The following is a 214,363-nucleotide window of genomic DNA, read 5'->3' on the forward strand; positions in this document are numbered from 1 at the left end:
CAGTGCAAGACAGTCTGACAGTTCTGCAAACCAGACATTAACACTTGGTTTGATAGTGGATTTCCAAGATTTGGCTATGGTATATTTAGCTTGTAAGATGCAGAAAGTAATCATAGATTTATTTTCCTTGCTGAGATTATGATTTGCGGGAAAAATGCCAAAGATACACAGTTTGGCGTCTAATAATAGCTTTATACCTGTGACATGTAAAATCATATCCATCACTTCTCTCCAAAAAGCCTGGATTTGTGGGCAGTCCCATAGGCAGTGATATAATGTGCCCGTTCTTGTGATGGTTGGAGTCCGGCTGGCTGTGAGTTTCTGTTTTTTTTCCCCCTCTGTTATGTTCTACTGTTAGTTTTTGTGTTGGCTCTGCCTCTCCGTTTCTCTCTGTTTCCCTCCCTCCTGCCTGTGTCAGCCAGCTGATTACGCACACCTGCTCGCCTCCTCACCACCACTCCTCTCGCCGTACACACCTGTCATCAACTACAGTCAAGCTCAGTATTTAAACCCCTGATTGACTCACCATCCTCGCTTGATCGTTGCTCCAGTCTATTCGGTGACACATGCCTCAAGCTCCAGAAAAATGATTACGTGTGTTGTTCCTGCCTGTGCTTTCGTAACCTGTTTTCTGTCTTTTCATTCCAGTCACTACCTTCCCGTCACTCTGCCTCCAGTCAGCTGGCTCCTCCATCCAGTCCCTCCCTCGCGATTTCCTGCTCCAGCCTGCCTCAGCTCACGCCTCCCCACGCTTCAGTGCTTCCCCCGCGGATCTCTCAGCCCCGGTCTCCCCGTGCCCTCGGAGCTCCCTCTGTGCTCCCTGTTTCAGTCTCCGCGCCCGTGCATTCGCCCCTGGCATCCACCTTCCCACTTCCCCATTCACTCCCCCATTTTCCCTAATAAAACAACTTTTGCTGAGCTCTGCGTTTGGGTCCGTTCTGTCCTAACCGTAACACTTTCTACCACATTTGTAGCACGTGTCGGGATTATTGGGGCTGAATTTATTTAGCTGAGTTGGTGTTACATATGTTCTCATTATCCACTTACACTGAAGTAATTTATAATGGGTATTTATTGTTTGTTTGAGATTTTAAGCAAATCTTCTGCCATTCCTCAGTTGAGATTGCAGAGTTTAAATCCTCACACCATGCCAATCTCTTACTCTCTGAGGAAACCTTTGATCCATCCATGATTATTGCATAAAAACTTGATGTCAATCCCCTCTTGGGGTGTTGATTTGTTGCTATTTCTTCTATACAGCTAAGAGTAGGTAGAGATAAAGATTTCTGTATCTTAAATATATAGCTTCTTATCTGCAGGTATTTAAACAAAATGTTTTGGTTGGATGTCATACTTTTGCCAACGACATGAGAATGTTATTGTTAAATAAATCTGCAATTTTACTTAGGCCTTTGTTTGCCCAAATTTTGAAGCCCATATCTTGTTTGCCAAGTGTAAAAGCGCTGTTACCCCAGATTGGTGTAAATTGAGATAACACAGGTATCTCACCAGTATGTTTATGAACCTCATACCATACCATAATCAAGTTTTTAACAAAGGGATTATGTGTTAAGGTCTTTAATCCTTTTAATTTAGCTGAATAGAAATATGAATTGAGTGGTAAAGGGGATGTCATGTTTCTTTCCAAACTCATCCAGGAACGTGGCGTTTCTTGTGAGAACCAACAAGAGGTTGGGCAGCCCAATAATACCATTGGAGGTTTGGGAGTTTCATGCCTCCTCTATCATAGGGGATATAAAGCAAAGATAAGCGAAGTCTAGCCCGTCTGTTGTTCCAAATGAAATACCAGAACATGCTTTTCATCTTTGAAAAAAAGTGAATAGGAGGACCAAGAGGAATGGAATGAAAGAGGTAAAGAAATTTTGGAAGAACATTCATTTTAAGTATACTGATACGCCCTATCATGGAAATTGGTAACATGGACCATAATAGATTCAGAAACCGACTCTATTACTGGATTATAATTTGCCTCTACTAAATCGTCAATTTTAGGGGTAATTCTAATACCAAGATAAATGAAGCTATCTCTAACTATTTTGAATGGTGTTTGAACTGGGGGATTTACTCTTTCAGAATGCTTAAGGAAAAGAATAGCAGATTTGTATTCATTAATTTGGTAACCGGAAAGCTTACTAAAATAAGTAATGGTATTAAACAAGTGATGTAGTGACTGTTCTAAGTGGGATAAAAAAAAAAATAAAAAAATCACAATATCATCCGCGAATAATCCTATTTTGTTGTCAATCTCGGTTTTGGTTAAGGTAGGGGAAACAACTGAAAACAGTCACAACTCAGGCAAGACCACCATATCTGCGCCGCTTCTGTAGCTTACCACGGTACAGTCCTTCTTGTGACCTGGGTGAAGTTAGTTTCATGTTTGACATCCGTTGGTTTTATGCGAATGTTACCTTCAATAGCTTGGTGTCAATGCTTCAACATACCCTGCAAGAAATCGAAGCATTGACACAGAGCTTATGAAGGTAACATTCACGAAAACCGTTGAATGTCAAGGGTTAAACTAACTTCACGACATGTCCCAGTATGGAGCTGAGCTAAGCTAACGTGCTTAGACAAGTAACGTAAGAAAGGCAGGAATGGTAAGGTTAAGAAGCTAGCAAGATTTTAAAGTACTGAGATTTCAAAGCCCCTCCTCTGGGCTCTGTCTGCCCTCGGCGCTCCCCCCACACACAGACGTGCACAAGCACCACTTGAAAGCAAGGCGCCTCTGTGCTTCTGTTTCAGAGTAGAGTGGAAAAAAGACTGCAATTTCCTCAACATTCTTACAAAAAAAATACACAATTTATATAGTTTCCCTTTTGATTTATTTATTCCCAAGAAGAATTAACGGTACAAAGTAGCCTTTGTTTCAAATAAAACAATTATAGTAATAATTATTAAGATAATAAAGTAGTTTTGCATGAAGAGTTCTTATGCTATGAAACTAAAAATACAAAATAAATAGGATAATAAAAAAAAAATGTGGGCATTATGAGGTGTCACAAAGAGTTCCACCTTGGCTAGATAAGATAATATATAATGTAATATAATATGCCAATGTAAATGTCAACTGCTTCAGTGATTGTTTCATACCGTTCTGCTTTTGCGTCAAAAGACGTGTTTAAAAGACTTGAAAGCAGTCTTTTAAAGAGTTGGGCTCCAGTTAGTTTTTTCCTCACCCCGGTGATCGGCACATCTGGGTGATGCTGTGAAATGTGCGTTAGCATGTTGGATGCGTTTCAAAGATACCCTACAAAAGGTGGAGCACACCCGACACCGTCATCGTCTTATATCTCTCTGTTGCTAGCTGATCAGGAACCTGCAGGCGGTCTTCCAGCTCCACTGTTTCATTAGCGCTAGACTGACTCGCCGCCGATCCGCTTGTTGTGCTAACCTCAGCCCCATTGCCCTCTGCCTCGTTCGCATCTGTGGCCAGACTTCAGATACTTGCCCATTCTTCAGACATGCTAATGTTAGCTTGTTGTTAGCACGGTTGTGAAGACGTTTTTTTTTTTCTTTCCTGACAATTGATTGATTCGCGCCCGAGCTTGGAGGTTTAGGCCAGAACTTGCCCATTCTCTGGGATATGTTTTCATGCTAATCGAATGTGACCAGTTGTATCACAAACCGCTAATTAGCTTATAACGCTAGTAGTCGGGGCAAGGGTAAAGTAAAAAGAAATCGCTATTTCTATACCACTAACAAGGCTCAAAATAGCACTTCCACGGTAGCATAATGAGGGTCCCTACATGTAAACCGAAGCATTGAGAACTTTGTAAGTGTACAGACAGTTTATTAAAAAGATAGTTTATAAAGCCAGTACCGTTCGCGTATACAGGCAGGCGCCATCTTGACATGAACTGGTCGTGACTGTTTTCCCAAGATGGCCACAGTTCATTTTGCACCGGATTTGTCCTTTAATACATCATGCGCACACCATGCACACTCCACAGTCAAACGCATAAAGAAAAACGTGAACAGTACCTGTACTGTCGTATAACATCCAAGTCACACCCCTTAATATATCCATGGTCACAACAAATGGAGTAATATGTAAAGTCACAAACACACACACAAAGCATTTATTTATGACGTTACGGTATTTATTTAATCCTACAAAAGGACAAGAAATAATTGAAGACCTTTTTAAATTAAGTTTAATACTTTGTGAACGAAATTTAAGACTTTTAAGGCCTTATTTTGAGAATATAAAATGTAAGACTTTTTTAAGAGTTTGTTAGCTCGTTAGCTAGTTTGTTATCTTGACTTCGCCAGCTGTGAAGGTGTCTCCAGGAGTAAGTTGATTAAATAGCTACCTCTTTTTTTGATTGAATTGAATCCTTAACCTCAGCCTGATATATGTCACTCTGAGATCAAAGAGTGTCGCAACTCTTACTATCTCTATGGCTCTGGGTTGCTCGAGTCGAAGAAAATTATTCAAGATGGCGGAAACGCTTCAGGACATCGTATTTCTGTATATATCTGATATGTTTGGCATTTTATCTCATATATTTTGTTACTTCTATCGAGAAAGAAATGCTTTTAAATCCAAAAACATCGTTCTTGTGACTTAACAATACCTCTGAAGTGACTTTTAAGACACGCTTAAAGGTGGCACTGGAGAATTTCTGTTTACTGTTGCCAAGCAACCAGGAGTAGGCTAGGCACGCCCAGGAGCGCCCACAAGCGAGTGTGTGTCGTTGTCTTTTGTAATGTGACTGTAGGGTTAGGATTCGCCAGTTGATGTGGCCGGACTTGGTGGTAAAAATCTACAAACAAAAAGCACAACAGTCATAACATAACATTACTGTATGTGCTGGGGTACATTTTCACATAATTTATATAAAAGTGAACACCTGAGTATTACCCCCATATTGAAATACACCCAAAACATGCTTTTAGGGATATTGTAGTCAAATATAGTGATTGTGATGTCATAATGCAGCAACAAAGTAATCTGTATTTTCTGTCTTTAAAAAACTACTACTCGATTAAAGGTTAAGGCTGGTGATAGTCTGTATTTTTTAATCAATAAATCCCATTAAAGAGCCAAACCACAGTCTAATAAATCTTCCTCCATCTCCACTTTTTGGACCTCAACCGGTACTTCTTCAAAATGTTTCCAGCAATGAACTTTGATATGATTTGTTTTCCTTTAATTTTCTTTTGATGGTAGGTTTGTCGCAGCTGTGAGACTAATGTGTTATGGAACATAAGTGTCTTCCCCTCATCTGTTTTCTTGCTTTAGTTCTTGGGGACTGCTCAGTGGTATGCTTCTTAATCAGCCTATCTAACCTTTTCCTATACTTATCAACCTTTTGCAAGGCATTTTCCAGCTTTTTTTGAGACGTTTGAAGATCATGGTAGACCTTTCTTCTGTTTCTATTGACTTTTTTGCGTTCTCTTGGGTTTGGACGGAATCCGCCATACCTCCTCGTTCATTCCTTGCATTTGGCACATCCCTATTCTGATTCTCTTGTGGATGGACATCAGAAGATTCTGGAGGACTAATCATTGAAAGATAATTTTGTATTTCTCTTTTTTCTCTGTCCTTAGCTCTCTTCCTTTGTTGATTAACTTTCCATCTCTTTTTTTCATATCTGTGTTCTTGTGTGCTCAATAGAAAAAATTTCCTGTTTCTCTTCTTCTACGATATCTTTCTTTCTCACTCTGCAGATACTGTGCATATTTCTCAGGATTATCTTTTAGACGTTTTCTGTATGATTTGGACCTTTGGACAGCTGCTTTTGGAGCCATGTCACACCTAAACACAACAATTGTAATGAATTAATTTAGTATTTTAAAAACAAATGCATTACTTCATTTAAAATATAGTGACTTTTGATTGGTAAATGTATATTAATTCATTTAAGATAATGTATTCAACGTAAAGTCTTTAAAGAACAGTATGTTTAATGTATCTGCCGTCATCACCACCACAACCTGTCAGTACCAGCACAAGCTGTAATGTGCTGGTAATGACATTTTTGTCAAAAAACTAGCCTTACTAGCAAAGATGATGACTAAGCAAGTGTACCTAGCTTTCTACATGTAATGTACACCATTTTAACTATTAAAGTGATAAAAAATAATCCCAAAATGTTTAAAAATATAGAAATACAACAGATATGGTAATGACGCAAAATAAGTGTACATGCCCAACACAAAGAATAAAGAGTAGATTTACTTACTTTTCTGGACATCAAGGCATCAGTCTTGCAGCTTGAAATCCATGTGCTCCACTATGATATTAGGTTACCATGGCTACAAAATAAACTTTTGATGAAAAAACAGTAGGAAAGTGCCTTTATGGTAATGACGGCTAAACCATGGGACAGGTAGAAATCAAGCAAAATAAAGTACAAAATGCATATATATGCTTAATCTGTGCATGTAGTTTATTAGTTCAGGTAACACTTAATTCATATGCATACTTTTATTTATTAATTTATGATAAATAATGGCACTATATGTGAAAACTCTGGCGGCGGACAACACCAAAACACAGATATTGTACCACAAAACACCAATAAAATCTGTTAAAATCATTAGTAAGAGCAGCCATAAAACAGTCTAGGCTTGTTTTTGTTTATACAAATTAGTACTGCTAAAATGTATTAGATTTAATTAGTTTTTAATAGAATTATACCCTGTGGACAGAAATAGGCCCGAATTCTGGGAAATACCCACGTGTGTGTCTGTCTGTGTCTGTGCGTGCGTGTATACCTGTGTCCAGGACGGGGGCCAGGTCCGGACATCCACGGCTGCCGAGGCCTCCTTGGACCTCAGCAGTTTACAGATGAGCTGTGTGGTCATCACACACACCTAATGGCTCACCTGCACAATACACACACGACTTACATCGGACACAGTGCATCAGCAGTGACCACTGAATTAAACACCACATTGCATCCTATAGCTCGTTATCCAACAGCGCGGAAGAGTAAGCTTCACCGGGCAGATAGATCTGATAGACTTACTTCACTTTAAATCACCCGTTGAAACCAATCAACCAATCCAATTCAACTGCTTGTGAGATTAATAGCGAGGTACCTGCACCTCTGACCTCCGACGTGGCGTCTCCCTCTCTTAACCCTTGTGTTGTCTTCCCGTCGACCGTGCAACTTTGTGTTTTTCTGGGTCAAAATTTCAACATTTTTTTGTTCTTTTTCTACACTTTTGTTGTGTTGTGTTGTGTTTTTGTCGATTTTATTCCAATTCTTTTTTTACTTTTTTGACGTTTTTTTTAATTATGCTTTTGTCAATCTTTTAACAAGTTTTTTTGTCGCTTTTTCCGATGTTTTGTTTTTCTCATTTTTTTCAAATTGTTTGTCACTTTTTTTTAAAGTGCTCATATTATGCTCATTTTCAGGTTCATAATTGTATTTAGAGGTTATATCAGAATGGTTTGTTGTACTGCACATTGCTGCAGATATGGAGTGGCAGGACGTGCAGCTGTCCACCATCTGATTGTGATTGTGTACCTGAACACACCCGAGTCTCCGCCCAAACAGTTGATCATATTTACACTTTCAACAACAGGATGGACACTGAACTTCAGCTCTACTCAGGCAGCAAGTTAGTCTCTTCCTTTCATGTGAAATTGGTAAAAATAGATGACTGTTTGTCCACAGTAGCCCACTTTTTTGTCAGTTCTCAGGATTTTAGTTCGGCTACTTGGAACTGCATCTCTGTGCTTTGGGTTTAGCTTCCATTGCTAGGCAAACAGCCTGGCCACTTGGTTTAGAATTACAACCTGTGGACAGAAATAGGCCCGAATTCTGGGAAATACCCACGTGTGTGTCTGTTTGTATCTGTGCGTGCGTGTATACCGGTGTCCAGGACGGGGGCCAGGTCCGGACATCCACGGCTGCCGAGGCCTCCTTGCACCTCTTTATATAATACATTTTTCTTCTTACATGCATTTAATATTCCGTTAGTTATTCACGGTTTTTCATCAGATTTCTGTTTTACTTCTTTCATACACACTCATAAAGTGATGTTACAACAGTAAAAAATGAATCATAGGCTTCATTCATGTCTTCTACGTACACTTTGCCCCAGTCTTGTTTCATTAAATCCTCTTTGAATGTGTTGATGTTTTCTTGAGTTCTGTGTCTGGTCATTGTGTATATTTTGCAGTCTTTCCTGGTCTTAGTGTAGCTATGTATGTTTGCAAAAACTGGCAGATGATCACTGACGTTGTTTATTATTAGTCTACTTTCAACTTTATAGTCAATAGCAATAATTGGTAAATATGTTATCAATTAGTGTAGCACTATTTGTTGTAATTCTGGTCGGTCGAGTGATTGAGGGATATAAACCGGTACTGTACATCAAATTAATGAACTCTGTAGTAGTTTTATTGTGTTCTTGTGGGTTGAGCAAGGCAATATTGAAGTCTCCGCAGATAAAAAAAAATGTTTTTTGTTATTGCTATTTGTCATGACTCCAGCATCCTGAGCCTGTTTTTGCCTGTGTTTTGGTTTTGCTCTAACCTGAAGTCTATTTTTCCCTGAGTTTCCTGAACGCATCCCTGCTGATTTCCCAGCTACTCACACCTGCTGCTATCTGCACACCCGGTCCTGATTACCATCCTCTGCACCATATAAGCCGTGACCAGACATCCATTCCCTGCCGGATCGTTAGCGTATCCAGTATGTTTAGCTTTCTTATCAAGCTTCACGTTTTGGAAAGTATTTTTTGCTGTTTTTGTCTTTTTGCCTGTCGCCTGTCGCTAATCTGCCGCCTGTTCCTCTGTCTGCAGTTACTCACCTGGATTGTCACTCACTTTGTTTCCGTAATTGCACAGCAGAAAAACTTGTTAAAAACTTGTGTTCCCATGGCTGACTGAAATACATCATCAGTATTTCATCACATCAAAGATCTTATACAGTAGTGGATAGTTCCTTAAGCACGGGAGTTTATAACATGTTACTGCCAATAGGTCTTTTTATGACAATGCCACGCGGACGGAGGCGCAGAGACAGCCACAGAAACCGACGCCGAATCACCGCTCGCCCCTTTTAGTAGGTAAAGGTAGCCTACTTTATTGTCCCATACACAAAAATGGTGCGGAATTCATTCTCTGTATTTAACCCATCCCTCAAGGGAGCAGTAGGCCGCTATTTACAGCGCCTTGGAGGACTGTCAGGTTCCAGCATTCCGTACCATTCCATCAGACAAGTGAGAGACCAAGTGAGAGTTGGAGAGTGTGTGATGTGTGGCTGGATTTGGCGGTGGATGGGTCGCATTCAATTATGGACGGGTCGTCTTGTCAGCGTAGCCAACATAGTAATACTTGTCCATTATATTAAACAAAACATTTAATAATGTAAAAAAAAAAAATTTCAGTTGATTCTTAGCAACAAAAAAAAAACGTTCTTTCACAAATATGTGCTCATTCAAGTGTAATTACTTCCACCAACTAATCAAAGTATTCCCGTAAGCTATGAAGATGATTCTGACATGATCTTGGTAAGCAATCTTACATTTATGCATGACATTTGACATATTTTCGGTGCATCAAAAAGTGTGCTCGTTAAGATACCTGCAGACAAGCTAATCTGGCACAAATTAGAGCCACTCAAAATGAAGTATTTGAACCTCATGATTAAATACAAAAAGGTCCAGTTTTATATAAAAAAGAACCCTCCCTTCCACCAGGCTGGCTACAGGCCTGAAGTATCCCCAACAAGTCCCCAAGATCGGAGTGTATCTGCAGTGAACGACAGCAGGGGGCGCACAGAGACAAGGGCAATCGGAGCCCTTTTTATATAGAGTGTGGCCAACTAGGGAATCAAATGTTCTGAGCTATCCTGTTTTGCGATTGGTTCCGAGGGGGGTCACGTGTTTCGTGAACTCAATGTTGGATACCAACATTCATCTGATTCCCATTGACAGTGCAGGGAATAGTGGAAAAATGTAATAAATTATTTAAGAAATGACACAAATCACTGAATAAACGCCTAACTGTTGCGCGTTTGGCTGCAATGAAAGACAGGGGAGCAGCGAAAGATTTCACAAGTCTCCCTGTGAACCAAAAAGGCAAAGTATGGAAGCTGTTAATTATTGTGTCTCTCTTCGATATAACAAATTACATAGGACAAATATAGTAATACCATCGTTAATGTGTACCATGCTGCCAAAAAAGTTCTAACACTGCTTTAGAAATTAATGAAGTTTGAAGTTAGCTATGCCTTATGCTAGCGTTTGAGATGGTACAGACCAAATTTGAAGTCCATTGGATGAAATCTCTAGGAGGAGTTCGTTAAAGTATAGCACCTTACATAATTGTCTTCCAGATGGCGGAGGTAAGCGTGAGGATATCGCAGAAATACACTATGAAATGCAGCATCGCTTCTCACACTCAGATGTCCAGGTAGCGTCCTGGTATTCCCTCCTACTACCTTCTTGAAGCAATTGTATTGGTTGTCCTGATTGGACAGGTCTCTGATGCGTCTGATTTTGTCCTCTCGTTTGGGTTGTTCCTACGGTGGCCGACAGGGGCGAACGCCCCGCAATTTAAGAAAACACACGCAAATAGACAAACGCAAGCAAATTAAGAAAAACAACTTCATTAATTTGACAACACGTGCAGCATTCAACAAACGCACTGCAAATACACACAACCAAATACACAAACGCGCTGTAAATAAAAAACGATGCAAAAAGAAAAGCACACAAACCCAGAAAACAAATGCAACAAAAAAACGCTGCATCCAGATTACACAACGGAAGTTCTCCAGTCGGGTATGGCTGCATATTAAAAAGAGAACTCCCGTCTCATGCCCTCCCGTCCATAGACTGTATATTAAATTCATATTATTATTATTATTATTAATAACATAGCCTAATATTATTAATATACAGTCTATGCTCCCGTCTCATGCCCTCCCGGCTGGTGCCGTCCCCAAGCTTCGGCTTTTCAAAATAAAAGCTCACGTCTGGTCCACTATGTCTTTATACTTTGGTGTGTTTGTGAACTAAACAGTACGGCAATCATGCTAATGAATACAATAACTGTTTCAGCAGATGTCTTACTTACAACAAGATGGAGTTTTGTGTTTATATGGGCGAGTGGGATTTATTCAGATTGATAAATCCCACGGTACTTCGGCTGGTTTACCAAACAGGGAGGGACTGTAAATCCTGTCTGTTTTTTGTATTTCAAGAGCATATTGCTCCACAATATGAATACAGATTGATCACTTATTTTAGACTCCCGGGGTCTAAAATCCAGCTGTTCCACTAGCTGCTCCCTCTAGAGGTCTGGAGAACTTTCGTTGTGTAATCTGGATGCAGCGTTTTCTGTTGCATTTGTTTTCGGGGTTTGTGTGCTTTTCTTTTTGCATCATTTTTTATTTGCAGCGCATTTATGTATCGTGTTGTGTGTATTTGCAGCGTGTTTGCTGAATGCTGCGCATGTGTTGTTAAATTAATGAAGTTGTTTTCTTAATTTGCTTGTGTTTTGTCTATTTGCGTGTGTTTCCTTAAGTTGCAGGGCGTTTGCCCCCGTCGGCCACCGTATGTTCCTCCTCTTCCTGTCGGCGTTTCTCCTCCTGTTCCCTCTGGTACTGCAATTCCTGAAGGGCTGCTGAGCCTGGCAATTAAACACACAAACATTATTAGTATTAAACATTATTATATGGGTTGCCCTGTTATTATAAAGCACCCAAGCTGAATGAATGTAAAATCAATGTGACCATCAAAACTAACTCAATTTTTGGACTTCTTTGGACTTAGAGTTTTGATTCATCTGTTCTAGTTTTTCCAATATTTGAGACATAATGTTTTTCACAAACCCTGATTATTATTATTATTACAGTCAGGTCCATAAATATTGGGACATCGACACAATTCTAATCTTTTTGGCTCTATACACCACCACAATGGAGTTGAAATGAAACGAACAAGATGTGCTTTAACTGCAGACTTTCAGCTTTAATTTGAGGGTATTTACATCCAAATCAGGTGAACGGTGTAGGAATTACAACAGTTTGTATATGTGCCTCCCACTTTTTAAGGGACCAAAAGTAATGGGACAACTGGCTGCTCAGCTGTTCCATGGCCAGGTGTGTGTTATTCCCTCATTATCCCATTTACGAGGAGCAGATAAAAGGTCCAGAGTTCATTTCAAGTGTGCTATTTACATTTGGAATCTGTTGCTGTCAACTCTCAATATGAGATCCAAAGAGCTGTCACTATCAGTGAAGCAAGCCATCATTAGGCTGAAAAATCTAAACAAACCCATCAGAGAGATAGCAAAAACATTAGGTGTGGCCAAATCAACTGTTTGGAACATTCTTAAAAAAGAAAGAACGCACCGGTGAGCTCAGCAACACCAAAAGACCCGGAAGACCACGGAAAACAACTGTGGTGGATGACCGAAGAATACTTTCCTGGTGAAGAAAAACACCCTTCACAACAGTTGGCCAGATCAAGAACATTCTCCAGGAGGTAGGTGTATGTGTGTCAAAGTCAACAATCAAGAGAAGACTTCACCAGAGTGAATACAGAGGGTTCACTACAAGATGTAAACCATTGGTGAGCCTCAAAAACAGGAAGGAGCCAGATTAGAGTTTGCCAAACAACATCTAAAAAAGCCTTCACATTTCTGGAACAACATCCTATGGACAGATGAGACAAAGATCAACTTGTACCAGAGTGATGGGAAGAGAAGAGTATGGAGAAGGAAAGGAACTGCTCATGATCCAAAGCATACCACCTCATCAGTGAAGTATGGTGGTGGTAGTGTCATGGCATGGGCATGTATGGCTGCCAATGGAACTGGTTCTCTTGTATTTATTGATGATGTGACTGCTGACAAAAGCAGCAGGATGAATTCTGAAGTGTTTCGGGCAATATTATCTGCTCATATTCAGCCAAATGCTTCAGAACTCATTGGACGGCGCTTCACAGTGCAGATGGACAATGACCCGAAGCATACTGCGAAAGCAACCAAAGAGTCTTTTAAGGGAAAGAAGTGGAATGTTATGCAATGGCCAAGTCAATCACCTGACCTGAATCCGATTGAGCATGCATTTCACTTGCTGAAGACAAAACTGAAGGGAAAATGCCCCAAGAACAAGCAGGAACTGAAGACAGTTGCAGTAGAGGCCTGGCAGAGCATCACCAGGGATGAAACCCAGCGTCTGGTGATGTCTATGCCTTCCAGACTTAAGGCTGTAATTGAATGCAAAGGATTTGCAACCAAGTATTAAAAAGTGAAAGTTTGATTTATGATTGTTAATCTGTCCCATTACTTTTGGTCCCTTAAAAAGTGGGAGGCACATATACAAACTGTTGTAATTCCTACACCGTTCACCTGATTTGGATGTAAATACCCTCAAATTAAAGCTGAAAGTCTGCAGTTAAAGCACATCTTGTTCGTTTCATTTCAACTCCATTGTGGTGGTGTATAGAGCCAAAAAGATAAGAATTGTGTCGATGTCCCAATATTTATGGACCTGACTGTATATGTATGTTTCCATGTTGGGCAGTGAAGATGCAGTGTGTGTACAAGGCTCAGCTTTATAATCTTTGCAACGTTTCTTTTGACTTTTTCTGAGGTTTTTGTTTATGGCGTTTATCTTTTAAAAGGACTCTTTCATGAGCAGATAGTAAGATAAGATAACATAAAATAGATTTTATTAATCCCACACTTGTTGTAGTAACACATAAATGAACTTTTTACTAGGACTGATCATCATCTTGGTTGTGTGAGTTTTGCTGGCAGCGCTGCGTCTCTCCAGTGGGGCCTTAGGGCTTCCTTTGGGCTGGTCTTTGTCTCTGTTTGTAGCTCTGGGCCCAGCCTTGCTGTGATTTTGCTCCTTGTCCAGAGCTTTGGACCTGGTTCTGCTTCAGTCTTGGTAAAAATAAGCACTTTATCTTTATTTCACCTAAACCACAGTAGCTGCAGGAAACATATTCATCAGTGAGTAGAACACTCACCAAGTGAGTGTTCTATCAGACTATAACTACTCGAGAGTCTGCTCTTGAGACTTTGCTCTAATTTTCGGGACAATTAGGGCAGGATTCTGGATTCAGGACAACTGCTTGGATTTCGTGACTGTCCCGAATGTCCCTCTGAATTACAACTGCTGCTGCGGATAATGACTTAACTGAGAGCTCGTCCATAAGTTCCTTCCTCTCTGTGGAATGGTCGCTCTGTTGAAATCTGAAGTAGTTGAGTTCTTCAGCAAAGTCAGTTGGGCTTTTTACTGTGGGACAGTGAATATTACGGTTGGTAGTGAGGCCGGCCAGTATCTTAACACCCTTCCATGCTTCCCGGGCATTACCATTCTGGAAAAGCTTTTCCACCTTTTCCTTATACACGCTTTTGGCTGCCTTAATTTGTTTGTTGAGTTTAGCTTGGATCAGTTTTGATTCTCTGTTTCCTGAGATAAACACAATTTTCTTTTCATCGATTGTTGTTTTGAGGTCTTTTGTAATCCAAGGTTTATTGTTAGAAAATATTTTAACTGTCTTTGAGGGTACAATGTTACAAGAGTCAGGTATAGTGTGATCGAGCCATGTCTCCCCGATGCAGATCAGACTGGCCTCTCTATATGCCCACTATAATTTGCAGTTTGCTTGTAGCTCATCGAGTTTATTGGGTAAGGAGGGGGCATTTGCCAACATTATGATGATCTCTGGCAGATCCAAGATGAGAGTCTTAGCGGTGGAGGGTGGAGCCGCCTGAGGCAGAGGGGAAGACCGCTGGAGCGGTGCCCTTGGCCATTCCAGAGATGGGGAGAGCCGCAATGGGAGGGCATCGATCCCCGTTTCGAGGTCCAGTCCTCCCAGGGGGGAGGAGGGACAGCCGGTGACGGAGGCGTTATCCCAGGGAATCGAGCAATCGGACTCGTGCTCATCGACAAAGCCTTCCTCCGGCGGATCCAGGGTGTTGACGGATTGCCGTCTGTCTGCCCAGCTGGAAGTGGAGCTTGTCTTCATACTGCTAGCTTGAAGAAAAAGTGGGAGATGATCAACGGGTCCACTCTGTTTATATACAGTTTCTGCGGACGTAGTTGAAAGCCCGTGCTGGACGCAAGGGGCGGGAAAGAAATCTTCACGACTGCGCATGAGCGAAGGGATAAACCCAGTAGCGTAGCTTAGAGGGCGAAGCCTATACGAAATAGAACATCACTTTGGCCTTGTTATGATTATACTGTACTATGTGATTATACGTGATCCAAAATGATTACTTCAATTAGATTACATTGCGGTACGATTTTAATCTCGACAAATTACTCATGAGTGTGCTTTTCTATTTGATGTGATTTATTTCATGCTTGATGTCTAATGGATGAAAACCATGGATGTATTAAGAGATGATGAAATTAAGTGATGAAAATGAGATGTGCCTTTTTTTTTCAATCTTTATTCACAAGCATAGATATACAGCAGGTAAACGACATCTTCTGTAACCTACATTTTTTTAGGTCTACAATCATAAAAAAGCCAGGAAGGTCAAGGGTGGTGGGTTATATGTACCTGTAGGCTGTGCTTACTGCCTGCGTATGTTAATGCTCATGTATGTTTTTTTTTAATGTGTCTATGTTTCATGTGTTTTTATCTAGACTGTTTAAAGCTATCGAAGGAAAGGCATTGGAAATGAGCAATAGCTATAATGATGTGATGCAGTAGCCTACATTGGAGAGTTGTTTGTGTAAGTGTCCATGTGGAATAGCGTCTGTCCCTATCAAATAAACATGAAATGTAAATGAAAAATGGGAATACAAATGGAGAAAAAAATATACTGCTTAATATTGGCAGCCAGTTCCAGAAAGCCTCGTTTTTTTTCTATTTTGACTTAGGCCTATGTATCCGATCTAGCATCTACCCTGATGGGGCGTGTCTCCCAAGTGAGTCCGGCTCCTGCGTCCCGCCCACTTCGCGCTTCTGTGTGTGTCACTTCCTTGTTCTTTAGTGTAGACGAAAACTTTTCAACCTACAGGCACGTCCGGACTTTTGTCACTTGTTTTTCTTCAAGAGCTAACTTTGGTGTTAAATGTTCGAACCAAACTTCTAGCCAATTAATCATTCCTCGCTCCGAGCTGACTGAAGTTAGAAGTTATTATGGCTGACAACCGAGAAGAGGAGAGAGAGGAAGCAGAGGAACCTCAGGGCGCCGTGGGTGGGGAAGGTATGTAACGTTAAAGCCGGCAGGTGTGAACAAGCTAACGTATAACGTTAGCGGCCTTTCTCTTAAATACATACTTCGTTGAAACCTCCCTGAATATTAGTATTTAGGTAACAGGGTCGTCACATTTTCTTATAAAGAACGTAGGAACCGGTGTGTGTCGAAGTCTGTTTCCCTCTATCTTGACCTAAACATAACCCCAGACTCGGCGGTTATTGTACGTGACTCCAACCTCGCTCAAACCCCAACCAGTTATCTGTGCTACGATTTACGATAACCTCATATAAGCCTTGACCGGGCAGGGTGGCGCTATGGGAAACACCACTCTTCGGGAAGAAACATATACACAACTATCAGCTTGCTATCAACTATCAGCTTGCTGTGTTGTGTACGTTAAGACTACTGGATGTTTAAAATACTTCCTGTGGTTATTTATTCCAAAAGTTATTCAATATCAACAAGATACTGTAGCTTGCTGGGAGAAGTGTTGAAATTAGTTAATTTGATGTTTGCCGATTTAATGTGTGCGTTATAAAGAATAATACAGGCCTTATGTCTGCTCTACCCGGTAACCTAAATGCAGCTGGTGACAAACTAGGTAATAAACAGGCAGATTTGTTTGCCTGAGTCAGGCGGGGAGTCCGGGACGTGTGAGTCAGTCAGAGTGTATGTCTGTTGCTGGGGCTATGAAAGCTGTCCTCTAAAGTTTGGACGGTGCTTCAGACTTTATTTGATGTAGCCTACGGTTAGTATACATGAACAAATATGAGAGCCAACAACATTCCAAGCTACGTGACTGTCAAACAATGCATACCACTTAATTATGGTGTTAAAGACTAGCTAGGCGGGACTGGAGATGACACCATGACAGAATTCCCGCTGACAGCATTGGAATGGTGACGTCACATGAAGATGTAGCCTACGTGAAAGAAACCCTTTTAAAACGCTTTTTTGATATAGTTGTGAAGTTTCACTGATATTTTGAAACGATTTACAGGAATATTTAGGCGATATAGACGGCATACATTGTTGATAGAAAGTGTAATAGATATCGGAGTTATCTAACTCTGGGGGATACGGTGAATAAGCTAAAGTCCCAATAAGTCGCCGTGTTCCTTTTAAGCATCCAAGCATCACGGGAATGTTAGAGATTGGCGGGGGGGGGCAATAAACATAAAATAAAAGAGAAATTATTGAAGGAGACATACACATACAAAATTGTACTTGTATAGGATATGTGTAATTGTGGAACTCAAGTAAGCAGGCTGGCAAGGCTATTTTATTCACTTTAAACATTGGATAAAGTGACTCTTTACTCCTTTACAGATGATGCAAGCAAGCTAACTAACTAGCTAGCCGGCCACTAAATTATTGAGGTTTAATACCTTGATGTTTCATTCACACACTCTTGTCACAGCGTAGAACAGCACAGTACTCTCGCCAGATGAGTGACAACTTTGTTCGGCTCATTTTCTATAACCAGTGTGTAGCATGAAAGCATGGTGGGTGGAATTCACAAGCTAGCTACCAAACAAGCTTAATAACATAACTGTTAAATTAGTGGACTAATGGACAAATACATCATTTTTTTTGTCAAGATTAATTTATTAATGACTCAGCATTATACGTTAACGTATAGGGAGAAACCAACCAAGCAGTGGACCAAACCACTCTGATGCAAGGCAGGGGGGACTCAAAAGGTTTCTAAACTTAAATCACATTTTTCGCCCTGTTTGCGTTGCGGGGGGGCAACCCTCAGATGGGGTAAGTCTTGACCCCCCCCCCAATTTCCTCCTGTGGTCTACACAAAATAAGACACCAACCATAATCCAACATAAATCAACATACCTTGTTAAAACAAACTTTTCATATGATACCATGATAAGTTGCTAAGTTTTTATAACAAGAAATTTCTATTTTCTTGTTTTGAATTTGAAAGGAATATGACAATATTTTTCTATTAATTTAAACAAACAGTATAGTGTGTATGATTGAAATGATGGTGGGTTTTAATCAATCTTCTCGTTGTTCCAGATGTCATTGATGATCCCATCATAGAGCGAGGAGCAGTGATCCTTAGAGGGTAAGTCTCATCTTCACAACTTGAATAAGACTAAACTCAATTTATACAGCACTTTAAAAGAAAAGTTACAGTGCTTTGCATGGTTGAACCAGAAATAAACATGAAATACAATGAATAACAATAATCCAAGCGAGATGTAAACTATGACCTTCCCGAGATCAGGTTGAGAGAGAGAAAAAAACAGATCTTTGGAGATTTGGAGACTATTCTTCTTTATATTCTGTTGATAAAAACATAATTGAACAGATTGTATATATTATCCCTATATTTTAACTTACACTAATTTATCTCTCATGTCTTAGATTATCATTTAGTTTTTTTTTTTGGTGATTTTCTGTTATTTCTTTTAAATATTTTTTTTTATTTTGTGGCATTTTTGGCCTTTATTTTGACAGGACAGCTGAAGACATTAAAAGGGAGGGGGAGATGACATGAAGCAAAGGGCCATAGGTCGGAGTCGAACCCCGGCCCGCTGTGTTGATGAGAAAACCTCTATATATGGGCACCCGCTCTACCAACTGAGCTATACAAGCGCCTGTGATTTTCTGTTCTGTAACACTTTAATTAGCATTTTTGGAGGGAGCCTAAGACTAGAGATGGCCCGATACGATTTTTTGCTTCCCGATACCGATTCCGATACCTGAACTTGCGTATCGGCCAATCCTGAGTACTGATCCGATACCAGTGTGTCATATATTTTATTATGTTTTAACAACTGTGTACCACTATCCTTGTATGGATGTGATATGATTTCTATCTTTGTTGTCGGTCTGGCTCAGGTTAAACTCTTTGTGAAACATGAACAAACACAAACAATGAATGCCACAGAACTTTCTTTTGTTATGCAGTTTGACAGTCAGTTATAACGGAAAAATAACATAAACTACTTAACGTAGATTTTCTTTAGGGCTTTATTACGTGGTATCAGATCGGTGCATTAACTCCAGTACTTCCCGATACCAGCATTTTAGGCAGTATCGGAGCCGATACAGATACTATTGGAACATCTCTACCTAAGACCCAAGATTTTCTATGACGACTGCTTCTGTATTTCTTGTGCATACATAACTTGAAACTAGATCCTGAATCAACAATCGATTGATTGAATCAAATCATGACCCCAAGAATCAGAATTGAATGGTGAGATACCAAAATATTCACACCCCTACTAAATTATATTAATCAAGTAGGTATCTTTTAAAGTAATAAAATATATGTGTTTGGTTAAGCAGTTTCCTCTGTCCTAGGTATGTGATTGAACGTATAAACACAGAGGAGCCCAGTCAACACGTGTCCTCTGAGTATCTGGGAGGAAGGCCAAATGAACAACAGGATCCCCAAATTAAAGAAGTGGTGGAACAGCTGATCAGGATTTCAGATGAGATAAACCGGAACACTGAGCTCCATCAGTAAGTTGTGCATCATACACAAACACAACTGGTGGGCTGCATCAGTCAGCAGATCCATCGCTTATTGCTCAATCACAGCGCTTGAATGTTAATCTACATGAACTCTTTCAAAGAATACACCTAGCTAATGTGGTCGGTCTTTTTTTTTTTAACCATTTTGACTGCATATCATGAAAGACGCATGTTTGAAATAATAGACAAACCTTTGTTTGCTTGACTGAGTAATACATTTAGTTTTTGAGGTTTTATTTGCCCTCAAACAACATGCAACATGACAATGCAGAACATTTGGTTCTAAATTAGTAAAAAAAACTGAGTATTAATAAGGTCCGGAGTTATGGGTTCTGCTATCGGTACTTAAGAAATTAGTGAGTGAGATTTCCATAGCGGAAAATAAGGTTATTGAGCAATGAATGGCAGTGTCCCAAAACCGTTTTCTCTGTCTGTCTCATGCCTGTCTTTGCCTGAGGGGCGGGGTGCTGGTACACACCAACACGGGCCGAGGACAGCGTGCACTTGTCACTTGTCACGTAATCACCATCAGATGTGTGACTAGGATGTAGCCTATTATTCAGATGATGTTCCGGCCCTCAGGCTTTTTTTAAAGATCAACAATCACAGTAAGACACAGGCAGTGATCTGTTACAATGGTGCTCATAAGTTTATGAACCCATGCTAAAGTTGACTAAAAAGAGGAATAAAAAAAATCATCTTTTGGAAATTGATCTTAATGCCTTAATTTAAAAAAAATGAGGAAAAATCCAATCTTTAAGAACACCAATTTTCTTTGTGAATGAATAATGTATCGTAAATAAATAAATGTTCTTCCTTAAAATACAGGAGGCATAAGTAAGTACACCCATATGTTAAATTCCCATAGAGGCAGGCAGATGTTTATTTTTAAAGGCCAGTTATTTCATGGATCCAGGATACTATGCATCCTGATAAAGTTCCCTTGGCCTTTGGAATTAAAATAGCCCCACATCATCACATACCCTTCACCATACCTGGAGATTGGCATGGTTGTATTTCAGTTAGCCTAATAGCTGCTTTGATTTGCATTGAGAGATGATTTTATGGAAAGTACCCCATGCCCCCTGTATGTTAAGGAAGAACATTTATTTATTTACGATACATTATTCATTCACAAAGAAAATTGGTGTCCTTAAAGGTTGGATTTTTCCTAATTCTTTTTAATTAAGGCAATTTCCAAAAGATGTTATTCCTCTTTTTAGCCAACTTTAGCATGGGTTCATAAACTTATGAGCACCACTGTAACAGATCACTGCCTGTGTCTTACTGTGATTGTTGATCTTTAAAAAAAGCCTGAGGGCCGGAACATCATCTGAATAAAAGAGAAATGCATTTGCAACACTTTTTTTCTACGGTGAGTTAAATCAAATCAGAACATTTGAATCTGTCCATTTCTTCCTGTCAGTCTGATTAACCAAGTTCAGGACGACTGTGCTCGGAACATCTTCATGAAGGTGGCCAGGAAAATCTTTGCTGATGGCATCAACTGGGGTCGAGTGGTGGCTCTCTTCCATCTGGCCTACAGACTCATACTCAAGGTAACACACACACACACACACACACACACACACACACACACACACACATACAGTATATCCCACAGAGCAGTGCTTCTCAGCAGGGCTGGTTTTTTTCTTCTTCTGAAATTCGTTTGCGCTCCTTCGCAATTAATTTTGCATTCCCTCTGATCCAAAGAGGCTGAGCTGTATCATGATATAGTATTGTGAATAGAAGGGCCACAGTACAGCTACCATAGCCATATCCAAAGTATCAAAGATTCAACTACAACTGCAGCCATAGCCCCAGCAATAACCAAATCCACAGTGTTATCCAGCAGAGCCAGGCAGAGCAGCTGCAGCTAGTAGCTGTATACTAGGGCTGGGCCATGTGGAGAAAATCAAGTAGCACAATATTTTTGACCAAATACCTCAATCAGTTCAATTCTGCGGTGATATTGCAGGGTTGACTATTGGTCAACAACACTGATATCCAAAATCATATCAAGATAACGATATAATATTAATACATTTCCCAGCCCTACTGTCCAGAATGATGCTGAGACTTTTGACTTGGGCGGAGGTGGGAATTGGAGAGCCAGCAATTGATATGGGGAACTGGTGGGTTTTGGAGAGTGTGGACTTTGAACCAGAGAACCCTGCTTTTATTTCTATTGAGTTTGAAAAGATTGATTGGCATCCAGTCAGTCAATTAATTGGAGTACATAAACTGTAGTTTTAAGTATTTAAGTGACAGGTTACGGACTGTAGTGGCCCGTGACTCAAGACTGCTACAGTAGCAGCTATCATCTAGGTTACTTTTTGACTAAAAAGTCAAGTCCTTATAAGTCTATTCACATACATTTCTCCATGTAGTGATTTTACACTTTACAATTTTTAAATAAAATGGATTAAGTCAGTCTATTGTCCAGCCCTAGTGCCACTTCAAGATTGCCACTTCAAGAGCTCTCAGACTGTCACCACCATATATAGCATCTATGCTGAGCTGGATCACAGGACCTCACCAAACTCCCTCAACACATTGCCTTATGATTCATGTCGTACAGGTCTGCTTATAGTTTCTATGCACCAAAAGCATGGAATCCCCTTCAATGTTCACTTAAGCTGGACACTCTTCCTACTCCTGCACGTTTTACGATTGTAGTTTCAGATCACTTCACTTCTGTGTGTGATTGTTTTCATTGAGTATTATTAACCCGTTTTGTGCTTTAGCCTATGTTTTATGTGCCTTTTATCTCGGCATCATTGAAAATGAGGGAAACATCAATGATTTCCAAGATTCTTAAATAAAGGTTATGATGATTTCAGTAGCTGACAACTTCAGAGATGTTCTGACTGGTCTTTTGGTTTTGGTTTTAAAGGCGGTGAACTCCAACCATCTAGAAAACATCCGAACAATCGTCAGCTGGTTTCTGCAGGCCATCAGAGAGCTGCTCTACTCCTGGCTCGTACAGCAGGGAGGCTGGGTGAGTGATGCCTTGTCAAGTCAATTTATTTATTAAATATATTTGAATTATAACCAACCTAAGCTGAACAAAGTGCTGTACAAAGTTATACTGTATTTTAAAAGCAAAGGAATACAATTAAAACATAGACAGAGATCTCTGTCCCCAGAGATCTCTCAATTCTGTGCTATATTCATTTTTATACCATGGTCTGGGAGAATACTCAATTCTGATTGGCTGCAGGGTGTCCATATAAAAAAGAGTTCTAGGACACCTACTAAACGAGTTCCGGTGAAACTGACTGTTTACCGTTCTAAATGAATGCGCTACATTCAAATTCAAACTAAATGTGAATGTTATTTCCAACACTGTGTAGTGCTTCACTGCCTCACACCACAGGATGGCCCTAAAACACAAGCTGCAGGAAGTCTCTCTGGACTGACTTTGTTTCACAGCGATCATCTCCCATCCCGTTAGCTGTTCAACTAGCTCCTCAGGCTGCAGCCAACAGTGCACATGGCCGATCATTTGTTTGTAAAAATCTTTATATTGATTTGGGGCATGGCTGATAGCTAGCTTGTCTTGTTGTTAAACATACTGTCAAATTATATTTACTGATTGTCAACTGTATACATGTTATTAACTTTAAATCTTGCTAGCATAGTGTTGGCTTTCTGGCTTGTAGCTGTCCAAACTAAAGGCTTCTCTGAGCTGAGCGGACTATAAATATCCCCCGTTACTAAGGTCCGTCCTATTTACTGGAGCAGTGAACAACGTTTGCTTTGCATAAGAACCTAATGGGATGGGAATGATTGTTCTAGGTATTACTCAAACCCTAATGACAACAAAACTGTCGCCGCGTCCACATGATACAAGCCTTCCGTGATTGCGCACGTGCCCCCACCACTCCTCCATGCATTTGCTAGTAGCCAAGGAAGACACGTAGGATTAAAACACACGATGGACTCTTCAGAAGAGGTCGTTATCTTCACTCGAGCTTCTGCGCGGGAAAGTCACCGGACGCCACAATCTTCTGAACACAGCCATACTGAGAAATACAGAGAGAGTTGTGTGGAGCTGATAGTCTTAATTAGCTTTGTAGCAACTCATTTGGCAATGGCTTGAATGTAACGGACATTCATGATTATCAAAAAGTTACGCACTAAAGCTTTAAGATTGTGATTGTAAATATGAATTAATGGTTTAAAAAAAAAAGTATTTGGCTAGTGACCATTGTATAAGCGGGTTTACGCCCCTTCACGTTGGACACTTCCTGACAATGGACACTTTGTTGGGCATTAACCCTTATACACGTAAATGTATGGACTTGTATGGATCAAAAGCTCTTAATCTTACTGTCTTGATCTTTTGTAGGATGGGGTGATCTGTGGTATTTCACGCTGGAGGACACTAACCATAGTAGCATCAGTAGCATTGGTGGCAGCTATTGTTTACTACAGGATGACCCGCTGAGAGCATCGGACCTGGCAACCGGTGCTGCAGTCCCATCTCCTGGATAAACGCAGCTTGTAAATTTAAGACGGTGTCTGGACATTAATTACAACCACTCCATCTCATTAACCGGCGGAGGTCAAGTACTGTACATAATCATCTCTTCTCAGGATTCCAAGAACAAAAAAAAAATTTGCATTTGCAGCCAGCTGTCCACTGGACATCTCCATCAGCCTTCACCAGCAACTGTAAGGAAGTACACGTGAGCTGCTGCAACACACCCTGTAGCAGCCATTTTAGAGACTGTCAGCTCTCAGCAGTGGCTGTCAGAAGGTGATGGTGTTTATCGACATGTGATGTAGCTGTAGTTGTATTCAACAGACTAAAGGACCTGACTCTACCTGAACCAGGTCTCAGGTCCACATTAGTTGTGGGTGGCGTCAAATGTAAATGTCTCCACGTCTTGGGTCAAAGCAGAATTTGGACTAGACCTGAGAAGACCTAAAAATCAATGAGCACATAAACAACAACAACAAATTAAAAGTACTGTAGATTCATTATGTTAGCTTGTACTTGAATAGGTTTATATTCAGCCTGATCTCACAGAATTCCGTGAAATGAACACTGCCCCTTAACTCAAAATCTGTGGCAGTGTCACGGAATCGGCGAAAATTCCGTGATGGGCCCACGGAATAATTCCGTGAAATGAACACGGCCCCTTAAGTTAAGGAAAAGGTCGTGGGTGGGCGGGACAACAACGGTTTGCTTTTAAGAAAAGAAGAATGGGACGGCCGTATACAGCGGATGGGTTGGGTTTAGGAAAAGAACAACGGAACGTTTGGGTTTAGGAATCCTGACATGCGGGACACGATCCCTGGTCTCCTGGGTGAAAGTCCTGTGTTGTTTGACCCATCCACCACCCCAACCAACCTCCTTGCGCAGATTTTCGGGCTTTCATACTACTTGCTACCGTTGTCGCTCTTAATGCTACGTCAGGAATCCTGTTTTACCATCACTTGGTAGATGAGCCTCGGACACTGTGGTTGTGGAAAAGAAGCCAAAAACTAAAACAAATGAGAGCTGCAGGGAATTCACAGTGCGTCATAGTTGCAGTAGACCTTTTCACAGCAGAACCTTTGGCATGTGAAAGCACAACAAGCACTGGTGTCATCATTAATAGCATAAACAATGGCTGCATACCATTTGGTTTTGCCCCGCCCAGGGCCTTTTCCTTTTGTAATTACATTGGTAATGAAATAAGTTACACAATATTCCAAGTCAAAGTGTCAGCTGAGGAAATGGGTATATTGCCAACAAAATACGCCGTCTGATTCGGCTGAATCTGAATTAATTTAAACAAATCATTGTATCATCACATTTCTACTAATGTTAAGCTTCAGCTGGGTTATTGGATGGCTCTTACCGAAATGCTTCTTCAGAGTTGTTGTTTTTATGTTACTTTGAGCATTTCAAAAAAATCTGATATTTTCTAACAGTTTCTAAACTTTTGTACTAATAATTCAACCAGAGAATTTCATGTCTATCATTTAACCTTCTAATGTTGAAAGTGAATGGAATTGTAGCTTCCAAGACACTGGGAATTATTCTTCCCACCACACAACTCTGTAGCTGCGGTGAGGTTCTTTTAGAGGGTAAGATACTTTCTTGCTGGTGTTAATACTGTGTTCATCTCTTAGCTAAGTAACTGTGGTCCGTTGGCCATCTCTGTGCCGTGAACACGCCTGAACTACACACTGGATCAGGCATCTAGCTGAATGTCGACGTAGCATTTACAGACAAGGTCGTGCAATTTTCTGTACCAGCAGTGTTAACAAGCTAATTTCCGTTGTCTCTGCCTTTCTGTGATCGTCTCCCAACGTGTGAATGTGAATGTCGGTCACACTGATACACGTGACGGATGTTTCAGTTGTCAGACACCAGTATGAGCATAAAGCTGCAGACACACTGACCAGACGGCCGACCGTCGGCAGAAAAGGCAGTTGGACTGATCAGTCTCCCCAAGTTGGTCAAAAAAGTGCCTCGGAACACACTAAAGCGACGAGATGTTATACGTCTCCACGACGAACGCGTCACGTGGGTCTGGTTTCTCCGGAAATTCACAGCCAGACTGTCATGGCGGCTTGTTCAGAATACTATCTCATATTGTACTAAAATAGTTCACCGAAACATGTTTCTGAAAACATTTTAAGCGAGAAATAGGACATGCAGTTGCTGAATCTGTCTTCATTTCAGATCAACAAAGGTCAGTTTAAAAGATTTTCGTCAGATTTTGAGAGACTCTAGTCACGTTCATTCCGCTCCCCGTTTCCAGGTCAGCACTCTACCAATCAGAGGGGTCATTTGAGTCCGACTGCCGGCAGTGTCTACCCGATTATACATGTCAAATCGGCCAAAATGAAGGCCGACGGCCCCTCGGACGGAAGACGGCACAGAACACACCAAACAGACTCGAGTCACCGACCTCGCCAGACTGTCCAACTGCCGTTTATCGGCTTGGTGTGTCAGCGCCTTAAGATGGTGATTCGACTGAGGAACTCAGTCGAATCTTGGTTAGCAGGTTTATGCCCAACCCTCACATTACTGTCTGACCACAGAAACAGAACTATGTCAGATGTGTCAGAAAATAACAAGAGAGGCAAAGGCAACAAAACACATGTTGAAATCAACAGGTGATGGCAAACTGAGTACACGCCTACACTAGCTGTTTGTCAAAATGTTGATCTGTTAAGTCACAAAAGAGAAGGAAGAAGAGACTTTATATTTCTGTCTTTCTTTTCCATTTGTCTTCCACTGTGAATGGTACTATTTTAGATACTAATGCTAAGGTGGATGAAGACTCTGGGTAACGTTAGCAGCGTTTTCAACTAAGGATGTCCCGATCAGCTTTTTTGGCCCCCAGTCCGGATCCGATTTTTAAAATATTGAATATCTGCCGATACAGAGTCCTGATACCGATACTTGTATTTGCCTAGACAATAGAGCTGCACGCCGTTTTTTTGTTTACAAAAATAACTAAGTAAACAAAGTAATGTCTTCAGCTTAATACATGTAACATAGTGCAGCAAGCATTTTTGTAAAAGTCAAATATGAAATCAACTTCTTAGAATGTTGTAGAATTTACTGGCGTAAATGTTCGGAGTAGGGGGATCGGGGTGAATGCCTATCCCCCGATCAGTTAAAAAAAAAAAAGACCACATCGGCTCCGATCAGGACATCCCTATTTTCAACCAACATCATATTAGTTTGAGCTGACTCCTCACATTGAAAAGGTTTACTGGGTCTACATTTGGAGACGTACAGTATTTATCCAATTGTGAAAGTTTCTTTTACAACATCACAGTCTAGATATGAATTCCTAGCATACAGATGCTAGTTCGTTTTTTAAACCTGTAAAACCTCTGCGACTACAAAAAAAAAGCTATGTCCTTTTAGTTTCTAAGTTTGTAATAATCTCTGATTCTTAAGGTAAACGCATGAAGGATAGGACCAGACTTTAGAAAGCGTTGTCAGCTGTTCTCTGGGGAAACCGGTTTATAGATAAATGCGTCTTTATTCAAACTAATGCTTTTTGGTTATTACGATGATCTGACGGGTGATTTATACGGTAGCAGTCAGTGGCTTACAGCAGACCTACCTACGTGCTATTATCTAGTGCCATGTGAGCTTCACTCAGATATTTATGCTAGCAAATTGATCGTGCACTTTTTAAAGGGATATCACACTATTTATCTATATGTATTACAGTGTTTGAAAAATGTGACCCTATAATTTTTTTATGATAGAAAAATTATCTAATTGGACTCCATTTCTGTGAATAAATTAAATGATACCACTCATTGCTCGCTGTGTGAATGTTCTGACTCAGCTACTGTTGGTCATGGGATATCTACATGTATACAGTCATAGCTAACTAATAACTAACTTATATTCATTCAATCACTTACATAGCAGTTACCGGTATGTATGGAGGGAAATTAGGGCCAATATGAAATATGTATTTGAGTCTTGAGTTAGAAGTCAGAATTCTGAGTTTAAAGTCAGAATTTGGAGTTTAAAGTCAAAACAGTTTTTTTTTAATTGAGCCTATGTATTCTTACATATGTATTTATGATTGTATTTTCCTGTTGCACTGCAAGTGGCTGGTGGAGAACAGTCTTTTCATTTTCTTGATGTATGTAAGTACACAAGGAACTATATCAAATACATTAATCTGTAAATTCTGACTTTAAACTCATCACTCAAATACATTTTTCATATGTGGCCCTAATCCTCTTCTGTAGTTATGTTAATAATGGTGTGAAGTGGGAAAATGTTCCAGGTAAACAATCAAGAATTCTTAAAAAAAAAAATGTTTAAACTGTTGTACTGACATGAGGTGTCAGGGCTGTAAGAACAGGGCCAAATATATAGTACAACAACAATAAAGGAGATGGAACAACAATAGATTTCATAATTTAATTAAATAAATAGCTTTAAAGGTCCAAAGTGTAAGAATTTCTCCCATCTAGCGTTGAGATCATATATCGCAATCAACTCTCTCGCGCCACGCAGTTCAAAGTCCGTATTACAGCTACGGTAGCCTTCACGCTTCAAAAAGCCGGTCTCTTGCTCTTTTCAATATCCTTTTTTCTTTTTCTGGGCGAAGAAGAAGAAGACTCCTGTTCCTGAAATTTAGATTTTGAATACGTGTGGTTTTTGGCTGACTTTATAGGGCTTTATGTGGGCCAAATTGTATGTGAGAAGGCTATATGAGACATGCAATAATCGGTGCATTCGGTAGCACGTACTTTGTCTACCGAGCTAGCAAGATATCACTAGAGTAAGCAGTTAATTTCAGGGAAAGTTTGCAGATTTTCTGCCGTACGTGCAGATGAATGGCGCCAATAAATGGAGGTCTGCGTTTACCAGCCGGGAACACTTCACCAGATGACTTGATGTGTGTTTTTGCTATGACAAGTCAATATTTCTTATGACTTGTCATAGAAATTAAGGGAACAGTCATAGCAATTAAGGGATCAGTCATAGCAATTAAGGGAACAGTCATAGCAATTAAGGGAACAGTCATAGCAATTAATAGCAATTAAGGGAACAGGATACAATGCCACAGCCTTTCATCATTTAAGTAAATTGTTTAGAAAACACTCATATATCAATACAATACATAGGTTTAAAAGAAACGTATCCAATGGCTCTCTATACCTGTAAATCTGAGATTTCAAAATCAGAAATGAAAGTCAGAGAGCACCACTTCTTTATTAAAAACCAAACTAAAAACCTTTGGTGCAGTAAAGGGAAGCTGTCGATACTTCCAACGTCTCTGAATACATAAAAACATGGGTGAAACTGCTGGGGCCGCCCTGGTATCGCACCTGGTAGAGTGTGCGCCCCGTGTACCAAGGCTCAGTCCTTACCGCAGCGGCCAGGGGTTGGAATCCGACCCTCCGGCCCTTTGCTGCATTTCTTCTCCCTCTCTTTCTTTTTTAACATGAATTTCAAAACTCCGCAACCAAAATGATTTATTATTTTTATTCAGGAATTCAACTTTCTGTCACGTAAACCCAAAAATACATATAAAAAAATCATTAAAGTCATGAACTTGAGTGTCATTATGAAACAAATAAAACAAACACAATGACTGCGCTTTAACATCAGCAACATCCAATCCAATCACTCCTTCTCGTGGCCGCCTGCACGTAACATGAATTTCAAAGCAAACATATTGACTACTCGACTGCAGCAGCCAGGATAGCATCCCAGCTGCTTTAGGCCCTGTTTACACGCACATGGTTATTTTGAAAAATGGAGACATTTCCCTTCGTTTGTGCCCTTCGTTTACACGCAAACGGAGAATTCGCCTCTGAAAACCAGTCTTTCTAAAAACTCCGGCCAGAGCGGAGATTTTTGAAGTCTTCCTTTGCATGTTTGCATGTAAACTGAGACAAACGGAGGTTTAGGCATATACAGTATATAAGAATGGACCAACAGATCCCGTTGCTCTGGACGGAGACCAGTGAAGGATATTAGAAGCATTTTTCTGGTGATGGCTGAGTGTTACTGCGCAGCCTCCAACTGAGAGAGACGACGTAGATGTGACGTGAGCAACTTGTCTGAAAGTTGGAAGACTTCTGGTAGCTGTGCCAAGAGAAATCTCAATCATTCCCAATCTTGCAGAGACGAAGAGCGTAGGTATATGTAAGGAGATAACATAGACACAGGCTAATTATTGCTAACTAAAATGCTAGTTAACATTAGTAATTACACTTAAACAGCTAATGTGAGTGGAAACTGCCTGCGAGCTTCTCCTGTACTATACGGTAATTCCTCTACTATGAGACAGTAAGTCGCGTGGTTATGACACAATCGTTAGCCTATTTTTCTAAAAACGTCTGCTACGGAGCCATTTATATATAGCCTTTTATACATTGTCGTGTTTCTTTAGAAATAAACAATGGACAAATAAAGTCTTTAAACGCTTCAGATGTAAAGTTATTCGCTGTCAAAGTGATGTCAAAATGAATGGGAGTCAATGGGATGCTAACGTCGGGTGATCGCTTTGTAGCATCAAAATGGCGCCATAGGAGGTTTGAGCTCTGAAGCGAAGCTTACCCCCTTGGGTTTAGGCAGCCGAGGAAGAGAACAGAGAGGAGGTGATTTGTTGCTGCTGTTGCTATTTTCGGGATTCTGATTGGCTAACGTGGGCTTGAGCTTCTCGTTACACTGCCACCTACAGGTTTAGCATGCTCTTGACGGTATTGACGGTATATTTACACGGGTACATGTAAACAAACAATTTTCTGAAAACTGACAGCTGTGCACGATTTTATTTTTGAAAATGGAGAGGTTGAAATGTCTGTTTATGAAAATAGCCAGCCACGTGTAAACGTAGCATAAGATATCGACTGTAGAAACGGTTGGGTCACGTCATGTCTGAGAATACTGAACACAGGCTTAGATTTCTGTGTGGCTGGAGGGAGATGTAGTTAAACTCTCCCGGATACTACTCGAGAGTCTGCTCTTGAGACTTTGCTCTAATTTTTGGGACAATTAGGGCAGGATTCGGTATTCGGGACAACTGCTTGGATTTCGGGACTGTCCCGAATCTGGTCACCCTATTTCAAGAATGTTTCTCGAAGTACTCCTGAAGGAATTTTACTTTATTACAGGGAGATTTGATGGTGTTAGTCATCAAATAATTTCAATAAGGTTTCTTGAACGCATGAAGGAATTTTACTTTATTACCAGGAGCAATGTCTTTTAGGCCCACATAAATACATTCAGTAGGCTAATATCTGTCAGTGACATGCGGGAGAGTGCTGGAAAGTGAATAAATAACAATTACGCAGCGCTTTTGGGCACAGCTGTTTCTGTCAAGTAGAACTAAACAGACATCTCCAGGATCCTAATATCACCAACAACTAGCCTAATCAGTGTTAGTTAAACTTCTGTTAACAAAAAACAGGCACTTGACTGGAGGCTCAAGTGGCACGGGCCGAAGATTTTGCACTGCCTTTTTCCCCACTGAAACCTGTTTTTTTTTTATCTCCTGAAAAGTAATAATTTATTAGACTACCCTAATTTTAAACTGTTTAGACATGAGGCGTTGAGTAAAACCTATACTTTTTTTTTTAGGCTGCGAGAAAAAAAACACATAGTAAGACTACAGGAGTCAGACAACTTTAAGCTGTCTTCAAACATACAAGAGCATATGGCTCAGTAGCCTATTATCTGACCTGAGTAAATTAAAAAAACATTGAAAAGTACAGGTAGCTTAACAGCTGGCTTCTAGTCTCCTTGCTACTGACATGCTACATACAGCAACGACGATAGAGAGATACTCTATCAATGCCCGACCCAATGCAGCGTTTACGTCTATTTCGCTCGGAATCTTGCAGCTGCACACCCAGCTACCTAAAAGATAGAGAAATCGAGCTGTATTTAAAGGCCTCCAATGTCGACTTTGTTTCACTGAGGGTGTATATTTTTCTTCTCTGTTCACTCCCATGTAGGACACACTCTCTCTATCTCATAGTCACTGCAGACACTATTTTCAGATTTTAAACTGCTTTTGTTTTCAAATTATTGGCTTTTATTTGGATAAGGATGCCCATTGGAATTGTGGGTAACGCCTGATACAGGCCATGTAAAATTAATGTATACGAATTATTATTACTCATCCATAAAATTGGAACTTTAATCAGGTATATGGTCATGGTGAGTTGGGCTCTAAGCTAAATCACATTTCCTCCAGCCACGGCTGCCACTGTAGTACTTTTTCAGTTATTTTGTCTGCTGAAAATACGAGCCTATTAGATTGTGTTGTCGTTTTGTTATTTTTTAATGTGGCCTCTACTCGCTTAGAATGGAACCCTCATCTAAAGCGCTATGAGGCAGGGAGAAATAGGCTGCATTACCATGTTCGGCCACAGCGAGGTGTCAATGGACAGGTGGCGCTGTTTCACAATGACTCACAGATCAGATACTACTCATGGAGCCTCATCGTTTACAGTTTTTTTTTACATCTGCTTAAACACGTTTTCAAAACTCTCTCTCCGTTTTTCAAAACTCTACACACAATTCCCAAAACTGCACACACAAAATACAAAATGCCTCACATCTCCTTCAAAATGAAACACTGCAGTCAAAATGCCTTAAAAATGCCTTAAACACATCTCAAAAAGAAGCATTTGCATCAAATGGCTTTTTTCATAACAGTAGGCTACATTTTAGGATATACCACGTACACACTGTTGTTCTAAATCTAATGCTCTTTTGTCTTTCATAGGCTTAAATCTACATTTCCATACAATGTTCTACAGTGAAAGTAATTTGCTGAGAGGGGTTGAGATATGTGGTGTAAACACCAATGCAATGTTGAAACAGAATATATATATATACAGTCATGTGAAAAAAATAGGACACCCATGCTAAAGTTGACTAAAAAGAGGAATAAAGAAATCATCTTTTGGAAATTGATCTTAGTGCCTTAATTTAAAAAAATGAGGAAAAATCCAACCTTTAAGGACACCAATTTTGTTTGTGAATGAATAATGTATCGTAAATAAATAATTGTTCTTCCTTAAAATCAGACGCGTAACTATCGGTAAGCAGGGTAAGCGGTCTTTAAAATACTGGTTATTTGTACTTTTACTTAAGTACTGAGATTCAGTACTTCCTCCACCACTGGTTATAGCGAAGGTCCTTCCATCAAAGAAAATACGCATCAGAGACGTAGTGAAAACACTCACCCCATCGTTACCTTCAATGCAGAGACGGAGTTTGTGGGAAGAAAGGATGATTTCCTTTCCAGATCTTGCAACAAACAAGGACTTATCAATCTTATGCCCGAGGAGCTGGAGAAGAAGGGTTGCACTGCTATCAATGCATCAGGTGATGCAGACGTGGACATAGTCAAAGCTGCAGTCAAGGCCTCAGAACTGCAGCCCACAACCTTGATAGGGGAGGATACAGACTTACTCATTCTTCTCATCTACTATGCTGGGACGAACAATAGAGGCCTCTATTTTCGTTCAAGTCCAAAGCTACTAAAGTGTACAACATCAGTGAGATGAAACAAGTCCTGGGAAGTGACTTGTGTTCCCAGTTGCTGTTTATTCATGCCTTCACAGGATGTGATACAACTTCACGCACTTTTAGTGTTGGCAAACAGACAGCATTCCAGAAACTTGTGAATGGTGAATCAACCATCCAGTCCTGTGCAAACGTGTTTCTGCTCCCACATCAAGCAAGGAATGTCATAGAGGACCGTGGAACCAAGGCAATGGCAGTGTTGTTTGGCGGAAAGAGTACCGATTCACTTGCCTCTTTGCGCTACAACCTTTTTAGCAAGAAAATCGTTACCGCCAAATCATTTGTTACCCCATAACGTCTGCCTCCAATTGAGTCCTCAACCAAATACCACTGCCAACGAGTTTACTTCGAGATCATGGTGTGGATTGGAAAGGAAGGTGACATGAACACAGTGGATTGGGGATGGAAACTGGTGGACAACCGGTTCCTGCCAGTTATGACCAATAAGATTGCTGCCCCAGAAAGCCTCCTGCAGATGTTCCACTGTAATTGCACAACTGCCACAACGGTGCAGTTGCAGGGCATATGGACTACCATGCCTGCCTGCTTGTGGACCATGTCAAGTTGGGAATTGTGAGAATCACTATAATCAACCTCTATGGGAGGAAGAGTGTGACGACTAATGGTAAATCTAATGAAGGTCACAGTGCAAAAAAAGTATAAAAAATAAACTAATTAAGAGGAAACAATTGAAGAAAATAGAAAAAGATATATAAATAAGAAAAGTATTTAAAAAGTATAAAAAACAAAAGGTGAAAAAAACAAAACGCATTATAAAAAAATATATATAAAAAAAAAAAATGGGGTTAGCGGTATTGAGGCTTCACGTGTTTTGACTAATTTTACAGTACCACACAGTTCTAATGAATTTATTTAAACGATATGAGAAAGGAGAAATATGCAATTGCTTAAGGGAAATTGTATTATTAAATTGTATGTAATTGTATTCACCCTTATTTTTCACATAAATATGCTTGTAACTAATTGCTTTATTATATAATTGTACTTGTAATCACTTATGTATCATGCAAATATGCTAATTAGAATATTACATGGCCAAAACATGTATCAGGCACCAGTATTCCTGGTCTAGGAGGAATTCAAAGTAGTAATGGTCATTTTAAGGACCTGACGGCCGCCATTTTGAAAATGGGGCCTTTCTTGGAGTCAAACTTGGGTAAACTTTTAGTATGTTTTTAAATACATCTGATACTACTGTAAACCACTGAGAAATCTTTTGTTAGAATTTTTTTTGGGGTCAAGCCATATTTGCAGCTGACTATTAGTCTATATTATATTAATTAAATAAAAATAGCAGTTGAATGGTGTGTCAAAACAAAGTGCAAAACGTCTGACAAAAACGCACATCTCCCCTTTATTATTTTATTTATGCAAGATGCCCAGAAAAAGTTATGGGGAACAGATCAAAAATATGAGGACACTGCTGGATAAAAAAAAAAAAAAAAACCGAGCCAAAGATGGCCGTTACTTCAGGTGTGACACAGAGAGAAATGCACCTCCAGATAAAGCATTTCATCAGTAAGCTAGCCTACATGCAGCGGGTTGCAGCGGGCCACAACACTCAGAGACAACCAGACCATTGTGTGAATTACGCAGCGCTTTTGGTCACAGCTGTTTCGATCAAGCGAAACTAAAAAGACATCTCCAGGATCCTAATATCGCCAAAAACTAGCCTTGCAGATCTTGCACTGCCTTTTTCCACAATGAAGCCTGTTTTTTTCGTCTCCTGCAAAGTAATTACTTAGGCAAGTTAGGCTGCCTAATTTTAAACTGTTTAGACATGAAGTGTAATCTTTAATCAGGTTTGTGCTGATGGTGAGGTGGGCTCTAAGCTAAATCACATTTCATTTAGCCTCAGCTGCAACTGTAGTACTGTTTAGTTGTTCTGTCTGCTGGAAATACGAGCCCATCATGTTTCGTTGTTTTTTTATTTTTAATGTGGCCACTCCTCGCGTAGATTCGAACCCGCGTCTAACACGACACGAGGCAGAGGGAAATAAACTGCATTACCATTTTCGGCCACAGCAAGAGGTCAATGGGCAGGTGGCGCACTTTCAACATTTAGACTGCTGCGGAGGGAGACAGTAAAGCCCGGTAAAGCCTTTATGTTTAGAAAAAGCGGGCACTATGTGTGAATTAATCCACTTCAGAGGGACAGATGTCGGAGGAGTTGATGGTGATTGGCATCCAATCATTTCAAGAATGTTTATTAAAATACTCCTGAAGGAATTTTACGTCATTAAAGGGAAATTTGATGGGGTTTAAAGATCTTGCAGTGCCTTTTTCCCCACTGAAGCCTGTTTTTTTTAATCTCCTGGAAAGTAATAATTTATTAGACTACCCTAATTTTAAACTGTTTAGACATGAAGTGAGGCGTCGGGTCTTATAGAGACAAAGTCAGACAACTGTAAGTCTTCAAACACAATAGATCATTAGGCTAGGTAGCCTATTATCTGCATTATGCCAAAGGTCATTAAAAGAGTATGATGTCAAAGCTTAAAAAAAACTATGAAGCAATTGAAAAATGTAAGTTGCTTCAAGGTGGTAGCTTAGATACTCATTGCTAACAGACGTGCTACACGCAGCAACAACGGCTGGGGATTGGGGAGATAGAGAGAGGTAGTATCAAATTCTACAACGCTTTATCAATGCCCACCTCTACGCACGGGCTACGTCTTATAACTCCAAGTCTCGCAGCTGCACTGCAACCTACAGAATCATTGTGGGATCGAGCTGTATTTAAAGGCCTCTAAAGTTGACTGTGTTTCACTGAGGGTGCATACTTGTTTTCTCTGTTTACTTTCATGTAGGATACACTCTCTCTTCATTCCCATGTTGGACACACTCTTTCTATCTCATAGTCACTGCAGACACTGAGTATAGATTTTAAATTGCTTTAGTTTTCAAATGATTGGCTTTGATTTGGCTGAAGATGCCCATTGGAATTGTGGGTAACGCCTGATACAGGCCATGTAAAATTAATGTATACGAATTCTCATGACTCATCCATAAAATCGGAACTTTAATCAGGTATATGGTCATGGTGAGTTGGGCTCTAAGCTAAATCACATTTCCTCCAGCCACGGCTGCCACTGTAGTACTTTTTCAGTTATTTTGTCTGCTGAAAATACGAGCCTATTAGATTGTGTTGTCGTTTTGTTATTTTTTAATGTGGCCTCTACTCGCTTAGAATGGAACCCTCATCTAAAGCGCCACGAGGCAGGGAGAAATAGGTTGCATTACCATGTTCGGCCACAGCGAGGTGTCAATGGACAGGTGGCGCTGTTTCACAATGACTCACAGATCAGATACTACTCCTGGAGCCTCATCGTTTACAGTTTTTTTTATTTACATCAGCTTATTTACATCAGCTTAAACACGTTTTCAAAACTATCTCTCCGTTTTTCAAAACTCTACACACAATAACCAAAACTGCACCCACAAAATGCAAAATGCCTCACATCTCCTTCAAAAGGAAACACTGCAGTCAAAATGCCTTTAAAATGCCATAAACACATCTCAAAAAGAAGCATTTGCATCATAAATCTAAAGCTCTTTTGTCTTTCATAGGCTTAAATGTACATTCCCATACAATGTTCTACAGTGAAAGTAATTTGCTGAGAGGGGTTGAGATATGTGGTGTAAACACCAATGCAATGTTGAAACAGAAAATATATATTATATTATATATACAGGGCACTATGTGTGAATTAATCCACTTCAGAGGGACAGATGTCGGGGGAGTTGATGGTGATTGGCATCCAATCATTTCAAGAATGTTTATTAAACTACTCCTGAAGGAATTTTACTTCATTAAAGGGAAATTTGATGGGGTTTAAAGATCTTGCAGTGCATTTTTCCCCACTGAAGCCTGTTTTTTTTAATCTCCTGGAAAGTAATAATTTATTAGACTACCCTAATTTTAAACTGTTTAGACATGAAGTGAGGCGTCGGGTCTTATAGAGACAAAGTCAGACAACTGTAAGTCTTCAAACACAATAGCTCATTAGGCTAGGTAGCCTATTATCTGCATTATGCCAAAGGTCATTAAAAGAGTATGAGAGGGGTTGAGATATGTGGTGTCTATATATATAATATAATATATATTTTCTGTTTCAACATTGTATATATATATATATATATATATGGACAGATGAGCCATGATTCACACTTTTCTTGGTGCTTTTCTTCCGGTAGCCAGAGAAAAGTCGTGGAGTTTTAGCAGGTGGTGACTCTTCCTGATCATCGTCTCCACTGCTGCTTTCAGGTAGAGTCAGTTTCCGAGCCTCAGCCAACACCAGGTCTGTAAGTTTATCAAAAACCATGTTTAGTTACAGCATCATGGGACTACACACAGTGTCGATGTTGTGAATCAATCTAGGAAGACAATATACAACATAATAATTGACATTTTTAATATGCATAATGTGGTGTGTGTGATAGTTGGTGTTTGGAAATGGTGGGTACACCTACCTATTATCATCTCCTTGACTTCACTCTTTACTTCATCTGGTGCTTGGACATCTTGCTCTAGCCAAAAGAGGCAGAATGATGGATCTAGTACTGCTGACATCATGTAGACAATGTCCCCAAATGGAAGATCTACTGCCACGTCACTGGAGTCATCCATTATTACACTTACAAATATACCCTTAAAGCGGTGTTGAAGGGACTTCTGCAGGGCTTTCACTAAACCAACCAGGTGGCGAGTAGCATTCAACATCCTGATGAGATGGCTGTTAAGTGACAGTACACAAGGGAGGGCTGCACTAAAGGTCACAACTTTCTCCCCTTGAGTGAGGTCCGTTGCTTGAAGAAATGGGTCCAAAATTTCCACAAGTTCTTTCAGCTGACCCCATTCTCTGGCTGATAAACACAGGTCTTTATGACCTTGGGTGTCCAGGAGTGTATTCAGGCTTTGAAGATCCAAGTCAGTGACTGCTTCAACAAGGCGCAGAGTGCTGTTCCATCTTGTCACTATAGCAGAGGGGATACTACGGTTGGCTCCATACTCTGCTTCAAATGCCTCTTTTAGGCCACAAGTAGAATGCAGTAAAGTGCAAAATTTTGTCACCTTTGCCATTAGGCTGTTCAGAACTTTTATATCTTTCAGTCCATCCAGCACAACGAGCTGCAGCGAATGCGCAAAGCACTGAAGTTGTTTTTGCAGCTGCTCTGGATGGATTCCACATCATCCTGGTTATATTCATTTACGTCCTCCCACAGGTCGCCATTTTCCAGGTCATCATCTTCGCTACTTGTAGCAGAGGGAAAACAAACCGTAAAGGCTTTCTTCATGTTCGAAGCGTTGTCACAGATAATGTAATCTAATTTGTGCTTTATGTTGAAGTTATCACATACTTCCTCAAATTTTTCACTAATCCTCTCACCAGTGTGAGACCCTGTGAATCTTTCACAGCTTAATAGAACTGACTGGAGTCTTGGGTTGCTTCTGTCTAGCTCCATGAAGTGGGCAGTAATTCCTAAAAAGCCACGCATGGTCCTGTTGGTCCAGATGTCCACAGTAACAGACACAATGTCTGTTTTCTCTAATTTTGATTTGATCGTGGCCTCTTTGTCTGTTGCAAGCTCATTCAGTCTTCTTGTTACGGAGCTCCGACTTAGTGGACAATATCTTTCATCTACCACTGACAGAAAATTTCTGAAGCTGGGCTTGTCAATCAATGACAGTGGCAGGTTGCATGAAATGATGAGTTCATTAATGATTGATTCAGGGATGGCCTTCTGCCTAGGATGTCCCTGATGATACAGTTGCACACCTCTTGGCTGAATAATGAGTGACTCAATGCTGCTCTGTCCCTCTCCAATTGTACATTTTTTAGCATTGGTGAATTCTGTAAACCTGTAGATGGACATGGGAAATTATTTTGCTTGCCACTAATAAAATCTGCATAAAACTGACATATTTGTAGTGTTCTTTGGGGGAAATAGCTAAAGTAATACTAAACGTTTCTATCATGTTTTTTTTCTGAAATAAAATGTGGGCACTGCAGCCACGAGTGGATATGAAGCTTAATTCTGTTACATCCAGAACTTACATTGGGTCTCCAACTTAGGACATCGTATATTCTAATCTTCTGCTACTGGTGAAATATTAACCTAAGTCTGTCACATCATATGGATACAACTATAACGATAAAATTTGCATGTTCCCAGTATTAGCACAACACTTTGCGATGGCTAGCTTGTTACCTGTTACGATATATGCTAAATGTAACGTCTCTTTCACATTAGCAAGTGACTGACCTATCTGGGTGCTTTTTGAGATGCCTGATGAAGTTCGATGTCATGTATCTTGGTGCCACACAACTTGCATGTAGCTGTTCGCTTACTGCCACTGTTTATGAAGTTATTGTAAGCAAAACTAATGACAAAAGGCACAACTGCAGGAGGACTTGGTGTCGCCATCGTCACTGCATTTTTTTGATGTGTGCGCGTGCCGCATAGCGCATGCGTACATTGCACATTACGGGAAAGGCCAAGGGACATGCAGCTCGCCATGCGCTTTCCCCAACGTATATGCACCAGTAAAAGAAAATAGAAATACATAAATCAAATTAGATTTAAAAACAATAATTGCATGAAAAAAAGGGTGTTGACGAGTCTCGAAGCTCGAGTCCGAGTCAAGTGTGAAGTCTTTTGGGTCGAGTCGCAAGTCAAGTCTGAAGTCTTTTGGGTCGAGTCCGAGTCAAGTCTGAAGTCAGCTGTTTGTGCGACTTAAGTGCGACTCGAGTCCGAGTCTCAGACTCGAGTCCCCATCTCTGCGCTCTACTGCGCGACTCTGAACGCCATGACGGACGGCAGAAGAGCTATGTTGTAGACGGACGGCAAGCCAAACTACTCTGCGGTGGGCTGTGCTAATAGACAGGGTAAAGCCAATATATCTTTTTTATCGAATACCATTTGATGGGGAGAGAAGGCAGTGATGGGTTACTTCAGCAGAAAGGACTGGTAGCCCTCCAAGTACTCCAGGATTTGCAGCGAGCATTTTTTTACAAGGTAAGATTCATGTATTTCCCAGTTACGTGTACTTCATTTGTGTAATACCATACCGTCTATCCATGTCCAGACGGATACCCAGTCAAATTGTCATTTGTAACATGAGTTGCCTATGTAATGGGCAAGTACCAACTTCCTAGCTAGCATGATAGGGCTGTGCAGTCTACCCATTCACAAACGTAGCTTAATGTCAGGAATACACTGATCAACTGTCTCAAACAGTGTCATCTGTATCTGACACAAGTGGTTATTACTAGGGTTGAGTACCAAGACCCGGTGCTAATACGGAACCGGTGCCAACGCGATTTCAGTGTCACTTAAATTTCTGCGCTTCTCTCTAATGCTCCTAAACTTACGTTAGAGGCAACGGAAACATTGCCGCATGTGAGGCTAGTTAACACTACACTTGACAGCAGGTAACGTTAGCCTACCGTTAGCTAGCAGCTGGAGTAAACACGGTTAAAATGCTGACAGGTACGGTGTAAAAGTTTGTCTGTATTTCACTGTAGAGGATTCCTCTGCCGTGGTCGGAAAACCAACACAGACCAGACCTCGTGCTGCATTCAAAGTTATTGTAAAATACCCTTTTCCCATCCAGTGGTTGTTTTTGTCGCTCAACAGTAATTTACTTTACAAATAGAAAATAGATGACGTGTCAGGATAGTTACAGGCTGGGACCATGGTTCTCAGCTCCCTCTTGGTGGTACTCAGGCAGTTTCCCAATATTTTATGACTAGGCTGATGTCATATTGAATATATACCGACTTACTGATTTCTTTTATCAGGACAGAAGAGCGATGACCCTTTATCCCCTGTCAGTGTTTGCGCACACCAAGTCCCCTGAGAAGCGGAGAGCCCTGGGAAGTCTAGGGAAGTATGAGGTCAGAGAGGCAATGAAGAAAAAAGCGACGGTCGTCGTCCAAACGCGAAGCTGCCAGGGCACTCCTCAATCTCTCAGCTGAGATGAATGTGTTAGGTGAGGCTGAAGAGGAGATTGTAGAAGAGTCTAGCATCAGTGAAACTAGTGGCAAATGTGATGCAATGTGCCAAACAGACCTCACTTCAGACTACATTGAGTCTCTTGAATTTGAGTGTCAGCAACTCCTGGGTGATACTCTTGCTCTGAAGAAGCTGAAGCCCTCAGATCTGGAACAGAGCACCTTTACAGGACTTCCCAACTATAAAGTGTTTACGGCAATGATTGATCTGTTAACGCCATTACTTAAGGATATGGCAAACATCGCTATCTTCCACCAGCTACTGTTGACATTAATGAGGATCAGGCTTAACCTTCCGATTGCTTTTTTTGTCATATCTGTTTGGTGTTCATATGTCTACAATTTCAAGAGTTTTTACAAATGTCATTAATATACTAAATGAAAACTTAGTACCTGTGTGTGTGGTACGGCCTGACAGAGATGATGTCCAAACATCTCTGCCAATGTGTTTCAGAAAGTCTTTCAAACATTGCATGTCAATAATAGTTTTGAAATTACCATTGACAGACCTAAAGATTTGAAGGCAAGGGCAGAGACATACTCACAGTATAAATTGCACAACACCATAAAATACCTAATAGGTATAACTCCATAAGGGATAATCTCCTTCATCTCCAATGGCTGGGGTGGGCGATCAACTGATGCTCACATCACAGCAAACAGTGGGTTTTTTGGATAATCTCCTACCAGGAGACTTGATCCTAGCAGACCGTGGCTTTAGGATTCAGGAACAAGTTGGCTTGTACTGTGCGAGGGTTGAAACTCCTGCCTTTACACGGGGGAAAAAACAGCTGGGCGCTGTTGAACTGAAGATTCCAGAAAACTTGCAGCAGTCTGCATACACGTTGAGAGGGTAATAGGTCAAGCACGATCCAAGTACAGAATGTTGCATGGACCTGTGCTCATCAGTCTTCTGATGAAGTCATCAGAAGAAGAAGAGTTCACCTCTCTTGACAAAATAGTCAGAGTGGCTTGTGCCCTGACAAATCTGTGCCCTCAGTGGTGCCAATTGATTAGCTGCTAAACACATTATCCATTAACATTAGCTAAAATGTAACAGAGTACTGTTTTGAGTTGCATAGAACCAATATTTTTAAGACCATCTATTATATACTATTATTGAAGTTATGTATCAGTCTAGTGGCTGCATAATGTAAGATGGTGTGTACAGTGGGTCCAGTGACTCATAAGCCATGTAGATAGCCTTTGCCATGCATGTCATCTCATCATCGGTCTCTTGTAATACACATATGATGGTGGATGAATTTGCAGAGGGGTCATCTTTTTGATTGAGATGTCACCACCAGCTTGTGCTTTAGTATTAAATACGGGGAACGAGAGCATTTATCAAGGTCTCCTATTTAGTCAGTATTGTGTCTGGGTCACACAGTTTCATCAAAATGAAGCTGTCACTCTGCTGTTTTATAACTTGTGTCAGTTCCCCAACACATTCACACTTTGTATTTGGAAGTTGTATATGAGTGTACATTATGTAATTTAGGTTGGCTTTTATATAACGTGTTGAAAGGTGTTTTTCTGTAAATAAGTACTGTTGTTTGATTATACATACATACACACAACCAACATTTAAATCATATTAATTATTCTTCATAAACACTTCATGTTTTGAACAACGCTCTACTACTCCTCCAATTCTTGTGAGTCTATGGACTGTGTTTTGTCTGATAGCAGTCTATCTGGGCATGTATATGTCTTGGCCAATAACTCAGATAAAATGGCTGACCTATAGAAGGCCTCGACATGCTGCACTGCTTCTGTAAAAAAGTCAGCATCAGGCAAAATCCTCTGTAAGAAAGAATTAGATGTAGACCACACCATGAAGTCACAGAACTTCCACCTCATCACAAACAACTGGGCTTGCACATGGTAGTGGTATTGATGATCTCTGTTAAGTGCATATGTACCATCTGTGTTCTCAACGCAGAGGCGTGGCAATGAGGACTCCGGTGTCTTTGGCACAGTGTGGGCACTTGGGCTCCAAAATACCATTGCCACAGCAGGAGCAGGACAGCAAGGCATCTGGAGATGCTCCAAGGTAGGGACGGGAGGGATCAATGTGGAGACCAACATCACGAACACTCAGGTCCTGATGCTGTTGTGCAGCGTAAGCCTCATACGTCTCTCTGGCTTTTTGTTCCTGTTCACATCCCCATCTGACAATTAGAAAAATAATGTTATTAAGTCATTGTAGCTCTTTGAGTGCCCTTTAAATTGGATTTATTTTCTCATTTCCCTAAGAACTATAAGTACTATAGATGTCAGTACCCAAAATTGGCCTAATCTTAACAGCACATAATATTCTCTTGTATCATATTCTATCACATACTAGTTTAAAAAGGTGTAAATGAAATATAACAGGAACAATATAACAGGAACATTAGGAATAAATAGGCAAAGGAACTACACCATACACCTGGGAGGACACACTCAAAGAGATTGAGGGATGCACTCTTTCATCACGTTTGTAACTTAATGTTGATAATTCTCTCCCAGGCCCGCTTTACATGTACAGTGGCCGCACATGACTGTCCCATCCTTCTTCAAAGACACCCATGGTTGTAGTTGGGTTTCAGACAGTGACTGGCTATGATGCACCTACAATTACAGAAAGTGGCATAAATACATTATTTTTACTTGAATGTTATTGTGATGTTATTGTTTACTGCTGCAGTGACACCATAAATGCCCCTTGTGAATACATCTTAATTACTATGCTGATAACTGGTTAAATCTTAACATAGGCTACAGCGAATATAATCACAGATAAGAAGATGGCTAGATGTTAGAATTATGGTTACTACTGATCATAGACACTCCGTGATTTACTGGATTAACGTGTGATAGATAATTAATGATTGCACTTCCCAGAGTTGGGATGCCTTGGCACATCCAGTAAACAACGGTATGTGGGTAGCCATGACCGACCATGTCCTCTAAATACATAGGCTACGTGTTATATAAATCTTTACTTAGGTAAAGAATAAATGTTAATGCAAAATAAACCCTAGATTGATGTCTTACCTTTGCCATTATGAGGTACCTCCCCCCGCCATTAGCGTAGCATCGCGTACCTGTAACCCAGCCAGCTACAAAGAACTGGTAAGCAAAATCTTGAACTGCCTTTTTCCACACTGAAGCCTGTTTTTTTCATCTCCTGCAAAGTAATTACTTAGGCAAGTTAGGCTGCCCTAATTTTGAACTGTTTAGACATGACGTGTAATCTTTAATCAGCTTTGTGCTGATGGTGATCACATTTCCTTTAGCCTCAGCTGCAACGGTAGTACTGTTTAGTTGTTCTGTATACTGGAAATACGAGCCCATCATGTTTCGTTGTTTTTTTATTTTTAATGTGGCTACTCCTCGCGTGGATTCGAACCCAGGTCTAACACGACACGAGGCAGAGGGAAATAAACTGCATTCCCATTTTCGGCCACAGCAAGAGATCAATGGGCAGGTGGCGCTCTTTCAACATTTAGACTGCTGCCGAGGGAGACAGTAAAGCCCGGTAAAGCCTTTATGTTTAGAAAAAGCGGGCACTTTATGTGAATTCATCCACTTCAGAGGGACAGATGTCGGGGGAGTTGATGGTGATTGGCATCCAATAATTTCAAGAATGTTTCTTTAACTACACCTGAAGGAATTTTACTTTAGGCATTTACCGGGAGCAATGTCTTTTAGGCCCACATAAATACATTCAGTAGGCTAATATCTGTCAGTGACATGCGGGAGAGTGCTGGAAAGTGAATAAATAACAATTACGCAGCGCTTTTGGGCACAGCTGTTTCTGTCAAGTAAAACTAATATCACCAACAACTAGCCTAATCAGTGTTAGTTAAACTTCTGTTAACAAAAAACAGGCACTTGACTGGAGGCTCAAGTGGCACGGGCCGAAGATTTTGCACTGCCTTTTTCCCCACTGAAACCTGTTTTTTTTTTATCTCCTGAAAAGTAATAATTTATTAGACTACCCTATTTTTAAACTGTTTAGAGATGAGGCGTTGAGTAAAACCTATACTTTTTTTTTTAGGCTGCGAGAAAAAAAACACATAGTAAGACTACAGGAGTCAGACAACTTTAAGCTGTCTTCAAACATACAAGAGCATATGGCTCAGTAGCCTATTATCTGACCTGAGTAAATTAAAAAAAGCATCGAAAAAAACTAAGGAGCTCTACAGCTGGCTTCTAGTCTCCTTGCTACTGACATGCTACATACAGCAACGACGATAGAGAGATACTCTATCAATGCCCGACCCAATGCAGCGTTTACGTCTATTTCGCTCGGAATCTTGCAGCTGCACACCCAGCTACTTATGTAACAGAAGAAATCGAGCTGTATTTAAAGGCCTCCAATGTCGACTTTGTTTCACTGAGGGTGTATATTTTTCTTCTCTGTTCACTCCCATGTTGGACACACTCTCTGTTCATTCCCATGTTGGACACACTCTCTCTATCTCATAGTCACTGCAGACACTATTTTCAGATTTTAAACTGCTTTTGTTTTCAAATTATTGGCTTTTATTTGGATAAGGATGCCCATTGGAATTGTGGGTAACGCCTGATACATGCCATATGAAATGAATGTATAGGAATTCTCATGACTCATCCATAAAATAGGAACTTTAATCGGGTATATGGTCATGGTGAGTTGGGCTCTAAGCTAAATCACATTACCTCCAGCCACGGCTGCCACTGTAGTACTTTTTCAGTTATTTTGTCTGCTGAAAATACGAGCCTATTAGATTGTGTTGCCGTTTTGTTATTTTTTAATGTGGCCTCTACTCGCTTAGAATGGAACCCTCATCTAAAGCGCCACGAGACAGGGAGAAATAGGCTGCATTACCATGTTCGGCCACAGCGAGGTGTCAATGGACAGGTGGCGCTATTTCACAATGACTCACAGATCAGATACTACTCCTGTAACCCCATCGTTTACAGTTTTTTTTACATCTGCTTACCCACGTTATCAAAAGTATCGCTCCGTTTTTTGCAAAACTCTACACACAATTCCCAAAACTGCACCCAGAAAATGCAAAATGCATCACATCTCCTTCAAAACGAAGCACGGCAGTCAAAATGCCTTAAAAAAGCCATAAACACATCAGGTGTCAATCATGGATGTATTACGAGGTGTCAATGGGCACAAAAGATAAAGATAATAGTTTTGGGCATTTTAGGCCTTCATTGTCATAGGACAGATGAAGACATGAAAGGGGAGAGAGATGGGGAATAACATGCAGCAATGGGGCAGCAGGTCGGAATCAACCTGCGGCAGCTGTGTCGATGAGTAGGCCTAACCCTACTACGTGTGGGCGCGTGCTCTACCAGGAATACCTAACCAGGCACCTGTAATAGAAATACTACACACGTCAAAGTCGCGTGGATGACGTCTCTCTGAAGCTACGATGTCTGTCGTACCAGGATGTAACCTAATAACTCACATGAGCAGAGGGTCTTGCTGTCGTTCTTTCGCTTCTCTGCTGATAAAACTTCGCCGGACAAAACACATCAGGTAAGATAACGTTATGTATTATATTGTTGTGGAACTGAGCTAAGCTAGCTAGTTAGCTAGCGAGCAAGCCGAGCGTTTTTGTTGTTGTTGACATGGCTGGAATAAGGGCCACATGGGAAAAATGTATTTGAGCTCTGAGTTTAAAATCAGAAGATTTCTTCTAACTTTCAACTTAGAATTCTGACTGTAAACTCAGAACTCAAATGCATTTTTCACATGTGGCCCTAATCCTCTTCCACAATTATCTACACATTTGATTTAAATAATAAGTAAAACCATAACAAGTATTTTCATGCGACAGACTGTGACCAGCAGAAGAGAGTTGCGTGGTCTACTGTAGGCCTACGTGCAAAATGCAGGGTTTAACTAAAACAAGTACCATACAGAATAAACATAAAAAAGAAATACATAAGCACAAAATGAATACAAATACATGAATCAAAAAACAAAATATGTATTGATATGACACATTAAAGATTGAGAGGCTATGCATAATAATACCATGGCTATTATGTATACCACTATATCCATGGTATTGAAAGGGGGATTTAATTCTTGCATGTTTTGTTATGCTTTTTTCACAAATCGCACCCTGCTTATAGTTACATTCCACCACTGGGACAGTCACTTCACTTTATGTTAACTTTAAAGAAGATCAATGTCACCTCTTGTGATAGGCTATTAAGTTGAATGTGTATCAGTTAAATATAAAACACCTTTTTCTTCTGTAGAAATGTTTTTCCATGTTGCTTAGTTTTGGCATTTATTTCGCATGAACATTCAGAAGTTACACAAAAGTAGCCTGCGCTGTAGGTTAAAGGACAATTCCGGCGCAAAACGAACCTAGGGGTTAATAACAGATGTGTACCCACTCTGTTGTTCACTGGGACATGTTTTCATGCTAATAGAATGTGTTTGTACCTTGAAACAAGCTAGCACGGACCGCTGATTAGCTTACAACGCTAGTATTCGGGGCACAGGGAAAGTAAAAAACAAATCGCTATTTATACCACTAAAAAGGCTCAAAATAGCACCACACTAGGGTCCCTAAATGTTAACCGAAGCATTGAGAACATTACTAAAAAGATAGTTTAGAAAGACAGTAGCTCCCAAGACGGCGGCCGCCTGTATACGAGAACGCGACTGTCTTCATAATCTATCTTTTTAATAAACTGTCTGTACACTTACAAAGTTCTCAATGCTTCGGTTAACATTTAGGGACCCTCATTATGCTACCGTTGAAGTGTGGTGATATTTTGAGCCTTTTTAGTGGTATAAATAGCAATTTGTTTTTATTTTCCCTGTGCCCCGAATACTAGTGTTGTAAGCTAATCAGCGGTCCGCGCTAGCTTGTTTCACGCTACAAACACATTCACTAAGCATGAAAACATATCCCAGAGAACGATCGAGTGGGTACACATCTGTTATTAACCCCTAGGTTTGTTTTGTGCCGGAATACTTAGTACTATTTGTGGCCCTACCTGAGTCAAAGTACAGCGGGTGGAGGAGGTTGCAACCGTCGACAAATGTAACAAAGTACAAACACTTTGTTACTGTACTTAAGTAGAATTTTCACGTATCTGTACTTTACTATTTCTGGAAACTTTCACTTTTACTCCACTGCTTTTCTTAAATAACATGTATACTTTTACTTCACTACATTTCCCCAAAGCGTCTTCGTTACATGCAAGAAATGTTTTAGTTCGTTGGAGAAAGTGAAAGATTCTTCCTCAGAATTTTTTTTAAATTCTGGTTCTGTTTTTCTCTCTGTTGATGTCAGATTTTGATTTAGACGTTTAAGAAGCTGTGGCAACCCTGAATATTATGCTTTACTATCAGGAAGCCACAATAAAGTTCATAATCAAAGTTTTTCTTTAGTTTTACTTCTAAAAATGAAGTACATTTAATATCAGAACATTTCAGAACTATCAGAACTTTTGATACTTGAAATATCAGATACTTTAAGACCTTTACGCAAATAATATTCTAGAAGGTGACTTTAATTTACCAAAATCATTTTCTGGTGAGATACTTTTACTCAAGTATTGCTTTTAAGTACTTTATACAAGACGTAGGGCCCTATTTTAACGATCTAAGCACACAACGTGAAGCGCCTGGCGCAGTTGCGTTTAGGACGTGTACGAATCCACTTTTGCTAGTTTAATGGTGGAAAAAATGGTCCGTGCGCCAGGCGCATGGTTCAAAAGGGTTGTACTTAGTGTTAATCAATCATAGGTGTGTTTTGGGCGTAACATGCAGAGTGTCATCTCCCATTCCCTTTAAAAGCCAGGCGTGTTTGAACCTTGGCGCATTGCTATTATAATAGCGGATTTGCTAAACAGGAAGAAGAGATTTTCAGGATAAGAAACTGAACTGCATGAAGTGAAAGCGCCAGCAACTATAACATGTAATATAAAATATATAGATATACACAATAATGCTATTTCACATTGTAATATTTTTATTTTTAATCTTGTGTGCTGCTGCACATCCCTGTGTGTGTAACGAGCATAATGTGCGCACGCTGTGCACGAGCCTAGGCACATTGGACCACTGCGCTGTTAAAATAACAATAAAATGCTGCGTTATTGACTTTAGACCAGGTTTTTGTTGGTCAATGGCGCGATCACGTCCCGCTGCCTCAAGAGAGCAATACGCCAAGAATTCACCTGAACACACCTCCCTGTAAGACCAGCACGCCGATGGGCGCACAGATAGGTAGGTGTAGGTGCATTTGCTGTTTAAACGACGCGGGCACTGGACGGGAAATTGACAACTGCGTCTGTCTTAAACTAGCTAAGACACTTGTGTCGGGCTTTACGCTGTGCTGCGCTATGCCGGGTGCAAGATAGGGCCCTTAGTCTCGCTTTGCCAGACCTTCCTCCACAGCACTACGGAGGAAGGTCTGGCTAGTTCACAGCGTTCGGGGATGGGAGGAAAACATGCTCTGGTTTATTGGCATTTCTTTAAACCAATCACAATCATCTTGGGTGGCGCTAAGCACAGGGAAAAGCCACGGTGCCTCTGCAAAAGAGCCACAGGAAGGAACTTGTTTAGGTGGAACATGTGTACGTTCGAAGGTTATTTAGCTAGCTGTCTGGATGTACCCTGTAGAGATCTGAGGAGCAGTTAACCATAGTCCTCATAAATCCACCAGAGTTTAAAATTCCAACACAAAGAAAACTGAAGGTAACGGACATCCGGCGGGAGCAATCCAGGAAGTGGAACGTCGTTCATATAGACTATACAAGACTGATCACCAGAAAAGTGGCCAGGCCTTGAACTCCCATCCTGGGTCTGACTGTGCTGCTGCCGCTCAACGACTAAGTGATAAGTTGTTCCACATCATTTTATATTATAAAATATGATGATATAAGAAAAATCACACTGCCATGTTAAACATTTGTTATTGCAATACTTTCTGTGATGATGTTAAACCCATATATATAGTTAAACCATTGAACAAACAAATTACTTCTTCCATTATGCGTAACCTATCAATCTTTACATTTAATGTCTCATATCAATAAATATTTTGTATTTATTTATGTATTTGTATTGATTTATCATTTAATGCATAAATAAGGTAATTTAATGTTTTCATAGGTAGTTAATCTGTTATTTTATGAAATGTATACAATATTGTATTTCATAATTAGTAAAACCAAAGATTAACTTCATTGTGTTTAAATCGCTGCATTTCGCCACATTCATTAAGGTTTCTTGTCCCTCTTCGGACACCGTATTAAATGAGTTGGGCAGTGGGCAGGGTTAAATGTTTAACTCCGCCCACATTGAAGTCTGCGGGTCTGCAGGAAGGGGGTAAGCTTCGCTTCAGAGCTCAAACCTCATTTGGAGCCATTGTGATGCTACAAAGCAATCACCCGACGTTAGCATTCCATTGACTGCAATTCATTTTGACGTCACTTTGACAGCGAATAACTTTACATCTGAAGCGTTTAAAGACTCTATTTGTCCATTGTTTATTTCTAAAGAAACATGACAATGTATAAAAGGCTCCATTACCTTGTACCTCACGTTATGGCTCCGTAGCAGACGTTTTTGTAAAAATAGGCTAACGATTGTGTCATAACCACGCGACTTACTGTCGCATAGTAGAGAAATTACCGTATGTAAACCTTTACCAGAATTTACAGTAATATACTGGCAGCAGCTTTGCCAGTAAACTACTGTTTATTTACAGTAAGCATACTGTATTTTAAAACTACAGTACTTAACTGTAAACAGGTTTACAGTTACTAACTGTATATGAATTTACAGTAATATACTGGCAGCAGCTTCGCCAGTAAACTACTGTTTATTTACAGTAGGCATACTGTATTTTAAATTTAAGGTATTTTACTGTAAATAGACATACAGTTTCTTACTGTATTATTTGAATTTACTGTATTTTACTGACAGCTGTTTTGCCAGTATTACACTGTAAATCTAAAATATCCTTTTATGTTCATGTCTTTTTTTATTTACTGTAAATAAACATATTATTGAATTTGTTTTACATTTATACACTTGTGTTGGCAGCATAAAAAAATACTATTATAAAAATCTCAGAATACTGCAGCTTTAAATTCTACCTTAGGGAAGACTGCAATAAATAATCAGTCCTAAATAACAATGAACAAAAGGCAAGATTCAAAATCTAATTAACTCTTTATTCATACTGTAGCAAATATGTGAGTATACAGCACGTTTAAAGAACGGTACAGCAGAGTTTGCAGTTTTGTGAACTGTATCAAAGCCGTAGCAGAAAAAGTTAACACCCGTTTTGTGGCGTGTTCGTGACGTCGAACATACGCACCAGAAGACGTGCAATGGAAAATGTGCCTATCATTAGCAATTTAAATCATCTGAGGCAGACTGACCTCGAGCTACAAGGTTGTAAAAGCAAGAGGTCCATATGAAATCAAACTTGCATTAAGAAAAAACATGTTTTATGCGCGATCCTATGGAGAAAAATTACACTACCCACAATCCTAAGCGTAACAGCAATGTCTCTGATTGGCCCAACTCGCTGTTCCCATAGACACGTTTACCGTATCCACAAAACCGCGAACGGCTAGAGCGAGCCTCTACCATTGAACAGCTATGATAGTTTCTCTACGCAGTATTGTAACTTGTTTTTGTTGTGTTGAATAAAATGTTTTATAATCACCAAAACTAGTAACTCATCTTGTAGCTGGTTGGCTCAGTTCCAGGGTTAAAACTCTATAAACTCTATATATCAGCAATTTTTGAAACGTCAATGAAACACTTGAACTGGGAAAAAACAATTCCAGAACCACCGTTAAAAAAAAGTGAGAAGTCACTGTTGAGCTCCATAGAGTCACACACCATTATATAGCCAGTCACTGTCCCAATACACTACGAACAGGGAAACTGGCCAATACAATAATACATCAACATCAGCTGCAAGAACTAAACTAAACAACACAAAATCGATCAGTATTGGCCCTTTATCGGCATATATTGTTCATTGATGATCGACAAATGGTATCTGCGCCTAAACAATACAATGCTATGAGAGAAGATCAAACAAAGTCCCACTTGAAGTCGTTGAGCTTCCTGAGTAGGGTGCAGACATGCGGGTTCACTGTTGATGGTTTCTTCTGGACCATCTTTGCAGTTTTTCCGCTGGGTGCCTGTCCATTGAATGCCTTTGATCCTCTCAGGATTAATCCCCATGCAGATTCTAAATGACAATGTAACAACACACATGCTTTAGGTTAGTGAAGAAACGGTTAATTTTGTAGGAGAACATATAGTCTTAACCTCAGTGTTAAAGGAGCTACAGCTTAATTTGTATTTTTTTAGTATTTTATAGTAAGTAGTATTCAGCTACTAAACAAGTTTAAAAAGTGTATAATATTATTTATACCAATGTATAAGTACACATTCCAAAGGAAATAAACAATACAGTTACCAATAATTTAGATATATTATAAGTATATAATTTCTGGAAAAAATGTTTTACAGCTTAATACAATTATTTATACATATTATAAGTTGACTTTTTTCCTCCTGTATTTGTGGAGAACATTTCATGAACATTAGAGCTGTGTTTTTATAGTATTATTTTAGAAAACTTTAATGAGGAAAAATATTCTTTTATTTTGAAATGTCACAAAATGTAACAATGCTGCTTGACGGTATACGCACAACCGGCAGATACGGGTACTTTGCTAAAACTCAAGGCCGCGCCCCCTTTTGGGGGATAGAAAACAGACGGTCCCATAGAAGTCAATGCAATTTGACGTGTGTTTGGATCATAATTTTGACAAATGTGTGTGGATTTTTTTCATATTAAACAGATGGTTTGTTTTATACACATGACTAATGTTTATATTGTGACCTTGCCTGAACCTGAGCATTCAGGATACCTTAATAAACTAAGTTTGATCGCCGCTGGTCTGGTCTATAGCCTGGAGCCAAAGCCCATCTATCAGGATCTATTTTAGGACATGGCAAGAGGACAAATAGAAGACCGGGGTTTTTGGATGTATTGTTGGTGCAACAAAACTACTCAGCAACCTTTCGGCATAGTTATTAATTAAAAACGGTTTGTTTAAAGTAAAAGTTTGGAGCGATTTACATTTCCTCTGTCGTTACGCTGTTGTTGTCTATGGGGAACGCGGGATTGTTTTCCCCTAAAAGTGGGCGTCTGTTCAGAGACATTCTATGACGTTGCGCCGGTTGTGCGTATAGTTACAGGGCTGCCGCTACAGCGTGACGGGTGACGATAGGTACTTGCGGTACAGCAGCCTATTGTGTGCTGCACATTGCACACCAAATGAGCTGCGCACAAGCAGACCTATGGTTTTGGTCTGGTTTCACCCAATCCAGATTTGGTGTCGCGAAATGATGTCAAACCCCTAAGTATTTTTATTATTATTTTACATTTTAGTAAATGTATATGCTTGTAGTACATCAGCAGATTTAGCTACTGAAATTCTAATCTCTGAGCACTTAATCAATAAAAAGTAAATCCAGGTGTGTAATATGTGTGGGAAACCTCCTACCTCTGAATGAACTCCAATGAGCATGCGGCATTGTCCTGGTATTGCAGGTTAAAGTTGTAGTAAGTTGACATTAGAACAGCAAGCCCCAGCACAAAGGACACTCCCTCACTGACAACATGGCCCTCCACGTTCACAAACCACCGCTGATCAGTCAGCGAAGTTGGACCTGAAAAAAAAATATGAATAGTTAATAGAAATGGCAACAATATGATTTCACTGTACATAAATTCATTTGATCTGAATTTATTTACATATCCAAACAATTTGATTGTATGTCTTCATACGTATGGCTATGGTAGAATTAGACTTTGGTGACTAGAAATATAAAACAAAATATTAGTTTTATCTATGGCATTGTGGCTTTACCCAACAAATACAAAGCCTGATGACTTTCCGTCAGTGTATTTCCCCCTATAGCCCATGCTTTAACTATAATGCACTGCAGAAAACCCTGTTTTTTTATTGATGTGGCTATCTAAATAAAACTTAAATGATTAACACATTTGTTAATGTTCTGTAATATTGACTATAATGTAATAATGAACTCAAAAAGGCTGCTTATGAGCTGTATGTTAACCTCATTTGTGGTACTACAGTAGACTGCCACACAAACTACGTACCAAGTATTATTAATCTTGGGCTTTCAGGCAGCGGGACAGTCTGTATCATGGCAGGAGTGGCAGACATCTACAAAGAAAAAAACATAACAAAAATGCAATAATTACGTTATATTAGCATTTTGAAAGAAATCAAACATTTCAAATAATATAGGGAAAAATATTGTGGGAGGGAAGAAGGAACATGTATTTATAATTATAATAAATCGGCTTCGATGATGAGGGCGTCCAGTGGTTCTTTGAAATGCGCCATCAACAGCTGGATGATGCTGGGAGCTGTCACACTGCAGCCAGCTCTGTAGAGAACAGCTTTCACTTCTTCATTGTTTGTGTTTTGTCTGAAGAATTCAGTGAGGATTTTGCCATGCTCTTCGACAATTTTTCGTACAATTGGAACATCAGTCAGCAGTTCAAAATGAGAACACATGCATCTTAGCACAAACAAGTAGGACCATTGCTGCTTCAAGTCTTCAAATGCTGGCCCTGGAATGGCATTTATCATTTGACGCTGCAGGTAGTATGTTGTCTCCATAAGGCTGATCACTTCTGCCCTTTCCACTCCTGACAAATCTTCATGTAAAAAGATCAACGTCATCCTTTGTCTCATCTCTTCCGAAGCTTCTGATGTCTCCTCAGGTGGAAGTTCAGGTTTCCATCATATGCAGCCATAACTGTCTGCAGGTCCTCGTTGTGGTGTTTCCGCAGTCACTGCCTTAGATTTTCTCTGCCGAGCCAGGGTGTTGTTTCTGTTTAAATGCTCTATGCGTACTTTCATTTGAGATAAAATTGATTCATATCCTGCTCCTACTGTCGTTCTTCCATCATCCATTGTATCTGCAAACGACTATGGATACTGTCTCACTATGGCCTTTGCAATCATCAGACATTGGGCTCTGCTTGGATTCACTTCAAACTTTCTCATGTCATCAACAAGTATTCAAATGAACTGTCGCCTGTCCCCCGGCAGAGGCCTCTTTCCATTCTGAATGGCTGTACGCAAGGCAAGGGGCATTGTGCTGAGGTGGAGACATTGGAGGAGAGGACATGGGGCTACTTGACAATGGAGAGGTCTCCATAAATGGGACACATGCAGACATCTGCCTGCGAAGGTTACAACTGTTCTCTGGCTCTGCAATGACAAAAAATATACCATTTTAAGATGGAATGTTGTAGAGTCAGAATGATACCCCTCACTCACATTTTTATCCAAACATCAGTTTAATGCTTTGACATTTATTTGTAGTTTTGTATATAGTTGCTACATTAAGATCTATCACGTTACTGTACATTTTAGAAGCCATCTGTGAATGGGTAAAAATATTCAACATACCATATGAAGGCTGTAGAAGGTAGGAATACAAAACACACTTGCTAAGTGTTTACAAAACACCATAATATAATACCTGTACATATTTACAGAGACTTGAATTTGTGTAATATGTTAATAGAAATATGATACGCATTTATGTATTTTCTCTCTTATCTTCTTTTGTCATTTGTCATTGTACAGTATCTGCTTTTATTGTATTTTTTCCTTTTAATTCTCTTCTCTTTTTTTATATTGTGTTGTTTTTTCTTATTGTCTTCTTTTCTTTTATCGTAACATTATATTTATCTTCTCGTCTTAACTTCTATTATAGTTTATTCTCTTCCCTTTTCATATTGTCACATATCTTATTTCCTCTTCTCTTATCCTGTCATGTCTTCTCTCATTAAGATAAATAATCTTATAACTGAGACAATATAGCTTGCAAATACACTCAAAAGGTTTGATTACCTTTGGGCTTCCAGGCTTCCAGAAGTTTTCTGCACTGAATTGGCCGGATGAACTCTTCCATGTCCTGCTCTCTCACATACTGCAAGTCTTCTCTGCTCTCCACTCCTTGCTGCATCAGCTTCTCAATCACATTTTGTAGTGACTCTGGAGTGATACTGGGAAGAGTGCAGAGGATGGACTCTCTGATCAGAGCACTAGGGTCCGACATCCTATAGGAGTGGAAAAGAGTGGTGAACTGCTATTACTGATAAACCCTGCATATCATACTCTGGCAGAGGATAGTAGTCCAGTAACTTGTCGTGCTCAGTGCAAACATATTGTGCATTGTGTGCATCAGTTGTAAGGCAATGAACCCCCTGATCAACTAGACAAACAGATCTGGGTCAAAGAAGACAACAGAAGCATTTTGAGTTAGAATCAACTTAATCCTGCCAAAGACTAGTCCTTCATCGTCTTCCTCTAGCACAACACACAGCTTGTACCCTTTACGGTAGCTTCATGAGCAGCAACAGTGTTGCTTGGCCGAAAACTGAAGTGAGCAACTGCCTCTTGTATCCTATCGTTGTAGTCCAGTACAAAGAAATCTGTACCTCTTTCAACTACTACACATTGTGGGAGGATATCACCAGCACTATGGTAAGCTTGCAGGAGCTGATGCCTTTCAGCAGGCATAGAAGGCAGGTTCTTGAAGTTGTGTAGTTTGCGAGCACACTGTTTAAAATAGGTATGCTTACTTTCAAATCAAAGCGTCCATAGGCGTATGAGAGGCCCAAAACAAATGGTAAGATCTGGGTAATGTGATACATAATGGTGCTTCGGCTTCAATGGACTATCTGGAAAAGCTTCTTTTTGGCTGACTAAATACTCATCTGACCAGTGGTTATCGTTGGAGCACAGATCAGTTCAACAATGTATCTGAGTTGCAGCACCATTTGCCAAATATTGTTGTTCATCGGATTGTAAATCTTGTCCCCAATCAAGACTGGCAGAAGTCTAAGAAGACACCAATTCTGCACTGCATGTCCACTTAGTTTCTCACTTCCAGGATTGACATCACTTGGTTTATTGTTGGCGAAAGTGATTAATGCGGCGGTTTAGTTCGATGTAAGTAAATTGCTTCTGCTCTGTAATGAGGTGTCTGATATACAGGGCCAGGTCGTATGATACAACACCTTCAAAAAGATCATGGCCTATGCAAGGAGGTAGCCAAGGTTGGCATACATGGAAGAAGGAAAGTTCATTAAATTTTGAATCAAATTTAATGCCGGCAGATGAATCTGAGTTTGCTGCAACATTTTGCTGCACATGGCCATTGTACGATTCAACTGTCCTGGCTGAGGCCTTCGCCAAGGGGCAGGTAATAAATGTCTTACGATCAATATCACAGAATCTGCAGAAGTAAATACTCCTGCTAAAATTCTCATTGAAACCACCAATATTGTGTGATCCCAGGTTATCACCAGCAATGGCACACAGTGTGCCTTTGTGCACCTTTCCATCAGACAAGGTCACACCATTTTCCTCTAGATCTTTTAGATCTGTTACAAGTGAGCTAAATACTTTGTCTTGGCCAAAGTACTTAAAATCCTGCTTTCTACATAATAAAACCACCTGCATTTGATCCATACTTGGCCGGTTGTGGGGGGCAATATCGGCCAGTGTAAAGTAAACAGCAAGAATCTTATGCTAATTTTTCCCCGAGCCTAGTGGATTTGCAACCTCAAAGGCATCCTGATATAGTATGAGGCCCAAGGAGTTGGCAACAGATTTAAATAATACATGCTCTGTCACATTGGTACCATCCCACACATCCTCCAGTGTATCTTTCGGCTGAGCTGAGGAGCGCACCTGCTCCTTACGTGAATAAACCTGTTGCCTGACTGATTCACACTGAAAAAGTGACTTGAGTGTCTCTTTCACAGGCACATACTGGGCAAACCATTCTTTTCCTGACTCATTCTGACCCAGACAGAGAGGAACTGGTTCAACATATCTGAACTGATTTTTGAAAACAGTTTTTCTTCTTTTATCAGTTTTTAATGTACCAGAGTTGCATGCCCGGAATAGGTCTTCTGATTTGATGATATCTAAAATGTTGTTAATATCCCCCTTTGAGATTCCCCGGGCAACCAACTTCTCTGAAAGCTTATGGAATACATTAGATTGGCTGATATTATGTATGCCCTGGAAATCCTCAATAATGGACTGTATGACTGAAGATGGTAATAACAGCTTTGCCTGCAGTTTAAGATAAAACAATGCCAAACTGTTGGCTGACTCATCTACATGTCCTACAGAGGAAAAACCTCTGAATGCTCCCCCTCTGTATCACCATTATGGTTGCCAGCCAACATGTCTGCATGCCTACCCATGACTTCTGTCTGTTCACTCAAGCCTTCGACCTGCTCGCTGACACACTCCATCTGAATATTTGCTCCTCTTTCTGAAGTCAGATGGCTTGCAACACCTCCCACTGTACTTTTTTTGTGCATCCTTTACAAATGGGATGAAAATGTAGACACCATAGAGAATATTTCATCACAGTTTGTATGTGGACAAGAAACTGACCTGCCTTCTCTAATATGGCTCTTTAAATGAGAGAAGAAATTTGAAATATTGTCACACTTGACGGTGCAAAAATCCACACGACAAGACAGTTTTGTTTCATAGCCAACAAAATGACTTGTAGTGTTAACGTTACCAGATGGCCTCTTATTTTTATCTGGGTGATGTCTATATACATGAGTTTTGAAAACAGTTATGTTTCTGAATGTGTGCTTACAATTAGGTAGGGCACATCTAAAGGATAGGTTAGGGACATTCCTGTGAATTTTCATATGCCTAACAAATGCAAATATTGTGTCACAGTCATGACCACAGAGTTGACAAAGTAACATTTTGAAATGTTCGTTAGCTACAAAAAGAAGAAAAAAGTCTTAGATGGGAGCAAATATGAAGCCACCGAGTTTACAATGAACCGTTTCAAATGTTCGTTAACAAAAAAAAAAGGCCGCCAAAAGCATTTTTGAAAAATACAAATATGAAGCCACCCAATAGGCTAAATGCTGCAGACTTCTGTTCTGATGCTTCCGGACTCTTCAGCCAGCTGCAGTACTTCCGGTACTCGCTAACGTTAGCTGTAGCTATGGCGTTCTTTACTCGTCGCTGCAGGACCTGCCGAGGATAACGACAAACAACGTACATCGGATAATCCAGGCCACATCGAAGACACCAACATCAAAAAAGGACAAAGGTTTTAAATTGTATGTGTCCAGCTATATATACAACTATGAAGGTAAGTTAACAAGCCTGTGTTTTGAGTTTACCAAACGATGATACATGCTAGCTCCTTGGCTTTAGCTACTGTCTATGCTCTTTACTAGCCAATGTTAGCACAGTGACGAAGCAACGTTAATAACGTTAGCAGAGTGATAGGTTAATGTCATAAATATTTTGTGTTTCTGAAATGCAATACCCTAACCTCTATGTTAATCACAGTTTCAAATAAGGAGTCAGGAGAGGTCACGGTTAGGTCTGAGTGCTTCAGCTCTATGAGGAAAAGCCAGAAGCCATTGCACTATATGAATCATATGGTACCTGATATATCTGGCTTCGCGTAAAGTATGAATACAAGGTGTGCCAGAAAGAATGTAAAATGAATGGCTCCCACAGAAGCAAGATTTTGTTAAGAGTTCTTATAATTTTTTCATTACTTATTCTGCATTGCTATTTTAAAATGAGTAAAGTGAGATTAATCATGATCTATTACATTTGACCTGGTCAGCTGTAGGCTAAATAAAGTGTATCAATCCCTGTATCACTTTACACATTTTAAAGTTCAACAAAAGTTCACAAATTTAGTGTGTGAAAGGCTGTCTCTCTTTAATTGCAGTTGCAGCTGGTACATTTTCTCTAACAAATATTTGGTGTTGTAACAGATTGTGCTAAGGGATTCAAAGCCAGTGGTGCTACAGAGATGCCTGTGTGGCAGGTACAGCATTGTGCAGTCATGTGGCAGCTCTACTGTACCAGACGGCGCACTACTCCCAGCTAACTTCGTACTTCCGTGGATGTACGCACGCACACACTCCCTCCTCCATACAAGCAACCCACAAATGCGCACACACTGTCACACGCACAAAACTCATTTAGTTACATTCAGTAGATACACTATACACATGTATTTCTTAATTTTATGTTTGTCTTTTTTCCACAGAAGCATCTTGTATGAAGGAGTTAGCTGCCCTCTGCCAGACATCTCCACTCTGAAAGTTCAGGAAGCGTACCATGGATTTAGTATGTTGTCTTGCACACTTATGCTTTATTCTTGGCCAGGTCACCGTTGCAAATGAGAATCTGTTCTCAACAGCTTACCTGGTGAAATAAATGTTAAATACAAAATAAAAAAATGTATTTGAAGTTACTGTGTAGGAAATAAATGACAACCTCATCAGTGAAATGTTGCAGCATTGTGCTTTTGTGATGTAATGTTTAGGGTAAAAAAAGTTTTTAAAAAAATGACTTGGATCTAAGCATTTTGGTGTTTTGTACGGCTTAAGTTTAGTTTTAAAAGGTAAGAGACAGGAATTACAAATGAGAGACCAAACAAAAGCAGAATACTACTTGAATTGACCAAATTATTTTAACAAGATAGCATTCAAAGGCCTAAACTGTATACAAACAGATTTCAAACAAATATAAACTCTGATAAGATTAAGGAATTGAAAGGGGTTTAAAAAAGAATTCTAGAACAAAATTAAGATTTTTTTGAATGTACAAACAAAAACTGGTTTTATGCTTGGATCCATGCAATTATTTTTAATATCACCAAGCTTTCATAAAGATACTGCATATCAAGCTTTCACTCAGATGTCCCTCATCAGGGCACTGCACATATCATACATAGTTTGTATGTATGTTATGTGCAATGCCTTGTTGAAGGTCATCTGGCTGAAAGTCTGATATGCAGGGCCTTCATGAAAGTGTATACATATACAGTGTGGTTTCTCTTTACATGTTGCAAATCATTAGACCTCAGGCTTCTTTGCCCAGGCCTTTACCAGTGGCCCATTTTCATAGTTTGTAAGGAGACAAGCCACCGTGTACAGTTGATTGATGCTCCCAAAAACCCGTAGGGGAATCACAGAATCAAAAAACTTTGCACCCTTAGACGTGCTATGGCCTGGGTCTCCCTGACCTCAGATGCAGACATTTGAGGCCTGCCAGAGAGGAAGGCTGGCCTGTAAACCTTGCAGGGTACAATGTCATTAATGAGGAAACCTCTGTCTACCATGACAGCCATCCCAGGTTTGAGCAGATTGAGGACACCAGATTCACGGGTAATCTGTTTGTCGCTGATAGACCCAGCATACAGCGCAGAGACAAATGTCACTGGCCCATGTGGCGCGATCCCAATGAGCCCCTTCAGAGTGCAGTGGGACTTGTAGGAGGAAAATACCTCACTCTGGAGGAGAGGAGAAGATGGGCATTGACACCTCAGCTCAGTGCAGTCAAGGATCACTGTCGTATCAGGGTAGTCCTTAAAGTCTGCAGGCAGTTTTCTCCGTATCTCCTCTTCGGGTATCCAGATCCTCACTGAGCCAAGTACTGTGAATAGGAAGTTGCTCCATGTTGTTATGATTCTGCTGACCGTAGACTGATGGATACCGTACCGGTCAGCAAGGTCCCGTTGCTTGGACCCAAGGGCAAGGTAATTCAAAAATAAGAACAACTCGTCAATGGGCTGCAGGGAATGGGTTGTAGCACTTGACTCTATGAGAGCTCCTCTTTGTGCTTGTTGAACACTGACCATGGACGGTAGAGAGTTTCGCAATCAAGCCCCAGAAACGCGTCAGTAGATTATATGATGCAAATCTAAAGAAATTGAATACAGAACTGTTCATAATTAATTACACAAAATGTACACACATAACTTTAATTAAATGTATGTATGTGGGTGGCTGTGTTACTGTTACACCACAAGAGTTTTTATGACAGAATACAAATACTGCAACAAACCCCCTCCATATACAGTGTGCTCCTGACTCACTGCTTCTTACAATCATTTTTTAATATTGCACTTTACAACCTCCTCACGTTTCAGCGGAAGTACGTCACAACAGCCGTTGGCATTTAGCCTATTGACAATAAAACCGTTAGATTTATAACCGTTAGATAAATAGATAGATAACACGTCAATATTATATCTTCGTTTGCACAAAAAAAGTCTGTTATCTAAAGTTATAGTTTTAGAAGTAAACCCAGGAAAATATGACTAAACAACGTTAATTAGCAAAAAAAAAAAAAAAGTCCGCCTAAAGTTTTAAAAAAAACCAACAAAAATACAAATACGAAGCCACAAAATTGACAATGAAACCGTTTGAAAATAGGTCAATATTATAACGTTCTCTTCTTTTGCACAAAAGTCCGTTATCTAGCTAAAGTTCTAGTTTTAGGAGAAAACCCGAGTAAATATGAGACCACAAAAAAGTCTGTAAGGTTACAGTAACTTTAGTTGAAGAAGAAAAAAAAGAGCAAATATCAGATTCAGCATAGGGTTGAGGATTTTTTTTGTTTTATTTTTAAAGATCGCGCTCCAAAATGTCTGTACAGCATAAAGTTAGGCTCATTGAGGAAAATCTTCTAACGGTAACGCTAGCTAACTGTGTTAGTGGTAACGTTAGTGACCGTGACCTGTCAGCTAACGTTAGCTAACATTAACTGATGCTTAACTTTACTAGCTAGCTAGCTTAACGTTAATGTTACTGAGTGATCTGCTGCCATATCTGACAAAAAATAAACCGATAAAACTATCCATTATCCACATCAAGGCATGTAGGCAAACAAAAAGATGTTGAAACTTACATAAATGTTGAAAAAAATGCTGAATCGCGTCCTCTTGATGCAGCTGCTACTGTCCATTCGCTTTCCTTCTCAGAGACTGATACGCATCACCACACGAGTCCAAGCCAGTCACTGTGACAAAAAGTCTCACGGATGGCTTGTGTCCTTCCCCCTCTCTCTCACACACACACACACACACACACACACACACACACACACACACACACACACACACATATACAAATAATAGACACTCTTTGCCGTAAGATATAGTCCTGTTATGCTAAATATTTTCTCACTAATTATTAGTTAATAATATTAATAATTATTATTAATTTTTTTCACTTAAAGCATAATTTGGAAAGAGTAGCAACAGCGAAATGTGCTGCATGTCTTAAAATAGACTGGTCAGAAAAATAGATATGTTCAAATTCAAAGTGTAATTCCAGCTTTTTTCTTTATTTTCCCGAGATGCACTGCGATTAACAGTAAATCCCTATAATCTGCAACATTCTAGAGATGGTGCTGTAATATCATTATTTTCTCCCAGAATGCATTGCCACTTACAGTATGATCCTGTATAACATTAAAACAGTAAGATACTGCGAGGTTTTAGCTGTAAATTTACATCAAAGGTTTACAGCGCAGGAGAAGCTCGCAGGCAGTTTCGACTTAAATTAGCTGTTTAAGTGTAATTACTAATGTTAACTAGCATTTTAGTTAGCAATAATTAGCCTGTGTCTATGTTATCTCCTTATATATACCTACGCTCTCCGTCTCTGCAAGATTGGGAATGATTGAGATTTCTCTTGGCACAGCTACCAGAAGACTTCCAACTTTCAGACAGGTTGCTCACGTCACATCTACGTCTCTCTCTCTTGGAGGCTGCTCAGTAACGCTCAGCGCTCACCGGAAAAATGCTTCTAATGGCCTTCACTGGTCTCCGTCCAGAGCAACGGGATCTGTTGGTCCATTCTTATATACTGTCTATGGTCTGCAGTCAGGGGCTTCTCGTAGTTTTTGGTAGAGGCGGACAGTCTGACAAGTCTGATTTAGTGGGCTTATATTTACCATCTATTTTACAAGCCACCACATGATGGCAACATTGAACCACATATCTCTGTCTTGCTGCCCAATCTGTACAATGACAGAATGTACAGTATAGCCAGTTAGTTTTATATATATATATAGCCAAAATTAAATATTTGACTTGCACATACTGTATGTACTGTATATACAGGTACTAAACACTGGTACATGCTCTCATTCATATACATGCATATACATACATACACATACATGCATGCATTGTGTGTAGGGTTGGGTACCTTTCGCACCACTACCAATTCCGGTACCTGGAATTCGGTTGCCGGTACCCAAAGGTACTTTTTTTGGTTGTAAAAATAATTCCGAACCTATTTACTTAGAACATTATGTTATTTATTTAGAATATTTTACACTGACAGAAATTAAACAAAAACAAAAATAAAACCCCTCCCTCTCTCCTCCCAAACCTGTCCCTACAACTGAATAATTATAAATGTCTTACTCACTGTAACAGTTATTGTTGTATTTGTATATTATTATATTTCAGCCTGTTTTATTTTCATCATGACTGTTTTTAATTGCTCTTTAATGTTTCATGTGAAGCACTTTGAATTGCCTTGTTGCTGAAAGGTGCTGTAGAAATAAAGTTGCCTTGCCTTGCAACCTCAGCCTGTCAGTCAGTCCCCAGGGCACAGAAACCACCGTTGTGCCTGCTCGTCTCACAGGAAGTGCAAGAGGTGAATTATACTGGCCATTCCCAACCTGGCGTGCGCCATCGTGACGTCAAAATGACGTAGATCTTGCTGGCGCACCCGGATTTATAGCGCGCAAGCAGAGGTCGCGCACCACTCTTTTTTTTTCAGCGGCGCGTGACAAAGGGGAAACAGGAAGCATGAACGAGCTCCTGGGCAACCAGATGCCAGGACTCTCAGAGTGACTGCAAGTCTCTCTTGTAAACTTACTGGGTTAAGATGAGTTCTTTTATGGCGAATGAAAGGCTTGATCCGATCAAGTAGGTCATCGAATCAAATTGAAGCATTGACGTCAATGCTGCTGCCAGTTCTGTCGTTGTTTACCTTTTTCTTCTTCTTCTAGTCCTTAGAAAGAGCAAAGCCGGTAGCCTTTCCTCAATAGCGCCACCTCCGTTCAGGAGAAGACTGCATCTAGTGTCGCGACCACCACGCACGATTATAAATAGTTATGGCGATTTCATGACGTCACATATGCGCGCGCCAGCGACCGCTTTCGGCTCGCCATTAATATCATATCACAGTGAAAGGTGTCTGCGTGAAGTTTTGAAAAACTGTAACCACACGTGAAACCCCTTTATCGGCATTGCCGTGACTCACTGTGACTTCAACAAAACTGCAGAGCCGACGTAGTTTGCTCCATCAGCACCTCTGCGTGCGTGCGTGTCTGTGTGTATCGGAGCTCTGCTCTCTGTCAACATGCAGAGAGGACAGATAAGCTTGCGTTTATTCTCAGGTACCGAAATTTGGCACCGTTTGATTTTACGTGAACCAATACTCGGTAGTACCTACGTGAGTGTACTGGTAAAAGTACCGGGTTCGGTACCCAACCCTAAGTGTGTGTGTGAGTATTCATGTATATAGCCCTCTGCCTCTCACTCACACACACACACACACACACACACACACACACACACACACACACACACACACACACACACACACACACACACACACACACACTCTTTTCTGTACAGTGACTCCATGGCCGTAAAAAGGAAAAGCTGTTCATGTGTATGCGTGTGTGCATTGGGATAGGATGTTGTGATGGATGGCTGGGTCAAACAAACCAACACATTCTTTTAAATTCAATTCATTCATTTTATAGTATCAAATCATAGCAAAAGTTATCTCAAAACACTTTACAGATAGACGGGCTGTGCTTGCTCAGGCAGCACCTATGGGCAGCACATATGAAAAACGGGGCTGGCTTTCTCAATCAATGACATCACTCATTTAGGAATGGAAACAGGAATGTGGGCGAGGTGTTTCAGGCAGTTGAGAAAAAGTGCTGTCTGTGAGAGAGATCCATTTGGATTGAAATGCTTTATACACTACAACATGAACTCTTGTGTGAACCCTGAGGGATTATTGACTGTCCCCTCTTCACACACCCACAAACACAAATACACACACACACTTGCACATGTTTAAACAAGCCTTGGTGTTATTTACCTTCAGGGTGTGATTAACATGTAAAGGGTGCACACGTGAAACGTTTGTTTGTCCCTTCACATGGGACTTGAAAGTCTTAACATTTTGCACCCCTCTGCTTTTGAGCTCACACATTGAGAATATTGTGAGCCTGCACTCAGAGTGGGCAGTTGTGTTTTTGAAATGTGCAAACCATAGTGAAAGCTGTGTAAAAACAATCGGAAATCATTCACTTAAATGCATTGCAATTAGCAGCACATTTGTAGTTTTTGGTAGAGGCAGACAGTCTGACAAGTCTGATTTAGTGGACTTATATTTACCATCTATTTTACAAGCCACCACATGATGGTGACAATGAACAACATATCTCTGTCTTGCTGCATAATCTGTACACTGACAGAATGTATAGCCAGTGGGTGTGTGTTAGTTCAGCCACGTCCCAGCCAATAGACTGAATAAGAATGCATGCTCCTGACAGGCTGGTAGTTTGCTATGGTAAGCCGCCTAGGCCAAAATTAAATACTTGACTTGCACATACTTGTACTGTATATACAGGTACTAAATACTGGCACATGCATACTCTCATTCACATACAGGTGCTGGTCATATAATTAGAATATCATGAAAAAGTTGATTTATTTCAGTAATTCCATCCAAAAAGTGAAACTTGTATAATGTATACATTCATTCCACACAGACTGATATATTTCAAGTGTTTATTTCTTTTACTTTTGATGATTAGAACTGACAACTAATGAAAACCCCAAATTCAGTATCTCAGAAAATTAGAATATTGTGATAAGGTTCAATACTGAAGACACCTGGTGCCACACTCTAATCAGCTAATGAACTCAAAACACCTGCAAAGGCCTTTAAATGGTCTCTCAGTCTAGTTCTGTAGGCTACAAAATCATGGGGAAGACTGCTGACTGGACAGCTGTCCAAAAGACAACCATTGACACCTTGCACAAGGAGGGCAAGACACAAAAAGTCATTGCTAAAGAGGCTGGCTGTTCACAGAGCTCTGTGTCCAAGCACATTAATAGAGAGGCGAAGGGAAGGAAAAGATGTGGTAGAAAAAAGTGTACAAGCAATAGGGATAACCGCACCCTGGAGAGGATTGTGAAACAAAACCCATTCAAAAATGTGAGGGAGATTCACAAAGAGTGGACTGCAGCTGGAGTCAGTGCTTCAAGAACCACCACGCACCTACGTATGCAAGACATGGGTTTCAGCTGTCGCATTCCTTATGTCAAGCCACTCCTGAACAAGACACAGCGTCAGAAGCGTCTCGCCTGGGCTAAAGACAAAAAGGACTAGACTGCTGCTGAGTGGTCCAAAGTTATGTTCTCTGATGAAAGTAAATTTTGCATTTCCTTTGAAAATCAAGGTCCCAGAGTCTGGAGGAAGGGAGGAGAGGCACAGAATCCACGTTGCTTGAAGTCCAGTGTAAAGTTTCCAGTCAGTGATGGTTTGGTGTGCCATGTCATCTGCTGGTGTTGGTCCACTGTGTTTTCTGAGGTCCAGGGTCAACACAGCCGTCTACCAGGAAGTTTTAGAGCACTTCATGCTTCCTGCTGCTGACCAACTTTATGGAGATGCAGATTTCATTTTCCAACAGGACTTGGCACCTGCACACAGTGCCAAAGCTACCAGTACCTGGTTTAAGGACCATAGTATCCCTGTTCTTAATTGGCCAGCAAACTCGCCTGACCTTAACCCTATAGAAAATCTATGGGGTATTGTGAAGAGGAAGATGCGATACGCCAGACCCAACAATGCAGAAGAGCTGAAGGCCACTATCGGAGCAACCTGGGCTCTCATAACACCTGAGCAGTGCCACAGACTGATCGACTCCATGCCACCCGCATTGCTGCAGTAATTCAGGCAAAAGGAGCCCCAACTAAGTATTGAGTGCTGTACTGAATTTGGGGTTTTCATTAGTTGTCAGTTCTAATCATCAAAAGTAAAAGAAATAAACACTTGAAATATATCAGTCTGTGTGGAATGACTGTATACATTATACAAGTTTCACTTTTTGAATGGAATTACTGAAATCAACTTTTTCATGATATTCTAATTATATGACCAGCACCTGTACATGCATGCATTGTGTGTTTGTGTGTGAGGACTATATACCCATTAATACACACGCACACTTTTCTGTACAGTGGCTCCATGGCTGTAAAAAGGAAAAGCTGTTCATGTGCGTACTGGGTCAAACAAACCAACACATTCTTTTCAATTTTATTTATAATATCAAATCATAACAAGAGTTATCTCTAGACACTTTATAGATAGACGGGCTGTGCTTGCTCAGGAAGCACTATGGGGAGCATATATGACATTTACAATAACCTGGCGGTAATTGTAAATGTCAACCGTCCATAAACTTTGTTTAAAAAAGCTGAAAACATACATCCTCAGAGGAAACAGGCTCAGAGCAAAACACTGAATAAGGCTGTTTTACCTGAGGCTGTTTATCCTGAAGCTGAAGTTTGACCTGACGCATACACGACGTTCCACTTCCGGGATTGCTCCGGTGCCGCGGTATTTTCGCAGATGTCCGTTTCCTGCCACTTTCTTTATGTTGGAATTGTAAACTCCGGTAGATTTCTGAGGACTATGGTTAACTGCTCCTCAGATCTCTGCAGGGTAAATCCAGACAGCCAGCTAGACTATCTGTCCAATCTGAGTTTTCTCTCACACGACTAAATGAACTTTTGAACGTACACGTTTCACCAAATCAAGTTCCTTCCCTGAGGCTATTTTGCAGCGGCTCCATGCGGAGCTCAGCGCCGCCCATGACGATTGTGATTGGTTTAAAGAAATGCCAATAAACCAGAGCATGTTTTTCTCCCATCCCAGAATGCTATGTGGACTAGCCAGACCCTCCTCCGCAGCGCTGTGGAGGAAGGTCTGGCAATGCGAGACTACATGACGCCAAAAGCCTTTACATCTGACGCCTGAGACCTGACTCTGACGGCTGAGGATGTACTTTCTTCTTCGTCTTCGTCTTCGTCTTCATCTTCATCTTCGTTGTCTTCATTGTCTTCATTGACTTCGTCTTCTACGTCTTCATCATCTTCTTTTATAGTTCTAGTAGATTATTATTAGTTCTGGATTCAAAAATAAAAGCTTTGAAAAAGGTCAAACTGCCATGTATTTATTTTAATTTAATTCAATGTTTTTACCATAATTTGACGTGACAGGACACGTCCTTGGCTCCCCAACAATAAACCCAACAGTGAAGTAGATCAAATGAATGGTTCTCAAGATATGCAAGGACACATAAAGACACAAACTGCTCTTCAATACAGTAGTTAGATAAAAATATTGTGAGCTTTAAACCACCTGTAACTCAATCAATGCATTTTATATTGCCAAGAGACTGTACACAGAAATTTCAACATAATGTTAGCCAATGAAGCCTATTGGTAACTATTAGGCCTCTATATTGTACAACCCAGTCTCACGGCAGTTCGTGAAATGGTCACGTTATTTAATCTATTGATTCGTGTACACAGACACGTTTGTCGTTTTTTTTTGTGTGGTGGTGAGTACGAATTTTAATCTAATATTCTAGTATTTCAATGGGAAGGCTCTTTCGTGATCACAGCACGACTACGGTAGGGAGTAGTATGAAAATACGAAAATACGTGCAGGGAGGTTGGTCAGGGTGGTGGATGGGTCAAACAACACAGGACTTTCACCCCAGAGACCGGGCATCGTTTCCCGCGTGTGGTGTTTCATTTCCCTGTTGTTCTTTTCCTAAACGCAACCGTCCCGTTGTTGTCGCACGTCCCCCACAGACCGCGGGTCGTGTCCCACCGTGTGACGTGTCCTTTCCCCGTTCTTCTTTTCCTATACCCAACCTCCGTATAGATGCTTCCCATTCCGTGCTGAGCACCACGAAAAAAAAACGAGATGAACTTGTCCGTGTACACGAATCAATAGATTAAAAATAACGTGACTATTTCACGAACTGCTGTGAGACCGTGTTGTATTGTACCCACTGTCAGCTCCTGACATGCGTCCACTGCTGACATGAACTCCTGTGTGAACGTTGTGAAGTGATTATTGACGGTCCCCTCTTCACACACCCACAAACACAAATACACACACAGTTGCACATGTTTAAACAAGCCATAGTGTTATTTACCTTGAGGGTGTGATTAACATTGTAAAGGTTGCACACGTGAAACCCCTCCAAAAACAAGAAGGTAATTGTAACCTGGCAGCCTGGATTGGTTTTTGGTTTTCAAGTTAGGGAAGCAGAAGCTGCTGCAAGTGTTGACTGAAATAGTAATTTCAGTTTTTTTCAACCTGGATTGCGTTGGTGTCTAAATGACTAATGTGAACAAAAATCGTTGAAATTGGCCCAGTACTGAGCGCTGTAACCCGCAGCCGCGAACCGGGCTGCAATGTAATAATATAGGACAAATGTGCATTGTTAATTACGCCCACTAAAACTGCTGTTTTTGCCACTGACAGGCTCAGGTTATTATTCTAAGTGTCTGACATTATGGGAAGGATCCCTACAGAGATAGACCTTTTTCTTAGAGTAAGATCCCTTTTCTTTAACATAAAAACCCCAAAATCGCTATCGCCAAACTCACTAAACTGTGTTTACAGTAAATAAACAGTACACGTGTATAGAGCCTTCATAGTTTCACATGTAAATGGGTGAATTAAGGTCTTTTTTCAGCCAAACCAGAGTGTTCACGACTTTCAAAAGTTTAATTTTGTTTCTGTCTACTTTGCTCTTTATTTACATGGAGTGGTGAGTTTGGCAATAGCAATTTTGGGGCTGTTTCATGTTAAACTAAAATGATCTTTCTATTTAAACCAAAAATGTCTATCTCTGTAGGGATCCTTTCCATAATGTTATCAGACTCTTAGAATAACAACCTGAGCCTGTTAATGGCAAAAAAGCACTTCTAGTGGACATAAATTGAAGGTGCGCTATTGCCCTTTACTGTACACGTTACATCATAGCAGCGGTCTTGCTTACGTAATACTGGACCAATTTCAAAGATTGTTGTTTCCATCAGTCACTTAAACACAAAAACATAGGAAAATAGGGGCCAGGTTGAAAAAACAAAAAACCCGAAGCTACCCTTTAAAGTAATCCTATCTCAATCCCAATCAGTTTTCATGTTGTATGTGAAAAAAAAAAAACACACACACACAAAGTTGCCGAGTTGTATCCCATCACTCCATACCGCTACTGTCTGTCTATTAGGACTGTGAGAAAATGCCCTAATCTCACTGTCGGATGCGGAGGAGTCCAAACTAACAGCCTGTTTTAATTTCAGCCTTGTCATGACAGGAAGTGTGTGTGTGTGTGTGTGTGTGTGTGTGTGTGTGTGTGTGTGTGTGTGTGTGTGTGTGTGTGTGTGCACACAACAGGAAGCGGAGAGGATTGTGCATGGGAAACAGTTAATAGGGTTATTTTGGCTGGGGACACTGGTGTGAGGAGGGCTGCTTGACCTAGGTCCTGTTCACACTGATGCTAAATGTGGTAACAAGGACTAATATTAGTATTACCAGTCATCTGTCACTGGATGCTCATAGTTCAGTTAGACATGAAGATAAATGCAAGACAAAGACACAATTACATTATTAAATAAGAAATTAAATATCTAGGAGTGATAAACAATTACGTAACATATGATTTTACTTAGATGTCACTGACACTATTACATACAGTACATGGTTCTATGAGTGACTTGCATGCAACAATATAATTAAAACAGGTTAAGGGAACTGGGATTCATCAGAAATAAAATGCAGAAGAACTACCCAATAATTCTTTCCTCTTTCAGTATTTGTGCTTAAGTGTACATAATGCACAGAAAGCCAAAGAGGAAATTGTACAGTGTGTCGCATACATTTTGCATAATCACTGTAGGTTGTTATCAGCGTAGGAAGACTGGAGTTCATTCATATGTGTTTTGCATGGCTGAAACAGAAATACAGAACAGACGTGGAAAGAGCTTTTCTTCTTATTTATGAAAATATGATATGGGGTTTTTGTTAGGGCTGCACGATATGAGAAAAATACGCGATATGCACTAACGTTGTTGCACATCGCAATAACGATATAACTTGCGATAAATAAACAGATATTAAAGTGTACTCAATTCTGCATTAGGGCTGCTTTGAGTTTTCTGCTGAAGTACAACAAATTGCTTGTTGAATTTAAAACAAATGAAAGGAAATAATTTCCAACGTTGAATTAAATATAAAAGGCAGCACTAAAAAAACGTGACAGTTACATTTTAAAGTTCCTTTTTCTACTGATATTCTCTTTCAACTAACAGAAAAACATCTCTGAGCGTCATTCGCGATGTGTTGCAGCCTTTCGCGATGTGTTTATTAACAGTTGATATTGAGATGATGATAAAAAAGCGATATACTGTGCAGCCCTAGTTTTTGTTTGAGCTTTTACGTGAGATAAAGATTAGTCTTAGGCACACTTTTTTTTAGAGTTTGTTTCTCCCTCACTACCAAGGCCGGGTGATTTTCATACCTTCAATATGGTGTTTGACCAGTGAAAAAGCAATAGCGCTCGGCTGCAGAGCTCCAGGCTAGGGGACCCTCCGGCGCTGGACCCATCTCCAACGCCAGGACACATGTTGGTGAAATTACCGCTAGGGGTCTAAATGAAAACAAAACACGCTTGACGTTTTGGAACGTTTATTTGCTTTATGTAATTTCATTCGAATGAAATAGCTGCAGCATTTTCTCTTTGTGCTGGTAACCTGTGTAGCACGACACTTGGGGAATTCCAGTAATGCTTTTGTGTCCTCAGCGTTCCTGTAAGGAGCTACTGGCAACTACAGGCGGCTGTTAAATATCAAGTTTCCACCTGACCTGCCTCATTCATGGACTGTCAATCACCACTGAAACCACGCCCCTTTCCAAGCTTATATAACTCCGCCCTTCAGGCCTGTAGCACTCTTTTTCCCCTCCAAACAAACTTGTATTGATAAGGAGCAAGAACCCTTTTCCATCAGCAGCCCAAAGAAAGCCAAATAGATCATTACATTTAAAAAATTTTTGATTCTCAGTACTCTACTTCAGTGATGTTCTTAAACCGAAGGAGGTTTGGTTCTTAAACAGCTTTTACACTGAGACTGTGCATTAATACAGGCCTGCAGTGGGAACATGTGCTTATTGATGTAATCCCAGTGTAATATATGTCACCCTAACAAGAGCCTCTGAGAGGGGTCAGAATAAATGTTTATTCATGTGTTGATACAGAGCATGTCCATCTGCTTCACACTGATTTAGTCATTTGAACTCAGAAGGCTGCAAATAAATAGATGCAAATAAGTATTGTTTGCAGCTCTTTCATTGTTGAAAGTCTTTGATGGTACTTAAATTCCTACTTTTTTGTCCCCCATATGTAAATACAGACCAAAATAATGAGTGTTATGAACACCACAGAAAATAATGCAATTGAATTTAGGGCTTTAGGACTTACAATTACTTTCACTATTGATTAATCTGTCACAAGTTTTCTCTAAGAATCTATCATCAAGAATGATAAATCACATTTTCTCACAATCCCAATTTCCTAAAGCACAAAATTGGATCTTCATATTGCTTGTTTTGTTCGACCAACATTCAAAAACCCTGAGATAGTCAATTAACTATCACATAAGAGAATCAGTAAATTGTATTTTTGCTTGTAAAATAACTTAAATGAGTAGTCCATTATCCAAATTGTTGTAGTTCATTTAATCTCTAATCAATTCTACAGTGATATCACAGGCTATGTGACCATAACAGTAACATAGTATTATAAGGTCTTGTATCTGATAGCATTATGTTGTTCAGGATGTATAGTCTAACATGTTCACTCTTGCAGGTGTGGAAGTAGCACAAAAACAACATTACAAATTCATTATTTCAGCATTTTCAGGTTGATTTTAGCTACAGCTAAACATGATATGTGCCATTCTCTTTGGTGCCATTGAATCAGAAAAGAGCAGGTATAAAAATGCCACGTTGGTCTGAGCTGTAGTGAACACTGCACTGATCTGCACTGCATCACAGTGAACTTTGCTGAGCATTACTGCCACAAACCAGTACAGAAATGATGTCATATAACTTAATTAGACACTGCTAAGACTCCAGTAACCAGTAAGGCCACCTAACCCGAACACATCAGCAGGGTTTGTGGTCCATTTGGGCTTTTTATTTCCTGCACTGTGGAAAACTTTCCACTGCCCGGGGAGTTTGTTGATAGTTAAGATGACATGTAGCAGGTTGTAATCTTCAGCTACTCAATAAAGCTAAACAAATAAGCTCTGTCTTATCTAGAAAAGCCCATTTCCAGTTCGTTTACCATTGAAATGACTTCAAAGCTGTTATATTAAGGTACAAATTTTGCATAGTGTGCTTTTAAAACGACTGTTGCGTTGTCTGGTTTAGATATGAGCTCGTATTTCCTGCCACCAATAGGGGCACTAACTTATATAACGCTCCTGCGGGTCGTATTAGAGGGTAGGAATAAATTACAGATATCGTCGTATGGTTCGCAGGACTTGTTGGGATTTACATACAGGATTACAGATATAGTTTTCAGTTAATGGCTGTTTTAATGTCAGAGAAGTTGCAATATTGCAGCTTTAAGTCACTTTGCTCAACTGGAAATGGTAGTTATAGATCATCAGAAGCGGGGTTAGGTCCCTAGGGCATCTCCCTCACTCTATCAGTGTGCTACTCAATAAAGCTAAACAAATAAGCTCTGTCTCATCTAGAAAAGCCAATTTCCAGTGCAAACATTATCTTTGCCACATCTATATCAAGAAATTGATGAGTCTTGCTAGAGTCGGGGTGCTCCCGTCGTCTCAATCGTTCGGTGTAAGGTAGTCATGAAACTCAGAGTCCCGTCTTGGCATTCTGACAAAATCAAATGTGTTTGATATTATCGTAAGCTTGAAGTCTTGGTAGTGAAGTTAAATCATGTGAACATTGTGAACAACCAATGGGTGCGCTCCCTCCAGCACCAAACAGGAAGCAGTAAACGGCTAGAGCCAGTGTAGTCTACTGTTGCTATGACGGCGCGCTAAGTTAAACGCTAAAGACGGAAAGTTGCCAATTTTCAACCCTTCTAAAGCATGTCATCCAACAGGAATTTTACCGGCAGATAAACCTCCGGGTACTGACTTTCCCTTAAGTTACCAGCTATCGCTAGCGGTAGCTAGCTAACTTGGTTACATTTTTCAAAACGAATCTAGTTGTAGTCTTGCAATTTGTGACCCTGCAAGATCCCCAGTCTTAACGTTAGATACGAGATGGTGTCAGACTTTAGTCTTTTCAAAATCTTCTAGTAGATGGCAGACATAGGTCTACATCCACACTACTAGATTTTAATTTTAAAACACTGTTTTAGCACTGTTTCAGAACTAATCTCCGTCAATACTAACACGCCTGAAAATGCCTGAAAACGCATATCACAGACCACTGACCTACGGTCTGTCAACATGGTGTGGCTGATTACGCCGCTGGATACGGGAATTGTCGCAAATCGCTCCAATAATAGCTTGCCTTCCTGCGCATTTATGCAGTAGTTGCATCGTGCAATGCTGAATTTGACTGCACAACAGCTGCTAGCGTGACAACAGCGTCAAAAATGGCTGTAATTTGTTTTCCATGTCGTAATAAGCACCAGGCTGATGTCATTCTTTTTAATCCGGAAAAGGGTCAAGTGATAGGGGCGTGATGCATCAGACACGTAAGGACTGAAAAGACCCAATCAGGAAGCAAACGTCATAAACATACAATACACAAAGATAAACAGCTTTCAGTTGAAAACCATGTAATTTAAATGAAAAAAAATAACGTTTAATATTTGCGTGGTCGCTTTCCATGGGAACAAAGCTGGCTAACCCTCCTGTTTTCCAACTGGCATAACAAATCTAGCTACATTACTAACTAGCTGCTGTTCAACGAAGAAGCAAATACATCTCCCACTGGACTCTACGTAGTGATAATGCTGCCAACAGTTAGCAGTGACTGTAATTTACAGTCTCCCGTTCCCACTTTCTTCCACCAGTACTGCTTTGAATGCTACAATCCGTGCTCAGTTTCAGCACAGTGAATCTTAAATGCATCAGCATTACTGTAGTTAACAGCCATGACTCATCAGGTGGAATACTTGGCATACCTGTAGTGACGACAGGAGCAAAGACTTTCCTTGAAAATATGCATGTGGGGGACGATGTACACACTCACAGGTAAACCTGAGACTGCTTGTGTGAGGTGAAGAGCGGTATAGAGCTGTGACCTCTTCTAAGAGTGCTATTAGCAGCCCTATACATAGAAGTAGATCTGTGATCTTTTGAGAGTTTACCTAAACTTTTTTTTTTTTTTTTGTTTCTATAATTTAAGGTGAAACACTACAGTTAAAAAAAAACATAATTTTTCAATTTTGAGTTTTTGGGCTACCCCACTTTGTCTATTTGCGCCTGAAATTTTTTCACCAAAAGGTAGCATTAGATAATGCCTTGTTTGCATATTTAAACATAGATATGTCGACGTTAATCTTAATGTAAGTAATCAACTGGCGAAGTTTCATGGTGATATCTAATAGTTATTTTTTTTCCCCTATTCACCTGGGGTGTCTCTCCTTAAAAAACTATTTTTTTTTTATGTTGTTGTATAGATCTACACAGAGACAAAAATAAACTAGACATGCTGTAGCCATTATGCCAAAAGCATCTTGTATTTCAGTGATGCCAGTCCTCTCTCCTGACTCCAAGCCTGTGTGAATGACTGCATGTATTCATGAGTTTGCCTTGAATACAGGCATGCATACAAGCAACAAGACACACCTATTTAAAGTGCTTGAGGCCAGGGACACCCTCCCATACACAAGCCCTCCGTTACCTGTAAGTTCATGTATAATTCCACACCAGATCCTAACTGAAGATGTCGTTCATGCCCTGACAACAGAACATTCTTGTGGCGTGTATACTGCATGAGGACAGTTCAACTTCTAGCTTCTGTCACTACTTGTGCTACCACAACCACAACTACAACTAGCAGTAGCGTTAGTCTCGCTTTGCCAGACCTTCCTCCACAGCGCCGAGGGGGAGGGTCTGGCTAGTCCACACAGCATTCCGGGATGGGAGAAAAACATGCTCTGTTTTTTTGGCATTTCTTTAAACCAATCACAATTGTGTCCTATCCCAGGATGTATGTGTAGAGGAGCCAGACCTTACTCCACAGCGCTGTGAAGATAGGTCTGGCAATGCGAGACTATATGGACACATACGGTCAGTGTAACGCTTATCAGTTCAATTTTCTAAGCACAAATGGACATTTGGAAAAACAGAAATATGGGTTTAAATATCCAATTTTTCATTTTTTCCCACCTTGACAAATTAAAAAATTGGATCTTTAAACTGTTTTTCCAATTTTCTGTTTTTCATTCAGAGGATCAGAAATTGAGAAAATTACAAAATTGCGTCTGAGCTCCAATTATTCAATACTGCAATGGTATTCTCTTCCTCTACTACTGCGGAATATGCAGGTCATTACAAAAAAAAAAAAAAAACTGACAGACTTTGGGGTCAGAGGTGCTTGCACCTGATGGTTTCGAGTGGGGGGCGGGGTGTAGCTAGGTGGAACGAGGGAGAGAATACCATTGCAGTATTGAATAATTGGAGCCCAGATGCAATTTTGTAATTTTCTACATTTTTGATCCTCTGATTAAAAACAAAAAATTGGAAAAACAGTTTAAAGATCCAATTTTTTAATTTGTCAAGATGGAAAAAAAATGAAAAATTGGATATTGGAACCCATTTTTCTGTTTTTCCAAATGTCCGTTTGTGCTTAGAAAATTGAACTGATAAGCGTTACACTGACCACATCCCCCTTCCATGCAGCATGTCAGCTTGCTTTACAAACAAACAAACAGATTTGGGTAGATTTGAAAGCATGTCAACAGATCAAAATGTGTTTTGTGAAATGACATATTTACTCCTATTTCTTCTCGTGGCTATGACTTGCACAATTGTCTTCCTAATATGATCATTTTAAGCCTCTGGTCTAATAGTTTAACATTTCCAATCAGGCAATGCTGCCACATTCTGTCCTCAGAATGTGTAATGAATGTTGTTGAAACTTTTGGTAGGAAAACACACCAGGAGGGATCCTTATTGTTGTTGCTTTGCTGTGAATTATGTTACTTTGGACCACAATTCCTTTCTTCAGGGTGAGCTCACAGGTGGGGGCATGTCACTTCCTGGCAGTCTACTGCGAGTCCACACATGCCTGCATTGGAATGTCTGTCTCACCTGAGGGAACTCCATGTAGGCCGGGCTGAAATCATGCTGCCTGGGCCCATTGACATACCATAAAGATAAGAAATCCCGCAGATGTTAGATCTCCAACCGAAATAACAGACGGGTCGGGATTGTACAGGATGTATATCTAGGTTTATTGCAGAATATGTTTGTTTTTTGTATAGCTCTTGGCCAATCAGCAGTGCTATGACTTTCCATTGTGACGTTACATAACCCACCCAATGACTTCATGTTCTCCCACAGCTGCTGCTGCTCCTGCTGTGTGGGAGGAGAGTTTACCTGGGGAGTCCAGAAGCACTTCCTCCTCCGTGTTACCTGGCCAATACCTGCACTTATTCCTACGTTCCTACTTTCTTATCAAACGGATTCTCTTTAACTCTGGAGAAAAGGTAAATAGTATTCATGTCATACAAGCGCTCCTTTTGAATTAGTCCGAAATCTGCGCTTGTTTACTCTCCTTTCATTCATTTGCTTTGCCTGAAGATAGTTTTCACAGTTCATACAACAGCTTTTGCTGCACTTTAACTCCTACTGACACAGTAACTGGACAGCGTTTTTTTTTTTTTTTTGGCTCCGGTATGAAAAATGAAGAGGGAAAAGATTTGGGATTGTCCTTTTCACGCTGATTGAGCGCGTCCTCGCGAACGACAGGCGGAAAGTGTGTGTAACAGACAGGCTAGTTGTACAGATAAACGGCAAAGAAACCATGTACTGAAGAAAAACGTTCGTTTTTGTTGCTGTTTGGCCCAAGAATAACAACAACAAAAAAGCGACAAAAAGGGGACCGTTTTGCGACATGTAGTAGAACGTGACTGCAAATATTTTTGGACATTTGTGGATATTCTCCATGGAAACGGTTTACAAAAGCAGCTTCATTCAGAGAAATTCCTTCATATTGACCAATACGTGTGGCTGAAGTCGTTCAAATGATATTCCAACAGCTATCATTGTGTCCTGTAGCCTAGCCTCCCTCGGCTGTTATATGTGATGTTTTACGGGAGACCACTACATCATTCCCTCGTGAGCTCTGATCAGCTCGCGCATACCGGAGGACCCCGGCGCGAGTGGGCGGCACCAGATGGCGCAGTGATGCTCAAGAACAATGCTGCATTCACATCCCATAGGAAATAACAACACTTAACAGGCATCATAGTTAAAGCAGCTGCTTTAAGAGTGTGTTCCCCATAACCCCCCAGGTAGCAAACAGACGTTGGTTACGTTGGCCCAACCTATACGACAGTAATACAACGTTGGGCCAATGTTGGTATGGTCAGCTGCGATGGCCCAACCTATCTGACAGAAATCCAACGTTGGTTGGCCATTTCTAACACAGCATACCACTGCATTGAAACACTGCTGAACAGCTTGATTTGTATGGGAAGTGATGTCCGTTATCCCCATTGTGTAGGGAAAAAATAAAGTGGTGGTGTATATTCAGCCGGGTCAGTTGGTAGGCTAATATGATGTAAGCTAAATGACTCTACCCCACTTTGTTCCTCTCATGTATTACCATCATAATCACACAGCAGAGTATGTGGTTTTCAGAAAAAAAAAATTAATAACCAGCAATCTTTGATGAATTAGAAGGTCATATAACATCTTTCTGTTGTTCTGAGGGTATTTCCAGAATCCTCAAAGAATAAAAATAATAAAATAAAATAAAAAATATGCCATCTTTTGCACAATAAAATAATTTTCAACCAGTTTCCTAAATCTTGGTTGTATTTAGTTGTAAACCAGGTAGCCCCAAATGACACTTTTCTTTTTTTGTGAAACACAAGCAAACTATGAATGCATTGAATTTTGTATGCAGCGGATAGATAATTATTTTCATCAACGTGGTTAGGAGAGGCAGTAGGCCTACGTGTTGTTTAAAGTGCCCATATTATGAAAAAAAAAATTGGGATTTGGGGTGTTATTTTGTGTCTCTGATGCTTCAACACGCATACATACATACTTTTCACGTCACTAGCCGAAACGAGGTGGCTAACCGTAGCATGCTAGCGCTAGCGCGCTAGCTCGTTCTAAATGGCAAAACACTGCTACAACACACACTAGTTCACCATAATCTACAAAAGAACTACTTACATGTCCCTCGTCTGCAGGTATTCCACGCAAAGTTGGAAGTGCGCCCTCGTTTAGAAGAAGTCCCCCGGCTAATCCTGCCTTGTACAAACAAACAGCTAGCTAGATTATGTGATCCTTACCTAGCTACTTCACATGTGTGACTGCCAACAAAGATGTTACAACAAAAAATATGGTGTTTTTTGAAAATTAAACCATGTAAACTTATTCTGGTACAACCTCAAAATACAATTATGAACCTGAAAATGAGCATAATATGGCCACTTTAACAACCTTCTGAGCTTTTCAAAGATCACAGTGCTAGTTTTCTTTAAAAAAAAAACCTCAATGTGACTGGAGCTGAATGGTTATAGCCTACATGAGAGGCCCAAATATAGGGCTCGAACCCCAACCGCCTTATTTAGGCTATAATCAAACAAAACAGTTTACCAAAAATAATGTTAGACTTACTCTAAACCAAAAATATGGTAAAGTCACAAACATTGCTTGAAGTCTGTAGACAACACTCATGCTTTTCATGTGATATCATGTCAACTGCTGTAAAATCAGAATCACATGGGGAGATCAAGCAACTTATAGCCTAACTCCATACCATGGATTTTTATAAGAAAGCTTAACTAAACGTAATCTTTTGGAAAATTGCAATCTTGATCATCAACATAAGTCAGGATCTAGTGAAAAGCTGGGGTTAAAGGTTTCGAATGTATCGCAGGGAAGGCAGGGATATACCTTATGTTCCTGTTTTCCTACGGGACTCGAATGCAACATCCTTCTAGCCCGTTTTGGCACGATCTTCGCTCAGCTTCCCTGCGCGTTCCCACTCTGTTGTGTGTGAGTGGATCATTTTAATTTAGACAGACAGCGTCCTCACACACGGACCAGAGGTTTTAGCGTAGAACAGTCTCACTCTGAATCATGTCGTTTAGGCAGACCTGAAATATATCTTCTGTAATCATCTCATATAGATAAATAGCCTATACTCAAATAAATAAATAGAACCAGTCGCTTCATTTGGACAAATAGGTTTTAGTTTATTTTTTATTTTATTTAGCCAAATTCGATAGGGAACACTTTGACAGAAGTCTATCAGCTTGTCCAGAAGAATTAATAAGTGGTAGCTCTCCATCCACCGTTTCCATGCAACAGCGCGTGTGGCTGTGAAGCACGCGGAGGGATCGATGCTGTAAGCAGAGAGCGACGGCACAGTAGATCTGGACCCGGAGCGCCTTTTTGGACCCGATGGAGGGACATGATGTTGAAAATGAGCTGGTTCGGAGCGTAAACCATCCTGATAGTGCCGAGGAGCCCGGTAAGAGCGCCTTATTTCCACTTTTCCAAATCTGGCAAGAAACGCAGGGATGTGATGAGGATCTGTGCGCGCTGGCTGAGACGTAGCGAGGTCGTCAGTTTGACGATGTCCTTAAATTCCCTCTGGTTGGTTTAAGGGGGACTGTTGCTGCTGATAACGCACATGTGCGCACTGACACAGTGCCAGATGTTTGTATGGAGGGAGCCCTCTCATCATAACACCTGCAGGAGTCCATCAGACAGTACATTAAGATGCTGATTTGACTAAAAGACATGATGGTCATTTTAACATGCATGCTGGCAAGGGTTTAAAGTGGGATCTGGCTTCTAGGAGATGGGTCAATCCTAAGGGAGATGGATAAGCACATAAGAAGCCGGGTCCAGACTAGTTTTAATGACAGCCAGACAGATTATTTTAAGAGGATGGAAGAATCAAGGGGTGCTGTCAGTCCAGGAGCGGGCTTGTGAGATGGCTAGGGTGGCTGCGTTTGAAAAAGTGTCATATAAACGGTTTGCAAGACTGAACTGTCTACATTAGGAAATGGGAAAAGTCCTTCAACTTTTTGGAGGGCTCCTAAGAATGTGTGTACCGTGGAAAGGCGTATACTGTGCTTATTGTTTTATCACACTTAAATACGTCCATTTGGTCTACAGTTGTCTATTTTGTTACGATTTTATTGTATTGTCTTGAATATTATTTTTGATATTTTATGTTGTCTTCTTTATTTTTGTCTGAGGAAGTGTAACTGGGTGGCCAGCTGAAGCCTACTGCATATGTGTTGATGAGGAGAGTTCAGGAAGGGAGGGCATGTGTTCATGTCATACATTGCATGTTTTGTTTACCGTAAAGAAGAAAAATAATAAACTGTTAAACTAAAAAGTGGGATCTGGCACGTGAGGTAACCCTAAATTCCACTTTAATGTCCACTACAATACTAAAAGAAAACTGACTTTTAAAGCTAGCTCCTTCTTTGAAAACAGTGGTGAAAACAGCAGGAGCTTATGACAGGAGTTGAGTTTTCATTAAATCAAAATTATGGCTGGTGTGTTAACTGCATGCCAGAATAATCAGAGCACACAAGGCCTAATTGCCTCCTAAGTTACCATATAACCTGCTGCTGACAAGCATTTAAAAGACTGTACAGTGGAGTCTGACGCTGTCACTCCACATAAAACACACCGGGGCTGCATTCACATCCAGCTAACTTCACAGAGAACAATGAGAGCAAAATGGCATCATCGATCTGTTTTTAACTGAATATTCTTTGTCTAGCTCAGCTAAAAACACCAAAACTCAGAATCCGACATAGGGGAAACACTGGACAAAGCACAGGTCATGGAACTGTTTGAAGGAACCACTGGTGCAGTTGTTTTTCTTGTGCAAACAGTCTGTTTTGGTTTACTTGAAGGCTTTTGCCTCATCCGATACTCTGGTATGGTGGCCGACGGGGGAAAATGCCCCGCAACTTAAAACACACGCAAATAGACAAAACACAAGCAAATTAAGAAAACAACAACTTAATTAATTTGACAACACATGCGCAGCATTCAGCAAACGCGCTGCAAATACACACAACACAACCAAATACATAAACGCGCTGCAAATACGAAACGATGCAAAAAGAAAAGCACACAAACCCCGAAAACAAATGCAACAAAAAAACGCTGCATCCAGATTACACAACGGAAGTTCTCCAGACCTCTAGAGGGAGCAGCTGGTGGAACAGCTGGATTTCAGACCCCACGGGGAGAGAGTGCTCTGCCTTTTTATTAGAGTCGGATATGGCTGCAGCCTGGAGAACTCCATAGACTGTAGTCTTCTTCTTCTTCTTCTTATTAATATTAATAACATTATTAATAATATACAGTCTATGCTACCGTCTCATGCCCTCCCGGCTGGTGCCGTCCCCAAGCTTCGGCATTTCAAAATAAAAGCTTACGTCTGGTCCGCTTTGTGTTAGCACTTTGGTGTGTTTGTGAACTAAACAGTACGGCAATCATGCTAATGAATACAATAACTGTTTCAGCAGATGTCTTACTTACAACAAGATGGAGTTTTGTGTTTATATGGGCGAGTGGGATTTATTCAGATTGATAAATCCCACGGTACTTCGGCTGGTTTACCAAACAGGGAGGGACTATAAATCCTGTCTGTTTTTTGTATTTCAAGAGCGAATTGCTCCACAATATGAATACAGATTGATCACTTATTTTGTTGGTAACCGTTGTTGTATAATCACAATATTACACTTGAGGAGGCCTATACTTCAGTGATGCCTTTCGGACCTCGAAATGAAACCCTCTCATGTAATATGGCTTAAACAAACGTCAACGTTAAACGCTGATGCAGTTTTAAATGTTTTATAACCACGAGTTTACAGACGTCTCTGCTGATTGAGTATCACCTGTGACCTGAGCCGAGACACAGCCACCAAACGAGAGAAAACATATCTCAAACATAGACATTCATATTTACAGTCTATGCAGTCTCTCTCTCTCTCTCTCTCTCTCTCTCTCTCTCTCTCTCTCTCTCTCTCTCCCCCCAGCATTTCTCTGTTGCATTTGTTTTCCTATTTCATTATTCATATTTGCAGCACGTTTCTGTATTTGGTTGTGTTGTGTGTATTTGCAGTGTGTTTGCTGAATGCTGCACATGTGTTGTCAAATTAACGAAGTTAAGTTTTCTTAATTTGCTTGTGTTTTGTCTATTTGCGTGTGTTTTCTTAAGTTGCGGGGCGTTTGCCCCAGACGGCCACCGTACTCTGAAGCTCTAAAAGGCAAACCCAGCCACTGGTACTCTCCGTAAGGCAATTTGGAAGCCATTAAATGCCGCAAATACTGTATATTGAGCTGTGGTCTTATGCACAGTGGCCAGCTTTATCAAAGAGACAGGACTCAACCTAGGACGTTGGTCTGGATGAAACTCTTTCCGCTTGGCTGTATAACCGGTCGAGTTGGGTACCATTCCTACCGATACAGATAGCTTTATTTATCCCAGGGCAATTAACGTTTCAACAGTCAACCGAAACATGTATACACATTCATGCTGCCAGTCATCAATGACGAAGGGAGCACAATAAAAAGGCATATGGGAAAGTGTGAGATCCAGAAGTACACAACAAGAAAACTACTTGAAATAAGAACTGAATAAAGACGATAAAGTACGATCAAGAGAGACGAAATAAAATACTAAAAATTTATAAAATGCCGAGTATCTATCGGACCGATAGCAGCAGGAAACGTTCGTTAAAACCTTTTTAAACCTGGGGGTACCAAATATTACAATCTGCTGACAGAGTGAAGCCGATTTAAAATGTCCTCTGAACTGCAGTCCTTGCCACTGCTAACTTAAATGGACTGCATTTATTTAGCGCTTTTCTAGTCTTAACCACTACTCAAAGCGTGTTTTTACATAGCACAGGCAACATTCACCATTCATCATTCATACACCTCTTAAGGCTGTTTGTAGCCACCGACATGTGAAGCTGTCTATTGCAGCTGAACCACACAGCATTGCTGGGGTTGTGTGTTTTAACCCATTAACTGCAAACTGCCTCACAAGCAACATTTTCCAGGTTTTCTGGAGCTTGAAGTACACACAGTCCTCAACCGATTATGACTCAAACATTTACAAACACTGACTGGGTTTGGGCTGTCAGTGGTTTAGGGTAATTTCATTACAAAAAAAATCTCAGTGATGGATTATCTATTTGCAGCAAGTTTCCAATAGGGCTGTTTGATTATGGAAAAAATCATAATCACAATTATTTGGGTCAATATTGAAATCATGATTATTTTCTACATGGTCTCCAGCTTTGGGCCAAAATTATAATGTATTCTCATGTAAACTATGTCAGCACAGACATTTTTATAAATTGCTTAGCCAGTGTATCCCACCATAATGGTTATTATATTGCCAGATTCCAGACAATCCCACTTACTTATATATATATATATATCCCACTTACAAATATGAATATATATTTATACTGGTATACTAACTAGTGACATTAATGCAAAAATATGACGAAAAAACTATTCAACCTGTGTGTGCATGGTTAAAATTCTGAAGTGCAAAATAGTTCAGGCTACAGCACAAATACAGTATTTCCATCCATAGATAAGAATGATCAAGTCTTACCTCTGAATTTCTTTTCAAAGTGCACCAGATTGATGCATTTAAACGTTAAAATAGACTAAATGTTCTTACAGATGAGCATGCCCATGGACCCCCCCTAGGGGGGCTTGTGACCCAGTGCAACTCTAGGTCTAGTGATGCCCCTGGGGCGGTGTCCCCGTTTTAAGTTTTACAAAGATAACATTACTTTTTTTGGAGGTATTTACGCTTCTGAGCCGAAAATGTCCCCGGATTTTGTCTCAGAAATCTGGTCACCTTAGCGTGGAGCCTCCGCAGAACCATAAAACGAAGCGAAAGAAAAGAAAGGACCTAAAGAGAGCGAAGAGTGGAGCAAAAAGAACACAAAAGTAAGAAAATGAGTGTTGCTCTGGAAGACGACGAAATAACAGAGATTGAAAGGAAACTTTAGAGGCCAAAAGTAACCTACACTGACATTAGCTACAAAAGAGAGCGACACACACTCGCTTGTGGGAGCTCCTAGCCTAGCCTACCCCTGGTTGCTTGGCAACAGTAAACAGAAATTCTCCGATGCTACCTTAAACCACGTCTTAAAAGTTACTTCAGAGGTATTGGTAAGTCACAAAAACGATGTTTTTGGATTTAAAAGTATTTATTTCTTGATAAAAGTAACACAATATATGAGATTAAATGCCAAACATATCAGATATATACAGAAATACGATGTCCTGAAGCATTTTCCGCCATCTTGAATTATTTTTCTTCGACTCGCTCGAGCCACTGACATACGTCACGCTGCCCTCACGCTGCCTTCACTCTGATTGGCAGTCGCTCGTGGCCACTCCCAGAGTGATAGAGAAAGACATTATATATTTATAATCTCTGACATTTATATCTCTATGGCTCTGGCCCCTCCCATTGAAAATGAATGGTAGCCTGTCAGTTTGTCTCTGTCTCTTGTAGCTAATGTGACTGTAGGGTAATGCCTCCTCCTCGGTAGCTTGGAAATACTTTGGCTTTAAGCCAACAGATGTGCATTGCATTGTTTTTTTATACTGTAGTGTATATACAACCAGTACAACATGTCCTGTTCTATAGACATGCTCTTTATTTATTTATTTGATACTGTCCAACCAGTACAACATGTCCTGTTCTGTAGTCACATGTTGTACCAGTCCAATATGACCGTCAGTTGAAATAAACCTTGTGTTGTAAGAAAACTTGTTTATTGTTATTTTAAATATGTTTAAAAATATCGAAATTAATATTGATATCGCAATATTCATTATCGATATCGCAATATCACATTTTTTCAATATCGTGCACCCCTATTCAGAAGTGAAAGAATGGCTTTTGTTGTTGATTTGCTTTACCCTGAGCTCGAGGAGAGACCGCACTCGCTCGTCTGAATCAGATCCACTCATAACAACGTAGCCGGCTGACTCGCGGGATTGACTGACTCCCACGAGAACTCATGAGTCAACTCATGAGTCATCGAGGACTCGTGAGTTGTCGGCAACTCATGAGTTGTCTGCGAGCCGAGGCGAGCTTGTAATGTTTCGGACTGTCTGCTCGACCTAATTGCATTTAACATACTACATTTCTACACCAAAACCTACAGTAGGCCTAGCTAGGCTATGTGCAGAACATTTTATGTTATTTCAAAAGTGAAAGAAGGGCTTTTGTTGTGGATTTGCTTTACCCTGAGCTCGAGGAGAGACTTCACTCGCTCGTCTGAATCAGATCCATTCATATAGCCAGCTGATTCGCGCTACAACTCATGAATCACCGACAACTCATGAATCACCGACAACTCATGAATCACCGACAACTCATGAATCACCGACAACTCACGAGCCCTCGTTGACTCATGAGTTCTCGAGTGAATCCCATGGTCTGCGAGCTTCCGGCTCTGAGTCTGCGGGTCGGGACTGTCTCTCTGCTCACTTAGGCGCTTGAGTTGACTTGTGGAGTTGCTGTTGCTTACGAAATTGTAAGTTATAAAGCTTTTTGCAGCTAAGATGGCTAGCATAGTAGAAGCTAATGTTGCAAGAGGTTTGTGTGTGGCGCAGTTACATTTTAGATTGAATTGTAGTAGGGCTCAACTGAACCGGGTTAATGATACTAGAGACTCGCGATTCGTGAGTCAATTAAGACTCGAACAGGTCTACAGTCTAGTAATATGTCATGGTCGACCGTGTCAAATGCAGCACTGAGATCAAGTAATATTAAGACTGAAGTTTTGCCACTATCTGTGTTTAAGTGGATGTCATTAAATACTTTAACAAGAGCCCAAAGGGATGACTGGCTGGCTCAGGGACATATTAAAGATGTTTTTGCAAGACCTCTTAGTTTCAGTGAAGACAAAATCAGGAGTGCTTTTTATTTGCTTAACACACGGAATGACGTGTGCATGAAATATGCTTGAACAGAAATGTTATAATAAGATACATAACCCAACCCCAGGTTAATCAGTTCATTGAGAGCTGATGTGTCAGTGTCATTGTGGAGGTGTGATGGTTTTAGGCACCTTAATAGCTCATCTGCACACTCCCTGAGCACACATCCAGCACATTGGGTGTGGTATTTCTGATCTGAGGGCTGCCATGTCATTCAGCACACCTCAGTAGACATTGGTGGCTTCTATTTAGCATAGATTGTGATGTTTTTGGAGTTAGTGACATCATGTGCTGCCTACTCCTAAGTTACATGTTTGTGGGTGGTAGCTTCCTTGAACACGTTCCAGTCCAGTCTGGGCAGTAAAAACAGTCTTGTAAGGCTAAGTTAGCTCCAGCTGGCTACATTCTGATCTGCTTCGTCACTAGTTTAACCTGTTCAACTGGTCCATAAACAAAAAATATCATGGTGGGGTCAGGGTGTAGCCTTGTATGAGTCACAGATTTTTGTCAGGCCCAGAGTGTTCACCCTTCTGTTGCAAAATTGACAAGCTGATAAAATGTCAGAAAAACAGATTTGTGTGGTTGAAATATGGCCACGATCAAGAAGCTGTGGGGATGAGCTGTTTGAAGTTCACTGATGGCCCCGTACAGAACTCATAGTGCATCTTTAGTGTTCGTGCTGGGAGGGATGTCACTGCCACCAGTGGTGTTTTAGTATGTAAAAAAATTGATGGGGCACACTAAAAATGGTCATTTTCAGACCTAAACCTAACCAAACTGCGACCATTTCACAACGTCAACGGCGTGTTTTAAACTTCTTCCGCTAAGTTCGCTGGTTTAGATATGAGCTCGTATTTCCTGCCACCGCTAGGGGCGCAAACTTATGAAACGTTCCTGTGGTTCGTGTTAGAGGGGTAGGAATAAATGACCGGATCATGTTCACACTAATCACACTTGGGGTCAAGTGTACTCGGATCAGGGCCCAGGTCCCTGATGTAAAGCTCCCTTACTGCAATATAGCCTATGCCATTATATTTTTATATTTTGAATTGTCACCTGTATTTTCCTTCACATAAATAAGATGTTTCCACCATAAATCGGTGCATAAAAAAGTGTTTGACCTTAATAAAAATCCTGGGGGAGGACCACCAGAACCCCCACTTAATAAGTCTCACCAAACGCACATCATAAGCCATGAAAAATCATACAGAAACTCTAGTTTTTGATGCCCAACCATCCTCTCTTACTGCCCCCCCCCCTTCCCCCCCCCCCATTCAAATCAGTCTAGAACCCGGGCTGATGTCGAGGCTTCAGGAAAATGTCATTCAAATACACTAAATAAGTAAAGCCATTTAAATGAGAACAGAAGAACAGCCCTGCTTTAAGAAACTAACGGCTGTAGCTCAGGCTTTCTTTGATGGCTTCCTAAATATTAGCTATAGTGTGCTGTTGTATACACTATCTGTGCAGAGGTTCAGTTCAGTCACTTTATTATCCCAAATGGGAAACTTGATATGCAGTCAGGAGTGAAAGATAAAAAAGAAACACATTCAAGTACTTGCGAAGTACTTGCTGGTCAAAGATAACCATCAAGGGGGACTGTGGGAAACCTATCACCTTGTAAGCCACCTTTACAATATGGCTGAGGTAGATTGGGTTTGTGTCTCTCTGGGTTTATGGGGTCCTCTTTCAGTCTGGGGGTCTTGTTATGTAGAAGGGGGTGGGAGGTTTTACCTGTCGGTCCCAGGTACTTATTGTCTCATAATCTGTGCATGACACAGGAAGACTTTGCAGGAATTTTTTATCTTCACCGAGATAGCCATTCAAAAGTACAATAAAGAAAAAAATCAGGATTCATATAAGGCAGTGTGGAAATTGGGCTTTAAATTTAGCATGGGCAGTGCTATCTTTAACATAATAACTCATATTTTATTCTAATTAGAGCTGCCAAGATAAATTGATAAGTTCTCAACTATTAAATTAATCGGCCAACTATTTTGATAATCAATCGGTTTAAGTTGTTTTTAATGGAATAAAGTAAAAAATCTCTGATCCCAGCTTCTTTAATGTGAATATTTTCTAGTTTCTTCTCTCCTCTGTGACTCTAAACTGAACCTCTTTGAGTTGTGGACAACACAAGACATTTGAGGACGTCATCATGGGCTTTGGGAAACCGCTGATCGACATTTTTCACCATTTTCTGACATGTTATAGACCAAACAACTAATCCATCAATCCAGAAAATAATCAACATATTTATCGACAATGTATAATTGTTAGTTGCGGCTCTATTTCTAATGCAAAACCCATGTCTCTGTTCCCTTCCCAGGTTCTCCTTCCCTAGCCTGTGAGCACTATGGCAGCCCGCAGCAGGAGGTGACTGCCACGATGAGGAGGAACGACAATTACCTGCCAGTCCCTGGCGAAGAGAAGAGCCTGGATGTGGACTTTGTCAACACCAAGGACAGGAGCCACGAGTCCATAGTAAGACACTGCATCCATGTTATCATTCCAGTTCTAATGGGTTTCGGTGTAGAGCGACGACTGAGGGCAGTGAAAATCCGTAAATGTTTTGCGATGAGAAAAGCTAAAAAAGGCGCTAATTGAAATATTGAAGCCAAGACTAACTGGCCTGGATCAATGCAAATTAATCTAAAAGGGGTCATGAGTGGTGTAAAAGGCCTGTAATAGATAGATAGATAGATAGATAGATAGATAGATATTGATCCCAAAAATAGGAAATAACAGTGTTACAGCAGCAAAATATCAGTCACACAGCACAGAATATACATGAGATACTAGGATACAATATACATGAAATAATAGGATACAATATACATACATACAATATACATGAAATAATAATAGGATAGAATACAAGAACAAATATTTAAATATTTAAAATATATTCAAGTTGGGAATACAAAATGTACAACTGCTTAACTAGTAATGATAAAGATGTAGATATACCTATTGTGCAAGTTGCACTTAGTGCAGATTGATGTCTAAGAGTCTTATCTAGCACCCAGTGATGAGGGATTATACTGTATATTAGATGTTTGAATACTTTAGAATCTATAAGGTCAGGGTGTTTTAAGATTTCACAAATTACACAAGGTGGAATAATGCATTTGGGGGGTTGGGCAATGCGTGGCGGTTCCTTGTGGATACGTATGTGTGACGATCCAGATGTCTTGGGAACGGGGGGGGGGCGGGGATACTGACTGTAAGTATCACTATATGGATGGATAGGGGCCCGCTGTCGGCCGCTCTGACAGTCAGTACAAGCACATTTATGCCCCTTTCAGAGCGTTTCTATGTGGGTACCTGTGTTGTAGACGTGCTAGCATCTCTCCTACGAGACACTCTGCTGCTGTGTGTTTGTAAGTCTCAGTACAAATGTTTATCTGTTACATTGCGGTTAACATAACTGTTTATAAGCTGTACATATCTAGTGACGCTCTGCCACTGAAGAGAAACGGATCTCTTGTTCATGTACAACCTGACCCCACCGCCAGAATCTGGCTAAGTGCTTCAAAAACCCTGGGAAAATCCTGCATACAGTTTATAACATGCCTTAGAGCTACACACCAACCAGACGGCCGACCGTCGGACTGATCAGTCGGGTCCCTGAGGTCCAAAGAAATGGCTCAAAACACACTGAGGCGATGCCGATTTGAGCGTACGCTCTGCGCATGCGCGAAACGTAATACATCTCCATAGCAGCAGGCGGCGCTTCTCTGTATTGTTTCCCAGAAAATGAAAACCGGAAGCTGATTGGACGAACGTGTCACGTGGGTCTTTTTTCTCCAGAAATTCACAGCCAGACTGTCATGGCGGCTTGTTCAGAATACGATCTCATATTGTACTAAAATAGTTCACCGAAACGTGTTTCTGAAAACATTTTAAGGGAGAAATAGGCCGTGCAGTTGCGGAATCTGTCTTCATTTCAGATCGACAAAGGTCATCACTTTAAAAGATTTTCGTCAGCTTTTGAGAGGCTCATCCGCTCGCCATTTACGGGTGAGTCCCGACTGCCCTGTCTCCGACTGAACATGTCGGGTCGGCCAAAATGAAGGCGGACAGCTCCTCGGACGGACAACGGCACGGAACACACGGAACAGACTTGAGTCACCGACCTTGCCAGACTGTCCAATGGCTGACTGTCGGGTTGGTGTGTCAGGGCCCCTACATGTAGCTTCTTATAGTATTAGCAGTCCATGAAGGTTCTATATATACTTGGGTCCTGTGTGTAGAAAAGTGATGATGCTCCTATCATGAGAAATAAATGAATTTCCCTGCTTGGACTGGTAGTCCTGTAATAAGTAGTTAGGATCCAAGGGGTGCTGTTAGGGCACATTTTAATTTAAACCTAGTGTCAGTGAGGGAAAAGTATTCATTAAAATCTTGTTGATACATACTGTAACCACAGTCAGTGTGCTAAAGCAACATTTACACACCTGTGTGTGTATTGTTTGCCACATTGCTGTGTACCTGCTTACACAGCAATGTGGCAAACAATAAAATGATGATTTCCTTTTAGAAAACTTCATTTGATAGCAAATGTATCTTTAAAGGTACACTGTGTAGTGTTTTAAGTATTTTATTAGTCAGTATTTACATCGGACGGGCAAGTCCAAGGAGGCTTCCATGTCGTTCCGCCATTTTGAAAAACTATAATCGCTGAGAGGGACATAAAGCACTAGCCTACCTGTCTAGCTAATCCACAACGCGTTTTCGTTGAGAGCCAGCGTCACGTGACTGAGACCAGCTGAAACGGAGAAGGAGATCAGTGAGAGGCGCTTGTCACCGCCCCGGCAAATTTGAAAGCCTGCAGTGCACTTTAGTTCATAACGGAGGATCATACTTATGACGAGCCGCAGGAGAAGGATTCCTCGTCGCCAAAAAAGCGAAGACTTGGAAGACATGTTGTCATAGCTTCTTGGTACATAACGGTAACGGCAACACGCAATTGAAAAAGCGAGGCGCTAGAGAGCACAATTCGCTTGAATTGAAATTCCTACACAGTGTACCTTTTTAAGTCTATTGAATTAGTGTTGTTCACCCTTGACAAGAGCTTTGTTGTGTTATGAGGACTGATAAAAGTTTAGGAGCACACACAGGTAGGCCAAAACAGACTCTACCTGTTACCTCTGACACAGTTGGCGCTGGAAACGAGTGTAGCAGCTCGACTCATATTCACATCAGGAAGAAGGTTCAGGAGACTTTGGTGACTTACACAGAAGCATGTAATGAACTTTGATTGAGGAGATTTAGGATTTAACCGTACAGTTAACCACAATCTATTATTGTGTAGTGCCATCCCAGTTCTGAAGGGTCTGTCTATTTCCAAAGAGCCATCTTCACACTTACCCTTTTTTTATTCTGCTCATCGAAACAGACACATTTTTTAATCCAACCATAAATTATTTGCGATATTACATTTACATATCCATGATTGGAAAGGAGCTGGATGAAGACAAAAAAATCTTATTTTACCAGCCCCTTATGATAAAACGAGCAGAAATAGATAACACTGTTGGGCAATTAACAGTCCATTTTAGAGAGAAGAGCAAGTAAAAAAAAAATCAAAAATCAAAAGCCCTATAGAGTAACTCACCATAACCCAATTTTAAAAAATAATAATCTGGCAACTTCAAATTGTCTAATTTTTCTTTTCATATACATTTTCTTGAACTGAAAGATATTGATATTACCCTTTAAGTAATTATCCAAGGAATTCCACAGTTTGACACTACACACTGAAAATTCACATTTCCTTTAAAGTTGTTTTTTTGCATACTGATTGATGAAAATAAAATTTCCTTCTACAGTCCTCATTTTCATGTCATGCAAAGATATTAATGGCGCCATAGGATAGGCACCACAAACATAGACGCTCGCCCTAATCCTGTTGTTCTGCAAGTTCAGTCTATCTCTCTCTGGAAAATAGGCTAAGATGTGTGTGAGGGCCCTGACCTTGTTTCCGCATACAGTACCTTAGAAGGGATACGGATTCGGAACACTACATTCCCTTATCATGTAGCAGTTTGGACCCTCTCAGTCTCTAGAGACATAAAATCATACTTGAACACAGGACAGGTTTAATGATGGAGTATGGCCGAATAGATCTTCTCGTCCCCTCACCTGTGCTCTAGGAGTGACCTCATCTTACCTAAGTTTACCCCCTTGTCTTATCTTACCAATACATGGTGTTTTTAGAAATTCCACCTCATTGATGCTCTGTGGCTGAGGTATATTGTGCACAGTTGAGTAGGGATGCACCAAATCCAGATTTTTGGGTTTGGCCGAATACCGAATCCTACTCCCATCCTCAGTCCATTTACACAGTAAACACGTTAATGAAGTAAACAACGTCCACAGAAGTGTATTTTTCATTTTATTTTATTTTAACTGTAAAAATCGGTCCACCTACTTAAACACCTTCCCGTAATCAATGGGATTGATCATTACGTCGATTCGGTGCATACCTACAGTTGAGTTCTGCATGTGCACCTGAAAAGCTAGGAACACACAAGCATGACTCAAAACACACAAAGGTAAGTCCAAAAATAGAAAAGATTGATTCCAAAACAGACAGGGGTCAATAACTAGAGAGAGTGAGGTAGGCAAACTAGCCAGGCAGGAAACTGAGAAGTCAAAACTGGGTGCAGTAATCAGAGTCAGGATAACGAGGACCAACACTGAAATGCAAATGCAACGCAAAACACAATCTGGCAAAGAGCAGGTGAAATGGGAAGCAGGTGAGTGAATGGGTAGAGCCGGTCAGGTGGGAGAATAGGCAGGAGCGAGGTTCCTGGAGGACAGGAGAGAGTGACCATAGCTCTGTTCGAAACCGCTCCGGCATTCACTCCTATATATTCCTATATAGTGTTTATTAAATAGTGAACTATATAGGGAACAACCAAACAAGATTTCGGACACTCACTGAAAACACATCGTTGTGTGACTTACGTCAGGAGATGCGCCCGTTATTTGTGTGATGGAGGCGGATGCGCCTAGCATCATGTAAACAAACCAAAACTAAAATACTTCTAATACGTCCCTGAAACAAACCCAGCACCCAGGAGGAAAGTAAAAGGGTGCATATATGTCGCATGTTGCATGTTACATTTACGCTGTTTAGAAACGAAAGTCCGCTTCATTTTTCCTTTTCAGTTTTCGCGGTGACTTCTGCTTCTTCTTCTCCTCCGGGAAAACACGGTTGCGTTGCATTGTGGTATACGGGAGTAAAATGTAGGGTACATCTTATGTACACTCAAAATAGCAGCGCATTGTGCGTATTTTATAGTAGACTATACAGTGTAGTGAATGAAATTTACTGCGGAGAATTCGAACACCACTACAAGATGGCAAACACACTACATAGTGCACTATTTCCGTGACAGGGAACAGTTTTGAACACAGCTAATGACTATGTTTACATGCACATAATATTCCGGTTTTTGCCCTTATTCCGACAAAGACGATATTCCGACTCAGCTGTTTACATGGCTAATGAAAGTTAATAGTCCACTAATATTCCTGTTTACATGTTTTTTTTTTTTTTTTACCAGCGGTGGTGGACTTGTTGGACCGTGCGAACACAGCTTCCCTCTTTCATTCCTTCAACCAGCTTCTAGAAAAGGTCGGCGTTGCAATGTTTGGTTATTTTTTTTTAAAACCTGTTGATATCCAAGTCTTTCATAATGTCCAAAAGTTGCTCCTTCTTTTCTTCTTGGTCATGCATCTCTATCGCAGCCCTGCAAACTGTTGGCTGGTTGGTTTGTGTACAACAACCATAGGAACGCACAGAGCTGACCACAAGCCGTAAACAGTCAAGAGGCCTGTCACAGACTGCAGTAGAAACCTAGCCTGGGAAAACTCTGACAAACTTCTGGCAAATTTGAGATTTGCTCTGCAAGTCCGTTTGGCCAAGAGCCCATTCAAGCCCATTTCCAATTTTTTCCAAATCGAGGCACCAATCACAACCGTGACGATAGCGCAGCAGACCCTTTGGAAATGGGCTGTGAATGAACCTTCCCTAGACCCACTCTCAGTTACAACTGAGAAGGGTCTGGTGTCAACCAGGCTAGTAGAAACCCAGATTGAGACACATATTCCCAATGCGCTGTATACATGTCCAAAGAATGCTTCTAAAACCCGAATAACACCAGCATATCAAACATGTCTTAATCGGAAAATGCTACATTCGGAAAAAGGTCTTATTCGGAATATCCAAACCGAATATGCTGTTAACATAACCTGTATCAAATTCGGAATATTGTCATATTGGGAATAATAGTAGAATATTGTTGGGCATGTAAATGTACTCAATGAGAGGAGAGACAGAATGATATAAGTTTCCCAGGAGTTACACAGTGGCATTTGTAAATATGCTCTGGATAACACAGCAGTGATCAGGCCAACTCTAAAGCTTTTGCATGTGCTTTTATAATCAGCCAGTGTCAGTGGCAACAGGAAGTGATTTGTTTTACAAAATATTAAAATGAAAAGGAGCTCTTTTTCTATTGAGTTTGAGCAGCCGTGAACAGACTGTGAAGAGAGCAGCACTTAAAGTGCCACTTGAGCTGAAGGCTATTCCTCCAGCTCAGCACCTTCCTTTAATCAGACAGCATTTTCACTGTCATTACAAGCAACACAAGAGAGATCATTAATACTGGAGAACAAAGGTCTGGGAAATGAAACCCATCTAGACAGTGTTCATTAAACCTCACAGTGCAAGTTGTTACGAGAGGACTTTCAGGAAGAGTATGGTTAGTTTTTATAAGGGTCAGAACTGATATGACACATGAGGGGGCGTGGTGTGTGACGGTGATTTAACCCGGCACAAGCGGCAGGTGTATATAATAATAATAATAATAATAATAATAATAATACATTTATTTTATATAGCGCTTTAAAAAGGTACTCAAAGGCTGGGGGCCTGAGTAGCTTACCTGCAGAGCACGCGCTCATATAAAGACGCTCCGTCCTCGGTCCAGCAGCCACGGGTTCAACTCCGACCTGCGGCCCTTTGCTGCATGTCATTCCCCCTCTCTCTCCCCTTTCAAGTCTCTAAGCTGTACTGTCAGAAATAAAAAAATAAATAAATAAAATAAAGGTACTCAAAGGTACTTTACAAGGTAAAAGCAACAGCATGATCAGTATAAAGTCATCAACACACTGCAAACTAAGAAAACACATGCAAATAGACACAACACATGCAAATGAAGAGACATCTTTACCAACTTGACGACACGTGCGCAACATTTACAAAAGATCTTTACCGATTTAAATATGAGCATGACAAATACATAAATTGGTGTCTTGGGAAAATACAATAACTCAGCTCAATCAGCTGTAACCATAACAAACTGTTTAAAAAAAAAAAAAGAGAATAATAAATCATGATCTTGGGATGACAGCACAACACATGTTATAAGTGGGACTATAATTCTGTCCTGAATTGGTCCAAACACGAAAGCAGCAGAATTTATTGTAATATGTGTCACTGGTGCAAGGCACTAATCATGTGGTAGGAATAAGGCTTAGGGGAAGTTTTGGTCCCAAATGTAATCCATAATGAATGCCGCTTCCTCTTTTCCTCTAGTGGGAAGAAGTATTTTAAAGGGTTGGTTTCTCACTTACCTCTTGTGGTATTTATTCTTTGGAAATACTTTCTATGTAATAAACAGTCGCTATGAGAAATATTCAGAGATACAAGTTGTTTACGGGCAGGCATGTAGCTTTTCCATTTTTTTAAAAAATGATTATTTTTAAAATGTTGCGAGCTCCACAAATGAAATTCCATTCACCTCCATTGTGTTGTAGTGTACAGATATCTTAAAACGTGGACAAATTAAACCAAAACTATCTAGATGTACAGTAAGTGAGAAAATGTGTTATTTTGTAATTTGGGTGAACCGACCCTTTAAGTTACCGTTGTCCTCCTGTCTGTCTGGGCTTGGAAGAAGTATGCCAGATTTAATATTGGCGGTGTGGCCCTTCAGGTTACTGCCGGTAAAATTGTGATTTGAAGCCTTCAGCGTGCACAAATGTGTTCCAGCTGCTACATACAGCTTACTGCTGCTGTGAAAAATATTATTGACTTAAAAACCTGCTGGGTTGTCTTAGCCTTGAGCTTATTATCGCTCAGAAATGTGTGTTTGTGTGGGTGGCTGTGTGCATGTGGAAGCCCAGAGGAGAGGAGAACCTCATTTCCCGGCGGCTTAGTGAGAAAAGAGTTCCTATTGGTGAGTGATGCATACACCACCACATCCTCATGTGCCCTCTGAGAAGCCACCTCTGACCCTCGCAGCGATGACTACTTCCTGTTGAGAGAGAACTGAAGGGGTGTGTGTGTGTGTGTGGGTGTGTGTGTGTGTGTGTGTGTGTGTGTGGTGGGGATGAGACAGGGTGCTATATACAGTAAGTGTGTGTGGTGGGGATGAGACAGGGGGCTATATACAGTAATATATAATATACACACACATTCACATGCACCAACAACACATGATACTTGTTATCACACAAGAACACACACACGCATTCTAAACTCTTGTGGATTTCTGAGGACTGTGGTTAACTGCTCCTCAGATCTCTGCAGGGTAAATCCAGACAGCTAGCTAGACTATCTGTCCAATCGGAGTTTTCTGTTGCACGACTGAAACAACTTTTGAACGTACACACGTTCCACCAAAACAAGTTCCTTTCCGAGGCTATTTTGTAGAGGCACTGCCTAGTGCCCACCCCAAGACGATTGTGATTGGTTTAAAAAAATGTCAATAAACCAGAGCACGTTTTTCTCCCATCCCAGAATGCTGTGTGGACTAGCCAGACTAGGTGCAACAATGAGCTGTGGTCCCCTATTGGTTCTGCACTCCTGTTGCATTCAAAAGATGAACTCTGGGGTGGATATCCCCTGGACGATGTGTCCTACTGACTGTGGTGATCCCCTGACTGACTAGCATGAATTATTATAATTCCTTAACTTTCCATTAAAGCCATCATCAGTTAAACACATTATTTTGTCCAACACTTTGGTTCATGACCAAATTCAAATTTAGTTTGAGTGCAAACTAGCACGTCAGCAAATCATAGCATGCTAACATGCTAAAATAAGATAAAGAACCTGGCAAACATGTCCTCCAAAACATCATCTCTATTTCTATATTTACTTTCTCATAACTGCTTAAAAAAATAAACCTTAGACCTCAACTTGTATCTATCTTTTAATTTGATTTACTTTACAATGGAGCTGCTAGCATGGCTGGAAGCTAATTTTTGAAACAGGAAATTATATGGAAGACGATCTGTAGCACATATTTTCTTTTTAGATTTAAGTGTTTGTACAAGCCCGTTGTTTATCCTCTATTTTAATGTCTATTTTCTATTTTCTCGCTAATTTTGTTTAAACACGAAATTATATGGAAAACGATCTGTAGCACATTTTATTTTTAGATTTAAGTGTTTGTACAAGCCCGCAGTTGTTTATACTCTATTTTAATGTCTGTGTTCTATTTTCCCGTCCACAGTGACACCATTTCCACCCAGGCATCATACATTCTCATGTAATGTAATCAAAACAAAGATTTATCTGTTAGTTTATACAATGTGATAAACAGCTAGCCTTTTGTACTTATGTCAACTTGCCGGGGGTCAGTGGAAGGATCTGAGTGTGCGTTGTGGTTCTGTCAGATGGCCTGCAGAAAGTGTGTTGCTATAATCTCAGCCAGTGCACTCAGGCACGCACGCACGCACACACACACACACACACACACACACACACACAGGGTTACAAGTACAAATACCCTGGAGTTTAGTTATCATGCAGGATAGTACACTTCAGTTCTAATCAGGCGGTTATGACTGGAAAAGGTCAGACAGAGTTTTTTAGTTCTTTAGAATCACATGAGATCAGATCAGTTTTGATTAGTTTATATTTTTTAGTTTTTAATTTTATTAATTTGATGCTTTGAAAACGTCATGATTGACAGCTGGGATGGAGACTCGTGATTGGTCTGGCGGGTGTGAGGGCGGGACTTTGTTATCCCGGCTCCACCGCCTGATCACTACTACGCACACTCTGGCTCCAAAATGACAAGATGGCAGCGCCTGTACACGGGATATTTTGGCTTGACTTTTGTACAATGGGAGGAAGTGGAGACATCTTTATATACAGTCTATGGGATGATCTTGTTTCCTTGGCATTTTTTTCCCTTTTGGTTCCAGGTTAAGGCCTGTCTGGTCGTGCTTTTTCTGGGTTTGCCCAATCAAGCCATATTCCCTGAATTTTGATTTGTGTTTCAGTTGGTGGTTGTTTTGTGATTTGCCTGAGTTCATCTATAGGGAACTATTTTCAGCGGCAGATTAACACACATTTGGTGATGTAGTGTGTATTTGGGGCAGCAGGACAGTGTACGTGGGATTGAGTCAAAACAAACTACAGGGTCTGTGTTCATTGTAGGGGTGTGAATCTTCACTGGTCTCACGATTCGATTACGATTATCCTGTCAACGATTTGAATCAATTTGATTTTGCGGTGCATCCCGATGCATCCTCTCCTTAATATTATATATATTATATTGTGCTACACATGGTTTTCATCGACATATTCAAGAAGTCAGATATATATGAACTCCCCTTTTTATTGTATCTACTCTTAAAAAAGACACTTTCTGAATGTAGCGGAGTCTGAACACAGCAGACAACAAACAAAAGGCAAAAACAATAAAAGTAGCAAGTAGTAGTAAAGTAACATCAGTAGGCAATTATCGATTATGGTCTGTCACTGCATCGATGCAGAATCATCCTTGTCCGGATCGCGATGCATTGATGCAATAATTAATTTCAACGCCTCTAGTTCATTGTAATTAAGGCCTCATTGATGTGTTCCTTATCGTTTATAGACAGCAATGGAGCTCTACGGCACAGAGGATTAAGATAAATTAGTGTTGCACACACAGCAGGTTAAGGGCATATGGGTATACTACAAATTAAAATCTTCAACTACCTGGCTTACAGTATGGTTTTTTTTCTTAGTCAAAATGTATGAAGTGACATTTGTGCAGAGATACTAACACATACAGTATAGGGCTTTATAATCGACAGCGATTTGAGCACAACAAGACCTTTCATTTAATTCAGTTGGGGATTGCAAAACATAAATAGACAGCACAAGATGCATATCACTTTGTAGACACTACTGGCTAAGTTTAATATTTCATGATTTCATTCGAGATAGCCAACTACATGGTTCAGCTGGAGAAGCACATGTTTGTTGTATGTTGTGTATGATGGGCACTATGATATCTCTACTGGCCCTTCCACTGAATATCTCTGGGGACAGTAAGTGGTGTTATGTTGCAGTGTGAAAGTGTATGGTGCCCAGGAGTGCATAAGTGAACCAGAAGGTAAATATACTGCAGAGAATGAAAAGCAAATATTCCTGTTACAATCACCATCTGTTTTCTATCTCTCTATCGATCTTGCATGTGACAGAGAAGTCCTTATCTGCAAAATCTGAATAAAAGTGAGTCCTTTCATTAGCCTGACATTGCCTAACCAAATTGTAAATGTGAGTTTGTATCTGCCAGAGCAAATCAATGGGTCCTAGGCTAACATCTCACCACATATATAAAAGTACTGCAGAGATCGTTGAGCTTGTAGTATTTTGTATTTATTTGATAAATTGAGTTATTAGTTACTTTACAGATTCAAATTATGAATAGAAAATATCAACAAATGAGAGATGATATAATATTAATAGATAAATCAATTAGCCCTACCAGCGGGAACATTAAAACCATATGTATGTTAATCTATCAAATTATGGATTATGATCCAATAATATGACATACATTATTTGGAAATGCGCCATTCTGCATAATGAGTACTTTTACTTTTGGTACTTTAAGTATGTTTTGATGCTAATACTTTTTGTACTTGAGAAAAGGTTTGAATGCAGGACTTTTAATTGTGCCAAAATATTTCTATGCTGTGGTATTACTTCTTTTACTTGAGTAAATGATCCGAGTACTTACTCCACCCCTGCTTATTTTTTTAAGAAGTAAGGAATATTTCTATACATATACAGTAATCTATGATATTTTGTCTCTTTGTTTCTTGCTTCTAGCCAATGAAAAATCGTTATGCGGATGATGGCTCACCTCTGTATCCACGGCAAGGCCCTTACTTCTCTGATGGGCAGCGGCGGGTGGACTACGTGCTCACATACCAGATCCAGAAGCCCAACAGCATCCGGCGCCAGTCCTCCAGGTTTGGCGACAACAACTTCATCCAACGGCTTTGGCGCAGCCTGAACATTAGAAGCCGACGCGCCGAGGCGCAGCCAAAGGAAGACCCGGAGATCGCCGCCCAGGAGCAACGGACTGACTATCATGAGGATGACAAGCGCTTTAGGCGGGAGGAGTTTGAGGAAAACATCCTGGAGACGGGGCTGGAGCTGGAAATGGACGAAAGGGTGAGAGCTGAATGTGATGTGGTATTGACGATTTACCTTTTAGGTATTGTCGCTACGCCTTTCAAGCTTTCCATTGTAGCGCTGCAGCTATGCAGCTTACTATGATAACGGTGGCAAATGTATTACTAGAAGTTTTAGTCCTTTTTTTAAAACAATGGTTTCTTGCTTAAAGATGGCGCTAAAGCTGCAAGTCAGCCTGTGAGCCCTTACCACATGATAATCCATGTCTAAGACATAGAAATGGAGAAGCAAAACTGTTCTTGTTTTTCAGTGTGGAGCAAGTAGTTCCTAGTATTTTATTGTAAAGCGCCATAGACGTGTGCGTGCCGACAGCGCTTATGCGTCACTGAAGCCAATGTCTATTCTGGTGCTGTCTAGTCCGCAAATTTTTGCTATCAGTCTTTACCAGTAGGGCAGACAGATGTTGGTGATCTGACCAGAGTTGTCTACTATTGGCTACTTCCGGTTTAGAGCTCCACTAACTTTAACAGGAATTAAATTATTTAATCGTCTGGATCCTCCAGACTTTCCAAACGTTATTGGACAAATGGATCCAATTTAGTCGCAACTATTGGCGTCGCTTTTGACACAATTAGGTTAAGGAAAAGGTTGTGGGTGGGCTTACGTTTCCATGACGCGCGGGAAGAACGAGACGGTTGGGTTTAGGAAAACAAGAACGGAGGGTTGGGTTTAGGAAAAGAATAATGGACGGTTGGGTTTAGTTGGAGAAGAAAGTGGTTGGGTTTAGGAAACGTGACACGTGGGACACGATCCCCGGTCTCCTGGGTGAAAGTCCTGTGTTGTTTGATCCATCCACCACCCCAACCAACCTCCCTATGCGGATTTTCGGGCTTTCATACTACTCGCTACCGTAGTCGCTCTTAGTGCTACGTCATCTTCAAACCCTGTGTAGCTGCTGCTCTCCCTGGTGCGTTCTACAAACACGCTGAAGGGCGCTTTTTGCCTCTCTTCAGACGCTGACAGCCACTGTCCAAACGTCCGTATTTTACGAGTTCGGAGTGAGAACGGGTTGGTCTATGGGAAAAAGTATTTTTGTGCCAGAGGGCATCACGTGACAGGCCGGGAGTTTCAATTCCACTTTTTCCGGCCGCTGTGTTCAGTTTGCTTCAAAGCCTAGCACACTTCCTGGGGGCCTGAGACAGTTTGATCTGTTGCATGAGACATGCAAGTGAAAAAACATGCCTGAAACGCTTGCTTTCGTAACATGAAACGCGATGCATGATGTCAATGGGCACATGCCAGAGCGTAAATAGTGGTGGGCTAAGAGAAGAGACAGGCTGGAGAAAACGACAGAAAGTGTCCAAAGTTTGGAATCGGTTCAAACGTAGTTAAAACGAGAACTCTGTACAGTGTGTCTACTGAAAAACCAAACTAGCTTACCACAATAATAGCACGACGTCAATGCTTCAGCATCTCAACAGAAAACATTTCTCATCCATTCCACGAAGCGGACCCGACAAAAGTAAATCACGGAGTTGTATGGACGATGAAACTACGCCAAACACAACAACTACCAAAAACAAAGACAAGAAAATACGTAGCAGTGACCACAATTTGATGTAAAGAGCCGACTTGTTGACTATCCCTTCGGAGAAACAGCTGATTGTTGCGCACCATTTTCTCTCACTCTCTCGCTTCACGGAGAAATCTACTAGCATAAGTGTAACAGAGCTCAGTCTATTTTAATTTATATATTATATATAAGTTAAAATAGATTGAGTATAATTAATATTTACATATACATATATTTACATATAGGCCTATATACAGATCAGTCTCAGGATGAAACTTGTAATTCTGAAAGTTAAGTTGCACAACTTAAGGTCATGTTTATGTATGTTTAATGTAGGCCTTAGTGTGAGGTTGATGTCATTTCAGAAAATGTTTTCTTTAAAAATGTTACAATGTAATATGGCACTTAAATGCACTTCATATGTTGAGTTTTTTGAGAGATGATATTGTAAGCGATGTAGGCAACAAAAATGTTGCTTTTTCCGAAAATGTAACCAAACTATTGTTTATTATTGCTCTTCAATAAAACAAAAGTATTTCTTATCCGATTAATCGATGGAATAATCGATATCTGCAGCCCTAATGCTAATGTTTGCCGCTTATGTTAGAGTTTGTGTGTTTTTGGTTGAAATGTTGACCTTTTTAGCTAATCAAGACAGACCACTTTACAAACTCTTTAAATGTTGAGTACCACTGTTAACACAGCCCCATGCACACCATTTTGGGTGGATAACACAAAAGCTCGACAGACTCCCTGTGCCTAGTTATGGTTGCTAAGCTATGATCCTTTGTTTGGGGAGGGATTTAGCAAGCAATTATTTGTATCATTTACATTTTGAAAGTTGTTTTGTGGTATTTATGCTCATAGTTAACATACAGAAAGGGAAAGAATGGTTAAGAGAAAGCAGGTATAACATCCAGTAGCTCGCAAGGCAGATTCATGTGACTGATAGTGGAGAACCTGACAGGACCGAGTGGATGTCCTGGGAATTTGAATGTGTGTGAGGTATTTGGATATGATTTGAGTGCATATGAAATGGGTCAGTTTTATTGGCATTCAAATAAAAGTGAATGAGGCAGGTTATTCTATATTGTTGCCTTTTGAGCTGTAAATGAAAGGAACAATTTAGGCAATTAAGTTGATCTGTTTAATAACCTCCTGAGTGGATGTTTTCATTTGAACAATTGACAGTAATAAAGTAAACATTATCATCAATGTTAAATAGGTTTCAAGGTATCAAATAGGTTTAGATTTTAGAACTGACGGGTCTAAATTGGATCTGTTGACACTCAGATCAATTTCATTTTAGTCAATCCATCTTTGAACGTACTGCAGAGCATTACTGTGACGTTTGTTTTTCATATCTTATCTCATCTAAACGTGGATGTTGGTTAGGCTACATTCCTTTCAGCACTTGTGTCACTGGTGTGTATGTGCTACTTGAGTGGACCCATGAACACAGGGAGATTTGTTTTCATTACAGTAATAGAGAACCAGAGCATTTTGTCATTTCTTAGTCTGTTTATTGAAGAAAAGTCAAATGGAGATAAATTGACTGTACACACAGTTAATCACCATTAAAAACTGAATGAGCAAACCTATGACATAACTTGATTTTAATAAATTCTGAAAAAGGCTTTTAGCAACTCACGGTGTCCTATGATGTCACTCTAAATGACTTAAAATGTGTGGGCAAACTTTGAAGACACTCTACTATGGAAGCCTATGGAGTACAATTATTATTTTCGTATACGTATCATTACAGCTTGGCGTGTTCATTTACTGAGTCTGACTTAATGTCCCGCCCACAACACCATCTTGACTATCTTTTACTGTGTATCATGTTACATTAACATTTCTAACTTATTAAATCAACGTTTATAATGTATTAAAGCAACACTATATAACTTTTCCCGCGTCGGTCCCTCTACAGGTTGTCTCATTGGAACCACAGCTCGTGCTAAAAGTTACATAGTGTTGCTTTAAATCATTGCTTTAAGCATTTAAACAAAGTTTTGTGTTCGAGTTTGTAACATTCCAAAATCTTAATTTTGACTTAAAGATTTTCATTTTCACTGTATATGCATGTATATCTGTTCCAAATATTGGTAATCGGTTTCATTAACTACTAATAATCTGTACCGGTATTGGCCTTGAAAAACCAGTATTGGTCGATCCCTACCATTGTCGCTCTTTTACTACGTCATCTAACAGCTCCGCGGTTGAGCTGCTGCTCTGCCCGGTGCGTTCCATACAGACGCTAAAGGGTGATTTTTGCGCTGCTATCTGACCAAGCTTCAGTATTTGACAAGTTGGGTGTGAGAGCAAGTTGGTAATAACAACCCAGCCCAACTAATGACTAATCATTGAAGAAAGACATTTTAAAAATAAGATGACATGCACCTACACCGACTGTTATTTCTATTACCAGTAGGGTTGGGTGTTGTTTTTTCAATATGGTGCTGAAACTATACTTGCTTAGGATCAGTATACAGAAAAAAACAAACATTTGAATTTGATATTGAAGTAAATCTGGTACATCTCTGTGATATAGCTTACAGTTTGTCAGCTAGCTTGAATTGGTTATGTATTTCTGTATCCAGACAGGTCAGTGTGCCAAGCCGGAGAGTGTGAAGTGAGTCTGGCAGTGTGTGAGTGGTTTTACATAACAGCAGAGGCTGCAGAGACAATCCCATATGCAGCAATAAAGACGTGTGTTTGTGCTGAAATGGATGCAGAAGATTTTCCTGGCTCTGCTAAACAGTGCATCTCATAGAAGAGCAACATGCTTTTCTGCCTGCTGCTCCCTTATGTCAACCAAATAAGTTTTTAGATCATCATTTTGAAAAAGTCATGAATTGTCCCATGTTTCTGCAGTGAGTACATAGAGAATGTGTAACGTATAATGTATTTCAGACTAATATCCCTGGAATCGGCTTCATGAAGGTCCATGCTCCTTGGAACGTTCTGTGTCGGGAGGCTGAGTTTATGAAGCTCAAGATGCCAACAAAGAAGGTATTCTACCCGCCAGTAAATTGTCCATTTGTCAAATGCATATTTACCGTAGCTTTTTCTTGTCCTGAGACTGATTGGACTGGCTCTCAGCGCTGCATTGCTAAGTGGGGACAAGTATGAAGATGAATGTTTCCTGTTCCTTTGTCTTTGCATTCATGTAGCATTATAACACCACAGTGGGGCCAATTTGTGGTTACAGTTCTCACGAGCCTTGTAATGAGAATTTGATAGAAATCCAATAGTAATGAATAATGCATGAATAACCATCGGACATGTGTTAAGTGCCACGCTGCACAATTTCGTCGTATTTACAAGGGGAGACTGTGCTACAAAAACCTCACTGCAGTCTACCTTATAGTTAATTTTCAAAATCAGAGGTATTGGGTATTGGCACAAAACACAAGTTTGACTACATAATAATTCATCCTCAGCAGTCAGGATTTAGACCTTGCACACTGTCCTTTTTAGGACTAGATTGACAAGACATTAAATGGTTTTAAGGCCGTTTTCAGGTAGATTTTAAGCAAGCTTACTGGTTCTAAGTAAAGTGCTTTTAAGGTTAGTGAAGGTGTCCCAGAAGGGTCTAGCTTGGGTCCTCTTTTGTTTACTGTATACATAAACATATATATTCGCTAAATGCTTTCGATGCTTTTCAAATAACTCTCAAGCAAAAGCTTTTTTTTTTTAAAATGCTGACAAAGCAGACTCCACTAGTCAGATCCTGCCTACTGCCCACATCCAAACCCTTCAGGGCTCTCAGCCTTATAGATCTAGAAAAACTGCCAAATTACCTTTGCTCTCGGATCACATCTAAATACAGTAGTTATGTCAGATCACAGACATGCTGATGTCAATGAGACCACCTGTTTAAATATAGGATGCAGAGGAACAACATGCAGTAGCTCAGTCTGTAGGGAGTTGGGCTGGGAACCGGAGTGTAGCTGTTTCATGTCCCCGTACGTACCAAAGTACGGTGGTGGACTGGTAGCTGGAGAGGTGCCAGTTCACCTCCTGCCAAGGTGCTCCTGAGTAAGGCACCGAACCCCCAACTGCTCAGGGCGGCTGTCCATCGACAGCTGCAGCCCCCTCACTCTGACATCTCTCAATTAGTGCATGTATAGGTACTGAACATCTGTGTGTATTTCAGGCATTGTGTGTAATGTGTGTTCTAACAACATAGTGAAAACATTGTAATTTCCCTTGCGAGATTAATAAAGTATACATTATTATAAATTTCAAGATACATGTATTTCTTTTGCCTCCCCTTCAGAATTACGAAGTGAAACAAGGCAGTAATCTGGTGGAGAAGATCCGGCTGTTCATTCACAAAGTCACAGCTCCTCTCCACCCAAAAGTAGACCTCAACCGGCCACAAAGCGTCAAATTCCTCTCTCACCCTTTCTCCAGAGAGAAGCAGCATCTGTGAGTAAAGTCTCTGCTGACTTTTTGCTTTCAGTTGTGAAGACTGGCCAGTCAAACTAACTTTTCTCACTTGTGTAGTTTTCTACACCTTTGCTTTGCCATGTAATGCACACATAACGTACAAGCCAAAGAGATTTTACACATCTGAATCTGTAGACAGAATGTTTACATGGACATATATAATTTGACCCTAACCCAATTAAGGCACTTATTTTATCTAAATTGGACTTTAGTCATCAGAATAAGCATCACCTGGGTATCTATCCAGCTTTGCCACATTTTGATACACGAAAATTGTATTTTAGTTGCCCTGAAAAACATTTTCTGACCGGCAAACAGATTTTTTACATTTGTATTCAAATGGACTATCAGTCCACAGGTTACTGAAATAAACAGTAAACATTTAATAAGTAGCTAATGTGAAGCTATTCTAATGCTAATGCTAATTCTGTGATCATTGGGTTTATTATCTATTTCATGTTGGATACCGTGACCTATGTACCCAGTAAAAAAAGTTTAATAATATGGGCTATACTTAAAGCTGCAGTAATCAATATTTGTATGTCATTAATGGGTCAAATGACATAAGTTAAAGGAAAAGGGTTGGATGTAGTGATGAACCAATAGAGAATTATCACTTAACTCTGCAGCTCCACTCGTATCGATGTCGATTTTTATTCTCCTTCAGCTCGTTGTTTTGGTTTTATGGCTCACGTAAAAGCTGTTGGAAAGCCTGTCCACGCCCCCTGCAGGTGGATGGCGATACTGCAGTCTGATGTCGGTTCAGTGAGCGGCACTGCGCTTTGATGTCTGTTTAGAGAGGCAGCGGTCTTTTCCTTATTCCTTTTCTTCATTCTGTCTGGTTTGTGCGTTCGTGAGGAGGTCACACCCCTCCGCTTCAAAAGCTCTGATAAACCCACTGTATACCACCTGCCCAGCACCAACAGCACACAGACACTGTTAGAGACTAGCTGGTTAACAAAGTCTATATGAAACAAAGGAACGACTAGAATAGTCCAATATTCCTATTGAACAGCAAAATCTGAGTACAGTAGGTCAAAACAGCCATGTGTTTATAGCTAGTTCCGCTGCCCCCAGGCTAAAACATCTCTTCAATGGCTGCATCCCACTTCTCTTAAATTGCATCCACGGCTCCTCCTCTTGCCTCCCTTTCTTGCGTCTCAGTCAGTCCCACTGAGGAAGAATGGGAGAGACGCGAGGAAATCATGGGAAGAAAGAGGAAACGAGGAAATGTGTTTTTAGAGGGATGAGACATCCTTTCCTCTGAATCGACACATGAATTCGTCAGTTGAATGGGCGGAGTTAGCAACTGCTTTCAGCTGCACGCCTTCCGGGAAGGCTGCTCTCTGGATCATTGCTCATAGAGCCCTCCTTCAATGCTCGCTCCTCGTCCTCGGGGCAGGAATAAGAGCTTTGAGATGGCCTTTATGAAGGAGGGCCAGAACAACTTCCGGTTCAGCAGAGGAGCTATTACATAAGAGATGCGAGATGCACCTCTTATTGCGAAAATGTCTTTGTCACCCTGAATGTCCCGCCGAACCCCTTTTAAGAAATCTGGCAGTTCATTAAAGTGTTACTTGATACTCTATATGCAAAAAAGGGACCAATAGTCCAATATTACTATTGAACAGCCTATTCTGATTACAGTAGGTCAAAACAACTCTGTGTATATAGCTTGTTCTGCTGCCCCCATGTAGCTAAAACATCTGTTAAGTGTTATCCAGGTGGTCGAGAAATAGACTGGATCTCACTTCCCTTACTTGATATCTCCTCGGTCCTCTGCTGAACCGGAAGATGTTCTGGCCCACTTCCTGAAGGCTGTCTCAAAGCCCTTATTCCTGCTCAGAGGAGGGAGGATGGAGGAGGGATCTCTGAGGAGCTATGAGCGAGGATACACAAGGGCAGCCTTTTCGTAAGCTCAGAGAATTCAGGGGAAAAGGCCAAAATCAGTGACAACACTGCCAAGGTGCCATGTCGCAACTGACTCAAAATTCAGCACATTTAAGTAAGAAAATCCCCCCAAAACTACCATCATAATCTCCCAGTGCAGTGAGATAATCCTGAAGCAAGAGATCATGGTGAGACATATCTCCAGCTAATAGATGTAAGTTATATCTGTGATTGTGAGACTCTTTTGCAAAAAAGCACGTTAGATAACTGGCAAATTTGCAGTTTTACCCACACAGACAGCACGGAAAGGTAACCACAGAGGTGTAGAATGGACTAAAACATCATGGCAGGAAGGCTGAAGCGTGACGCTCTCCTGCAGCATTCTGCTGAAGCTCCCATCTTTCAGCTTTCTCTCCCGCTGGAATTACAAAAGTCATTTATATTTTCTCAACACTGTGTTGGAGGATTATGAAAATGGCTAAAGGAAGCATTTAGACTCAGTAAAAGGATTGACTACAGACAGACGTCGTGACTTCACAGACTCATCGGTTCTGTCCCAACAAGTAAAACAACTTTCAAAGGCGGTGATCTGAGCGGAAGAATGTCTTAGCATTACCATCACCCTGCTGGGATGTATGGAGGAGAGAGTGGGCAGTGCGCAGCTATATTTACAGCTCTGACTAACAGCTAGCAGGAGATCTCCCTCCACATCTTTTCCATCACCTAATCTTCATAAATTTTGAAAGCACTCCAGGCCGGCTCCCTGAGATAAAGCCTAGATATAGATTACAGTCTATCTAAAGTCAAGACATGGTGTTTAATGCTTCTACATCTAGGATAGTCTTGAGCTCAATCATGTCATTTTCTGAGGGAATACTCGAGTCACTCCTGGATAAGGTGACCAGATTTCTGAGACAAAATCCGGGGACATTTTCAGCTCAGAAGTGTAAATACCTCCAAAACAGGTATTTGTGCTGCAGTCTGAGCTATTTTGCACTAAAGAATTTTAACCATGCACACACAGGTTTAGTTTATTTAGTTTAGTAATAGTTTTTTTCTTCATATTTTTGCATTAATCTTACTAGGAAGCATACCAGTAGAAATATATATTCAGTTTTGTAAGTGGGAAGTTTATAAGTAAGTGGGATTGTCTGGAATCTGGCAATATAATAACCATTATGGTGGGATACACTGGCTAAGCAATTTACAAAAAATATCTGTGCTGACATAAATAGTTTACATGAGAATACATTATAAAGTTCAGGGACCGCTTGTTGTACTGATGCATGTGTTGAGTGAAGTTTGTGAGATATTTCACAGAGTAATGGGTGTGCAGAGATTCATGCAGAATGCAAATATGATAACTATATGATTGGTCCAGTATTAAACGAGATCACTGCAGTCGGCAACGGCAAAACAAGCTACAATGTAAGTTAATAGGACGTCAATTGTAGGCCTACTACAGCTGGTTTTTACGTTCATAAAAGTGCTTGTTTTGCCACTGACAGACTCAGATTAATATTCAAAGTGTCTGACAACATTATGGAAAGTATTTCGAAGGAGGTCGACCTTTCTGTTAAAGAGTAAGATCCTTTTTTTAAAACATAAAAAGTCCGCGAAATTGGGTTCGCTAAACCCACCAGACTCCATGTAAATAAACAGTAATTTTAGCATCGTATGGGGGTGCACAACTATTTAATTCCAATTTCGGGTCTGTCAGTCACAGTGAAAACCGGGGACATTTCCGGGGATAGCTACAGCCGGGGACAGGTCACCGAAACCGGGGACGTCTGGTCACCCTACTCCAGGACTAAATAGAGGATTATTTAAACTTCAGATTAAAGCTGTTTGTCAGTGGAGGAACAGGGACCATCTGGACTGTTTCAGTGAAGGCCAACAAGCACCACCAGCAACACATGTATGACTGACAGGAGCTGCCCACTCAGTCCTTTGGATGAAATGCTTTCAGTGCACACACTTCCAAGTGCTTTCCTTCTAAGAATTGCATTCATATGTACTATGTCTGACTGGTGTTTTTTAACTCCTGCACATAAATAGGTAACTTTACGTCAGATTAGTGTAACAGCAGGAAGTGATTGTTGTCATTCAGTCAGTCAGGGGTTGTGGCTAGAAGGGATACAGCTAGGGCGTTTAGGCGAGAAAAAGTGAGCATCGTGCGGTGACGACAGTTAAGTTTAGGCACCAAAACGACTAGTTAAGGGTAACTACAGTTTTTTTTCAACCTGGACCCTATTTTACCATGTTTTTATGTCTAAGTGACTGATGGGAACAACAATCTTTGACATTGGTCCAGTGTTAAGCGAGATCGCTGCAGTTGGCAGCGGCGAAACAAGCTACAATGTAAGTTAATAGGGCAATTGTCCAGCTTGTATTTACCTTCACAAAAGTGCTGTTTTGCCACTGACAGGCAAAATTCCGCCACATGTCCATTTTTTCGGCCGGATGTCCGTCACCTTCCTCTTTCTTTGTGTTGGCCTTCTAAACTCCGGTAGGTTTGTGAGGACTATGGTTAACTGCTCCTCAGATCTCTGCAGGGTAAATCCAGACAGCTAGCTAGACTATCTGTCCAATCTGAGTTTTCTGTTGCACGACTAAAACAACTTTTGAACGTAAATACGTTCCACCAAAACAAGTTCCTTCCTGGGGCTATTTTGCAGCGGTACCGGGGCTCTGTCTGGTGCTTAGCACCGCCCATGACGATGGGCGGTGCTAAGCACGATGTCTGCTTAATTTTTTTAAAACATTTTTTTTTACCTTGCCCCACTAAAAATAAGGTTTTCCCTCAATGGGCCTCGAGTTTTAAATCAAGTTTTAAATAAAAATAAATCATACGGTACATCCTGAATTGCAGTAAAAGTAATAATTAACTGCTTCTAAACATAATTGGCAGGAGACAGGCTTGGCTGGTTGAGCCAGCAAGGATTTGTAAAGTGTTCTCATGCCTTCTCACTGCATCTTTTTGTTTATATGTATGTGTATAGGTGTGTATTTATATGTAGGGTAGCCTCCACCCTGTACTAAAACATAATGACACAAGCTTCCATTTCATTGTACTTGTGTGTGAATATACTTCATGTGACTTCATTGTTATTGTACTTTTGATCCTATTTGTGGCGGTCCTTTTACATCAAATCTTTAATCTCAGTTCACTGTGTGCTAGATGGACAGCATTATATTAACAACATTAGCCTGCACGATAGTGCTTAACTCTGCAAAAGTGAATTGTTATTTATCCCACCCTATCCGCTCTTTTTTTTTTCCAATATCTACTCTAAGGTCAAATATGTTTTCTATTAGTCTCCACTCTTTCTCTGGATCTGCAACTAAAACTGGACCTGTTGTGTTCTTTGTTGCCAGATTCGATCTGTCTGACAGGGACAAGTTCTTTGACAGCAAGACCAGGAGCTCAATAGTAAGTATTGGTTTCAGTAGATGACCTGTTTGAAGGTGGCTGCTTCAGGAAGCTACATAAGAAGTTTAATTCAGCCCAGTGGCAGCATGTGTGTGATATGTAGCATTTATGGTTATAAAGTCCCCTCCCTAAAGGGTAGATTTGTTTTTTTTTCAACCTGGACCCTAGTTCCCAATGTTTTTGTGTCAAAGAAACTGATGGGAACATCAGTCTTTGAAATTGGTCCAGTATTAAGCGAGACCTTTGCAATCGGCAGCTGCGAAACAAGCTACAATGTAATGTTAATGGACAATTGTGCACCTTCAATTTACATCCACTAAGACTGCTATTTTACCACGGACAGGCTCAGATTATTATTCTAAGTGTCTGACAACATCATGGAAAGGATCCCTTCAGAGGTAGCCCATTTTGTTAAAGAGTAAGATCCTATGAGACAGCGCCGATATCGCCAGACCCACCAGACTCCTTTTAAATAAACCGTAATTTTATCAAAGTAAAACACACTTCATTCTAAGTCGACAGAAACAAAATAAAAGTGTCAAAAGCCGTCTTGGTTTGTGTTCCCACAATCACCACTCTGGTTTGGTTGAAATAAACCCTTAATTCACCCATTTACATGTGGAAATATGCTGGCTCTATACACACTAAAAGTACTGTTTATTTACATGGAATCTGGTGGGTTTGGCGATGGTGATTTTGGGGCTGTTTCTGGTCAAACAAAGAGGATATCACTCTTTAACAAACGTTCTATCTCTGTAGGGATCCTTTCCATAATGTTGTTAGACACTTAGAATAATAATCTGAGCCTGTCAGCGGCAAAAACAGCACTTTTAGTGGACGGAAACAGATGATGCGTATTTGCCCAATAGGATAACATTGCCGCTCGGTTTAGCTGCCGGTTACAGTGTTCTCGCTTAATACTGGACCAATTACAAAGATTTTTTTTAGTGACTTACACACTAATGCATGGGGAAATGGGATACAGATTAAAGAAATACCGACATTACTCTTCAAGTATAGACAAATGTGCCTTTCTACATACTTTGTAGATCTACTGTAACAACAAAGACCTGACACCCTGTGCTCCCCGGTGCATTCCTCCAATAAGACCCCCATTGGCATACTAACCTCGCAGTACTTAACTAATGAATGGGTAGTGAGATTGATTTCTCATTACTGGATGGAGCTCCTCAATCACTGCAGTTCTTGGCACCCAACGGAGCCTCGGCCCTTATCAATACAACTCTGAGCTCATCACCAGCCTCTCTGAGGACACACATGCTGTACAAAACTCATTCTCCCTCTAACAATTTCACCTGTACTACTACACAAGTACATATTTAGCTCATTCTCCTCATAGTGGTGTTTTATCACAATACGATGTATTGATTCTTTGGACAACGATATGATATTTGCTGATATCTTAGTCTGTCACGATACGATTTCGATTTCATTCAATACAGGATCCTTCAAATGATATGAGACACTATCATAAGCCCACGTCACATTTATAGCAACTCAAAAAAGCAACTAAAATATAGTTCGACAATGTTATTACTGAGCTCTTCCAGACATTTAAATAAATAAATAAAAAACTATTCTTTTTAATAAAAAGAAAAATATGGGGCATCTTACAGATGATCTGTATCGATATTTTCACTTTGCATCAATAATATTGGATCGTGGATCATTGAGTCGTTATATCGATGTATCGCTACACCCCTACCTTACCTTGTTGTTGTATCCTTAGGTGTATGAGGTACTGAAGAGGACTAGATGCACCAGAGCCAAATACTCCATGGGTAAGACCTCTGCCTGTTCCTTTAATACGACAGTTCAATCAATATGCAATTATTATCCTCTGAGTATAGTGTAATTATCACCAGAGAAGATTGCAGGGTGTGACATCGTGGTCTTTGAGCAACATATCCCTAACTCTCCAACTAATGGATGGATTTGCTTGAAATGGATTGAATCTTGATTTTGGTGACCATCTGAGCCATCCTCTGTCCCGGTCCCGGCCGTGACCTGGGGGTTTCTCTTGTGTTTCTCTGTCAGTGTGTTTACATGCAAAACGGTTCTCCCTGTATACATGAGTGGGGAAGAATGGGAAGAATGACGGGAGGAAGTCTACCTCCGGTACAGTAGATGGCGCTCTGCAATTGGCAGCTGGTCAGAATAAGGCTTCATCTTCCGGTTGACCTTTGTCAAACTCACACCAACTAAGAAATGTGTCCTAGCATCCGCCCTGAAATGGGTCTTCTTGATAGTCCTTGCCATGGCGAAGTCCTCAGTGGGTTTAAAGGAGTAAAGCTTGTGTTGTTGCTGTTGTTATTTGGCGCCATTGCTTACAACTGCTCTCTTCTATTTACGGGTCAAAAACCACTGCAGCGGTGCTGGATACCGATTTCATCAAGGGGACTGTGAGGAGGGCCCAAAAGATTCTAAAATGAATAGCTGTGGATGCAGGGAGGGGCCCATAGAAAATGCCTTTCTACAGGGCCCAGAATTTTGTGCAACGCCCCTGATTGGCTGTCTAACATAAGCCGTAGAGGCAGGCATGAAAAATGATACGTTACACAGAGATGAGGTTCACATAGCAGGAGCTGAAAAATAAATAGAAAGATTTGTGGGCTATGTGTAATTTTGTCATTTCTTTTTGTTAAAATGGATTTGATAAAATTAGTATCGATAGAAGTATTGTTCAGAAACCGGTATCGAAGTCACAGTATTGGTATCGGTAAGGGAAATGTTCGAAAGATACCCATCCCTAGGTATGAGAACTTTTTTCAAGGTCACTGGTGTAAGGTGTTTGAGAAACCGGAGTATTGCCTTAACCTGAATATAATCAGGTTTCATAATGCGTGTAAATGCACTGTATGTTTTCACCTCCCCTGTGTCTTCGTCTGTCGTCTGTCTCTTTGTGTCTATATCTGTGTCTCTGTCTGTCTCTGTGTCTCTGTGTCTGTGTCTATCTCTCTGTGTCTGTCTCTCTGTGTCTGTCTGTGTCTCTGTCTATGTCTGTGTCTGTGTCTCTGTCTGTCTCGCTGTGTATATATCTGTGTCTATGGCTCTGTCTCTCTGTGTATACGTCTGTGTCTATGTCTCTGTCTCTCTCTGTCTCTCTGTGTCTATGTCCGTGGCGCTCCTTGCTCCTGATTGCTGCTCATCGTCCACACCTGCCTTCCATCAACTCCAACAGCATATCGACCCAGGCCATTCAGCAACTCATCGGCAGATGGTTCAGTTAACCATCGTAGCTACACTTCAGGCCGCTCCTTGTTCTGAGCATTTGGTGCTTTTTCTCAAGTGTTTTTTGTGCATAAACTAAGCCTGTTCTGCCGTGCTGCAGGATTACTCTCCTCTGCCTGCCTATTTCGCCTGCATCCCTTCAGCCAGCGCAGCAAACCACTTGAATCCCTGCTCACCCATCTGCCTTGCTGAAGCATCTTCAGCCATTAACCCTTACTACCAACGCTCTGCTTCTGCAAGCAGCCTCCTCCCTCATCCAGCCTCCAATCCCCTTTTTCCTTTATCTACTCCTGAGTCTGAGTCTGCGTTTGAGTCTCTCTGTGAAGGCATTTCATCCTCAGCTAAAATCCCTTTTCCTTCTGTCTACAAGTTGCTTCCAAGGTATTATACAGCACTGCATCCTAGTGCTTGGGATGTGTTAAATGCAGAGTGGGACATTTCACTATGTTGTGTTCTGTTTTGAATACTGTATATAGGTGTGTTTGATGCTGTAGTGTCTCTAGCAACCCATCTCCATGTGGTCTCCTCCTATATATAATGTGTGTAATGTGATGTCCTGTGATCTGTCTGTCCCAGGATGTCTGTCAGGTTTTACCTCATCATCTGATGAACACTGGTAAAATGTTATTTCTCCAACATTTCATGGCCGCATCACTGTGGTAATGATGATGTTAAAGCACACCTTCTAGTGTAATATTTCGGTTATACATACAACAGTTACCAACAAAATAAAAGACATAAAACAACTGTATTCATATTGTGGGCCGGATTTGTTTAATGGTTGAGTGGCTTTTGGTGTTTCATGGTTTAACTGGCTCTGCTATTGACTCTGTCCTGCTAGTGGAACAAGTGAAGATGCTCTACATGTAATTCTTCAGTGTAATTCTAAGTATTAACGTGTGTGTGTGTGTGTGTGTGTGTGTGTGTGTGTGTGTGTGTGTGTGTGTGTCAGTGATTATAATCCTGTTGAATATGCCTTTCTACAGGGATCACCAGTCTGCTAGCCAATGGTGTCTATACGTCTGCTTATCCTCTGCATGACGTGAGTATCACCATCACACTGCATGGCCACCTCTCCCTTACTGGCCTGAGAACAGTTGATACATTTTATATACTGAGAGAATTATTCCAATTCAGAGCTTCTGATACGGAAATGTTCAAAGCATCTGCTGCTTGTAGTCTAGAATTGATGTGAACTAACCCTATTTGTGACTAGAATTTCTCTCAGGTTTCTCTCAGGTCTCATATTTCTGTGTTGAATTAAAAGCATTATTCCATAGCCTATATCAGGGTTTAAAAAAAGTATAACATTTCAAAATCAGAATTTTAGGGCTTAAAAAGTCTTAAATTAAGGACTGTTCGTTATTTATTTAAGGGGCCACCGGAGGAGTTTTGGGACCTTTAGCCAAAAAAGACATGAGCCTTTTGATCTATGACCCTCCAAAACGATTTGTAAAAAAGGCATGACCCTCCCCCAGCAATTTATCAATACGTTCTGTACTGGTTTGCGTTTGGCAAATATAGACAGATTTCCATTGTTTTTTGACTGACATGACTAAATTCTGATCTGACGCATCCCACTCCTCTGTTATGGTGTGTTGGCCATTTCAGTAGATTTACTCACTAACGTTGTGGAAACACAATAAGCATGGAAACTAAATGCATACTAATGCATTACGGCATTACTTCAAATACTAAGTTACTCCTTTAGTAAACTAGTATTCACATGAAATAAAACAATAAAATATTGAGACCATTCAGCAAGGCACTCTGGGTAACATTCAACACACAAACTGGTCGCTATGGACTCGTCACTAGGCTTCCTCCACTTCGCCGTTTAAACAAAGTGGAATAAACGTATAAAAGTCCAAATCTTCACAAAACCCGCAATCAATTAGATGGCTGACATCAAATGTCAAAGAGACATATGGGGCAGCTCCCCCTGCCCCATATGTCTATGCCCTGCCCCACAGCAAACTCATGGGTCAGACCCATCTGGTAGCGAAGGAGGGCAGAGACTGAGAGAGCTACATGGAGCTACATGGAAAAATATGCACCAAACAAGCCACTTTGAAATTTTGCTGTTTCATGAATACAAAAGTTGGGTGACCCCCCCTCCCCCCTCGACTGAAAAATGTTGGATGACCCTCCCCTCAGCAAAGAATAAAAAGACACGACCCTCCCCTATTTTCCTCCAGTGGTCAATTCCATAAATACCGAACGGTCCCTTAGTTGAAGTATTGTGTTCTAGGTCTTAAATCCTTTTAAACTGTTCTTAATTTTCCTACTTCCATGTAACACTACCTCTAATGCTCATTGTAATGCTTTAGAATTATTATTTTTTGATTCCGTGGTGTTGTAGTTCTGTCTTTCGCTAGTCCAAATATATAATTTGCTGTATTTCGACTACAAATGAGACCAAAACAGCTTTCCTGTTATTGCCGTGAGTCTCTTTCGGATTGTACCACAGACATAAAACAGATTTTATTCTTCAGCTCTGGGGAAGTACAAGTTTAGCGTGACATGGCTTGAAAAAGATGAATGTAGGGCTTGGTTAAAGCCAATTGCTAACAATGTATTTAAAGCCTGCTGCTCTTGCATGATAAACAAAGTGCATTTGTTATTACAGGGAGACATCGAGGGGGCAAATGCAGAACCTAACGACAGGAAGGTAGGTAGAGCGGGTCCACCAGTCAATAAATTGATTCAGATGTCACCAAACCAACACTTTCAGTCAATTCACACATACTCATTCATCAATCATTAAGATACATGTCTCCGTTCAAATGCGTTTTCCACGGCTTGTCCTCTTCATTTTGAATGCAACACGGCGTTATCTATATAAGTGACTCAAACATGCCACTCAATTAGTTCTACCATAAGGGATTTAAAAAAACAAACCAAGAGTAACGAAGGATGACAGACTGCCATGCTAACATGACAGCATTTGTGCATTTCTGAGCCTTTACCTCCTACTGTACAAAACCACCAGGCAATTGGAAAGAAAATAAAAGCTCATGCTGAGTCTGAAGTCATCTCCTCCCCTGCTAACACTCTCCATAATTATACTGTAGGCTGTGTGTCACTAAGGCAACAGCCTAATAATCCCTCCTCTGTTCTCAGGCATCAGAAAAGCTTTAGCTTGGTGCTTTCAAGTACCTCCACAGCAACATACTTTGATATATATATATATAATTTCAATCCCACGTATACATGTTTAAGAAATAGGATTTCCTCAACTGTAGAGATGACAATGTTTAATCTCAGGCCCCATTTCCATCTGGGATTAACATCCATCCTGAGTGACCCGATCACAAGTGGACAGCTCTAAGTACAGTTGGGAATGCACCCAGGATGCATTGAGAGACGATCACTCATACCACATTCAGAGGTGGTCCACATTCTTATAGCAACGTGTATGTGAATGTGCCCTGGTCCACTTTCAGGACCGCCTATTCAACTGCGAATCAATTCAAAGTAGGGCTGGGCAATATATCGATATTATATCGATAGATATGCGAGGCTAGCTATTGTCTTAGATTTTGGATATTGTAATATCGTACTATGACGCAAGTGTTGTCTTGTCCTGGTTTTAAAGGCTGCATTACAGTAAAGTGATGTCATGTTCTAAGTGACTGTTCTAGCTGTTCAATTATTCCCCTTTACCCACTTAGTCAATATATCCACATTATTGATGATTATTTATCACAAATCTCTTTGTGTACATTTTTTGTGAAAGCACCAATTGTCAACCCTGCAATATCGCCGCAATATCGACATTGAGGTATTTGGTCAAAAGTATCATAATATTTGATTTTCTCCATATCATATATTCAAAGTATTTCTCATGTCACAGAAACCACTGGGAGTGAATGGTGTGTTTTAGATGTTATCATCATACTGTCGAGGATGTGTCTGTGTTTTTGTTCTGGTGCTGCCTGCTCCTATACCCCCGCCTGTCGGGAGCTCTGCACCCCGCGGTTGCCTGGAAAAGGCAAGCACGCCGGGCCCTGGTTATACAATAACCTTATATTTGGTTCCATAAAATGTACCTGAATTCACAAATATGTAGGATAGTGCTAGACATTCCTGTTTTTATGTCGCAACATCTGCTGTTGCTATTTAGAAACCAGCGAGCCAGAGTGGGCATTGCAGCGGCTGAAAAACAGTTTCATTTCCTATAGAGCTTTAGTGTGTAACTTCTTGATATTAATGAACGTCCGTTACATTCAAGCCATTGCCAAATGAGTTGCTACAAAGCTAATTAAGACTATCAGCTCCACACATCTCTCTCTGTATTTCTCAGTATGGCTATGTTCAGAAGATTGTGGCGTCCGGCGACTATCATGCGCAGAACCTCGAGTGAAGATAATGATCTCTTCTGAAGAGTCCATCATGTTTTTTTAATCCTCCATGTCCTCCTTGGCTCCTAGCTGCGTGGAGGAGGGGTGGGGGGCGATCACGGAAGGCTTGTGTCATGTGGACGCGCCAACAGTGTTGTTGTCATTACTTAGAATTCCTCATGGGGGCGACAGAAACTACGCACTATAGCTTTAAAAGCTTTTACTATGAGGAAATGGGTCTTTATCAGCAGTAGTGTAACACGACTCCTACGTATAAGCGGACATAAAACGGTAAAATATAAGCAGATATGATATATAAACTAAACTTCAAACCACAGAGATTCGGTTAGAAGCTACAAACGTTCAGAGAGCTGAACACACTGAGACTTTTAAAAACGTCTTTCTCTCCTGCACAGGTCCCGGCGGCCGTCAGTAGACATGCTTATTGTTAAGTTCATAAAATGTACATGATGCACACGTACTGTAACGCCGTTTGGCAGAGAGAGGTTTTGTCCTTTGGCGCACTGTAGGCAGCACTTTTTTAGTCATCGCACGTTTGTAATGTACGATTTATGTGAGAGTAGCATAAAAACTGAAATTTACACACAACCAGCCTATATCAGTCCTTTCAGAAAAAGCGGAGTTTTTCTGTGATTGTTGCGAGCAAAAATCCTTGATTATGCGGCACGTTTTAAAAGAAAAATGCAATGGAATATGCGGGATATTTATTTATAACGGGAACTTGCAAAAACTGCGGTTTCATCATGGCTTCATCGCGGGGTTTGCAGCTTTTCGATGATGTTCACGTCGCGTAATTACGTCACTTCATAACGTTCCCATGGCAACAGGGGAAAATGGCTGCTCTTGTGTGAAGTAAACGCAAAATTTTTCAACTTTCTGCTAATATATATGTGACTTTTTTGCAACGAAAATGCGGGGAATATGAAATCATGCAAGCCCCGCATATTTTGTGCGGAAATCTGCAATGTTTGCGGCGAAAGTGCGGCCCCCGCATAAATATGCGGACTTTGGCCGTTTATGCATTGAATTATGCAATCGCATAATTGCATTTTCCTGGAGGGACTGCTATATGCAAACAGAAAATTATGTATGTGTTTATTTGCATATAGAGCGGGGAAGTGAGATCAGATCACAAGTGGTCACTCACGATATACAGTATGTGGAGACACATTCTGCTGCCCGGTGTGAACACACGTGCGTAGCTTTCCACTTGTGATTGGATCCCTCAGATCGGATATTAAAATGAGAACAGGGCCTCAGTCTCGAAGCCCAATCTGATCTGCCATGTGAACACTCCTCTGGGCCTGCTTCCTGTGATGAAAGCCTTCAATTGCAGCCTCGCTGCTGTGCCTGCGAACGGAGTGTGATTGTGTGTAAAAAAACATTTCACAGTGATTTATGTGCTCGTTGCCTACTACTGTATGAGGAACAGAGCACAGACTCAGTCAGCTGTTAGATAATCATTGTAAAGACCATAGTATACAGCAATGATTTGCATATAAATCGCACACACACACACACACACACACACACACATTTGTTTTATTTATTATGAGCATTCATCACAGTCTTAAATGTACCACATAACTTAAATTATACATGACTAGAATTAACACCGCAATAATTCTAATTGGCTCAAATGCTCAAATGTCCGTTACCAAACACCCCAAACTCAACTAAATTTGCTACAGGTGGTTATGAGATAAGTTTCACCTGCCCGTGTTACTGTTACAGCCCATGGTGGCATTTTGCTGTAACTTAAAAAATAATTTCAATGATACACATTCCAGAGCAAGTTCTCCAACCCTAAACGACTAAAGGGTCGTCAGTGCCTTCCAAAACAACCTATATGACTGTCCAAAAAGTTGAGTTTGGGCATCTAAACCTTGGTTAAGGACAAGGATTTTGATTAAAGTAAGCCGGCTGTTCTCATGAACCATTTTCAGATATATTTACAAAACATAATGCACTGTACTTTGTATGTATTCCACGTATTCATTACTGCACGAACCACATTGACTGCTGCTGTAGAGAGCGCTCTGGTCTGCGTAGGGAGGTCAGGGTGGATGGGTCCTTAAACACATGGCTTTCAAGCAGGGGATGCGGAGCCCGAGTTTGTGTCCCAGAAGAAGTTAAGGGGAAAACAAAGACAAAGACTTTCACCCAGGAAACAGGTGTTCCTCTCCCGGGAGTGCTACTTAAGGGGGCCGCTGTTTTTAAAATGTCTAGTTAAGAGTAGAAGAAAAAAAATGTAGTTTGGGTTAAAACTAACTCGTTTTGGTGCCATAACTTAACTGTCGTCGCCGAAGGACGGTCACCTTTTGTCAACTAAACTCAACTACCACGGCCTCTGAAACGACTGTCACGTCGAGGTGCTCTGTCAACCTGTGCTCACTCCGAACTTGTAAAATACTGACGCTTGGGCAGTGGCTTTCAGTGTCAGATACGACGTAAAAAAGCACCCTTCAGCGTCAATGTAGAACACACTGGGCAGAGCAGCAGCTACGCAGTGCTCTAAAGGTCCCATGGCATGATTTCACTTTATGAGTTTAACATTAATGAGTTCCCCCAGCCTGCCTATGGTCCCCCAGTGGCTAGAAATGGCGATAGGTGTAAACCGAACCCTGGGTATCCTGCTCTGCCTTTGAGAAAATGAAAGCTCAGATGGGCCGATCTGGAATCTTCCCTTTATGATGTCATAAGGGGAAAGGTTACCTCCCCTTTCTCTGCTTTGCCCGCCACCCACAGCTGCCCAGAGAATTTGGCCCATCCATGAGGAAATAGAGCTACAACCATGGCCGCAAGCTGGTCAAAGCCACACCCTCACCCTCCACCTTGCCCCACCTCTCTCCTCCTCAATAGCATTTAAAGCTACAGACACAGAAATGGCACATCCTAAGGAAATCTCATTGTGGGACTGGCTCTAGTGGCTGTAATTCTGCACCATGGCTGAATTTCGGGAAAGAGACTTCAGATACAGTATTAGGGGACCACTAAGGTCTATATAAAAGAGACTTCAGATACAGTATTAGGGGACCACTAAGGTCTATATAAAAGAGACTTCAGATACAGTATTAGGGGACCACTAAGGCCTATATAAAAGCATCCAAAAAGCAGCATGTCATAGGACCTTTAAAATAATATAGTATTATGAGCGACAAAGGTAGCGAGTAGTATTAAAGCCCGAAATTCCGTGTAGAGAGGTTGGTTGGGGGGGGTGGATAGTTCAAACAACCTACCGGAGACCGGGGTTTGTGTCCCGTGTGTCACTTTTCCAAAACCCAACTGTCCCGTTTTTCCTTTCTAAACCCACCTGTTCCATTCTGGGTCCCACGTGTCACGTAAACATACCTTTTATAAGCCCACCCACCATCTTTTCCTTCGTCAAAAGTGACGCCAACAGTCCCGACCCAGCGCATTTAGATAAAAAGCACGTTTAGGTAAAAAGCACGTTTAGATATGACGCTAAAGGAGACTTTTAGCACCAAAGGCACCTGACCAAGCGTCCATATTTTACGCGATGGAAGTGAGAATGTGTTGGCTCTGTACCCGGCTCATGGTCACGTTTTCTCAGCTAAACTTAACTGTCGTGTGACGGTTCATCAGGTGACCAGCAGGCCGTCACCTAATTCCGTTAAAATATCATAGGAACCTGTTCATGAGAAAGTGTTGCAGAAAACCAGTGTTGAGGAGCAAAAGTGATGCTCCAGTGGGGATGGAGGGGACATGTCTGGTTTCATTTTGTTTGATTTACACCCTAACACAGTGTCATCTGACGCCATAATCCAGGAAAGAGATGCTCTGAGTTGATAAAAAGGGTCACCTTGAGTTATAACTGCGCACTTCAAACAAAAAGCTTTACGAGTGCAGCCATCAGCGAGAGCTTTATGACAGAAGCCCTCCAGTTGGAGGAGCTGGATATGACCGTACGGTCAGTTACCTGAGAGGGAGCTCTGCACACAGCAAGGACTGCAATGAAGAACAGTGCTCTTATTAAGTGAAGATGCAAATACAGCATTGAACCTAGCATTAAAACTAAACGCAATTTTTTGAAATACAGTTCACAAAGAATGTTACCATTTCTATCATAAGAAACAATGACCAATTTTATCAAAATGTGGACATTACTAGATTTGTTTGAAATGTATACAAATATACATATTACAATACACAGCCCTGGCTGGTTTAATGAAAAAAAAAAAAACAGAAATGAGTGCATGAGCCACAAAACACTGTTCCAGCCAATCAGCAACAGGCGGCAACTGTTTGCGCAGTATCGCTTACTGCACCTTTTAATATTATTACTGCTTTTAAAAAGGTCTAGATCTGTGGAAATAGAACAGCATATATTTTGTGCATGCACAGTGATACATACTACCATAAATCATTAAACTCAAATTCAACTCACATTCTATTAGTGTTAAAGGTCCTATATCATGATCATTTTCAGGTTCACTTGTATTTTGAGTTTCTACTAGAAAAATGTACATGCTTTAATGTTGGAAAAACATTTTATTTTTCTCATATTATGTTTCTGAATTCACCCTCTGTCTGAAACGCTCCGTTTTAGCGCCTGTCTCTTTAAGCCCTCCTCCTAAAAAAGCCCAGTCTGCTCTGATTGGTCAGCATGTCCATGTCTCAGCATTTGTGCTCCCTAAGTCTGCAGTCACTGCAGTCGGGGAATGACTGTAGCGGCACTTTCTACCTATATATAATATAGTTGACATCACAACCGTACGGAAGTCCTGACAGCTTGTTTAAAGGAACAGTTTCTGAATACGGGCTCTGTGCATTTCTCTGTGGATTGAGCGTGTTGACACTTTGACAGTATTTATACAGCACCTCGACCTGCTTTATATTTTTTTAAATACATGGAAATCTTACTTTTTACAATATGGAACCTTTTTGTTAATGACTCTTATACTTTTGCACGTGTCACATTAAAGCCCGTTTTTTGCTACTAGAAGGCTTTTATTGTGAAACCAATGTGCAGGACGTTAATTGGCAGTACAGTAGCTCAACACTGGAGCTGAAACAACTAATCGATTAGTCGATCAAAACAAAAATACTCAGCAACAATTTTCATAATCAACTCATTGTTATGGTAATTCTTTAAAGCAAACATAGCAAAACCTCACTGGTTCCAGCCTCTCTAGTGTCTACATGTTCTGCTTTTTTTTCACTATTTCATTGACCAAACAAATAATCAATTTATTGAGAAAATAATCAGTAGGTTAAGGTAATAAAGAAAATAATTGCTGGGTACACCCCTACAACACAACACCCTAGGGGTTCTTAATCTCACCTGGACAATCTTTATTTTTATTTATTTTTTTCTTGTGTTACTGTTGTCATTATTTTATTGTGAAAAATGATCGTCAAAGTAGAAGGGACCGAAAGTAATTTGAGGGTGGAAACACTATTTGAATTTATCAAGACAAACAGGTAAACATGGAGGAAATATTGAGTAAATGAATAATTAATGTATAGCTTTGACAGCAAACAGCATCACCAGAAAAACTTGCATGTAATGGCCTGTCTCTAATACATAATATAATATATGAGCATTCACGGTAATTATTATTACGTGACGTGTCATGATATATAATCCATAATGATTGACTCGTGCTTCTCTTCACAGCTGCTGTACGAGCAGTGGGCCAGCTACAGCTTCTTCTACAAGTACCAGCCTATTGGACTCATCAGGTCAGATCAATACTGTAGCAGTGCTCTTGTCACAGCCATCAGGTAAATCACAGACACATTCTCACACCGCGTCGATATCTGCCACGGCTCATGCTCTCCCAGCAGCACTGGCTGCCTACACCAGCCTGCAGGCAGGAGAGAGACTGATCGTAAGCAGATTGGTGCTCCACTGAAACATGATGCTCTCCTCCAGAAACAGTGCAGTGCAGTGCTGAGCTGACTGTGGTCCAGAAAACTGACTGACAATGTGAGCCGAATCTGATGGGGTTTTCTTATCAAACACACTGTGCTCCGGGACCGCAGCACTGATGTTACACGCTACACATATTACAAGCAAGATTCTCATCAAATCATCATGAAATGGTCTTGTTGGCAAGATTGCTGCAGAATGCAGGTTTTTGCAGTTGGTGGAGGATAGGAGAGGCTGATGGGGAAATTATTTAAAACATCCAAAGACAGGAGGAAGTACCTAATCTTGCATTCTGCGATTTACCTCAAAAGCCGGAGCTGGGAATGACATCCTACCCTAGGTTGAATGCGTTCCATTTACAAGTCTGATTTTTTTTATTGTTTCCATTAGCTCTAGCCAGGTTAGCCATTGTTAGCAATATCAGTTGATAACAACACTTTACGTAACAACGTTTTTTGTGCATAGAAACAGCATAGCAACATGTCCACAGATAGAAGTTGGACAGGACTATGTGTACGACTGATTTAGTGAGACACAAATAAGACAGAAGTGCTTATAACTGTATGTTACTACAGCTTTCACTGCTGTTGATGCATGGGGCAGCCATGTTGGATTTTTTGTTTCGGGGTACTTGGTGGTTGTCGAGTTCCGAGCTCAGAAATCAGAGTTCAGGGGCGGTGTGTTTCTGGCTTTGATCTCGGAAAATCCGACTTCCGAATACAAATGGAACGCACTATTATACTGTAGTAATTTACAACAAATCCTCCAAACCATATGACGATATTGGCTGTTTATTCCTACCCTGTAATAAGACCTACAGAAGTGTTTTATAATGCCTAACGGTGGCCGGAGATGCAACCTTATATCTACACCAGAGAACGTAACGTTAACAGTCGCGGTTTTAAACGTGTTGTTATCGTGAAATGCAGTTTGGTTAAGTTTAGGCACAAAACCCACTGGGTTATGTTTAGGCACAAACATTAATTAGTTATGTTTAGAAAAAGATTGTGGTTTGCGTTAAAATCTGTTCTGCACGTGACACAGAACGTGACAAAGTTAAAAAGAACTTGCTGATTAATTTTTTTTTCAAATGTGTGTTTCTTTGACCCATCCACCACCCCGACCTGCCTCCTTACGCTCCTATACTTTGTCAGCTTACTTCCGGCTTTGCTCCCATCATAACTACTACAGCCACTAGAGGCACTGCCACTATAAACATAAACATTTGTTGTAATTCTTGCTTGAAAGAACGACTTATGTGGCCGTTTTTTCAGTGGAGGACAGCTTAATTTAATACTAACAATTACCTGATCTTATCAACCGTGATCTCATTGGTTAATGGTAAGGTGTCAAGTGTGTGATAATACAGTATCATAGTAAATTTGATGTTGTAAATGTATCACCTTTGACCTTTGGTATCTCCTCCTACAGGAAGTATTTTGGGGAGAAGGTTGGACTGTACTTTGCCTGGTTAGGAGTCTACACACAGATGCTGATCCCTGCAGCCATAGTTGGAGTCATTGTGTTCCTCTACGGCTGTGCCACTGTCGACGATAACATACCGAGGTATACACACACAAGCACGCAACCATGCGCGCACGCACGCACGCACGCACGCACGCACGCACACACACACACACACACACACACACAAACACACAGGCTCATGAAACACAGTCAGTACATTTACATGCACAGCAATAATTGTGGTATTGTCGGTTATGCCAGTTCTTCCCTCATACATGAGCGGGGAAGAATGGGGAGAATGACAGGATGTTACAGTAGGTGGCGTTCTGCCAACACACAACGCTTTTTCTTCCGGTTGACTTGATCAAAATTACACAGACCAATAACTAAATTAGTAAAATTGAACAACTTAATGTTTTATTTACACACTCTTGTCACAGCATAGGACAGCACAGTGTTCCCGCCAGATGACTAACAACTTCATGACGTTATCTGTAACCTGCTACTACTGTCGGGTGGAATTAGCAAGCTAACTGTGTTAGCTAGCTAACTAACATTAACGTTAGCCAGGGGCCGCAGCGGTGGCTGCTCGCTCCCTCCACTTTTTTGCGGAGACACAGCGTTGACAGACACCCGGAGATGGAAAGTCAGTTTAGCCATCTCCCGATGTCCGCTGCTGCCTCGGCAAAGAGTGAAACTGATGGGCCGCAGGCTCTTTGCCACCGATGGCCTGTATCGCCATATTTCAGCATTTTAATGTTTTTTCTCATAAATCGATGCTATTGGTCACCCTTTGCGTCTGTCTGTGGGTTTTGGAAATATTTAAACAGTGACAAGGCGTTTTGGAATTTGCCTTTTTTAATTTCACGAAAAGCAACGGTTTTGGACAAGGTTTCCCCCCGAAAGCAATGTCACGTTGGCCGCTATGTGGCCGCTATGTGGCTTGTTGTGCCATGAAAACAACAAAAAACAGTGCTCTATACTAGGGGTGTTGAAATTAATCATTGCATCGATGCATCGCGATGCGGACCTGGACAATTCTGCATTGATGCAGTGACAGACCATCATCGATTATTGCCTGCTGATGTTACTTGTTGATTTCCCGCTCGCTATTTTGTTATTGCCTTTTGTCTGTTGTCTGCTGTTCAGACTCCGCTACATTCAGGAAGTGTCTTTTTTTTAAGAGCAGATACAATAAAAAGGGGAGTTTATATATATCCGACTGCTTGAATTAGTTGGTGAAAACCACGTGTAGCGATAAATAACATTGAGGAGGTGAGGCATCGTGATATTGAATCGATTCAAATCGTTGACAGGATAATGGTAATCGAATCGTGAGACCAGTAATGGTTCACACCCCTACTTTATTCAGACAACATGCAGAAACACAAAGTTGTGACATGTTTTTTTTTTGTACAGTAACCTGAATCTAAACCCTTGTTCAGATCTCTCTCCACATTCATCATTTTGCCGTCTTCCACCCCTTTCAATAACTCATCTCTTCCATCCATCCCTGTTTTGTCAGTATGGAGATTTGTGATCCCAGGCACAACATCACCATGTGTCCGCTGTGTGATCGCGCCTGCAGCTACTGGAAGCTGGTGACGGCGTGTGGTACAGCCCGAGCCAGCCACCTGTTTGATAACCCAGCCACTGTCTTCTTCTCCATTTTCATGGCCCTCTGGGGTAGGGACACATTCACACAAACCGCAACCAAAGAATGTTACAAATACAGGGTAGGGTGTGCAGGTCCGCATTGCAAGAACAGTTCAACTCAATAGACACTATCATTTAATAGGGATGTAACAATACACTCAACTCATGATTCGATACGATTCACGATTTTATACTATTTTCTCAGGAGTATTTTTAACAGAATGAGCTGCAGACAAATGACTTAAACGTAAACCTTTATATATATAAACTGTGCAAAACAACAGATTGTTGGGGGGGCTTGTTGGCCTTTAAGTAATAGGACAGCTGTAGAGAATAACGGGGGGGACGACATGCAGCAAAGGGCTGCGGGTTGGAATCAAACCCGAGCCGCTGCGTCAAGGACTGAGCCTCCACACATCAAAAAAATAAAATAGAAAGAAAATCTCTTCAAATGAATGAGAAGGCGTAGTGCCGTCTGAATTCAAACAAGTGAAATCAAAAGTAGATTACGCCCTAGGACGTTTAAAAAATGCACCTCAACCGGTTGTAATCTTTACGCATTTATATTGATTTTTTTACTGATTCAAGATGCATCGTTATATCCCTATCATTTAAAGGTGTTGTAGGTAGGATTGTGAAGATCCAGGACTTAGCCAAAAAATGTTAACATCGACAACTTCTAGTCCCTCCCCCCTTCTGCTAAAGCCCAAAACGGTCTCCTAAGCCCCTCCCCCCACTATGGAGAATGAATGCGTGTGCATGAGCAGTGATTGACACGCAGTTAGACACTCTCCCCACAGCCCTGATTGGTGCATCTGAACAGGGAGCGGTGGATTTTTGCAAATCACACTACAGGCTGTAGGTGGAGCCAGATGAGCCGGATTTTTTTTTAAATGACCTGCTTCATGTAGTTCTACTGAAACATAGGGTCAGTTTCAGCAAATATGACGGAAAGTTAGTTTAATAAGTCTTACCTACTGCACCTTTAATCCAGGGTTTTTCAACAGGGGGTCCTCAGAGTCAATTCAGGGGGGGCCACCAAACTACTGTTTTAAATCCCCACTGCTTATTGGCCTGTATGTAAGGTAGTCACTAAGGTAGCCATCCACAGATACAGTTAATCCTTAGGATTGTATGTTTAACATTAAAACATGATTTATAAAAGCATGCCAACAATTTTTGAATTTGAATAACTTAGTATTATATGAAAAAATGGTATGTATAAAGGCTTTAGGCTGCCCTACAAATAATGTTAGGCCCAGATTAATAAGAAACTTCCTTTTATACAACATATGTAGTAGGGGGTCCCTGATCCGCCTCTCTTTCAGTTAAGGGGACCCCTGATTTAATCCATTCAGCAGAACACATGTAGGAATCGGCAAAGGTAACTCTGGAATAAACACGGAGCCAACCTTCCTCTGATGTTCTGCCAAACCACTCTGCCATCTGTTAGCAGCAGCAGGGCTGCAGACCAGCGAGGTGTTATGTGTTTAGATGGAGCTAGTGTCTGACAGAGTCACAGCACGCCGGCCATCTGGGTTCACATACTGTAGTCCTGCATTTGTTGCCTTATTGTCCACTAATAACCCAGGAAAAGACCCGCATCAACAGTGGATGTTTCTGATCACAAGTATTGTGTGTGTTTCAAAGCCTGATATTGAGGATTTTTTTTTTTTTTTTGGTAATAACAACTAAGAATATTTTCAATCATATTGTCAATGTAATTGCAAACACCACAGTCATCTAGTGCAGCGTTAAGTGGGTTTAAATAGGTGCAAGCTGATGATAAGTCGCAACCGGTTTCAATCATATTTAACATCAACAAAACAATCTTTTATATTACTAAAACGATGTGATATGTCAGAACCCTACATAGTTGACAGGTCTCTGTAAAGAGGGTATACAAGAAAACATACAAATCACCTTATCAAATGTAAAGCTGTTGATTGCACAGACTTTGCACATGTGTAGGCCTACATAACTTCATTTCCGTCTTATCAAACATTTTAGATACAGGTACCATATGTGCAGAATGATTAAAAGATTTCATGTTCCCACTCCATATTCCTTGTCATTTGGGTAGTAGATACACGTATTAAGCGTGTGTTTGAGCCTGTGTTTAGCTTGATGTGTATGCTTGGTTATATAGCGGTTCTATTCATGGAGCACTGGAAGAGACGACAGATGCGACTCAACTATATCTGGGACCTGACAGGCTTCGGAGAGGAGGAGGAGGTGAGATAACGCTACAAATAACTTTACACCCACACAGTGGTTGAAGAAGTATTCAGTTGTATTGGTACAAAGGATTAACAACTGCACAAGAAAAGATGTGGTTCTTTGAAAAAAAAAAAACAAGTCTAAGGTACCAAAGTCTAATGGTACGTGTCCATTGTCAGCATCATTTCCCCGCTTTCCTTTCCTTTCTATGGGAGCAGCCGTGCAATGCATTCTGGTAGCGTCGAGGGGACTTTGGAGAAGCGGGGGTGTCAAGCTGCCCGCTCCTCATTTGCATAAAGTTGACTGGATCCAACCGGCTCGGCTCCTCTCAAAAGCTTACGAACAATCTTTTAAACTGAACGTTGTCGATCTGAAATGAAGACAGATTCAGCAACTGCATGTCCTATTTCTCGCTAAAAAAGTTTTCAGAAACATGTTTTGGTGAACTATTTTCGTAAAATAAGAGCTTGTGTTCCAAAACGAGCCGCCGTTATGGTCGGTTTTGAAATCCGGGAGCAGACAGACCCACGTGGCGCGTTCGTCCAATCAGCTGCAGCCATCGCGGTTGTAGGAGGGTGGAGACTGTTTTCTTTGCTTGTCAGTGGTCATAAAAGAGATACTGGTGGTACGCCCACTAGCGTGCAATGCTGGGAAGCGGGGCGATCCCTTCGGTGAAAATAACTCACATATGGACACGTACCATAAGGGTAGAAGTTACTATGACTCCTAAGCTCCTTTTTTCGGCAAGCAACATCCAATCACAATTAACTACTGCTCTGATTCTCGCCGTTGACTAGCTTCCTCTCAATAGCAACGGCGGTCGAGGCTCCTGGGTATTATAGTAGTTTTAGCCGTCATTCAAAAATGAATGAACGGATATGCTGGAGAGTCTTGTGTTTTCATGTTCCGTAACATTGAGGATATCCTTTAAAGAAAAATGTTAAATGGGAATATAGGATTGGTGCAAACACTTCTGTAACCAGTCTCTCTTTATCTCCAGCTTCTCCAAATCCCATTTAAAATTTTGCAAACTGTACCATCTATTTGGATAAAAATATTTTCAACTCCTAGTTACAGCTCATATAACAATGCACTTAGCTTAAAATGCAGAAAGTAATAAGGATGACATTGAGGTCAGGATATGCATGTGAAAGTACCTCCTCTGTCTTTTGTGTGCGCTCTGTAATGAGTCAGCCCATAGCAAACGTTTTCCCACACAAACATCACAGCCTCAGACATCAGTGTCTTTTAAAACCATAATGAAATGAAACAGTGCATTACTAACGTCTCTTATGAAAAGATTTTTAGTTTTTATTATTTTTCTGTATTGCTCTAATATGGCGCTTTTCCATTACGTGGTACCTGCTCGCCTCGCCTCGACTCTACTCGCCTTTTTTGGTTTTCCATTACGAAAAAAAGTCCCTGGAGCCTGCTAACAGGTACTTTTTTTAGTACCACCTCCATCGAGGTTCCAAGCGAGCTGAGCCGATACCAAAAGGTGAGGTGAAAGCGACAGATGGGGGTGTCCTGAACAAACCCGCCATTTTTAAATAGTTTAGCCAGCTATGTATTCTTTTTTTGCTGCCTCCAGCTTCATTTGAAACAAAATGTGTCTTCTGGCTGTGGCAACAACAACACACCTTCGACGCTCTGTGCGTGTGTGTGTGTGTGTGTGTGTGTGTGTCGCGTTGGGTCACGGCAGTTTACTGCGGCGCCGCTATGATGACCAGCCAAGCTCGCCTATCGCATGAGGCGGTACTAAATCTGCAATGATAAAAAGGAGGACGGGGCACCGCGGCCGAGCCGAGTAGAGCTGGTACTAGCAGTGGAAAAACGCCAATAGTAACATGGAAGTGCTTTAATCTTCAGAGACAATGATTGCTGACTGACATCTTTTCCCATATGTGTTTTTGTGTGTGTCTTGTATGTCACAGGCGGAGCATAAGGTTAGGATCCAACTTTCCAGCTACAGTTTGCTTTAACTTACCTTTTTTTTCTTTTTGACTTGCTGTATAAGATCCATTCTGCGGCAACTAACGCTAACCCTTTTCTCCCACAAGGTGTCTTAACAATCTGCCAGTCTTTTCACTTGACATGCTGTTCATCTCTTTGCTCCTGTGTTATGTTTTGTCTGTAGCTTCTCTCTTTCTCTCTGAGGGGATGAACATCCTGATGCTGGCCATCCCTGTTAGTGTGGCACCTCAACACAATACTTTTGCTTCTTCTGTTTGTGTCTACTGATGGCAGCAGAGTTGACAGGACAGTTTGTTGACTCATAGCTCTTGTCTTTGTCCACCTCTTTACGCCCCTTTTTTATTTACTTTTATTTCTTTAGATATTTCCCCATAAAACAGACATAAACTGTGCCCTCCATATACATAAGACAGGCAGCACACACAGTCCCAAAGTAAAGTAAAATGCCTTTAAATAAAAGAAGTGGGCAAAACATGTCCTTTTTAAACATTGTGAAAGGAACAAAAATGGGCTGCCCTGGTGGGTCAATTAATTTTGAGCATGTTCTATGCCAGTGGCATAATATCATTTATATAATAGGTATAATTATTTCAGCCCTTGGTGACTGAAGTTTCTAATAGTGTTGAGTTGGGCCAATGACAGAAGTGGCTATTAAAGGGGACCCTTCTCTCCACCCACAAGAAACTCATAAACGTTGGACCAATTGCACCACCTATTGTATTGACCCATAGGAGCCCCACATAGTTTAAACAGTTCCAGTCCACGTTCTCTCAGCTAACTTTAGCACTTATTGGGGCCCAAATGGACATGTTGGCTGGGAAGACAGTGGTATGTCCAACCCATATGTATATATCTCAAATAGACAGTGGCTCTGAAAGATATAACACAACAACGTTTCACAGAACACGACATTTCACAAAACCCAACAAAAATACAATGACATTTCACAGAACACAACAGCAAAAGTAAGAAACACAATGGCATTTGGTGAGACTCTGAGTCGTGTTTTTGAGTTTTGTCTTTTGCTGTTGTTGTTTTGTGAAAAGTCTTGTTCAGTGAAATGTCGTGTTTTGTGAAATGTTGTTGTGTTTTGTGAAATGTTGTTGTGTTTTGTCCTTCAGGGCCACCGTACAAATACCTGAGAACCAAAATTCACACAACCTTGAACAGGGCCAATATAGATCAGATATGCAGGTTAGCTGGTTCTGATTGCCCCTTCATGTTGAATCAGTGTAACAAGTACACTCTTTTGAATTGTAAAAAAAAGTTCAAGCTGAACTAAAAAGTATTTTTATACTACCAGAGGTGCAATGAGTATGCAATTTGAAAGGTGTTGATTGTAGTGATGAAAGCACAGAGCATGATCCTGGCTCTGCAGTTAGTCTCAGCTCTACTTCCAGCTCAATGTTTCGCTCAAACAAATATCACATGAAATAATACAATTTATTGTGAATTTTTACTTTAAGTAGTCAGAGTCTTGAAGTCAAGATTGTTGTTTGCTCTTTGTCTATGCTGCTTTTTGTGTCTGTCTTCACTCTGTCTGTCCATCTGTACATTAGCTTGACACGTAGACCTTCAGGCCAAAAGTGACCATCTAACTCTCAGCTTTGTGTTCTAATAATACAGTTTCCTCTTTATTCGCAGCACTTCTTCATTCCTCTTGGCTAACTTCAGGCTGTATTACTATGACTGTGATATGGGTACACAAACACTCACTTCTGACTGCATATTACATGGATTTAGAGTGTTAATCATATATTCCTTACCATGAAAGGATTATTCGACAACAGTGCAAATTTGACACGCCACACCAAGGAGCTTTGTGTATCAGATGGAACACACCTGAGTCTTTTCTTTTCACTTTCTACTTCTACTCCGCTACATTTCAGAGAGAAATATTGTACATTTTACTTCATTCATCTGACAGCTTTAGTTACTAGTTACTTTACACATTACGATTTTTGCACACAAAACACAATTTGATTTTTTATTATAAATGAAACTATCCAACAATATAACGGCCTACAAGTCCAGCTGAAATGATTAGACCATTAAACACACAACTGTTTGGATCCTTTACACTTTCTAAAATGGGAGTACTTTTACTTTTAATACTTTAAGTACATTTTCCTGATGATACTTACATACTTTTACTTAAGTAACATTTTCAATGCAGGACTTTTACCTGTAACGGAGTATTTTTTTACAGTGTGGTGTTAGTACTTTTACTTAGATCTGAATACTTCTTCCACCACTGGATAGATATCAGTCTATGTGTGTCCACTACAGCAGAACGTAGCTGTTAGCTTAGCTGTTAGCTTAGCGGTTAGCCTTGATATCTCAAAGCTTGGGCCAACATATCAGCAATCAAAACTGAAACTGCACCATAGTTTGAGTAACATGAGTTAAAGTTGACTCTGGGTATTGTCGTGCTATTCAAACATAAAAATCTAGTTTTATTTTATTTTATATCCTCCGCTTAATCCTTTCACGGTGGGTCGATGCACTTCTCTTTTTATTTTCTTGCACAGAACGCTGTATTTCATGCAAAAAAGGCTGTCCATTTCATTTATGTCTCCATTCTGAAATTCCAATACTGATCTTTTCTACAGTTTATGGCCGTGTACACTTACTGCTTACACACATCCGCTATCACGAATCAGTAAGTGTAACATCCAAACGTATTACTCTTCCAGGACCACAACCGAGCCGAGTACGAGTTCCGGGTCATGCGAAAGACAATAAGAAAGGAGCATCCAACCCCGAAGGTAAAACCCATTTCCCGATATATTATTTGTGTGTTTAAAGCATAACTGCACAGTCAGATGAGTCGTCTTAAAAAGCAGTAAATGTCTGTTTCAGTAGTCATCAGGGTCAGGGCATCAAGGCTCTGGGTTGCCCTGCCTGAGAGAATTAGGCTTCTTTATGACAGTCTTTCATGACAGTAGGGGTGCACGATTGAGAAAATGTCACGATTCAATTTTTAGGCTCAACATTCGATTCAAAATCGATTCTCGATTAAAAAACGATTCACAGTATGTAAATGTAGTTAATTTTCCCATGTGATTGCAGTAGGCATACAATTTAAAGGTATTTATTTTTTTAAATAAAAAAATATGAATACATTTTTGGAATTCTATGAATCGATTTTGAATTGGTAGAGCTTGAATCGCGATACGAATGTGAATCGATGTTTTTGCACACCCCTACATGACAGGCTTTTATGTTTTATGTATCCGAGATTTTAGGAAAACATGGTAGTATAAAGAATGTTTTATTCTTGATCCTGGAGCAACCCTGTCACCCCCCCCATTTCCATTCATTTTGTGTATTTTTTATGGCTATCAAACGATTAATTCTTTTTAATTGCGATTAATCGCTGAAGTTCTATAGTTAATCGCGATTAATCGCATATTTTATCACATGATTAGAATTCTATTACTTTGCATTTCAGAACAGTTTTTAAGTACATATTAACAATCAAAAGCAATTTTTACCAGTGTATCTTGATTGGGAATCAAATGAATGCAAAGAAAGTTACTTTATGCACTTGATTTTAAGATTTGTAATTATTTATTTACTGTAAACAAAAGAAAAATGTGTGAATCTGTCATTATTGCACAATTCCTCCAAGTACCTAACTAAAAAACTAAAAATCCCTATCCTTACTAGAGTCAGTGACCATTTCACGAACTGCCGTGACACTGGGCTGGTCCTCCTGACAAGGTTCAGAGTACAGCATGTTCTTTTTGATTATTCTTATAAGCCTTTATACTTTGGTCTTGTACCAAGGTCAGGTTTTCCTGACCTAATTCTCAGTAGGCTTGAATGTGACATGATAGCTAAGGGCAGAATTAGCTGTGCTCTGCTGCAGCCAGTGTGTGTGCTTGTGTGCTTGTGTGCTTGTGTGCTTGTGTGCGTGTGCGTGTGTGTGTGTGTGTGTGTGTGTGTGTGTGTGTGTGTGTGTGGTGCGTGCTCATCTGCGTGCCCACGGCATTAAGAGCTGCTGCTGACAGAAAGACATGACACATAGTCATGACACACAGTCCACACGGTCCAAACAGCTACAGATGCAGTTAATGTTTCAGACATGTTGTGTACTTTATGTCCTTTACACAACTGTGTGTGTGTGTGTGTGTGTGTGTGTGTGTGTGTGTGTGTGTGCGTGTGTGTATGTGTGTTTTAGAGAGAGGAAAGTGAGAAGGCGAAGGTGAAGCTGACGTGTACAGACAGACTGCCAGCTTACCTGACTACTGTGGTGACGATGGTCTTCATGGTGAGTCTTCCTGCAGCGCTACTTCCACTTTAAATTTTCTCTCTTTCAAATGGGACATACTAAGAAAAAGTCACTTTTTCAGTGCTCGTGCACATACATGTGGGTATCTGGAGTGCCTACCAATCCACAAACTGTGAAATAAGACAAACCAGTCCACTTTTGTGGGCTGCCAGAAAACATGGGATTCAACAAGCCATTCAGATTTGGCCTCCCTTACTATGTCAAATACAGGCTCATTAGAATAAGCCGCCCCCCATCTGAACAACCTTTGCATAATTTTCTCCCAAGCCGATCAGAGTAGACTGGGCTTAAAGAGACAGATGCTAAAATTGAGTGTTTCAGACAGAGGGTGAATATCAATCAATCAATATATTTGTCATGTCAAATCTCATAAATTACAATTTCACTGAAATGTAATCCTTTCAGCTCCTTCAATTTATGCACCGCTCGAGCAGTCGAGTCAAGGACTCAGGAATAAAAGCTTTTGTTAAGTCTCTAAAATAGTATAAAAGTATCTTAATGTGTAACATAGGCTTCACACACGTCTTTTAAAGCCAGGCCGTTGCCTCGGATGCCCAGCCTAACGGCGCTACTGCCAGCCGCCCACTGCGTGTCCAACTTGAAATACATGACACACACATTCGCAGACCATAGGAACAGCCAAAGAGAGAGAGAGAGAGAGAGAAGTAGAGGGACAACTTCTAACCAAAACTGAATCTGAACCAAGCCAAAAATGTTACATAACAAATTGGTCCAAAAGTGGCCCAAACCCAGATGTATCAGGGCTCGTTAGGGTTTTGCATAGCAGGAAGCTATAGACAGAATCACTGTGACGTCGCGCTAACACAAAAATCATTTCCGGGCAAACTACTAACAGTGGATTTGAATTGCGGAGATGTGTGTATGAAATCAGCAGACTTGTTTATTTCTGTCGTCATATTCAGTAACATTTAAAGATAAATAGTTAAACGCGGAGGTCCGACCTGTCTGACCTCTCCGTTGTACTTGTTTTCTGTGTAGCTTTTCTAACATTACGATCAGCAACATCACCGTAGGCAGTAAAAACAGGTTTCATTATTATTTTCATTGTATAACTGGAACAGCGGTTAACATGTGTGACGTGGTGTCTACTTAACATCCTGAACTCTGGCTCTCTCTACTCGACTTCAACTTTCAATGTGTCACCTGCAGTGACTCTTTACATATGTTATGTATATATATATATATATATTGTGTCTTTTACATTTATTGTTGTTTTCTTTTTCTTTTTTTATTTGTGCATGTAAAATAAAATAAAAAGAAGAAATATACAATAACATAATACAATGCAAAGATGGGATTAAAAAAAACAACCTGAGGGTTTATAAATGGAACCCACCTAACACTGAAATCAAAGACAGCAATACATGCTTGGCACACATTTGCAAATGAACATAAATATTTTTAAAATATTTAAAGGAAAGAAAAAATATTTAAGGGAAATAAGAAAAAAATCCAGACAAGGTGTACCACAGATAGAAAACAAAAAAATAATAATATTACACTAACAAATCTACACTGCTATTTTTTTTTAATCATAAATGAAGAGTTCATTTCCTTTCAATATGTTTATGTTTATCCACCAAGGAAAATTCCTTATAAGTTTTACTTACTTGGCAATAAATCCTTTTCTGATTCAGATCTTCTTCTTCACCTTAATTGTTTTGTCAACAATTGTCAGATTGGGTGTTCTCCTCCTCCCCCTCCTCCCCCCTTTTTAGATCCTGGTGACGTTTGCCATAGTCTTCGGGGTCATCCTGTACCGGATTAGCATTAAAGCAGCCCTGCACATGAGCACCTACTCTGCCCAGTCCAACATCAGAGCCACTGTCAAAGGCACGGCCGCCGTCATCAACCTCGTTGTCATCATCATCTTAGATGAAGTCTACGCCGCCATCGCCCGCTGGCTCACCGCACTGGGTGAGGCACATTTCACTGTTAATCCCCTTAAAGGCATGGTTGACCCTCAATCCAAATATTGGTTTTTGACTACAGCAAAGATATTCTTATGACAAGCAAAAGTGTTTGTGGGAAAATATTAAAAGACAAAGCTTATATCTTTTGGGGGGGTGGCAGTAGCTAGGGTTGGGAACCGGAGGGTCGCCGGTTCAAGTCCCCATACGGACCAAAGTACGGAGTGTGGATTGGTAGCTGGAAAGATGGCAGTTCACCCCTTGGGCACTGCCAAAGTGCTCTTGAGCAAGGCACCGTACCCCCGGCCCCCTTGTTACTTTTAAAGGAAGAAATAATAAGCGTGCTTTGACACCTACAGCCGAATGCCACGTACTTGCCTTTATAAATCCACTGCAGTGAAATTGTAATAGAAACTGTAGAAGTTTGACAGTTGCAACAGCATTTTAAAATAGTGGTGCCACTGGATGTGTGTGTGTGTGTGTGTGTGTGTGTGTGTGTGTGTGTGTGACGTCTCTTTTTCAGAGGTTCCAAAGACGGACAAGAGCTTCGAAGACCGCCTCATCTTCAAAACCTTTATCTTGAAGTTTGTCAATGCATTCACACCCATCGTCTACTTGGCCTTTTTCAGGGGCAGGTAAAACAAAAACTTCTCACTGCTGGCTTTTTGTACATTTTGATTAAATCCTTTAAATCACTCTACTGTTGGTCATTAGTTTTAAAAAATACTTGCATCTGTTGCGGCTCTCACCTGCCATTTGGTAGACACTTTTATCGAAAACACTGTACCATGAGTGTGTTTGGACTGTGTACGTGATCATGCTGTAAACTACCTGCTTTCCTCATCTCACGTACAACATGGGATGGTTGTGTTTGGTTTCGCAGGCTTGTTGGGCGGCCTGGAAACTACTTGTATGTTGTTGGATCGTACCGAATGGAAGAGGTAATTCTCACTAAACACTGTGCCATAAAGGTCACGGCTGTTGTTATCTCATATTTTTATATGTCAATAAATTCCAGGAAAAGACTAACTGCGTTAGTCCGTGTCTCAAAAGTTTCCCACTCACCGTCCTACCCTGTCTGTGGCCTCACGCCAACTGGTTTCTACTGCAGACTACTGTGAAAATAAATACACCACCATATAATACTGCAGTTTTTAACCAAATGAAACTCAAAGAGGAGAAAATAGTGCAATTTTTTGGGACTATTTTCAGCAGCGGATTAACCCACATTTGGTGCTCTAGTGCAGTGGCTCCCAGTCTGTTTTAACACAAAGGACCCCTAAACTGAAACTGATTTTGAAAGACTGAAAGATTTTGCCCCAGGTCCTGTTCGATAGGATTTTTTTTTTTTTTTAAATGTATGAAACCCATGACCAGAATAGTCATACATTCTGTTATCATGTTACTTACTGTATGGATGGAATTATGGTGAACCCCTAGAACCTCCTAAAGGACCCCATTTTGGGAACCACTGCTGTACTGAGTATTTGTTGCAGCAGGATGGTGTGTGTGTGTGGGATTAAGTCAAAATAAAGTACAGTGTGTGTGTGTCCATGGTGATGGAGGAACATGTCAGCCAGAGCAGCAGTGTGGCTCACTGATGTGTTTTTAATAGTTTCTGGACAACAATGGAGCTCTATAACACAGAGGACGAAGAAATAGCAGGCTTTGATACACACACACAACACTTGGCAGTAGATACAGTACATTCACTGTTGGTTTGGGTCTGCAGAGGAGATTTGTTGGCAATAACGAAAACTAAGTATCACCAGACCTATCCTTTAAAGCTGAACATGTTTCTCTCTCCCACACAGATCATTCAGTGCAACGTGACATCATGACTTCACGTAAACATACACGCCACTTTCACTTTACATGCCGTGTTATCTGTACGCATTTTGAGCTATCCGCGTGTATATCTACGCCGTATACAGCAGACGGGTTGCAGACCGATCTCAATAAGTGGCGTATATATGACATACCAATTCGTATGCCATTTTGGTGTGTTATAAAGACACATAATCACTTTTCGGACGGTTGGGTTTAGGAAAACAATAACGGGGTTGGGTTAAGGAAAAGAAGAACGGGGTTGGGTTAAGAAAAAGAAGAAAGCGACGGTTGAGTTTAGGAAACGTGACACGCGGGACACAATCCCGGGTCTCCTGGGTGAAAGTCCTGTGTTGTTTGACCCATCCACCACCCAAACCAACCTCCCTGTGCGGATTTTTGGGCTTTCATACTAATCACTACGGCGCAAATTGACACACAATCGCAAGGTAATGTAAGTCAATGGAGGCCAAACGGCGTTGATAAACACACTAAAAGGCGATTATGCTTCTTGATAACACGCCAAAATGGCATACAAATTGGCGTGTCATACATACGCCACTTATTGAGATTAGTCTGTTCAGTGGTTGAACTGATCAGATGTATTTGACCGTATGAATGTTTGCACTTTTTGGAGATCGGATCCAACCATTCACACGGAGTAACTCATTGTACATAGACGTCGACTTTTTAATTTTGTTTTGCATTTTCATACATTTTAATTTGTAAGAGCACATACCGCGAGGGCCTTTTTTATTTTCAAACATGGATATTAAAGAAGGATCTTTTAATTTGGTAGTACACATGCTGGAGTGATGCGTTTTACGTCACCGCTGAGACAGGAAACGACAGCGTTCAGCTTTGGAGACATACAAGATTATTACCTCTACAAACAGTCCATGCTTTTTTTTTTTTTTTAATCATCCGTGTTCTCCTTGATTTGAAGGGATAAACGCTACTAGCAGCTGTGTGGAGGAGGGGTGGGGGTGGTGTATCATGTGGATGCTCCGACATTGTTGTTGTAATTATTTAGAATTCCTCATGGGGGAGACAGAAACTACGCACTATATCTTTAAATAAAGTGTGGTCTTTTTCTGACCGCACTTTCCCCTTCCCACCGTCGACTCTTTAAACTCCTCCATCCATCCATCCCTCCCTGCCTCCCTCCCTACTTCCCCACTACCTACTTCCCTCCATGCTCTTCTGCCTCATTTTGGTCTTTACTTTCTTACGCTTGTTCACACACTCTCTCTCTCTCTCTCTCTCTCTCTCTCTCTCTCTCTCTCTCTCTCTCGCTCTTTCTCCAGTGTGCCCATGCAGGCTGCCTCATGGAGCTGTGCATCCAGCTGTGCATCACTATGCTGGGCAAGCAGCTCATCCAGAACAACCTGTTTGAGATTGGCATACCGTGAGTGCAGAACATACACTTCCCATAACGCTAACACACAGAACATAAGCTGAACCGCAGCATGGATCATAATACGTGGGTTCAGCAAGCCAGAGAACAAATTACGCACACCCACTAAGTTGCACTTGTACCCAAGATGAATCATTTAAATGCCTGTCTGGTTTTCAGACACACTTACCTGGGAACTAGACAACACAACACCTTGCTGAACTCTGTCAGCCTGCAATTTTATCTGTCTTCCTTACTGCTTACAGTAGTCCATAATGGAAATTTGTAAGTTTGTTGTACTCTATGTACCATTCAGCACAGTTCTAAATTGTGTCACAGATGTAGTTCACAGTCCAAGCAGGGTGCAAAAGTAACGTTTTTGTCCACCAGCCAAATGGCCAGTAAATGTTCAACTTTCACCAGCCATTCAACAGATTACCATTGTTTTTTGGCTGGTGATTGAATCAAATCTACCAGCCACATACTGTACATTACCAGCATTTGGCTAGTGGTAGATGGTGCTAATTTTGCACCCTGAGTCCGACAATGAAACATATCCAAATGAATGTATCACCAATGCACCACCAATCATTCAGATGGCATGTATGACTGAGATGAGGACGGATCGAAGCATTTAAAGGATATCAAACGTAGCACCCCGAATTGACTTTAAAGCAAATGTATAAATGAATTGTACTGTATTGAGATATACAGAGAGGTGTTGCTCAAACCTTTAGAGGGGCTCAGCCTCTAATGAGAATGTGACACGGATACAGTGTTTTTAGTCAGCGACCGAGCTGCCTCTAAAGTATCGAGTATCGAAAAATGCTTTAACATTCAATACCCAATTTCAATACCTAAGGAGTAAATTTCATTCAGCATCAGCGAGCCAATAAGCATGCAGCATGCTTCTACCAAGATCTAATAATGTTTAATTGGCTGTCTAATGTTACACGTCATACAGACACACAGTGTAATACACTCATGTAATAAGAGCTGAAAAAGAAATGAAAAGATTAGAGCCGTAACGTTATAATTTTCTTTATATTATGGTATTGTTACCTGTATCGAACATTTTTGAACGATACACAGCTGTAGTTGTATCAGACTGCATTAGTGTCAGCTGGACCGAGGTCTTTCAGAGGGATCTTTACCAGTAATATGTTCGTTTATGTTAAACGTCCAATAAAGATAAGGCTTCAGTAAGTCTTAGTGTAATGTAATTTCCCTAATCGGCTGTTGGTATGTTCAGGAAGCTGAAGAAGCTGCTCCGGAGGAGGAAGTCTGACTTGGACTCAAAGCAAGAGGAGGAGCTGAACAGGTCTCTGTATCGCCACGAGAAAGATCACATCCTGGGTCCCTTTGTCGGCCTCAGCCCTGAGTACATGGAGATGAGTGAGTCTACGCTACATGCACACTGCTGCTCTCTTTGGCTTGTCTTTGGTCTGTACAGGTCATTGAACGTCATTTAGACTTTTGGCTTTAGTTATTTTATCGCCTGCCTGAACATGTATAACAACTACGACTGTCCTCAGCAGCAGTTTGGAGTTAATCTTTTGCCCCCAAAACATATTCATTGGATTTTTCTCTTTAACCTGTTAAAATCCACCTCTTTTGCTTGATTTTCATCTTTTTCTCGTTCAGGCCAAAATGCATGTATGAGGCTTCATTTGAAACCTAAATTCTAGTACAGAACGAACATGAATTGAACCCCCCTCCAAACACCGTAATACAACATTCTCGGCCCAAATAATGAATTTCACAACAATTAATATATTCATGGGCGCCTGGGTAGCTCACCTGGTGGAGCGCGTGCTCATGTAGAGAAGTTTGGTCCTTGGCGCGGCGGCCGCAGGTTCGGCTCCGACCTGCGGCCCTTTGCTGTATGTCGTGCCACCTCTTTTTCCCCTTTCAAGTCTAAGCTGTCCTGTCAGAAATAAAGGCCTTTGCAAATCGCACTATAGGTTGTAGGTGGTGCCAGAGGAGCCAGATTACCTGCTTCATGTAGTTCTACTCGAACATAGGATCAGTTTCAGCAAATATGACAGAAAGTTAGTTTTATAAGTTTTACCTGCATCTTTAAAGCTGGACTCATCAATATCTTTATATTTACAATGGATCAAATGTGAAAGGCGTCGCTCATAGTGACAAACCTAACGTGCAAACTGTGAAAGCCAAACCCAGGTTAGTTGCAAAACATAATGAAGCCCAACAATGTAGGCAGCTGAAGAATCCATACATTAAACAACAACGATCAAATGCTGTAGGACCTCGCAACACAAACGTCCCTGAAAGTAATTAAAAGATAAAAGATTACCAAAAAAATCGGTTTCATTTCATAAGAAATCTCCATCAGTGCCAGAGGGTATAACAAATTCAAGATCACTCTCTCTCTCTGCAGTACCTAATTAATTTCTTGATTGCCTCTCCAAGGCAGAGCCTGAACAACCTCATTAGCCCATAAAACCATATCATTATGATAAGCATAGAAATATCTGGCTGATGGGGATTTCTCATCATAATCCTATACACAACTCCAAATGAATGCTAATGTTGCTCTGTGTTAGCTGGATGCCTAAATAAGCAACTGTTTGTTAACAGCTTTAATCAGTGAATATAGTCAGATGTTGTATTCTAAGTTTGTTCTGCCGCTCCCGAGTGACAAAATAATAATGAACGCAGCTTTCATTTAAATGAGATTTCAGCCTCTGCTGCAACCGAGCTCCAATCTGCAAATCTCATCAGTCGAGCTCTAAAGGTCGCTACTCCATCCATCTGTTCCAACAGAACAGCTTTAAAGATACTCAGCTGAACATGTACACATGAAGAAAAAACACTTACAAACACGCCTTCATTCCCACTGCCATAAAGGCATGACCCACACACCCAACTATGCAACTTTGCACACACATACTGTAATTTTTACCCTGTGTAAATTATTTGTATAAGCTATTGCTATTTACTGTCCGAGCTTGTTTTTGCACTGTATGTTGGGGCCACATCTAAGACGATTTTCTGTCATGACAGACAATAACGTTTTTTTTTTTATCTGAATCGAGCAGTTTAGCAGGTTATTTGTATGCAGTGGCAATGGAGCATTCGTGCAGCTTTTTGGCCCCACCACATTTCACCCAAACTTGGTCGATCACAGTGAGCCCACAATCAGTTTCTCTTCTCTCTTTCTCTTGAGGCAAAATACATGTGTCCAAAAACTTCTGCTAATTTCTTCTGTCATCTGTGTCTTCAGTCATCCAGTTTGGGATGGTGACTCTATTCGTGGCCTCCTTCCCTCTGGCTCCGCTCTTCGCTCTGCTGAACAACATCATCGAGATTCGCCTGGATGCCAAGAAGTTTGTTATGGAGCTGCGCAGGCCGATTGCAGCCAAAGCCAAAGACATCGGTAGGTGTCCGCCACCCCAACTGAAATAATATTTTGGCTACATCGCCTTCATTGGGGTGAAAAATCCAAAAGAAAAGCCTGTGCAAGAAGGAGAAGAGAGATGCGATCGGTTTTGATATCTTCACCTCACTCTGTCCTTTAACTGAAGGTGCTGACATGAGGAGAAACCATCTTTAAATGTACCAAACATCCAGTATATTTTACATAATTACTAATACATACATACTACAAATAAGCTTTATTTGTATAACACTTTTCAAAACAAATTGAAAAAGGACTTCACAAAAAACAGTCATTAATGAAGCAAAAATGATTGGTACAATACAAAGAAGTCATAAGTGACAGGGAACATAAAGACAAATCAGCAAGAAATGCAAGTTTATAAAAATAATAGTTTTTAGTAGAGATTTAAAGGAAGTCACTGAAGTACAAAGACATATTTCTACAGGAAGGCTGTTTACACAGTTTAGGGGCCCTGGCAGGAAATGCACAATCTTCTGTAGTTTTAGATTGGGGTTTTGTTGGTTTTGTTGCAAGATCTGAGGTAGGCAAGGCAAGGCAGCTTTATTTAGCATATTTCAGCAACAAGGCAATTCAAAGTGCTTCACATAAAACATGAAAGAGCGGTTAAACACGATGAAAAACATTCTAAAATAGAATAAGACATCTATGAAATCCAAGAATAAAACGGCCAGCATTGGGCTCTGGGTTAGCTCAGTTAGTAGAGCCCTCGCCCATATATAGAGGTTCATTCTTTGACGCAGAGGCTCAGGGTTCTGAATCCAACAATTTCCTGCATGTCTTCCCGCTCTCTCTCCCCTTTCATGTCTAAGCTGTCCTAATGATTAAAGGTGGCATGCCAGGTGGCATGCCAAAAAGAAAAAAATAATAATTATAATGACAGCATCAAACAGAAAAGTCTTCAGCCTTGATTTAAAAGAGTTGCAGCAAACCTGGAAGTTTGTTCCAGATGTGTGATGCATAAAAACTGAACGCTGCTTCTCCCTGTTTAGTTCTGGTTCTGACTCAGACGACCTGAGATGAGAGCTCTGGATGGTTTACACATGTATACTAACATGGAGTGTGCACGTACGAAATCGGTCTCAGAACCAAATAGAAATGGATTAAAACCACAACTAACTGTACGTTCCTACAACTCGACACACAGTTCAGGCTTTCCACCTCTGCGCTTGTGCCATCTAGTGGTTGCTGGCAGTCACTGACCCTACTGTATACAGCATTGGCATGTGGACATGGAGCTGCTGTTTGCACCTTAATCACAGTCCCTGTGTCCTTCTGCAGGTATCTGGTACAACCTGTTGAGAGGCCTCAGCAAGGTAGCAGTCATCGTTAACGTAAGTCTTGTATCTTTACAGTCACTAGTGTCTGAAAAATGAAAATGGATGAACATGTCAGTGTCAGATTTATGCAGTCTATAGTGTCACCTTATGGAGTGCTTTGATTCTGTAAATCTAGACTTCAGGAAGGAGTCTTATGCAGACCTTACACCAAACTTTTCAAGCGGCTTCTTTTCACAGACTTTCCAATATCGGAATGAAATCATGAGAGTCTTGCTAGATTTGGGGTGTGCTCCCGTTGTCTCAATCGTTTGATGTAAGGTGGTCATAAAACTCAGTCCGAGTCAGTATTAAGTCTGACGTTCTGACAAAATCAATTGTGTTTGATAATATCATAAGTTTTAAGTCTTGGTAGTGGAGTCTGAATATGAAAAGCACTTACTATTTTATCTCATCACTGACCCCCTCTCATGTGCGATTCTTATTTATTGATGTATGCATTTATTTAAATGTTTAAATGTGATGTTTTGTTTTTATTGTAAAATCTGTCTTTCACTGAACAGAAGAGCTCTCCAAATTTTGAAAAGACTAAAGTCTGACAGGTCTCACGTCTAAAGACTATCTGTCATAATAGTAAGATATTAGCCTTTTATTGTCTTTGTACATGGCAACGGTACAAGTCTTGTCAGAGTCTTCTAGTGTATGGTAGGCATTCGTTTACCCTGGTCTTTTGATTTCATGAAGACACTGAGCAGATACGCAGTTCTCTGTCCCGCAGGCCTTTGTCATCTCCTTCACCTCCGACTTCATCCCACGGCTGGTCTACCAGTACATGTTCAGTGTTGACGGCACCATGCACGGCTTCGTTGATCACACTCTGTCTTACTTCAACGTCAGTGACTTCCAGCCGGGCACAGACCCTCTGCAGCCAATGCACCTGGGCTACAGGGTAGAAATATGCAGGTAAGGATTCACTTTACAGCCGGGCTGCACTTAGTTCTGCTGGTGTTTTGGGACAATCATTGATATATTTTTAAATCATAGCTGTCAATCGATTAAATCATTTAATCGCGATCAATCGCAAACTATTCGCGCACTTTTTATCTGTTCAAGATGTACTTTAAAGGGGATATTTTTCTAGTTTTTAGTGGTATTTGAGACTCAACTACTCTGCCGGTAACTCAGTCCACATTGACAGTACGTGCAAATAACTTTAGTCTTGTGGAGAGAACCATCTGGGAGGGCGCTGAAACTCAACTTGCTCATGGAGCTTTGTTTCTGCTAGCCAGCCACAACATTACTGCTGCATCGCTTCCTGATTTACCAAACTACGGACCGCCTGAGGTCCAAATCACAGAATGCGCGTGCATTAATCATGTGTCAAAAAAATGTGTGGCGTTAAAAGGAATTTGCTTTAACTCGTAATCATCGCGTTCATTTTGACAGCCCTATCAAAATTGATTACTCTTGGGTGCCTGGTTAGCTCACCTGGTAGAGCAGGCGGCCACATATAGAGGTTTACTCCTTGTGGGTTTGACTCCACCCTGTGGCTTTTTGCTGCATGTCATTCCCCCTCTTTCTCCCCTTTCATGTCTTCAGCTGTCCTATATAAATAAAGTCCTAAAATAATCTTTTCAAAAAATGGATCATTCTCACGCCAAAACCTCCCAAGCTGTCAGCTGTCATAGACCTATATTGCATGTACTGTCATACAGTGTTGTCGTCTGTATTTTTACTTTTTGTGATTATAGATATTATTTGTTTTCATGGGGAGTAGGTGAAAAAATGGACAAATTGTAAAGCATCAAATTAAATCTTTTTAAAATGTGTCTTTAAATAAGTGGTTTGTTCTTCTGTCTCCAGATATAAGGACTACAGAGAGCCTCCCTGGGCCAGCACACCATATGAACTCTCCAAGGAGTTCTGGGTCGTTCTGGCAGCTCGCCTCGCCTTCGTTGTTGTCTTTCAGGTTTGGAACAACACACGGATATTAATATCCAAGCACACATACTGCATGCCTCGACATGCTTTCTTATAGGCATGTCTCTCACTTTGCCATCCATTATTTATGTGGACCAAGCAAACAAACGTGCAAACATCTCATACATATTTGATGAATTTTTAGCCTCTGAGGGAAATATGAGGTCATTTATTGAGTGAAAACATAAGGAATGAGTCTCTGTAGACTTGCATGTGACCGAGTCTTAATTTTCCGATTTGATTGATTTCACATTATTCTCCAGTCAACAAGTAGACCTACTACTGTTACCTTCATATGAAACGTCCACCTGCGTATTTGAATCAGTCCTATTCGCTATTTATCGCTGTTGCTTTAATAAAATTAAATGATGCTTAATTTACATGGAACCACATGGATTTGTGTGTTCCTGGCGTATGTTTCAGCAATAGCTCAGGACTGTGGTATTGGGATTATATCTGCTTAAATGAAGGCACCGGTAGACCAGCACCTCCCATGTCCTGCGAGGTAAAAGAGAGTCTGGTGGCTTTGAAGAGAGCAGAGATAACAGCTTCAGTTCCCTGTCGGGAAGTGCTGTCTGACAGCAAGGTATAGCAGTTGAAATATTATAAATATAGCGCCTAAAGGGCGCTGTTTTGACAATTTTGAACCAGCTCTGTGTCATGGCAGTGTGTGCAGATGAACGGTGTGGCTTCATTCCGTGGCAGAAGTGCACAGAGCTCCTCGCGGAGCGGAGCAGCGGAGGCCTGGGGATCTCGGCAGACCTCCGCTGCTCCGGAGATGGGTACTGCTCAGTCCACTCCTCCATAGTTAGGCCACTCAGGAGGTCTGAAGTTAACCTTAAATGTTTCCATTTTGTTAGGCTTTCGGTTCATTAAGTTTTTTTTTCTCATACACGGAATGATGCTTATAGAGCTCAACAAGTGTGGTTGTGGAAGTAAAAGTCCCATTCATTTTCCCCATAAGGATATTTATTGTCAGCCATAATGTCTAAACCATCTGAGGTAGACTGACCACGAGCTGTGAGTACTACATTACCCACAATCTTAGGCACAACAGCGACGTCTCTGATTGGTGGAAACTCGCTGTTACCATAGGAATGTTTACAGCACCGGCTAGAGCTAGCTTCTACCATTGAAGTCTATGATAGTTTCTCTACACTGTCTTGTACCTTTGCCTTTTTTGGCGTTGTTCTTTTGCACCGAATCAAATGTTTTACGGTCACCATTCATCTCGTAGCTGGTTGACTTGGTTCCAGGCTTAAAACTCTTTATAGTGACGTTGCGCTAACACAAAAATCACTTTCAGGTAGATAAATAGCCGATTTGAGTTGCAGATATATTTAAAATCAGCAAACTTGTTTATTTCTGCTGTCATAATCAGCTGTGACTGTAACGTTTAAAGATATATAGATAAACACGGAGGTCTGACTTGTCTGACCTCTCTGCTGTGCTTATCTATGCTAATGTCTTTAAAAAAACAAATCCTAGCGTCCTAGCGTTAGGAAACAGCATCATCTCACCGCCGGTCAGACTGACTGCTAGTTTGGGTGGTGTCATTTTCTTGGCCCAACAGGTAAATTAGCTCTCCAAGCCAATGTTAGTCAAAGTGTTGACATATGAAAGCATCAAACATTTTAGATGAAGGAGATGAGAGTAGATCCAGCTGTTAGTCGTCCCCGTTTGCTCAACGCCGTTAAATTCTCTGTACTGGACGCAGGAGTTTTCTACACGGAAGTTGCTCTAAACAAAACAACGCGATTGGGTCTGTAGACTTGCGTCAATGTTACTAGGACTTATTACACGGCTTGAATTCGACGGCATTCTGCGGTCTGCTAATTCGTTGTGACAGAGATACTGTGGTGTTGAGTGACAGATGGAGGGTTGCGTGTAACAGCTAAGGTTACAGAGTTAAAGGTGCTCTAAGCGATGTTGGGTGACGTTACTTGTTGTTGACGTTCGAAGTATTGTCAAACAAGCTCGCCCCTCCCTCTTCCTCATCCCGTCCCCTCCCCTTCCCTTCCGCGCACTAACCCATCCATGGCACTAACCCATCCATGGCACTAACCCCCCCATCCCCCACCCCCAAATCCTTCTTGTCGGTTATTGGCTGGAACACTGTTTGTTATGTTTAGTGGCGCAGGTTGGCCAGTTTGTTTTTGTTGCCTTTTTTGGAGCCTGGGCTGTCTACACAGATTGCGTTTTTTTACAGTGTGTTCAGGGGACAGGCAGCTCGCAGATAGTGAGGAGATATGTGACAAATCATGTTGTTAAGCCTAAAAAACTCACTTAGAGCACCTTTAACGTCGCTATGAACGCAGTGTTCCAACCGTAGAGACGGAATGTCTGCGGAATGACTATTTTCTTTAGCAGAAGCAATATAATCTTTTTTTAAATCAATAAAATCCTTTTTTATTAATACATTTTTTACGTTATTATTTGGACATTTTAGCCTTTAATTGACGGGACAGTTGTAGACAGGAAAGGGGGGAAAGAGAGGGGGAAGACATGCAGCAAAGGGTCAAAGGTCGGAGTTGAACCCCAGGCCGCTGCGTAAAGGACTGAGCCTTGGTACATGGGGTGCACACTCTACCAGGTGAGCTACCAGAGCGCCCCTAAAATCCTTTTTAAATCAATATTTTGTGTCAAATGATTGATTTATTTGGTAAGTAGCCGTGTAATAAGCAGGATAATGTAGAGCGAGGCGTTATAGGTCGTTATAGCGAATACAACCCCCGAGATGTTCCTTTCTGAGGTGTTCCCACTTGCTCTGTTCCCTCTGTCCTGTGCAGAACGTGGTGATGCTTATGAGTGACTTTGTGGACTGGCTGATCCCGGACATCCCCAAGGACATCAGCCTCCAGATCCACAAGGAGAAGATCCTCATGGTGGAGCTGTTCATGAAGGAGGAGCAGGGCAAAAGGCTCGCAGCGCGGGACAACCACAACCAGGACAACTGCAACTCCCCCTCGTCAGCCAATCAGAGCCCGCCGCGACCCCGCTCACGGCCAGTCTCGCACGCCAACTGCTGTTAAACTGCTAGCTGCGAGAAAAAACACAGCACCTGTATACAAACTGTCCATAAGGGAATCAGCTGCATAAAGCTAGCAGTTAAAGGTTAGAGGTTTGAAGACATGATCAGTTTTTAATAATCAGCAAAAGTGCTTTTTCTGCGTTCATGTTGTTTGGGAATATTTGCAAGAATGACCTGACAGTTAAAACCAAAACTCTGACGCATTCACGTCAGAATTCCTTCACCTTAGAAACTGGTTGTTTACCTGTTTTTAAAAATCTTCCCATGTTAAGATGAAGCATTTTACAGCAGGCCAGACATGGTCAGCCATTAACCAAAAATCCAGCAAGTAGTTAGACAACACCCATAGCATGTATGATCACAAAACATTATTTATTGGATATACAGTACTGGAATTGAAGGGAACAAGCCATTAGCTTCACTTGACTCTGGGGAAATTCCTTGTCAATGACATCATCATTCAGAACGCCTAAGAAAACATTGCCAAACCCCACCTGCAGCCGATTATGAATCCTATTTTCAAGCATCCAGTTCATACCTGCAACGTCTCCCACGGGACCTGAACGCAGCGTTTGTATTGAAGACAGTGTCTGTCCAAAGGGTCCTGCTGGGAAGACTTTCCGCCTGAGGTCTTACTGGTGAGAACCTGCCTCCTGCCATCAATGCATATAGCTCAGATAGGCCTTTCTTTTATTTTATTTTATTTTATTTTTTTACACAATTATTTACAAAAGCAGGAATTTATCAATGTTTTGAATGGTCAAGTACATGTGCTTTGGTTTTTGGAGATGAACAGCAAGGTTTTGTCCAGTGGCCTGTTGATTTGTACTATTCTCTTGTATGAGCACAATTTTGCTCATTTTTACATTTGTTACTAACGGTGCTCAGTGGCATTATTCCTAAAAAAATTAAAATAAATAAAGCACAAGTCACATTATCCATTCCAATGAACTGGAATTCTTAAAACTGCCACTGACAAGATTTACAGCAACAACAACAAAAAAAAACACAAAGTGATGTCATGCTGTAGATAGTTCCTGTAAATGTCCTGTTAAACCTTACCAAACTCTGCTATTATTGAGTATAGAGATACATTTGCCAAATTTGCTATTACATAAAATCATTCTATTTCTTAAAGCTGTATTAACCACATTTATTTTATTTGCAGCTTGGGGGCAGCAGACCAAGCTGAACAAAAACACTGACATATTGTCGCCATAAAAAGACAATTGGCAAACAATTATTTACACATCCAACACAGAGCAACGTTAGGATTCATTGTGAGTGTTTGTGGCCACGCAGTCCAGTTTTTAACTTTAGTCATTTTAGCTCAAGCAGCTAATATATTTTTCTCAGGCTTTTTGATGAACTTGTTATAAGCTCAACTGATACCTTTATCTGTCTGCTCTGTGGTGTTGAGCAGATGTACAGTGTGGAGTGGTTTTATCAGAGAAAACATCTACCTGCTGCCGGAAACAAAGATTGATGCAAAGAAGTTTGTGGGCCGTAAAACCAAAACAATGAGCTGCAAGATGCTAAAAGGCTCTGCAGGGCTAAAGGGGGCTGTTGATAATTATCTCTCTCTGTGGGTTTGTCACTACGAGCAACGCCTTTTACACTACACATTGTAATATCTATTTATATCTATCTTTTTTAACGATTAGCTGCTATAATTAACATGACTCGAAATTAATGCTAATGCTAATCTGTGTCTGCTGGACTTGTAAATGTTTGCTAACTGTTTGCTAACAAGTTCACCGTATAGAAAGGGATGATATGTCAGTGTTGTGTTTTCAGCTTGCGTCTGCTGCCCCACAGCGGCCACAAAATCAGTTCATGCAAGTTCAAATATCTGCAAGGAAGCTCTCTGTTCACAGGAAGAGAGTCCAACATTCAATCTTTTGCCTCACTTGTTCATTTGGTGTCTTTTGGATCATGTACAGTCCAGGGCAGAGTGCAGTTTACTGATGTCACCTTACAGAGTTTCTCCAGACCAAATTGATAACTCTTGACAGAATTCCTCATCCGTCACTTTTGAACCACCAATGGGAAATGTTGGCTTATGCAGCTTTAAAGAGCCCAGAAGATGACAAGTAAACGTATTTGTCTCGCTGATTAAAACCGTAAATGCCATTCACACCTTTGTCTACCGTTAAGAGATGCTCAGCTGTATTTATTAAATAATTAACGACAGGTGTGCTGATAGATTTAAGGTTGTGCACTAAAATTTAAATGAATGTACTAATGATTGAAGTCACATGTAGTGGTACAAGGAAGTGCATATATTACAGTGTGTGCCATCATGCTCAGAAAACATCAGAAAACTGCATCTTGGAACAAATGGGATTGAGGAATTTTGCCACATTAATAGCAATGTGAGCTCTTTATTTAGAAGGACTCTGCATTTGTTTTTTTACTGAAGTAGGAACTTTCAGCTTCTCGATGACTCTGGAATGCAGCACACGTGTCTTGCTCAAGGGCACCCCGGTGTTGTTGAGCGAAACGACAGCTTTACTGACTCCTACCCTGCCTTATATTCTCCCTAAACTATCGCTGGCTCATTTGAGATTTCCATTTAGCGGTTTTAAGGGGATACAGTGTATCAGTCGAACCAGAAAAGGAAACACTGTTTCTATACTATTTTCTTGCCTTATATTAACCTTATGAATTCACTCTGCATTTTCTTAAAACTGCAACTCTTTAACTAATCAAGCACAAAGACTGAATTTTGTTTTCTATTCATCAAACTGCAAAAACATATGTGGGAGTGACTGGATACCACTTAAAAGAACGTACATGTACGGTGGACTGAAATAAGGCTAATAAGTACAGTCTACACTCATCCATGTGTCGAGTCCTGCCCCCTGTTGTAAATATATTGAACTACCCCTGATTTAAAGGGTCTGTATTCAATATTCAGAACATCAACATAGCAGCAAAAAAATTATTTGTAGTGTAAAGTAATGGCAGCCTGAGCAGAGAATGAAGTCACACTCGGTGTGTGTTGTGATCCCTGCTTCTCTGTTTTGATTGCAGGTTGGGCTACGCGTGCTGTTAGTTCCTTGCATAGACATAAAAAGAATAGACGTAGCATCAGTGACGTCGCCCATTGGTTTGTGGACTGTGTTTTTGAAGCCGATACGAGCGTCGCTGTCTTGTGTTGGTTGCAATGGCAATGCGTGAAGCTAAACTCTAAAGATGATTTCCAACCTTTCTGAACCAAGTCATCCAGCTGACCTGCTGGTAGTCTATATCATCGACGTTTCACTGCCGGGACAGTTCCGGTGCCGCCAGAATTTCCGCCGGATGTCCCTCATTTCGGCTGGATGTCCGTCACCTTCTGCTTTCTTTGCGTTGGCGTTCTAATCTCCGGTGGATTCATGAGGACTATGGTTAACTGCTCCTCAGATCTCTGCAGGGTAAATCCAGACAGCTAGCTAGACTATCTGACCAAACTGAACTTTCTGTCGCACCAAAACAAGTTCCTTCCAGAGGCTATTTTGCAGAGGCTGCAATCCCAATCCATCCTGGAATGTTGTGTGGACAAGACCTTCCTCGGCAGCACTGTGGAGGAAGGTCTGGCAGTGCGAGAACAACCTACTGGTAAACGCGGCCCTCCAGGTACTGCAGCCGTTAATCTGCATGTACAGGTTTTTCCCATAGACTTTTATAGAAACATTTGTTTTTTTGCAACCAGTGGAGTCTTCCCCCTGCTGGAAATGAGATAGAATGCGAGTTCAAGGCACAACATTGGCTTAACTTTTCAGACCTAGAAGCTTCGTCCATTATTTTGACAGTCTATGATTCCTTGTTTGGCGATATCAGCCGTCGAGGGCCATGACAAAGCGTTGGTATTTAACAGGTTGGGGGATGGTCTGTGAGAGCGTGTGGACGCAATCCCAGACCACTTCATTTTCTGAATATCCACTACAGCCCCTTTAAGCCCTCAACCCAGACCCTGAATGTATTATAAAATGTTCTCTTGTAGTTTAACATGTTGTAAATCTCTTTCTTTTTTTAAATTTCATAACAATGCATTTAATGTATTGAAAGGGAATAATCAACCCACAGGGGACCACTGATCTCTCAACGAGAGACTTTCATACTAACAGTGATATACTTTATCTTAGTGTCTTATTTTAGAATCCATGATTTAATGTTCTAGAAACCATCGATATGGACCTATGTCGCTGTATCTGGAAAGATCCCTGGGAAAACATATTCCAATACAGACTACAAAGACATTTGATCGCGAAAGACGTTACTATTTTTTGGGATATGACTTGCTCTTTTGAGCAAAGACTGCACATTTTATTTCTAGCTAATCTTAATACTATTACTACTCTGTATGTAAGTAGGGTTAGTGTTGATATTCAGTGATAGATTAGGCCATACATGCTGCCACAGGGCTGTGTGGAGCCTGTGTAAGCTATAATATTTCCTTCCTCTGAATCTCTTATAGCCTGATGTCACATGTGCCCCTCCTTCCTGAGATGTCCTCCTGCCTGACTGTTGCCATGTTGTATTTACAGCATCAATAAGCACGTTGTGACATGCTTATATCTATTCTAATGTATGTCAAAGCACATTTCCCAACATGTGTGAGTGTAAATGCATGTATAACCTATTTGTCTGTCTCTGATAATCTCTGGGTTTTTTTTGTGTTTAAACTTACTGTAAATAAATGAGCGATGAACTGCCTGGAGTGTACATTTATTGAAAATTCACTTTCTTTTTGTTATAGGAAACGATCTGATCACGATTGTTTTGTGGTTTGTATCCTATCCACTGGCTTGACCTCTCCGAGTTGATTCTGAAAACGAGATCTCGGAGAACAAAGTGGCGCCAAGAAGGGTTCAGGTCACAGTGTTCTGAAGGTTTAATGAGACACACAAGGGCATAGGCCTAAATTAAGGCCTATGTCCTATAATAATATATAGGACAAACTGGCTGGGGTAATGGAGGATTTGGGGGTGGGGGTCGTGGGGATAATGCACGGAAAGGAGGGAGAGGGGACGGGATGAGGAGGAGGGAGGGGCGAGCTAGGCTCGTTTTGTTTGAAAATACTTGGAACGTCAACAAGTGGGTGCCATCACCCAACATCACTTAGAGCACCTTTAATATATGTATTAATAGGCTGAAAATAGGTTAAAAAAAACATTCTATGTAAAATGAAACATTCAGCCGCCCCATATAGGCCGAATGATCCATTGTTTCATAAGCACATTTTCAGACTGCGATGATTCAACTGTGAGATTGGCAGTCGAATCTGCTCCTTAGATCAAATCATCGAATAGTCGACAATTCAGGATCACCCCTACAAGATATACCTATGAATATAAATATTTTCAAGAGACATGCCAAGATCATGTCATGGAACTGCTGAATTATAGGCTACAGACAATGTTTTTATAACAATTCGGGCACTGTGGCAATTTATTGTGGAGAGACCCTTTAGGAGCCTTTTAGCTCTTTTATTTGATATTGTGCTCACAGGATGCAGATTCCTAATAAACATGATGTCTTTAATCAAATTACCACAAACTTAAACAAATACAACATTGGCATTTGTATTTGCATTTATTAGGATCCCCATTAGTTGATGCCAGACATCGGCCACGCTTCCTGCTGTCCACACAAATGCCGTTAACTCCCATAATGACAGACTTTAATCAACATGCCTAGCTATCAGGCGCTCTTTTTTTCTTCTTTAAAAAAAAAAAATCTGTTAGCCTCACACACATGCAGATAAACAGTACCTAATACAATAATCATTGTGTAACTACATAACAAAATAGGCCTACATAAAAATAAAAGAGAGGAAATAAATTACTGAAACTAATTAAAATAACTCAAACATGGCATGGTTCAACTGAGAATAAATAGAAAATAAATATAGTGAAAACATTAAATGGAAGGGGCGAAAATACTGGTTAGCTGATTGGATAAACCATCTGTCTATCACCACCTATGTTGGTGATAGATGGGCCAAATCAACCAATCAGATCAACGATATATCAAACTCTTGCCGAAACCAGTCGGGAGAAGAGCAAAAACATCTTTTCCTCTGAGAAAAGCCTCCAGTGCCATTTTTTTTGCTCTTCTTTCAATGAAGGAATACTTTCTAATTCGGATAAAACTTGCAAGATAGCTACGCTCATCTCATCCGTGGAAGCCGCCATGTTGTTTAGACTGAACAGTCACTTCTCGTTGCGTCACACCTAAACCCGCCTCAAAAGAACGGCTCCAAATTTTCTCTGTCTCAAGATGCCAGACTGATCTGCGAGTGGAAAACTGGAGCTCGCGAGATCAGGACGGTCTCACGAGGCTACTCTTTTCCTGCACCTGACATCACATCCCACGTCATCCAGATGTGACCGAAAGCAGGTAGGAACTGGAAAAAAACAAACAAGAAGACCACTGTTAAACAGTGTTGCCAACTTAGCGACTTTGTCGCTAGATTTAGCCACTTTTCAAACCCCCATAGCGACTTTTTTTCACAAAAGCAACTAGCGACAAATTTGGCGACTTTCTGTTGAAAAGACGCCAGTATTGTCCGGCGAGCACGCAAAGTATTTCTCTCTTGTGGTCGCCAAAACAGTCACCTCTCTCTATATTAAGTTCTGTGACTGAGGAGCAGCCTCTCCCCTCTCTGCTCTCTCCTTGTGTGCACTGCGCAGGCAGGTAGAAGGGGGGGGGGACAGGGTGCGGGGGCCGGTGTAGGTAGGACAGACAGCGGGACACAACCATGGATGTTTTAAGAGAAGGAGAAAGATGCCGCTGAGCTGGCCTGGCCCTGGGCAAGCCAGCCTTCTTTGATAATTCTTTATCGAGCTTTCCCTTTGTAGAATTTCTTTTTTTTACTTTCACAATGTAGCTTTAAGGATTCAACAGGAGCAGTGGCGATTTTAGACCCTTTATTAGTCTCAAGCCTCCCTAAAAATTATAATAATAAAAACAAAAAATTGTTTTTTTTTAAAATTGATTTAATCAATTTTAGTGCTTCAAGTTAGTTTGCGAACTTGTGACAGAGGGCAAAAAATTACAGGTTCAAAGAAACAGGTTTAACATCCTGTGTCGCTGTCGCCAATGCTATGCACCTGTAACCGAGTGAAGGAAAGTTTTAATTTTTATTTATTTATCATTTCATTTGATTCCGGTAGTCCATAAAGAGACTTTTGTAGTTTTTTTCAAATGTTCAATAATTTGTTGTAATAATATAATCATTGTTATCCAGTGAAATTACTGATTTAGCAGGGGGGGGTTTAACACGTTTGCAAGGCACTGTATCCGCGTCACATTCTCATTAGGGGCTGAGCCCCCCTAAAGGTTTGATCCTAGAATCGCCCCTGCACAGGAGCCTGTGAAGTATGTGACAGAGGCGGAAGTGAAAGTAAAACTCGAGTGTTTCCTAGCTAGTTTAGATCACATCGGCGTCTCAGTGGAGCTGCAGACATGAGCTCTTTACAGTTCAACGCCGTTTTACTGGCTATATCTACCCAGCTGTCGGCTAAGGAGCTGGAGAATTTAAAGTTTCTGTGTATAGACATCATCGGGAAAAGGCAGCGGGATGATGTCAAGACCGGAGTCCAACTGTTCCAACTTCTGATGGAGAGAGGAAAACTGGGAGCCGACAACACCAAGTTCCTGTCCGATTCGCTCATACACATTAATCGACACGACCTGTCAAACAAATTGAACAATTTTGAAAGCCAGTGTGAAATCACCGACGACCAACCGGACGACGACGAGAAAGGTAGGCTACGAACCACACGCGCTGTAGAGCTACAGGGCCGGTGTTGTAACGAGTTGTGTTCCCCCGTCGAGCCCTATTTTCCTATTTTTGTGTCTAAGTGACTGATGGGAACAACAACCTTTGACATTGGTCCAGTGTTAAGCGAGATCGCTGCAGTCGGCAGCGTAGAAACAAGCTACAATGTAAGTTAATAGGGCAATTGTCCAGCTTGTATTTACCGTCACAAAAGTGCTTGTTTTGCCACTGACAGGCTCAGATTAATATTCTAAGTGTCTGACAACATTATGGTAAGGATTTCTAAGGAGGTCGACCTTTCTTTTAACGAGTAAGATCCTTTTTTTAAAACATCCTCGAAATTGCGTTCGCTAAAGCCACCAGACTCAATGTAAATAAATAGTAATTTTAGCATTGTAAAATACACTTCATTCAAAGTTGACAGAAACAAAAGAAAACTATTTAAAAATGCCGCTTTGGGTCGTCTTTCAACTTTTCCATCCATCACAACTCTAGTTTTGGTTGAAATAACTAGAGTTATCGATTTACATGTGAAAATATGTTGGCTCTATGCACGCTAAAAGTATTGTTTCTTTAAATGGAGTCTGGTGGGTTTAGCGCTAGCGACTTCAGAGCTGTTTCTGGTTAAACAGAAAGGTCTCAAAGAGGTTTTATAAAGGTCTATCTCTGTAGGGATCCTTTCCATAATAATGTCAGATACTCCAAATAATAATCTTGGTAAAACAGCATGTTTAGTGGACCAAACTGACGCTGATCATTTGCCCCATAGGGTTACATTGCAGCCCGGTCTGTGGCTGCCGGTTACAGCGTTCACGCTTAATACTGGACCAATGTTAAAGATTGTTTGAAGTGTATCAGTCACTTACACACAAAAAACAGGATGAAAAAAAAAGGTAGTTATACCCTTTGATATATTGAGCAAGACAATGTAACGTGTCAATTAGGGCTGAACGATTAATTGCATTTGCAATAATATCGCGATATGTTAAAACACGATTTCCTAATCGCAAAGGCTGCGATTTGGTCACATGACTCACAAGAGCAAATCAGTCTGCACTCAGCAGAGAAAGCATCAACTTAGCACGCTAACGCTACGCCGTACCTTGAGCAGATTTCTGTCATTCAAACAACTCTGAGTTGTAGTTTAAAACTTTTACAGCCATTTTAATAAACATTCGGGCTCGAGTCCATACATGCAGTTAATGGATACAGGCACGCAGGACTGAAGACTCGGTTAGCTACGATTAGCTCTGATTAGCGGTTAGCTAGCTCCGTTATAAATCGATGGAGTGGAGGAGAGGGGTAACAACCAATGATAAATGACGTTCGGGGAGCTTTCACAGCAGTGTGGCTGCGTTGTTTCAACTGTTTTATTAGTACAGTTAATCCGACGGCAAGAACACCAGCAACATGCTACTGCTAACGTAACGATAGCCTCTCTGTCTCTGAGTGCAACGTTGATGCTGTCAACGTTGCTGTCATGCACACGGCACGCAACTTCATGAGGGGAGGGAGGGGCTGGAGGCAGCTCCTCTGTGTGCGCTGTAAAAATACTTATTTAACTGTCTAGTAAAGTTCAAAGACAGTGTTTAAAAAGTGCAATCCACATGTTTACATATGTTTATTACAGTAAATAATAATTAAATAATCTAAATACTACTAACCTAATTTGTTTTTATATTTCTGCAATCTGCACTTTAGTTTGTGTGATTTGTTTCTGACTTTCATATGAATTTTTACACCAGGCGGTCAGTGCTCAATATACTACTGTGACTGAAGTAGTTAAACAAAAGATGCCATTCATATAAATTCATGCATCACCTGATTTCATCATCACATCCAGGCCTGGCCTCCAGGAAAGAACAGTTTGTTTAATCTGTCTAATCTTGTGTTGTTCATACTATACAATGATTTATTGCTTGTCTTTGTTGAATAATACAGAAGACAAAGAGCTTAAAAAATAATCGCATATTAAATCGCAATCGCAGTATTATTGAAAAAAATCGCAATTAGATTATTTTCAAAAATCGTTCAGCCCTACTGTCAATGTCTTAGTAATATGACAACTTGACATTAACCTAGACAACATAACCTGTCACAAATATGTCATAGCAGACTTACCAAACTTAAAGAAGCTAGTATTAAGCTTTCTGTGTCAACGTTACATTAAACTTTCAGGACCGTTTTGCACTGGGCAACAATTATTGACCGTACTGATTAATTGGACAATGTTTTTCTAGGTTAGCTTAATTCATTTATCATTTGAAAAAGGTCCTCCTCAGTTTCATAAAGCCCAATTTTACACCTGCAAACTGCGTCAGGGGGTTCCCTGCCATCATAAGGCTTTATAAGGTGCAGCACCCAAGCTGTTTTGTGCACCACCTAAGCTGAATGAATATAAATATCCATGTGAGCATCAAAACTAACTCAATGACTTTTCTCCGATCTAATGATTGTAGTTGGTCCCCAGGACTTCTTTGTGACTTTCTTTGTTATTATCTGCTCTAGCTTTTCCAATGTTTTAGAAACAGATATGGTACATTACATTACATTACATTACATGTCATTTAGCTGACGCTTTGATCCAATGACTTACAATTGCTATACTGTATATCAGAGGCTCTGGAGCAACTAGGGGTTAAGTGTCTTGCTCAGGGACACATTGGTTGATGTATCGCAGTGGGAATTGAACCCAGCTCTCCCACACCAGAGACGTGTTATATCCACTGCACCATCACCACCAGTTTCTGAACTGCTTGGAACAGATTAATATGTAAAGACATACTTCTAACCAGTCCCTCCAGAAAAACGCAATTATGCGATCGTATAATTCAATGCATAATCAGCCAAAGTGACGTGAACATCATCGAAAAACTGCAAACCCCGCGATGAAGCCATGATGAAACCGCAGTTTTTGCAAGTTCCCGCAATTTCATCACATAAAATTGCATAAATAACCCACATATTCCTTTGCATTTTTTAAGAAAACGTACCGTTTCTGGAAGGACTGTCTAACTCCATATGTAGAGGAGAAGTGGGACAGACCTTTTTCTTTAATTAGCCCCAGACAGTTCCCAATGGTCTCCATAAGCTGCCAAATATCACCATTGTCCTGTGGAGGGTGTTGGATTAGTTGCATTAACGTTTTGCATAAAAACGAGTCCATTGTTTCCCAAATAAGGACATATTTTCTTCTCTAAACCCACAAAGTCTTCCTCTACTTTTGTCAGCTAAACTGGACGTTGCCACAGAGGTGATCGCCGAGCATCTGGGAAGGTCTTGGCGTAAACTGGGCCGCCGACTGGGTTTGAACGACGTGAAGCTGGACTCCATCTCCAAGAGGCATCCCACAGAGCTGGAGGAGACGACAAGGGAGCTGCTGAAGGAATGGAGGAAGAGGCAAGGAGCCGAGGCCCGAACAGCACAGCTGATCCAAGCCCTGAGAGCCTGCACCCTCAACCTGACTGCTGATAAAGTGGAGGACCGACTCGCATCCCCCTGATACTGATGGAGACTTACAGACAGGACTGAGATACACTTTGGGAATGAAAATGAGAGTTGTGATTGACTTTCAAGGAAAGAAATGATCTATCAAAGAAATTTATACGCAGATATATAACGTTACGCGCAAGAGAAATCGTCTTTTGATCAATAAATCAACTTCCTGAATGTCATAAAACGTGCTAATATTGGTCATGTTTCATGTTTTTATCTGACGATGAAAACAGAGAAATGTACTCGGGTGACATTCTGATCTGATCGTGATTCTTCACGAAATAACGAGAATTTAACTGAAATGGTGAACTTTACAAGTTAGTTCTTAAAATGGCAAATATTCGTCCTGCGACATGAGAGACTTCTGCCGGTGGCGGTGGACACTATTACATATATATTAATAAAAATAACTTTCATTATGAGGCACTTTTCAAAACAAAGTTACAGTGGTTTACAGTTAAAATATAAAATAGAAGTAGATACAATCCAAAACTTAAAATATACACAAGATGAAATAGTTTAAAGTATTACAACAACAAAAAACATCAGTTAAGAAAAAGCCATGAGATAGAGAGAGAAGCCGTGTAATTCTTAAAGCACTCGCAAAGGGTGAAATGCTCCCCTAACTGCGCTGCCTAGCAAATAGTGTCTGGGTGCTCCTGTGCTATTTGCACGTGAAAACATCTGGCACAAAGGTGGTCCCTTTCTATGCAAATGAGCCTCTGTATTAAAAAAAAATACAATAATACAAACTTCAAACAATCACTTTAATATATAAATGATGCCCATCGATTGTTACAGTTCTTGATTGCCAAATGGTTTATGTCATCTGCAGGCAGTGCATGAGTTTATGTAATCCAGTCTGCTGCAACAACCAAAACAAAGGTAATGTGGCTTTGTCTATTGATGTGAGTTAGAGATCTAGTGAGTTAAATCCCAAATACGGTTGAGAGGCCCGGACAGCAAAGGACCCTTACGCCGCCTTCCCACTGGCACTTGAAATCAGCTCCGTAATACGCAATACGCCCCCTAGCGGACGTCGTACTACACCGTTGAAAAGCTTCGGAAGCGACTCGCAAAAATGGCGGAGAGACTGGAACGACCGGTAAGTGTCTGAATGTACGATTCTCTATGACCTCTCTTATACAGATATAAATAGAAAGGCTGCTGCGTGGAGAAAAGTTGCCCAGGACATTGACATGTCACGTCGGTTAAATGTGATATAGCGGTATAATGTCAATAGTTCGATGTCTGTTGCTAGCTAACCAATTAGCATTAGCAGGTTTGTTTATCAGTACCGTAGCAACGCTAACTTCCGCTGGAATTGTCGGATAGGAACCGTCCGTAGCCTTTCGCAAGAGTTCAATTCTTTTGAACGCATCCGGATGACCAACTGACACGATTTATTTCGCACCGTACTCGTTCGGACCCGGTTTGGACCCATTCGCATGCGGTCTGCAAACCTCACTAGGAAATAAATGACTTCCGGTCGTTTCGAAGCCGTATTGGAGCTGATTTCAACTGCCAGTGGGAAGGTGGCGTTAGTGACAAGCGGAGACTCTGAAACCATTAGTAGGGACCCGCCAGTGCCAGAGGATCTCAAGCATCGATCATCAGGCAGATCACAGATACAGGCCTGAGCAGTCAAGGCTTTAAAAACAAGCATGGAAATCTTAAAATCAGTTCTATGCCTCACAGGTAACCGGTGAAGGGCAGCAAGGAGTGGTCTCTTTCTACGGGTTAAAGGCCTGACAGCAGCCTTTTGTATCAGCTGCAGTATTTGGACGTTACACCTGCTGATAACCAGAATAAAGTGCACGTACACCATGTAAACATAGGAATTCAAACAAGTTTTAAAGTACGTTTTCAGCCGTTTTCAAAGGGGTCCCTTGACCTCTCCCCTCAAGATATCTAAATGAAAATGGGTTCTATGGGTACCCACAAGTCTCCCCTTTACAAACACGCCCACTTCATGCTAATCCCATGCAGTTTGGGACTAAAACATGCACTTGTTCTCATTCAGTACAAATGTGTTATTTCCTCCTATTGTAATATGTAATGGTGTACTTGAATATTTCTGCATACTGGGGTCCCTAAACAGTCTTGGAGTTGTATAAATTGGGTCTGACTGGAATGTTGTCACTCCGAACTCATAAAATACTGACGCTTGGGCAGTGGCTGTCAGCGTCAGCAGCTACGCGGCGCTGTGAGATGACGTAGTATTAAGAGCGTCAGCGGTAGCTAGTAATATTAAAGCCCAAAATTCTGCCTAGGGAGGGAGGCTGGTTGGGGTGGTGATCCAAACAACCCAGGACTTTCACCCCGGAGACTGGAATTTGTGTCCCACATGTCACGTTTCCTGAACCCACACTCTCTATCTTGTTTTCCTAAACCCAACTGTCCTGTTCCTGGCCCCTTACTCTTTTTCTAAACCCAACTGTCCCGTTCTTGTTTTCCTAAACCCAACTGTCCTGTTCTTGTCCCACATTTCACGGAAACGTACCTTTTATAAGCCCACCCACCATCTTTTCCTTAACCTAACTGCGTCAAAAAGTCCTGACCCGCACGTTTTAGATATGACTTTAGAGGAGACTTTTAGCGTCAATAACAACGCCAAAGGCACCTGACCAAGCGTCTGTATTTTACGCGAAGGGAGTGAGAATGTGTTGGGAGTCAACAAGAGGTTTTCACGTGTGATGATAGTCCCCAAAGTAGCTACAGTGGCCTCGATACCAAAAATTTGACTTTGATACTAATAATCTGAAAAATGCCATTGTAACGGAAATCTCCATATGTCAAAAGTTTTGGATACCAAATCACAGCGTGGGTTTTTCTGTGTTGTCCCTCAAAGTCTTATTATTATTTTATTATTATTATCTATTTTAGGCCTTAAGACACTTTCACAATTCATTGTCCTTTAGAATGAATTCTTTTTTTATTAATGATTTACGACTAAAGAAACTGACACACAGCGCTGAGCTGCATCTCAAATGAATCTTCAGGTTCCCAGCTTTCAGATGATGTTCTTCACTACACTTCTATGTTCTTCTGTTGACCCCTGAACACCCCCTTTTAGGGCTGGGCAATATATCAATATTATATCGATATCGTGATATGAGACTAGATATCGTCTTAGATTTTGGATATCGTGATATGACATAAGTGTTGTCTTTCACTGGTTTTAAAGGCTGCATTACAGTAAAGTTGTCATTTTCTGAACTTACCAGACTGTTCTAGCTGTTCTATTATTTGCCTTTTCCCCACTTAGACATTATGTCCACATTACTGATTATTTATCTAAAATCTAAGTGTGAAGATATTTTGTTAAAGCACAAATTGACAACCCTAGAATATCGCCGCAATATCAATATTGAGGTATTTGGTCAAGAATATCGTGATATCTGATTTTCTCCCTATTGCTCAGCCCTACCCCCTTTCCCTAACCCCTACCCCTGTAAAAACAAAAGTGGGCAGAATGTTAAGAGGCTAGCCCATTTCCAGTCTTTGTGCTAAGCTAAGCTAACCAGTCTGCTGGCCATCACTTCATATTTTACAGATATGAGAGGGGCATGGATCTTTTTAACCACAAAACTCTTAACTATTCCTGTTTTCTGGTTCAGAATCAAATGAAATGATTAGGAATGCATTCTGTAAGGGAAATTGCTTTATTTGCTGATCAGAAGCCATCAAACTACTTACACTACTGTGATGATTGATTTTTTTTTTTGTGATATGAGAAATAAAATCAGATGGTATTTAAAATGTGTCTCATTAACATCCCCAGAAGCTACAAAGTGCCTATGGTCTTTGCCATTTTCATTCAGTCAGTGTTGTCAGGCATGCTTATGAAGTTACATATTTATTGTTACAGGACAGCCCAAACTGCCATCCACCCAAAACCCTTGATCTGCTTCATCAGCACGCTCTGATGTCATCAGGGTGCCAGGTCAAAGATCACGTGCAGTTTCTGTAGAAGGAATGCATGTCAATAACGGAGCCTTTTCAGAAGAACAATGCTGAAGTGTGATTGTCATTGTCATTAACGAACTTAAAGATGACAAGACAACCGTTAACCGATTTCATGCTGTGAATGTGAAATACTAACTTTAGCCACATAACGTTAGCAATACCTTCGTTAGCATCATTTTGCTAGCCTTAGGGACTGTTAATTATTTAATTAAGGGGCCACCAGAGCAGTTCTGTGGCTTCTAACTAAAGAAGACTTGACCCTCCCCTTGCATGTAAGGTTGCACTTTACAAAGAAGTACAGATGCCATTTGATTTTTACAGCCACTATGTACATGAGTTAACCTCTGCATCCTCATCTTACACATCCCACTCCTCTGTTATGGTGTGGTGGCCATTTCAGTAGATTTACTCACTAACATAGTTGTGGAAACACAATAAGCATGGAAACTAAATGCACACTAATGCATTACTGCATTACTTCAAATACTAAGTTACTGCAGTAAACTAGTAGTCACATGAAATAAAACAATAAAACGTTAAGACCATTCAGCAAAGGACACTGGGAAATCACCAATTCAACACTGGTTGCTATGGACTTGTCACTAGGCTTCGTCATTGTATATTTTAGCACAGACTAAAAAAAGTTGTGTGACCCTCCCTTCAACAAAAAATAAAAAGACATGACCCTCCCCTATTTTCCTCCGGTGGTCCATTCCATGAATACCGAATGGTCCCTTAGATTGGTTTCTCATGAGCGCGGGAAACTTTCGCGTGCTCACTAGAAAGATACAGAAAGTATTTTGCGCTCATTAGAAAGTTTCTTGTGCGCACCAGAAGAAAAAAAAAAACCATGTCCCTTTAGGAGCTCCTAGACAACATGATGTCCCCCATTATTTACACTGGAAGCCCTTTAGGAAGGGATCTCATCAGGGCCAGCATGGGAGGAATGATCACAGCAGGTAAAAAAGTCTTTCAGTGTTCATACAGGCACCTGACTACTGGTTTGAAACAGACTTGAGAAATGTGTTATTTCATTTTTTTCACTGCAGTGAATTGACTTTGCTGTCCGTAGAGCTTTACTGTGACTGTGATTCTATAATGTTTTTGTACTTTGTCTTCCATCCAGCTAAGCCACAGTATACTTACAGCACTTGTACAGCCTGTTCAGCCTATCAATGTCATTCCTGCTCATCTGGGTGGCCTGGCCGAAGGATACGTTAGGGTCGGGAATGGGCATCATAGTGGGGCGGTTGTTCTTGGAGAAGGCGTACCTGGAGAATCACAGATACCACAATGCAAAGCGGGTTGAGCTTGGGTTTGATGACCTGGAGGGAAACAAACCCTGATGCTTGTGGCGACTTTAGTTCTTTGATGTGTGATGTGATAATGGTTTAAAAGCAGATTCAGGTTGGTTATACTGCTTCCACCAGAGTCACCAATAACACAAGCTCTTGTACAGGCCATCTATACAGATAGTAGAATTCCCTAAAGTCACCCAGTAAGTGCCTGATTTAGCTGAGCCTTCAACTTGTCCTGCTAGTCGGAGCAGTAGCTCCTATAAGAGCAAAAGCTGCCTGTGTGATAATAATTGTCAGAAAGTTACAAAGAAAAAGTGAGGAAAGCACAGGCACTGATAGCAAGTACTTCTATGCAGTAAAAGGGACGTGAAAGATAAATAAAAATGTAAATAAAACATGAAGTTATCCATACTTCTCATATTGCATGACAGAGTTGTAGTCATAAGGAGTTCCCTGGTTCAGAGTGTTGATTTTGTCGAAGTTGTACGACATTCCTGCGGAGACGAGAGAAAATATACACGTAAGTTCACAGACATTTACGTTTAATAGTTAACCACAAACATTTGCTCAAGGGATGATAGAAAACATCCAGCAGTTTAGGAGAATGCCAAATAAACATTGTAATAATCAGCTGTCACAGCTGAATAATGACGCCCATACTGAAATGCTTTAAGCTGCAGTTCTACCTACAGAAAATAGAGTGCTAGGTGACAGTGACTAGATATTTTTGCTTGATTGACAGGTGCCTATCAAAGTCAGCCATGGCGGTTGTTGCTCTTCCTGTCTCAGTTCCGCATACATTTCCACCTTTTTCACCAATGTTTGATTTTCCGTCTAAGTCAGTAATATCAGAGCTCCCTTCTTTTTTAAATGTTTTTTTTTCATTTTCTGCTTAATGTATTTCTGCTTTTCTCCTTTCAATCATGTTTAACTCAAACAATGAGACTATTTCTGCCTCTACAGCAGCTCTGCCTCTAAGAGAGACTAAAAACAAGTCGTGTGATAGATGGTGAAACGTTCTAACCATCCTGGATGTTTTCCCAGTACACCTTGATGTAGCTGTCCCTGTCGGAGCGGGTCTGTTCATGGTTGAAGCCGAGGGCGTGGAGCAGCTCGTGCTGGACGGTGCTGTGGTACAGACATCCTTGTTGGGCCAGAGACACAGTCTGAGCACCACCCTGACGACCAATGAAGGAGTAGCAGCTGGCGACACATAGACATACAAACAAGCGGTTTTAGAAATCATACAAGATATTACCATGTGGAAGTGTAAAAGGAACAGCTGCTACAGTCCTCGCAGAATAACAGTGTAAGAGAGTGTGCCGCGTTCTGTCAGATCTTTGCTATTCAAACATGAATATTCTGTATGTCCTGCTTATTTTACTAGTCACTGATCACTATCAGTGGCTGCTTAAAATGGTTTTGGTCAAGCAAACATCACCAGAGAATTAGTCTCGCATTGTCAGACCTATCTTGTTGCCTTGTTGCACGATCACATTTTTCTTCAACACTTAACATTTTCAGAGTGTAGCTTGCTAGTTCGAAGTTTGTTGTTGTTTCCCGAAGCTTTCGGAGTTTGAGAACAGCAACACACGGAGAGTGGAAGGTGAGGGACATCCGGCGCATGGACACGTACTTCATTTGATCCAGGGCTCCTGCACACTGTCTGCGTGGCATGAGCGTGGCGTTTCTGTTGCGTGGCGGCTGCGTGGCGTTTCCTATGTCTTTGCACACCAGAAACGTGTCTGACGCGGCACCGCTGCTGCTAGCCTTGTCTGTAAACATGTATGTTTCCCATTGATCAAATGAAATAATAGCGTGTTCTTCAACTTTATTTTGTCAATCTTTTGGCGTTTGTACATTTGTTTATACTGGTTTGGATTACAGCAAAGACAACGTCGGCAGTATTGACGGCCAAACAGTATTGACGGCCAAACATTTATATCTGCATTTATGTCAAAACCTAGAGACTTTCAAACATCAAAATGTCATTTATTAAATGTATTTGTGTCAAAATGACATCTTTTTGTATTCTATTTTGCCTGGAAAATAGGCGTCGGTCCTATTTCTAGCATTCACGCGTTTTCAGGGCAGCTTGAGCCGCGCCTGAGACGTGCGTGTCACGCAGGCAGTGTGCAAGCTCTAACCTGTTAACATGGGAGGCGAAATAAAAACGGACATGCCACGCAGCTGACACGCTCACGGCACGCAGGCAGTGTGCAGGAGCCCTAACAGAGCAAGTCCTGGTTAAAATACTCATCTCAAAGCATGCACTTTCTGTAGCTAATTAAACGTAAAGTAATCTGTGTTTCATTATAAGTGAATGAAAGGGAGGACTGAGATGCTTTAAAGCTGCAATAGGCAACTTTTACAACAGAGGCTTCTAGACAGAGGTTTAGTCCATGTACGACAGGCACAAGACTGGTTGAAGGTGTAAATGGTTGCAGTAAGAACATAGTCCACGTGTATGGTTAAAACCCTGCCGTTGAGTTGTGAACCTACAGCCGGACCCTTACCCGTTCCTGGACTCGATGCTCAGCCACTCATGATCACTGTTCTGGTAGGGTCTGAAACGGATGCAGGAAACTGAAGAGAAAGACTCCAGTCCACGAGTGATGATGGCCACTTCACGGGAGGCTGGCAGGACAGATAAATAAAAATCGTAATGTGTATTCAACAATCTTATACTGAATTAAAAGGCTGAGTCTTGGATTTTTTGATTTTACACACTCAGATTAGATTCTAAAGGGTAATTCACTGTTTTCTGTTACACACATACGGTGTATTTGGGTTGTACGAAAATCAAAATATTCACAGGGAAGTCCAACTAAATTAGCTGTGACTGTGAATATAAAGTAAAATGTATCCGTCCCTGTGGGAATCTAAATCTAAACAAAACAATGGGTGCTTACAGTAGTAGTTGGCAATGTAGTAGGGAATGTAGACCTTCCCATCGGCATTCTTTAGCCACAGGCAGCCTTTGGAGGTGCAGGGGTCAGCGTTTCTGTCGGCGCCTGGCTTCACAGCGATGTCTCCTCCAATCAGGGTGGGCTCGTCAAAGTCAGGGGCTGCAACACCAACACAGGTGTGAGTTTGAAATACACAACAGGTTAGAAATGATGAATTGGGTTGGCACCCCCCCAATCCACGGGCTTGAGTACTGTCAATCTGACAATTGTGATTTCCATTGGATCAGAGTACTGTCACTTGGTTGCCTGTTCTGCTAACTTTCCCAGCCCTTGTCACATGACCAATTCATGTTTCCATGACGACTGTCCAAAATTCTGATAGCGTGGAACCTGCACTGTTAATGAATGTGATTGAATATATATATTGTGAATTTTTTAGCAGAATTACATAATGTTCAATCCTGTCCAATATTTCCTATATTTCTAAGCAGATTTCCTATGCTGTATTCTGATGAAAAGACAGAGAGAAGAAAAAAACAATCTTCTGTAAGTAGATTGTAAAGTGTAAACAGAGTGTATATGGCCACTACAACATGGTTAAGGTCTGCTTAAGGTTTAGGGGACTAAAATAAAATAGTTAGGCTAAGGAAAGGCTGGACTTACTGCGGTCTCTGTTGGCTCTCTCCAGCAGTTGACCAACAGGCAGCTCCTTCGAAAAGTCCTCAAGGGTAGCAACATCTGCACAATACATATATAGGTATATGACATCAGAATCACTTGGTTGCTCATATTCAATCATCACATACACAGTCGTTAAATATCCAATGACACAAAAAGATTAAATTTTTTTTAAACTACTTTTATATTTTTTTTATTGAAAGACAAACATTAACAGAGAAACAAAAAACAGAACTAAACAATCAGCGGTGACTACAGGACAGGAGATGTTAGTTATTGAGTGTGGTTGTGTGTGTGTGTGTGCGCGTGTGTGTGTGTGTGTGTGTGCGCGTGTGTGTGTGTGTGTGTGCGTGCCTGTGTGTGTTCACACAGTCAGCCTGTCAGTTGTCGAGTGTGTGTGTGCGTGTGCGTGTGCGTGTGCGTGTCTTTCTGGGACAAAGGCTAGGTAAGAGAGGGCTGGGGAACTAAGTGGGAGCATAGGGAATAAATAAATATATAATTAAATAAATGAAAAACACTTATAAAAATACATAAATTAAACAATCATATAATACTTAATAGGTTAACTCATGTACGTCATGGCTGTAAAAATCAAATGGCATCTGTACTTCTTTGTAAAGTGCAAAATAATATCAATAAACAATTAATCAAAAACGCTACTGCTACTCTATTACCCCCACCGATACAACTACAACAAACAATACAGATATCTATAATAATGATAATAATGAGTGTATATTAATTATAATAATAGAGTCCACTGGCACTGAAGCATTGCCAGGGAGCGGGTCAGCTGGGTCAGTTCAGCACGGCTAGCCTGTTTCCTTTTGTAGTTAATATTAATGATATTAATTTATTAATAATAATTTAGTTGGGATTTGTGCTTCCAATTTTTTTATTTTTTGATGAATTTGTCCTGCTTCGGGTCACCCCCATACCTTCGAGGATGGAGCTAGCTGAATATGTCACATAATTCTCCTCAGTTTTTGTTTAAAGCTAGATAAAGAGGGGCTATCATTTCATTCTTACCTTCCTGCAGTCGCCCACGGTGACATGGAAAAGAAGAGCAAAATGTTATGGAAGCTCAGTCACAAAGACAGAATAGAAACAGACTTTCACATAAGGCACAGTGAGCTTCCAAGTAAAGCGGTTCCACCAACTGCCCGACTGCCTCCTGTATTAAATCATACAAGAAATACCAGGAGGAGTACAGAAACAGGCCCTTATCATAGATATAATTTGGGTATTAAAAAGTCAGTCTCCCATTCATTGTCTATGGAGCAGCTCCACACTAAAACACATCTCTTCCAACTGCACCTAGACTAAGAACATTTTGGTTACAAAACACATTTCCTCTTACACGTTGCCCTTGCATGTGGCACTTCGTAGTTTGGCTTATTTGAAGCTAAGCTTTGTGATTCTTTCTGTTCTGAGTTTGTATCTTCACGGTTGAATACACTTACTGGAAGTCGCTTTGGAGAAAAACGTCAGCTAAATGAAATGTAATGTGATGTAACATCACAAGTTTGAGACTCCATTGTTTGGTTTCTGGCTTTCTGAGAGAGTAGCTCGTTTTTACAAAGTGATTGAACTTTTTTTCAGCATTTTTGTCACTTTTTTCAACGTTTTGTTTTAAATTCATGGTCAATAAACCTAATTTATATGACATTTTACCTCATTTTTGAGTTAAGACGGCAGAAATGATGAATGATTTTGACTAATAGTTAAGATCAAAGGATGTTGAGTGGATCACAGACTGGTTTATGTCAAAGATTTACTTAGGCCAGACTGTGCTCCTGCTGAGTTCTTCTTTAGGCTAAGACTTAACTGCTATCTATCTGCCCGTGTAAATGCATGGTAAAGTAATACCATACCTAATTCCTCTCTCTATTAGATAAGTTGCAGGTCAAAATAAGACTATTTAATTTCTAGGGGTGTAACGATACACATATATTCGTATTAAACCGTTTGGTACGAGGTGCGCATTACAAACCGAACGATTCGTTGGACTAATCCTATTTCATTTTTTAAAAAAAGAGCTTAAATTATGTGAAATATAATGTTCTCAGTGCCGCTGCACTCAACAAGGCAGCCCAAATGACGAAACAGGCAACATGCTGTCTGCCCTTCCCACTCCTAAGGAAAAACACACTACTCCAGTCAGGCATGCTACGCTAACTAGCTCGTTGCAATATGGTTGACAAGGATTTATAGTATGTCTGAATTTAATAACCTGATGGCGAGATGAATCAAAGTTCTAGTATGTATGTATGTATGTATGTATGTATGCTCATATATAGCCTAGTCTACATTTAGGCAACATCTACATACTTGTTTAATTTATTACAGCAAAGGAATGCAGAAAGTTAAGTTGGTCAGAATCAAGCATATATAATAAATATCATGAAATAATTTAGTTTAGGCTATGACTTGGTGTCTCTCTCTCTCTCTCTCTCTCTCTCTCTCTCTCTCTCTCTCTCTCTCTCTCTCTCTCTCTCTCTCTCCTAAAATATCTTCCAGTATCCATTTGTTCACTCGTTTACACTAGCTAGACTATTGTTTTCTATAGCCAACTAAAATATTCCTTTATCTTTACCTCAAGTAAATGTAGCTGAAGTGAAGCAAGTAAAAGTCATTAACAACTTACGATTTCACTCTGTTATCACTCACTGTGTGTGCGGTAGCAAGTCCAGACCAAAGATTTGCGACGAGACGAGATATATCCTGCAGCTACTTTCAACCATAGACTGTATGTTAACAGTCTATGCTTGCAACACACCGGTCTGCAGCATTCTGAAAGCTGCCAGTTTAAACCAATGAGAAGAGATCAGACGGTGTATCATCTTGTACTTCTGTCTAACTTTCGACTTTCTGGCTTTTTTGTAGCTGGATATATTATTTGTTGTTTCTAATTATGAATTTGGATAACGTTGACGTTGACGATGATAGTGAGATACTTGCTACAGTTGCATTTCGAGTGATAAATCGACGAAAACAACATTTTATTTCTCTGATTTACTGCTGTGTTTTAAGCTTCAGCCCCCCTAAAATAGGCCTAACAACCTCCCTGGCCTTGTCGTTGAAATAAATAAATAAATATATATATATAAACATATAAACATATATATATAAACATATATATATAAACATATATATATATATATATAAACATATATATATATAAACATATATATATTAACATATATATATATATAAACATATATATATATATATAAACATATATATATATATATATATATATATATATATATATATATATATATATATATATATATATATATATGCCTGGTTTGCCTGTGACGAGACGAGATATATCCTGCAGCTACTTTCAACCATAGACTGTATGTTAACAGTCTATGCTTGCAACACACCGGTCTGCAGCATTCTGAAAGCTGCCAGTTTAAACCAATGAGAAGAGATCAGACGGTGTATCATCTTGTACTTCTGTCTAACTTTCGACTTTCTGGCTTTTTTGTAGCTGGATATATTATTTGTTGTTTCTAATTATGAATTTGGATAACGTTGACGTTGACGATGATAGTGAGATACTTGCTACAGTTGCATTTCGAGTGATAAATCGGCGAAAACAACATTTTATTTCTCTGATTTACTGCTGTGTTTTAAGCTTCATCCCCCCTAAAATAGGCCTAACAACGTCCCTGGCCTTGTCGTTGAAATAAATAAATATATATATATATATATATATATATATATATATATATATATATATATATATATATATATATAAACATATATATATATATAAACATATATATATATATATAAACATATATATATATATGTTTATATATATATAAACATATATATAAACATATATATATAAACATATATATATAAACATATATATATATAAACATATATATATATATAAACATATATATATATACAGTCAGGTCCATAAATATTGGGACATCGACACAATTCTAATCTTTTTGGTTCTATACACCACCAAAATGGAGTTGAAATGAAACGAACAAGATGTGCTTTAACTGCAGACTTTCAGCTTTAATTTGAGGGTATTTACATCCAAATCAGGTGAACGGTGTAGGAATTACAACAGTTTGTATATGTGCCTCCCACTTTCTAAGGGACCAAAAGTAATGGGACAATTGGCTGCTCAGCTGTTCCATGGCCAGGTGTGTGTTATTCCCTCATTATCCCATTTACAAGGAGCAGATAAAGGTCCAGAGTTCATTTCAAGTGTGCTATTTGCATTTGGAATCTGTTGCTGTCAACTCTCAATATGAGATCCAAAGAGCTGTCACTATCAGTGAAGCAAGCCATCATTAGGCTGAAAAATCTAAACAAACCCACCAGAGAGATAGCAAAAACATTAGGTGTGGCCCAATCAACTGTTTGGAACATTCTTAAAAAGAAAGAACGCACCGGTGAGCTCAGCAACACCAAAAGACCCGGAAGACCACGGAAAACAACTGTGGTGGATGACCGAAGAATACTTTCCCTGGTGAAGAAAACACCCTTCACAACAGTTGGCCAGATCAAGAACACTCTCCAGGAGGTAGGTGTGTGTGTGTCAAAGTCAACAATCAAGAGAAGACTTCACCAGAGTGAATACAGAGGGTTCACTACAAGATGTAAACCATTGGTGAGCCTCAAAAACAGGAAGGCCAGATTAGAGTTGCCAAACAACATCTAAAAAAGCCTTCACATTTCTGGAACAACATCCTATGGACAGATGAGACAAAGATCAACGTGTACCAGAGTGATGGGAAGAGAAGAGTATGGAGAAGGAAAGGAACTGCTCATGATCCAAAGCATACCACCTCATCAGTGAAGTATGGTGGTGGTAGTGTCATGGCGTAGGCATGTATGGCTGCCAATGGAACTGGTTCTCTTGTATTTATTGATGATGTGACTGCTGACAAAAGCAGCAGGATGAATTCTGAAGTGTTTTCGGGCAATATTATCTGCTCATATTCAGCCAATGCTTCAGAACTCATTGGACGGCGCTTCACAGTGCAGATGGACAATGACCCGAAGCATACTGCGAAAAGCAACCAAAGAGTTTTTAAGGGAAAGAAGTGGAATGTTATGCAATGGCCAAGTCAATCACCTGACCTGAATCCGATTGAGCATGCATTTCACTTGCTGAAGACAAAACTGAAGAGAAAATGCCCCAAGAACAAGCAGGAACTGAAGACAGTTGCAGTAGAGGCCTGGCAGAGCATCACCAGGGATGAAACCCAGCGTCTGGTGATGTCTATGCGTCCAGACTTCAGGCTGTAATTGAATGCAAAGGATTTGCAACCAAGTATTAAGAAGTGAAAGTTTGATTTATGATTGTTAATCTGTCCCATTACTTTTGGTCCCTTAAAAAGTGGGAGGCACATATACAAACTGTTGTAATTCCTACACCGCTCACCTGATTTGGATGTAAATACCTCAAATTAAAGCTGAAAGTCTGCAGTTAAAGCACATCTTGTTCGTTTCATTTCAACTCCATTGTGGTGGTGTATAGAGCCAAAAAAGATTAGAATTGTGTCGATGTCCCAATATTTATGGACCTGACTGTATAAATATATATATATATATATATATATATATATATATATATATATATATATATATATATATATATATATATATATATATATATATATATATATATATATATATATATATATATATATATATATATATATATATATATATATATATAGTTGCTTTGCCTTTTGCCTGGTTGTCTCTAGTATTTGATTAAACATTAAATATTTTCTCTATTCATTTTCCTCCTTCTGAATGAATTTGTCCTCGTTGTAGCTTCAACCTGAAAACATGACATTTCAGATCAAATAAAAGTTTTGTATAACTTGTTTTTTGAATGTATCCCCTTTTTTCCATATTAACATTTATAATATTGATTTCTGATTGGAATTATCGCATACAGGTCTTCATGTCATGTCAGTGAGATGAGGGGGTTTCTGGGGTATTTTACCTCGGCCCAGGAAGAGGACACCAGCAGCAGAGTCACGAGAGACCAGGAGAAAACCAACATGGCTGCAACAGACCTGACAGAACCAGAGAGGATGAAGGAGATGAAGGAAATACACAAAATAAAAGTTAGTTTTTTAAAAGCATGTCATCACAAATATATAATCCATATTACTCTGAATGCAAAATGTCAATGTCCCATGCAGACTCAGGCTTTAAATGTCACCAAAGTCCCTGGCACTGTGTGTATGAACGATGAAGTGTGCAGACAGGGTTGTTACCTGAAAGACTGAAGAGACAAGTGTCTCACTGTTACCAAGTGAGAGTTTTTATACTGGTGGTCACGTATTCCAAGAACAACATGATATAACAAATTGTACAAAGAGAGCCGCCCACCCTTATCACTGTTAATGGAAAATCTTGAGTCCTTGCAACCTGTGGGAAACATTGCATCGGTCCCGGGCGTGTGCGTGTGTGTGTGTGTGTGTGTGTGTGTGTGTGTGTGTGTGTGTGTGTGTGTGTGTGTGTGACACAGCCTTTTTCTGTGCAACTACAAAAATAGTTCTAAATCTCTTATGCAATTCAATAAAGGCTATGGACAAGTCAATAAAATGCATGGCCACTCAAACACAACACATACAGTATGTGATTGTTTAAATGTTCATTCTGTTATAACAGCCTCACCAGATATCAGAGCCTTCATGCTACATTTAGCCGTTATGCTATACTCACTTTTAACTGTCACACATTTCATCACCCATTCACTTTCACTGTTAAATTGAACGCAGTATAGAGGTGGATGAATAATGTTACCATTATGTGTACTTTTTAATTTATAGCAAATGAGTGCTGTATGACTGCTGACTGTTTCTATGTTAGTCCTATCTCACCTGCCTAGAGACTGCAGATAACTGCAGTTATTTTTACTAAGTCTGGCATATTTACATGTGTACACGTGTTTTTTATACAACAATGTTCATAAATATGCATGGTCCCTATCAAATAAACCAATACAAATATATATATATATATATATATATATATATATATATATATATATATATTTAGATCTTTTACTGTAGTAAAAGTACTAATACCACACTGTAAAGTAAAAGTCCTAATCTCTATAGGCAATCTCTAGCTGATCTACCACCTTTGCTCACCTTTGACTGAGGAGACACGGTAGTTCAATAAATAGACATTCTGAGGAACTGTTTTCGGAAATTGAGGATTAGTTCTTTAGCATGTTTTATTACTATTATTATAGATACAGCACCTACAGTCTTTGCAGTTTGATCCATGTATTTTATGACTTGTCTCAGAATGTATATAAGCCAAACAGAAGGAGGCAACTGCACTTAAACACAAAAATATTACCAGGAGAGAGGTTCGAACGCATGTGGGCATACACCCATTAAGTCCAATGCCTTAACCACTCAGCCATCCTGGTTGAGATCAGGTTCACACAGTGCATCTTTTTTGTGAAAAATGTTGATTCTGTATAGGGTTGGTAATGTTGAGAAGCTGGCAATATTTGAAAGTAGCATCTCCTCGGGGCTCCGTCTAACCCCTCCCCCTGCCCTCAGTGCTCTCTTTTGCTGAGTTTTCTTGCTGAGACTTGCAGAAACTCTGGCGCTGTGCACTGAGCTCAGGCTCGTATACGCACAGAGCCATTTCATTGGCTCTTTCCAAGCGGACTGTGAGGCAGTGATTGGTGGGCATTTCTACAGGATTACAGCAGTTACTTATGACAAATAGTTTCCCTTCCTTTTTCAGAGCCTTTTTATTGCTGACGGGGTGTAATTAAAAGTGTGCATGTATATTGAAAATAGTTACCAGCCCTGCCTTTAAAAATCTACAGCAGTAAAATGCAACATACACATTAATGCAGCAGTAATATTAATGCAGAAACATCAGATATAATAGTAAACGCTGACAGGGAAGCTTTTATTGCATGATGAGTACTTTAAGTACATTTCTGAGAATATATACACATTTTTCAATGTAGGACTTTTACTTTACAGTGTGGTATTAGTACTTTTACTACAGTAAAAGATCTAAATATATATATATATATATATTATATATATATATAAGATCTAAATATATATATATAATGTGTATATATTCTCAGAAATGTACTTAAAGTACTAGTAACTGCTGTAATCCTGTAGAAATGCCCACCAATCACTGCCTCACAGTCCGCTTGGAAAGAGCCAATGAAATGGCTCTGTGCGTATACGAGCCTGAGCTCAGTGCACAGCGCCAGAGTTTCTGCAAGTCTCAGCAAGAAAACTCAGCAAAAGAGAGCACTGAGGGCAGGGGGAGGGGTTAGACGGAGCCCCGAGGAGATGCTACTTTCAAATATTGCCAGCTTCTCAACATTACCAACCCTATACAGAATCAACATTTTTCACAAAAAAGATGCACTGTGTGAACCTGATCTCAACCAGGATGGCTGAGTGGTTAAGGCATTGGACTTAATGGGTGTATGCCCACATGGGTTCGAACCTCTCTCCTGGTAATATTTTTGTGTTTAAGTGCAGTTGCCTCCTTCTGTTTGGCTTATATACATTCTGAGACAAGTCATAAAATACATGGATCAAACTGCAAAGACTGTAGGTGCTGTATCTATAATAATAGTAATAAAACATGCTAAAGAACTAATCCTCAATTTCCGAAAACAGTTCCTCAGAATGTCTATTTATTGAACTACCGTGTCTCCTCAGTCAAAGGTGAGCAAAGGTGGTAGATCAGCTAGAGATTGCAGTGAGACATGAAACGCAGGGAGGCTAAAATGTGTCTGTTGTTAGGACTTCAATGGAAGTGAATGGAATACAGAGTGAATATTCGTGACCAAACAAGTTTCGCCCCAAATTAAGTGCAATGTGTAGCAGCAATAGAAGCGTTAGATCTAATGGACAATTACCTACGTGGGGTTGAACCCCACTATTGGTAACAATAAGTACGTTGGTTAGTCAGCAATACCACCATAGACAAAAGGATCTTTCTCAAACTGTTGGGTATCTTCGAGTAATAACCATCCATCCATCCATCCATCTTCATCCGCTTATCCGGGGTCGGGTCGCGGGGGTAGCAGCTCCAGCAGGGGACCCCAAACTTCCCTTTCCCGGGCCACATTAACCAGCTCCGACTGGGGGATCCTGAGGCGTTCCCAGGCCAGGTTAGAGATATAATCCCTCCACCTAGTCCTGGGTCTCCCCCGAGGCCTCCGCCCAGCTGGACGTGCCTGGAACACCTCCCTAGGGAGGCGCCCAGGGGGCATCCTTACCAGATGCCCGAACCACCTCAACTGGCTCCTTTCGACGCAAAGGAGCAGCGGCTCTACTCCGAGCTCCTCACGGATAACTGAGCTTCTCACCCTATCTCTAAGGGAGACGCCAGCTACCCTCCTGAGGAAACCCATTTCGGCCGCTTGTACCCTGGATCTTGTTCTTTCGGTCATGACCCAGCCTTCATGACCATAGGTGAGGGTAGGAACAAAAACTGACCGGTAGATTGAGAGCTTTGTATTCTGGCTCAGCTGTCTTTTCGTCACAACGGTGCGATAAATTGAATGTAATACTGCACCTGCTGTGCCGATTCTCCGACCAATCTCCCGCTCCATTGTCCCCTCACTCGCGAACAAGACCCCAAGGTACTTGAACTCCTTCACTTGGGGTAAGGACTCATTCCCTACCTGGAGAAGGCACTCCATCGGTTTCCTGCTGAGAACCATGGCCTCCGATTTAGAGGTGCTGATCCTCATCCCAGCCGCTTCACACTCGGCTGCGAACCGATCCAGTGAGTGCTGAAGGTCACAGGCCGATGATGCCATCAGGACCACATCATCTGCAAAAAGCAGCGACGAGATCCCCAGCCCACCGAACTGCAACCCCTCTCCACCCCGACTACGCCACGATATCCTGGCGGAGGCCAACTCTCACCTGAAACGAGTCCGACTTACTGCCGAGAACCCGGACACAGCTCTCGCTTTGGTCGTACAGAGATTGGATGGCCCTGAGAAGGGACCCCCTCACCCCGTACTCCGCAGCACCTCCCACAGTATCTCCCGGGGCACCCGGTCATACGCCTTCTCCAGATCCACAAAACACATGTAGACTGGTTGGGCATACTCCCAGGCTCCCTCCAGGATCCTTGCGAGAGTAAAGATCTGGTCCGTTGTTCCACGATAAGGACGGAATCCGCATTGTTCCTCTTCAACCTGAGATTCGACTATCGACCGAACCCTCCTTTCCAGCACCTTGGAGTAGACTTTACCGGGGAGGCTGAGAAGTGTGATACCCCTGTAATTGGCACACACCCTCTGGTCCCCCTTTTTAAAAAGGGGAACCACCACCCCGGTCTGCCACTCCTTAGGCACCGTCCCAGACTTCCACGCAATGTTGAAGAGGCGTGTCAACCAAGACAACCCCTCCACACCCAGAGCTTTAAGCATTTCTGGGACGGATCTCATCAATTCCTGGGGCTTTGCCACTGTGGAGTTGTTTAACTACCTCAGCAACCTCCACCAGGGAAATTGATGCCAATCCCCCCTCATCCTCCAGCTCTGCCTCTACCATAGAGGGCGTATTAGTCGGATTTAGGAGTTCCTCAAAGTGCTCCTTCCACCGCCCTATTACCTCCTCAGTTGAGGTCAACAGCGTCCCCATCCTTACTGTACACAGCTTGGATGGTTCCCCGCTTCCCCCTCCTGAGGTGGCGAACGGTTTTCCAGAAGTACCTTGGTGCCGACCGAAAGTCCTTCTCCATGTCTTCTCCAAACTTCTCCCACACACGCTGCTTTGCCTCTTTCACGGCAGAGGCTGCAGCCCTTCGGGCCCCTTGCAACTGCCTCCGGAGTCGTCTGGGATAACATATCCCGGAAAGACTCCTTCTTCAGTCGGACGGCTTCCCTGACCACCGGTGTCCACCACGGTGTTCGTGGGTTACTGCCCCTTGAGGCACCTAAGACCCTAAGACCACAGCTCCTCACCGCAGCTTCAGCAATGGAAACTTTGAACATTGTCCACTCGGGTTCAATGCCCCCAGCCTCCACAGGGATGCACGAAAAGCTCCGCCGGAGGTGTGAGTTGAAAGTCTGTCGGACAGGGGCCTCCTCCAGACGTTCCCAATTTACCCGCACTACCCGTTTGGGCTTACCAGGTCTGTCCAGAGTCTTCCCCCACCCCCTGACCCAACTCACCACCAGATGGTGATCGGTTGACAGCTCCGCCCCTCTCTTCACCCGAGTGTCCAAAACATACGGCCTCAGATCAGATAAAACGATTATAAAATCGATCATTGACCTTTGGCCTAGGGTGCTCTGGTACCAAGTACACTTATGAGCATCCCTATGTTCGAACATGGTGTTCGTTATAGACAATCCATGACTAGCACAGAAGTCCAACAACAAACAACCACTCTGGTTTCAGATCAGGAGGCCGTTCCTCCCAATCACGCCTCTCCATGTGTCTCCATCATTACCCACGTGCGTGTTGAAGTCCCCCAGCAGAACTATGGAGTCCCGACTGGAGCCCCATGCAGGACTCCACTCAAGGTCTCCAAGAAGGCCGAATACTCCGAACTCTTGTTCGGTGCATATGCACAAACAACAGTCAGAGTTTTCCCCCCCCACAACCCGCAGGTGTAGGGAGGCGACCCTCTCGTCCCACCGGGTTAAACTCCAACGTAGCGGCGCTCAGCCGGGGGCTTGTGAGTATCCCCAGACCCGCCCGGCGCCTCACACCCTGGGCAACTCCGGAGAAGAAAAGAGTCCAACCCCTATCCAGGAGTATGGTTCCAGAACCAAGACTGTGCGTAGAGGTAAGCCCCACCAGATCTAACCGGTAGCGCTCCACCTCCCGCACAAGTTCCGGCTCCTTCCCCCACAGAGAGGTGACATTCCACGTCCCCAGAGCCAGTCTCTGCTGCCCGGGTCTGGTCCGTCGAGGCCCCTGACCTTCACTGCCACCCATGTGGCAGCGCACCCGACCCCAGCGGTTCCTCCCACAGGTAATAACGCATGTGTAATTACAAAAGGTATATTTTAGGCCGTAAGCATCCATCCTATATAAGTGTCAATGCGTAACTGAATAACAATATGAGGGGAGGGATTGCACTCCAAATGCAATGGAAACAATCCTTCGAGGGCACTATTGGTGTTTTGTCTTTTATCGTGAGAATTATACACAGCAAAAAAAATTTTTCTCAAATCTGTTCACCATAGATTGTTTCAGTGCCCTGTCTGTAGATGATAAGTACCAGGGTGGATGAGTGGTTAAGGCGTTGGACTTAAGGTCCAATGGGCATGTCCCACATGTGGGTTTGAACCCCCACTCCTGGTATTGTATTTGTGTTGTGCAGTTTCCTTGTTGGGATAATGGATTGGTTTGCTAACTTAACTGCATTAGAAGGAGTAAAGTGGGGATGGTTTTTAATTGTTGTTAATTTCATTGAAAAGTTGAATAACACCAATTATGTAAAAAAAAAGATGTGGAATATTTAAAGATTTTTTTTGAAAGGCAAGACTGAATTGTTTGCTTTAAAAGATTAATAATGTAGAAGATGTAGAACATTGTACGGTTTGAATTTATTTTCTAGCTGAAAGTATGAGTATGTATAATAAAAGTCAAAAAGAGTCATAGTATAGTATGTCGGAAGAAGACATGAAAAAGTCTCAGTATGTCCAAAAAAGTGATAAAAAGTCAAAAAAGTGATATTTAAAAAGTTATAGTATATGTAGAAAAAAGTGATCAAAACTTCATAGTATAGCATGTCAAAAAAATTATGAAAATGTCATAGTATAGTATGTTGAAAAAGTCATAGTATAGTATGTCGAAAAAAGTGATCAAAAAGTCATAGAATGGGGCGCCTGGGCAGCTCACCTGGTTGAGCATGTGCCCCATGTACAAAGGCTCAGTCCTCGACGCAGCAGCCAGGGGTTATATTTTTAATTAACCTGCGGCATTTTTCTGCATGACATTCCCCCCTCTCTCTCCCCTTTCAAGAATTCAGCTATCCTATCAAATAAAGGCCTAAAATGCCCAAAAAATTATCTTAAAAAAAAGAAGTCATAGTATAGCATGTCGAAAGAAGTCATATTGTAGTTTGACGAAAAAAATGTTAGTATAGAACCTCGAAAAAAACGATGACCAGTCGTAGTATAGTATGTCGAAAAAAGTCATAGTATAGTACATTATTTCGAAAAAGTGATAAAAAAGTCAAAGTATAGCATGTCGAAAAAGTGATATGAAAGTTATAGTATAGTATGTCAAAAACCTGATGAAAAAAGACCAAAAAAAGTAGCTCACCTGATAGAGGGTGCGGTCCATGTAAAGAGGCACAGTCCTTGTGCTAGTGGCTGCTCTTTAAAAATCAATCTGCTGCCCTTTGCTACATGTCAATCCCCATCTCCCTCCCTTTTAATGTCTAAGCTTTCCTATCAAATAAAGGCCTAAAATGCCCAATTGGCAGACCATACTATACAACCCTTGGACACGCCTTTTCTGCACTGGGAAGGACCTCACCACCAGCATGGTAACAAAGACAGAAAATAATGATTAATATAACAGAAAAGAGTGCATTCCATTTAAACCATGTAACGTATAAAGGAAATCAACGTAGATTATGAATTAACCAATGTAATGTGTTTGTTTTGATGCCTGAATTGTTTGGGCTGTGGCTGACTACACAATGAATTAATGTGTGTACTAAACAACATGGGGTGAAATTGTGTACCATATTACCATTGCTGGCTGTTTAAACCCTTGTGTTGTCTATGGGTCAAATTTGACCCGTTTTCTAAATGTCTATCTCAGAAATATGGGTTTCTTTGTTACTACCTAATTGTAATTACCCTAAAATAACACGGATGATTCCGTACAACGTGCATCGCAAGTACGACAAAAGATCAGATCTCTACTTTCATTGAATTTTGGGTGTTTTGTTAAATTTTTTAGCATTTAAAAAAAAAAAATCTAAATGTTTCAAAACAGTATCCTGACTGAACGTTGACATATAGCCTTCTGTGATTATCCTACCTTTATTATTAGTCTGAATAATTCATAATTTCTGCTTTTTTTTAAGATTATTTTTTGGGCATTTCTAGGCCTTTATTGACAGGACAGCTGAAGAAATGAAAAGGGAAAGAGAGGGGAAATGACATGCAGCAAAGGGCTGCAGGTCGGAGTCGAACCTGGGCCCTCTGCATTGAGGAGTAAAACTCTATATATGGGCACCTGCTGTACCAACTAAGCTACCTGGGCATCCATAGCTTCTGCTTTTTTATCTCCAGGATTAGGAATAATTTCCTATAAATAAGGTTTATTGACCATGAATTCCAAAAATAAGTGTAAAACTAGTAATAAGTTGGTGTTAGTGATGTTCATACATGGTAGTGTAAGGAAGTGTAAAATGGGGGGAAAAGGGGCCAAAAACATTGAAAATGGCCTACAAGTCCAACTGAAACGGTAAGATAAATAAACACCTTGTTGATTGACAGAACTGTTTGGACCATTTTCTAAAATGTGAGGATTTTCCTTTTAATAGTTTAAGTTCGTTTTCCTTATGATGCTTACATACTTTTGCTTTAGTGTAATTTTGAATGCAGGACTTACTTGTAACATAGGTTGTTTTTTTTTAACAGTGTGGTAAAAGTACTTTTACTTAAGGAAAGAATCTGAATACTTCTTCTACCACTGTAATAATCAATACATTTTACAGACTTTTCTAATGGCACTGCGGTTGCTTTGAGGACATTTAGGGAACATGTGCCACAAGTCTGTCTAAAATCCTGTTCTGTCCTGATTCATGTAAAATGTCCTCTCCAGCATTTCTCGCTATCCTCCCACACACTTAACTTATCTTTGTGAGCTGACAGAGTCTGAGTTTGAAACATCTGTCACTTTGTCTGAGAGAGAGAGAATAAAAACACCCCCCTCTGCTCTTATCAGTGTGGGACATTCAGCACACTGCTGTCAGTATGAACCCACCCACAGCAGGAAATTGTGACAAGGCCAGGCATTCAAATGTGGAGTGGGGACTGTTGTTCATTCCACCCACAGCTAACATTCAATTCAATTCAATTTCATTTATAGCAGGGGTCTTCAACGTTTTTTGAGCCAAGGACCGCTTAACTGAGAGTGAGACAGAGCTAATATTGTATGAAATGAAGTTGCATATTAAACCGGGCCTACAATAACATTTGGCCGGCCTAAAGCTTTTACACATACCGTATTTTCCGGACTATAAGTCGCACCTTTTTTCATACTTTGGCTGGTCCTGCGACTTATAGTCAGGTGCGACTTATATATCAAAATATATATAATTTAACATGTTTTTAAATGTTATTTCATGCTGAAAACATTACCGTCTACAGCCGCGAGAGGCGCTCTAGACTTGTGAGGCTAGACGACTATATGCTGCTCCTAAAGACAACTGAGAAAGAAAAGAAACTTACAGTTACAGGTAGTAAAATACGCAGCCGAAAACGGTAATCGAGCAGCAGAACGAAAGTTTGGAGTGAGTGAGAAACTTGTGAGGGACTGGCGAAAAGGTTAGTCTTACTGCAATGAAGAAAACAAAGAAAGCTAGTCGCGCTGAAATCCAGATGGCCAGAGCTGGAGGAAGGAGTCCACAGATGGGTGCTTGAACAACGTGCTGCTGGGAGAGGCTCATCAACAGTGCAGTTACGTTACGTTAACATACCAGACACCTACCGTCTTCAGCCACTTGTTCTGTGTACTATTGTGTAGTTTAATAACTTGCCTTTCCAGATTAAATGTCTGTTCTTGGTCTTGGTCCAGTGCGACTTATATATGTTTTTTGCCTCTTCATGATGCATTTTTTGACTGATGTGACTTATAGTCCGGAGCGACTTATAGTCCGGAAAATGCGGTACATTTTTAGTGCATAGAATACTAAGCTATTAATATTTGTTGGCATGTTTTTATCAATCATGTTAAACATACATGTGGCAGAGTGAATCCTTACGATGAACTGGATCTGTGGACCTTAGTGATTTCCTTACCTATAGGTCAGTAGCCTATCATCAATGTTAGTTTTTTTCACAAATAGGCTGATTTATATTTGCTAATAATATGTTGGATTCATGTTAAGAGATTTTCATTTATGCAAAAACTTAACAAAAATTAACAATAATTTGGTGGCCCCCCTGCAGTAACTCTGAGGACTCCCAAGGGGCCCTGGACCCCCTGTTGAAGATCTCTGATTTATAGTGTCAAACTTTACATATAGAGTAGGTCTTGACCACACTCTAACACTAATTTACAGGGACCCAACAATTCCCCCATAACATGCCTTATACTATATCAACATATGTCTCAATATATTCATTGATATATATATATATATATATATATATATATATATATATATATATATATATATATATATGTATATATATATAGTGTTGTACTGTATGACTCTATAGGAATTAACTTTTAAAATGCAGGCTGATTTTTAAATTGCAGTTCTTGAAAAAAAATAAAAAAATAAAAACAGAAATACCTTACAGTTTCAGATATTATTTTGTTAATAATTTACATTTCTATAATAACCCAACTAGACAGGTGAACTGTATCATATTGTCATACTGAAGAAAAAAAAAACATAAGCGTAAGGTAATACTGCAAATGTTTGCTTGCATGGCTACATTGCTTGCATGTGACACTCCGCAGACATTTGACCCTCCCCTTGTGATTGTATGGTGGATAGTATTAACAGTACATTAAGGACAACCCTTGACACAGTGACTCCACTAAAACTGAAAAAGATGACTTCTAATGCAACACGATTAAATTAAACAATTGAAGAGAAACTGTCAAACAGCTGACCTACAAAACCCAAAACAAGTTGCAGTCCAGGCGTTAAAGAACTAGTAATGTACTGTATACGTAGATCTACTATATACTCAGAAAATAAAATACATTTACGACCAGATAAGAGAAAGTCACGCAATGTTCAACATCCATCTGGGTCTGTTTAATGAAACTACCAGAGTCTCTAAAAATAGAAATATTTGAATGAGGTTTTGATTGTTTGAACATGAGGATTTTCTGATAAAAAAAAGTGAGGTTTTCATGGTGTACTACTCAGTCATGTATGGAGACAGTAATGAGTCAGTGGAGTCAGTGTTTCATTCCAGTCAAAGTAACTTTATTGAATGATCATTGGCTGTTGTGCTGATGAGTTCAGGGCTGCAGCTTCTGTTGGTCAGGGAGCCTCTGATCGTCTGTCAGCACATCTGAAAACGCTTCTTCTGTAACAGTGAAACAGCACAGAGGGGGATTAGGTCCAAACTCAATGTTGAATACAAGTGTATATGTATATTTATTTTTTTATAATGTGCTCATGTGGACACTCACAGCACTTGTAGAGAGTGTTGAGCCTGGCAATGTCGTTGCGACTCATCTCCTTAGCGTTGCCAAAGGACACGTTGGCGTTGGGGATGGGGACCATGGTGGGCTGGTTGTTCTTGGAGAAGGCGTACCTGCAAGAGGACACGGAGCAGTTAGACTGGAGCACAGCACATCCTAGGAAGGAGGATCCTTACTGTTGGTGTCATTTTGGATTCAGTCTTCCCATTCATCCCACACGTGAATAAAGTTGTTCAGTCTTGTTTTCTGCATGTCAGGACCATCTCAAAATCAAAAACATATTGTCACAGCCCGGCCTTGAAAAGGTAGTTCATGCTAAGCGCCGGACACAATGACCATGCCTCTGTAAAATAGCCTCTGGAAGGAACTTGTTTTGGTGGAACGTGTGTACGTTCAAAAGTTGTTTTAGTCGTGCGAGAGAAAACTCAGATTGGACAGATAGTCTAGCTAGCTGTCTGGATTTACCCTGCAGAGATCTGAGGAGCAGTTAACCAGAGTCCTCACAAATCCACCGGAGTTTAAAATGCCAACACAAAGGAAGAGGAAGCTGACTGAGGGACATCTGGTACAACCTCCGGCGGGCACCGGAGCAATCCCCTACATAAAACGTTGTCAATATAGACTAAGATTACTGCCACTCTCTTTTAACCGGCATTAACCAGAGATCACTCTCCAGCCTCCAGCTGCTCCAGCCAGGCTTCTCACCTGTTTCAACAGACGACATCACTCCAATCCTAGCTTCTTGTTCGTTTTAGAATTGAGTTTAAGATTTTACTGATCAATTTTAAAGCTCATCAGGTTCTATCACAAAAATGCTGACCCTATACGAGCCAGTTTGTAGCCTTACATCCTCGGGCCGGGCCCTTCTAACGTTCCAAAGTCGAGACTTAAAGCTATAGTGCGTAGTTTCTGTCTCCCCCATGAGGAATTCTAAGTAATGACAACAAAACTCCCCACCCCTCCTCCACGCAGTTGCTAGTAGCCAAGGAGGACACTGAGTTTCTGCGCGGGAAAGTCGCCGGACGCCACAATCTTCTGAACACAGCCATACTGAGAAATACAGAGAGATTTGTGTGGAGCTGACAGTCTTAATTAGCTTTGTAGCAACTCATTTGGCAATGGCTTGAATGTAACGGACTTTTTTTTAATATCAAAAAGTTACGCACTAAAGATTAAAAACCAGAGGCTCGCTGAATTTGTGACATCTTTTAAATCACTTCTTAAAACACATTTTTATAGACATGCTTCTATTGTCTTTTTACCCTAGCAACTGGCAATTACATTTGGTTAATTGAATTGTCATTTTTCTTCTGTCCTTTGATAGTGTCCAATCTACTGTTTACTATGGCTACATGTGTATGTGTATTGATTTTGTGTTTTTTTTTGTTTCCTCTGTCAAAGCACTTTGTAAACTGTTGTTTTTAAAGGTGCTATACAAATGAAGTTATTATTATTATTATTATTATTATTATTATTATTATTATTATTATTATTATTATTATCATGCACACACAACACAGAAGTGAAGCCAGCTGTTCTCACTTGTGGTACTGCATGACAGAGTTGTAATCATAGGGAGTGCCCTGGTTCAGGGTGGCGATCTTATTGAAGTTGTGCTCCATTCCTAAAAAGAAAAAGAAAAAAACAAGAATTAAGTTAAGATTAAAGTTACATTTGTTTGGTTTGACTTCACTTTGTCTCTGGACAGAAAGGAGTCCAGCTGCTGGAGAAAGATCCCAATAATCTGCAGAGCTCCGTGGTTTGGTACTGATGGTTTTATGTTCAGAGAAGTGCAGTCACACAATGAACTTCTGTTTCATGAAGGATCAGGGATTTGCTAAAACGTGGTGTTCCCCCTTGGCAGTGTGATGTTCAGGCTCTTTTTGTCCACTAGGAGGCACCAGGGACCCACCATACTTATATTGCAAGCAAGATGGGAAGAGACATGTCAATTATTCCCATATGAAGCAAAGGTTTCTTTAACATTTACATTTTTTTAATGGAAATAATGTTTTTCTTACATATTTGAAATGAATACACGGACATAATGGATATAACTGTCTTTCTTTTGAGGAGCAGTGAAGCCTGATGGTCGTGATGAGAACAAGGATTTGGGTAACGTGCCCCGGAGACTATTAGGACAGCTCTCATGTAGCACACAGGCTGCTGGGGCCATGCTAGGTACAACTTCCTCTCAAAAGCACAGGAATATAAACAGAGAGAAAGAGAAAGGTGCGGCAAAGGGTAAAAATAGTATCCTGTTAGGCACGACGCGAAGCCGAGTGAAGTGCAAAATAAATTAATAAATGGCGGCATGTGATTAATGCGATAAAAAAAAAAGAACGCGTTATGCTTGGCCATTAATCACATCGCGATTAACGCGTTAATGCTGATAGCCCTAGTTTAATCATTGTGCTACTTTTATGTCCGATGTAAAGCAAATACAGCACATGTCAGGTCCATTCAGTTTCGGTGGTTCAATGTCACGAGATTGGATGGAAATTGATGCTTTCTCCATTTTAATTCAGTAGTTAAATATTATAGCTTAAAAAACTGAAACTGAAATGATTTACATAAAAAAAAAAAAATTTCAATCCTGGCAACAATGGCGGTTCTAGGGGGCGGAGCAAGGGTGGCCAGTGCACCTGTAATATTAAGCCTGGATCCCCGTCTGGCCCCCCTAACTGTGGCAAATATGTTCATACATTTTAACCCCACCTTTATCCCCAAAGAGGGAATATTATTCATGTGCAGTGATAGATAAAATGTAGGTTAACACTGATGATTATGACAGATGATTATTCTTGTGTTTATTGTTATATGTGTATCGTTAGTCTTTTGTAGAACCAAACCTATGGAGAGTTAGTGGTATGTAACACTTGTGCTAAATGTATTTGGTACCCCTAAAATCGCATGTGGCCCCAGCCTGGCTCTGGTTTTTCTTGAAGGTTTTAGTTTTAATTTAGTTTCAGGTTACAAAAAAACATTTTTCACCGCTTATTTTCTTAGTTTTAGTTTACTATAATAGGAGGTTGTATTTATCAGTGTATTTGTTCACGAAGTTTATGCATGAAATATTAACGTTAGGCCTGCATAATTTCTTGTAAAAAACAAATCTTATGAGTGTTTTTAGTGAATGTACTTGTCTGCAGTTTACTGGATTTCCTCTGAAAACCGTCTGAATAATAACCAGCTCCCTTACCAGACTGAACGTTTTGCAGCATGACTCTGATGTGGTTGTCCCTGTCAGAGCGGGTCTGTTCATGGTTGAAGCCCAGAGCGTGGAGCAGCTCGTGCTGCACCGTGCCATGGTAAAGGCATCCACTCCGGGCCAGAGACACCACCTGCTTCCCACCACGACGGCCAACGAAGGAGTAGCAGCTGGACAGGAGCACAGAGGAGTTGAAGAACACTGAAGAGTGAGCAAAGCTTTCGACTCAATGTCTTCTACAACATCACTTTCTTACCCATTCTGGGACTCGATGCTCAGCCAGTCGCGGTCGTTGCTTTGGGTGGGCCTGAAGCGGATGCAGGAGAAGGAAGAGAAGGACTCCAGTCCACGGATGATGATAGCCTTTTCCCGGTCGGCTGCCAGGACCACAGCACACAGCAGTTAGCTTCTTACCATCCCATAGCATACAGCATTTAGCTTCTTAGCATCCCACAGCACACAATAATTAGCTTGTTGCCATCACATAGCACACAACATTTAGCTTCTTATCATCACAGAGCACACACAATTGATCTTCTTAGCATCCCACAGCACACAACATTTAGCTTCTCTTCATCCCACAGCACACAACATTTAGCTTATTTCCATCCCACAGCACAAATCATTTATCTTATTAATATCCCACAGCACACAACATTTAGCTTCTTATTATTCCACAGCACACAACATTTAGCTTCATACCATCAAACAGCAAACAACATTTAGGTTTAGCTTCTTAGCATCCAACAGCAGACAACATTTAGCTTCTTAGCATCCCACAGCACACATTTAGCTTCTTAGCATGTCACAACACGAGAGCAACACAGTAACATACTGGCCCCAATTATTTGACAACTTTTCTTTTTTTGGAAATTACATTTGAAAAAGACAATCTCATTATTATCACAACAGCAGTTATTCTTTTAGAATGGAGTGTAGTTTCTTCAAGTCTATTTAAAGTGATGTAGAGTCAGTTAGCCCTAGCTAAATGTGTTTAGTGAGTCCAATTTGACTTTGAGGAGTTTCTGAAGGCTCATGTAACATGTTTTGTTGCTTCAGAGGAAGAAATAAATGATGAGTGAAAGCACCTTGAGTGACTCAGCGGATCCAAATTATTGCTTTGTTGAATCGTTACTGTGTTGGATTTGACTGTTTGCTGACTGTTGCATTGGTTGTACATCTGTTTTTTTAGTTTTTTTTAATTTATGTCATGACTCAGAGGACCTGACCAGGGTTGGGGGGTTCTGGGGCTCCAAAGCCCTGAATCTTTGAGGTTTCTAAAATACGTCAACTGTTTAATGCTACTACTATTACTACTACTAGCTATTCCCTAAAGAAATCTAATATAAGTAAGCAAATCTTCTTTTGGGGATCTTTGATTTACAGTTAGAGCAGTCCTGATTTTTATGGGATGAATTCAAATATAGCAGATTTATCAGCTAAACATTCATTGTGTGAACTCCACCAATGTGTAAAAAAAAAAAGGAACATCAGACAATATTTTCCTGTGGCATGAGTGAAAATGAAAAAGTCTGGTTTCAGAATGATGAAGACAAGTGGAGAACAGTTAGATACAAAACAGGATGCCTGCTCTACTGATCCCCGAATGTTTACAGCTTTTTGCTCAACTGCCGCTATTGATGGCTTTACTTTAACAGTGAGCAGTCTGTCTGTTTGATTCTGGTATATGAACAGTTTGTTCTCACTTTCAAACCTTTTGTCAGAGTTGTTGCTACAACAGGCTGCATTACATGTGGAAGCCTGCTGTATATGGACAGAGCATAAGTGTGAGATGTGTGTGACACTTACAGAAGTGGTTGGTGATGTAATAAGGAACGTAGACCTTCCCATCAGTGTATTTGCCCCACATGCAGCCTTGGCTGGTGCAGGGGTCGGCGTTTCTCTCGTCCTCGCTGCCGATGGCGATGTCTCCTCCGGTCAGGATGGGATCATTGTCAGAACGGACTGAAACACATCACACAGACACTCAGAAACATGTTGAACTGCTGCTGATAGAACAAGGAAATATCATGGCTGCAGCAGCTCACACTCACTCAGATTACTGTTGGCTCTCTCCAGAAGTTCAGAGACAGAAAGCTCCGCTGAGTCATCCTCTGCACAACAACAACACCATTTCACTTTGTGTAAAAATACAGCAGTCACAGTACTGAGCATGTCAGCATAATAGGTCTGATCATTAGAACAGATGACATACCTGCCTGCAGGTTCAGCATGGGATCAGAGGAGAAAAAAACAAACACGTTAGCGATAGATGGAAAGGAATGACAGCTAAAAGTTTAAGAATAATTTTTCAGCCAAATAACCATTATACTGTGATTTAAAGTGCAAAGTACAAAAAGAGAGATTATGAAACACACGTTCAGCATCGTGGAACCTAAAATGTTGTGTATGTTAGGGTTAGGGTTGTCATCCAAACTGTATCATCATCTATGAGAAATTATCAAAATAGTACTAAAGAAATGTGCTTAAAAAAAAATGAAACATCTGCTCTGTATCACATGAGAAAAGTTATTAATTAGTTTCTCCTTGCAATGTTCTTTAAATATCTTCTACACAATTTGGCAGTCCTTCCCAGTATACATTGGCTCTCTGACTATCCATGCAAAAACTGATAACTAACTTTACTAACTTTTGAATAACTTTTTTATTTTATTTTATTTTTCGTTTTGACAAAAAAATTGGCACATCCAGCATTTCATCTGTGCAGGTGTGTTGGGAAATATCACAGACATCTCGCACACTGCTCTTGCTCCAGCATCACCATTTATTAAAGAAAACTAACGTTTCGGCCCCTTTGGACCTTCGTCAAGAGTATTATAATACTTCATTATTACATATTTATTACTTAATACCTAATATATTTACAATACTCTTGACAAAGATCTGAAAGGACAGAAACAAATGGTGATGCTGCAGAAAGAGCAGTGTGCGAGATGTTCCTTTTTTTTCCATGTTTGTGACCATGACAGGCAAGGTTAAACGTGCATTCTATAACGCCTAGAAGTGTTGTGTTCTGTTGCAACATGACAAATGACCAGATATCACACTGTGCTGTCATTGCTGATTGTTCCTTTTCCACTACGTTCCTACCTCATTGTCGGCCCAACAGCAGGCAGACAGCAGCAGCAGAGCCAGAGCTGAGAATCTGAATACAGACATGCGAGCCATTCTAGCAGACCTGCAGGACACAGACAGGAATCAGACACAGCTTCCACTCAGAGGAAAGATATACATTATTTGAACCAAAAAATACAGACAGCTGAGGGTTCACACACTGAAAGAAAAAGTGCACACTTCTTCACTGCATTCTGCTGCAGACATTTGAACTCACCTTGGATTCCTCTGTGTGGACTTGTGCAGCTGAGGTTTCACTCCAGGTTTTTATACATGTTCAAATGCGTCGCTGAGCCCAAATATGGATTATCTGGGTTCTGAGAAAGCTAAAGAATCAGCTAAACTCACAGGCTTATCAAGCATACACCTCAATGCCACTGAGGGTGGGAAAAGGGACACTTGTTGTATTTAACATCATACTGTACAAACACACGGAAATAAGGAAAAAACAAAAGTCCCTGTTTTTGATTTGTTCTTATTATTTCATTTCATTTATTTATCTCGCACAATCAACAATGTTGCAAAACAAAAAAAATGTAAACCATAAAATAAAACACAATCAGAATCAGAAAAATCAAAAAATATGAAAGGGATTAGTTCGAGAAGGAGCAGGCGGAAGCAAATAACTTATTTGGTCCTGCCCCTTATTTCACAAAATCATATTATTACAAAGTAAATAGATATGCAAATACAGCATACAATCTCCGGCCTTACAATAACTTACAACAATACAATAATATACAACAATACCTTTAAATTACAAATTCCAATCCTATGTTTCAGTTTATTCTTTTCTGTATTGGTCAAGTAATGATTTCTTGAATCTATTTTTGAACTGAATGATATTATGGCTCTGTTTGATGTCATTGTTATGACTGTTATGTCATTGTTAATGTCCATTCCATAAGTTCACCCCACAAACTGAAACACAGATGCTTTTAACAGCAGTTCGCACAAGAGGCTGCTTGAACATACAGTGACCTCTTAGATGATATCCCCCGTCTCTTTCATTAAACATTGCGGGTATGTTACAAGGTACATTTTCTTTAACTTTAAACATAAATTGTGCAGTTTTGAATGTAACAATGTCCATACATTTCAGCAACTGTGAATTAAAAAACAGATGATTGGTGTGCTCATAATACCCGATGTGATTAATTATCCTAATTGCTCTTTTTTGCAATGTGCCCATTTGTTGTAAGTTGCTTTTGTAGGTATTTCCCCAAAACGTCCACACAACATAACATATATGGTACAATAAGTGTGCAGTACAGAGTATGTAATGTATTTTTGTTCAAGACGTATCTAGTTTTGCTCAATATACCAATACTCCTGGCCATCTTCATGCACAGATATTCAATGTGTGGCTTCCAGCAGAGTTTATGGTCACGAACAACACCCAGAAATTTATTTTCATTGACCCTTTCAATTGTTTCATTATCAATTACTATTTTAACGTCTGTATTTATAGTGCGATTTCCGAATATCATGAATTTAGTTTTGTTCAAGTTTAAAGATAACTTATTTGAATCAAACCAGAGTTTTAATTTATTCATTTCATTAGTGACTATTTCCAGCGTCTGCTGCAAGTTATCCCCACAACCAAAAATATTTGTGTCATCTACAAAAATAGTAAATCTTAGTACATATGATAATTTACAAATGTCATTTAAGTAAAGGATAAACAATTTTGGGCCTAAAACTGACCCCTGCTGAGTTTGCTCATTTTCTGTGGACTGTATTCATTTATCACAGCTTTGCTAAAAAGTGTGATGAGTGTTCAGGTACAGCACATGAAATGTTTCGTTGACCTCAGCTGTTTTTGCAGTTACAGTGTAATGACATTTGTTGAAGTTTGTAATTTTATCCGGAAGACATGGACAAAATAAGAACAACACTTGTGCAGTGTAATAAAATAATATAAAAGAAACACCTGTTTTTCTCCAAAAACACATGGACAAAAAATAAAAAAATAAAACCTGTGCAGTGTAATGAAATACAGCCTCTGACGTTTTGATCAAAAAGACGTGGACAAAATAAAAGGAACACCCGTGCAATGTAATGAAATGAAATGCACGCTCTGAGATTTTATCAAAAAAGACATGGACAAAATTAAAGGAACACTTTACAATCTGATCAGTCTGTTACTAAATGATTACAAATTGCCATAATGTGGAATGAAGTCCTTTTTTCACAAATCCAATATTTTATAAAGGTATTGTATGGGATGGTACAATATTTTACAGGGTTGTGTGTTATCTTTTCATAATTAAAAAGTGACTTATTGGCACACAGGTGTGTGTGAGACTGTACGTCTGGTGTTCCTAGTATAGGAAAAAGCCTTATCAACTACAGTATAGTATGTGCTACGTTTGATCAGCTGTGTGTTTGTCTAGCAGCGTCATGGGCTCTGTTCATGAAGGCCATCAATGTGAATATTGCTGATCACCTGCATGGCTTTTCACTGAGTTCTGCTTTTAGATGAATGTTGACCTCGTTTCTGGCTTAAATCTTTTCTTATGGTGAGTGCTGGGGCTGATACAACACTTCTATCTTCTCAGGTCACAATAAAACAAACAGACACAGTCTGAGGTTATGATGTGAATAAACACGTTTTATTTATTATTAGTAATCAAGCTTAAAGCGGATATTTGTGTTATTTGGGATGATGTCATTGGACACTTCATTTCTCATTAGGACAGCATGCAAGCTAATTTAATCAAATTTTGAATAAAAGCACAAGATGCATTTCTGATCTTGCTTGTAAAACATTGCATCAGTTTGCCTCATTTGCTCTGGATTTCCTGTTGGAATAAAAGAGGGAATTTGTTCAAAAATATTGAATGAATATGTGTACACACATACACACACAGAGACACACACACATGGGCATGCATATACCCTAGGACACTTGAAGTCCTTAAGTTACAGGTCTGTTGACGACCATCACATTACCCTAACACCCCTGTTTCAATGTCAGGCCCCTCTCTCACTTCCCAGGTTTTTTTTTTCTTTTTCTACAATTGGATTTATTAATTTGTATGCCTTCCACTGCAGGGTTTTGTGAACAAACTCTTACTAACTATGTAACTATTATTGTAAGTTTTTATTTATTGATTTATTTATTTGCATTTCCTTTCTATTTTCATTTCATCTTTTGATGTTTGGTTGTTAACTTCTGGTACGACCTGATCTGTCATGTATTTGTTCTGTTGTTTTTGTGTTTGTGGAATGTATGATCTTTTGTCATATAAGAAAAAAACTCTTACTAACTGAAGGATGCAATTTAATAATGCCCTAATTTTCAAATGAATATACACTGTATATCATAGGTTAATGTCTGAATAACAGGAAACATGCATGCACATAAAGGTGCATTCCATGTTTCCTGTCTGTATCTGTCCTATAAGGGCAAAATGCCAGAGAAACAACAAAATGAATGATAAATGGAATGAATCATAAAGAAAAGCTACGAAACACGAAAAGAGAGGAAAACTTCCATCTGAAGACAGAATTCACAGCTAGGTTAAACTAAATAGTATTATCATTGTTATTATTATTATTATTATTATTATTATTATTATTATTATTATTATACTTAAGTTAGATCACATTGACACATAGCAAGTTCGAAAAAAACCATTGAAACACACAACTTACTTTCATTTCTAGAGGAAGTGCTTTCTTTGCACAGGTTTCAGGTGACGTCTGGAAGCAGTCGAACCTGACATGAATTCAGAAAGAAAGCAAAATCTGTAAAAGCTGCTTGATTTCTTCATGGTACTGCTACAATGCATGTGAACATCAGTATGATCTTCCAAGGTATCTGTTCAGTCTGACCTAGTCTGTCAATTTTAACAGGAGAAAGACAGCACGAGAGAGTACAGTTGGTAGGGGTAGCCAAGTAGAAAGACAAGTGAGAGGGTAAGCAGCTCAGAGAATATACAGAAACAAGTAGGAAGTTATTTAGTTAGAGAGATGGTAGGTTATATCGGTAAAAAGGTACGTACGGCATTCATACAGGCGGTTCACCCGAAGGATGTCAGTAGGACTCATCTGGGTGGCTCTGCCAATGTCTACATTGTTGTCGGGGATGGGAACGATGGTTGGCTGCCTGTTTCTAGAGAAGGCAAACCTATGGTGCAAATACACAGTAGTGATGAGAGGTTTAAACTGTATTGTTTAATGACAATGGAAAGCTGATGTATGGATCCATATTGGACATGAAGAGATTATAAGTGATTTAGGGACAAAATCCACAGTGCTTGTTCTTTGTAAAAATGCATTCTTCAACAGTCTGAGTTATAGACAAATCAATAGAGTATATTCCAAAGTTATAGTCCTTTTAGTAGAAAATTCCCCATTTATGTTTTCATGGACAGTGTTTCCTTGAGACTGACTTCCCCCAGAAAAACACCCAACCAGCAATTACGACCCATGTTTACATTTATAGTGTTATCGCCCTCCAGTGGCTGTAGTAGTTATAATGACAGCAAAGCAGGAAGTGAGGTGACAAAGTATAAGTGCCACATTTCCATGTAAGAGGGTAAGTTGGGGTAGCCTGGTCCTACCAGACTCTGGTACATTTCATTTGTACAGAGAGTCTGGCCACTCTCCATTGACAAGTGTTAACTTCCTTGAAGGCGGGTACTCTGTTGAAGTTTAAAACTATTGTATCTGCCCAGAGCCACTCTGGTAGGACCAGGCTAACAAGAGGGGAGACAACAACTATCGGCTTAGCATCGCTAACATTAGCCTTAGCCAACTCCTTCACCACTAACGGCGTGAGCTGGAAAATCAAACTGTTCCCGAACCCCGTTAACCTGACTCCGCCGATGGATTGCTTTGCATTTGCTCGGCATATCCATCTGGGAACTTTCCGTTGGAGAACTTTTGGGAAGGGGCAAAAATACTGGTTAGCTGATTGGATAAACCATCTGTCTATCACCACCTATGTTGCTGATAGACGGGTCAAATCAACCAATCAGCTCAACGTAATATCAAACTTGCCGAAACCAGTCAGGAGAAGAGCAAAAACATCTTTTCCTCCAAGAAAAGCCTCCAGTGCCGTTTTTTGCTCTTCTTTCAATGAAGGAATACTTTCTAATTTGGATAAAACTTGCACGATAGCTACGCTCATCTCATCCGTGGAAGCTGCCATGTTGACTGAACAGTCGCTTCTCGTTGCGTCACACCTAAACCTGCCTCAAAACCAATGTTGATTGGTCGATCGTTTGGCGAACGGCTCCAAATTTTCTCTGTCTCAAGATGCCAGACTGATCTGCGAGTGGAAAACTGGAGCTCGCGAGATCAGGACGATCTCACGAGGCTAGAGCCCTGTGGGGAGGAGGGCCACAACATCATGGCCACCAACCAAACTCAGCAAAGATTGTTCTTACTCGGCTTTAACTTCTGGATATTCGGCAGCGTTGCCACAACGTACCGCATCTTTTTCCGCCGCCATTACGGAACTATAACTCAAACTAACGCACGTAACAACCTCAATGTCATCGTTCTCAGCCACTCTCTTTCAGTGGAATTGCATTAGGAGACAATCTCTTCATGGCCAGTATGAAGAGTGTCCAAAGTGTCCAGTAACTTGTTCAACGTACATATGGACACGTGAGTATTGTTTCAAGAAATATTTGAAAAATGGGAAATCCTCCATTAAAAATGCATGGTTATGTTATATGTTTTACATGATTTCATAGTTAGCATAGCATAAATACATTGTTGTAGTATATCATAATGAAGTTCAGTGAGTGAATTATACCTTCCATATTGCATGACAGAGCCATAGTCATAGGGAGTGTTAAGGTTCCTTGTTTCGACCTTGGTGAATTGGGACTCCAATCCTGCAGGCAATCACACAATTTAATCAAATGCTTTTATAACAGCTTGCCAGTCAAAAATGCTGAAAAGTGCAGTAAAGGGTTAACTTACTAGTTATATCTGCAGTAAACTACATGTCATGTTTTCTGTACACATGGCTGCTCATTCTAGAGGTCTTGATAACTACATAATTTACATTCCTTGCTACTGAATAACTGCAACAATGATATGACACTTAACATTTTTCATGGGAGTGGGAGTGATCTGCCACTAAGGAGTGGCAGATCAAGGTGGTGGTTCCCCTGTTCAAAAAGGAAGATCAGAGTGTGTGCCAATTACAGGGGTATGACACTTCTCAGCCTCCCTGGTAAAGGCTAATCCAAAGTGCTGGAAAGGAGGGTTCGGCCAAAAGTCAAACCTCAGAGGATTGGCACCTCATCTGAGGCCCTGGTTCTCAGCAGGAAACCGATGGAGTGCCTACTCCGGGGAAATGAGTATTTACCCCAAGTGAAGAAGTTCAAGTACCTCTGGGTCTTGTTTGTGTGTGAGGGGACAATTGGCTGGAGAATCGGAGCAGGGGGGTTGGCATTGCATTTGCTTTACCGCACCGTTGCGATGAATAGAGAGCTGAGCCAGAAGGCAAAGGAACCTGTGGGAAAAACTGTAAGGTCAAGAAGGCTTGGTCATGACCATGTCTTTTGCGTGGAATGGAGCCAGTTAAGTTGGTTTTGGGCATCTGGTAAGGAAGCCCCCTGGCATGTCCAGCTGGGAGAAGGCATCAGGGAAGACCCAGGACTAGCTGCTGTCCAGATAAGCAGATGACGATGGATAGATGGGTTTTCACTTAAAGGAATGATAGATTGCAAAACCGAGTTTACCTTGACATAGTTGAATAACGACAGTTCGGTGGGTAAAACAGGCATACAATAGAACCTCAAAGTCCCAGTGACACCCCTTTCCTATGCAAATCTCACAATTTGAAACTGCGGCGAATCTCAACGAAGCTAAGAGTTGACGTCAACTCGGTGGCTGTACCTTAATTGGCTCTGGACTGTACCTTTGTCACGCCCCAAAATTTACATACAGACCACTACACTGAGATCAGCTGGTGTTTTGAATGTAAGTCAAGCAGATCTCACACACGAGCTTAGCTGCGAGCTGCGCTGTGTACTTTAGAACGGAGAAAGTTTGGAAGTTTTTCAAGGATATTGAAAATGAACCACGGTCGTAAATGCAGTGTTCCAGGCTGTACAACGGAATACTGGCACAGAGAAAAGTGTTTAGAACGAGTAGATATCGGACAATGGAGTGGGACTTGTGGATCTAATGCAGCGGCGCAGATGACGTGCCTGTGAGCTTCACGCTCTGCTAAATGTCCCTGCGCTGAGACGCTGAAGCTACAGGGTGAATTGTGATTCCTTGCCTGAAAGTGGAGCTTTTTAATGTCCCAAGGGTAACGTTACAACAACATTAGTTGTAATGAAAGTGTCGAAACTTTGCATTGGTGTGTGTGTGTGCGCGTGACACACTGGAGGATGACTAAACTGTAACTAAACGGTGTATCTGGTGCTTTGTACAGTAACATTAGTTGATGAGTTTATGTGTCTGAGCAGAAATTAAGTTTGAAGCCAGCCGGGGATATTTTCTCTCGCATGTCTGTAACACAACGTTAACAGACAGTGAGTGTGTGTGTGTGTGTGTGTGTGTGTGTGTGTGTGTGTGTGTGTGTGTGTGTGTGTGTGTGTGTGTGTGTGTGTGTGTGTGTGTGTGTATGGGTGTGTGTGTGTGTGTGTGCTTCGCTTGTAAACCAACCAATCAGCGCTTAGCTCATCTAAATATTCATGAGCATACCATATAAGGGAGAAAACCTGTTGTTTCACTCTACAGCAATTTCACAGGGTTGCATTAGGGAGCATAGAAAAGCACCCGAGCCATTTTCAGCCCAACCAATGTAACATACCCTATTAGGAGACCTTAAGGAACAGCGTGAAATACCCTATATAATCATTCTATCACCCCTTTAAAAGTTTAGAGTAATAAAGGCCAGTTGCATTAATTGTAAGACCATAGTTGGTTGTTGTATCTTTTGCTAAAAGCATTTCTAAAGCTCCATTTATAGTTGAACATAAAGAAAGTCTGTAACTCGACCCACCACGCTCGACGTTCTGCAGCAGAATGCGAACATGCTGGTCCCTGTCTGACCGATTCTGTTCATGGTGGAAGCCCAGGGCGTGGAGCAGCTCGTGTTGGATGACCTCCAGGAAAACACAGCCCTGGCGCATCAAAGACACTACCTGGCCTCTACCACGACGCCCAATATATGAGAAACACCTGAAAGATAGAAGTAAACCAAACCTTTGACTGACTAAGAGTGTATTCGTGCAGGCATATGTGATATGCGCATTGTGTGGTCCATACCCTCTGCGAGACTGGATGTCCACAAAGTCCTCTTGTCCGTTAGCCAAGGGGGTGAAGCGGATGCAAGTGGACTCAGCAAATGACCGCAGGCCTTGGACGATGGTTTCTCTCTCTCTTGTGGCTTGACATTAAAAAAACAACATTATCATTTAATGGGTTTCATTGCTGTCATCTTCTAATTCACTCTGCCTTCATATTAAAAGGGGACGTTTAGCACTTTTACTATACAAGTAGACTACTATACTACTACTTTAATACTACCCCTACTACTATTCTGGTACCACAACTACCACTGCAACTACTACTGCTGCTACTATTGCAATACTAGTGCTGTTGCTCTTACTACTACTGTACAAATCTACTACTTAGGGCTGCAACTTACAATTATTTTCATTGTTGATTAATCTGTTGATTATTTTCTCGATTAATCGATTGGTCTATAAAACCTGAATCTGTAAAAGAAATCAGAAAAATGTGGATCAGTGTTTCCCAAAGCCCAAGATGACATCCTCCAATGTCTTGTTTTTTTGCATATTTCAAAGATATTTAGTTTACTAGTTAAATATTCACAGTTAACAAGCTGAAATCAGAGAATTTTTACTGTTTTAATCTACTACTACACTGCTGCTGCTGCTGCTACTACTACTATCATTAGATTTAAAACTGCTATTGCTACTACTATTACCTTAACCCCTGCTACTTCTACTATTCTGCTTCTACTAGGCTATTATTTACTGCTCAATACAGAAGCAAAGTAAAAGCCAAGGCTTCAGTACTCACAGTACTGGTTGGAGATGCGGTAGGGTACGTAGACGTTGCCGTCGCTGGCTTTAGGCCACAGGCAGCCTCGTGCTGTGCAGGGATCAGCGTTCTGTAGACCTGTTGGCACTGCTATGTCTCCAAATAACACCAGAGGGTCATCAAGGTTCTTTCCTGCAAAATCACATGACAAGATTGAGTAAATGTTTTCATCTGTTCTTATTGAACTGCATTTCATAATTTCTTTTATTTAACTGCTGTGTTAAAAACCGGTCAAATCTGGGTCTGATATAAGCTCTTCTTCCACAATGCAGTATCTCTGCTGTATACTTTCAGGTATGTACTGTAACACCAGCATTATATATTATTTCTATATGTAAGGTTAGATAAGTATTACTGTACATTTGCTGCTTGAGTGATAATGTCACCAAAGGGAATGAATAAAGCAGTTGCGGTGGAGACGAACATACCGAGATTAACATTGGCCTTCTCCAACAACGTGGACACACTGAAATCGTCATCTTCAATGGTGTTGTCTGTGGAGGAGAAATCTGTTCATCAGTGTATCAGTTACACAATTTACAGTTTTTTACAAATTTATATTTTTACAGAATTTTACTGTCTGAAAAGTAACCATGTCTTACTGGAGTTCTCCTCACGCTTCTCAAAGGAAGCCTGTAATAAGACACAGAGTAATCGTTGGTTAAATACAGTTGAATCGATACAGAGCCACTGAATTTAAGATGTGAAAATTGGCTTCTAAGTTCAGAAAGAGTTTAGTTCAGTCAGTGATTTGACTTTTAATTCAAGACTACTGTGGTTGATCTTCTAACAATAGCATGTAGGCAGAAATAAAAATCATCAGCGGCGCCTCTACTTCCTCCGCAAACTGAAGAGAGCGAGAGCCCCCCCACCCATCATGTGTTCCTTCTACAGGGGCACCTTTGAGAGCATCCTGTTACTGTAAGACCCTGCAACGCATAGTGAAGGCTGGTCATTAGTGTCCCACTCCCCTCACTCCTGGGCATTTACCAAACCCGCCTCACCGGCAAAGCAACCAGCATTGTGGGTGACCTCAGCCACCCCCCAAACAGCCTCTTCAGCCTCCTGCCATCTGGGAGAAAGAGCCTGTTCCACCAGACTGGCAAACAGCTTCATTCCCCAGACAGTCAGGAAGCTCAACACCCTCCCCTCTCTCCCTCCCCCTCCCCTTTGCCCCCAAGAACTCTGGACTCTGAACCCCAACCACCCCACCCCACCCCATCAGGATCAGCACCAGCCACTTTATAATGAAGACATTCAGGAACGCTTCCTTTTATATTGCACATTTCACAATCTTTATCTTAAGTTTTTTGTACTATTTGATTTTGTCTTACATTTGCACTATTCAGAATGAATTACTGAATTGTACATATTAGTTATCTTTGTAATTGTATATATAATATATATCTTTCTTTATCTTATTTGTATATATTTCTTATTTTTATTATATTATACTTGTCGTACGTGTCCTTATTGCACTCAGAATTACGAGTTTAAACTCAGAACTCAAATACATTTTTCACACGAGGCCCTAACCCTCTTCAGTATATCTCCTATGTACAAGAGATAATCTTAAAGTTGATCTTGGTTTGACCAACATTGCCCGCTATTATTCTTTTTCACTTTGCCTTACAGGGCTTCCACATACATTAATTTACCAAATTATCTTTGTTTACAAACAGTTTCCATATAAATTACCATACAATTAAATACAAAAAGTTCCCTAATACTGTACATTGAGCAGTCATACTATACTGCAGATCCTTGTATATTATTAAAGAAAAATGTAATTATGCACTGTAATATTACATTTCATTTCAAATTGTGTCATAAAATTGTTGTATTTATCTCATTATTGAGAAACTGTCTGTCTGTCCATATGCATGTAAAGTATCTGATGAGGTTTACCTGTAGAGTAAAACTGTGGACAGAGAAGAAGAGGACGCTGAGCACAGCCGCCTGGAGCATCATGGTTATAGGACAGCAGCAGCAGACTCAGAAAGAACCTGGGGAAACACAAGTGTTCCCACTTATATAGGTGGGAAAGCCAACTCACTTTCATCCTAATATGGCATACTGCTCACCAAAGACATGTTGACAAATTCTGATCATCTGAAAGTGGCAGTTATTGCTAAAAGATATGGCAGTTATTGCTAAAAGATATGTTTTGTAGTTTGTGTAAGATGTGGGCTTTGTTTCCAACTCTCTGTTCCCAGGCAGGAGCAGATAACACATTTTAGCAGTCAATGATATAAAAAAAAGGTCAAATTGATCAATTTACTGTCAAAAACGTGTATAAAAATTAGTAGTCCCAAGGTATAAACGGCAGAAAGGCATGTTTTTATTTATTTTTTAGGAAAGGTTTTAAATCCCAGACCTAAAGCTGAAAAACTACAACCCGTTCACAGTTTCTCAAAAATGTTGCCAGACATATACTGTATATTTTCGGAATCTTCTCATGAACCACTTGTACTAAGGTCACTACATTTACACAAAATACAATTTACTGCAGATGCATTGTTGTACTTGCACAACAACATAAGGCACTTAAACAGTAATGCCTGAGAACAATGCTCACCCAAGTAGGATATTTATGAATTTTACTTTTTGCTAACCTTTTAGTGTCTGACCACCTGAAAATTTCTTTACAATTTGTTTTTCATTTGATAGGTCACAAAGGTGATTGCCGCTTATGCCACCATTAATCACATGTTATTTATCAATGTTAAAGATGAACCAGGTCAGATCTTTATTTGAAGGGCCACGCACGATGAACAACAGCTAGGCTTTCAGGGTCATCAGGTCTCAGAGAAAGGTATATCTGTGTGTCGGTTATGGTTAGCATTATTGTACCTCAGCAAAGCTAACATTAGGGTTCGCTGACAGAAACTCAGTCTCTTCGGACTTGGCTTGGGAAACGGAGGGTTGTGGTTCAAGTCCCTGTATGGACCAAGTATGGGTTGTTGACTGGCAGTGTCTGGAGAGGTGCCAGTTTACCTCCTGGGCACTGCTGAGGTTCCTTTGAGCATGCCGTGCATGCCACTGTACCATGGCTGACCCTGTCTGTTTTGTGTCTTGTGTAAGCTACATTACATGAGATACATTTCAACTGCCAAGTACATGTAAGTAAAAGTCAAAAGTTTGCTGAGACATTTTCACAAATCTTCAGAGGTGTAATTACGTAATCACGTGTAATTACAGCATAAGGCAACCTTTTATTCATGGTTAGAAATTACTGATACTGTAGGGATCAGTTATAGGTTATTGATGAAATCTACTTTTGGGTTGCTAGGCCTCTAAGGCCTCTAACTGAGCTTTACACAACCCCTCTGTGTGGTTAGAATTAGAGGTGCAGAGTTGTGAAAGCCTTTTTGTGTTTATATGACTTCTTCAAATTGTGGGCACAGTTGCAATATGTGTTTGCTTTACACACAGTCTTGCAAAAAACAGGAAGAATGACTATTTGAAATGAAGCCTAAATTAAAAAAAGACAAACATTGTCTGAGACTACCTTAATGACAACATTACATTTACTTGAGTACTGTGCTTAAGTACAATTTTCAGGGATTTGTACTTACTTATTTTCATTTTTGGAACATTATACTTCTACTCCACTACAATTTGGAAGCCAATGTTGTACTTTTTACTCCACTACATTTATTTGATCATGTTAGTTATTAGTTATTTTGTTCAGAGGAAAACAAAATACTAATAAAATTAATGAATTATGATATTATGGTTTAAGCTACCCAGCAGTATCTAAAGTAGCTGAAATTAGCCCCAATTTACCAGCTATAATATGAATGATGCTTACATATCAATAATTATAATCCAATAATATATGTTAATTGAAGGGCCATTCTGCAAGATGAGTACTTTTACTTTTGGTACTTTAAGTATAACTTGGTGCCAATACATATGTACTTTTACTTAAGTTAGTATTTCAATACAGGACTAGTATTTCTACACTGTTGTATTGCTACTTTTGCTTTAGTAAAAGATCAGAGTACTGGGGCGCCTTCATAGCTCACCTGTTTAGCGTGCGCCCCATGTACTAAGGCTCGGTCCTAACCACAGTGGGTGGGTTCGATTCAGACCTGCGGCCCTTTGCTGTATGTCATCCAACTCTCTCTCCCTTCAGCTGTCCTATCAAATAAAGGCCAAAAAGCCCCCAAAAATCATCCTTTAAAAAAAAAACTCCACTGTCAAAAACTATCATGAGATTTTGTTATTTTCATCTTTAATCTAACTGATTCTTCAACATAAAGACTAGGCCTACATTTTATGTCATTCAAAAACATACTTCAATATATTTGCTTCTCACTTGTTTCATTAACAAACACATCAAATTAACTAAATGTTGTAAAACAACTAAAATGAATTAATTATTAACTACATTAAAAATTGCTGAAACGATTGAATAGTTTCTAATACAGAATGTATTAAACCTGACAATTAATAGTTTCACTTCTTGATTGTCAAAAGGTTTATGTCCATATCATCATACGTAACCCAATCTGCTGCAACCACTTCTCATCACAATTAGACATTTCTAAACAGAGGTAATGTGGCTTTGTCTTGTGACATGTAAGATGTAACATGTATTGATGTAAGAACGAGTGAGGAAAATGTCTCAGTATTGCATGTTTTGCTCTGTATACTCAGTGGTGGAATGTAACTAAGTACATTTACTCAAGTAATGTAATTAAGGGCCGAGCAGCGAAATCCATGTTCCCATGCATACTCACCAAACTTTGCAGCAAGTCCAGTCCTATGCTAAACTTAAGCAGTGCAATTTGTGTGCTAAAAGTCCTGATGGTGGCGTTACAACAGCCATCTAAAATTCGAAACTTTGCAACAACGTCGCAATTCACGTCAAACTGTAGCCTCAGTGGAGAAGAAACTATCCTCTGCTTTTGCCAGTAACAATTTTGAAGTCCATCACTCTACTTTGAACGACGAACGCCGTGCAACCAGTAACCAGTAACATAGCTCAAGCATGGCGTTCGGCTGGTCGTGCCTGTTTTCCCAAGATGGCGCCCGCCTGTATACGTGAACGGTACAGTCTTTCTGAACTATCTTTTTAATAAACTGTCTAAACACTTACAAAGTTCTCAATGCTTCGGTTTACATGTAGGGACCCTCGTTATGCTACCGTGGAAGTGTGGTGCTATTTTGAGCCTTGTTAGTGGTGTAGAAATAGCGATTTCTTTCTACTTTACCCGTGCCCCGACAACTAGCGTTATAAGCTAATTAGCTAGTTTGCGATAAAACTGGTCACATTCGATTAGCATGAAAACAGATCCCAGAGAACGGTCGACTCGGTACACATGTGTTATTAACCCCTAGGTTCATTTTGCGCCGGATTTCTCCTTTAATGGGAGTACAGGAGCCCCCCAGGGCCGTGTAAGTTTACCTGTCCTTTTCACTTTCTACACAGATGAGTGTAGAAGTTTTTATCCAAATAATCATGTCATTAAATTCTCAGATGACACTGCAATTTCATCTCTGTTGAAAAAAAACTGTGACCTGTCTTATTACTATGGAAATTCAAAAGTTTGTGAATTGGTGCGATGATAACCATCTTGTTGTAAACGTTTTCGGACACTGAAGAGATGGTGTTTGACCCTCGGGGGGGGGGGCGGTAACCACAGGCCTGTGGTCATCCACAACCAAACCATCACTCATGCCCACTCATATAAATATATTGGTGTTTATATTGACAAGTCACTACCCTGGAGCACACATGTCGATAGCCTCTGTTTTTGATGTATTGGGATCTCCATTAGTTGGGGCCATAGCCACAGCTATTCTTCCTGAAGTCCACCCAAAACTTGTGCAGCTATACATAATTACATTAAAAACAACCACCAAACAAAACAACATTCAATACATCACAGAAAGAAAAACAACCAAAATAATAACAAGACATAACAACATTCAACTCAACTCAACACAGGACCTAGTTTAAATTATTCACAGAATGTAGAAATGAGATTATAACATTAATCACTGATAGTCATAGGCATGGCATGGTGTTCCAATTACTCATGGCTATATATATTATGGTGTTTTCCCCTTTGTTTGTTCTTACCTTCTGTTGCAGACTACAACGACGGTTGCCTTTATTCTTAGTTCATGGTGTCGATAAAAAATGTATGTTGATATTTCATCAAGCAGTCCTCTGAAGAGCCTAGTCAGTTTCCACTCCTGCATTGTTGGGTTTATGGGTGATTTCCTGTGTCTAAATACAATTCTGGCAGCAGAGGCTATCCCAACCATCAGGACTATGCTTTTTGTCAGGGTTGGCGTTTCTGTTTTATCTCCCAAAAGGCATAGTCTTGGAGATATTGGCATGGCTACTCCTGCCCATGTCCCTAAGAATTCCAGTATGTTGTGCCAAAATGGTTTGACCATAGAGCATTCCCAAATGAGATGCAAAAAGGTGCCATGCAGAGTATTTATGAACAGGCATCTTTGAGATGAGACAATGTCATTGTTATTGATGTCTCATGTTGTGCACACAGAATATGAGCTGTTGCCCTCAGGTAAGAGGTTTAGAGTTCGTCGCTGCAGACTAAACCGATTCAAAAACTCATTTATTCCTGTGTCTATTAAGCTCCTAAATAGTTGCAGATATAAGCCAGAACAGGCCCGGCTTGGT

General features: G+C 40.6%; 6 protein-coding genes across 8 annotated transcripts; 3 read left to right on the forward strand and 3 right to left on the reverse strand.

Moving 5' to 3' along the window:
- Window positions 1-15,937: 15,937 nt before the first annotated feature.
- Window positions 15,938-27,961, forward strand: LOC144518618 (apoptosis regulator BAX). Its single transcript, XM_078251460.1, has 6 exons — window positions 15,938-16,168; window positions 18,200-18,248; window positions 19,496-19,657; window positions 21,096-21,228; window positions 22,569-22,673; window positions 24,027-27,961. Exons 1-6 carry the CDS (start codon window positions 16,102-16,104, stop codon window positions 24,123-24,125), a joined length of 615 nt encoding a protein of 204 aa, XP_078107586.1. The 5' UTR covers window positions 15,938-16,101; the 3' UTR covers window positions 24,126-27,961.
- Window positions 27,962-79,366: 51,405 nt separating this feature from the next.
- Window positions 79,367-159,490, forward strand: ano1a (anoctamin 1, calcium activated chloride channel a). Of its 3 annotated transcripts, XM_078251586.1 has the most exons (27): window positions 79,367-79,501; window positions 82,344-82,506; window positions 91,330-91,484; window positions 103,138-103,485; window positions 107,936-108,034; window positions 109,305-109,456; window positions 114,746-114,800; window positions 116,551-116,602; window positions 119,039-119,094; window positions 120,682-120,723; window positions 128,058-128,122; window positions 129,744-129,878; window positions 131,305-131,465; window positions 133,585-133,670; window positions 135,590-135,601; window positions 138,326-138,397; window positions 139,816-139,905; window positions 141,666-141,864; window positions 142,381-142,492; window positions 142,741-142,798; window positions 144,992-145,092; window positions 146,333-146,475; window positions 148,328-148,480; window positions 149,783-149,835; window positions 150,557-150,741; window positions 151,642-151,747; window positions 154,548-159,490. In XM_078251586.1, the coding sequence occupies exons 2-27, from the start codon at window positions 82,437-82,439 to the stop codon at window positions 154,788-154,790; spliced, it is 3,003 nt and encodes a 1,000-aa protein (XP_078107712.1). In that variant the 5' UTR covers window positions 79,367-79,501; window positions 82,344-82,436; the 3' UTR covers window positions 154,791-159,490. The 3 variants fall into 3 exon arrangements, with proteins under 3 accessions (XP_078107712.1, XP_078107857.1, XP_078107796.1); XM_078251731.1 differs by lacking the exon at window positions 82,344-82,506 and having other exon boundaries at window positions 79,368-79,501; XM_078251670.1 differs by lacking the exons at window positions 79,367-79,501; window positions 135,590-135,601 and having other exon boundaries at window positions 81,640-82,506.
- A 2,686-nt stretch (window positions 159,491-162,176) lies between these two features.
- Window positions 162,177-169,817, forward strand: fadd (Fas (tnfrsf6)-associated via death domain). Its single transcript, XM_078252035.1, has 2 exons — window positions 162,177-162,545; window positions 165,791-169,817. Exons 1-2 carry the CDS (start codon window positions 162,245-162,247, stop codon window positions 166,060-166,062), a joined length of 573 nt encoding a protein of 190 aa, XP_078108161.1. The 5' UTR covers window positions 162,177-162,244; the 3' UTR covers window positions 166,063-169,817.
- On the reverse strand, window positions 169,389-181,014 carry LOC144519239 (hatching enzyme 1.2-like). Its single transcript, XM_078252286.1, has 9 exons — window positions 180,908-181,014; window positions 175,939-175,942; window positions 174,895-174,969; window positions 174,235-174,390; window positions 173,839-173,959; window positions 172,347-172,525; window positions 171,735-171,816; window positions 171,171-171,295; window positions 169,389-170,022 (listed from the first exon to the last, which is right to left on the reverse strand). Coding segments are annotated over exons 1-9 (804 nt in total). The 5' UTR covers window positions 180,968-181,014; the 3' UTR covers window positions 169,389-170,020.
- An 11,059-nt stretch (window positions 181,015-192,073) lies between these two features.
- LOC144519168 (hatching enzyme 1.2-like) lies at window positions 192,074-197,561 on the reverse strand. The gene is made up of 6 exons (XM_078252163.1): window positions 197,323-197,561; window positions 195,770-195,890; window positions 195,505-195,683; window positions 193,845-193,926; window positions 192,291-192,415; window positions 192,074-192,184 (listed from the first exon to the last, which is right to left on the reverse strand). Coding segments are annotated over exons 1-6 (570 nt in total). The 5' UTR covers window positions 197,384-197,561; the 3' UTR covers window positions 192,074-192,182.
- A 3,675-nt stretch (window positions 197,562-201,236) lies between these two features.
- On the reverse strand, window positions 201,237-209,728 carry LOC144519010 (low choriolytic enzyme-like). Its single transcript, XM_078251924.1, has 10 exons — window positions 209,608-209,728; window positions 208,302-208,332; window positions 208,128-208,193; window positions 207,679-207,831; window positions 206,899-207,019; window positions 206,633-206,811; window positions 204,422-204,503; window positions 202,659-202,783; window positions 202,309-202,372; window positions 201,237-201,452 (listed from the first exon to the last, which is right to left on the reverse strand). The coding sequence occupies exons 1-9, from the start codon at window positions 209,668-209,670 to the stop codon at window positions 202,317-202,319; spliced, it is 876 nt and encodes a 291-aa protein (XP_078108050.1). The 5' UTR covers window positions 209,671-209,728; the 3' UTR covers window positions 201,237-201,452; window positions 202,309-202,316.
- Window positions 209,729-214,363: the final 4,635 nt, after the last annotated feature.

The sequence above is a fragment of the Sander vitreus genome, chromosome 1 (assembly GCF_031162955.1).
Source record: "Sander vitreus isolate 19-12246 chromosome 1, sanVit1, whole genome shotgun sequence".
Taxonomy (NCBI): domain Eukaryota; kingdom Metazoa; phylum Chordata; class Actinopteri; order Perciformes; family Percidae; genus Sander; species Sander vitreus.

Coding starts and splice junctions, on each gene's coding strand:
- ano1a (XM_078251586.1), top strand. CDS start 82,437: ATGGAGGGACATGATGTTGAAAATGAGCTGGTTCGGAGCGTAAACCAT. Junction 91,485..103,137: donor ACAGGAGCCACGAGTCCATA/GTAAGACACTGC, acceptor TCTTGCTTCTAG/CCAATGAAAAATCGTTATGC. Junction 109,457..114,745: donor TCCAGAGAGAAGCAGCATCT/GTGAGTAAAGTC, acceptor CTTTGTTGCCAG/ATTCGATCTGTCTGACAGGG.
- LOC144519239 (XM_078252286.1), bottom strand. CDS start 180,967: ATGTTGGTTTTCTCCTGGTCTCTCGTGACTCTGCTGCTGGTGTCCTCT. Junction 173,960..174,234: donor CTACATTGCCAACTACTACT/GTAAGCACCCAT, acceptor CTGTCCTGCCAG/CCTCCCGTGAAGTGGCCATC. Junction 171,817..172,346: donor CTGGGAAAACATCCAGGATG/GTTAGAACGTTT, acceptor TCGTCTCCGCAG/GAATGTCGTACAACTTCGAC.
- LOC144518618 (XM_078251460.1), top strand. CDS start 16,102: ATGGCTGACAACCGAGAAGAGGAGAGAGAGGAAGCAGAGGAACCTCAG. Junction 19,658..21,095: donor CGGAACACTGAGCTCCATCA/GTAAGTTGTGCA, acceptor TCTTCCTGTCAG/TCTGATTAACCAAGTTCAGG. Junction 21,229..22,568: donor CCTACAGACTCATACTCAAG/GTAACACACACA, acceptor TTGGTTTTAAAG/GCGGTGAACTCCAACCATCT.
- fadd (XM_078252035.1), top strand. CDS start 162,245: ATGAGCTCTTTACAGTTCAACGCCGTTTTACTGGCTATATCTACCCAG. Junction 162,546..165,790: donor ACCGGACGACGACGAGAAAG/GTAGGCTACGAA, acceptor TACTTTTGTCAG/CTAAACTGGACGTTGCCACA.
- LOC144519168 (XM_078252163.1), bottom strand. CDS start 197,383: ATGTGGGGCAAATACACTGATGGGAAGGTCTACGTTCCTTATTACATC. Junction 195,684..195,769: donor AGCATCGAGTCCCAGAATGG/GTAAGAAAGTGA, acceptor GCTCCTGTCCAG/CTGCTACTCCTTCGTTGGCC. Junction 193,927..195,504: donor GCTGCAAAACGTTCAGTCTG/GTAAGGGAGCTG, acceptor TTTTCTTTTTAG/GAATGGAGCACAACTTCAAT.
- LOC144519010 (XM_078251924.1), bottom strand. CDS start 209,670: ATGATGCTCCAGGCGGCTGTGCTCAGCGTCCTCTTCTTCTCTGTCCAC. Junction 202,784..204,421: donor TCTGTCATGCAATATGGAAG/GTATAATTCACT, acceptor TTTGCACCATAG/GTTTGCCTTCTCTAGAAACA. Junction 202,373..202,658: donor GAACCGCCTGTATGAATGCC/GTACGTACCTTT, acceptor AATTCATGTCAG/GTTCGACTGCTTCCAGACGT.